The 288,358-nt window shown below is 38.8% G+C and overlaps 2 protein-coding genes across 15 annotated transcripts; both read right to left on the reverse strand.

The window, feature by feature from the left end:
* Window positions 1-7,764: 7,764 nt before the first annotated feature.
* On the reverse strand, window positions 7,765-31,447 carry EIF1AX (eukaryotic translation initiation factor 1A X-linked). The gene is made up of 7 exons (XM_007090513.3): window positions 31,183-31,447; window positions 24,682-24,765; window positions 21,801-21,904; window positions 20,681-20,731; window positions 14,481-14,562; window positions 11,511-11,602; window positions 7,765-9,256 (listed from the first exon to the last, which is right to left on the reverse strand). Exons 1-7 carry the CDS (start codon window positions 31,196-31,198, stop codon window positions 9,251-9,253), a joined length of 435 nt encoding a protein of 144 aa, XP_007090575.1. The 5' UTR covers window positions 31,199-31,447; the 3' UTR covers window positions 7,765-9,250.
* Window positions 31,448-36,972: 5,525 nt separating this feature from the next.
* Window positions 36,973-193,493, reverse strand: RPS6KA3 (ribosomal protein S6 kinase A3). 14 transcript variants are annotated; one of them, XM_042974970.1, is made up of 25 exons: window positions 131,052-131,243; window positions 130,799-130,892; window positions 130,141-130,202; window positions 129,787-129,823; window positions 124,105-124,161; window positions 95,731-95,847; window positions 90,028-90,109; window positions 80,777-80,857; window positions 79,906-79,985; window positions 79,198-79,304; window positions 75,125-75,162; window positions 74,774-74,916; window positions 74,525-74,595; window positions 65,221-65,309; window positions 64,958-65,022; window positions 64,781-64,883; window positions 61,622-61,746; window positions 59,505-59,630; window positions 57,088-57,177; window positions 55,016-55,174; window positions 52,859-53,020; window positions 49,691-49,767; window positions 49,044-49,161; window positions 43,688-43,828; window positions 36,973-42,399 (listed from the first exon to the last, which is right to left on the reverse strand). In XM_042974970.1, the coding sequence occupies exons 3-25, from the start codon at window positions 130,188-130,190 to the stop codon at window positions 42,277-42,279; spliced, it is 2,241 nt and encodes a 746-aa protein (XP_042830904.1). In that variant the 5' UTR covers window positions 130,191-130,202; window positions 130,799-130,892; window positions 131,052-131,243; the 3' UTR covers window positions 36,973-42,276. The 14 variants fall into 14 exon arrangements, with proteins under 14 accessions (XP_042830904.1, XP_042830905.1, XP_042830903.1 ...); XM_042974971.1 differs by having other exon boundaries at window positions 59,505-59,627; window positions 130,799-131,244; XM_042974969.1 differs by having other exon boundaries at window positions 130,799-131,243.
* Window positions 193,494-288,358: the final 94,865 nt, after the last annotated feature.

Raw genomic sequence — 288,358 nt, forward strand, 5'->3', positions numbered from 1 at the left:
GGACTTGTTGGTGACACTCCCAAAGGTGAGCTGGGAGTAGGGAGTGACTGTGATGAGAAAGGCAGAAGGGGACTTTAGACACAAATGAGCAGGAAAGCGGGCAGGTGGGGGCTTGTCCCCTGGCTGTAAAGAAAATAGTTTCTAACCCAAGTAAGATTAAGCCAAGTTAATTAGGTAGGGCATGGGAGCCATCTTCACTTTTCTCTTTATTTCTTACAGACCTTGGGTAGTTCATAATCAATCCAACTCTTGAGCTCTTGCCTGACATGTCAGAGTGGCACCTCATCCTAGTTTTATTCTATTTCTACTTTCTATTCCCACTTCCATTCTAGTCAGACACCTCCTGTTTATTTCTTCTGTAGCTCTATTCAAATATATAGTGTTGTAAAGATATGCATGGTTTTAATTTATATAAATGATATTGCACAACAGCTATCATTGTTTCTCCTTGCTTGGAATTGTTGTCAACATCTATCCATTGCAGCTGCATACAAACCAGAAATAGAGCATTCATTCATTCTGGCTCACTTTTTTTTTTTTTTAATGTTTATTTATTTTTGAGAGACAGAGTGTGAATGGGGGAGGGCCAGAGAAAGAGGGAGACACGGAATTCGAAGCAGGCTCCAGGCTCTGAGCTGTCAGCACAGACCCGACGCCGGGCTTGAACTCACAAACCTGAGATCATGACCTGAGCCGAAGTCTGCGGCATAACCGACTGAACCACCCAGGCACCCCCTGGCTCACTCTTAAAAAATTTTTCTTAATGTTTTTATTTTTGAGAGAGCGAGAGAGCACCAAAGTTAGTAAGCAGGGGAGGGGCAGAGAGAGAGGGAGACACAGAATTCAAGGCAGGCTCCAGGCTCTGAGCTGTCAGCACACAGCCCAACGCAGGGCTCAAACCCAGGAACCGTGAGATCATGACCTGAGCCAAAGTTGGACACTTAACCAACTGAGCCACCCAGGTGCCCCTGGCTCACTCTTCCTAACTCTTAACTTGCATATTCAATGCTTGTCCATCTTTTTATTGGGTTGCTTGTCTTTTTCCTGTTGATTTTCAGGAGTTCTCATATTCTAGATAATTCCTTGTAGGTTTAAATGTTGCAAATTCACACTACTCAATTAACCTTTTCTGAGATTAGCAAAATTCCTTATGCCAAAATCCATCCATTTAAAAACCTTCTTATATGGAAATAATCTCAAACTTATTAAAGAAAAGTTGTGAGTTTACAAAGAACGCTCATATACCCTTTACTCAGATTCACCTATGGTTAACATTTTACTCCATTTATCATTTGTGCTATTTATCTTTTTACCCTCAACTGTTTTTGAAAGTTGCATACATATGCATGGCCCTTTACAAACCCTTAATACTTCAATGTGTATTTCCTAGTAAGAATATTCTTACACAACATCAGTTATCAACTTCAGTAAATGTAACACAGATAACAATTATTTTACTTACTTGACTGCCAGTTTCTCCAATGAAGAAGTACTATTTTTCTCTTGAAACTAATAGGCAATCTGTGGGAGAGACACCATAAAGCCATGCAAATACGCTACTCCTTGTCAAAATTTCCCAAGATTTAGCATCTATCAGTTCTTGATCTAACCTTTCCCATGTCTAAAAAAATAAAACCTATCAATTTTTCACCTTAAGGTCTGTACTTTGAGGTATTTTTTTTTAACTGCAGCTATAAAAGGCCAAATTGTGGGATGTTTGTTGCAGCCCTTCAACCCCAGTGGAGATAGATGGGAGTCAAGGAGTAAAGGGATTAACTCAAAACACAGCCATCCGTAGTTAGCAGAAGGAAATAACAAAGATCAAAGAGGCGTTGTTTTGTATTTCCCTTGCCCCAAGATAGTCTATACTTTCCATTACTTTATAGATTAACCTCTAAAGCAATTTATTTTGTCTATGGTGTAAGATGAATCCTTATTTAGTTTTCTCTGTAAAGCGTAGCTTCTCAGCACATCCATTAATCTATCCTTTCCCCAGATTTCAAAACCACTTTTATCATATATCAAATTCTCACATATACACGGACTTGGTTCTGAGCTCTCTGTTCTCATATTTTTGTTACTGTATGTTACGATGGCGTGACTTTGTATTTGACAAAGGGGTTCTCTTTCTGGTTTTTAAAATTGTCTTAGAAATTCACGATTTCCATATGAAATTATCTTAGAATTAGTTTTTTCACACTCCCCCATCATGATGGAATATTAATTGGAATTATATTGAAATCAGACAAATTTGGGGGAGAATTGGCATTTTTATAGCATGTCATATCTACAAAGTCTCTAAGCCATGTGTTAAAAAAAAAAAGTTTGCTGGGCTTTTTACATTAGACTAACTTCCTAAAAACCTAGTTATACTTGAACGGTATCTTAAAACCTACTATACCATCTAGTTGCTAGTCTAGTGCGGTTCTCAAATTTTTTGTCTGAAACCCTTACATCAGAGGTTGGCAAACTACAGTCCATGCATATGGGTCAAACGTAGCCTGCCACGTATTTCTGTTGAAGTTTTATTGGACTATAGACACACTCATTTATGTGTTGTCTACAGCTGCTTTTCCGCTACAATGGCAGAAGTGAGTAGTTGTAACAGAGGCCCTATGAACCCTAAATTATTTACTATCTGGTCCTCTAGAGAAAGTTCACCAACCTTTATCCTTACACTTAAAACAGAGACTCCAAAAAACCTTTTCTATCTGCTAACAGTGCTGGATGTTATATTTTCCAAAACTTAAAGCTCTACACCCAACCTGGGGCTTGAACTCACAACCCTTAGATCAAGAGTGGCATACTCTACAGACTGAGACAGCCAGGCGCCCAAGTTTTCCAACTCTTTTTACTTGATAGCAGAAATGTAATACTGGCAATAAACACTTGTCAGTTTTCCTTGAAAGGACAGGTTCACTTGTAGGTTATACCCATGAATATAAATTCTAGAAAATTAACAATTTTTTAATGTTTATTTTTTGAGACAGATCATGAATGGGGGAGAGGCAGAGAGAGACAGACAGACAGACAGACAGACAAAATCCGAAGCAGGCTCCAGGCTCTGAGCTGTCAGCAGAGAGCCTGATGTGGGGCTTGAACTCACGAACTGTGAGATCATGACCCAAGCTGAAGTTGGACGCTTAACCAACTGAGCAACCCAGGCGCCCCGAAAGGAAAGAAAAAAAAAAAAGTATTAATTCAATACTAAACTCATTGAAAACTAAAACAAAAAATTTATTGACTAGAGTGGCACTGTTTCACATTTTTGCAATTCTATCACTGTTTTGCTTGATAGTCTCAGATCTGCTTCTGTATTCAACGTGTTGTAGGATGTGGTTTTCGTTAAAGCATATAAAGAAAATCTGGCTTCAGAGGTATGCAGATGGAAAGGGGAGAAACATTCCAATAGCCTCATCAGATAACTGTGTATGTTCTTCTTTGTTACCACCCAATCTTGGCAAATGGTAACTTCTACAAGGTTAGCTGCAATGTGGAATCTAACACTGAATCAATGATCTATTACATTAAAATCCACCCATCATTTAGAAAATATTGGTTGATTCAGCTGTGAAGATCTTTCAAACGTCAACACATTTCATTCTACAATATTAAAAAGCCATTCATTAATACCATTCACTAATCTCTTAAGAAATCTCTACTGTGAGTTGCCAAGCTACTGATAACTAGTTTTTCCAAACTCTTTAATTTTTTGCTTGAAAGCTTAAATCTTATCAACACCAACAAATGCTGCCAGTTGTTTTCCTGGAGGCAATAGCCTCATCTCATTCATCTGAGGAAATGTTAACCACAAACACAAGCTGCAATAACCAGTTTGTCACTTGTTCAAGTAAAAATAGTGTTCCATGAAAAACAGTGGACAATTTAGCTTACAACTCAATCACCCAAGTATTTTTCCTTGAGACAATGGTTACACTTCATTCACAGTATGCAGAAGTGCTTTATGTAGCATTTCCTACTTTGTCACATGCAATATTAAAAACGCATGTACTCTGGGGCACCTGGGTGGTTCAGTTGGTTAAGCGCCCGACTTCAGCTCAGGTCATGATCTCCCAGTTTGTGAGTTCAAGTCCCGCGTCGGGCTCTGTGCTGACAGCTCAGAGCCTGGAGCCTGCTTCAGATTCTGTGTCTCCCTGTCTCTCTCTGCCCCGCCCCTCCCCTACTCACATCCTGTCTCTCAAAAATAAACAAACATTAAAAAAAAATAAAGACATGTACTCTAGGGCTGGATTCAATGAAATTAATACTTTTTACTGCTTCTCAGGGGCACTCTTAAGTAAAATTGGCTTTTTAAAAAGACTGGGTTTCTATACTTTTTTGAGTTAACAAAATTCCAATTATTCTTAGATTTCTAAAGTATTTTAAGTCATAAATATGCATGGATTTTTATTAAATTTGCAAAAACTCAACTATATTTCAATACCTGACTCTCCAGGGGATCAGCAATGGGACTTTACTCAGATTTTGTCCCCACTTTTTGATCTGCCGTTATCAAGTTGTGAATCAGACAAAGCCTGGATTGGAACAGAAGTGACCAGTTTTTAAAAAGTGAGCAGGTGGGGGGGGGGTGTGTGTGTGTGTGAGCAAGTTCACCAGAGGATATCTGTTTCACCCAAGTGTCTGCAGAGTAAAAAATAAGGTCCAATCTGTTGAATGTGATTTTGGCAATTTGAGGTGATTCTGGATGACTGATCTACCTTCTGAAAACATCTTCTGCACAGGTTAACAAACTCACACAAAATGCAACCCCATTGTTAGTCTGAATGTCTTAAATCAAACAGCCAAAAACACAAAAATAAAATACAAAGTATACATTATTCTCATATCACAGTTGGTTTTTCAGAAAAGAATCTTCATGAATGTAACTGTAAATAGTTTAGAGAAAGTCATAGGGGCACCTGGGTGGCTCAGTTGGTTAAGCCTTCGACTTCACTCAGGTCATGATCTCACCATTTGTGGCTTCGAGCCCTATGTCAGGCTCAGTGCTGACAGCTCAGAGCCTGGAGCTTGCTTCAAACTCTGTGTCTCCCTCTCTCTTTGCCCCTCCCCTACTCATGCACTCACTCACTCTCAAAAAATAAACACATAAAAAATTTTAAAAATTGAATTTCCTTAAAAAAAAAAAGTCATAAACAGGGGCGCTTGGGGGGCTCAGTGGGTTAAGCATCCTGCTCTTGATTTCCTCTCAGGTCATGACCTCATGGTTCATGAGATAGAGCCCCCAAGTTCAGCTCTGCAAAGACAATGTGGAATCTGCTTGGATTTCTTTCTGCCCCTCCGCCGCTCACATTCTCTACTCTCTCAAAAGAAATACATAAACTTAAAAACAAAAAAAAAAAAGTCATAAACCGTTCAAAAAGAAGCAATTGCATACTATTGAAAGTTATTTCATATTTTATTTTCTAATTGCATTAGTTTGCGTCCAACTGTTTTTACATAATTCCAAATGACCGGAAAGTAAACCTTTTAATCAGTCAGTACTAATTAGCTGTCATGAATCTACATAGTAAAAGAATTCATTAGACTTAAGAATAAAATATGACCAGAGCTATCAATAGCTATAAACTTTCAATGAAGAAATACAGAATAGTTGGTATTTTGCAAAAACATCTTTAAGCAATTTAGAGACTTCCTATCTGTTAGCCTTATGCTGAATGATGGTAACAATTATTTTAAATATTGTATTGACATGAATATATATATATATATATATATATATATATATATATATATTACAAGTTTTTTTTTTTTATTATAGTAACCAAAGACTGCAAGTGAAAGAAATGACAAATAGAAAATATAAAGACGTGCATGTTCGATTTTATACGGTCCTGGATACCAAGTGAAAAGCGGCAGACACTGCTCTAGGTGCATTACACATATGGACACATAATCAACCCTTCCACCAATTCTGTCGGTACTCTTCTTATCATCCCAATCTTACAGGTGAGGAGCCTGAAACTCCTACAAGTGAGAGAAGGTGCCCATGGTCACTTGCAGGTAAAGGGCAACGTGAAGGGTCGGGGAAAAGGCCTCCTGACCCCAAGGCCCAAGCTCTTCACTCTCCATCACACTGCCTAAATACCTGGCAGCTGGGGGGAAGAGAGGACCCAATCCAATACTCTCCAAATTCCTTGGTTCTCTCTGTACCTAAGAAGCTTGTATCTTAATGCATCTGTAGTAAGACTTAAGATTTTGTCCTTTTCTGAGTAGGAAGAAATAAGCAAGGATAAAAAAAAAAAAATGACAGTTTAAGGTAAATCAACAACACAACATGGTGTGTAAAAGTTCATGGGAGTCCAAACAGTATAAATGAAACTTCTTCTTGCTAAGCAGGATAAAGATCTAAGCATTTCCTACCAACACAAATCTTTTTAATCGTTATTACAGGTAAACATAAAGAACTTTCATTCTGATACTTTAACTGTAAAGTTATAGTTAATATTGTATATTTTAAAATCTGTAAACAACAGAAATAAAGTATAAATCCACCTAGGTATTTTTATTTCAAACATGCTTTTACCTATTTGATTACTCAGTTGCTCTGAAGTCAATACTGACAGCAGTTTCTATCTACTAAAGATGTTATTCACCATCCTATAATTTAATATTTACACAAGATACATGAGATTAAGTTAAACTACAAGTCACAAGTTTTGTAACCAACTATATTCACAGCCATGATTATTCTGTAGATGTGGTGAGTAAACCAATGGCCAATCCTTAATAAAATACAAGAGTTTTCATCATGCATAGTTCACAGCCACCTTAAAAGGTGGCCTCTTAAGAGGCTGGATGTTCAAAAAAGATTCAACAGTCAAGCAATTAAATCCTGTCAAATCTTTTTTCACACAAATGCTTGTTTTGGTTAGAGCCATTTTAGTAATACAACTTATTTTTGCTCTAACTGGAAGTAGAATAAACACTGCATGAAAAATGCAAGCCCATAAAATTCATTAGTAATACCTAATACCCTCTTAGCAGGAAGAATCATTATTCTTGGATTTCAAACATTTTATTTTCTTTCAGGGCATACCCTATAGCATTGTGTTATGGGAATCAAGGAGTATAACCAAAAAACACAAAACACAAACCAAAAACCAACCAAACAAAAAACTCAACAACACACATACAGATGCTAAAAAACTAAGGACCACTCCCATTCCTCATTTGAAATAAATCAGTAAATCTATACAAATATCACATTAAAGACAAGTTAGTAAAACACTTCTTCCAAGCAGTGTTGCATATGACCTACAACTTTACCAACCACTTAATAATCATTAGGGTATGAGATTTTCCGGGATGCAATGGCACTAGATTGAGCCGTTATTACCTAGGCAAGGAAAAAAAAAATCACTAAAAAAACACATGAATGGGGGCCATAGTTGTAATTCAAGAAACTTGAGACAAATCATATTTGCTAGAGGAGGTAAGCAGAAAAAAATAATGCGTGAGTTGTACCATCCCTACCATGAACTACCACAGAGGCAGAGTTACTACATTCTTGGTAAAATAACACAGAAGAAGGATCTATATATACCACAAATTTAGCAAAACACTTTTTTGTACAGAGGCCTAAATATCTTTGGAAGTTTAGGTTTTGATAAAGACAATCGCTAAGTCAATTCTTCAATGCTAGTTTCTTTAAGTATTAAAAACCAGCCCATGGTCTCAGATGCATTCCATCTGGGTAAGTGTTCAGAACTCCAAAGAATAAGAAACATGAATCGCAACTATACACTCATTTCTATTCTTTGATTTAATGTTTTATAGTACCTCAGATTTTGATTCCAGTGCTTGCACACTTAGGAATACGCATGAGATTGGAGAAGATACTCTTATTTTTTTGAAGCCACATGAAGGTTTCTCTCCCTTGGTAGAACTTTTCATCATTGAAAACATCTCTGGAGACCAGGAGAATAAACGTTTCACAGCCTAAATGATGGATCTCTTCTTGTGAAGTTGCAGAAGATTTCAATGTAGCTAGCCAATAAATAGCCCAGCCCTTAATTTCATCTTAGTCAAGTTGAGAACAAAAAACTAAATAAGAGAAAATCCAAATTCCCAATAATATACAAGCAAAACAAATCTTTACACACAATAAAATAACATCCTAAACACAAAGTAAGGGTATAATATACTCTGCAGCATGATATTGTCTTTATTGTATTTCTCAGCTGTAGCTCTTCCATTCAGAAATGAGAAACCATCTTTTCAATAAGTTGTTATTTGCTCCTTTTTTTTTTTTTTTAACCAGCTTAGGGATGGTTTGAAAAAAGCTTAATTATACAGTTGTTAGGAAATTAAATTTTCATTTATACATACTTTAAGTGTTTACAAAGCACTCAAAATTGCAGCTTATGTATATGACTTCTGAAATAAAATGACACTTTTAACAATAGTTTTGTTCTTTAAAAATTTTCTACATACATGCACATGATCAAAACAATCTTTTCTTGTTTGGGAAATTTCCTAAGCATAGTAAGAAAAAAAAATGGACAACTATAGCAATATTTCAATGTTAAGATGACTGGGTGCCACCTACTGTTTGATTCCTGTAACTACTAACCTTACAAATTAAAAACTGCTATTAAAACCCAGGTCCTAAAACCTGCATTTTGTAAATGCTTTTTTGTTGATATGTTTATAGTGGCAAAATAAGGTTATGAAAGAACATAAGTGATATCAAAATTAGTACAAAAATAGCCACGTGCTACTTAAATATGAAAAACTGACCTAATCATTTTTTAATTCAAATGCAGATTTCTGCCTCTTTTAAATTGTATCAAAATCTCAAGGGAACATCTAAGTAACTGGAATATACAGAAAGTCAATGTACGGTCAACAGGCTAGTCAAAGTTAGGGCTTAATCAGGATCCATAATGAATGTACGGTAAATGGTTTATTTGGAACATTCATTTACTAACTGGAAGTGGTCAAAGTAGGAAAGGCAGTAATGCATTTTTCTCCTCTTTTTAAAAAATAGTAGATGTGGTCTTTTACCTATAAGCTCGAATACATCAAAAGAACAAAGGGGGCTTAACATTTCATGTAAGAGAATTCGGCATTACCAGTTTTTCAAGAAATACCTTAGAAACAAATCAGTCTGCTTTAACAAATTGCACTCATGCTAATAAATTTTAATCTTCTTTAACAGGTCACAGCCAAAATCCAAATTGTTGGAACAATCCTCAGAGAAATTGGAATGTAAAATGTTGAATTCAATTTAGATCTGGAAGGGAAAAGAACATCAGATCAAATGAAAGAATTCTTATATTCCAGAAGTCTACCACATAAGGGAGACCTGCACCCCCTAAGGCTATCTTTGAAGAGGAAATTCTCTACACCAGGTTTTTCTCAATTACAGTTTGCTGCCAGTAAATCTTTACAACTTCCTTCAGAATGTTATGCTATACAAGATGTTTTTAAAAAAATTTTTCTTAAATGTGTATTTATTTTTGCTAGAGACAGAGTGTGAGCAGGGGAGGGACAGAGAGAGAGAGAGAATGTGAAGCAGGCTCCAGGTTCTGAGCTGTCAGCACCGAGCCTGACGTGGGGCTCAAACCCACAAACTGCAAGATCATGACCTGAGTTGAAGTCGGATGCTTAACCAACTGAGCCACCCAGGCACCCCGTATACAAAATATTTTTAATAATATTCTTAATAAAGTTTAGTGTCTCTCTTTTGTGTTGGTGATGAGAGATTTTTTTATTCTGGGGGGGAGCAGATATGCAGGAGTACTATTTCTTTCTTTTAATGTTTATTTATTTTTGAGAGACAGCGTGAGCGGGGGAGGGGCAGAGAGAGAGAGAGAGAGAGAGAGAGAGAGAGAGGGAGGGAGGGAGGGAGGGAGGGAGGGAGGGAGGGAGAGGGAGAGGGAGAGGGAGGGAAACCCAGAATCCGAAGCAGGCTCCAGGCTCTGAGCTGTCAGTGCAGAGCCTGATGCAGGGCTTGAACCTACAAACCATGGGATCATGACCTGAGATGAAGTCAGGAGCTTAACTGACTCAGCCACCCAGGCGCCCCTAGGAATGTTATTTCTTTAAGAAAGGTACAAGTGTGACAGTTAGCAAATTCTCTCAATCTGGTTATAGGAAAGAAGGCTAGCATACCTATATACCATCTGGAGAAATGTCTTGAAAAAATAGGGTTCTGAGGTGATTAAAAAAAAGGCAACCCTTGCCTTTGCAAATGGTTCAGGGAAACTCCCAATTCCTTTAGTATCCACTGTCTTTAGCATCTCTTTCCCTGCCGGACTACAGAGTCCAGTTCCAAGGAATCACTGGCATAGATTCAGAAATTTTTTCTTAGAAAGTCTTAACCTTGTTTACTAGATCCTCATCCTTACACCTCTGTGTATATGGTTTCATGTTCAAATGTGTTCTCTGCTTAGGTTAATTTCCAAAAATGCCTTCTACCCCAGCTCTAAAAATGTTTATATCACCCCTTAATTTACAACACAATTCCATGTCAGGTTCTTGTATATAATCATTAAATAATATCAATAAATCAATAATAATCATTAAATAATAAATAATATAATAATTAAATCTACTATCAAAGTATCATTAACAATTTAGTCACAAGAATTTTCTGGCTCAGGGTCTCCAAAGGGAAGAACATTGAAAAAAAGTATGATGTATTTATATAAAAATTCATAAACACATATACACATTGAAGAGATGTACTCAAATTTTAATTCACCATGAGCATTCGTAATGGTCTGAAGATGCATCAAAATATAAGATAGATTGATGGACGAATAAAGATAAGAGATATGGGATAAATCAACTATAGGAAAATGTTAATTACAGAATCTTGCTAGTGGGTACCACTTGTGACGCCTAACTCAGACTTCCCCAAGACCAGCCTTTGTAGTTCTGAAAGGCTCTGGTAATTGTCGCAGTCTTAGTCAGCAACTAACTTTTACTGTTAGCAAAACAGTACATTCTCCTCAAATACACCAACTCCAAACCAAGAGTTTGCCAACAGTGCATATTCAACGGATAAAATAGTGTACTGACAAATGGTCTCAATTTTAACAAGACTTTTAATATATGTTGTAATTCCAATGCTTCATATCAAGCTGTTCAAACAAGATTCTTCTTTTAACATACTAGTATTTCAATTGAGTAGGCATGTTTCTTTGAGAAGATCTTGTATTTCTTTCAACTGTCTCCTAAATTTCATAATAGCTATCTCTTTAAACACTCAAACAAGTTATGACTGCAATGCCTAGCATTCAGGTTGCCAAAGAAGATATTGATCTTTTCTGGAAGAAATGGTGAAAAAGATTATAAGAATCCTCAAAGTATAAACAGTTTGACTGTCTGATAAATAATGAGCATTTTAATTCATGGACAAATCTTGAAATATATCCTAAGTATTCAACATTCTTAGATTAAACAAAGATAGGACAAAGAGCTGGTTTCTCTGTAGATAACTCAGAAACAAAAGTTGAAAAATGTAAGGTGCATCTACTTACATCATCAATGTCTTCATCATCGTCTCCAATGTCATCGAACTGAATTTCGTCATCATCTCCAGGACCAAATGTATCAGTTTCATTGATTTTAGCTAAAGAAACAATAACAAATACACTCATATAACCAAGCTGATATTAAAATGAGTAACTGTCCACTAAAAGAAGTGGTCTGTTGGGGCGCCTAGGTGGCTCAGTCAGTTGAGTGTCCAACTTCGGTTCAGGTCATGATCTCACAGCTTGTGGGTTCGAGTCCCACATCGGGCTCTGGGCTGACAGCTCAGAGCCTGGAGCCTGCTTTGGATTCTGTGTCTCCCTCTCTCTCTCTGCCCCTCCCCCGCTCATGCTCTGTCTCTCCCAAAAATAAACAAACACTAAAAAAAATTTAAAAAAAAAAAAAAAAAAAGGAAAAAGAAGTGGTCTGTTGAATTATGAAAAGAGACTCTTAGGAGTCAAACTTAAATTTTAAGTTTTGTTATAAGAAAGATCCTAACTTCTACCTAACAGCCCTACTATATAGAATTTTATACAACAAAATCTCAAGGTCGCTGCTAAGCCAAGATGGAAAGTATGAGTTCTAATTTTGTTTGCAGAGATTTTTTTTTAAGTCAGCTTTATGCCCAGTGCAGAGCCCAATGCAGGGCTCGAACTCACGCCTGTGAGATCAAGACCTAAGCCAAGATTAAGAATTGGACACTCAACCAACTGAGCCACCTAGGCACCCCTAACAAAGGTATTTTTAATTCAGGGGGCACCTGTGTGGCGCAGTCAGTTAAGCATCCGGCTCTTGATTTCAGCTCAAGTCATACTGTCACAGTTTATGAGAACGAGCCCACAGAGGGCTCCATGCTGACAGTGCGGAGCCTGCTTGGGTTTCTCTCTTCCCCTCCCCTGCTTGCTCATCCTCTCTCTCAAAAATAAACAAATGTTAAAAAAAAAAATCCAATTCAGGGGCACCTGGGTGGCTCAGTCAGTAAGCGTCTGACTCAATTTCAGCTCAGCTCATGATCTCATGGTTTGTGAACTCAAGTCCCATGTCAGATTCTCTCTCTCCTCCTCTCTGCCCCTCCTCTGCTTTCATTCTCAAAATAAATGTTAAAATTTCTTTTCTAATTTAATAGTTGACAAATATATTAGTTTCAAGTGCACAACATAGTTGATTTGACAATTATATACACTATGGTATGCTCACCACAAGTATAGTTATGTTCTGTCACCAAAGTTATTACATAATTGACTATATTCCCTATGCTACTTTTCATCTACTTATTTTAGATCTAGAAGTTTGTACTTCTTAATCCTCTTCACCTATTTCGCCTATTCCCCCAACCCCCCAGCAACCACTAGTTTGTTCTCTATATTTAGGAGTCTGTTTCTCGTTTGTTCATTTAATTTTCACATTCCAACGCTGCACGAAAGTTCCTTTTTCTCCCCATCTTCGCCAACACTTGTTATTTTGTCTTTTTGATACTAGCCACCCTGACTGGTATGAGGGGATATCTCACTGTGGTTTTGATTTGCATTTCCCTGATAAGTGATGCTGAGCATCCTTTCATGTCTATTGGCCATTTGTATGTCTTCTGTGTAAAGTGTTTGTTCAGAAAAAAAAAAGTTATTGAAGAAATAAAGTGTTTATTCAGTTCCTCTGCCCATTTTTAATGGGTTATTTGGGGGGGTGTTTGGGGTGTTAAATGGTAGAAGTTCTTTATGTATTTTGGATATTAACCCTTTATCAGACGTATCATTTGCAAGTATCTTCTCTCATTCAATAGGTTGTCTCTTTGTTTTGTTGGTTTCCATTGCTGTGCAAAGCTTTTTTTTTTTTTTTTTTTTTTTTTTTTTTTAATGTTTATTTATTTTTGAGACAGAGAGAGACAGAGCATGAATGCGGGAGGGTCAGAGAGAGAGGGAGACACAGAATCTGAAACAGGCTCCAGGCTCTGAGCTGTCAGCCCAGAGCCCGACGCGGGGCTCGAACTCACGGACCGCGAGATCGTGACCTGAGCCGAAGTCAGACGCCTAACCGACTGAGCCACCCAGGCGCCCCTGTGCAAAGCTTTTTAGTTTGATGTAGTCCCGACTATTTATTTTACAAAGGTATTTTTAGTAAGGCAGGCTTCAGTCACACAAATTCTAAAGCCATTACAACTTACAACTATGCTTCAAAAAAAAGGTCAGAGCACAGGCTAACAACTAACCAATCACCAAACAGATTCACCAATCAGAAAATTTAGTCAAATCATGATTACCCCTAAGCAAGAAAATGAACCAGGACATGCTAGTCCTATTCTCAGACATACTAGATTGAAAATGTCAAGTATAGAATTTCAGCAGAATTTTCATGCTTAAGTAAAATCATACTGTTTTTCTAATAATCTCCAACAGAGATAAAACAAACACAAAAAACAACACACAACGAAACAAAAACACCAAGTGAAAAATGTAGCCTTACAATATAGTATGTAAAGTACACTGCCCCTTTGGTGGGGTTATGAGGGACTTATTTTTGTTCAAGTTTTCCACATGAGAATGCGTAACTTTTTATTGGTGACAATGTTGGTTTTAAAAAATCCAATGGAATCCTATGATACCTAGGATAAGAACTGAAAACTGACTTTGTAAAAGTCAACAGTAGCTAATTACGATCACTGCTTCGTATTTAAAGTAGATGAATACTAACAATCTCTTGAGAAGGTTATTGTGAAATAAATACTGTAACAGTATTATTCTTTGGATTGGTATTATGCAAACGTTCAGAGTTTATAAAGTCTACACCAGGAGTGTAGTTATTGGGGATATAAGTTACTTTTTTTCTTAATGTATCCAGTATTATGAAGTATAAGCATGCATACTTAAATCATGCAAGCACTGAAGTAATATGCAAAATCCACAAAATTCTAACAAAATTTCTTCACCTAGTAACACCAAATACTAACACCATATGACAGGTTAATAAAACAACTCAGACGTTACCATGCTCTGGAAGCTCGCCATACGCCTTTAGACTTCTAGCTTCATCTGCATTGTATTTTAAGATTACATCAGCTTTATTATCCTGAAAGAGACAAGTAACTTTTAGAACTGATTATGCCAAAATATTATTTCATAAATTACTTTCAAACTGGAAAAAAAATTAAATCTCACATCTTTATTAACTTTTTTCACATTTCAGTTTCCTCCTCCCCAGTGTACTTGTTGTGAAGAGCACAGGATCATGTATGGAATTGCTGAATGACTATATTATTAATTATACTGGAATTAAAATTTTAATTAAGTATTAAAACAAAACTATAAAATAATACTTTTCTCCTACCCTCTAAAAAACATGCAGAACTGTGCCAACCCAATCTTTTTACAGGATGATTAAACAGTCTAATTAAAAAACAGACTGTTGTAATGACCTAAGGAAATTAATATATCTTTCCTTGAATCAATGGTTCTTAGAATATGAACTGATTACAATCTCCAGTGGAGCTTTTACATCTCCAGAAAACAGATTAATAGATGTGGAATGAAGCTCAAGAATTTGTATTTTCTAAAGCTCTTCAAGTGTTTCTGATGCAAATATACCAACACCTGCGGGGGACAAACTTAGGAATCCCCCGGGCTTACACCAATGGGTTAATAAGGCACAAAGAAATACAAAGTCAATAAAATGCTCACACCCGAGTTTGGGTAAACCAGGTAGGCACTCCAAGAATAGGGGGGGTGCAAAGGTCCACAAAACAGGGAGGGGGTGCTGAGCCCCCCAAAATAGAAAGAGGCAAAGGTCTGAAATAGAAACGGTGCAAAGGTGCCCAATACATAGGAATAACAAGATATTTAGGGTGAAAGCACCCCAAATTTAGTACTATAGCAGAAAACTGCTTTCATAGGAGAATAGGGCCAGGTTAGGTAAATTGGTGAATTGAACTGTGGACAGCTGCATCTCAGGCAAAGCAGCCCAGAGCTGAGATGGTTAACAAAAGAAAAGGTATCTTGTTAACCCTGAGGTTATTCCCCTTCTGTATCATCCCCTAGGCCAGCAAAGATAAACAGGTGCGGAGGCGCCTCCTGTCTGCTGTTAACAACCATCTACCCATCTGCCCGGTGCCTGGATTTTGTTTTGTATTGACCCAAACCCCAAACATTGTATATCTTCAAAATCCTAAACACCCACACGCTTCCAAAACTCAATCAGGAGGAAATAGAAAGCTTGAACAGACCCATAACCAGCGAAGAAATTGAATCAGTCATCAAAAATCTCCCAACAAATAAGAGTCCAGGACCAGATGGCTTCCCAGGGGAGTTCTACCAGACGTTTAAAGCAGAGATAATACCTATCCTTCTCAAGCTATTCCAAGAAATAGAAAGGGAAGGAAAACTTCCAGACTCATTCTATGAAGCCAGTATTACTTTGATTCCTAAACCAGACAGAGACCCAGTGAAAAAAGAGAACTACAGGCCAATATCCCTGATGAATATGGATGCAAAAATTCTCAATAAGATACTAGCAAATCGAATTCAACAGCATATAAAAAGAATTATTCACCATGATCAAGTGGGATTCATTCCTGGGATGCAGGGCTGGTTCAACATTCGCAAATCAATCAATGTGATACATCACATTAATAAAAGAAAAGACAAGAACCATATGATCCTGTCAATCGATGCAGAAAAGGCCTCTGACAAAATTCAGCAACCTTTCTTAATAAAAACCCTCGAGGAAGTCGGGATAGAAGGAACATACTTAAAGATCATAAAAGCCATTTATGAAAAGCCCACAGCTAACATCATCCTCAATGGGGGAAAACTGAGAGCCTTTTCCCTGAGATCAGGAACACGACAGGGATGTCCACTTTCACCACTGTTGTTTAACACAGCGTTGGAAGTTCTAGCATCAGCAATCAGACAACAAAAGGAAATCAAAGGCATCAAAATTGGCAAAGATGAAGTTAAGCTTTCACTTTTTGCAGATGACATGATATTATACATGGAAAATCCGATAGACTCCACCAGAAGTCTGCTAGAACTGATACATGAATTTAGCCAAGTTGCAGGATACAAAATCAATGTACAGAAATCAGTTGCATTCTTATACACTAATAATGAAGCAACAGAAAGACAAATAAAGAAACTGATCCCATTCACAATTGCACCAAGAAGCATAAAATACCTAGGAATAAATCTAACCAAAGATGTACAAGATCTGTATGCTGAAAACTATAGAAAGCTCATGAAGGAAATTGAAGAAGATATAAAGAAACAGAAAAACATTCCGTGCTCATGGATTGGAATAAATATTGTCAAAATGTCAATACTACCCAAAGCTATCTACACATTCAATGCAATCCCAATCAAAATTGCACCAGCATTCTTCTCGAAACTAGAACAAGCAATCCTAAAATTCATATGGAACCACAAAAGGTCCCGAATAGCCGAAGTAATTTTGAAGAAGACGACCAAAGCAGGAGGCATCACAATCCCAGACTTTAGCCTCTACTACAAAGCTGTAATCATCAAGACAGCATGGTATTGGCACAAAAACAGACACATAGACCAATGGAATAGAATAGAAACCCCAGAACTAGACCCATAAACATATGGCCAACTAATCTTTGACAAAGCAGTAAAGAATATCCAATGGAAAAAAGAAGAAGAAAAAAAAAGTCTCTTTAACAAATGGTGCTGGGAGAACTGGACAGCAACATGCAGAAGATTGAAACTAGACCACTTTCTCACACCATTCACAAAAATAAACTCAAAATGGATAAAGGACCTGAAGGTGAGACAGGAAACCATCAAAACCCTAGAGGAGAAAGCAGGAAAAGACCTCTCTGACCTCAGCCGTAGCAATTTCTTACTGAAGATAAAAAGCTTCTGCACAGCAAAGGAAACAACCAACAAAACTAAAAGGCAACCAACGGAATGGGAAAAGATATTTGCAAATGACATATCAGACAAAGGGCTAATATCCAAAATCTATAAAGAGCTCACCAAACTCCACATCCGAAAAACAAATAACCCAGTGAAGAAATAGGCAGAAAACATGAACAAACACTTCTCTAAAGAAGACATCTACATGGCCAACAGGCACATGAAAAGATGCTCAATGTCGCTCCTCATCAGGGAAATACAAATCAAAACCACACTCAGATATCACCCCACGCCAGTCAGAGTGGCCAAAATGAACAAATCAGGAGACTACAGATGCTGGCGAGGATGTGGAGAAACGGGAACCCTCTTGCACTGTTGGTGGGAATGCAAATTGGTGCAGCCGCTCTGGAAAACAGTGTGGAGGTTCCTCAAAAAATTAAAAACAGACCTACCCTATGACCCAGCAATAGCACTGCTAGGAATTTACCCAAGGGATACAGGAGTACTGATGCATAGGGGGCACTTGTACCCCAATGTTTATAGCAGCACTCTCAACAATAGCCAAATTATGGAAAGAGCCGAAATGTCCATCAACTGATGAATGGATAAAGAAATTGTGGTTTATATACACAACGGAGTACTATGTGGCAATGAGAAAGAATGAAATATGGCCCTTTGTAGCAACATGGATGGAACTGGAGAGTGTGATGCTAAGTGAAATAAGCCATACAGAGAAAGACAGATACCATATGGTTTCACTCTCATGTGGATCCTGAGAAACTTAACAGAAACCCATGGGGGAGGGGAAGGAAAAAAAAAAAAAAGAGGTTAGAGTGGGAGAGAGCCAAAGCATAAGAGACTGTTAAAAACTGAGAACAAATTGAGGGTTGATGGGGGGTGGGAGGGAGGGGAGGGTGGGTGATGGGTATCGAGGAGGGCACCTTTTGGGATGAGCACTGGGTGTTGTATGGAAACCAATTTGACAATAAACTTCATATATTGAAAAAAACAAACAAAAATAAAACCAAAATCCCCTTTCCCCCTCACGTCAAGTTAATGTTCCTAGTTTCTTTGTCTCCTTGTACATGCCCATCACGTTTACAAGCCTTATGATCTAAATAAATACGGGGCAAGGACCCTTATTTGTCTTTTTCGCGGACATTAGCCATCTCTTGTTTTAATCCTGCGTTTGTTCTTTTGCTAGTCTAAAAGAGAACTTTAGACCTAGAGTCTATGACAAACACCTACTGCCTTAGAATGTTCACACTTCTCCATTTGAAAAGAATCTTAGTTAAGGAAAAAGTGTTCAAGTTTATTATTTCAACTTCTAAAAGTTCTTTGAACCTAAAAGTAGGTCCAAATGGCTACAAAAATGATCAGTGATGCAAGGGCAGTGTGATTCAAACCAGCACTTCTTCAGCTGTGTATGAAGCTCAGAGGGAAATTGTCAAAAGGCATATTCTGATTTAGGAGGACTGGGGTGGGGTCCAAAACCCTGCATCTCTAACAAGTTCCCAAAAGCCACTGATGCTACTGGTTCCCCGACCACCCTTTTAAGTGGCAGGGGCAGACAGGTGGCTTGTGGGAGATTAAGAATCAGAAAAGTTGGTCTTGACTGCCATTTTATAGTCAGAATGTTACATCTTTCTGAACCTTGGTTTCCTCATCTGTCAAAGAAAGAATTATTCTTCCTACTTCTGGGGTTATTTTAAAATCAAAAGAAGAAAATGGACATTAAAATGGTATTAACTGGGGTGCTTGGGTGGCTCAGTTGGATAAGTGTCTCTTGATTTCGGCTCAGGTTGAGATCTCACAGTTTGTGGGATCGAGCCCTGCAGTAGGTTCCGTGCTAATAGCGCACAGCCTACTTGGGATTCTCTTTCTGCCCCTTCCCTGCTAGCATGCACATGTGCTCTCTCGCTCTCAAAACAAATAAACATTAAAAAAATTTTTTTAAATATGTAAAAAAAAAAAAAAATGGTATTAAAGCAGGATTTTCCAACCTCAGAACTATTGATATTTTAGGCTGGATAATTCTTTGTTGTAGGGGCTGTTCTGTGCAATGGAGGATGTTTAGCATCACCCCTGGTCTCTATCTACTATATGCTAAGAGTACTGTCTCCCTCCCCTTGGCCAGCAAGTTTTAACAAGAAATGTCTCCAGGCAGTGCCAAATGTTCCCTGGAGGAAACAAATTCACTCACGGTTGAGAACCACTGATTTATAATAAAGATTTTAATTCTTTATTCTGGAATATATATTTTAAAAAATTAAAGTATGATCAAGGTTATAAGAATAGAAACATCACTCACAACACGATTAAATACATGGTGATGAGTTCTAACAGGTGGAAACCAAATGGATTGCACAGACCCACAATGAGCAGTCTCCAGGTTGAGATCATGAAGGGCAACTATCATTTTCTCTCCTAAGTGCTCATCCAAATTTAGAGCACACACTTCTATCATGGTTTGTACTGTAATTACTTGTGTGCCTTATTCTCTTCACTACCAAGCCATAAGTATTTTTTGGGATGGGAGTTTGACTCATTCAGCTGTATACACCACAGCAGCAGTTTCCATATTTTCATTTCAGTACGTACACATTAAAAAAAAAAAAAAAAAAAAAAAAAAGAGGGGCGCCTGGGTGGCTTGGTCGGTTGAGCATCCGACTTCGGCTCAGGTCATGATCTCACGGTCTGTGAGTTCGAGCCCCGCGTCGGGCTCTGTGCTGACAGCTCAGAGCCTGGAGCCTGTTTTAGATTCTGTGTCTCCCTCTCTCTCTGCCCCTCCCCTGTTCATGCTCTGTCTCTCTCTGTCTCAAAAATAAATCAACGTTAAAAAAAAAAAAAAAAGAAAGAAAGAAAGAAAGAAAGAAAAGAAAAGAAAAGAAAAGAAAAGAAAAGAAAAGAAAAACTGACATGTGAGGCCCACCCTAAGATTACATTTTTACTTTAACAAGTAAGAACACAAACAACCACAACTATATAACATCATTCATTCCAATAAAGGGAACTTTTTAAATATCAAAAAGGGAAAAAGGACCATTTATAGCTTGATGGAAAATTCACACTGCCTATTATTTTTTCCACAGTGAAAATGTGGACTCCAGAGACTGGCCATTTGGGAACCATGATGACTAGTGTACTAGGCACAATATTGAAAACATAACTAGCCCTTAAGAAATGTTTGTCAACACAACAATCAAGAGCATGAAGAGGTGGAATTGGGCAAAAACAGTCATGACTTAAGTTCTAAGAATTAATGGCTCATAAATACAATCAAGTGAACAATGAAAAAAATTATTATTATTTTTTACCTGGTAGTCTCGGAGACCAACCAATATAATGTCTGAGGTATTTATCCAAACCTAAGAAAGAAAAGTCACTGCATGTTACATTTAAAAATACAGAATCAAAGCAACACTTGGTCAGTCTTTCCATAAAATACTATTCACTCAACTGTGGGTGAAGTACCTAGATTCAGAATTAGGAAAAAAAACAACCCAAAAAACTTTATTAAGCAGGTGAGCACGTTTCAAATCTGTAATTTGGAATGTTAAAACACACACACACACACACACACACAGAACGATCTTATTTAACTAAACGAGTTCATTAATTCCAGAAGAATTATGATTAGAAATTTAGTAATTTGTAATAGTGAATTACTCCAGGTGGTTAGTTATCTATCCATTATATGTGAGAATATAAAGTTAGAAATGTGTTTTCTCCTTCCCTCCCTTCCTTCAACCAGCCCACATACACAAAGCTGGCAAACCTCCTTAAAATAACCCATAAAATCAGTCAGAGGGACTTTTACCCAACTTGACTAATAAATTGGCCTTAACACCCACTATGATGGGAAATTAATCATTACTTTCCAAGGAAGCCCATCCAGCATCACAATTCCAGAAATTTATTATCACCATAACACTTAATGTAATTCATATTGAAATTTTCTTAACATGTTTTACAAGGATTTCCCCCACCCTCAAATCAGAATCCATACACGGGCCACCTACCCCATTTAACCATTAGGTCTCTTTAATCTCCATTCAACTGGAATAGTTCTCACCCTCAGCCCTCTTGCTGCTGCTGCCCATTTCCCCCAACTTTAAGGTCACTAACCTTGTAGTAAGGGTCTGGACATTTGTTTTACAGTCTCCCTTAATTTGGATTTGTTGATTGATTCTTCATGACTAGGTTCAGGTTAAACATTTTGGGCCTAACAACATAGGTGACGTAAATGAGTCTTTAAATGGAATCCGTATAAAGTTATCATCATGGAATTTGCTGTTTCGATTTATCATAGTATATCACTGTTCTACTGAAATCTTTGAGTAATTTACAAAAATGAGGTCCTTGACTCATAAAAACTATAGAGCCATTTCCCCCCATTAATCATAATTTTAAAGTAAAACAAATCTCCACACCTACCTTTTTCCTCAATTTCCCTCTGATGTGACATAACCTCTTTACACCATCAAAACACATCGCTTCTAATCGTCCATTTCCCAACATTTTGATTACTTGAGCATATTCTTGGGGGAGAGAAAAGAAAAGTGTATGGGATACTGTTCAACTTTTCATACAACAGCAACTTAAAAATTCACATAAAATGGACGAGAACACAGGGGCACCTGGGTGGCTCAGTCAGTTGAGCATCCGACTTTGGCTTAGGTCATGATCTCACAGTCCGTGGGTTCAAGCCCCGTGTTGGGCACTGTGCTAACAGAGCCTGGAGCCTGCTTTGGATTCTGGGTTTCCTCCCTCTCTGTCCCTCCCCTGCTCCCGTTCTGTCTCTCAAAAATAAATAAAACATTAAAAAATTAAAAAAAAAAAATTGACTAGAACACATAGGTATATTGGTTAGGAATAAATGTGTAGTAAAATAAATACAAGGGAGTGAAAAACCAACCCAATGGCAGAACCAGAATCTAGATTCCATAATGCCATTTCTATGGCAAACTGTCTTTACTATCAGAAATGCTTTAATTATCTACTGATTTTAAGTAGAATGACTATGGTCTTCTTAACTGTATGCTTTAAAGTTTTATTTATTTAAGTAATCTCTACATCCCACATGGGCCTCAAACTCATGACCAAAGTCAAGAGTCACAGGTTCTTTGGACTGAGACAGCCAAGCACCCCTTAACTGTATGCTTTACTTTTGGAGATCAAGGTGGCATGTCCCAAAATGTACATCACACCCCATCAATCTCTCACACTGGGATCCTCTCCCAATTTTGGATCTCCTTTCCCTCAAAACCTTCAGAAGCTAATCCCAACATAATTTTTGGTATATGTGACACATAAAAAGTAGCTTTAACGCTAGTAATGTCTTTGTGAAATTAGATTTCATTATTAGGGATTATTCTAAAGTTTTTGTGAAGCCAGAAAGATACTTAGGCAAAATGCCAAACTTTTAATCAAAACCTTCCCAAAAGGAAACCCAGGAAGTCACGCAGTTTTATTGCCACTTGGAAAACTGAGAGGATGATGAGCATTCATTAGCTTGCAAAGGGGCCGTCACTAGGGGGCAAGGGAGGGTATTGCTTCAGAACCTTGAGCTTACTCAAGTTGTGCGTAAGACTGACTCCCACAGAGAATATCCACTGATTTGTAAATACACTGAGACTTAACTTTGAAAGGCTCAACTGTGGGGCTGACACGCTGAAGTGAGTTGCTCAGACTACAGTGAACCTAGAGCCTCAACATGGTAGGCCAACTCAAAGGCAGTCTGTCTTCCAAAGTGGGGAAAATGAAAAAGCGATGGTCACAGTAAAATCAACTATTAACGGAGGGAAGAATGAGAAAGGCTAAGAAACTGAAAAGTCTTTTAGCCATAATATGTGTTTCATTTTTAGTGGCTTATATATACACAGCCATGAACAAATTCATCAAAGTTCTATAAAAGGATAATCGAATAAAGTTCTTTGTTAAAATATGCTGGAAATTATTGCAATAACTGGACAACTTCAAAAATAGATTATATACTACGTATATAATGTATTCATGCTAAATTGTCTGAGCGTGATAATTCTATTGTGATTATGTAAGAGAATATACTTAAGAAACACAATAAGGTAAAAGTATCATGAAGCCTGCAACTAACTTTAAAATGGTTCAGGAAATACACACACACGAAGGGTTTAAGGGAATTCATTGCATTAATACTGCAATTTTTCCGAAGCAGCTTTTGAAGTTGCTCAAGGGTTGTGGGGCACCTGGGTGGCTCAGTTGGTTAAGCGTCTGACTCTTGATTTTGGCTCAGGTAATGATCTCATGGTTTGTGATACTGAGCCCTGCATGGGGCTCTGAACTGACAACACGGAGCCTACTTGGGATTCTCTCTTTTCCCTCTCTCTGCCCCTCCCCTGGCTCGTGCTTTCTCCTCTCTCTCAAAATAAATAAACATTAAAAAAAAAAAAAAAGAAAGAAAGAAATTGCTCAAAAATATGGGAAACTAGTGTTATGTATCTTAGTTTGGAAAGGTCAATTGTTTGGTTTTATTGTATTCTGTTTTCTGAAATTATATGCTAATAGTACTGGAGAAATGAGGCCAAGGCCTCTAACTCATCCCTTAAAAATCCACTGTCTAATGAAAATACTATGTAGCACCATTTACTGGGTGGCTCAGTCAGTTAAGTGTCTGACTCTTGATCTCAGGGTTGTGAATTTAAGCTCCGCGTTGGGACTCCATGCTGGGAATGGAGCCTACTTAAGAAAAAAAAAATCTATGAAATCATGGAATTGTTAACTACAGCTTTTGAGGCTTAGTTCTTTTTTAACTGTACAATTCTTTCTTAGTTATGAATATCCATGCAAAACAATGAAACCTAGAGGTTTATAAAAATGCTACCAATAGGGGCGCCTGGGTGGCTCAGTCTGTTGAGTGTCCGACTTCGGCTCAGGTCATGATCTCACAGCTTGTGAGTTCAAGTTCCACGTCGGGCTCTGTGCTGACAGCTTGGAGCCTGGAGCCTCCTTTGGATTCTGTGTCTCCCTCTCTCTCTGCCCCTAACCCACTCGCATTCTGTCTCTGTCTCTCTCAAAAATAAATAAACATTAAAAAAAAATTTTTTTTTTTTCAAAATGCCACCAATCAACACACACAGAGCATACCAAGAATTGATTACTAAAAGAAAGGCTCTAGAGAGGTGGGGGGGGGGGTGAGAAATGGAGGACAAAGAGGAACACATGATTTCATTGCTCAGGATTACAAAGTTATATCTTTTATGTTTAGAAACTGAAAAGTCCCTATTTTAAAAAAGAAAACTACTACTAAAAAAACCCCCTCACTTACAGAAACGCTTACCCTGTCCATCTTCTTTAAACACCAGCTCTCTCTTTTCAGATTCATTCTCATTCTTACCTCTGCGTCTATTTTTACCTCCTTTACCTAATGGTTTTAAAGAAAAAGACATTAATTATTTGCAAAATAGTAAAGAAACTAAATGACTCACAACACGCTTTTAAAAAATCACTTACATTTAAAAATTCACTTAATGTGGTCACACAATCATATTACATTTACAATCTCCAATCATACTAAACACACACATAGCATTACTCCCCTACCCTTCTTGGAAATTCCTTTTGGGTTATTTCTGTCATAAAATACAAACTGCAAGCAGATATTATATAAAAGTACATAAATCCCTAAGGACATCTGCATTCAATGACCAAAATTCCTAGATCATAATGACCACTGGTTGAGCACACTGCTCAATGAACCCCTCCCACAGGTGCCCACAAAGGCCAGGGTGGGAGATATTACAATGAGTTACTGATAGATTTCTAAATAAATAAATAAATAGTCCCCCACCCCTTTTACCAGACTTCCCCACGAAAGGTCTGAGTTCAATTAGGATGACTGGAGGTGAGGGGGTCAAGTTACAGCTCCTGGAATGGGATATACTGATTTTGTTGTGGAGGGAGAACAACTCTGGCTACTTTCAGAATTTGAATTCTACCTTATAGCTGTAGCAAAGATTCAATGAGCCAAGTATTTGAAGTTAAAAAAGCAAGTTATTACTGCCTGAACTTGGAAGCAAACAAGATGTCCTTCAGTAGGCAAATGGATAAACTGTGGTACATCTACACAATGGAATGTTTTCAGGGCAGTGAAATTATTATTCTGTATGATAGTGTAATGGTGGATACATGTCACTATACATATGCCAAAACTCATGCAATATACAGCATAAGGAATGAACCTTAATGTTAATGTAATCTATGGACTTGGCTAGGCTGGTTGGGAGAAATCAAAGGCCAGATCCTACTAATATATATACTGGCTCATGTTAACAACATGCTGGGGGGGAATATGAGAATTCTACTTTCTGTTCATTTCTCTACAAATGTAAAACTGCTCTAAAAACAAAGTCCATTAAAAAACAGGGGCATCTGGGTGGCTCAGTCAGTTGAGCATCAACTCGATTTTGGCTCAGGTCATGATACCAGTGATGAGGGAAACAAAGGCAAGAAAAATGTAGTTTAAATTAAATCCCCTTACAGCTTACAGCCCACTCTGATAGATACCAGAGACCTGCAGCATGTAACATTCCACAAGGAGTTTATGGCTGCCTTAATGTCGATAAATGTTTACATGATATGAAACACCCAAAGCAACTGGAGCGCCTGAATGGCTCAGTTGAGCGTCTGATTAGCGTCCAACTTAGGCTCAGATCATGATCTCCAGGTTCATAGGTTAAAGCCCCACATAGGGCTCTGTGCAAACAGCTCAGAGACTGAGCCTGCTTTGAATTCTGTGTCTCCCTCTCTCTCTGCCCCTTCCCAAGTCACACTCTTTCTCTCTCAAAAATAAACATTAAAAAAAAAAACAAAAAAAAAAACCCCAAAACTAAATGCAACCTTATCTTGACAATAGCTAAATCTTCAGGGTTCTATAAGACTCTGCTTTCAGCATACAGAAATTCCTTAGAAACTATCTTCTATCCCCCCGCCCACTGCCTCCACAAACTTAAAAGTGTATCATCAGTCTCTCCTCACAATCCCAGCGCACAGCTCTTTCTACCCACGGATCCTGTCCCCCGTGTTATAATAAAATCACCTTTTTGCACAAAGACATCTGAAGAATTCTTTCTTAGCCGTTTGCTCATGAACCCCACTTCAAATTTCATCACTAAGGTTGTGGGATCATGCTGAGCATGAAGCCTGCTTAAGATTCTCTCTTCTCTGCCCCTCTCCCTTGCTTTCAAGCAAGCGCACTCTCTAAAACAGGGATGAAATCAGCAAAATCCAGACAGTGGGGGCAAAGGAAGACAATTTGTTTTCCTCACTAGATACCTTATTGGGGGGGAAGGGGGAAGAATCAGATAGATGGGGAACTTAAAGATTTTTTAACAGACTTAAAAGACATTATCTACCAATAGCAAGGTGTAGACCAAATCTGGATCCTGATTTGGTGTGGATGGTGCTGGTGCAAGTTTAGTTGTGAATTGTGTCTGGGGCCAGGAGGTAACTACCTAAATGTATATTATACTAGTATACTTTTGTACATATGTATATATTCAAAATTCTTCAAAATGTAAATTTAAAAATGAATACAAGGTGAAGAAGAGTAGAAGGCTACCATTGGTGTAAAAAAAGAAAAATGCATATTCATATTTGCTTGTATATACATAAAATACTTCTGGAAAGGCATATGCAAAAAGCTTAACAATGACCACCTGTGAGAAGAACTGTTTGGCAACAGGACATGTTCTAGAAAGAGACTGCACTTTTCACATTTTGAAATTTGAACTGCGAATGTATTTACTATTCAAAAATTTAAAAAAAAATACTTCAACCAAAAGCAGAGGTATATGATCCTTTAGGTGGGAAAACTGGTAAAAGGTTATTGTCCTTATTACAGGTACCAAGAAGCAGGCCTAACCTAGCCATAAAGAAAAGACAAACAGGAACAATATTTCTGAGATGGAAACAAGAGAATTATGACCAGATGTAGAGGGAGGGAAAAGCAAAGGATGAATGGAGCTTTCACAAAAAACTTCTCAGGATCTCAGACTACGTAAAATGAGGGAGTTAGAACAGAAGATGTAAACACCTCCACCTTGCTTCTACCATTTAGAATTCTAGATTCTTCTATCTCCTGATATCCTTAAAAAAAACCCGTAATTCTCCCTCTCCCTTTGTTTTTCATACTTTCAATGATGACAATACCCATCACTTCCCGACTCTCTTTTTTTCTTACAGGGCCACTTGCACTATTTTTTTTTTTAAAAGTTTATATATTTTGAGAGAGAGAGAAAGAGACAATCCCAAGCAGGCTCCATGGGGCTCACCTGGGGCTCAAACCCATGAACTGTGAGATCATGACCTGAGCCGAAATCAGGAGTCGGATGCTAAACCAACTGAGCCACCCAGGTGCGCCACCACTTGCACTATTCTGGATCTTTACCAGCCCCCACCCCACATTATGCCTATTCCTCTGGAGCTTCATTAATTCCAAAGTCCCACCATCTGCTAACCCACTTTCTAAGGAAATTAAATTTTCTCTTACCTATCACTTCTATGCTAATTTTGTATCTCAGCCCCTCTACTTCAACTAAGCATTGGTTTCATATTTACAATGGGTCCAGTGAATGGGCTACTGTCATCTCAAGCTCAAGATTTTATTCAAAACTCATTTTTTCTTTACAAAACTGGTCCTTAACACTCCCGTTTCTGTTAGTGGTAACATGATCACCTTACGGAACATAAATCTCTCAACCTATAAATAAGCCAGCCTACCTCTCAATACTTCCCTTCCACTATCTTATACTTCAATCCAAGCAGATTTCTCACTGTCCCAGTAACTTACCCTTAAGTTACTATGCCCAAACTATGCCTATGAGACAGGTACTATTTTGTCTTTATTTCACAAGAGATGATAGTCTTTGAAAGGTTAAGTGACTTATCCAAGGCGATATCACATGAAGTGAGATCTGGGATTTGAAGTGAGCAGTATGTCCCCACTTAACTATACTCTTAATCACTATATGATAAAGTCACCCATTTACTTGTCATAATCACCCTATGAAGTAATAACATTTATCCCCAGTTTACCAGGGAGTTCACTGAAGATCAGACAATTAACTCATTTATTATTTCAGGGTGTGTGGGTGAAGAGTCTCAAACCTGATCTTTTTGTTCCTGACCCTCATATTAGAGTCTCTCTCCACAGCACTTTGTTCCCATTCCAGAACCTACTAAACCACATTGATGGCCATTTTCAAAAGGTAGGAGAAAGACTGTAAGTGGTAGTGATACTAAAGAACTCATGGAAAGAACCTGGAAGCAGCAAAAGGTTCATAGTCCAAACAAAATAATGAATGTGCACCTGGCCACTGCAAAGACAGACACATTAACTTCTAGAATCCAGTGAACTTAATGAGTCCTAGGGGCAGTCTCGTAATGCTTTGTGCTATTGTCAGGTGGACCTCTATATCCGGACCCACCCAGAGTCCTTAGAGTTCAGTATGTGAGGCATTCTTCAGGGAAACCCAAACTGCTTTCCTAGGAAGAGTAAAGTTATCTCTGGCTTCAAGCCATTAATCATTCAAGCCAGATCTTCAAACTAGAGTGAAAGCTCCTTTAGGGCAAGGATCTTACTGGCTTTGTTTACTGAATTATTATATACAGAGCTGGGCAATTCTTTGAATGAATCCGTCAAGGGTAGTCTATACATTCCTAAAGGAGGGGCAATTTTAAAATCAAAGGCAGTAACTTCCTCAAAGTGTGGGAACACCTTACCCCAAATGGTTGTCATGAGTGGACCAAAGGATACCCTTTTTTTCTGAGGTAATAAGCTAAAAAGAATCTAGAGGATTCTAGAGGAAATAAGCTGGTGACAATCAGTCCAAAGCAAAACTCATTCAACACACAGTTCTTGGCAATTTATATCCTTGTGAAATCACCACCAAGATTATATTCAGAAGACTTCTGGCTCTTCCAATAAAGAAAAACAAAGAAAACCCCATGAATTTATTTCTACATTAGTAAACCTCATCTTATAAAATCCAGGGGTCTTGAAAAGCACTGTTCCTCTAAGGTAACAGATTGGTTTTACATGTAATGGAATGATAAACACCAAATTCAGAATGGTGGTTACTTCCAGAAACAGGAAGACAGGGGAAGAGACCAAGGGTTTTAACTGATCCTGTGTTTTAATTTCTCAAGTTCAGAATAATGGATTCCCAGGTGTTCACTATATTGTTATATTTTTCGTACGCGTCAAATATTATTTATAAAGAATGATCTATTGCTTGCCAATTCATCAGAACTAACCATACCCTGATCACTCCCCTATTTTACTGCCATGTAATGGAATACAACTTTAAAGGAGGCTAGTGAACTAGATGTGATTTAATGTATAAGTTTAATGCAGAAGTCCTGTTCCCGTAGAACCTATTATTATTCATCCGAGAGTGAAGTCAACAAAAGGAAGGTGACTTAATCCAACAAGTATTTATTGAGCATCTACTAAGTATCAAGTGCTAGCAATTCAATGTGATTAAGACAGATACCATTACTGTCTATTATAGCTTACAATCTAGTGAGGGAATTGGAAGCCTCCTCACTAGAAATAAAAGGGAGAATGAGATACTTACTGAGGTGATCCAATTACCATCTAAGAGGAAATAAGACATTAGACAGGTTACCCCAGAAAAATTAACAGTAAAATGCTACAAAAAGGGTCTGCAAGCTACATTTTGAGATAACTGCACCAAATCTTGCACAGAACTGCAAGCAAGTACCCCAAGGGATAAAATGAGTGGCCATAGAGGCAAAGAGGAAATCAGGTAAAATCCCTGGAGCCGTCTGTGAAGTAGAAAAGAGAACAGAAGTAGGCCTGGGTCCAGGCAAGGGTCTGAAGGATTAATAACCAAAGGAAACTTCCCGTGGGTTGTGTAATACGCTCCTCTCCTGAGGGAAACACAATGATTTCCCTGTTTCTACTGGCACAATTTCCTTGGAGAAATTATAAAGATACTTAAAAAGACAGAAGTCTCCTGAAGTCTAAAAAAGGGGATAATTTCTTTAAGACTCTTCCGCTTTTAGGTAGATTAGGCCTTCCATTTTGGAAGTTCCAAATAAACATCTTCAAGACTGATAATTTGTGGACGTTTAGCCTCAGAATGGAGAAAACTTAAAGGTCTTTACTCCTAATACAATATATACAAGATCTGAAGCAAAAATAAGAAAACCTGGTTAAATATGAAAGTGTTCCAAAAAAAAAAAAAAAAGGTAAACGCCGTAAAGGGATGGGGAAGAGTAAATCTCTAGACATGAACCCTAAATATGTAAATACGCATTAAGGTTTCAGTCACTGTGTAAAAGGGAGAGGGAGTAGTCTCAACAACACTCAACTATTTATAAAGAAACCCATGCAGGAGTACCTGATCACTAAAGCAGGCATTACTCTTTCAAAGTTAAGAACTGCTTCCAGGGCTTAACTCTCGTTGCCCAGGAAGGCCAAAGGCTCCCATTTGTGAAACCCTGGCCGCCCGGGAGAGGTCTCCCCACAGGTCCATAAAGCGCCGCGGTCAGTCTGGCGCGAATCGGGAGCAAAAGCCCACATTCTCCCGCAGGAGGCCCTACAAAAATGGCGTCGGCTCCACCCCAATGTGACCAAACTGGTACACAAGAGTAACTTCTCAGCTCCTTTCCCAAGCCCCAAACCGCGTGTGGATCGTCCAGCCGCCTGCAGGCAGAGAGGAGTGTAAGATCACTGCGGCCTGGGCAATACGGAGCGCCGCGGACAGGACCGGGCCGAGCGGAGTCGTGGTCCCGGGGTCCAAGGCAGCATTACCTTTATTCTTGGGCATGGCGGTGACGGCGGCCTCCCGGCGTTTCCGACTCCTATCCGAGTGGTGGTGGTGGCGGCGGCAGCAGCGACTCTTCCGAGGGGCCCCAAGGGCGACGCGTGGGACCGCACGGTACCAAACAGCCAAGCGAGGCCGGGTCGCGTGCGCGGGAGAGTCTCGCAACCGACTTCTTCCGAGATCCGCCTGCGCCCACGCTCAGCCGCAGCAAATGGCGTCGCGACTGCTTGCGTCACTTTCCCCCGCCTCCCAACGCCGGCTGACCCGCCCCCACCTCTCCGGCCCTATGGCGCAGGCGTGGCCGACTGACCCCCATTGTTAGGGCGGAGGGTGACGCGCTTTTGAAGCGTTCGCGGTAGTTCGCAGAAACACGCAGGGGGCGGGGCCGTGAGCGGGGAGGAGAAGGAGTCACGGAGGGAGTGGGCGGGGCCCAGGCGTCATAGTAAAGGACGGATTCAGTTAGCGCCCGCTGCTGGCTGACATCAGACCTCTCTGCTGCTTTGTGACAAACCCCTGTCTCTGGGTTTGAGCTGCTGACTCATTAACTAATCTCACAGCTAGTTTTAACTTGGCCCTTTCACCTGCCCGACCAGGTCTGGGGCCCTGAGGGGAAGGGCAAGGCTTTCCTGTCATTCCCATTACCCAGGCATAATATCTGCATGACACTTCTTATTACTTTATAAATATGTCTTCCCTACCTCACTGTAGGCAGAGATTACATCTGTTGCTTACTATTCCCACCAGTTAGCACAATGTCTGCCACACAGTGGGTGCTCAATATACACAAGAAGGGAGGGAGGGGAGAAGACAAACTCAGTGTTATGGGCTGAAATGTGCCCTCCCAAATTTCATATGTTGAATTCTTAGCCCCTAACACCTCAGAATGTGACTGTATTTGGAAGTAGGGTCTTTAAAGAGGTAATTAAGTTGAAATGAATTCATTAAGGTGGGCCCGAATGCAATATTGACTGGTGTCTGTATAAGAAAAGGAAATTAGGGGCACCTGGGTGGTCTGGCCGTTCATAGGTTCAAGCTCTGAGCTGACACTGTGGAGCCTGCTTGGGATTCTCTCTCTCTCTCTCTCTCTCTCTCTCTCTCTCTCTCTCTCTCTCTCTCTCAAAATAAATAAATAAACTTAAAAAAAAAGAAGAGGAGGAGATTAGGACACAGGCACAGAGGGGAACACCATGTGAACGAGAAGGTCAACAAGCCAAGGAGAGGAGCCTCAGAAGAAACCAAAAGTGCAGACCTCTTCATCTCAGACATCTAGCCTCTAACACTGTGAGAAAATAAATTTTTGCTGTTTAAGGCATATTCAGTTTGTGGTATTTTGTTATAGTAATCCCAGCCAACTAATACAGCTGACTATGCAGGACATATAGCTTCACTATAAAGTAAACTTATTTTAGGGGCACCTGGGTGGCTCAGTCAGTTAAGTATCTGACTCTTGATTCTGGCCCAGGTCATGAGCTTGAGCCCCACATTGGGCTCTGTGTGCTGACTGTGGAAAGCCTGCTTAGGATTCTCTCTCTCTCCTTCTCTCTGGCTGCCCCCCCCTCCTGCTTATGTGTGTGTGCTCTCTCAAAATAAATAACTTTAAAAAATAAAGTAAATTTATTTCAAATAAATCACCTTTATTTCAAAAAAAAATTCTAACGTTTATTTATTTTTATGAGAGAGAGAGAGAGAGAGTGAGAAAGAGAACAAGCAGGGGAGGGGCAGAGAGAGAGGAGACACAGAATCTGAAGCAGGCTCCAGGCACCGAGCTGTCAGCACAGAGCCCGATGAAGGGCTCAAACTCACAACCCATGAGATCATGACCTGAGCCGAAGTCGGATGCCTAACCAACTGAACCACCCAGGCACCCCTAAATAAATCACCTTTCTGCAACCATTAGGGTTTCAGCATTATCTCTCTAGGGAAATGGACATACCTCAGTGACAGAGAAATGAAGTATAATTGTTGAAAACGGTGGTTCTATACTGGGGACATTTGACAATGTCTAAAGTATTTCTAGTTGTCACAACTGGGGAATGCTGCTGCTGGCACCTAGTGGACAGAGGCCAGGAATGCTAGTAAACATCCTGCAGTGCACAGTACAGGCCCCCAAACACAGCATAGCCCAAAATACTAATAGAGCTGAGGATGAGAAACCAATGACATACATTTCTTAGAGGGAAACTAAAAGATGATGGGTACTTAAAGTTCTGGGTTTCTCTTTCCATTTGCAATATTTTGCAATATTCACAATTGAGGATGAAGGATATCTATGAAATTTATTTAAATTTTGCTTCAAGGCCAAATGATTATGGACTTGGGCTTTGAAGTCAGAGCTGGGTTCAAATGCAACTTTGCAGCAATTTATTACTCTATGACCATGGACAAATTACTTAACCAATTTGTAAGTCTCAGTGTCTCAGCTGTAAATTGGGTATAGGAATAGTACTTACCATATTGGGTTGCTGTGGGAATTAAATTGATATAATGTATCAATTTAGCAGTTGTGCCTAGCACATGGTAAGGAATCAGACTCCAAAGTATCTGAAAGTTCAAATATTTAAAAACCAAAAGTCCCTGCCAATTACTCAGTATAAAACCCCAAAGGAGAGAAAAAAATCAGGCTTCATTTTTCCATTATAGGATGGTTACCACATTTGACTAATCATCAGAATCACTTGAAAAGAGGTTAGACATAGGGACATCATAGGGGGAAACAGGTACTGAGCAGAGGACAAAGACCCTGAGTAGGAGCATGTTTGGCATATTCAAGAAGGCCAGTGTGGCTAGAACACAGTAAGTCAGGGGGAGTTGGGGCAGATGAAATCAGAGCGGGAAGGAGACCAGATCACTTGTTATAATCCTCGGTAGGTTTTGAACAGATCATTTCAGCTTCTTTATTAAGAATAGACTATAGGGGTGCCTGGGTGGATCAGTCAGTTAGACTTCAGCTCAGGTCATGATCTCATGGCTTGTGGGTTCAAGCCCCTCGTTGGGCTCTGTGCTGACAGGTCAGAGCCTGGAGCCTGCTTCAGATTCTGTGTCTCCTTCTCTCTCTGCCCCTCCCCCACCTGTGCTCTGTCTCTCTCTGTCTCTCAAAAATAAATAAATGTAAAAAAAAAATTAAAAAACAAAAGAACTTGGAAAATGGATCTGACCAAGGAGAAATGAAAGAATTGACAAATGGTACTGAGAGCTTAGTTGAGATCAGAAAACATAAACTTGCAGTGGTAGCAATTTGCAAAATTGTATGTTTTTTCCCAACAATACCAGTTACTGCTCAAGTACAGTATAAAAGCAAAGATGTAAGGAAGTTCAGGATGCTTCTGAGGTAGAAATTCACGTGACCAACTATAGGGCAATGAGGTTCAGCCTGGTAGTAGAGGAAAAAAAGAATTAGGATTCAGGGTAAGGTCGTGGGGAGAAGCCAAAGGTATAAAATTCAAATTCCTTAATATGACTTATTATTTCTTTTTTTAAAATTTATTTCTATTTTTTTAATGTTTATTTTTGAGAGAGAGACATATTGTGAGTGGGTGAGGGGCAGAGAGAGAGGGAGACAGAATCTGAAGCAGGCTCCAGGCTCTGAGCTGTCAGCACAGAGCCTGATGTGGGGCTCAGACTCACAAATCATGAGATCATAATCTGAGCCAAAATCAAGAGTCTTAACATTTAACCTACTAAGCCATCCAGGCACCCCTGTAACATACTATTTCTAATGATTTGGCTCCTATCTCTTGAACCTTATATCTTCTTATGTTTTAAATTCCATTCATACAGAACTTTTTATTTTCTTGACTGTCTCTTACTCTCTCTGTACATTCCATTCTACCCTTCCTTCCCCTTTTACATTGCAGCATAAGTCATCGTTCTCTTAGAAGGTCTGCCCTGATCCTTAGGCAACTCTGCTATATACCCCTATAGCACCCTGCACTTCCTTCACCTAATTTTGCTAGTGTCAGTCAATTCTATTATTTTAGGGTGGAGTAACAAAATTTCCAGATCTACAAAGCTGAAGAGTGACCATGGCAAAAACTGCTGCTCCATGCTGGCTTTTCTGAGGAGCCACATGTTTCTCTAGATAACCTTGGTAGGCTGGCTAATGGACCCCAAAGATCTCCATGTCCTGATCCCTGGAAACTGAATATGTTTATCCTACAATGGTAAAAGGAATTAAGGTTGCAGATGCAATTAATGTTGCTAGTCAGTTGACCTTGAGATGGGGAGATTATTCTGGATTAACTGAGGGGGTCAATCACATGAGTCCTTAAAGGTGAAGAAAAGGCAGAAGAGAGGAGTCAGAGAGATTCATGTGAAGATGACTCCACCCACTGTTGCTAGTTTTGAAGATGGAGGAAGGGGGCTACAAGGCAAGGAAGGCAGGTGGCCTTAAAAAACTGGAAAAGGCAAGGAAACAATTCTCCCCTGGAGCCTCCAGAAAGGAATTTGGCCTGTCCAACACCTTGGTGTTAGCCCAGTGAGACCCATATTTGACTTCTGACCTATAGAACTGGAAGATAATAAATTTGCATTGCTTTAAGCCACTATGTTTGTGGTGATTTGTTACAACAGCAGAAAACAAATACAGTAACATTCCCATGTTGCCTCTGTATAATGCCAAGTAGACCTTGAAGCTCTCCATCTTAACCTAACTCCCTAAATTAACCCAAGTGGATAGTCCCTAAACTGTCTGTTTGGGGCTCTACTATGTCTTCCTCCAAATGCATATGTTGAAGCCCTTACCCCCTGTACCTTGGAGTTAAGCTCTTTAAAGAGGTAACTGAGTTAAAATGAGGCTGTTGGGTGAGGCCTTGATGCAATATGACTGGTGTGCCTATAAGAGGAAGAGACACCAGGAGTGGGATGACCACGTGAAGAGGCAGCAAGGGGATGGCCATCTGCAAGCCAAGAAGAGGCCTCAGGAGAACCCAACCCTGTTGGCACCTTGATCTTCGACTTCCAGACTCCAGAACTGTGAGAAAATAAATTTCTGTTGTTGAAGCCACCCAGTCTGTGGTATTTTGTTATGGGAACCTGAGCTACTAATAAATACACCATCATAATATTAAAAAAAATACTAAAAATGTCAACTGGGAAGGAAAGGGCTGACTGTAGGCCTATAACCTATTCCCTCTCTACCAGGATTCAATGGCCTCAATCAAATTTCCTTTTATATGTGCCAATGATATTTACTAGCAGAAAGAAAACGAAAAGTCCTTATCTCTAAAATGCCTTTAGTAAGATACATTTGGTCTATAGAGATGGCTCATTGTAAAACTTGGAATTTATGGATTTATGAAGCATGGTTGGCTGGAGAATGGGGGCTCATCATTTGTGCAATTAGGAATTAAAAAAAAGATGTTGCAAAACCAAATGATTTAAGCAATGTCTCCACATACATTGCTCAGAAGGAAACTTGTCCTTTAACTCTGAATCCAAAATGCACCATAATGAGAAAGAAAAAGGGTATTTTGGAGCTCAGTCTGATAATCTTGGACTTCTCCAAGAAAAGCTTGTTTCATCTGTGCCTGGTGATCACTCTGTATGCTTTGAATCATTACTCAAGTTTGGTATTGGGTAAGGTCTATGACTTAGGAGTCTGATGTGATACTCTTTGGGCTAACCAAGACTTTGCATACAAAAATTATTTTGCACTTAACTCAGAAACATTCCTATTTTAAGTTCTATCAGTCCAATATGGACTGATACTATATTTTGGATAGAATTTGGCAATATGAAGGATTATCATATAATTGAAATGACCTGATAAATGACATACATGCATTTATTTGAAACTTTATTATATAAATTTTCATTTCTTTTAAAGATTACAAAACCTGTTCTGTGACAGGAATACAAGCAATATTGTTCCAGGATTATTCATGGATACATCTGAAAGAGCTTAGATTACACATTAATAGTATGATTTGAAAACTTCCCAGATTAAACTCTTAAGTAAAACAATTTAAAGTATTCAGTGATATTTAATCCTTTACAAGCATTTCATAATTATGGCAGCAGGTGCCAAGCATCTGATGTGATTTGACCACCGATAAAAGGTACAACACATAGGAACTCATGATAAGGTACCTTGGGCTTCTGGCATGCCTCACTAGAGAGAAACTAGTATAAAGTAAGATCATGTATAATAGTAGAAAAATACTTGTGATTTTTTTTCTTTTTTAAAAACTGTTTAAGTAGATGCCCACCCCATTCCCACCCAAGGCCAGAAATGCAAAATAATTACAACCCTTAGGCGTATACCTTCCCTTTTGCTCAGGGTAAGAGTTAAGATAAACCTAATACATGTACATAATTTTAAGAATTAAAACCTCATCACCCACAATTAATAAGGATGCCAAGGAATGGCAATTATATATATATATATATATATATATATATATATATATATATATATATATATATATCTTTAGATGGTAAACTACACTTAGAGAAACATAAACCAAAACCTTTATCCTTATGCCCTTGCTTTGTATTTAAAAGTTCTACTTTAAATACTTGTTTGAAAAACTCAGTATACAGTTCATTCAGTACTATAGTGATAATAGGAGTAAAGATTTTCACTTCCATTAGATAATGAACTAATCTACTTAGACTATTACAGAGACTTCTCCTCTCACATACGTTTACATATTTTGTATTCAAATGGTACATGCTCTCAAGAGGTTTTCTTGAGGTCTGCATCTCTGAATTTAGTCTCTAAATTTTCCTTTCCACTAATCTCTATTCAATGTCATATACTTTGCTAGTTGCTCTGAGAGAAGTCATGGACATTTAAACAGCTTATCATGCACTTCAAGGTTATATGGCAAAATAATGAGGAAAGTGCCTTAAGAGGTAGGAAGTAGACTCTCATCCCAACCCTTGGTATGCCCTGTTATGAACAGTTAAAAGACTAGAATCAAAGTGGTAAATATGAGACTGATAGTAATACAAGGCTTAAGAAAATTAAGTCGACTTAATTACCAGAATTCTTTGAGAACACTCAGTCACATTGGAACCAGTTACAAGTCACCTGACCACACAAAATACAGCAGTGTCAGAAGTACATAAAGCACACTGTAGATACAAATTTTTCTTGGCCATCCATATTTAGGTACTATAATTCTGTAGATTCTTCACTAGAAAAAGTGGTTAAACGTGGCTCTGCAGAATACCATAGTCGCAAGAAAGCAAATCTCATTCCTTCATTAATTGGTCTCCACCAATGGTCACTTGGGGAAACCAGCAAAATGTAAGCAATCTGGAGGTGAAGAGAGGACTATTTTCACTAATTGAAATATAAGTACTGAGTGAAGTCAACTTATCTGTGAATTAACTAAAACTCAAAGTATACATCTAGTTTGTGAGTCACAAGGAGTTGAAGCTTCTGGAGGGACAGAACTCTAGGACTAGAATTGGAACCTCTTGGTTTAAGCACCACGGGTCAACCATGGAACCCGTCGCATTTGTTCATCACTGAAAACAGACCTTTTCTAACCCTTCACATTCCTGAGATATCTGTCCTAATGCCTTCATAAATCTCACAAACGCTTGATACTACCATGAGAATTTTCTCTATAAAATACGGTAAAGCGAGCTGAAAAGTGTTCATTTATAAAGGCCAGCAAGTAGAGAATATCAAAGCCATGTTGAGATATATATTGCTGACTCCCATAGTGATTAAGTACATCTGTACCAAGGCTCCCAAATCTTGAATTCTTTTCTGCTCTCATCCCAGGCTGGACCCCTCAGCCCCTTTCCAACCCAACCCATTCTGCCTACTCATGAAGCCGTTGCACCCCACTCCCCTTATAAGTCTTTCCTGTACTGAGGGTGCAGGGCACAGCAAACAGGCTAGCTCCACCTCCCATAATGTGTCCTGGCCCCAACAGCAACGACTTCTTAAAATTAGGTGAGAAACGGTTGATTCAAACCCATACTTGGCAGCCCTGGGCATGTGAAATGTGAATCTCTACTGCATACACACCACACCACTCACTAAATGGCTTTTCCCACACATTAACCTTGAAGCATCTTGATTCTGTGCCCTGGCAAAATCACTACATTTTTGGATTTCTGGGGTTGCATGTGAATGAACAAATCCACATCAAAACTGTTAAAGTTAAGGAAGGGTCTATTATTGTACTTAGAAAGAGGCATCTCTATAAATTAGAAGGAGCTGAAACGAGTTACATAAAAAATTAAAAGGACAAAACTTACCTTAATTTAACATCATCACTTGAAAGAGAAGATATAAAACACATGGTAGTGTAATCCATATTTTTCAGCGTGTGCTTGGCAAAGTTAAATGCAATCTTCAATTCTAGGTATTATTTTGGATTATAAGCTAAGAGGGGGGTTGTAAAAGTGGCCTGATAGTTTCGTTCCTTCTTTCACACTGAAATATCTTTAAGACTGAACTTAAACCTTTCTGGGAGAAGCCCTGGTAACCAGCAGAACTAACTGGTGAAGGGCCCAGAAGAAGTGGACTCAGAAATTAATGAAAAGGTAAACCCGGTGCAAGCACTACATTTAGAGCACAATTGTTGGCCAACTTGCCTAAGTCAAAGGCAATAGGAAACCCAGGACCACAGATGAAATAAATTAAGGTTATGAACTGCATTTTAGGCAAAAGCCTTCACTTGTGTGAACATATGACTTGATATTCTCCAATAAAACTGGCAGCTGGAGTAGGCAAAGAAGGCAATATCTTTGAGAGCAATCAATTTGGCATTCATATACCAGTAGAGTAAATGTCCTAAGAACTATATATATATATATATATGATTTGAACAAGTCTGCTCCTGGTTGGGTGATAATATGAAGGGAAGGCAGCATGGTGTTATGAGGGTAAAAAACCAAATGAGAAGTCTTTGCTTTGGGTCTTAGGTTCTTTACATGCAACATGAGAAAGCTGGACTAGATAATTTATAAGGGTTTACACATTTACTTCTGGTTCTAAGATTATGATGGACAAAACACCTAAGCAATTATGGAATTGCAACAGTGTCCAAAATTTGCAAATGTATCTTTTTTCTGTCCAGAGTTACATTAACATTTTAAAAGTGACAAGAATTTGGGATGGTCATAGTTTGAAATACTGAATAGAGAGAGAAAGGAAAAAAAAAGGTTTCTTTCCAGGCAATGGGAAGCAGTTTTTGATAGTTAGCATTTGTAAAAAAAAAAAAAACACTTTCTTCTACTAGATCTTCTGAAATCCTTCCTCCTATATGTTTTTTATTTAGAAGATAAACTTACATTTGATTTCGATGTGATAATCATTTTGTGTCACTTAAGCAAAATTAATGTTACAGACTCTCCCTTTCTCTTTAGTTGCACAGAGGAGAAATTAAGAAATGATAAGTGGCTTCCAAGACATTTAACTAAAGTATGCTTTCTTGGCTTTGTACTTTCAAGAGAAGATTTAAAGCTTCAGGCAGGAGAAAAAGACTTCTGATGTAAATGGCTTAGTACATGACTAAGATCCGTTGGGTACATTTCTGATAAGGCTAAGCTAAATCACTTTCTCTTTGTTCATGTTTTTCATATTATAAATTGATGTATGGTAGATAGCTTGACCAAAATACAGGTAATAATGGATACAAAAGTTTCCTTAATTAAATGAAACTGTGAAAACTACCCAGATTAGATGTAGATAATGAATACTGTAATCGAAGCAGACCCAGTGACCACTATGAAAGCTGATCAGTTCTGAAGTTAAAGGAAAAATTATAAGGCTGTAAATCATCAGAAGGAATTCAGAAAACACTCAATGGTGAACATTCACTTAGCCTACCTTAGCTATGATTTCAGGTGAGAACAGATATTGTTTGATCAAGAATGTTTTATTCCCTCGAATAAAAAAGTTTAAATCCAATTTCATATAGAGGCTGGTGGCCTTTATTACATTCAAATTAGTGTTTAATATAGAGCATTGTAATGGGACAGAACTCATTATGATTTACCTTTTTTCCAAAAAAAGCATACTTTTCTTGCAGGTATACAAGAACATGTATCCTGTTATTCATAAGCGAAATTCTGCAACTTGATCTATTTAAATATGAAAGATCCAATGGGACTTGAATGACCTGTTGCTAAATTTTCCTTTGCCAATCTCTTCACCATAACTCTTAAAGGCCTGATGTATACTGGCAAAATCCCAAATTATATGCCAAATACTAAATATGGATACTATTCAAGATTAAAAGTGCAAGAACTACTTCCTCAACTAAGGAAAAAAAAACCCTAAGGAGTTGCAACGTATATGGACTAACTTCATAGTTGTACTCTTGATGTCATGCCACACACATGTGATAACTTTCTCTACCGTAACAGCTCTCTAGGTTAGTCTGACAAAGCACCTGACTTTAAGAAACAAACAAATGAACGAACCAGTGAAACAGACATGGGGAAAGATATGTACATTTTGGAAGTATTACATTCAACAGCTGTTCCACAATCTGGCCATTTTTAGGGCTGTCCAACAATACTGTTAATCCAGGTGAACTATTTAACCAGATTTAATAGTCAATTGATTAATAATAATAGATTCCAAGTTAAACAAAGCATGTATACATTAAAGAAAGCAGTACAGAAATGTACTGTATATGAACTGTTTACAAAAACATACAAAATGTTGGATGGCACAAGGGATACAGTGCTAATAGAAACGGATTGTTTAAGCTAAGTGCTTAACATAAACTGTCCATCCCTATAACTAACAAAGAATATTTCAGGGACATGAAATATTTCCTATAAAAATAATGCTATATGGTGTAGAGTACTTTATTCAGTGTATTTTTAGGTGGTATTCATATGTTCATTATTCTCGTTGATTCAGTGAATATGTCTTCATCATGTTTCCATTTTCATTTCATCCGAAGCTCCAGGAAAATCTAACTTGCTAACAATCATTTAAAGCGAGAAGAGACGGAAGCAGGAGCAGCAGCAGGAGCAGCAGCATTATGGGTACCAGCTGGGACAGTGTGTGCTTGCAGGTGTCTCTCAGATATGTGCTACCTGTCGCCAGAACTTGTGCTATCAGCTTACACCATGGTACCAAATATCTCAGTGAGGTCACTTCACAGGGCTGTGGAGGTGATTTTTTTAATACCTCTCCGCTGAGCAAGAGTAGAACGGCCTACTGGTTCCAAAACCGGCGACTGATTACGGTTTAAAGCAGAATACGTAGCTGCCATGGCACCCTGAAAACAGGAAAGAAAGGTCATAACACAAACGACAATGGGTAGTCATATGTACACAGAATATGAAATTGAGATTCCCCCCTCCCTATTTTCTTCATATGAAAACGTATACAGATTTAATAGGGCTCATAATGAAAACAACCACCCTGGTCAAACCCTCTGATTTACCTAAAGTTGAAGATGCAAATGTGGGTGGCTGAAATTATGGATGAGAAAGGACAGGGATGGTCTTATAACAAGCAGTCCTCACTTTTCTCAGGACTATTCAACTTGTTGTTTCTTTGCAATCCTTTAATGTGAGAGGTAGCAAAGCATGCTCTTTGGAACCTGTATTTTGCCACCACTGGTGACCTCAAAGTTTGTTTTGGGTTTTGCATAAGAAAGTAAAGTATAGAAAAAAATTAGGAAATGCTTAAGCTTATCTGAATGATAAATTCAGAAGTCATTCTTTTTTAAAATTTTTTTTAACATTTCTTTTATTTTTGAGAGACAGAGACAGAGCACAAGCAGGAGAGGGGCAGAGGGAGAGGGAGACACAGAATCTGAAGCAGGCTCCAGGCTCCGAGCTGTCTGTCAGCACAGAGCCTGATGCGGGGCTTGAACTCATGAACCGTGAGATCATGACCTGAGCCAAAGTCAGACGCTTAACTGACTGAGCCACTCAGGTGACCCAGAAGTCATTCTTAAACTAGTTTTTTTTTTTTAACTTTTAAAAAATGTTTTTGTTTATTTTTGAGACAGAGAGAGACAGAGCACGAGCAGGGGAGGGGCAGAGAGAGGGGGGGACACAGAATCCAAAGCAGGCTCCAGGCTCTGAGCTGTCAGCACAGAGCCTGATGTGGGGCTTGAACTCACCGACTGTGCCACCCAGGCGCCCCTTAAACCAGTTTTATTGTGATATTTTGGTGTGCCTTGACTTTTCCTTTTCTTTTTTAACGTTTACTTATTATTGAGAGACAGACAGAGCATGAGCAGGGGAGGGGCAGAGAGAGGAGGAGACACAGAATCCAAAACAGGCTTCAGGCTCTGAGCTGTCAGCACAGAGCCCAACACGGGGCTCGAATTCACAAACCATGAGATTGTGACCTGAGCTGAAGTCGGATGCTCAACCGACTGAGCCACCCAGGCACCGCGACTTTTTCTTTTCTAAAGTACTCACTATAAGGGAATCCCATTCGAGAAATGGAAACAGGATGAGGGAAAGGGAAAGGTGGTGTGGGCATGGAGAGGGCAGCTCAAAGTCTTCTGCAGAACATGTGGAAAAGAGTGCCTGAATAGGGACACTCACCTTGACTAGATGGGGCGCGTCCTGTCTGTTTAGTTGGTATTGCGGCAGTTGGTCCCAGTGGACAATCCAAGGATGCCTGAGCACGAGGGCAGCCGTCAGTCTCTGATGAGGGTCCACATGAAGCATCTTTGACACCAGGTCCTGGGATGGGAAGAATAATAATAAAACAAATTTAAATCTTTCTGTTTGTTTTTCTATAGCCCTTGACACTGGTCAGCATTCTTCCTTAGCTTCTATGACACTATTTTTTCCTGGTACCAAACCTTTGGGCTCAAAGCAATTTGGTCAACATGATAATTTCTTAAAAAAAAAAAAACAAACAAAACAAACAAACAAACAAAAGCAAAAACCTAAGTCTGTTTTCTCTTCCCTTAGTTAACAGTAATTTTGGTGCATTACAAAGAGTAAATTTACCACATTTATGTATCTTAAAGTACTTTGGCTCTTTTTTTCATCTAGATATTCTGATTTTTCTATACCTTTGTAAGTTTATTTCTAAGTAATTTTTAGCTACAGACTTTTTTTGTGCTGCTTGTAATAATGAAAAACAGAATGTAACTGCCCAATAATATAAATTTAATTGGAGGGCTCCAAATGCCCCCTACAAAAGATTAGAGTTGTTTTTTTTTTTTTTTTTTTTTTTTTTAAATAGGCTCCATGTCCAATGCAGGGCTTGAACTCACGACCCTGAGATCAAGAATTGCATACCATACCAACTGAGCCAGCCAGGGGCCCCAGATTGGAATTATTTTTATTTTTTCCCACTTCATAAGCAACTTATAGGCATTATAAAAAAAAATTAAGAACTACAGAGAAGCAAAAGAACATGAAGAACTCCCAGAATCCCATTCTTCAACAAGAGACAAATGCTTTCTATCTATCCAAATGCTTTCCTATGCTGAGGTATAGATCCATATAATTGCTAGTTTTATACTTTCAAAAATAACACAGTTACGATTTATAAAAGCCTTCTCTAACTTGATTTTTCATTCAGAATGTATCTACTAAGTATCCACTGAAGGCCAGGTATCCTGCTAGGCATTGGGTATTTAGAAATGAATAAGATAAAATGAACTCTAACCTCATGAAGCTTTCAGCCCAGTGAGGGAGAGACAAAGAATCAATTACAAAGCAAACAGTAAGTTCTTGGATGGGATGAATAAAGAGGTACAGTTGAACACAAAGAGACGCTTAACCTGAACAGGGTGCTGTGGCTTAGGAGTGACTTCCTTAGAGGAATGTGAGACCTGAAGGATGAGCAGGAGATGGATTAGAGAAGAGGGCGGGGGGGGGGGGGGGGACAGAGTAATTCAAGGAGGCAGAGCCGAGTGTATTTAGAGGAGAGCCCTCAGGGATAGGAGAACATGCCACAGTTAAGGAACTGAAAGGAACGGCAATGTGGCTGTAACAAAACCTGCAAAGGAGACAGTGGCAGCAGATAAAGTGAGAAAGGTGAGAAGGGACCAGACCCTGAAGGCCCTTGTAAGCTACATTAGCAAAGGTGCACTTTTTCCGGAGGTAAGAAATCATTTAAAGCAAAGGAGTAATACAGTCACGTTTGTACTTTAGAGAGATTATGCTCACTAAGTGTGAACGAAAACGGATTGCAGGGTACAAGCCTGGAGACTCCAATGTGAGACCGGTGAGAGTTGATGGCTTCAGGGCAGTATAAGAAATGGAGAAATATGGATGGAACTGAGGTACTTAGAAGAAACAACAGAACCCGGTGGCTGACTGGATATTGGGAATCGAGATGTTATTCTAAGGATTCCTCTGCTATTAGATACTACCAGTTTCTTATTTTTAGTTTTCATTAACAGCTAAGAGCGGGAATAACTTACTGAACAGAATTAGAAATAAAAAGTGAAACAACCAGTAACTCCCCTTCAAAATTCTTAAAGTGCGAAAATGTTCTTCAAGTACATAAAAGGTTGCAAAACTGCTGAGGGACACAACAAAACTCTACTATAACTTTAATCAAATCTGTGCATTAAGCAGTGCACTTGGGCCAAGTCACTGAGAACCACTTCTCTTCCTCCTGTTCTGTTACCCTTCAATGGCTATTCCTCCTAAGCTTTCTCATTAAATGGTGGTGGCTCCCTTGAATTCCTTCCATAGCTCTCATCACTCTGCTCAGAAAAGCTCCTTTGTGCTCATGGCTGTAGCTACTCCAGATGATGACAACTTCCAACTCCACAGTCCACCCAAGACTTCTACTTCTTCCTAAAATCTACATCCATATAGCCAGGTGCTTGATGAACACACATCTCTTAATTATATATCATAGTCACATTTCAAATTCTTAATTTCCAAATCTGTAGTCATCACTCCTCTCAAAACTACTTTTGCATTCCACATCTTGGTGAAGGACACCACTACCCTGCTCGTTTGCCTGACGTGGAAATAAGGACTACATGCTTGCTATCTGCTTCTCCCTTGCTTCTTATGTCCAATTAACCACCGAATCTATTCTGCCTGCCAAATTTCTCTTCCATTTGGCTCAAATCCTGCTACAACTGCTCTAGTGTAGATCTTCATCATTCATGACCTGAACTACTGCAAAACCTTACAAGTAAAGTCCCTAATATTAGGTCAGTGAGGAATGAATGAAATAATGTAGGTAAAAGTACTAGCATAGTTCTTGGCACATAAATGCCCAGTAAATGGTCCTGTTCTTCTCAAAGCCACATATGAAACATATGGCCCATATGACTGATGACATTCACATGTGCAATGTACTCTTGAGGTGACATATCAGATTGATAGAACCCCCCTTCTTCCCAATATTGTGGGTATTCAATTATCACATTATACTTGCAAACTCAAGTCTTTTTAAAAAAATTTTTTTAATGTTTATTTATTTTTGATAGAGAGAGGGAGAGCGCGAGCGGGGGAGGGGCAGAGAGAGGGAATCATAGAATCTGAAGCAGGCCCCAGGCTCTGAGCTGTCAGCACAGAGCCCAACACGGGGCTCAAACTCACCAATCATGAGATCATGACATGAGTGAAGTCGGACGCTTAAGTGACTGAGCCGCTTAGGCACCCCAACAATCTCAAGTCTTAACTGGACAAATTAGCAAAAGTTGTTAGTAATGATGTAACATTTATAAGAAAGGCTGTGACTTAGATCCCATTTTTATCTCATCCTCACTTTTCTTTCGCCCAAAACAGCATACTGGCATGCAAGTCAATGAGAATGAAATTATCAAAATTAGAGCAAGGTGAGGTTATCTCTAGAATTTATTTAAAAAGCAGGCAGTGGGTAAGCTCTGATACTTCATATGGTGACATTACTTGATATGCCTCACAACTGATCATGACAATGTGTGGTAGACTCCATGGATAAGAATTACCCCACCACAGAATAAACTTAAACAACGAAAATTTTCAGGGCGCCTGGGTGGCTCAGTTGGTTGAGTCGGTTGAATCAAGACTCAGTCTTGATTTCGTCTCAGGTCATGATCTCATGGTTTGTGAGATCGAGCCCTGTGCTGGGCTCTGTTCTGACAGCACAGCCTGCTTGGGATTCTCTCTCTCTCTTTCCCCCTGCCCCTCCCCTGCTCTCTCTCTCTCGATAATTCACATTTTAAAAAAAGAAAATGTGATCATGAAAATGCTTAAGATTTTTCAACACTTCTCCAATACCTAGAATAGACCCCAAATCCTGAGCATAATCTACAAAGCCTTTCATAATCTGGGCTCATCAGCTACCTTCTCACGTGTACCCTGTACTAGTCCCATCAAACCGTGTGCAGCAACCTGGAGGCGTTCTGCCATGCTCAGGCTGTCGTGACCACAAATAGCATGTGTTGCTCTCTCAGCCTGGGATGGAATACATCCTTCTGCTCCCTAAAGCTGCCAAGAAAGTCCCTTCACTGCTTCTGGAAAGCTTTCCTGGAAATCTTTCTGACTGAGCACCATCTGTGAACTTCTTCAACATAAAAAAATGTACCACTGTAACAGCACAGGTGACACTGTACTGTATACTTGGGGCCATCTCCCAACTAGACTGTGAGATTCCTGAGATCAGGAATTCTATCTCAGTCACATCTTTTATCCCTGGACTTTCACTTATTAAGCAGGTTGTAGGTGCTCAATACATGGAAGAAAAAGAAATCCCCAGAAAAATGAATCATCTGGTTTAAGAAATGTTACGGCTAAAAAAAGGGAAAGGATACCAGGTCATTTTAAATCAGTTATAAAGCCAAATGTTATCTATATAGACATTAAATTGGCTAACATAGGCTTCATCTCTAGGCCAAAAGTATCAATCGACATTTGTTACATGCCCTATTTACTTACACAATCATCTCACCTCAGGCTTCCACCTCTAAGAGAAACCAGCAAGCACTTTTACCAGTAATTATCTTCTTTATCTCCTCTATGTTTTTCTTCCTTGGAAGTGGAAAACTCTGCTCTTCTTTTTTTTTAGGTTTTTAAAGATGTTTATTTATTTTTGAGAGAGAGAGACAGAGCACAGGTTGGGGAGGGGCAGAGAGAGGGAAGGAGACACAAAATCCGAGGCAGGCTCCAGGCTCTGAGTTGTCAGCACAGAGCCCGACGTAGGGCTCCAACTCACGGACCTTGAGATCATGACCTGAGCTGATGTTGGAAGCCTAACTGACTGAGCCACTCAGGAGCCCCTCTTTTTCTTTTTAGTTTTTAAATTTTTTGCTCTTCTTTTTAAAAGAGCATTTTCTACGAGTAAAGTGGAAGCAGAGCAGAATTGGAAAGCAAGTCAGCCAGAGGATGGCAGATCTTTCAGGGACAAAGGCTTTTCAAGTGGATTTCAAACAGACACTATAAAACTATACTACTGTTTACTGTGAAGAAGAGGAGACCCCTTTCTACATAATATGGACCAAAAAGAGAACATAGTATAGTCTATTCTAGGGAACAAGGGCTTTGGAATCAACTGTTTAATTTGAAGCACCCACATGTAGCTGGTGGGTAACCAAAAACAAATTCACACCAAAATTCTGGGCCTTGGTTTCCTTCTGTGAAATGGAGATACTAACGCCTATTTTACAAGGTTTGTTAAGAAGATTAAATGGGATAATTTAGGAGAAGTGCAGTGTGAGGCACAGAATAGACACACGAATCATGAAGACTACCACCATTATTATTCATTATGTTTGTAAGTAAGAAGTAGTTTTAGATATATAGATAATAACAAAGCCAAACCAATACCTCTGGGAAACAAATTAATTGGTCCATTTGTGAGTTCAAGTTATTTGGTAACATCACTTCAAAATACTACTTCATAAACAAAAGTTTTTAACTGGCATGATTTTTTCTCACTAGGGATTATGAAAAATTATTTTCTCAAAAGTTTATTATAGGAAGCTATACTTGCCTTTGCTGTGTCTGAAACAGAATTCCAGTAACCACCACTGAGTGAGAATTTCCCGCTGCCTATCCGTGCCAATATTTCCTCTGGTGTATCATCAGGGCCATTTGCAAATGGAGTGTAACTATTTTATAATAAAATTAAAATGTTAATGAATAAAATTTCTTTTTGGTTGGTAATCTTCACATTTCTTTGCAGTATCCAAGAGTACTCTGAGTAATTTAATGTAATACTTCATTGAAATCTCCGAAAGTGAAAAACATCAACATCATGAAGCTTCATAAAGCGCCAGTTCAAGGTATAAGCTATGAACTATTAATTAGACTTAATATATTATAAAATAAATATTTTAAGATATGACACATAAGAATAAAATATTTAAAGTAGTGTATATTTATGACGTAAGAATACAAAAAAGGCATGGAAAAAAGTCAAGCTAAGACCTTAAGACATTAGTAAATGGTACATTATAGAAAATCATCAATGATACAGTTATAAATATGTATTTACAAATCCACACACACATACAGGATTGTATTAGGTAATAGGAGAAAACATGAAAAGAAGGATATTATAACGCAGAAATGAAATAAAACTAAATAATTTGAAGAAAATATTGATGAATAAATGCTTGCAAAATATGGTCCACTCACCCAGTAAGCATTGTATAGAGGAGGACACCAAGACTCCATATATCACAAGCAGCATCATAGCCTTGTCGTTTTAAAACCTAGAAAAAATAACAATTAGTATTAATACACCACTGTTTACTTTAGAGATGTGAATAGGCCATGAACTACACTGTATCTTCTAAATCAGTGTATTTAAGAAAAACCTCAACAGAACATGATTAGCAAACAAGGCAATAATATATTAACCCTATTCCAGAACATTCTATGACTAATATTTCATATATATGTAAAATTTCATTTTGGTATTTGAATTAGCATTTATTGAGTGCTGCTGTAGCATAGAGAGAACTATAAAATAAATTGAAGCTAAGTTTCTTTCCTTCCCATCCCCACTCCCCTCTAAGTTTCTTATTTAAATGAATATATATTTAGTTTGTATAAGGCTGCAAAACTGGTTACATAAAACCATACTTTTAAGAACACATATGAAAGTACAAATGATAGAGTGCAAAATTATACTTCTACATATATAAAATGATTCACTTGAGCATTTAGTAATCGCCAACTATTCCTAGGAATGAACAGTGATAAACACAAAACACTCTGGTTTCCTTAAGAAAATCAGAATATGGCAGGGGAAATAAATAAATAAATAAATAAATAAATAAATAAAGTTAATAATCCAATGTGGTAAGTATTTTTTTGGCTGATTTTTTTAAATGTTTATTTATTTTGAGAGAGAGAGAGCAAGCAGAGGAGGGGCAGAGAGAGAGAGGAATAGAGAATCCCAAGAGGCTCCATGCTCAGCATTGGGCCCAATGCGGGGCTTGATCTCATGACTGAAAAATCACCACCTGAGCTGGTATCAAGAGTTGCACTTTGACAACGTGGTAAGTATTATAGCAAAACTATATTTAAAGTGGTCTGAGTATAAAGATGAGGAAACAATTCATTCTTGAAATGTGGAGAGAAGGAAGGCTAGGGGGCAGCCTGCTTGTACTGGGCCTATAAGTAAGAATTCAGAAGGCAAAGGGAGGAGGTTGGGGAGGGCAGAGACACTCAAAGGGCAGAGGCAAGCGAGCAGAGCATGCTTAAGGAGAGGCAAGGATTCAGTGTGGCCAGATCTCTAGGTAGGGTACACTGGAGAGAATGAAAGGCTTTTACATGTATCTTGTTAAGGAATTAAAATATTTTTCCTGTAGGCAATCAGTTGTCACTGAAGCATTAAACAGGGAAATAAAATAAGTAGATGTGTACACCAAAAGGCTAACTCAAGGTATAGAGAAAATGCTGGTAAGAAGACAGACTGGAAAAAAGGCCAAATGACAGAAAACAATTTGTATCAAACCAAGCGAAAGGCTGTGAGGAACCACACCAAGGCAGGACATGGAGAGAAAGAGATGTAAAGATAAAAGGAACAACTTAGTTCAGATGAGATGTAGAGGGTAAAGGATAAGAGGTCTAAAATATTTAGGAATCAGAATGGAAAGGGTTTGGTGACCCACTGGATGTAGAGAAATGATGGGGAAGGAGGATTTTAGGAGGGCTTCCAAGTTTTAACCTGGATGACTAAGTGGTGAGTAGGAGACAAAGAGTTAAAAGCTCAAGTCTAAAGAGAGTTTAATTATGGAAGATTTCCTGAAAAAGATGAATTCAGAGGCTTTGAAACAAAAAAACATCCAACGTGCCAAGGCAAAACAGCTACATGGTGATTTCAAGAAGCAGATTGATTGTCTGAAGCAGAAAACACTGATGGGGAAAAATGAAATGGCTAGATGAAGTGACTATGCTTGGATATGTGTCAGATGCTGTGGGTATGTGGACAAACAAGCAGAGAGTCTGTCCCTCATTAGCTCTAGTACCACCAGAACAGGTGCAAGGAGTCTTTTTAAAAGTATTATTTTATAACTCAAAGTAAGAAAATTACAAAAAGTTTGGTAAATATAATGCAACCATTCTAACACTACCAACTATTATCATTTTTTGTGAAATATATAATGGTAAATGCACAGACTTTGCAGCCATATTGCTGGGGCTCAAATCTCGACCTGACCTCAAATAAATTATGTAACCTTTCACTGTGCACCTGGTTTCCTATAAAAATTGAGTGAAAGTACTTACTTCACAAAGTTATAATTAGAAGGAATTATTACCTGTAAACCCTATGTTGTGAGGATGAAATCAGTTAATACATGTGATTGGCACATAACCCCTATCTTAGGGTTGACTATCTTTTTTTAAGTTTATTTATTTGTTTTGAGAGAGACAGAGAGAGCATGAGTGGGGGAGGGGCATAGAGAGCAGGAGAGAGAGAATCTCAAGCAGACTCCACGCTATCAGCATGGAGGCCAATGCGGGGCTCGAACCCAAGAACCGTGAGATCACGACCTGAGCTGAAACCAAGAGTCAGATGCTTAACCAAGTGGGCTACCCAGGTGCCTCGGTAAACTATTACTTTTTCTTATCTAGTTCACAGTTATGTGTTTTTACACAATGATAATAAAAAGACAAGAAATCTTGAGGGCAAAGCAGTGGATTTTAGATTTGCTACAATGGGGAACAGAAATTTCTTAGGAAAAGAAGCAACTTGATCAAAGTAGGGCTTGAAAAAGACTTCAGTAATGCTGCAGCTCTTCTGTGGAATGATCAGAGATCAAGAAAGGGAGCAAGGTGAAATTAGGCCATGGCAGTCATTTGGGGTGTGGTGAAGGAAGCAGGGCCTAGGATGGCAGTTTTGTGAACAGAAGAACCTCAAACTGGTTTTTGAGGATAACAGAGATGATACCTAGTTATGTAGCTAAAGACAAGAAGAAACCATGATGTTTTAGCCTCAGAAACACAGGAAGATGGTGACAAAACCAGTAAATTAAAAAGGATATTAGGAAAGGATGAGAATAAGCTACTTTCCATTTAATTCCATGCGCTGACAAGCACAAAAGTGTTAGTGACAGTAGACCACTACAGATGAGTGATTATGTAGAAAGACAGAAGTTAGGGCAAGAAAAGGACTAAGTAGTAGGGGACTGAGGACAGGATGAACTACCATCAGAAGAAAAAGAGCTGACATTTTATTTTAATTATTTGTTCAGTAAGTCTTCAATTAAACAACTATTAACTACTCCATATTAAACACAGCAAATGAGTTTTTAAATATACTGAAACACTGGAAGCAAATAACTTCACAATTACCTCTGGTGCAACAAAATTTGCAGTATAACAAGGAGTCATAAGAAGACCGTTTTCTGCTCTTAGCTGTTTGGCAAAGCCAAAATCACAAATTCGAATAGATTCTGGATTGCCAGATTCATCCACGTAAAGAATGTTGCTAGGTTTCAAGTCTCTGTGAACCACCTAATTGAAATACAAATTAAAGAGGTACATTAACAATACAACAACACATTTCCATGATGGAAAATTCTTTATTCACAAACTGTCAAGCAATGTACTTAAGAGGATGTGAGTGCTGACCTTCAAATGATCTCAACATTATAAAAGGCTGATAATGTAAGCATAACTCTCTAATACAGAACCAGGGCAAGGAAAGAAGGAAGAAAAAATAGTATGTACTTCCCTCCTCTTTGTCCATTGAGTACGTAGGTTAGGTCAAGGTAAAATGCAAATAGCAGTAATATCTGCCTCTAGGTTATTCATTTATTCAACAAATATTTATTGAATGCCTATCATGTGCCAGGGTATTATATAAGAAGCTCCAGATACCATATTAAACAAGACCTGTAAGATCCTTGCCTTTCCATGCTAGGAGCTTGCACGGTAGTGAGGAAGGCAGAGAATAAACAGGTGATACGTCTCTAGAGGAGGTAACATCTGGTCCAAACAAGCTGGAACAGTGAGGGACAGTCATTCTAAGGAGAGGGAACAGCATGTATAATGGATGTATGCAACAAACAAGTGCTGACAGGCTCAATGGAACAGGCACTGGGTTTAGGGGTAAAAAGGAAAAAAAAATCCAGACTTTAAGTACTGCCTATTTAATATCCAAGTGACAATGTCACACATACTAAAAGATATTGTTCCTTTAGATTTTTGTAATATTTCTCCCCCTTTACTTACTTGAGTACTTCTTTCACATAAACCTTGACATTCCTTATTAGACTTCTATGTTCCTTCTACCACTAAATTCTGAGTCTAGATTTTAATCAATCACCTCAGTTTTAGTTTCTAACATTGAGAACATTACTTCTCCAGATCATCTGAGTAACTAATTACTGCTGAAGCAATGGGAAAAGAATATAGAAGACTTAGATGACTGCAAGGTCATCAATTCTCCAGCGACTATGGAGTCCCACTAATTCTTAGCTAGTATACTAGGCGAATCTTGACCATCTAGAAATCAAGAAGCTCTAGAATGAAAGTGACACTTCCCACTTGTTAGCTTCTAGGAGCAAAGACAAACAAAATGAGAATAACATATTGAAAATAAACTCCTTAAGAAGTAGTCTCTTAATTTCCTTTTATTTATTTTAAAAAAAAATTTTAAGTTTATTCATTTTTGAAAGACAGAGGCAGAGCACAAGCAGGGGTGGGGCAGAGAGAGAGGGGACACAGAATCTGAAGCAGGCTCCAGGCTCCAAGCTGTCAGCACAGAGCCCGACGCGTGGCTCGAACTCACGAACTGTGAGATCATGACCGGAGCCGAAGTCGGATGCTCAACCGACTGAGCCACCCAGGCGCCCCACGTATTTATTTATTTTTTAATGTTTATTTATTTTTGAGAGAAAGTGCGAGCAGGGCAGGGGCAGAGAGAGACGTGGAGAGAGGATCCGAAGTGGGCCCTGCACTGATAGCCGCGAGCCCAATGTGGGGCTCAAACTCACAAACCAGGAGATCATGACATGAGCCAAAGTCAAACGCTCAAACAACTAAGTCACCAAGGTGCCCCTCTTAATTTCCTTTTATAAGTGAATACAACCCATGATTCTATGGTTCTGCTTCTAAACTTGCAATGGATCTAATTCTCAAGAGCACAGAGTGGCCTAGCAAAAATGGTGATGCGTCTTCCTGGTCAGAAGACCTCACTCACTTTTTGTTGGGAAGCATAAGAACTTAATATAAACAAGTCAGGATTTCAAAGTAGCACTTCAACCTTGGTGGGAGAAATTTTAGTAAATGAAGAACAGCAAAATAATTATTAAGCTAAAAGTAGTTATTTTCCATTAATGTATAAAGTAACTTCTACCTTTATAATTTTAGTTCAAACATTCAGAAAGAATAGGTAAAAAAAAAAAAAAAAAGAAAAGGTGAAAGTGTGTGTGTGTGTATGTATATATATGTATGTATGTGTGTGCATGTGTGTATTTGTATATATAAAATGTTAAAAAGACTTACCCCTTGTGCGTGAAGATATTCAACAGTTTTGGTTATAGTAAAGAGGACAGCACTGGCCTCTCTTTCAGAGAAAAATTTCTGTCTAAGAATTTTATCCAGCAATTCACCCCCTTTCATAAGTTCTGTCACTACATACACGTATTTTCCATCATCATATACCTGTAAGATTTAACACCAAAATGTCAAAAATTATTTGAGGCTTTACATGTGCTCAGAACAAAGTCTATAGTCAAGGAAATTTTTATTTATCACAACTGATAGAGGATATAAAATTTACAAGCCATTTTATGCATGCAAGAATATTAAAACAGGAATTGATTAGATTGAATGTCAGAAAAATAATCTGCAACTTCCTTCTGTGAAACCTAAGTCATGGCAATCAAAGTAACGATGGGCATCGTATATGAAGGGGTACTGAACTGTTGCTCTCAGGTTTGTTTCTCTTGATCTTTCTATCGATGACAGCGGGGACTGTGATTTTCCTGGAACTTCTGCAACTGCAGAACTTCCATATTTACATAAACAGTACAATGAATCAATTCTGGTTTTGATTAAACTGAAATACAAGCTGTGGCACAAATTCAGTAGGAAGATCAAGTAGCAGAAAGATATTCCATCTAACCACACAGAAGCATACAAGTTTCCTCCCAATGCAGAAATAGAAAGTTCATTGTAATTTTGGATTTGTACTTCAGGCAATCCCAAACTGAGATAGCCTCTTTATTAAGCTTCAGTTTCTTTTATTCCCCATCACCACCGGGTTACTGCACACCTTTATTTAGCTCCGTAAGAGGTAGTGGGTGCTGGGGCCCCAAATATGTAGAAAACAAGGTACCTGTCCTCAATGTTTTTATTCTAGTAGGGAGAAACAGACATAGAAATAAGTTAAAAAAATGTTGGAGATGCTATGATAAAAGCAGGAAAAATTTTAGAGACCTTGGAATTTGAAATCAAAGAAGGAGGAAAGATGTAAAAACCAGTAACAGCTTAGGGAGTTTCCAAGTCAAGGAAGAAAGAATTTTCTGTATTTCCTTTTTTATTTAGTTGGTCAGATTCTTGGGAGGTTATAGTAATTAAAGAGTCACTTAAGATATGCAGCTTCACATTTTAATGGGACTAAGTTAACATTCTTCTTCTAACAATGAGCAGTGATAAATTAATCTCAGGAAACTGGAGTTTTGGTTAGGAAAAAGGAAGAGTAAACTTTGGAATTCACAAAATCTCAGAGGTGAAAGGCAAAAGGTACCTTAGAAATTCTCTGGCTTAGTTGGCCATGTGACATATCAGGTCTATGACACCCAGATATGGCCTTTGAGCCTATGTGAGCACCATCAGCAAGAGAAGGTTTAATGCTGCCTGGGGAGTTCACACCCTTCGCCAACAGCTCTGGTATGATAAAACCACAGGCAGAAAGGAAAGGATACCTCACTCGTCTAGGGTGTGGCGATCCGAAGAACAGACCTCCTGGAGGAAGTAATGTTTTAGCAAAGTTTTAGAGGAACGGTGGTTAGCCAGGCAAAGAAGGGAAGTGGTACTGTTCATTGAGGAAACCATAAATTCAGACAGAGCAGCATGAGAAAAGGAGGAAAGCTGAAAGATGTGTACATACTAGAGCATGGTTAGAGCATGGGGTATGAGAGGAAGTGTGAAAACTACTGCAGACAGAGGAAGGCAAGAACTGGAGGTGAGTGGGGGTATGAGATGTAGGTAGGCAAGTAACATATCTGAGTGTTTGCTTTCTCAGGCAGTACTGTGGAAGAGAGTTTGGGGAATCCATGGAGTCTGAGACTAGTTAATCCCTAATACTAATTAATACCCACATGTTCCAGTAAATATAGGTATTAAAAGCAATAACGTCAGTAACATTTTTCTTCTTAAAGCAAAAATACAAAAATTAACTACATAAACATATTTTTCTTTATAGCTGAAATGCTACATATGTTGTACTCCAGTCAATTTTTTTAAAACTTACGATATTAAGTTCTTTGTCTACCACATGATATTTGAAAACATTCCCAGAGCGAGTTAGACAACTGATTCAAATGATCGGAGTTAAAGAATTTACTACTTACATCCTTTAGAGTAATGATGTTTGGATGCTGTCCATAACGAAGAAGAATTTCAATTTCTTCTGTTGGGTCTCTCTTGCTTTTATCAATAATCTAAAAGGCAGATATTTATCATAAAATCTCATGAACTATACAGTCACAAACCTTAAGTATTAAAGCTACAGATCTTAAGTATTATCTTATATAAATACTAGACATATGAGCCATTTATCAACCAGTCTTATTCAAGTCCCTGGCCACACTGTCTAATCAAAATTTGAAAGCCAGTCTAAGTTTAGAACTTATTAAATACTCAAAGGCCTCAAGAAAAGGTACCAAGAACATCTCTTTCTTCCATCCTTGAATGTCTTAAGCCCTTGTAAATGTAGTCAACTTCTAACCCCTATCAATACAGAAAATTAAGGAAAAGATGTATATATAATACCACCACTAGCCATCTGTTTACTAAATTACCTTTACTTCCTTTAATAAAATGCTTCAGTGGAAGAACCCATTAGTTGTAAGCTACTTATAAAGAATTAATTAAGAGTTAAGTGGAACAAGCTCAATTTTGAAGCTAGGCAGAAAGCTAAGCAGAAAACCACACCTAGAATTTTACTTGGCTAAAGTTAAGTTTAATTATTATAATAAAGCCCTTTAAAATACTAATATAGCTTTCCAATCCTTTTATGTCAGCTGTTTCTTAAAAATACATCTCTTAAAGTTTTAATCTGTTAAAGTAATATTATATTTTTAAAAGGATAACACGTTTTGGTTTCATTTTGTCCAGAGGGTAGTCTGAAACAAATTTTGTGACCTACATATTTTCGATTTAGGCTTAGTAATTAATGTACGCAATAAATAACTCCAACGCTCCAGCAATCCAGGAAAGAGTTTGCAACTCACAGTGTGAGCCAAATCTGCTATCAGAAGTGAATTTAGTTGTAAAACAGTTCCGTATGTGAAGAACAAGGAATACAAACATAGGTGTACAATGTAATCAAATGCAAATGACAGTGTGGAATTAGGCAAATGGATGATTAAGAAGAAGGTATATTGAATAGACATGCAAATTCAAGGGAGATGAGTCTTCTGAAGACGAGAACACACTGGAAGGTGTTATTCCTAACAACAATCTCTTTCATCTGTTAATCTGAGCAGAGCTTACATTTCATTCATACTTTTGCTTGCAGATCTTTGATTTGTAGTAATTTCAGTAAAATGAATTTATGCTGGAATTTGTTTTATGAATCTAATTTAAGTCACAAGACTCCACAAATAGCTTGGAGATATTCTCAAGGTTTTGGTATACTGCTCCTGGTTTCTGTAATTCATAGGGGGCCTCAGGGCATTTCTACTTTTTTCTGATGTGTTTATGGAGACAAGATACATCCTTAAACTGCCTACCATGTACATCACTCACCTTATCTCCTTTCATGTAAGCAATCAGAAAATTTCTATGTACTCTATATTTCACTATGAGCAAAAAGTAGAAGAGCAAATTAAAATGCCTTTTTATGGTTCATCCTTACACTTTACAGAAGGCCGGACACTGATGACTTTTAAAGCAATTATATCCAAGTTTAGAATAGTAGTAACAATTTTTTGTGTATGTGTGTCTTCCCAGCTATTTGCTATGCATATATAAAAGACATTTATTTTATTTTTACACAGTGAAATCACGGTAGATCTGTATGATGGATGTACAGAAGTAATAACAATTAATGCCACTCCCCTACTAACTCAACATTTATAGATCACTAAACACTTATAGATCATTTCTAAGGTTCAAAGTAAGCTGAAAGCTTTAGACATTGAATTGTTTGCACTGGGAGAGCAGAGACTACCATCCCAAGAAGTGAAAAGGCAGAAACCTGAATACAGTATTTTTTCACTTTCAACTAAAGGTTTGTAATTCAAACTTTATCATACAGCCATGTGCTTTGGTTTTTGACTTAGAAAATTCTTACTGTCTTGACCCTTGATGAAATTAAAACAGCTAATGATAACAAATTTTATAACGGTGGTGCATATTCTTTTATTGGTGCACAGATTCTTTTAAATGTGAAGGACAGTATGAACACTTTTTGCCAGAAAAATGTAAACATAAAAAATTTGGCATACAATCTTGAGGAATTCCCTGACTCTTAGACCACAAAATTGGGGACTTTTTAGAGTAAAAGAGTGTTACTAAAAATCAGGTGTAAATGATACTGTCTTGAGCAAACTGTAGGTATGTACTTACCTTTAGTTTACAGGTGAATCCATGGTTCCAGATTAAGGGCCCTGAAGGTTGCAGATATTTCAGTTTACCATACCCCTCCCCGCCTTTTTTAAATAAGAAAAAGCACATTTACCAAAGAAGAGTGTAATTTTTAAGTGGTACGGACATGCATGAATAAGAACTGTTAGAGATGCATTTTAAACCTAAAAGTATTTACCTTTACTGCAAACTCCATGTTCGTAGCTTTATGTATGCATCTCTTGCAAACAGAGTAGGAGCCAACGCCAATATCTTCTTTTACTTCATATCCATCAGTAAACTGAATACTATTTCTGTGCAACTGCTACAAACACAATTATAGGTTGACAAAGAGTTTTATAGTGACTATGGTATAATTCATAATAGTGGAATATGTTACTCGGTATGCATTGTTGATATTAACAATAAATATAAATGAGTATCGGCAAAAATAAAAATGAATCTTTACAGCATTTATTCTTCCACAACTGTGTATTTTAGCAGTGTCTACCATAAAATGTACAGCAAAAAATAGGGTAAAAAACTTGTGTTAAAAAGAAAAAATTGAGTACGTACAACAGAAAACACAGAGTTATTGATAAGGAGCTGAAAGCCTTGCCTGTGATTGAGCCCTATTCCACTCCCCAGCCAATGCTAGGTCCCTGAAGTACTTTTGCAAATAGGGAGCAGTGTGAAGCCTCCGGTACGGAAGAAAAGATTTAGGAGGATTCAGAATGAGAACATCTGGATGCTTGTCTCAGATGCACCTCTTGCAGGCTATGTAACCCTGAATGTGTGTTTTTTCAGAGAGCAATGGTGAGGATTAAATAAAATATTTGAAGGTGATACCTGTTATTGTCATTGCGGACTATTAGTAGCCATGCCCTCTGTTCTCTACCCTCAAGTCGGAGCTTCAATAGACCTTCTGCTAGAGAAGCTGTTAATGGGTTAAGGACTAAATAACATGGGGTAGGACGGTGGCTAGCAAATGAGCGCTTTCATAAGTACGCTGAGGGAAGTTGTGCTGCTCTTGGCTATACTGAAGGGAGAGCATCCCCTGCCACACCTGGTGTCTATGCGCTTTGTATAGGTTAAAATTTGAATTCTGTAGAATATATGTTTGTGACTTCTATGTTAGGTAGAGAAGTTATAACTTATAAACTTCCTATACATCACATGCTTGTTACAGTAAAAGGGACAGACTATTTCAACCATGAATTTTATTTAAAAACCAGTGCTTAAAATGGTTTTCTCGAAAGTGGAAAGATGACTAACCCAGGAAAGAAATGTTAGAGCAAAAGCAACTTCATCATGGAGCAAACTCAAGCACTAATTAGTACCCTAAAAAGCAATCAATGCTTCAAAAGACATATCTAGCTCCCTCTCTGATTAGGAAGATGAATTACATTTATCTTTCCATGATACTAGGATGGGAAGGAATAAATCTAATGGTTTATACTATTTGTGTTCCTCGAATAACATTTAATTTACTAGTCCAGTCTCCTGTTACAAACACACAGACATCTAGAAACCTGCTTCTGTGGCTTTTACCTCCTTCTCCAACTCTGATACACAGATGGGATAATGAGGAAGGGCACACCCTAAGGTAGTACCTACAACCATTTCTTCCTAATAGCAATGGGGACTCCCAATGAACAAGGATACAAAACACGGAAAACATAAGACTGAAGTTCACGCTTATTTCTTATACATTTCTATGGCAGAAGTTGGCAAACTATAGTCTCTGGGCCAAATCTGCTTCACTGCCAGTTTTTTCTTCACTGCCAGTTTTTATAAATAAAGTTTTATTGGCACACAGCCATGCTCATTCACTTAGCTACTGGTCTATAGCTACTTTTGTGTTACAATGGCAGATATGAGTGGTTGTGACAGAGATCATGTAGCCTACAAAGCCCCGAACATTTAACTGGCCCTTTAAAAAGCAAGTCTGCTGAACCCTGTTCTAAGCTATCAGGGAACCAGGAGACCTCAGTTCATCATAGCTGACCTGACAGAGAAGATGAAACAAACTAGGCCTGATAAACATTTTTTCCTGATAAACAGGAAAGGGTGGAGACAAGATGGTGATATATGTCTCAACTCTCTTAGAATTCCCCTTTTAAGTCAGACAGATATCCAGAATTTTAGTGCATGCCATCTTTTTAAAAGCAAATGAAAGGAATTTCTAAAAGCAATGTCAATGGTATAAAATTTATTTTAAGCTGCCCACTTAAAATCAGATCAAATATAATGATCCACACAGTGAACTCTATCTTACAACATTTCAAACTTTAAATTACTTATACATTCACTCACCTGAACAATTGAATGCACACCAACTGTCTGCATAGCTTGGCTTTCATCATCTGAGGTGATAGCAACAAAACTAAACCCCCGAAAAAGCTGATGTGCATTAGCACTGGGTGGAATGCCAGGTGAGTCTGAAAAGAGTAATACATTACTGAGAAGGTAATACTTGAAAGGTAATTAAGGGAATAACTGTTGACAGTATGGCCTTTCTCACTAATTCTGGAATTTTACTTCTTAGGCACCCAGTGCTTCCAGGATAAGTCAGTAAAATCAGCCCTGTCCTGATGGCTTATAGGTATCAGAGCTCTAACATCCTAGTTCTTCTGAGCCCAGAAAATAGCTAATTTGTTGAAGAATATAATAAATCGATGAATTACTGGGCTAATGTTATTGTAAATTAGCAATGATCCATAGAATTTTCTGTAGTGATGAAAATTTTCTTTATCTGTGCTGTCCAATATGGCAGCCCCCAGCCACATGCAGCTCCTGAGCATTTGAAATGTGGTTAGTGTGACTGAGAAACAAAATCTTAAATTCAGTGCTATGGCTCCTGGTCATGTGGAGATACATGTTCATCTACAGATAATTTAGGAGAAAGGAATTTAGGCCAGTAATCTTAATACACAATATCAGAATCTGGAAATCTCAACTACAAGTTAAAAATTACTGTATTTAGGGGCGCCTGGCTGGCTCAGTTGGTTGGGCCTCTGACTTCGGCCCAGGTCATGATCTCACAGTTCGTGGGTTTGGGCCCCGCGTCGGGCTCTGTGCTGACAGCTCGGAGTCTGGAGCCTGCTTTGAATTCTGTGTCCCCCTCTCTCTGTGCCCCTTCCCTACTCACGCTCTCTCAAAAATAAACATTGAAAAAAAATTACTATATTTATATATATATTTAAGGATCAAAAGTAATTTTGAGGACAATCATGGCATGTAGTCCTTAAACTGTATCTTGTGACATGACATATATTGTTATTCAAATTATTTATGTGGAATCTACTGGCATTAACAAAAACAGAAAACTACTTTTAAAATATAGTTAATATTTACTGTAAAAATAAAATAACAAATGTACTACTCATAAATGTAAAGACACAATTAAGCATACCAGTATTTATAATCATATTATAAAGGCTAAGGGCAAAAACCAAATAGGCAAATCTACTTAAACATCAACTCTGCATAAAGTTCTTTTTTAACATCAGCTTCATAATATCAGCAATAAATACTGTTTAGTGAATTTTAAATCAAGGTGACAGTATTCTACGGAAGACTTTTGCTAACTATCTGGGCAGAATACAATATAGAATTGTGCTATTCTGAGGTCTTTCCTCTATCAGGACAAATTGTAATGAGAAAGCAAAGTAAAACATTACCATCTATCACCAATTCAATGCATATCACTGTTAATGTTTTTGATAAAATTGTGCTCATGTATTAATTCAAATTTCTAAGACTGTCTTATAAAAATAATAAACATCCATCAATGCTTAACACAAATTATGAGGACACTGACTGGAAAGTTTTTTTAAATTTATTTAAATTTATTTTTTTAATTTTATTTTTTAAAATTTACATCCAAATTAGCATATAGTGCAACAATGATTTCAGGAGTAGATTCCTTAATGCCCCTTACTCATTTAGCTCATCCCCACTCCCACAACCCCTCCAGTAACCCTCTGTTCTCCATATTTATGAGTCTCTTATGTTTTGTCTCCCTCCCTCCCTGTTTTTATATTATTCTTGCTTCCCTTATGTTCATTTGTTTTATATCTTAAAGTCCTCATATGAGTGAAGTCATATGGTACTTGTCTTTCTCTGACTAATTTCGCTTAGCATAATATCCTCCAGTTCCATCCACGTAGTTGCAAATGGCAAGATTTCATTCCTTTTGATTGCTTAGTAATACTCCATCATATGTATATATACCACATCTTCTTTATCCATTCATCCATCGATGGCCATTTGGGCTCTTTCCATACTTTGGCTATTGTTGATGGTGCTGCTATAAACACGGGGGTGCATGTGTCCCTTCGAAACAGCACACCTGTATCCCTTGGATAAATGCCTATAGTGCAATTGCTGGGTCATAGGGCAGTTCTATTTTTAATTTTTTGAGGAAACTCCATACTGTTTTCCAGAGTGGCTGCACCAGCTTGGATTCCCACTGACTGGAAAGTTTTATAGCAAGGTTTGAATGATGTGCTCTATGGAAAATACATACAAGCACACTTTTTATTTATTTGCTTCTCAGTGATAAACCTGGGGTCTGGTACACCTAAATGAGGGAGTATTAGGGTGCAAAACATACCCTTATGTGTACACACACACTAATAAATATAGATTACCATTTCAAAGATAATTTCTCTGTAATAGTCACTGTTAATGCAATTTTAGGATAAGGCATGACACAGGATATGAAGCATTTTTAAAAATGTTTATTTATTTTTGAGAGAGAGATAGAAAGAGAGCATGCACAAGCAGGGGATGGGCAGGGAGAGAGGGAGACAGAGAATCCCAAGCAGACTCCATGCTGTCAGCACACAGCCTGACGTAGGGCTGGAACTCACGAACCATGGGATCATGACCTGAGCCGAAATCAAGAGTCAGAAGCTCAACCAACTGAGCCACCAGGTGCTCCTGAATTACTTTGAAATGAAACTTTACAAGTACTTGCAGAATTGTACTTAATATTAGAGTTTTAAAGAGTACTATCTATACTGAATAGTGTTTTAAGTAGAAACAGCTACAGGTAAATAAACACACAACCAAATAATTTTTTCACATAAATAGTATCAAAGTTTAAGGCACAACATAATTTGCTAAAAGATTTTTTTTAACTTTGAGAGAGAGAGGGAGGGAGAGAATCTTACACAGGCTCCATGCTCAGTACAGAACTTGATGTGAGGCTCGATCCCACAACCCTGGGATCATGACTTGAGCCTAAATCAAGAGTTGGATGCTCAACTGATTGAGTCACTCAGGTGCCCCCATAGTTTGTTATAAGGTTCAACGTGGATCTTAACTGCTATAAAATGCTGTAAAGGATTTTCAAATTATCTAGTTACCTTAGCATGCATATGGTAGGAAGGGGAGGTATGAGGATAGCATAAAGACTTATATATCTATATATAGTCTTACATTTGGGTTTTCAAATTTTCTCCTTACCTTTGGGAGTTTTTGCAGTAAACTCAGGATCAAAATAGAACGTATCTTCAGGTCTGCCAGTTGCAGGTTTAAAAGGTGGATGAATTTCTCTTCTGTACAGTTTCTAGAGGAAAAAGGAGAGACTTAGATATGCGTTAATTATAAAAAAATTCAAGCACATTTTCATTCTATACTTACATTCCAGTCTATTGTTGAGAAAAATGAGTGTCTTTTAATTTCCTCAACTCCATCTGGTCCTGCACCTATCAAAAATTAAATGGTTTAGAATTTTTGATTAAATATTTTTATTTCAAGGAGGAATATATAGTTTATTTAGACTTTGCTTTTAATATTTGCCCTAATATGTCATAATTATACATTAAAAACAAATATCCACCTCCCCCTGCCAAAAAACCCCAAATACCAACAAACACAAAAAAGAAACTAATTACAATTTTTACCTAATCTGTTTGCAGGGTTTCGTTTGAAAAGCATTCGCAAAAGACTCTGGGCTTCAGGACTCAAAAACTGTGGCATCCCAAGTTTGGCTCTAAATAATAAATCCACATAACAACATTTTATTTTCTGGAAGTATCTGTATTTCATTTTAAAAACTTTTAAACTAGTCTTTTCATTTTAAGATAATTGTGGGTTTATACTAAGTTGTAAGAAATAATACAGATAGATCCTGTGTACCCTTTCCCCAATGGTAATGTCTTACAAAACTAGAGTATACTATCACAACCAGAATACTGACACTAATGCAATCAACTTATCTCATTTAGATGTCTCCAGCTTTAATCGCTGGAGTTTGTTTGTGTGTGTACATGGAAGTTCAGTTCTTTGCCATTATGTTATAGGTATAGGTCCCTGTATCCACCACCACAGTAAAGATACTGAACAGTTCATCACTACCAGGATACCTCACACTGTCCCTTTATAACCATACTGGCCTCCCTCCCTCTCCAATTCCTAACCTCTGGCAATCATGAATCTATTCTAAATTTCTATAATTTTGTCATTTTAAGAATGTTACGTAAATGGAATCATAAAGCGTGTAATTTTTTCACTCAGCATAAATTTCCTGAGATTCATCCAAGTTGTTGCATGTATGAATAAATCATTCCTTTTAGTTGCTGAGTAGTATTCCATGGCATGGATGGACCACAGTTCGTTCATCCGTTTACCTGTTGAAGGGCACCTGGACTGTATCTAGTTTTGGATTACTACAAACAAAGATGCTAAGAACTTTTGTATATAGGCTTTTGTGTGAACACTTAATAGAATTTTAGTCCATAATCTTCTAATAAACTTTTCCATTTTTTCTGATTTTTGCAAAAAGCACTACTGTGAGAGTAAAATGATCTGAGTCTTAGTTCCTGCCCTGTTACTAAGAACTTTGTGACCTTGTGAAAAGACAATCCCTTTGGGTCTGTTACCACTCCCTCATAAGCAAAGGGTTGACCGTTACATCAATGGCTCTCAAACTGTAGCCTTGGAATTTTTTTTCAAAAGGAATTTAAGAAATCCACTATTTAAAAAATTTTTTACTTTTAATGTTCATTTATTTTTGAGAGAGAGAGAGAAAGAGACAGAGCATCAGCAGGGGAAGGTCACAGAGAGGGAGACAAAGAACCTGAAGCAGGCTCCAGGTTCTGAGCTGTCAGCACAGAGCCTGATGTGGGGCTCGAAACCACAAGACATGAGATCATGACCTGAGCCGAAGTTGGACACTTAACTGACTGAGCCACTCAGGCACCCCAAAAACCCACTATTCAAAACTGCTAGAAGAAATGTACTTCATATGCCTATTTTTTCCTCCCATTCCCTTTAATAGTCCCACAAGGAAGAGGAGCTGGTGGGAAAGGGGTCTGTGGAACACCTAAGAGTCTGTGGCACATAGTCTGAAAACCACCAGCCTGAATGAGCTTGAGGGTCAGTTTCAGCTCTAATATATAATTTTATTCTTTTTCCTAACCTACAAATTAAGGTAACTACTGATCCCATAAGTATGAAAATAATAACAGAGCTGGGGAAATGGCTAGCGGAGAAATTTCTACTTCAGAAATAGATCCATTTATTATTCAGTGAGTTGTTATTGTGCTACTATGTGCCAGATATTGCCCAGTGCTGAGGAAATAGAGATAAAGATAGGCCCCCACAGTCAGCAAGGAAGACGGAGACAGATAACCCTAGTACATTAAGAGAAAACTTCAGAAGGACATATGGAAAGACTGCTAAGGGAACAGCAGGGGATATCTAATTTAACATGAGAGACTATCAAAGGTCTTAAATGCAGTTTAAAAGTTGAGAATTTATTCATTTGGCAAGTGTCCCCCTAACATTTTACTAAATAACATTAATCTTTCTAGAGCTCAGCAACAACATTTAAAAATATTTCATGATCTAATGAATTTGTGGAATACTATCTATTTTACTCCCTGTTGGAGACACAGAATAAAATACATTGTATATAAAAGGCTGAAAAATCTAAAGTAAGGAAATCATTATTTTTCTAAGCATTTGTTTCCAGTATGTCTTTTTCAGAGAATACCCATTCACATCTTGTAGAATTAGGGCTCTACCAAACAAATCTGGAAAATACTGCCATATTAGGTAATAGGTATATAGCAGAGGTTTCTTTCTTTTAATTAAAAAAATTTTTTTTAAGTTTATTTATTTCTGAGAGAGAGAGAGAGAGAGAGAGAGAGCGCGAGTGAGCAAGTGAGCATGAGCTGGGGAGGGGCAGAGAGAGAGGGAGACACCAGAATCCGAAGCAGGATCCAGGCTCTGAGCTCTGAGCACAGAGCCTGACATGGGGCTCGAACTTGTGAACTGTGAGATCATGACCTGAGCCAAAGTCGGACACCCAACCGAATGAGTCACCCAGGCGCCCCGTAGAGGTTTTTTTTTTTTTTTTAAGTTTATTTATTTTGAGAGAGATAGAGGGAACATGAGCCAGGGAGAGGAGCAGAGAGAAAGGGAGAGAAAGAATCCCAGGTAGGCTCTGCACTGGCAGCACAGAGCCTGATACAGGGCTTGAACCCAAGAACCATGAGATCACGACCTGAGCTGAGACCAAGAGCAGGACACTTAACCAACTGAGCCACCCAGGTGCCCTTAGCAGAGGTCTTTAAACAGTGCACTAACGTGACCAAATTTATTTCCAAGAAGGTAACTGCAAAGGTAGTAGTATAGAGTGATCTGGAGTAGAAAGCAGTGGTAGGTTGTAGGCATTCTATTTAGGAGCTTGACCCAAAGTGTAGGTAAGAGACCTCCATGGTCTGAGAACTGTAAGCAGTGCAATGCAAAGGAAAAGCTGGGACAGAAATATTTCTGAGAGCAAATTTGATGAATACCTGCATGTACAAGAGAAGGGAAGAAATCAAGAATGATTCCAAGTTTCTGGCTCGGGGAGTGAAAACACAACAAGAAGAAAAGAACAGCAAACAGATAAATTTAGTCATGTGTTTTCATGTTTTGGGAGAGCCATGCAGGTGAGGACATGCAAATACAGGTCTGATGTCTGGTTAAGAAAGAATAATTTGAGAGTAATTAAAATGCTGAGAGTAGTTACAGAAAAGACTGAGGTCAGCCAGGAAAATGAGCACAGAAGGGAAGAAAAGCCTATCAAAGATGAAACCCTAGGAAACAAGAACATTTAAGCAGTGGTCAGAAAAAGAACAATTTGGGCATTAAAAATAATGAATGCAATTATTTGTGATTGCTGAATCACCCTGATTATTAAATCCCAGGGGTTCACTATAGTAAAATAAGAAAAAGTCAAAGCTAACATAAAAGTCAACTCACTGGACACCATCCCCACTGGAGGTAACCAGGGCTCTGATAACTGGAAATAATTAAGAAAACAATCAAACACTTATTCTGCCTTTCTTGTTTGAGCCTTATTTCAAGGTATTTCAACAGCCCTAGTTGATGAGAGAAAGTTCACGGTTTTGGAAAATATCAGCTAATAAATGAAGAAGGAATAAAAGTAATAGAAAAGCACAATTTTGGAATCCCTACTAAAATTGTTATTTCAAGTAATGATTACCAACGTTTGAAACCACTAGATGAAAGCCTGCCAGGGAACGTTGCATAGAGGGATCAGGTGTAATCATGGGAACTCATCACTTAAAGTTGGGCAACCAGGTGTTATAACCCTTCTGATGTGATGCAACAGAATGCAGCATGAGCTATGAAATAATCTTGCCAAAAAAAAGTTTAACCAGAAATGGAATAAAGGAACAAGTTCAACAATATTATAGGGAGAATAAAACAATTTCAGTACTCCTAGGAAAAAACTAATTGTTGTGTAACCATGTTAACAAGAGAGCCACAAAAACTGGCTTTAAATTCATTCAATTGAGCAAAATCAACGTGCCCAGGTAAACATAGATTTTTTTTTTTTTTTTTTTTGCAAATCAACCAATCAGTAACTGCTCTCCATCTGTGAAAATCAGACAAAAAAGAAGGGACTCCAACAACCACACCTGAGTGCAAACTGATCAACAGTCCCACCCAAGTAACCACTCTTACAGATGATGTCGACCCATTTATGGCCCTGAAAGTCTGCCAGTTCTTGAGCTCCACCCTTCCCCCAAATCCTCTGTAACAACAGTGGTCTGTGCTGCTTAGGCACTCTATCAGATCAGCATCACTCTTCCTTACTAGAGTAAGCAACAGTATCAGCTTTATGCTTTTTGTTTCATATACTGAGAGGTTGTCTTTTGACAAGATAAATACAGAAAGTGGAATTCTATAAAACTGTATTGGTTTCTTCTACAAGTAAACGGTAGGGGGAAAAAACAAGGGTAGACTGTTCTAGAAGAACGGAAGCTTAAGAAGTACAACCAAATGAAATGTTCAGATGTGATTTGGGGCTGTAAAGACAAAGTTCTGGAGAAAATCTGAAAAATCAGGTTATGAATTGGTATTAGTGGATACCTTACCAATGTTTTGTTAGGTGTGGTTATGAATGAAAGAAAACATCCTCACTTTTTAGCAATGCACACTTAAGTGGGTGACAAACGATATGTCTGGAATGCTTAAAATATTTCAGTGAAGAAGAAAAAGAAAAAAGCAATAGATGAAGCAAATGTGGCAAAATCTGATGACTGTTGAATGTAGGTGCCTGGTATTTGTGTGTTCACTGTATTAATTCTATTTTTGCAAATTACATTAGATAGTTTTCATAATTAAGCAGAGAAAAGCAGGCAGAGAGGAATGGTCAAGCAAGAGATCAAAAGAGGAACTGTTAAGGAAGTAGGAGAAGCAGGTGAGAAGAGGAAAACCTAAATGGGGAGAAAGGTGCCAACAGTGTCAAATTCTCCTCAGAGAGACTTTTTTTTTTAAATATGAAATTTATTGTCATATTGGTTTCCATACAACACCCAGTGCTCATCCCAACAGGTGCCCTCCTCAATGCTCATCACCCACTTTCCCCTCCCTCCAACCCCCCATCAATCCTCAGTTTATTCTGTTTTTAAGAGTCTCTTATGGTTTGGCTCCCTCCCTCTCTAACCTTTTTTTTTTTCTTCCCCTCCCCCATGGTCTTCTGTTAAGTTTCTCAGGATCCACATTCAGAGAGACTTTTCTTAAGTGCCTCACCTAAATTGGCTCCTGCCCCTGCCCCTTCCCTCACACTTAAGGAATATTCTGGTTTATTATCCCTATTGCTATTACTTTCTGAAATATATTAATTCCTTGTCTCCCCAACTAGAATGCAAACTCTGTGAGACCAGAGATCTCCTCAGTCTTGTTAACACTGCATCCTAAGTATATGTAGCAAGACCTCAATCATCTGTTGAATGAATTGTGTGAACAAATGGTACAGAGAGTTGCCTTTCTAACAATCTGCCACTGATTTAAGCAACCAGATCACTGGTGACCATAACAAGAGGAGTTGCAATAGAATGGTGGAAATGAACGACAAACAGGCTGTGGAATAAAAGCAGCCAAAAAATGGTAACAGAAAGCACAGACTACTCTTTACAGAGGCTCTGTGTTGAAAGGATGCAGGAAGATGGTGCAAAAACATGAAAGGAAGGCCAGGTCAAGAAAAGGGTTGATTTTTCCCAACACTAGAGTCAGCTGAAAGGAAGGGGCCGAAATAGATGGAGTGATGAAGGTTTAGTGAACATTCATTTATATAGCAAACATTTTTTTTACCTTTTTTATTGTGAAAAATAACATAAAGTGTAAAACAAACAAACAAACCCTGAACAACCCCAACACCAAAGTATACAGTTCAATGATCTACCACAAAGTGAATAGTCAACTGGCCAAAAAATAGAACATTGCCAGAACTTCTCATCCAATGTAACCACTTTTCTTATTTTGCCTTCCCTGTTGCCATCTGAATACAGACCTTAAAAAACTGGTTTGTCTGCTTTTAAAACTTTATATACAGAATCATATAGTATTTATTTTTTGGTGTCTGAACCCTCCTTGCTCAAAATTCTTGCACAATTTACCCAAGTTGTTGCATATAACTATGATTTGTTCATTTTCTGCACCCCTGGACCAAAGGCCTCAGCCTGTTTTGGTATGGCTTTTGAGCTAAGAATGGTTTTTACATTTTTAAAAAATGTTTATTTATTTTTGAGAGAGACAGACACAGTGCGAGCAGGGGAGGGGCAGAGAGAGAGGGAGACACAGAATCCGAAGCAGGCTCCAGGCTCTGAACTATCAGCACAGAGCCTGATGTGGGGCTCGAACTCACGAAGTGTGAGATCATGACCTAAGCCGAAACTGGATGCTTAATCAACTGAGCCACCCAGGTACCCCTTTACATTTTTAAAGTGTTGGAAACAAACAACAAACAGTGAGAATATATGACACTGTGTGTGGCCTGTAAAGCTAAAACATTTACAGAGAGTTTAACAACCCCTGCTGTATTCCATTGTATGAATATGTCATAATTTATCAATCCATTCTACTGCTAATGTCCAGTTCCCACTTTTTAGCTATTACAAATAATGCTGCTATGAACATCTTTGTACTACTTTCTTGATGTGCAAGTACCTTGATGCATGTAAAATGAGTGCACCCTGAGGATTGGGATTATTGGATGAGGGTATATATACATTTGGCTTTAGAAAATAATGCCAAAAACTGCTTTCCAAAGTGGTTATAGGAGTATTTATATTCCTTCCAGCTATGGATCAAAGTTGCCACAGCTCCACATCCTGTCAGCACTTTATATTGTCAGTCTTTTTACTGTTCGTCATTCGGGTGGGTGTGCAGGTGTAGCTCGTTGTGGTTGTGATTTGCATTTTCTGATTAATGATGGTGAGCAACTTTTTATAAGTTTATTGGCCAGTGAATATCCTCTCTTGAAGTCCTTATATCTCCTACCCATGTTTCTACTGGGCTATCTTTTTCTTATTGATTAACTGGAGTTCTTCATATATTCTGGATACAAGCTCTCTGTTGGTTATGTGTCTCAAATGTCTTCTACTCTCTAGATGGAATCAATGTGAAGTTATCAGTTTTAATGTAATAATAATTTATCAATTTTTTCTTTTATGGCTAGGGGTTTTTGGGTCCGAAGACTATTTTTCCAACCCAAAAATCATGAAGATACCCTCCTATACTCTCTTCTAGAATCCTTTTTGCCTTTTTACACATATATGTAAAATATATGTATATTTGTGGCTCACTTTGGCAGCACATATACTAAAATAAATGTATATTTGTAATACTCTTGGAAAGGATTTTTGTGTGTGGTGTGAGGTAGGGATTTTGTTTTTATCTTTTTCTATATGAATACCAATTTTTCTTGCATAATTTATTTAAAAAGGCTGTTCTTGGAGCACCTGGGTGGCTCAGTCAGTTAAGCATCTGACTTCAGCTCAGGTCATGATCTCGCAGTTCAAGAGTTTGAGCCCCACATTGGGCTCTGTGCTGACAGCTCAGAGCCTGAAGCCTGCTTTAGATTCTGTGTCTCCCTCTCTCTCTCTCTGCCACCCTCCCCCCACCCCCCACCACTCACACTCTGTCTCTCTCTCAAAAATAAATAAAAACATTAAAAAAAATAAAAAGGCTGTTCTTTTCCTATAATTTCCAATGGTCATAAATCGTGTCTATATATGTCTGACTCTCATTTTATTGTGCAAGTCTATTTTTTATACTTCTTTCAGTGACATATTGTCCTAATTACATTTATAGTAAGATTGGATATGTGGTAAAGCAATTCTTCTTATCTTGATCTCTTTAGGAGTGTTTCAGCTTTTCTTGGTCCTTTGTATTATGTGTTATCATATTAGAATCAGTTTATCAAATTTCACACAAACTTCTTAAAATTTAAATTTGATTTGCACTGAGGCTATAGTTATGCTGTTCAATATGGTAGCCACTAGCAGCAACAAACAACCACTTGAAATATGTCAGCCCAAATACCTAGATAAAGTCCAAACAGGACTTGAAATATGGTCAGCCCAAATTCTAAGTGTAAAATGCACACTGGAGAAAATAAAATGTACACTGAATTTCAAATAAGTATGAAAAAAATAATGTATTGCATTAATCATGTTTTTGTAGTTTTTTTGTTTATTTATTTTTGAGAGAGAGAGACAGGGTGAGCAGGGGAGGGGCAGAGAGAAAGGGAGACACAGAATCTGAAGCAGGTTCAAGGCTCTGAGCTGTCAGCATAGATCCCCACACAGGGCTCAAACCCACAAACCGTGGGATCATGACCTGAGCTGAATGCAGAAGCTCAACTGACTGAGTCACCCTGGTGCCCCCTATCATTTTTTTTTAATGTTAATTACATGTTGAAATGATAATATCTCGGACATATTGGTTAAATAAAATATATTACAATTAATTTTACCTTTTTTTTTTTACTTTTTCAATGTTGCCACTAAAAAATTTACAATTATGTATGTAGCTCACATTACATTTCTATTGGATGATGCTGATCTATACAAACCCACATCTTTACAACACTAGGTCTGTCATAATGTGAATACAGTACAACTTTCCAAGTTATTTTGGTCTTTAAAATTTTCTTTAAAATACAATCTTCCAGTTTTCTGCATAGAGTTCTTGCATAACTTTTGCTAGATTTATCTAGGTATTTGAGATTTTTAAAATACCATTGTAAATACTATCTTTTTAAAAAAATTTATTTTCTGTTGCTAGTATACAGACTTGAAATAGATCTTATTTAGTGACCTTTTATCCAACAACTTTGCTAAACTGTTATTAATTCCAAGAATGTATATGAAGATTTGGATTTTCTATGGACACAATCATGTTGCCTAAATAATGACAATTTTATCTCTTCTTTTTAAATCTTAAACCTTACTTCTTTTACTTGCCTTACTGTAGTTGCTAGTACCTCCAGGACAATGTGAATGGAAGTGGAATAATGGATGTCCTTGTCATATTCAAAATCTCAAAGGTAAAGCTTCCAATATTTTACCGTTAACATGAGGATTATATGAGTACTCGTTTGGAGGGTGTAACCCAGAGACCCGGGCCCCTGGAGTTTCTGCTTGGGGCAAGGATCTTGTCTCTGGCTATATTTGGTGGGGGGCATAAATAAAGGCCACAGGCTCCAAACATGTATGTGGCAAAAAAAATAAAAAGGTAAGTTGAGTACTCTAAATCTATGGGGCTTGTTCATATTTCAAACGTCGTATCGATGAATTTCTTAGGTATTTCTTATAGTATAGCCAACACTCTAAAATTTCATTTTTTAGTTTGAAGCATTTATTTTTAAATCTCACCAAAACATATCCACTAAGGAGTACTTACTTAAGAATCATAGTCATTGTTTCTTTTCGATCTTTTCCTTGGAAAGGTAGTGTACCAGTGAGCATTTCAAACTACAAAAAGGCAATATCATTAAAGGTATTAGTCAATAAGTATAAAATCTCAAGGCCAGAAAGTAAAAAAGCATCATCGTAATTACAACCAAATCTTGTAAAATTGCTATGTAATAAAACAAATGATTTATAGTTCTACTATATTTATTACTGACCTCAAAAACACCCCAAACCTTACCATTAACACACCAAAAGACCACCAGTCTGCACTCTGAGTATGACCTCGACGATTAACTACTTCTGGAGCCATATATTCCACAGTTCCACAAAAAGAGTATGCCTTCTTTTCATGGTCAATAGACTCTTTACTTAGGCCAAAATCTGCCAAAATAAATATTGAATTCATAAATATCCTACAATAACTTCCCCACTTAAAGTTTAAACTCTGAGTACCAATATTTACCTTAACTATTACAAAATTCTAATCCAACTTTTCAAACAACGTGCTACTCAATATTTGTACCATGATCTACTTAAAAGAAATTATATAAAGTAGAGGAGAATATTTTAATAAAATTAGGATTTTTACCTGTTAACTTGATGTGACCTTCTTCATCAAGAAGTATGCTGAAACAAAGTCAGAAAATCTTTTCAAACCACTAGATAGAGATTTATGGAAGCTAGAATGGAAAGTACTGTGTTAAGCACTAGATTACTATATTATTCTAAAATATTTAGACTGTGAATAAAGCAAAGATAAAAAAGGAGAAATAGTTTTTAGATGCACATATGTAACAAATCCCAAAGGCAAAGTCTTATATATGTGTATTAAGGACACTTAAAAACTATTAGAAAAAGAATCAAAACCTATATATATTCTTTCCAATTTCTAGTTGCTTTCCTTTTTTTTAATGTTTATTTTTGAGAGAGAGGGAGAGAGCGAGAGAGACTGAGTGCAAGCAGGGGAGGGGCAGAGAGAGAGGGAGACACAGAATCTGAAGCAGACTCCAGGCTCCAAGCTGTTACCACAGAGCCTGACATGGGGCTCGAACTCACGAACTGTGGGATCACAACCTGAGCAGAAGTTGGACACTTAACTGACTGAGCCACCCAGGTGCCCCTCTAGTTGCTCTTTCTAATGCCATTCTTCAGAAGTAGCCTAATGCTTGCACAATAGACAGAAAATCCACATATTTGAGTCAACTGCATTAAAGGTGTAATTTTCTTGGTCATATTTTAGGCATCTGACTCAATCATTCTTTCCTAGCTTTTCCATCCAATCCTCTTCTTTTTTTTAAATTAAATTTTATTTTTTAAAGTTTATTTATTTTGAGAGAGAGAAAAAAAGTACGAGTAGGAGGAGGGTCAGAGAGAGAATCCTAAGAAAACTCTGCAGCACAGAGCCCAATGTGTAGCTTGAAACCACAAACTGTGATATCATGACCTGAGCTGAAGTCAGACACTTAACGACTGAGCCACCCAGGTGTCCCCATCCAATCCTCTTCTTAATACACCTTCCTTACACTCCTGGTTTTTCACTGACCTATCCCTTCACTGTATACAGTCTCCAGTGTTTTCTCTCTTTCTCAGTAAACTGTGAGCTCCTAGAGGGTTTTACCTTATTCATCTTGTAGCGCAGTGCCTGGTAGAGCAGAGACAAATAAGAAATGTATGTTGAATGCATGGGGCCAGTCTACAATGGGTCAATAAGGCATGCCGAATAGTTTGGGCTTCTTCTCAAGTGCACTAACATAAAAGGTTTATATGCGTGGAGGGTAAGGATAATCAGATCTTCATTTTTATAAAACAATTTGGAGGGGAAAATAAAGGGTATTTGGTGATCTCTTAGATATGGACCATGATAAAGGGCATATAGAGAAGACATTCAGGTTTCTGGCTTTAACAGATACTTGAGTGGAGAGTAACATCATTAATTAAGGAGCTATAAGAAGGGGTAAGTACTAAGCTGTAAGCCAATAATTCTATTTCTGGATAGGTATTTTAGCATACTGACTTGAAAGGCCAAGTAATAAACTGTTTCACTTATATTCAAAGCTATTCCATAACATAGGCATTTCATTACTTTTAATTCTAACTAAAAATATGTGAAAGCCAAATTTTGCTGTAATATAATTTTACTGTGTCAAAAAACTACTAACCCTCCTATGTCATTAATTCAACTATGATTATAATAAACTTTACAACTGAGGATAATTCATTAGGGACATATTTTTCATGTCTCTTTCATAAGGGATTTAATATGAAAAAAATAAAAATCTTGATTATTCTTGATTACAAAGCAGACCAACCATTTAAAGAATATAAAGGGAATTATTAGGTATGGTGGAAACCATCCTTCCTTCTGTCCAATAAATACATAAAAGACAGTTGTAAAAACAAAACAAACTTCAAATCATTCTTAGTAATTTTGAGAAAAAAAGAAAACATGGCTAAAAGAACATTACTTATGCCTTCTATAGCAAATTCATTCTCTTAAGATAACCATGCCCACCCTTTATCTTTGAAAGAAAAATAAAGTTATATTACTTTTAATAGGGAAAGTTCCCTTTCAACTACTAATAATCATTTTTAGCCATATTTATTATAATAGAGTTTTGGTTTAAATAGAATCTGGAAAATCCTTTACAGTGCATAAAACAGTCTAAAAACTGAAATGTCTTCCAAGTTCTATATGATGGTATATATTTGGATTATTTAACAACTAAATGTTATTTCAATTAAAAGCGTCATCTAGACATCTATGTGAAAGATCTCACTTCTTACATACATTTGCTCTTATTCAACCCTTAAGAAGGGCTGATGTTCTATACATAATTTTATTACCAATGCTACTGCAATGGTCTACAGTAAATACATTCAATTAAAGGACATAAAACAAGGGGCACCTGGGTAGCTCAGTTAGTTAAGCATCTGACTTCAGGTCAAGTCATGATCTCACAGTTCGTGGGTTCAAGCCCGGTGTCAGGCTCTGTACTGATAGCTCAGAGCCTGGAGCCTGCTTCAAATTCTGTGTCTCCCTCTCTCTCTCTCTCTCTGCCCCTCCCCTGCTCTCACGCTGTCTCTGTCTCAAAAATAAGTAAAAAAATAAAAAATTAAAATTAAAATTAAAATTAAAAATTAAAAAAAAATTAAAAAAGGATATAAAACACTAACACATATTTTTATTACAAATGTTTAATCATGTTTATAGTAATTTTTTTTCTTCTAAGGACTATATGCTTGAATATTTATTCTCACCAGAAATTATATTTTATGTAATGATAGTTAGAAATGGGTAAAATAATGTGAAAAGCTCAGTAATTATCTGGGGAGTAACAATGGAACCAATATGAAACTTATCCAAAACCAAAATATATGAAAAACAAAGGTAAAATGTGAAAGTGTAACAGTTTCTAAATGATCATGTAATAGGATTCCAAAGGAGCATTTCCTCTGTTTCCTGTTGTAATATATAATTTAAACATTGTATGTAATGTTTTAATGTAAGTAGTATCTAAATTCTTGATAAAGATGATGGTTGTACAATTCTGAATATACTAAAAACCACTGAACCATACATTTTAAATGGATGTCTTGTAAGTGAATTAAATCTCCTAAAAAATAAAGACTCTTATTTATATCTTTAAAAAGGAATAAAAACTTTTTTGCTCAAAGTAGTAGATAGTAAACACCAGCTAATTAAAACACAGAAGTGTGTGCAATTTAATATCAGCTTCTTGATAGCTGCTACTACAAAAACAATGGGAAATTTGCTCAACTCACACTTAAAATTTGAAATTATGTGGAAAAGGAATAAATGGTATTTGGAGGGAAGCATTAGCTCTATGCCATGCTTCATACCAAAAAATTTCCAGATGCAGTTAAAAGTAAAAAAAGAAACCATAAAATTACAAGTATCAGATTATGGGATTGGAAAAAGCTTTATAAGAATAAAAGTCATGGAAGAGATCACAAAAGATTGATCTGAGGAAAAAAAATACTTGTGTAGGTAAAAATACAAAGTTAAAATTAAAAAACAAACTAGAAAAATCTATTTGCAATATATGTCAAATGGTTAAATTCTTAATTTGTAAAGCTCTCTTACAAATCAAAAGGAAAAAAAACACAATACTCCAAAAGATAAATGAACAAAGGCCATGAACAGAATAGTCACACAAAAATACAAACTGCCAGGGACACCTGGGTGGTTTAGTCGGTTAAGCATCCGACTCTTGGTTTTGGCTCAGGTCATGATCTCACAGTTTGTGAGTTCTGGCCCCATGTTGGGCTCTGTGCTGACAGCATGGAGCCTGCTTGGGACTTCTCTCTCCCTCTCTCTCTGCCTCTACCTGGCTTGCTGTCTCTTGCTCTCTCTCAATAAACAAACAAACAAACATAAAAAAATACAAATTGCCAACAAACATATGAACATGGATTTCAACTTCATTAGAAATAAAAAATGCAAATGAAAGCAAGATAACAATAACAGAGATTATGACTGACAGATTTTTAAAAGTATGAGAATATATAGTGTTAGCAGAAATGTGAAGCACAGGCGTTCTAGCACAATTCTTGTGGTAGTTCTATGAAGTAATTTTATTTTTTATTCCCTCCTAAATAATCACATTACATTGTATTCGACTTAGTAGCATAATTCCTTACTTTTCTGGTTTTAAGTCTCTATAGATTATTCCCAGGCTATGTAGATGGTCTAAAGCAAGTGCAAGTTCGGCCAAGTAGAATTTGACATCTTCTTCTGTGAACATCACCTAAAATAAAATAATAATTTTTCTGTCTTTATTTTCTTTCTGTGTCTGTAGTTTTTATTTAAAATTCCATCCTAGAGTTCAAATATTCAAAAATTATAAATATGCTAGCCACATGTAGTTTTATCCACAATTTACTTATGAAAGGAATTTGCAAAAATTATTGAATCAGTTAACTAATCACTTTCTAAATGCTAAATGTGCACTGTGGGAGAAATAATTTTACATTTTGTTAAGTAACAACTATATTCAGATTGTGACACTACTGCCCCACCACAGTAACATCTTAGAAATGAAAAATGATCTTTAAAATGTATGCTGAATTTCCACTACTAATCATTTAAGGATATCTTGATATATTATTGCTTCTGAAAAACTATAACTGAAAGAAGCAGGACAAAAGACAAAGAATTTATTAATTTAAAGTCCTACTTTCAGAACAACTTCAAAAAGGAGGAAAAGAACTCTTTTTGGCTCTAATTCCTTAATATAAGAATCTTGTGCCACTAGAGAAAATACAATAAACACAATATTGAAATATAACAAAGCTTTAGTTAAAACAGGATGCATATAGATAGATTAAAAATAGAGATTAATTATATACCTCTTTGGATAAGCGTGTAAACAAATCTCCTCCCCTGAGAAAATCCAAAATAAGATACAACTTCCCTTCAGTTTGAAAAGCTGAATGAAGAAATGAAAATTTGTTTAATCTACCAGTTTTTTTTTTTGGCTTATATTAGGTCAACTCATTCACAAATGAATATCATTTTTAAGCAAATTAATGATTATATCACAGATCTAAAGAGATTTTTATTTAGAAGATAACCAATGATTTTCCTAGTTTCCATGCGGAAATGTTAAACGTAGTGTTTCTTATTATGGAACCACTAGAACATTTGTTACATTTTCTTCAGGCAATAGTCTCTCAGGAATATAATAGTTTTAAAACATGTGATTAATAAGAAAAATTCCCAACATGGTCACTTTACCATGAAACAACAACAAAAAAACATGTCACTTAAGTGCAGAAAAAATGTGGGTTGGTTAGCTTTAATCACACATAATAAGAATCATCACAACTTTACCCACTGAGAAAAAGCACATATACCTTTGGGGAAAAGAAAGGTGATAAAAGCTTCAGGATGTGACATTAGGGATTTTTTCTTCCTTTTAAGAGAAGTTGGGCTGGGCTAACACATATGGACTACAAAATGCTGATACACTGTTATTAATTATTATAATAAAAAACAATGATTATTACCTATTCCTATGGCTACCACTCAGAAACATAAGTATAAATGCAATAAAAGCTTCTAAAGTTTAAGAAGTAATGGCTTAATTTCCATGACTTTATTTATCTATTAAACACATATAAATCTACACAAGCAAATATATACATTAATACATCTGAATGCACTCAGGGAGTGAGGCATTAGGTGGAGGAATGAGGCTGCAGGTGGTTCACAACTTACCATAATGCAACTTGACAATAAAAGGATGATTAACTTCTACCAAGATATCACGCTCCATTTTTGTCCGAACACGGTCTCGAACTACAAAATATTGCACATATGGCTATACTACAATAGCTTTCAGAGACAATCCTTAAGACAAAATCTCTTTGGGGCCTATTTTAAGTAAAATTTTGCTAAAATGTGAATCTACATTTTTATATATGCCAATAAAGCTATTTATACATACAAATAAAACTATGACTCTTTAAGTTTTAAAATTAATATATTGTTTACTAAATTACACAACCAGAAGAAATTGTTTGTATTTAAAAATCTGTGCTTTAACTTAAAAAAAATACAGATAACAACATATCAGATGTTGAGTCAAACGTTGGCTTTAAGATCAAATTTACAAACATTTTAATCAAAGTTATGAAAATGGCCAAAAAGGATTAACTTTTGAAAAACAAGGCATCCCAATGAAATACTAAAACATACACACAAAAACGGAATAGGTTTCACTACCCCTACCAACCTTATCAACCAAATAAGCATTCATTAAGCATCTATAAAATGTGGCAGACATGGTGAAGGATGAATGAATATACCGAAAAAGGTCTATTTTTAGTTAAGGAAGAGAAGGAGAGGGAGAAGAAATAATGTAGTGCAGCTGAAAGGGCGAAGGCTTTCTGGAGTTACAAAAAATATCTCGATTTAGATCTGTGTAATACTGAGCAAGTTACCTACTTAAACTCTGAGTCTCAGTTATCTCTCATGGATAAAACAGGGATAACACCACTGTACCTTTGGGGGCTGTGTGACCATTTGAGATAAGGTTTGTACATCCCAGAGCCTGGTACATAGGAGGTACTAAATTAAATGGTAGCTATCGCACCATGAATACGGTAAAGGGATAAAATGACTTATTACCGGGAATAAGGAGTACAGGAATTCAGAGAAGGGAGAGATGAGTTTTACTTGCATGGGAAAGCTAGAGGGAAGAGGTGGATTTAGGAACTTTTAGAGTGGAACGTAGACGGGTGGGAAGGATCAGGCCTAAAGAAGAAAAGTCCAGGTATGGAGTACCAGTGCAAGTGAGAACATGGAGGCATGCATGAAGAAAAGAAAGCAACCCAATCAGTATGGAAATTGGGGAGGTGAAATTGGGAAGACCCAGATTCTTGATAATTCGGAATGGCACGATAAATTTATGTTTGATCCTGTAGGCAAAGCTCTCTTTTACCAACCAAACATTTCCTGAGTAAATTTTGTGTGTCAGGCACTGGGAGATACAAATACAAATAAAATCATCTTCAAGAAGCTCATAATCTGGTGGGAATGACAGATGAGCAAAAAAAAAAAAAAATTGAATACATTCTGGTAAGTATTCTGTGTTGGCAGCTCAAGGGATTTGAGAGGTGAAAATAATCATTCATTAAAATTTTAATTTTTTTCTGTTGCATAAGAAGGATAAATCATAAATAACTTTTATTTTTCAGGCCAGAATGACTGAATGGTTGTGTCAGATATTAAGCAGAAAGAATGGGAAAGAGAATCCTTTGTGGGGGGAAAGAAGGGACAGAAAGATGAGTTGACTTTTTTTTTTTTTTCAATTTAAAGTGACTACAGATATTTAAAACACAGAAATAAGACCTCTGGAAAAAATAAACAAAGAAGCTAACACAAAATCCTATGTTTTCCATTCTACCAGTTTTCCACTTCTAACTGGGAGATTTTGGTGCCAGTGACTGGAAATGGGCAAACCAAGTATAGAAACTAATTACTCTTGATACCTATAAAGCTTTGTCTTTTAAATGACTTGTCCAGCTGGTGTATCAAATTCAGTATCAATCTCTTATTTCATTATCCTGTCCTATCACAACAACTCTGGTGTCTTCTATTATTTATGTGAATGAGGTTCATCACCTAGGACTGCTAATAATTCTGCTCCAGTCTAGCCCACATCTGTGTTTTTTCTACTGCTACCCATATGATCTTGGATTCAGTTCCTATTACCTTAAAAGGTAGATTCCAAATTCCTACCTCTTTCAATAATTATACAAACATTACAAATCTTATCATTTAAAACTCACCTCTTTGTTCAGTAAGCAGCAAATACATCCACCAACATACTTACTGTATATCTCTCTTCTATTATTCTACCACAATGAAAAGAACAATCATTTGGGAGTCAAGAGCTACAGTTTTTAGTGGCTCTGCTAACAAGTAACTGAATTACCTTAGTCAAATCCTTACACTGCTTGGGGACTTCCTGCTTCCTTCTCTATAAAATGAGAGGCTAGAGGGACCCCTGAGTGGCTCAGTTGGGTAAGCATCCAACTCTTGGTTTCGGCTCAGGTCATGATCTCACAGTTCATGAGTTTGAGCCCTGTGTTGGGGTCTGCACTGTCAGTGTGGAGCCTGCTTGGGACTCTCTCTCTCTCCCCCCCCCTCTCTCTGCTCCTCCTCTGTTCTCTCTTTCTCTCAAAATAAATAAACTTAAAAAAAATAAAATAAAATGAAATGCTAGAACAAGATGATTTTCAATTATGATTATCTTGTGAGGTGGTTTCCTTACATGTAACACTGATGAGACCTTGTTTAGTTGAAAATGAGCAGTGAGATATTGTCACTAAAGGATTCCTTCATTTTGTCTGAGGTAGGACTGTTTAATAATTCTAATCTGGTTTCTTTTACTTATGTAAAGACCTATTGACAAATATAAATCGTCCTACAATCAGGAGTTCTGAGGAGGATATACTGCTTTAGAAGAAGGCATGTTTTATATTGGTAAACTCTAAACCCTGAAATAGAATTTGTTAATAATGACTCATGCCGGCAAAGCAACTACATTCCTCTGAAATAATTTTTCTCATATAGTAGTTATTAGGTTTTAAATCCTCCTTGACTTGAACATGAGAGTGAACAAGAAGAAATGGTGTTTATGTTTCCAGGATTATATATTAAGAAACTGTTTAAGCAATGGTTTACAAAACTTTTAGGCCCACAGACTACTGTGTTAGGACAGAAGTCCCCACAAACTCAACCTCACACTACTGACTTCTATTTGACTCCACTTATTGAATTAATAGGAACTCTGAAATGGAAACAAAGAGACTTCTGCTTAAATATAGATGTTTTACTTTCTACTTTCTTACAAACCCCCAGTGAAATTACATTAATGGAACAATTATGCATAAACTCGTAAGGACAAAGAACAGGAGAGGAAGCAAGAGCAGAAGATGACTAAGTGGTAACTTATACAGTAGGTAAGAGAAAGCTAAAAGCTAAGACTAAGGGAATGAAGCCAAGGAAAAATAAGCAAATTCTTGCCAAAGAACCCTTTCCAATTGGTTATTTGGTACTTCACTCTTAAATGAGAAAAAGTTAGCAAAGGACCCATAGGCATTTGAGGAAAGGCTCTAAAGATGAAAAACAGCTCTCAAAATAAATAGAAAGAAAAAGGAATATGGTGAAACAGAGACAATGTAAAGAACACAAGAAAACTTAAAAATCACCCTTGTCATTTATATCCACCAAGAGAGCAAAAACCATATGGCACCCATGAAAAAGAAGCTTTAAAAGGGAAAGGGGGAAAGGAACCATTATCTTCAATAAACTACAAAGAAAAAAAGTGTAGAAGAACTCACAGATTAAAAGACTTAAAAGAGATTATCGACCAACTACAAAATACAGATTTTATATAGATCCCGATTCAAATATACTGCAAAAAGAAAATGAATCATAACAATAGGCATAATTGGAAATGTGAATACTGACTGGATATCTGTATATTAGTTTTTTAGGTATAATGTTAGAGTTGTATCATTTCTTTTAAGAGTTTTTATCTTTTAGAGATACATACTAAAATATTTATGGAAAAAATTGTACAATGTCTGGGATGTGCTCCAAAGTATCAAAAGAGGGGGAAGGGGAAGAACACAGATGCAAAAAAAAAAAAAAAAAAAAAAATTGACCGTGAACTGGGAAATGCTGAAGCAGCAAGGAGGGTATATGGGTGTTCTCTATATTCTTTGGTTTCTTTCTTCTTTTAAATTTTTTTAATGTTTATTTATTTTTGAGAGAGAGAGAGAGAGTGTGAGAGAGACAGAAAGAGAGAGAGAATGAGTGGGAGAAAGGCAGAGAGAAGGGGAGAGAGGATCTGAAGCAGGCTGTGTGCTGACAGACCAACACGGGGCTCGAACTCACGAACTGTGAGATCATGACCTGAGTTGAACTCGGATGCTTAACCAACGGAGCCACCCAAGGTGCCCAATTCTTTAGTTTCTTTCTCTAAATGTTTGACACTTTCTTTCTTTTAAAAAAATTTTTTAATGTTTATTTATTTTTGAGAGAGAGAGACAGAGACAGTGAGCGAGTAGGGGAGGAGCAGAGAGAGAGGGAGACACAGAATCTGAAGCAGGCTCCAGGCTCTGAGCTGTAAGCACAGAGGCCGACCTGGGGCTTGAAATCACAAACCGTGAGATCATGACCTGAGCCGAAGTCAGATGCTTAACCGACTGAGCCACCCAGGCGCCCTGACACTTTCTGTAAGAAAAAGTTTTAAAAAATGGAATAGAGAACAAGGAAAATCTAGGAAATTAAAAACGGTGGTAGAGGGGCACTTGGGTTGCTCGGTTGGTTAAGCATCCAACTCTTTATTTCACCTCAGGCCATGATCTCATGGTTCGTGGAATCGAGCCCCACATCAGGCTCTGCACTGACAGTGTGTAGCCTGCTTGGAATTCTCTCTCTCCCTCTCCCCCATTCCCTCTCTCTCTCTCTCAAACAAACAAACAAAAATGATGGTAGAAACAAAAAGGTCAATAGAAAGGTTGAAAGACAGTTGATAATATTTCCTAGGATATAGGGGGAAAAGGACAAAACTGGAAAACAGGAGGGAAAAACAAAATTAAGAAATGATCCAGGAGGTCCAACATATTCAAAGAGAAGCTGTTACAAAATAGGGAAGTAATGACAAAACACTCTGCCAAAACTGAAGAAATGAGTTTCTAGAATGGAAGAGGCCACCCCATACCTGGTATGATGAATTTTAAAAGTCCACACTAAAGAAATACCACTGTACAAGTTCCAGAACACCAGGGATAAAGTATAGAGTGATTCTAAAGACTTCCAAAGAGGAAAAGCTGCTTATGCACAAAGGACTGAAGTCAGAATTGCAATAAACTTCATAACTGCAACACAGGAAACTGGAAGACAATGGAAACAATGCCTTCAAATATCGGAGGGAAAATTATTTCTCACCTAGAATTTTACACTCAGCCAAATTATAAATTAAGCGAGGGGCAGAATAAAGACATTTTAAGACATTCAAGGTCACAGAAAAATTAGAATCCATTCACCCTTTCTGAGGTAGCTACTAGAAGATATGTTGCACCCAGACTGGAAAGTAAACTGAGAAAAAGGTAGAAACAGAATTTAGAAAATGAGATCTAATACAGCAAAGATGTGAAGGAAAAGTGACTCCACTATACTATTTGGCTCTGAGGAACAGTATGTACGTACGTATGTACATACGTACGTATGTATGTATGTATATATTTATGTAAATTTAGTTGTTTATTTTTGAGGGGGGGGGGGCGGAGGGACAGAAAGAGAGGGAGAGAGAAGATCCCAAGCAGGCTCCCCGCAGTCAATGCAAAGCCTGACGTGGTGTTCAAACTCCCATGAGATCAAGACCAAAGCAGAAACCAAGAGTCATACACTTAATTGACTGAACCATGCAGGTACTCCAAGAAGTTTTTATAAACCTGCAATAATGAAAACATTACTGGGAAGACATGAAATGGGGAATTGTGTGTGGGTGATAGTATGAGAGAACTAAATCCTAATCTTCCATGTTACGAAGTCAATAAATTATAATATCACCAAATGAAAACAAAGAATTGCAATAAAGAATACTGAATGTGGAGGTAAATGGCAGAAGCAGCAGTTGAGTAGACAGACGAAAGTCACTGTCTCTGAGGGTCAACAACTGGATGGGAGGGGTTGGTAAAGCTCTGCTATTTTATAAGATTCTATATATAAATTACTTTGATAAAAATAAAAATTGAGTTTAAGAATACATTAAAAATTATCTGACAGTTTACAATTCCAATATTTTCAGATATTTTCACTTTTCTATGGTTTCTTCTATAGCTCATATCCGTATAATTTTACATACTTGTGGTAGCCAAATTTGTTACAATTGTTTACTTTCATATTTTCGTTAAGTTCATTTTGGGGATTATATTTGAAATATTTCCTTTAAGTAATATTCTATTAAATTATATGCTATATTAAAATATTCCTCCATTTTTCAATGTTTGTGTGATTTCTAAATTATCAACATTATAAATTAATGTTGCTGTGAGAACTGTCAAGTACATGAATTCTTTCTTTGAGATTATTTCCTGAGGTTAATTTAGCAGCAATAATGGCTCTTTGTATTTACTGCAAAACCACTTTCCAATTTATGTTGCCATCATATAAAATAACTCATTAAAAAAATTTTTTTTAACATTTATTCATTTTTGAGAGACAGAGAGAAACAGAGGGTGAATGGGAGAGGGGCAGAGAGAGAGGAAGACACAGAATCCGAAGCAGGCTCCAGGCTCTGAGCTGTCAGCACTGAGACCGACTGGGGAGCCCAAACCTACGCACCGTGAGATCACGACCTGAACCGAAGTGAGACACTTAACCGACTGAGCCACCCAGGGAACCCAATATCCAATTTTTTACATGTATTTCTTTATTAGCAAAATGAACATTTTTCCAAAGATTATTTTATCCCCCTGCATAAAACTTATCCTGAAATCCTTTAGGTAGAGGTTGTAATGTTACCTTTTAGGAACTCCTATTAATTGTTACTTTTACATTTATTAGTTGGAATTCTACTATAAGGAAGAGCCTTCCCTTTCTCCATATTACTTAATATATGGATCAATTCATGGATTTTATACTATCACTATCATGAATTGTTGCAATGTTCAAATTGTCCTAGATTTGGCTGTAGGGGTCCTTTACTGATTCTTTATATTATTATTTTGTAATATTTGAAGTGAATAATTTCATGATTTCCTATTTATACTACTTTTCATTTTATGAAAAACTAAAATTTTTGAAGTGTCAATTTATTTGAGATTTGTAATTTGCTCAATATCCCTTCACAAGTTTCTTAGATGTGTTAATTTGTAAAATCCACTTAGACTGTTCAGTTAGATTGTTATATTTTTTATGGCATAGAGTTTAAGAGAAGACTAATTTTTTTCCAGGTTGCTCAGGAATATTTCGAACAAAACTTATGAAATCATTATTTCTCAATGTTCTGTATACCTGGTTTGTCATACAGCACAGCAAGTATTCAATATTTTTATAAATACATTAAAATTTAATATGTAATACTTTTTTTCATTCCAATTCACATTCAATCAGTGTTTACTGAGGGCATAAAATATGCCACTTTCCTTTTTTTATTTTTTATTTTTTTTCCCTTTTTTTAAATATGTAATACCTTTGTGATGTTTTATTCTGATTTGTATGCCTATATTATTCCCCCCAATAACATAGTGAATTATTACTGTTTTAAATAAGCTTTAAACCTGAGAGAGCTTATTCCTTTCCCATTCTTCTTTTTTCAAATATTTTTTGAGGTGTATGCTTTGTTTCAAATGAAATTAAAACAAATTTTTTTTAATGTTTATTTACTTTTGAGATAGAGAGAGACAAAGCATGGACGGGGGAGGGTCAGAGAGAGAGGGAGACACAGAATCCGAAGCAGGCTCCAGGCTCTGAGCTGTCAACACAGCTCGACGCGGGGCTCGAACCCACGGACCGTGAGATCATGACCGTGATATCATGAGCCAAAGTCAGACGCTTAACTGACTGAGCCACCCAGGCGCCCCTCAAATGAAATTTTAAATATTTAAAAGAAAATTCAATTGGAATCTTGAGGATATGGAGCTAATTGGATGGATGGCTAGATGAATACTGGGATTCTTAACAACAGTTGGCCTTCTGTAAAAGGAATTGGGCATTTATTTTCCTTCCTGATATCTTTTAGATTTTTCAGTTTCATAGTTTATGTATGTTATGCACTACACAGATCCTGTTAAACATTTGAAACCTACTTTTGTTGTTTTTGTGAATGAACTCTCTTATGTAAGTTCCACCTATGGAGTTTTTTAAAAATTAATTTTGAGAAAGGGGGGGAATGAATGAGTGGGAAAGGGGCAGAGAGAGAATCCCACGCTGACAGCGTGGAGCCCAACACAGGGCTTGATCTCACAAACTGTGAGATCATGACCTCAGTTGAAATCAAGAGCCGGACACTTAACCAACTGAGCCACCCAGGCGCCCCTCTACCTATGCAGTTTTATAACATGGAATTCCTAAGCATAAAGTTATAGAAGTACTGATATAAAGGAGGGCACTGAGGATAAAATTTAATTTCCTGGTCCTAGCAAGAATCAATTAAGTAGTGTTCCAGGAGTAGAGACTGGATAGGAAAGAAAATACATTCAGGAAGGGAGCAAGAGAAAGGAACCAAAGGATGTTTATAGAAAAATGTGGAATTTCTTAGAATAATGATATCCAGAGTGGGTGACTAGCTTGGAAGAATAACATCAGAAATAATAAATGATCATCACAGATATTCCTTTCAGAATATTCTAAAATCTTTAAAATTACATGTAAATTGAAGAAGAAAAAAATGATGTTGGGAATCAATACAAAAACAACTAGAGGTTATGTGGTAAAATAACCAATACTGCTACATAAAAGGAAGATGTAAATATTTTAAAAACTATGTATAATTTCCTCTAAATGACTATTTACCTGTAACAGTCAAATCCTACATTAGATTGTTCAAAATCTGAGGCTTAGTATAAAAATTTACTTGGAGACCAAGATGATAAAGTCCTTAAAATAAACAGTATTTTGCATCCAGTAAATCAGTACGTTTTCAAAACATTAAAATAATGACATTAATTTGAAGATGAATCAAACCCAGTTTGAATCTTCTCAACTTCTACTTGCATAAGCCCAAGACGAATTTACGATACTTCTTTTATAATATGGCAACTCCCATTCTCACTAGCCATGATTCCTAGCCCAGTAGAAAAAATTCACTAAAAGAAAGTCTAAATTTAAAGACAGTAATAGGAACAGATTCAGAATGTAAGTAACTGGCCTAGGAGTCACTGGAGATCTACTGAGACCTTTCAGTCTGTTTACACTACACAAACGTTATAAATAGTCGCAGCACTTACCTTTCAAGGTGGCCTTCTTCAATACTTTCATGGCATAAAGCTGTCTAGCATCAGAGCCTGAGATTTTTTTGACTAAGAAAACCTGTATTTAAATGAGAGAAAGAAAGTTTGACAAAGTATCACAAACGACACCACTGTTAAAAATGAGACCCTTTCTATAATACAGTTTATTAGAAAGATTCTAATACACTGTAGAGGCCAATTTCCCTTATGTATCAATTATAAGTACAATGAGTTGTAACAGCTGGCTATAACTTGAGGTGTCAACATAAGTGAACACAGTGTTTTCTTTCTTTTTGTTGTTTGCCAATTCTCGAAAAGCATGTCACATATAAGACACAAATAAAAATTTTTAAGCTATGTCATAATTAGATAAAAGTCTAACTTGTTTAAAGTATAACACAGGTGGTCATTGCTCTGCTTTTAACAAAACAAAAATTCTTCTGATTCCATAAAAATTGTCACACAGGAGTTCCCCTTGACCACAATTTTCTGTTGATACAATTATTCATTGATGATTGGTCTTTGTATGAAAACTACACATAAATTTCTCATTGCTGGGCAGAACAACTTAAAACAGTTACACTGAAGAAGGTTATTCACAAATATTTTTTTAAATTTTGATTATTTATCTTTATTTATTTTTGAGAGAGAGAGAGACAGAGTGTGAGCAGGGGAGGAGCAGAGAGAGAGAGGGAGACACAGAATCTGAAGAGGCTCCAGGCTCTGAGCTGTCAGCACAGAGCCTGATGCCGTGCTCGAACTCATGAAATGTGAGATCATGACCTGAGCCAAAGTCGGCGCTTAACCGACTGAGCCACCCATGCACCCCGTTGACTGTTATTTATTTAATATTCTAGTTTTAAGTTCTTTTTTAAAAATAAAATTGTCAAATTGGCTTACATACAACACCCAGTGCTCATCCTAACAAGTGCCCTCCTCAATGCTTATCACCCATTTTCCCTCTTCCCACCCCATCGTCCATCCTCAGTTTGTTCTCTATATTTGTTTCTTGTATTCACAAATATTTAATGTGACTTAAGCCAGAACCCCACCTTTCAAAAATCAAATTATCACATATATCTAAATATGCAAAACACAGTTCCTAGGTATGTTACTGAGCTTCTTGACTTTCCAAATATTTTTAGCTCCTTTCAAAATACAGTGTGAAATTTATGCAAAATGAATAAAGTCTGCTGTAAATAATTCATGGTCGTGCTATATAACATGGCTAATACAAGACTACCTATAAATCTCTTCTATTCATTTTGATCATTAGGCTTGTGATCTTTTTTTAAAAAGTTTTTATTTAAATTCCATTTAAATAAAATGGGCACCTGGGTGGCTCAGTCACTTGAGTGCCTGACACTGGCTCATGTCATGATTTCATGGTTCGTGGGTTCAAGCCCCATGTCAGGCTTTGAGCTGTTAGTGCAGAGCCTGGTTCAGATTCTCTGTCTCCCTCTCTCTCTGCCTCTCCCCCAGTCGCGAGCTCTCTCTCTCTCAAAAAAATTAAATAAACATTAAAAAATTCCAGTTAGTTAACATACAGGGTAATAATAATTTCAGGTGTACCACATAGTGATTGATGATCTTTTTCATGAAATCTTTACACATACTTGCTAAATGGACCTGAATTTCAACTCTTTTTTCTACCTGTTCTTTCCTGCAGTGTTATTGAGCTGCCACAGATGGGAAAAGAAGCAATTATATTCAACAATTAACTTTAAGGTCGGCTCTCAATTATATGCACTAGCATGCCAGGTTATTAGCGCAAAATTAAAAAAAAATACTACATTCAACTGATTCTAGGGCAAGGCAGAGTTCCTCACTTTGAGAAATTGTGCTAAAGGTGATTGGCAATGACCTCAAGCCTAGTAAAGAGCACTACAACTTGCACAGAAACCCTGATGCATTGGAGGTTCCTCTCCCCAAACCAAACCCCCCATCCTATCCCCCTCTGTGATGCTCCACTCTTTAGCTCCTTGTAGCCAGTTAGCACGGAGCCAAACTAGGGAGAAAAAAAGCATTCTTAATCAGGTTCCTAAGATGGAATGACATTCAAATGCTAAAGGTAAGCAAAGATTATTAGTATTTTTGAACAGAAATAAATTTTAATTAGGTGGAGATAATTAGGATTTTTCTAATATTTATTCTTAAGATTCCCTAACCAAGCTTCTTTGTGCCATTGTACAAGAAAAATTCTCCCTGTGGATTGCAAACTTTCTTCACCCTTCTTTGAAAGTACTTTACCACATCGGCTGCCTGGGTGGCTCAGTTGGATAGGCATCCGACTTCAGCTCAGGTCATGAGCTCATGGTTCATGAGTTTAAGAACCACATCACGTTCTCTGCTGTCAGAGCAGAGTCCACTTCAGATTATCTATGTCCCTCTCTCTCTGCCTCTCCCCTACGCTCTCTTTCTCTCAAAATCATTTAAAAAAAAAGATTACCTTAATACTTTCAGCACATGTCAGTTTGCAAAGGACCTTCACAAGCATTTGTAATACATCATCATGATAATTTTGGGAGGCAGGAGGACTGAGCAATGCCTATTTATAACTGTCCAAGCTAGGGCTTAGCGAGGTTAAATAATTTGACTAGTGTCACAGTGGATGTATTGGAACGAGAACCAGTGGATGTATTGGAACGAGAACCAGGCCAGCCACCCAGTTCTGTGCTCCTGCTTAGGGCACTATTAATGTTCCCTCTGGCAGGTTACCAGTCAATGTAGCAGAAGCAGCAGCAGTCCCAGATGCCATCGGATCTTCCCCCACCAGAGCATTTGTGACCTTTCGAACTCCCCCATGAAGCTATTCTAAGCTCTGACAGGTCATTCCTGTTTCCTTGGCTTACGCTGACTTTTTTGGATGAGTAAGAAAGGAGACGCTGTATTTTTAATGTTTGCTATTTATAGTAAGGTATTTAAATTACTTTTAAAGAAATAAAGGGAGATGCATGCTAACTTCTGGCAACTTAAATACTCTATTCCTTGAAAATCTAATATAGTATAGAAAGGAACCCATCTATTTGGGTTTATCTGTAATGCATTGCAGGATAATACAACTCCACAGCAGATATTATGTGCGTGGCCTTGTATCATTTAATTCTCACGACTAACCTATGAGGTCAGGACTATTATTTACTCATTGCTTCTTTCCAGAATTATATGATAGGTACTGTGTTGCCAGCTCAATGCTGAGACATGTTACAAAACATGTCCCCTGCACTCATGGAATGAATATATAAGAGACAGCCAATAAACAACTACACAAATGAAAAGCTGCAATTGTGGTGAGTGCTGTGAAGATGAGGTATAAAATGTTCTGACAGGGTAAAATAGAGGAATATGACCTAGTCAGAATGGCAGAGAAGACCTCTTTGAGATCATAAGCATGAGAGGAGTTAACAAGATGAGGAGGGGGTGGGAGTGGAGCGGAGTGTTGCATGCAGAGGGAAGTGCATGTGCAAAGGCTTTCTAGTGGGATGGAGCCTGGTGCATAAGGACTGAAAAAGGTGGACAGTGTGGCCAGAACACAGGTAGTGAAAAATACATAAAGTGATGCTGCTGAGGTAGCTAGGCGCCACAAAAAGGGCCTCTTCAGATTTCTTAAGAATATGTCTTTATCCTAAAGACAAAGGGAGGCTACTAAAGTATAAGATTAGCTCTTGTTGGCTGTTATGTAAATAGTGGCTTGAGAAAAGAATAAATTTGGGAAGCCCCAGTTAGGAGCCTCCTTCAATAGGCCAGGGAGAAATGGTGGTTCCATAGACTTGAGGAGTGGCAGTGGAGAAGAACAGGACAGACAAGATTTGAGAAATCATTACTAAATGAATAGGACTTACTGACAGATTAGATTGGTGGGGGGGGGGGTGGCAAGAGGAAAGGGTAGGCAGTAGAAGGATATGTCAAAAATGACTCCCTAGTTTTTGGCTTAACTGGATACCATTCATAGCTACAGAGAAAAATGAAACAGGGCAGGTTTGGGGGGGCAGGGGAAAAATCATGAGTTTTGTCTTAGACATGTTGAGTTTAAACTGCCTTGGAGACACGTTAAGAGAAAAAAATATGCAGCTGTCCAGAGTTCAGAGCTTAGAGGCATGATCTAGATTGGAGATAGAAATCTGTTAAGACAGCTGTATATGGGTTATAATTAAGATACTGGGTATAGAGAAAATAATTAGTAGGGAGTGTAGAGTGAGGAGAAGGAAGCTAGAATGGAACCTTGAGGAATTTCAATACTTAATGACTGACTGGGAGGAAAATGAGGCTCGAAGAGGTTAAATAACTTGCTCAAGAACATGAAGCAAGTTGAGCAGAAGGAAAAAAAATCAGATCCAAGTCTGACTGACCTATAGGGCCCAAACCTGCAACCATTACGTTATGCTGCCTACTTAACCTATATGTGAATTAAAAGCATCACTTTGGGGGGGGGGGGGTTGAAAGAGGTTAAAAGCTGTAGTAAATTACCTATATTAACCAAGAATTGCTAAAGAGTCCCTCTAAAATACACAAGGAAGCTCAAGTATTGTTTTGAAGTTTGCAAAGCACATTATCTTCAAATGTCTCCTCACAGGGAGGTGGTAAGGAAGCACTGCAATGTGCAAGTTGAATGCAATCTCAGAATTTTCCTATCACTGAGAAACGGATTAGCAGAAAAATGAAGATATTGCATTTTGCGGAACAATTTTAGTTGGTGGGTTTGGGAAACATTTTTTGATAGTAAAGACAAACCTGGACATCACTGAATACAATGCAACCTTTGTATTCATTTTAAATTTATTTTATTTTTATATTTAAAATTTTTAAAAAATATTTATTTATTTTTGAGAGAGAGAGAGAGAGAGAGAGAGAGCGCGCGAGCACATGCAGTAGGCTCAAACTCAAGAACCGTGAGATCATGATCTGAGCCCAAGTCAGCGGCTTAACTGACTGAGCCACCCAGGTGCCCCAATATTCCTTTTAAAGACAAGATGTAAGTCCCCAAAATTTCATGACTCATATTGGCAATCCACACCCTAATTCCTTAGAAGTATTCATCTACTTTCTACTGGTATTAGGGATAGTCTGGAGGGAAAACTGAGACATATTGTGATAATGTATCTGCAAGAGCACCTTCCAATTCTACATGAGGACTCAAAAAGAGTATCATAAAGTGTACAAAGGGAATATTTTTTGATTTTTAATCATTTGCAAAGTGCAATTAAGAGAGGTCACATGTTCTTTTTAAAAAAAAATTTTTATGTTTATTTACATTTGAGAGAGAGAGAGAGAGAGAGAGAAAGAGATAGTGCACGAGAAGGGGAGGGGCACAAAGAGAGGAGACACAATCTGAAGCAGGCTCCAGGCTCTGAGCTGTGAGCACAGATGTGGGGCTCCAACTCATGAGCCATGAGATCATGATCTGAACCAAAGTCAGCTGCCCAATCAACTGAGCCACCCAGGCGCCCCTTAGAGAGGTCACATGTTCTTGAAGATAAAATGAATATGAAGTGAATACTGCCAATTTACAAACATTTCCAGTGTACTTTTCAATGACTTTATTCACTTTCCAACACTTACTGATAGTGAGAAATGTAAGAACACAGAAACACTGCTTGTAGGGAGATCAGTATTTCATAAAATAGTTCCATTCCCCATCTGTACGAAATACACATGAATTCCCCCCAAAAAACTTTTTAAAAACACACACTCATGACTTACCTTTCCAAATGATCCCTGCCCCAATACTTTTAAAAGTTCAAATTGGGAAGGATCTGCCTTTTCATGTCCTTCCTTTACATGATGTGTGATTGCAATTTCTTTGATACTGCCTTCTTCCTGTTGATGCAAATATAAAGAAAGAAAAGAGAGTCAGAGATACTTTCTCCGGCTAAAAGTTAAGAAATATAAATTTAACATATCATATTAGAAATCCTCAAATTATTATTTTTTTAAGGAAGCTTTATGCCCAACATGGAGCTTGAACTCATGACCCTGAGATCAAGAATCACATGCTCTACCCACAACATACTTTCAACTTAAATGTAAGAGAGAATAATAGCAGCCCACTACATAAACCAATTTAACTTCTACTTGACATTAGCACTGAGTATTTCCAACTCTTCATTCTTCCTACTGGAGATAATTAGAACTAATAGTTTCATGGGGTGAGTGCAGAGGGTGTAAAGAAGTCTGGAAACAGATTGGAGTAATCTGCTGTGCTTTGACATGTGCTTGTATTTGGTAGAACCAATGTTACACACACACACACACACACACACACACACACACACACACACACTTTTTGGGAGATGAGTTGAAAAATATTCCAAGGCAAACATAGAGATTTCTACCCTCAGCAGGGCCATTTGAATCAGTATGCTGAAGTTTATTCTGTTGGAAATATGTTAAGATACTTTCTGTTTCTAGGACTACTTGAGATCTGAGAGTGGAGAAAGGAATAGCTCTAAAACACAAAACCCAAAAAGATTTACCATTTGGACAGAGGATTAGACACAGGAAAAAAAAAAAGTACTATTTAGCATAATGAACAGTGGAAGGTCTTGGGGTTAAGAAGATTTTTAATTTTTTTTAATGTTTATTTATTTTTGAGAGAGACAGAGACAGAATGCAAGTGGGTTAGGGGCAGAGAGAGAGGGAGACACAGAATCTGAAGCGGGCTCCAGGCTCTGAGCTGTCAGCACAGAGCCCGACACGGGGCCCGAACTCACGAGCTGTGAGATCATGACCTGAGCCGAAGAAGTCGGATGCTCAACCGAGCCATCCAGGCGCCCCTGGGTTAAGAAGATTTTTAAAGACAGTGGATGCTTCAGTGTATCTGAGCGAAAGTATCAGAAAGGAGAGAAAGGTTGAAAATACATCCAAGTATACACAGAATTTTAGTTACTTATTCACTCCGGGATTAGCAGATTAAGTATACCTTATTTAATCAAGACATGTACTATATGTTACAGCCAAAAACTACAATAAAACAAAACTCAGACTGTCAAAGACTCTTTTTACTTCTTTTTTTGGGCCCATGATGTTATTTTTCTGATTGCCTAAGTATTATTAGTAGAATCTAAATGTGCTGTACACAAATAATTCATTATTTTTATTATTCTTGTTTCATATAAATGTTTGAACTCAACACTGAGACAGAATGTTGGCTATATATGGAATTCAAAGATTTCTGAAAAAGAATATTAGGTATCCTAATGTGGCAGGTTTTGAAAATGAATAGTAAAAGGAAGAAAAGCTCCTATAACAGGTCAAAAAATATATCCAGGCCCAGCATTTTACTCTGTAAGACACAAGTTTGTAGGCTGTGCTACAGTGAGGCAGCTTAATCATGCTGGACTCTCTCAGAACTTTGGCAACAATAAAACAATCTCCTAATATGGTTTAGTCCTTTATTTTGTAATTTCACATGCACTACCCCCTTTACTTCTCACAAACATCTTGTGCAGTAGGTATTAGGGTAGGATCAAGCATTACCTGACTCTGAGACTCTGCCCCATTCCTGGGCACCCCTTCTCTGCAAATGACACCGGTGTACAAGGGCTCAAGAACGATAGCTATTTGTAGCTATATTAGCAAAGGCAGGAAGCAAATTACTAAATTCTTTTAAGAAAACTTTCAAAGAACAGTGCATTCGTGGAATTAAGTAAGATTTAGATTAAAATCCAGCAAATATTTATTAAGCACTTACCATGTACCAACTCTGGGTTAGGTACTTTTTCACATTTTTATCTTATACTTAGGCTTCATGACAAATCTCTAACTACATATCAATGTTAGAGTTGATAATAACAGGGTGGAGTATACCCCAGAACAAGCAAAAACATCTCAGAATTCTCTACAGACTCCCCCATTCCCCACTAGAAATTTGACAGACCTTTTAAAGGTCAAATGGTTTGAATATAGTCTGAAGTTTAAAGAGATTAAGTAAAAATCATAAGCCAGTAACTGGTAGACTTATGGCTCAATTCCAGGTTCTGACTTCTAGTGACTTCTAAAACAAGGTTTTTAGCATTATTCCACACTGAGAATGTCATAGGCTTCTGGTGGTTCCCCATCCAAGATCAATGGCAGGAACATACAGACTTATTCCCTTGATCTTTGTAACTGGTCTGTATCTCTTGGGTCAGTTAGCTAAAGTGATTAGAGAAATGTCTCAGAACCTTTGGTAGCATATCCTTACCAGCAAAAAATAAATTTTTTAAATTAAATTAGCATATACCCAATATTTGTACACTTATTGGCTTATAAATTATATATACTTTTGTATTGCTAAATTATATACCTTATGCATGGAATGAAACTATAAACAAGTTCTCCTTTTCTGTAACTCAAAGTGCTGTCACATCACATTTTAAAGACTAGTGGATTACAGACTTAAGAGGCCAAGTTCATGGGTTGGATTCCAGCAATGTGCCAGTTAGCCTCCTATGGAAAAAATCATCTGTTCAAGAGCCCAATGGGAATCTAACAGCCATTTATGCCCTTAAATCACGAGGCTGTGAAGAACTATACTCTACAAGGTTCTATATGTCTTACCAGTTTTCTTTCTTGGGTAAGTGGGATTTAATTTTAGGTTGCAATATTGTTTCATCTTTTATTTCATAACAAATACTATAGTTGTGTGTCACAATGATGCAACACAGGGAAGGCATCACTTAGTTAAAATGTTTCGCGTTTTGTAGCAGGCATATAGAATCAAGCCTTACTTTCATAGTGAGAGCTACAATCAGGTCATGGATATCAAAATAAACAGCAGTAACTATTTAAGAAAGATTTCATCTTTGAGGACTACCCTTCCTTTCCTCTCTTGTCAAACAAGTTACCAAAAACCATGGAATCTCCCTTTGATCCTTTCATTCAACAAACATATACTAAAATATCTACCATGTATCAAACATGGTAATGGAAATATCCTTTCTTTTCTTTTTCGTTCCTTTTCTTTCTTTCTTTCTTTCTTTCTTTCTTTCTTTCTTTCTTTCTTTCTTTCTTTCTTTCCCTCTCCCTCTTCCTTCCTTCCTCTTTCTTTCTTTCTCTTTCTTTCTTTCTTTCTTTCTTTCCTTCTTTCTTTCTTTCATCCATTTCCAACAGCATCACTCAGGTACAATCCTTCATTACCTTTCCTGTGGAAAATTGAAACTAGCTTGGTTACTCAGAATGCTCCTTTGTGCCACTGCCAGTCCAATTTATCCTCCTGACAAATTCGTTTTCTAAAAGGAGACAGCTCCAGTCATATGACCAGATGGCTCAAACACTCTTCCGAGTTTTCCCAAATTAAATGCACTGCTTCACCTTGGAATTTGAGGCCCTCTACAATACGGCTGCAACTTAGTTTTCTGGTATTTTCTCCCAACATTGCCTTACATGTAACCTTTCATCAACCTGGGTTACTTCCTGTTCCTTAAACGTGTTTTTAAAATTAAAGTAATATGTGCACACAAATGACAAATCAAATAGTGACAGAATACCTTATGATGAAAAGCAAGTCTCCTTTCACCCTCATACCTAGGCCTTTAAACAAAAGTTAGTTCTTTCTGCACCTTACTTTGATAATTCCTTGTTTGATTAACTTTAAGACAATGCCTGCTGATTTAAAAAAAAATTTAATGTTTACTTATTTTTGAGACAGAGAGATACAGAGCGTTAGTGGGAAAGGGACAGAAAAGAGGGAAACACAGAATCTGAAACAGGCTCCAGGCTCCAAGCTGTCAATACAGAGCCCGACACGGGGCTCAAACCACGAACCTGAGCCAAAGTTGGACACTTAACCGACTGAGCCACCCAGGTGCCCCAAGACAATGACTGCTGATTTAAAAATTAGATGATTCACTTATATCCTTTTATCATCTTTCTCTCCACTGTTTGATAATTATATTACTTCTACATAAACTTTTCTTTTTTTTTTATGTTTATTTATTTTGAGAGAGAGTGCCTGAGCAGGGGAGGGGCAGAGAGAGAGAGAGAGGGAGAGAAAGAATCCCAAGCAGTCTCCAAGCTGTCAGTGCAGAGCCCGACACAGGGGCTCCATCTCACAAACCCTGAGATTATGACCTGAGCCAAAATCAAGAGTTGGACTGAGCCACCCAGGTGCCCCAAACTTATGTTTTCTCTTAGTTTTGGATAGAATCCTAACTCCTCACTTTGTAAAACGAGGCTAATTAGTGCCTATACATTTTTTTCTCTCAAGCTTCCCCAATCTGCTGCTGATCGTATTTTTATTTTTATTAATATTAAGAAAATTAACATTCTCTGCTATAACCACAGCCAAATCCTTCACGTTGTCTCCACAGCCTGATTTTAAAAGCAGAAGGCTTATAAGCCAACATCCACATATATTTTCATGACAATATATTGTTTAAATGTAGGCTAGAAAGTACATTTAAATTTCCTTTTATATGGGACTGTAACAGTGACTTCCAAAACAATCTGAGGGGACTTAAAAAACCACCATTTCATCAAATGCTTAAATTCATGATACATTTTACTTTGAGTTCTATTGGGACCATGAATTTTTTGCATGTTTTTTTTTCCTGTTTGTAACAGCAGCACCCCCCACCCCCACCCCATCATTCTGGGGGGAGGAAAAGGTTAATCTGACCATTAGTCTTAATTTCTCCTTAACCCTTTACCATACTTCCCATTCTTCTGAGAGCACTCTCTTACTCTCCCATCAGGAATGGTTGTTCTCTAGGCCTTGCTGCGCAGCTATTACCTCCGGATACCTCTTCAGTGCTTTTCTGGTCGAATCCACTATTCTCAGTTTCCCATGTCTTTCTCTTTCTTAGATTACTCCCTTGTAACTTCCTAAGAAAGGTGATGTAGAAAAAAAACTTTCTGAAGCTTGCACATCTGAAGATATCTTTATTTTGTCTTCACATTTGTATAATTTGGCTTTGTACCAAATTCTAGAATAAAAACAATCTGGCCCCAGAACATTGACACCAATGATCCAATGCCCTCTAACAGCCAGGACTGCTACTGAAATGGGTGATGTTAGCCTGATACACATTTTTGGGAAGGTGAACTGGTTTTCTTTCCAGAAGCTTTTTTTTTTTTTAATTTCTTTTTTACATTTATTTATTTTTGGAAGACAGAGAGAGACAGAGCACAAGCAGGGGAGGGGCAGAGAGAGAAGGAGACACAGAATCCAAAGCAGGTTCCAGGCTCTTAGCTGTCAGCACAGAGCCTGATGTGGGGCTCGAACTCACGAACAGCGAGATCATGACCTGAGCCAAAGTCAGACGCTTAACTGAGTGAGCCACCCAGGCACCCCTCTTTCCAGAAGCTTTAAGAATTTTCTCTGTCCTTGGACTTCTGAAATTACTCATTAGTGAGATAAATATGGGTCTTCTTTCCTTCTGAATGTTAGATGGTTAGTGAGACTTTATAATCTAAAGACCTGAATTCTTTGCCTCTGGGGGAAATCTAACATTTCTTTTATAATTTCCTTCCATCCATTTTTCAGGGTTTGTCTTTTTGCAACTCCTCTATTTAGTTGGGCATTGTATGTCTGGGATTGAATCCTGTATGCCACTTGTCTTTTCTCTCCTATTTTCTGAGACACTTCCTTGATTTTATTTTCCCACCCTCATACTGAATTTCTTATTCTGGCAAATCTTATTTTATTTTATTTTGTTTTTAAAGAGAGAGGGAGCATGAGTGGGGGACAGGGAGAGAGAGAGAGAATCTTAAGTAGGGTCTGCACTCAGTGCGGAGCACCACGTGGGGCTTGATCCCACAACCCTGGGTTCATGACGAGCCCAAACCAAGAGTCTGAGGCTCAACCAACTGAGCCACTCGGGTGCCCTCAGCAAATCTTGTTTTAAAATAAATTTGCAAGTGCTCCTTTTCTCAATGTTTCTTTAAAAAAAAAATAGCAACTTTGGGCGCCTATGTGGCTCAGTCCGTTAAGCATCCGACTTCAGCTCAGGTCATGATCTCGCGGTTTGTGAATTGGAGCCTTGCGCGCATTCTGTGCTGCCAGCTCAGAGCCTGGAGCCTGCTTCCGATTCTGTTTCCCTCTCTCTCTGCCCCTCCCCCACTCACTCTCTCTCTTAAAAATAAATAAAAAGTTAAAAAATTTAAAAAAAAATAGCAACTTCCTCCACTCCCTATCCTCTTCCCCCAAAATGGATGCAATCATTCCAAACCTCTTTGAGGATATAAACTAGAATTTCAAAAGTCTTTTTCTAAATTGGTGCTAGGGAAGTACAAAAAAGTGTTCTTGGGTGTGGAGACAAAAGATCAAGGCCTATGGCCCAAGTTCTGAAAATCTGTCACTGTTTTATCTTCAACACATGTTTTTGTTCCTTCCATGTTTAAATTTTTACTAGTTACATTAGCAAGCTATTTTCTATCTACTTTTATGTATATGTAGTCATAGTAGTATAAGAGGTAAAACATCCTTGGTTGGTATCTCAATGTCTAGCCTGTGCTTAATGTCACCCATGTTTCCAAGTTATAGGACCATGAGTATTTTAGAAATGAATTTGAGGTTCACCTAGGACGTAATATTGATAATGTTTGGGCAATCTCAGACAACAGGTAAAAAAGCAAACATGTGCTCTTCTAGCTCACACCTAGAATCCAATGAGATGGATGCAGAGAGGAATATCAAATTTGTGAAGTCAGGACTGACATTTGCATGTGAAAAACATATCTTGTCAATAAATCACCTGTTACTGAAATAAATCTGTCACATGAAAACATAGAACTAAAGTTTGACAGTTTATAAAATTGTGTTTTTGCCTGTAAGTACACAGAAAGCAACTATAATTTTAAGAAAAAAGAATGTTGCCAATGAAGTGGAGCACATATTTAACTTATATCCATTATTACTCTGTGAGGTTCACATATTTATACATTTTCTAGTACAAGTGTATTTTCTGCCCATTCATCATCACAAAAAAACTTACTTTGTGTATTTTCAAAAGTTATAGTAAATTCTGTATTTTTATTTTTACAAAGTCTATGTTTATTTTGTAAGTAAAGTTCTAGTTGTAGGCAAAACTGTGAGGCTGGCAGCTGTTCTATACCACAGCCCTGTATCATTTGTCTATACTATCACTTTTGGATATTTGCCGCCCCCAGCCTAGGTGTTCAATACCTTCAAGCTATGTATGGGAACTCATTTGTTCATTTAAACATTTCTTTCCTGAGTACCTAATACATGCCAAGCACTCTTCTAGGTCTCCAAGATATACAATAAATGAAACAGACCAAAATCTCTGGTGTTTTGGGGAGAAACCAAACAATAATAATAGGTATATTCATGTTAGAACATGATAAATATCATAGACAAAAGATATTAAGTTGGGTAAGAGGGATCAGAAGTGCAGAGATGAAAAGCACAGCTTCCAATTTTAAATAAAATCATCAGTGTAGGTTTTATTGAAAAGGTGCTATGTTAGTAAAGACCAAAAGGATGTGATGGAGTCAACCATTTGGGGAAAGAGCATTTCAGGCAACAGACAAGCCAGTGTAGAGGTCAGTGTGGGAGCATACATGGAAACCAGTGTTTGCATAAGAGAATGCAAACGAGAAGAAGAAAATAGGTCGAAGAGGGAACTAAAATTCAGGAGGCTCTGTTGTTTCTGCTTCTTTCTGATTGGTTCAAATACAAATGTTTCTGATCTATGACAGACTCTCTTAGAAGGCAACTCAGATCATGAGCCAGGTAGTGTGCTAGCTGTTACAGATACTAAGATGAAGAATAGTGGGGCGCCTGGGTGGCTCAGTCGGTTAGGCATCTGACTTCGGCTCAGGTCATGATCTCGGTGTTCGTGAGTTTGAGCCCCGTGTCAGGCTCTGTGCTGACAGCTCAGAGCCTGGAACCTGCTTCGGATTCTGGGTCTTCCTCTCTCTCTGCCCCTCCCCTACTCATGCTCTGTCTCCCTCTGTCTCAGAAATAAACATTAAAAAAATAAAAAAAAGTTTTAATATCATCACTGATGACCGGAACTATGATACATCAAGAAATTAACAAAATCACTGTTCTATTTATACTGTGATTAATACCCACATCCAATAGTGAAATAAACAGAAACAGTTTCTCAGGTGTGACAGACTTTGGTTAACAAAAATTCACTCTTTGTGTAGCAAAGAAAGACGGTAATTTGATCAAGAAAATGTGCCTATAGGGGCACCTCGGTGGCTCAGTCAGTTGAGCGGCTGACTTCGGCTCAGGTCATAATCTCACAGTTCACGGGTTCCAGCCCTGGGTCAGGTTCTGTGCTGACAGCTCAGAGCCTGGAGCCTGCTTCCGATTCTGTGTCTCCCTCTCTCTCTGCCCCTCCCCCACTCTCACTTTGTCTCACTCTGTCTCTCAAAAATAAATAAAATGTAATAAAAAAAATTTAACAAGAATAGTATCTTCCCTCTAGGAATTGACCTAGGGATTCCAAGATTTATTATTGGATAAATACTTGTTGAGATATGACCCCTGATAGAAAAAACAAGGCCAGTTCAGCTAAAAAATATATAATTTTAGGAATTCTGCAAAGAATGTCATTTTAGACATCACAGAAAAATGGCAGAAGAAAATTCATGGACAGGTAGATCTTATGGTGTTTCTCCAATCACACAGAAAGCCACCCTGTTTGTTTCCCAGGACTACCAAGAGGTCCACAGGTTCCTTCCTAAATGACCCTTAAAGTTCACCCTTTAATGGGGAAAAAAATTAACTTAGCGTTTCCTTTTTAAGTTGAGAAGGAAAAGATACAAGTTTGTTCTTAAAATGTAAAAGGATTAAAGAAAAGGAACAGAAAGTGATGTTATTTGAGTTATAGAAAACCTAATATTGTAACATACTGCCATTAAGTAAACAAACTGGGTGATATTAATTGATTTTAAAGAATGATTCAACATTTGGCATTATGCCCTGACTTGTATACATAATTTCCTTTTTCCTGCCCTCCCTTGAGTCAGGAAGTGTGTTCTTAAGGCATTTGTATTTTCTAAATTGTTTTGAATGTCAGAAAATATGGTTGAAACTTGAAGTAAACTATTTAAATGTTTCTTGGTAAAAACTAATGAATAAATCTTTTCTAACCATGAATAGTAACCAGTTTTTGGCCTAACATAAAGAAGAGCTTACAAATGAAAAATGTATACTTTATTTGCCTCTTAAATGTAACTCAAAATCAAAGTATTAATCTCTATATAGATACAAGGTTCTATAACGTACCATATTTTTTAATTTAAAAAATGTATGTTAATTTTTAGATGATCAAGATACATAAAAACTATTTGGCTGTGACATAATTAGGCTGGTTATTGAAGCCATGGTGAAAGCCATATTTTAATATATTCTAGATTACAATTTGACCAAATCCAATTTACCTTTTTTCTAATGGATTATAAATATGCTCAGCATTTTTCAGCTAACCACAGTTTCTAAGAGAGTATTCCAAGCCAGCTTCTTATATTTGTTTGAGAAAACAGTATTGCTGTTTTCCAGACTAACTCTCCTAATCACTGCTGGAGAGAGCACAGTTTTCTCCTAATCGGGAATCCCAATCAACAAATTTAATTCTCTTTAAAGAGCAGCAGGATAGCACAATTCTCATGGCAAAATATCAAGTTAATTTGGCAGAATTTTAGATGACATAAAATGCAAATTATCATTTGTTATAAGCACATTTCAACAAAGTAATGCTTTGAAAACTCTGCCTACTCTAAGTCAGATAAAATTACCCGAAGTCACTTAAATACAGTTGATAAAAAACTTCAAAACTTTAAAAGTACCAATTTCAACAAAAGTCTGAATTTAAGGTCTTAATTCTTTAAAATAAGACATTCTCCTACCCATTAAAATATTGCTTACATTATAGTAATCTCCTATTAGTAAGTTCACAATTTTTTTCATGTCTAGTTTAATACTGAAAGTTACCATCATCATACAAAATTATACCATATAAAATTACCATCACTAGCAAAGTAAATATTACTCTCCAGTAAAATCTAATGCAAAAATAAGTTTACAAAATACACAGAGTTGAAATGTATAATACACATGACTGGCTTACTTTTGGCAAACAGCCTACAAAAACTGGTTTTGAATTTTGAAAAGCTTCTTAAAAGAACATATAAAATGAAATTATTGTTTAATTAGTATAACTATACTTAGCTCCAACTAAAACATTTTAGTCTTTAAAGAAGTTGAACAAAGCTTACCTGTATAGAGCGAACACGAAAAGACAAAAATTTAAACATGGCTACGAAACCATGATGGTGATACAAGAATTTCTGACCGTAAAACTTAGGTTAGAAAGGGAAGGCCAAGCCCCTGCAAAGTTTTCTCCTACCAGCTGTTCCGGCAATTAGAAAATTTCCTGTCAGGCGGGTCCTGAAATGCTAGAAAAAGAGGCCTGACAATTTTCCTGTGGTAAAAGAAAGGAGAAACGTAATGGCGAGGGCACTAATGTAGCTGATAGGTAGGGAGGCCAGAACAGGAAACCAAAAAAGATTTGCTGATAGCAAAATCCTGTTGAAATGTTCTTAACTCCTAGTTCCCAGCAATCTAGACAATTTTCACAATCAGTGAGATGAACATTATTTTATTTCAAAATCCTGAGAAATTCTAGTATTTAACTACATGACTCTTCAAAAGCAAATGAAACTAGTCAGCACTATTAAAGTCATAAAAGTCATTGATGCACATGTGAAGTTTTACCCTTTGTAATGCTTACACACACACTCCAAAGGGTAGTCTCAAGACTATTTTAAGGTTATATACAGACAAGTCATGGGTATTCTCTGTCAGTGAGGAATTGTTTCATAACTATGGGAAGAAAATGACCACTTGTTGATTGCAAGCAACTTTTTGATTGTGATATAAGGACAAATTTTTTCAGTTTTAAATGAAAGTAAATTACATTTAAATTCACATTGGTTATAGACATCAATTATCAGCCAGGTTAAAGCCTTTTAGGTCCATGGCTAAAAATCCTAGTTGATAAAATCTAAATTAAAAAAAAAAAGTCTAATCCCTGGGTTATTAGTGAGCAAAAAGAACACTTACTGAATGAGCCAAACTGGAAAAGGAGAGGTCAAGTTACCAGACAATCCTTTACTCCATTTCATCCTCTAATAGTCTCCAGAAGTTTTTCTAAGGTATTTTTATTTTGGAAAATATTTTGTAAGTATGCTAAGAGTCAGAATATGATCACTGACATAGTGGCATTTAAACAAAACTCAAGGACAGAAACATCGAGAGCTGTGGGAAAATGCTCTACCTGATGTACATTAACCTATGTGGAACCAACAAAAACATCACGACCTAGATGAACTGAATAAAATAGCTGCATTTTCAAAACCCAAAGAGTCTCTAGAAAACCCCCAAAATGATCAGCTAGTTTTCTGGATGAAGGAACCATGGTCAAGGCAGGCACATACTTGATGATGTATCTAAAATGGGAGCTCAGTTCAGTACTCCTTTACTGAGCAAACATTAGAGTGTCCATTGGGTGCTTACAGGTGCCATATGGCTCTTCCTGTCAGATCACAATTTTGCAGCTATGTTCTATAAATGTTGCTGCTAAATTTAATTTTTATGGCAATATTTTACAAATGACATAATCGAAGTTAAAGAATAAAAAAATTGCTCAATTTAAAAAATTATCCTATATAATACATTAGAATCAACTGGGAGGGGTGCCTGGGTGGCTCAGTCAGTTGAGTATCCGACTCTTGATTTCAGCTCAGGTCATGATCCCAGGGTTGTGGGATCAAGCCCCGTGTTGGGCTCCATGCTAAGCATGGAGCCTACTTGGGATTCTCTCTGTCTCCCTCTGCCTCTCTCTCCTGCTTGCATGCGCTCTCTAAACCCCCCCCCCAAAAAAAAAAAACAAACCAAAAAACAAAGAAACAAAACCAGAAAAATCTTTAGAATCAACTGGGACCCAGATAAACGTCCAAGATAAAATTCTGAATTCTGCTAGGAGATTGTGCTGTCCTCTTGATTAAAAATGCATGCCTGAATTTTTCACCAATCTTAAGGAAAGCACTTAAGATTAATTTTCCATCAGAACATGAACCTACCCATCTCCAGAAGGAATTATTTAAGTCTCATTACAATGCTACATAAGGGCAGCAAGGTTAGGACAACCACCTAACATAAAACTGCAGTCTAAACATGAGGTGTCTCTTAAGACTGCCAAGGAGCAGCAAACAAACAGCATGGTTAATGCACAACTGATTAAGACGTACAAAACAAAATAGGAGTGTCTCTATACAGCAGTCATCAACTTTATTCAAGTAATACTTAAGGAACAACCAAATAACCTTTTCGGAATTTAAAGGATTAGTCTGAATTGGCTTTAATGACTACTGATGCTCAGGTTAACAGTCACATTTTGCTGTGTGCTGTGCTTTTTAATATTAGCACTAAGAAAATGAAGCAGTATTTCAAATACCGAAACCTAAAATAAGTTTTCCTGAGTTGAAATAATACCTTAATTAAAACAGTGTGGTACTGCTATGTAAAAGATAAACAGGGCGAGAAAAAGAGTAAAAGAATAAACTTGACACTTTACATCTGAGGGAGGGAGATATTAGGACAGTTGGTTATTTGGGAAATGGAGAAGCCATAGAGGAAAATATTGATACAGATTTGATTATAATATTCAAAAACTTCTCTACATCACAAGGTACCACAAATAAAGTTACAAGACTAGTTCAGGTGATTAGAATCCCTTATAATTATATTACGACTCATCACAGAGCAACTGCTTTATTTGGGTGTTAGCTATTTCCTAACCAAAAATGAAAGCTCTTAGGCCCTTTGGTATACTGCTTAGGGCACTGATTACTGTTTAAGTCCATGCCACTGCCCCTGCCAGATTGTTCTTCAGAACAGGCACCATACTTACTTTTGTATCTCCATAGCAAAGAGCATACAGTAGGAATTCAAATAAAGCCTGCCTGAGTAAGAAGCATATGCTGAAATTTGAAATGGACACTACTTGTGCGGTTGTGTGCATGAAACTAGATATTATTGTTTATGTTTATCCTGCCTCTTTTAACTTTACTTAAATTTGTTATTAAAATTTCAGCTAGTTTTTCTTTATTCTTTTATCTTACTGGTTTTAATGTTTTCCTTACTATTTAAAAAAGTAAATTTTATTATAAAAAGTATGCATGTCCATTACATACAGAAAACTTAAATAATGAACAAGAAGGAGAAAAACAAAAGAAAAAAATCACAATTTTATTTAGTGCTTTTCTTTCCAGTTTTTTTTTCTGTATACACACACGCATACACTTGAATCCTACTATATGCATGTATCCCTTTTTTCTATAAAGGGCTGGACAGTAAATGCTTTTTGACTTTGTAGGCCATATGTTCTCTGTCAACTCTGCTACAGTATACTCTGTATACTGAGGCTTAGTATACAGCCAGAATAATCTTTTAAAATTTATTTATTTATTTATTTATTGAGGGGGGTGGGCAGGGCAGAGAGATAGAGAATCCCAAGTAGGCTCCACACTGTCAGTGCAAAGCCTGATGTGGGGCTTGAACTCACGAACTGCGAGATCATGACCTGGGCTGAAATCAAGAGTCACTGCTTAACTGACTGAGCCACTCAGGCGTCCCACAGCCAGAATAATCTTAAAACAGAAATCAGACTGGGTCATGCCCCTGCCTCAAATTCTTCAATGGCTTCCCATCACAGAACAAGACCCCAATTTCTCAGTCTATGGACTGTAAAGCAAGCACTAATAAACCTACTTCATCCTGACTTGGGAATATACTCCCTAAATCATTCAGATACGATGTCAATATTTGGTTTTAGACAGTGTTTTATTATGTTAAGGTCAGACTTTCTCTTTACTAAAACAGGCATGAATAGTCTATTTTATAAAATGTCTTCTTATCTATTAATATAATCACTTAGTGTATCTCCTTTGACCTAAAGATTTGATAATGCAGATCAACAAATGTCCTAAGGTTTGTATTTCTGGGAAAAATCCATTGTTTTAATATATGTATTTGATTTATAATTTATTTTATTTTATTTTTGATGTTTTATTTATTTTTGAGAGACAGAGAGGAGCAGAGAGTGAGGGGGACAGAGGATCCAAAGCAGGCTGTGTGCTGATAGCAGCAAGCCTGATGTGGGGCTTGAACTCACAAACCATGAGATCATGACCCGAGCCAAAGTCAGACGCTTAACTGACTGAGCCATACAGGAGCCCATGATCTGTAAATTTTTAAAAGGATTTTTGCATCTATACTCATAAGTTAAATTGGCACAATTTCCTTTTGTGTGTTAATTTTCATTTTTAGGGCCTTGTTAACTTTACAAAATAAACTAGAAGGCAATGCAAATTTTTCCTATGCTTTGGGACAATTTAAAAACCACAATTTAAATGATCTATTTCTTAAAAGTTTCAAAGATTTCTCCAGGAAATCATAGGCACCGTAGTTGGGAGGCACAGAGTTTAATAGCTTAAATTTCTCCCTTGCTATTGGTATATTAAGTTTTCTATACCTTCGTAAATGATACCATCTAGATTTTCCTAGAAAAGCACATATTTCAGCAAGACTTTTGTATTAGTATATAGTTACACTTAGTATTCTGTTTTCAAAATTAAACTTATGGAAAATTTCAAGCATATCCAAAACTAGACAGAATAGCATAAGAAACCCTCATGTCCCCAGCACTCAGCTGTAACAATGACCAACTCACCGCCAATCTAGCTGCATACACTCACTTCACCCTACTCCCATAATTAATTATTTTGAAGCAAATCCCAGACATTATATCACTTCACCTATAAATATTTCTGTTGTTACGATGTTAGAAACTCTTTCCTATCTATGATTATATTGTGTTTTGCTTTCTGAAAGTTGTATATCTGCCTTTTATCTCACCTCCTGTTTTCTCCTTCACTGATTTTGGAATCTGTATTTAGTTCCTTCCTCTGACTTTCCGTAAGTTCACTTTGTAGTTATTTCTCTAGCTTCTTTCACTGAATCCTTAGATCCTTATTTGAATTCTCATTTATTAATAAATTTTTCTTTCAAATATATTTCTAACAATATCATTTAAGATACTGTATTCTAAGCACTGTGGTTACATGAAATTATTTGTTAATTCTTACCACACTGAGATAAGTACTATTATCCATACTAGAGATGAAATAACTGAGGCATAAAGAGAAGTTAAGGAAGCTGCTGCCCAAGTTCACACTTTCCTGAAAGTGGGAAGGGCTGTGATGTTGGTGGGAGCATAACCAGGCAAGTCTATCTGGGGAAGGAGCACGTATTACGTACGGCCAGTGGCTGACTTAGGACACAAACCAGGAGGTACTAAAATTTGTGATAAGACCCAGAAGAAAGATAGCTCAGTAGAGGGTCCATAGCAGAGTTCCTGAATGCTTTTCTACACCATATATTATATTCATCTGCAAAAACACCAACCCTGGCCAAACCCAATTATCAATCATTTTCATAACTCCACGACAGCTGAACCATGCTGGGGAAAAATCAACCCCTACGACAGCAACTTAAAATGAACATATTTTTTAAAATGAGTTCTTTAAAAACAAAACAAAAAAGATAAAAATAAAAAATAAAAATAAAATGATTTATTTGGATACAATTTTTTGTACGGACAAATTTTTCAAACCCTGAAAGGTTTAATATCTAAGGTTTTCCATTTAAGTACAGAAGAGTTACTCTCTAGCACACATCCATCAGTAGATAATGTTACAAAGTGCTGAAGTTCTAAGGTTTTAAATCAGAGATAGGAAATATCACGAACCCGAACCAGATAGTAGTGACTTCCTAGAGCACTGAGAGGGGTTCCTTCTAAGATCCTGTCTCAATGGAAAGCATGCTGTGTTCCACTTGCAACATCTCCCATGAGTATGGAGAGAGCGCAAGGGGGCAGCTGCACCAACGCCCGAGGTAAGAATACTGCAGTAAGCAGGGATACATCCTAGGTGGTACTGCTCATCAACTAATCCACACGTGTTTTTGTGTTGTTTTCTTCATGTAGGTACAGAGGTTACAACTTTGAATATATGACAGTATTTCAGATTGACTTAATAAACCTTTTATACTTAAGCAGAACTTAATCAAATCAGTTTTCTCTCTTTCCAATTGTGGATTAGATCACTCAAATTGAAAAAAAAATGTGCAGACTCCAGCAAAGGAGAAGCAATTTTGGATCAGAGGTCCCATATGAGGTAGGCAAACCATGAAAAAAAGGGGGGATATTTTATTTTTTTAAAAGCTCTTAGGGGTGGATGAAAGGGACACTAGGGAGTGAAAAAATAGCCCTGAAAGAAAGCCAAAAATGTATCAAAGGGAAACCTTACATGCTTGGAAATTTTGCCTATTGTACACATACTCCATTTAATGCCACCATGCAGGCTAATTATAATGCTATTTATCTCAGAAATATTTTCCTAACTGGTATATACTTACATGTTCTAGAGTATATTTTTCCCATGCTATGAGTGCTAAAATATACTCTCAGCCAATGAGTTAGAACAACAGACAATACTCTACACAATTAGTAAGTGTCGTTAATATACCACTCCACAAACGTTCCCTGCCAATGAGCACTCTATTGTACTTGCCTGTGTTGAGTGGGTTCTTCACTGTCTATTGTCTACTCTGCTAGTTTCTCTTTCTATAGATTATTTTGTGTTTGACCCATGGTGACTGCAAGAGGTGTGCAAGTTATATGCTGGACTTGTGGCTATGAGTATCACTTTGGATGTTCAAATGCAAGTTTTAAGGCAGCATGAGGGAAACTTCAAGGAAATGGAGGAAATCAGCAGACAACTGGGAACTGGTAAAATTCCCTGGATACTATGAAGGCCATTATACACATTACTGCAGCCTCAGGGTTACTATATGAACAAAAGCTAGAGCATCGTGTGGAAGTTGGAAGAAACTACTGCTAAAGGTCTATCATGACTTCAGGGGATGTTAAAAGAATAGGGGGAATTTCAGGGTGCTGCCTGTGTCCTTCATAGGGGTACTACTCCTTAACCTGGCATTTAAGGTCATCTATGAACTATCTTCCCTGTATCTTTTTAAGGCATTTTTATCACTATTGCTTCTAACAAGCCTTCTCCAATTAAAAAAAAAAATTAATGTTTATTTTTGAGAGAGAGAGAGAGAGAGGGAAAGGGAGGGAGGGAGGGAGGGAGGGAGGGAGGGAGGGAGAAGAGAGGGCAAGCGAGCTTGAGTCAGGGAGGGGCAGAGAGAGAGGGAGACACAGAATTTGAAGCAGGCTCCAGGCTCTGAGCTGTCAGCACAGAGCCTGATGCGGGGCTCGAACTAGTGAACCATGAGATCATGACTTGAGCCAAAGTCGGATGCACGACCGACTGAGCCACCCAGGTACCCCCAAGCTTTCTCCAATTCTTGACAATCATGCAAGGGACTATGATACAAGAGCTACAAAGACTGAGTTGATAAATACAATGTTTAAGACTATAGTCATATAATATTATGAAGTTGATGTCATAAGTAATTAATGTATTCACAGTCACTGGAAATAAATAAGAGAAATGGAAGGGTCAAAGGACCAAGTTAAGAGAAAAGTAACCCATTTCATATTTTTTTTCTGAGGCCAGGCCTATTGTCAGCCACAAAATTACTGCATATCACCATAGTTCCTAAGAGGCATACTTTATCTCTGGTGAAGTCTGAAAGACTAGGATCACACTCTGGAAGGAAGAAGACAGAAAAATGAACACTTACTGGGTTCCTACTTTGTGCTAGGCACTTAATTATCTCCTTTAATTCTGAAGCCTCAGAAGAACATTTGCCTGGTACTGCAAGAACCATTAAGATAATTATTTCCCTACTAAGCAAGAAATTGTTCTAATGATGGTTTCAGGATGACTGTAGAGACTTAAACAATCAAGACTCCCTATTTCTTCAGCATGGATCACGAAGAGCATAGACTCCTCTAGCCAGCTGAGAAAAGATGGAAAATTCTGGAGTCCAGGAAGATATCTTGGCTTGATATACTACATAGCACTCTACCTTCTGCTATGAAGGTAGTCTCTCCCCAGCTCCACCAGAATAAAGGCTAAAAATAATCAAGTGTCTAGCAGGGGGTGCGGAGAACAAAAGACACTGGCTAGAACAAGTTAACTGGTGAGAAATTCAACAAGTTATACGTAAATATGGATTAATATGCAAACATTCCTGTTATATTCCAGTATGAATCAATTTAATTGGATACATTTTCTTACACTTTATGATACATGGAGGATATAAAAGTTTTTACTTCAGGTGAGTAAAGACAGGAAAGGATTGAACCTTTTAAAAGTAAAAATAAAGGAAAAGAGTATTGAAATTCCAGAAGATGGAAGAGAAGTGGATCTACGATATGGGAAGAAGGCAGATTGCAGGACAAAGAACAAAGGGAAGAGAGAAGAGATGAGATGGGAAGAAGGGAAACAATCCAGCTAGAATGAAATGGCTCTACCACAAACAGAAACCAGTAGACATGTTCAAGAGACAACACAAGGGCAGCTCCATATATCAAGAGGGTCTGAGTGGAAGTATTTTGTTTAGGAGAAATTTGGCTTACTTTTATGATTATCATTTTAGTCAAACTGATGTAGCTACCTCTCACATTCCACTCCCCACTTTTGGCTTTTGTTTACTCCATTTTCCCATGAGAATGCCTTCACCCAAATATTGACATTTACTTCTAAAAACCTATATCAAAATTTTATGTCTTCTGTGAATTACCTAATTACATCAGTTATACTAATTTTATTTTAAATTCTAGTCAACTTAAATTTTTATCAATGGTTAAATGGTCAAATAGTGCTGCAAGGCTTATATGACAAACAGCAGTACCTAGTGCTTCTGGTACCCTTCCAGCTCTTTTCACTGCTCCCTCTGGTATTTATCTCTAATCAACAACATAAGAAACAACAGGCGTTGGCGAGGAGAAAGGGTAACCCTCTTGCACTATTGGTGGGAATGCAAACTGGTGCAACCACTCTAGGAAACAGTACAGGGGTTCCTCAAAAAGTTAAAAATGGAACTACCTTACTACCCAGCAATCACACTAGGTATTTACCTGAAGAATACAAAAGTACTGATTCAAAGGGTTTCATGCACCCTGATGTTTACAGCAGCATTATTTATAATAGTCAAATTATGGAAATGGCCCAAGTGTCCATCAACTGATGAGTGGCTAAAGAAGATGTGGTGTGTACACACACACACACACACACACAGGAATATTACTCAGCCATAAAAAGGAATGAAATCTTGCTGTTTACAACAACATAGATGGAGCTAGAGAGTATTATGTTAAGTGAAATAAGTCCATCAGAGAAAAACAAATTATGATTTCACTCATAGTGGAATTTAAGAAAGAAAACAAATAAATGAAGGAGAAATAAATGAAAGGCAAACCAGGAAACAGACTCTTAACTATAGAGAACTGATGGTTACCAGAGGGGAGGTGGGCAGGTGGATGGGTGAGACAGGTGATGGGGATTAAGGAGTGCACTTGCTGTGATGAGCACCTGGTAATGTATGGAAGTGCTGAATCACTATATTGTACAGCTGAAACTAATCTTATACTGTGTTAACTGGAATTTAAATAAAAACTTAAGAAAAAGAATAACCTTATATTACTTCCTCTTGACTCATCAATGTCAGATATTATCTTCAGACGTTCTATTCTAAGATGACTTAACATTCACATTGCAAGGTATGGTTAAATCAATATTTAGCTTTTATAATTATTGTGACTATGCAAACATTGTTCACTGCTAAGAAATATACTCCAGTTATATTTCTTGTGTACAACTTCTGTTTTCTTCTTAAGTTTGAAGTTGGTTTGTTTTAGAATTTGCCTTCTTGGTGCCTATCTCAAATTCTTCTCACTTTGCCTCTTAAGTGAATTTTCAATACTCCAACCTATTGGATAATTCATCACTTCTATTTTTTTTCCCTAGGAGACAGCCTTCCTGGAATCATCTGTCTGCTTCAATCTGGACTGAGTACTCTCTAAGCCTACAGAATGAACCAGTCTTCTGAAGTACCCTTTATTCATCACAATGGGAAGGAACTGTCTTCATTGTGCTTATAAATGTTGGATCCTTTGTTGCCTGAATCACATGTCTTTTTCTTAGTTAACAACCATCTAGTGTTGGCAAAGCCCATTTTCCAGCAACTTCCTAAAAATAGGTATATGTCTGAAAATATCCTGGTTGAAAATCATTTTCACTAAGCATTTCAAAGGCATTATTCCTTGCCTTCTAACTCAATGTTGAAATGTTTCATATCATTCTTATATCCAGTCCTTTATACATGATATTTAAAAAATCTCTAAATGGGGCACCTGGGTGGCTCAGTCGGTTGAGCTTCTGACTTCGGCTCAGGTCATGATCTCACGGTCTGTGAGTTCGAGCCCCGCGTTGGGCTCTGTGCTGACAGCTTAGAGCCTGGAGCCTGCTTCGGATTCTGTGTCTCCCTCTCTCTCTGACCCTCCCCCATCCATGCTCTGTCTCCCTGTCTCAAAAATAAAATAAACATTAAAAAAAATTTTTTTAAATCTCTAAAAGCTTGTCTTAGTCCATTTGGGCTGCTGTAACAGAATACCATACACTGAGTCACTTATGCTAAACAACAGAGATTTATGTCAGAGTTTTGGAGGCTGGGAAGTCCATATCCAAACTGTCAGCAGAATCAGTGTCTGGTAAGAATCTATTTCTTCATTCATAGACAGTCATTTTCTTGCTGTGTCTTCACATGGCAGAAGGGGCAGGCAAGTTCTCTGGTCTCTCTCTCTCGTTTTTTAATGTTTGTTTTTGAGAGAGAGAGAGAGAGAGAGAGAAAGGGAGGGGGGAGGGAGGGAAGGGGGAGAGAGAGGGAGAGAGAGGGAGAGAGAGAGTGAGAGAGAGAGAGAGAAAGATAGAGAGATACAGAATCCAAAGCAGGCTCCAGGCTCTATGCTGTCCACACAGAGCTTGACACAGGGCCCAAACTCACAAACTGTGAGATCATGACCTGAGCTGAAGGTGGAAGCTGAAGTCAGAAGCTTAATGGACTGAGCCACCCAGGAGCGACTGTGGGTCTCTTTTATAATGGCACTAATCCCATTCACGAGGCATTTGCCCTCATGACCTAACTGCCTCCTACAGGCCCCACCTCCAAAAACCATTTCGTTGGGAATTAAGCTCCAACATATAAATTTTGGGGGGACACATTCAGTCCATAGCAAAACTTCCAGGGTTGTTGAGCACTGGTGTTTGAGAATTCACAATAATGATTCTTCTTGAGAGTAGGTATTCTTGTCTGTTTGTTTTTATTAATAGGCTTTCGGTATGCTGTTTAAATCCAGAGACTCACAGTCCTCATGTTGGGGGAATTTTTTTTTTTTTAATCTAAGAGAATGATTATCACTGTATCATCATGGAAGAAAAAAATGCTAATTTAAATGTGTCACACCATTGACTTTAACAAACATTTTAATTTTAGAGATTTTAAAATGTGGGGGACAAGTATCTTTATCTAATTTCTTCCTTTCCATTTCCCTGTTGTCTCTTTCCGGAATTCTTATTAGGCAGATGTTAGATTGCTTCTTTTTCTTTTTATCTCCTATTTTCTATCTCTTTCTCTTATTCTCTTTTTTGGGAGATTTCCTTAACATTAGCTTCTAAATGTTCTACTAAAATGTAAGATATCCCTATCCCATTTTTTTTAAAGAGAGAGAAAGAGTGGGGAGAGGGAGAGAGAGTATCTTAAGCAGAACACAGAGCCCGACATGGGGCTCAGTGTTATGACCCTGAGATGGTGACCTGAGCCAAAATCAAGAGTTGAACGCTTAACCAAGTGAGCCACTCAGGCACCCCCCCACCCCATTTTTAATTCTAAGAATTTATTCTTTTTCTGATTATATAAAAATAGCACCCTACTCTTATTTTAGGATTATCAATTTTGTCTCTTAACACTCAAAAGACAGTAATTTGACTTTTCTTTTTCCTTTTTTCTACATTGTTCCTTCAAGAGCTTATTCTTTCATTTAGAAGCCTTCCTCAAATGTCTAGTGATACTGGGCTTTTTAGTCATACTTAAAAGTGAGGCACTAGGGAGTAGACCAGATGTCCTGGAGCTTGTCAACTGTCAGGCATTTTTGTAGGTTAGTTGGCCAAGTACGCAGCCTTTACGTTAAAGATCTCCTAAATGTCAGTATCTGAAGGACTTTTATGAAAGACCATTCAATTTCTTCAGGAAAGAAGACTTTACTTTTCTGCCTGAAGATACGGTCCTGGTTGGTGTAATGGGTAAGGGAAGGGGGGCATAACACCATTTAGTAGTAGGTTCTCACTTGATCTCCCTGTTTCTAGCCCAGTGCCTCACCCCACTTCCTACTATACTTTGGGTTCTATTAAGTCTGGAGCCACTGTGATTCATTTTTCTCTATAAAATATCTTCTATCTCTTCCAGGGGTAGGAGAGGGAAGAGAATGGAGGCTGTTTATATTGACACTCAACCAATCTCTGTTTTCAGCCTCATGGCATTCTTCCACTTTCCCTGGTACCTGGCAACCTCATTCTTGAGCTCTTCTGGGGCTGTGAGGGCAATAAATAAGGCATACTTCCTGCCCCTATAGCCCTCTAAAAGCACTTAGGTCCTTTAACTTAGGTCCTCTTGTTCTGACTCTTTTATCTGCTTCTCATATTTATATGTTGTGGTTCAAATTACAGAAGTCTTCTAACTTCAAAGACCATGTTTCTGTTTCTTACTCTCCTTGCTATTTTGTGTGATTATTTACCAGAAGAGAAGAGGACAAAAACAACTTTATTTTTCCATTTAAAGACTTAAAAGTTTCCCTTAAATGCTTGTATGCCTCCAACAGCCTAGCAGAGTTCTTGGTACCTAACAGAAACTCACTAAGTACTTGGCTAATGAACGATTAGAAGTAGTCAGAGTACAGACTAAACAGCTATAACAAAAAGACCCCAAAATACAATGGCTCAAACAACGTAAGTGCCTATTTTTTTTCTCATAGAGCAGTCCACAGGTAAGAGGGTAAATTAGGGTGAAGAGGTGTCACAAGATCATTAGGTCAATAAAGGATCCAGGCTAATTCTCTCTTGTTACTCTCCATCTATCTTATGGTCTTATTGTGGTCAAAACTGGCTATTCATCATATTCTACATTCTACATTAAAAGGGGCCAATCAACCTACAAGAAAGCCCACCAGTTGAAAAGCTCCCATTGATATAATTATTAATCACAGTTTCTATGGGCCAAGAATCTGGGCTAATGAACATGTAAGCTTGGATGCAGAACCTTTTTCAAAGTTCAGATGAGAATCTAGCCCTGGCCAACTCCTTCACTGCAATCTGTGAGACTCTGAACCAAGGGTTCAGAGAACCAAGGACCCAGTTAAGCTGGGTCTCCCAGATTTATGACCCATAGAAACTGTGAGATAAGAAAATTATGTTGTTTTAAGATACTAAATCCAGGGTAATTTGTTATGCATCAAACACATAACTAATGCTTATGCATCAAACACATAACTAATGCAAGATCTCCATTTTTGCTATTTAAATTATCAGTAATTGACAAAATGAAAACTTTTAATTGTACACTAAAGGCAAATACAATTTAAAAGTATAAGGCTAATATATATTTTGACAATCTTTTGGATTTAATACCATTAAAGAACTAGTAAATATTAGGCTTTTGTCTTATACTCAATCCTAATTCCTATAATCTGGAATGCTCTGCTAAACAACTTGATCCACAATGCTAGTAATATTTTAGTCCTGCGTTTTTTCGACCCTATCTCTAAAATGCGATGTTCTTCCAGATGTAAATGTTACTAATGTTCTGAGGGAAAGTATAAGGCATACAATATCACAATGGAAAATGGTTTTAAACTAGAGAGAATAAAAAATTTGAAGGTTTTCCTTCCAAAGAAAGTGTTACATAAGGAAACATAGGTAACTGGTGGCAGAAAAATCAATATTAACACTTACTATTTGTTTTTATGTTTGCTTAAATGCTAATAAATATATACTACAGATGAATGAAGTAGAATGCCTCAAATAGCTTGGGAGGTGTAGAAATCTAGACTAACTGTGAAGGTACCCTCAGGCACAGGTCCCAGGCACAGGCCTGGGACCCTGTGTTAGCTAACACTTAGTTTATGCATTCATTTAATTAACAAGCACTTATTGAACACCTACTGGGTACTGGATTTAAAACAAGGAATAAATCAGACACAGTCAATGCCTCATGCAGCTCACAGTTCACTAGGGAATAAGTAAATAAGTAATGGGATCTAATGTGGTATTGCCATTTAGGGTATACTCACAGGTTGCTATGGAAGCACAAAGGAAAAACACTTAGCTCAAGGCAGAAATGGAAATGGTAGTTCTGTCAGGAAGATACCTCAGTTGAAGGGATATCAAACTTGGACCTGAAGGATGACTGGGAATTAACTGGAGGGAGGTGCTAAGGGAAAAGAAATCTGGGAGAGGGACTATCACCCATGAAGGTCCATAAGCAAAAGAGAACCTGATACACTGGAGTGAGTACACTTTCAGGAGAGGGCAGAGGAATGTGGCTGACACAGAGAAGTACACAAAGGCCTTATTATACAGGGCCTGATAGGTCACACTGTAGTGTTCGGACTTTATTTAAAGGAAGCACAAAACCACTGATGATTTTAAGAGGAGTACAATGATCTTACTCTTTCATAAGTGACAAAATATTCATGACAATTTGCATGATTTCTGAAAACTTTCCCAAGATGTTAAAAAGCATAAAAAACATAAAACATTTTTATATACCAGCAATAACTGGATGGAAGACAGCAGAAAAGAAATCCCACTTATAATATAACAAAAACTATAAAATACCCATGAATTATCTTAATAGATTAATGTATAATACTATAAGAAACCATAAAATTTTGATAAAGGATATAAAAGAATATCAGAGTAAATGTTCTTGGGAAGTGAAGACTCAACATTAAAATAATTTTTAAATTATTTAATAATTATTTAATAATTATTAAAATAATTTTCTTCATGTTAATCAGAAAATTTAACGGAATTTTGATAAAAATCCCAATAACCTTTTCAGGAGTACTTGATAAACTGATTGCAAAGTTCATCTGGAAGATGTATAAGACCACAATTCTGAAAAGTAAAAAGGTGGGAGGGCTTGCCTCGCCACATAAAAAAAACATAGTAAAAGTACAGTAATTGAAAATGTATGTGAGACATTCAGGGATGCTATGAAGTGAACTGTGTCCTCCAAAAAGGTATATTCCATTTCTAATCCCCAGGATCTATGAATGTGATCTTATTTGAAAATAAGGTCTTTGTAGATTTAATAATGTTAAGATGAGGTCATAATGGAGTAAGATGGGCCCTAATCCAATGACTAGTATCCTTATGTGAAGAAGGCAACTTGGACATGGAGACTTATAGGGAAAACACCATGTGACAACAGAGGTAGAGATTGGAGTAATGTGTCCAAGGAGCACCAAGGACTGCTGACAGGCACCAGAAACTGGAAAAGTCAAGGAAAGATCCTCTCCCAAAGCCTTCAGAGAGCATTACTCTGTCAACACCTTGGTTTTGGACTTCTAGTCTTCTTGACTGTATGAGAAGAGAACAAATTTCTGTTATTTCAAGCCACCCAGTTTGTGGTACTTTGTCAGGGCAGCCCTAGGAAACTAATACATGGAGTACATGGCAATTTTATATATGATAAAAGAGGAATCTTGAATGAGTAAGCTGTATAGATTTTATTTGTTCAGTAAGTAGAGGTTAGGACAAAAGGCTATTTGGAAAGAAAAGTGAGATTTCTACATCATAATGGGAACTAAAATTCCAAGTAGACCACAGACCTAAATGTAAAACACAAAACCATAGGTGGCAGATGAAAATGTAAGAGGATATTTTTATCACCTTGGGGCTGGGAAGGATCTTCTAACTGAAATATAAAACCCAGAAGTCAGATCTGACCATTTAAAAATGAAAACTTCTGTACACATACAATGAAAGACCACGTAATAAATGTTAAATAGGGAGAAAACATTTGCAAGAGACATTATAGACATGGAGCTAATATCCAGAATGTATTTGATCATATAGACCATGAGGAGATAATAAGCAACACAAAAGAAAGTTGGTGAAACACAAAAATACAAAGGCCAGTAATACATGGATACTCAACTTCACTAATAATCAAATGAGATGCCAACTGAAATGAGAAAGTATTGTTTATTTAAAATGGCTTGAATGAAAAATAATGTCTAATAATATCCAGGGTTGAATAGGATACGCTTGAACAGATACTCTCATACACTGACACTTTTACAACCTTTTTGGTTTGGACAGCAATTTGGCAATGTCTATTGAAATTTAGATGTTCATACCCATTGTTCTAGCACATCCTTCTCTAAAACTATATCCTACTGAAACACAAGTTCCCAAAAATAAATAGGAGGAAAATTATATTAAGTCTAGGACATGCATAAAATAGAATATCATGCAACAATTTAGAAAGAGGCAGATTGGGGCGCCTGGGTGGCTCAATCAGTTTTAAGCATCCAACTCTTGGTTTTGGTCCAGGTCATGACCTCATGGTTTCCTGGGTTCAAGCCCTGTGTTGGGCTCTGCGCTGGCAGCATGGAGCCTGCTTGGAATTCTCTGTCTCCCTCTCTCTCTGCCCCTCCCTACTCGTACTATCTCTGTCTCAAAATAAACAAACTTAAAAAATAAATAAATTAAAACAGGCAGATCTGCATGTATTGCCATAAAAAGATGTTCAAGACTTAGTAGGTGAAAAGAACAGTTGGAGAGTATATATATTTTGTAAGTATCAGTAATAATGATCTTATGTATGGAATAAAAAGATAATAACTGAACTTCTAACAATGAATCTCTTATAGGCGGAGAATTTATTAATTCATTCATGTAATATTTAATGAGTGTCTATTATGTCCCAGTCACTGGTCTAGGTGCTGGGGACTTAGGAGTAAATAAAAAAACAAGATGAGGAAGGGGTGAACGTTTATCTTCTACATTAAATATTTCTTTCTTAAAAAATGTTTACTTATTTTGAGAGAGAGAGAGAGCGAGAGAGCGAGAGAGCGAGAGAGCGAGAGCCAGTGAGCGAGTGAGGGAGTGAGGGAGTGAGGGAGGGAGGTAAGGGCAGAGAGAGAGAATCCCAAACAGGCTCCACACTGTCAGCGCTAAGGCTCATACGGGGCTCAAACTCAACGAAACCTGAGCCGAAATCAAGAGTCAGATGCTTAACCAACTGAAGCACTCAGGTGCCCATACATTAAATATTTCTATAAAGAATCACTTTATATTTTTGTCCTAATGTGTCTATGGTTAGTGTGATTTTTTTTTTAAAATAAGCTGTAAGGTACTAATGAAAAACTTTCAACAACACAAAGCAAATTATTTTGTCTTTCTCGTAAGATCAGTCTTATCAAACAGTTCTTTTTTAATGTTTTATTTATTTTTGAGAGAGTGCGAATGGGGGAGGGGTAGAGAGAAAGGGGGACAGAGGATCTAAAGCAGGCTCTGTACTGACAGCAGTGAGCTGGATGTGGGGCTCAAACTCACAAACCGTGAGATCATGACCTGAGCCAAAGTCAGACACTTAACTGACCGAGCCACCAGGCATTCCATTAAACGGTTTTTAAAAATGGCACTGGCAGGGGCCCCGGGTGGCTTAGTAGGTTAAGTGGTTGACTCTTGATTTTGACTCAGGTCATGATCTAATGGTTCATGAGTTTGAGCCCCACATTGGGCTCTGTGCTGACAGTGCAGAGCCTGCTTGGGATTCTCTCTCTCTCCCCCTTTCTCTTTGCCCCTCCCTTGCTCATGCTCTCTCTCTCTCTCTCAAACTAAATAAACTAAAAAAAAAAAAGGCACTGGCATATTCAAGATTATATTTTGGTAAAATTAAGAAGTCATAAACAAGTTTCTAATACCGTAGAATCATTATTTTGTCCAGTTAAAAAATAAGAATACTTAAATTTTATGGTATCTGATTTATCTATATCCCTTATGATACAATATTTTACTTACAGTTTGTGGATTAATCTCCTCCTCTCCCATAGGTTCATCCATAATTTGCTGTCCATTCTGTGAAAAGCACAGCAAGCAGAAAGTTACCAACAGAGATTTCACATCAGTTAACGTTAAATGAAGGCAGACAAAGAAAAATCATAATAGAATATTTTCACCCCTACAGGATTCTAATGAAGTACCAAACCACCAGATAAGTATGTAGTTGTCAATATGCAACCGGTTGTGCTTTAAAAGTTAACTATAAAAACATTTTTCCATGGAAATTATATAACAAATGATGATTACCTTTCCAGGTGAGTCCTTGAGTTTATTTTAATAGTTAAATGAATTACAAATAGTATTATTTAAATCTCACCAAACATCATTTATAATACTTTCTATGGCAAAACACATTCTAAAATCCAACTCCATTGACTGATTAATCAGGACAATGATTAGTTATTTCAGGATTTGAAAAGTAAGCTAGATCTCCATATCAAAATCGATTCCAGATGGATTAAACATTTAAATGTCAAAAATAAAATTATATAAGTATTATAAGAAAATATAGGTAAATAATACTTATGGGGTAAGGAGGGTGGAAATCATAAAGAAAAAATGACATTTGAATTGATAAAAGTTTAAAATGTCATCTACTAGACACAAAAAAGATAAAAAGACAAATTGATTACAAAAAAAGCAACATATGACAAAGGGCTGGTATCCTCAATGACATAAAGACCTTTGTTTTACCAACCTGTAAGAGAAAAATGATGAACCTCAACAGAAATGAGCAATAAGGGAAAAAAGAGTTTAGCCTTAGTACTAATCAAAGATACACATTTAACAGAAAGATACCTTTGCCTCTCAAACTGGTAATGATTTACAGAAAAAATAAAACCCAGCACTAATATGAGTATGGGGAAAAGAGCACTCAGGATATACTCTGCTAGGGAAAGTATAAATCAGCACAACCTTTTAGGAAGATAATCTAAGTCTGTATTAAAACAAGTGTGCAAAGATGTACATACAAGAATGCTCACCATAAATTTTTCCAAAAAGAACTCCAAATTGGAAACCTAAATTCTTAACAATAGAGAACTAGTTAAATATATGATGGTACATCCATATAATGGAATACTATACAGTCATTAAAAATGATAATAAAGATGTAAATTTATTGACATGGAAAGACAGTCACATGTAATAAGTGAAAAAGCAGTTTACAAAACAATATGGATTGTAATGATCCCATTTTAAATAAATATATACATGTTCCAATGTATATATTTCTATGGGAAAAACTCTGGAAGGGTATACACCAAAATGTTAACAGTGGCTATTTCTGGGTGGTAGAATTTTAGACAATTTAAAATGTTTGTTTTGCGTATTTGAATTTTCTGATGTGTCTACAATGAATATGTATTATTTGTGTAATTAATAACAAAACAAAACCAGAAGTCAGGAACACAACATCTTCTCTATTACTTCAATGAAAAAAGGAGTAAATGCCCCTGACCACTTGTCAATTCAACAAATGTACAAGGATCTAAGCTAACCATCTTTGGAGCATTATTAACTAGGATATGCAAGGTAGCCCACCCATTACCCTACCCACATGAGGCAGATGCTTTGAATTTGAACTCTGTCTACTCTCTAAATCCCTGTTTATCCATCCATTCATCCACCCGTTTCATTTCATTCACACTAAGATTTAGGTGCCAAGCTGGAGATGAAGGGTTAAGAAAACATGACCCCCAACCTAGAGATCCATCCTAGAGGGTCTCACAGGTATACTGACCCATAAAAAGAGCACCTTTTATTTTCAAACACTCATAGAGTATGCATCTAGGTTAGGGAATACATATACAATATTACAAAGCACAGAAACGGTGCTAAAATGCAGAAAAGGAGGAGGCAGGTATAAAATCTTTATTATCCTAAGACACTTTCAGAAGCTACAGTATTGCTCTCTGCTATGGTAAGGACTCAAATAACTCCAGGATACATCTTTCTACCAAAACCCACAACCATTTACTCAATTGAATACTGATCGTTTTTATCCAAACATCACAGATAAACTTTAAACTAGGTCATAAGAATGCTGGTTTTGGAGTCAGACACCTAGATTCAAATTTCTGCTCTTACACTTAGTATGAAGCCTTGGACAAATTATTTAAACTATGCTTTAGTTTCTTCATATGAAAAGTAGAGAGTAAAAAGTCTCATCTTCAGAGAGGTATTGTAAAGGCTAAATGAGATAAAGGATATAAAATCCTAAGCACAGGGTCTGGAACTTAATAAACAATCAATGGTAGCTATTTTAATTATATCCAACATTCAGTCACCCCCTTCATGGCCCACCAATCTGCTACTTCTCCCGTATTTGCTATCTTAGTGAATGGTACCATCATTCATCTAGTAGTGCAAACTAGGTTTTCTCATTAATTGTACACAGAGTTCTCTTTCTATAACACAGATCTGCTGAATGGATCCCCATTATTTGACTCTTAGAACCCTTGGTCTAACTGAGCTACAATTACACTTTCCATGGGAATATAATTTGAGAACCATCTGTTCCATGTAATTTTCAGTGCATACAAAGCAAGAATCACAACTTATAACTTACTTACTTTTTAAGGCAAACTGGTATAGTAGAAGCAGCACTAAACTTTGAATGGTAGACCAGAGATAGAGCGCTAGGTCTGCCACTTACAAGTTTTATGATTTTTGGCAATTCAGACAGTCTCTAGCCTACTACCTTATCTGTTTAAAATGGGGATACGTGCCCTGTCTACCCAAAGGGTTAGTGTTAGACTCAAAACTGAGATAACTCAAAAGAAAGTACTTTATAAATCATAAAGAACTGTACCAATGCAAATTACTATTATTAAGGTGAGGTAGCTTCATTGAGGATAAAATAATACTTCCACAAAGTCCTTTTAATCTTTGAATCAAAAAAAGTTTAGGATTGGTAAGCGATCTTGAAAGTCTTCTGTTCCAAATAAACATATGCTTCAATTCTTTTTTTGCCATTCTCACCTAGATTTGAAAACTATCAGAACAAGAATGTACTACTCATGTGGTAGCCTACTAAACTATCTCAGAAAAAGTACTGGCTGCTAGATAAGATTCTTCATCATATAGTAATTTTCCTCAGCTACAAATTCCCTTTAATAGGATTACTAACATACGATGACTAACTTGCCTGTAGTCTATCTGCAAAATCACAGGAAGTAAATCTACACCTATGACTGTAAATCATCCTGAGTCTGTTTTTCACTAGATAACTCAAGTTCTTTCAAACATTCCTTTTAGACAGATGAGACTAATTTTCTGAGCATGCACTCAATTCATCTTAAAGGGTGGTATACAGAACTGCATTCAATTAACACTCCAACCTTGATACAACCAATGCAGAATAAGGAACATTATCACCTCCCCTGTCCTAGATAACAAACTTCTATTAATTCAGTTCACATATGCATTGTTTTTGAAATGTCTGAAACACATTGCTGAGTCATACTAAGTTTTCTGTCAATTAAATTCTTGTCTTCCTTCTACTGCAACTAAGTCCCATACTTGTTACGCTTCGTCTCATGAAGAAAACCTCAAATTTTTGATTCATCTTTTTCTAGTTGTGATCTTCTACAGTATTACTACAGCCTCTACAGAATGACTTCTGAATCTGCTAATCAGCCTCTTCACTATTTTCATCTTCATGTAATCCATAAATTTTACAATGTATTTTCTTTTCTAAGCTCCTCATTCAGCTAATTAACAGTAATATACTAACAAAGCAATCTGAAAAAAAAAATTAAGTGAAACATGATCTAAAGGCAGTTTATGCTCTACCTTTTGCAAAAATATCTACTTCCTTTGTGAGTTTAGCAAAGACTGAAAATTTTGAACAATTTAATTTTAAGGCAGGAAAATATAAAAGCCAATGTTGTCCTACATATTGGGGAAGCTTTACAAATATCTACTTTAAAAAGCACTTTTACTTCAACAAATCTTTTGTATCATTTCATCAAAATAAGGACTCAAATGTTATCTATTAGAAATGAGCATAATTACTCTTGCAGCTAAAAAGCTTCCTTTTTGAAAATGGCCTTTGGCTTCACTAAAGATTAGGCTACAATGGGCCATCAGTCTGACTTGATATTTCAACTTCTACAGTTTCAAAACACATGTGGTCGAACCTCACTACCAGGTTTAAACCCCAGCTGTTACCTGATGTTGGGTAAGTTACTCAACATTCTGAGCTTCAGTGTCTTTATTTGTAAGATGCATATAATATCTATCTCAAAAAGATGTTGCATTTAAATGAATACATCAAAGGACAGTAGACGCTCAGTAAATGCTACTTCCTGTCCCTTCTCTTTTGCCTGAACTGTGTAATACATACACTTCTACAGTTAACTTCTAAAGATGTAGAGCAACGAGGAAGTACTGGAGAGTGCTGAGATACTTATTTCACCACCTAATATAGTCAATTTCCCACCAAGCAGGGTGAAAGAGATCATTCATACATGTGGTATATTTTTATACGATGTGGCCAAAGAATGAGTACAGACAAAAAGGATAGTTTAAAAGTGAGGCAAATGTATTTATCCTCTCTCATCCCACCATTATGCCATCCAGCCAAAAAACTACAGAGCTTGGCAGATTGTACATATGCAAATATTATGTGAAATACTGGAAAAGGTTAGGAAATGCTAATCATGCTTTACTCCGTTAGTCTGAAATGTGTAAAAGTCAAAATTTAGAATAACGTACAATATGGGTCTCATCAGAACAAATCAGACAAAGGAGACTGTTAGCTTGCATTTCAGCAGGAATTCTTTTCAAAATAACTTCTAAGGTTGTGATATAAAATGATCACTTAAGATCATCTTTCTGGTTTCAAGAGGATGAACAATTCAAATCAGTAACTCTGAACCAAGGTTTCAGGACTTCTAGGGTATTCCCAAGTACTTAAAGAAAAAATCTGAAATGTTAAAAAATACGAATATTTTACTAAATAAAAGTTTCGTTTTAAGCAACTTTATTAAACAGATTGTTTTATTGTAATGGCATGTTACAACAATGCACATTTCTGAGTTGATGTTTGATACCTTTGAAGAAAATATAAAATACGTTAAAAATGCTTTGAGCCCAGTAGGAGATCATCATGTATGAGTATACTAGAACTAAAAAAAAAAAAGAAAAAAAAAGATACATGATTAGTAAAATGCTACCTTGAGATTACTAGAAAGTATCTACTGACATCCTCCTATGTAAAAATGAAATATACATATGAACACTGGGAGAAAAGAATTCCTCACAGAGAATAAGAACCTGAAATAATAGGAAGGGAGGAGGAAAAGAAAGGCTCCAGAGCTCTACTGTGCTAATCTGGAGACCCAGGTTGTAGGAATAAACAAGGACAATATATAAATATTCTTTTACCACCCTCAAGTTCCCACAAGTATATTTGCCTTCCAAGCTCCCTGATAGGAGCAGTGGTCTTCTTGCCCAAAGCATATGGAATAGAAGTTGCATGAAGGTGCTGAGGATGAGGCATAAGAAACCTCTCTTGAATTTCAGTTCAGATACCATCAAATTATTCAGAATCCAAAGAATCTTCTATGCAATCACATTGAAACAATAAGAAACAAGCATTTTATATTCTTAATAAGGAATGTATATAATCCTTACCAATATGACAGGATTAAGAATCAGCTCCTCATTTATCCTAAGGAAATATCAGAGATGTGCATAAAGACTTATGTACAGTGATATTCATCATACTCATTATACTGAAAAATAGAAAACAATCTAGATGACCAACAGGGGACTGGTTAAATAAATCATAACACATCTATTCATATGTAGGAATACTATGCAATGCTTAAAATAAGGGCCTCAAAAAATTAATGATGCAAAAATATGCTTGTAATATATTAAATTAAAAAGGATACACAACTATATAGTATGACCCCAATTTTGCACCCCCCCCAAAATGTGTGCATGTAACTGGCAAAACATATATAAAATCTTAGCAGTAGTTACCTGGGTCCTAGGATTTTCTTCTTGTACTGTATTTTCAAAATTATATGCATTTATTATCTATTCTTTTTATAATGAGAAAAAAACAACCAATATATTAGAAAAATCCATTATTTCTAGTTAAGGTGCCCTTATGCTTGCTTTGCTATTCCTTGAGTAACTAAACACCTGCTATTACTCAGGACTGTTCTACTTTCTAGACTAGGGTAGAAATGACCTCTGGTTATATCTATGTTTTTAAGTTTTAGAGGACCCTTTCAGAAGCTTTTTTTTCTGTCTGGTCCTGTGGTTATGGCCTCAGAAAATAGATCAGTTTTAGGCCTGAACCCCATCTTATGTTTCTTAGAGTGTACCCCTAAGGGAAATTCTGCTTATGAAACAGGAGTATGTTGAAGTAAGAATTAAGAAATGAAAACACAGTAGCCAAAATTAAATCTGCATTGTGAACAGCAAATATCAGAATTGACACTGCAGAAAACAGAATCCATGCCACAGAGGACAAACTTGAATAAATGAAAAAAAAATGAAAGAAAATATTAAAAAACTATGGAGGACAGACATAGAAATAATCTATGAATAACAGATGTTCCTAAAGAAAAAAAAAACAGCATTTTAATCAATCAAAAGTATAAGAAAACTTTCCAGTTCTGAAAAAAAATACCTGAGACTGGAGACTGAGAAGGTTCAACAGAGATCATCAACACCAAGACATGTCCTGGCAAATGTTTTTAAATTTCAAGGATAAAGATATAATCCTACAAGCATACAAGCAGAAAAAAACAGGTTATTTTCAAAGGAACTAAAATCAGATTGACCTCAGATTTTTCCTCTGCAACAATAAAATGCCAGAAGACAATGAAGTAATGACTTACAGAGAGCTGAAAGGGGAAAGTTATGAACTAAGAATTGTATACCTTGTCCTAGTTTTTCATGTACAAAGGTCACAGGAAATTATTCTTAGATCTGCAAAGTCTTATAAAAGTTCACCATCCTGTTAGTACCTTTTTTCATAATTTGTTCAAAGGTATGTCCTAGACCGTTGAAAGAGAATCAAAGTAAGAACTTAAGAATATTGAGGTCAGAAAGAACTGGTGAAGTATACTGACACCAACTTAATATTTACAAACAAATGAATAAAATAATTAACCCCACTAAAGGAGAAAGGGTCAGTAATGAAGAGTAAATAGCTGATATAAGTATATAAACAATATAAAACCTTAGAAAGCTAAAGGTAGGATTTGTAATCTCAGGCTAAATTAATGTGGACACAAAAGAGGTAGTGGAAGAATGGAGAAAAAGATTCTCAATTCTCTCTTTCCTAAAAGAATTATTTAAAAATCACTATTTTTCGTAATTACCTAATAAATATACATTTTGCAATGTTCTGAGAAACCATACAATAACCAAAAATTGTATTTATTTATTGCAGCCCAAATCACTAGAGAAGATAATAACTGACAAAGACTATAAAAAGTACTTTACGAAAGCATCACATTCAACCCTAAGAACATGAGGTAGGTATAATTCAGTCCTATTTTACAGATGAGGAAACCAAGGCTCAGCAAAGTCAATTAGTGAACAGCAAGAGTAAGACTCAAACCCAGGTCTTTCCAGCTCTATAATTCTTTCTTCAATATTTCATAACCTCCTCAAACAAAAACAATCTGCATGTCAAAAGAAAAAAAAACAAACCACAAGAATAAAAAACTTACAATAGAAATTATTCCAAAAGTAATAATGTAAGAAATGTAAAGGTTAAAGTGTCTATTTAAAAGAAAAGTGTCTTACTAGAATTTGATGCTATTACAGAATTATTGACATTTTTATGAGTTTTGATGGTATGGTGGTTATGTATTTTAAAAGTCTATCTTTTAAGAAATACAAATGAAATATTTACATATAAATTGATGTATCTAGGGTTACCTTCAAAATAATCCACTGGAGGCAGGGAAAAGAAGAGAGAGTATGTATGGGGGGTGAGGGGAGTATAGATGAAACATGAGTTGATAATCTTTGAGGGTGGCTTATGGGAATATGGTAGTTCATTATACTATTCTCTTGGGGTGCCTGGGTGGCTCAGTCAGTTAAGTGATTGACTCTTGATTTCAGCTCAGGTCATGATCTAATGGTTCATAGGATAGAGCCCTGCACTGGGCTCCATGCTGACAGTGTAGAGCCTGCTTGGGATTCTCTCTCTTTCCCCCTCTCTCAAAAATAAATAATTAAACCTTCAAAAAATATATATATATATATATTTTATTTTATTACTATATATATTACTATATATACACAGCAATAAAATTACTACTGCCTTAAAATTTTTTTTTACCCTTTATTTTTGAGACACAGACACAGCACAAGTGGGAGGGGCAGAGAGAGAGGGGGAAACACAGAATCTGAAGTAGGCCCCAGGGTTAGGGTTAGGGTTAGCTGTCAGCAGAGTCCGATGTGGGTCTCCAACCCATGAACTACAAGACCATGACCTGAGCCAAAGTTGGATGCTTAACCAACTGAGCCAGCCAGGTGCCCCTATTTACTGCCTTTTTAAAAAAAGTTTGTTTATTGAGAGAGAGAGACAGACAGACAGACAGACAGAGACAGGCAGAGAGCCAGGGAGGGGCAGAGAGAGGGAGAGAGAATCCCAGGCAGCCTCTGTGCTGTTAGTGTGGAGCCTGACATGGGGCTAGAACCCATGAACTGTGAGATCATGACCTGACCTGAAATTAAGAGTTGGATGCCTATTGGACTGAACCCCCAAGCCCCCCCCAAATACTTACTGCTTTAAAGAGAAATTCAAAGAAAACAGGTAAAAATAGCACAAGGGACAAATAAAAATAAAGTGTAATATTAAGGCCAAAAATAAAATGTAAGGCAAAAACCTTAATCCAATTAAAAAGGTCATCTGATTTGGACTAAAAATACAATTAGTGCTTAATACATATAGTGATAATAATTGCTATTGTTTACTGAGCAATTACCATACACCAGGCAAATGTTAAGTACCATAGATCACCTTTGATGCTTTTATCAACTCTATGAGGCATTATCACTAATTTACAAATGAAGAAATTAATTCAAGATGAGTATGTCCATCTATTTAAGCACTATATCCTCAGGCCCTAGCAAAATGCCTGGCACACAGTAGGTGTTCAATAAATATCTGTCAAAATAAATAAAGAAGTCTAATATCTTGCCTAAGGTTAATAAGCAGGGCCTAAATTCAATCCCAAATCTGAATCTAAAACCCCTACTCTTAATCACATTTAAATCTTTTAATAATGATATTTCACAGAAGAGTAAAATTGTTTATTTTCCTTCTGCATAGGTTTCACTATTTTTTTAGATCTTCTATAATTAGCATGTTATTTGTTCAAACAAGACATTAAAAATAATAAATGCAAAGTAGTATTCAACATTAAGTCACAGAATAACAACAAAACACAAAAGATGTTTTGGGGGCTATAACATGAAATGAACACAAAATAGAAGGGGAAACTTCAGCACACTAGTATAAGCTAGCATAATGAACAATATAAGGACAAAGTATTTGAAGTAATTTACATTAGAATAGGTAGATATTGAATTTTATAATGTAAAAAGAATGTTCTTTTCAAGTATCTATGAAAAATTATAAAGATTGTATCTAGATCATAAAGTAAATACAAAATGTTTCAAATCAGGAATTGTACAGATATTTTCTGATTATGATAAAGAACCTGAATAAAGAAGTAAAATAAAGCACTCATTCAGAAATTAACATTCTTATAAATAACTACTGGTTCAAGGAAATACTAATGGCAATCATCACTTACACAGTGGTTTTTTTGTTCGAAGTACAATGTTAGCCACGTTACATATATTCTCTCATTTAATCCCAATCAACCATTAATAAACCATGAGGTATGTTATTATGTATAGCAGAGAAGAAAAACTTGAGTTACGAACTTGCTCAAGATCACAGAGCTATCAGGTTTGCAGATAAGATAACCAAACTCAAGTCTGAATTCAAAGCTCATACTCCTACACAGAAATGCTATCATATTAGTCAGAATTCATGTACAGACATCTACCTATGCTCATTTTTCTCTATTTATAAAATAAAAATTTATACTAAAAAGTAGAGAAAGTTTGAGTTCCTCCACAATTTACACATGTTCTGAAAGTGTCCATTTGTTAAATACACTATTCTAAGAAGGTAATGGTTCATTTTCTAACATATTGTTCAGACACAGTATTTCAAATTGCATAATCTCCTAAAAGCGATCCCTTTGAATGTATTTACACTCTCAGTAGGGCATTTAAAAGAAGAAACCATAAAATTAGATAAAGTAGGGAATCTATGGTAAACAGGATTTGCCACTAAACTAACTTCTAAAAAGCAGTATGATTGTGGAAAAGTCATTATTTTCTGGTACTTATCTGCAATCCATGAGTTTGATGGAACCTTGGTCAGCATGGATTTGAAAGTCTGCCACAGGACTGTGGGCAAGTCCTTAAGCCTCTCTGAGTTGTGGTTTCTTCATCCATAAAATATGTGGATATCTAAGAGCTCTTCCAGCTTGAGAATGTTATAATCTTGTGACTTTAAGGATTAAAGTTATTTAAAATTTGTAGAGCTTTTACACCTGAGAAAATTACAGATTCTGTATTTAAAGCTGTTTTTATGGTTTTTTCTTTTAGTTTTTTACATTTATTTATTTTTGAGAGACAGAGAGAGACAGAGTGTGAGCAGGGGAGGGGCAGAGAGAGAGGGAGACACAGAATCTGAAGCAGGCTCCAGGCTCCGAGCTGTCAGCACAGACCCTGACGCGGGGCTCAAACCCACGAACTGTGAGATCATGACCTGAGCCAAAGTCGGAAGCTTAACCGACTGAGCCACCCAGGCGCCCCTATTTTTTTTTAATTTTTTAAATGTTTATTCATTTTTTGACAGACAAAGAGCGCGACAGGGGGAGGGGCAAAAAGAGAAAGACACAGAATCTGAAGCAGGCTCCAGGCTCTGAGCTGTCAGCACAGAGATGCACGCAGGGCTTGAACCCATGAACTGTGAGATCATGACCTGAGCTGAAGTTGGACGCTTAACCGACTGAGCCACACAGGCGCCCCTGTTTTGATGCTATTTCTAAGTCTAACTCCTATTTTCTCTTCTGCATCAAAAGTACAGTTTTATCTATATCCTTCAGTGGTGCCTTTGTTCCCAAGTGTAAACAAGGAGAATATGAAAGAACAATCATTTAAATGTTGTCATCTGAAAGAGAAATACTAAGAAAATAAAACACTGTTTTTCTGCACAAAATAAGGAACCTAAACCAATTTTATGATTTCCAGAATCCAATTTTACTAATCTTTTTATTCTTTCTTTCTTTTTTTAAAGATTTTATGTTTATTTTGAAGTAATCTCTACACCCAATATGGGGCTGGAACTTACAACCCGGAGATCAAGAGTTGCATGCTCCACTGACAGCCAGCAGGGTGCCCCCCAATTTTACTATTCTTATTTCATTTGTGTTGAAAACTAATTGTCAACTTGTTGTTTAAGGCCTTTTAAATTCCCAAACTTATTCCTGCTTTCCTAATACCTTCAAGTCCCACCTCTTAGTACTCTAATGGAGTTGGTAGTATTTTCCAAATCTGTCTGATGACCAGAATCACCTAAGACTCCTGGTAAGGATATATTACCTGGCCTTATCCCAAGCTGAGTCAGAAGTTCCAGAAGCCCCATGGCCTCATGGTATTTCACTTTTTAAACAGGTACTTTAGGGGACTCCTGTGATTAGACAAGTCTGGGAAATCACAGTGTAGAGAAAAGGTCATGGGCTTTGGAGTCTGACATATTAAGCTTCAAAACCTGACTTTGCCCTTTACTGTAGGTGTGACTTTGGGCAAGTTACCTAACATGAGCCTCAGTTTTCTAATCCGTAAGATCTGTATACTAGTTATGCTGCAGGTTTTGGTAAAGTTCAGGGTCTAGGGGGTTCAGTGTTAGCTTCTCTTTCCTCCTGCTCATCTTGCCAGAGAAAATGACAAGTACAAATATTTGAGAGGATTCTGATGAGTCTCATATCCTAATGGATCCACTTCCATTTAGAGGGCTAAAAATCTGAGTACTAGATAACTCTTTAATGCATTACTTGCGTTGGCTAATTTAAGAGTCTCAGGAACAAGTCTAATGATTTCATCTAGTTTCCAGAGGCTTAATGAAGCCCTCCTATCTAAAACAGATACAGCGTGATGATGGGCTTCAAAGCCCAAACTTCTGGGGGGCGCCTGGGTGGCTTGGTCGGTTAAGTGTCCGACTTCGGCTCGGGTCATGATCTCATGGTCCGTGAGTTCGAGCCCCGCGTCGGGCTCTGTGCTGACAGCTCAGAGCCTGGAGCCTGTTTCGGATTCTGTGTCTCCCTCTCTCTCTGCACCTCCCCTGTTCATGCTCTGTCTCTCTCTGTCTCAAAAATAAATAAACGTTAAAAAAAAATTAAAAAAAAAAAAAGCCCAAACTTCTGTTATGTGACTGTGGCAAGAGGACCTGAACCTGTTTCCTCTGTCTCCACATTGGTAAAACAAGTGGTGCTTAAATGTTTGCTGAAGTGAACCCAACATACGTTAGTGATAATATAATGGTTAACAATCACTTAAAATAAAGATATACAGTCTTACAAACATCCTTATGAACAAAAAGAAGGCAGCAATAATAGCTTGCAAGTAAGTAAAACAAGACAGAATGGGATTTGCTCAAATACACAATAAATTAGAGCTTAACATTCAAGCAAAATTCCTATTTGTGTAGTAGAAGTTGGATCTTAACACAAAGTGCTTTAGACAAGTTGGGAGTTGAATTTACTTGGGGAAAAAACAATCCAAACTACTCACTCATTAAAAAAAATATGTGTATACATATTTAAAAATTACCACAGGTATAAACACAACCTGGCAGGAAGGCTTATTTCTGAAAAAATAATCAAAGATATAGTTTCCAGTTATAACTCCATGACTAATTCTAGCTGCATATATTAAACATAAACACTATTAATAACAGCATTTTACTAAAAATTGTTACTATTAATTGCTCAGATAAGCTATAAAGTAAACACGTAAGAAATTTTTTAAAAACTAAAAATCTGGGTTCATTCAAGACAGAATAAAAAGTTACCCTCGATTCTTAAAAAATAAACAATAAGAAAAAACAAACTTTAAATCCTACTGAAAATAATTTAAAGAACCACGGCTTTCCTATCAATTTATTCAAATTATTCTTTAATGCAACTAATTTTTTCATTTAGTTCCTGCCCTTTGATTATTATGTTGATTTTCAAACATTTAATCTTTTTTACTGTTTTGGATGACTTTTTTTCCATTACCCATTTCTAACTAGGAAAGCTACTTATTGATTTCTTAATATATTTTGTATAATACCACCTTATTAGACTCTCACTGGTTTTAAAGAACTTTTTTAGTGATTTCCTTAGATTATCCAAGTAGATGATTATATCAACTATGAATAGTAATCCTTTATTATTCTTTTTAATACTCTGATTTTCTGGTCTAATTGCATTAGTAAACTCTCCCAGAATGTTAAATAGAGGCGAAAACAGCAGGCATAATCTTAATGAGATTGCCTTAAAATATGTCCCCATCAAGCATGATGCTGGCTATTGGTCTGAAACTGGTTTTTTTTTTTTTTAACGTTTATTTATTTTTGAGACAGAGAGAGACAGAGAATGAACGGGGGAGGGTCAGAGAGAGGGAGACACAGAATCCGAAACAGGCTCCAGGCTCTGAGCTGTCAGCACAGAGCCGACGCGGGGCTCGAACCCACGGACCGAGAGATCATGACCTGAGCGGAAGTCGGCTGCTTAACCGACTGAGCCACCCAGGGGCCCAGTGAGACTGTTTTTTAATAACATTAAGGAAACACCCTTTTGTTCCTATTTTACTAAGTTTTTAATTGAGAATAGACATCGAATTTTATCTAGTGCTGTTTTTAACTTTTAAATTAGAAATGATTATAGATTCACAGGAAGTTGGAAAAATAAGAGAGGTCCCATATACCTTTAACCCAAGGGTTGCATCTTACATTAACTTCCTGTCAAAACCAGGAAATGTATACTGTACAAAGCCCAGACCTTATTTAGATTTCACTGGTTTTACAGGTTCTTGTGTGTGCATGTGTTCTACACAGTTTATCACACTATAGGTTCCTGTATCTACCACCACTATAAACATACTGACAGTTCATCACCACCAGGATCTTATGTGCTGCTCCTTTATAACCCACCTCCCTCCTGCCCTCTTTTTAACGCTGGCAACTACTAATGTAGTCTCCAGGTCTACAATTTTGGCATTTCAAGAATGTTATATAAATGGAATTATGCAGTATGTAACTTTATTCATGAAGTATGAATTCCCTTGAGATCCATCCAAACTGCTGCATGTATCAATAATCCATTCCTTTTAGTTGCTGAGTAGCGTTCCACAGCGTGGATGTACCACAGCTTGTTTAACCATTCACCTACTGAATGACGTTTGGTTTCAATTTTTTGATATTACAAATAAGATGCTATGAAAATTTGTGTACAGACTTCTGTTTGGACATATGTTTTCACTTCTCTGGGATAGATGCCCAGGACTATCACTGCTGGGTTACAGAGTAAGTTTATGTTTAGTTTTTGAACAAACAGCCAAACTATTTTCCAGAAAGGCTGTATCCTTTTACATTCCCACTAGCAATGCATGAGGGATCCAGTCTGTCCATATCTTCACCAACATTTGGTATTGTCACTATTTTTTAATTTGGCTGTTCTAATAGGTGTGTAGTGATTATCTCATGATTTCAATTTTAATTTCCCTGATAGCTAACCATACTGACATCTTTTCATATGCTTATTTGCTATCCATATATCCTCTTTGGAGAAATATCTGTTCATTTCTTTGGTCAGAATTCTAAATGGATTGGTTGGCTTAAGTTAGTTAAGTTTTAAGAGTTCTTTATATATTCCAGATACAAGCCCTGTCTCAGATACAAGTTTGCAAATATTTTCACCCAATCTATGCCTTGTCTTTTTATCCCCTTAGCAGGGTCTTTTTCATAGAGCAAATGTTTGAATTTTGATAAAGTCTACTTTTTTTTTTCTCTTATGGATTGTGTTTTTGGTGTCTGGTCTAAAAACTCTTGGTTTAGCCCAAAGTCCTGAAGGTTTTCTTCTAGGTCTCAATTCTAAAAGTTTTATATTTTACATTTAAATCCATGATACATATTTTTTTCTGTTTGAGTTGATTTGTGTGTCTGTGTGTCTTTTTAGCAGAAAGTTTATTTTCTATTTTTTATTTTAAATGCTGTATAGTTACCAGTGTTACATTAGTTTCAGGTGTACAACATAGAGACTCAACAATTCTATACATTATTCAGTGCTCAAGATAAGTATACTCTTAATTTCACCATGATATATTTTGAATTAGTTTTCATATGAGTTTATTGTTTTACCCATGGATCTGTAATTGCTCCACATACCACTGTTGAAAAGGCCTATCCTTTTTCCATTAAATTACTTTTGCGTTGATAAAAATCAACTGGCTGTACTTGTATGCATCTATTTCTGGGTTCTATATTATATTCCATTCATCTATGTATTTATCCCTTCACCAGTACCATAGAATTTTGATTGCTAAAGCTATATGGCAAGTCTTAAAATTGGGTGGAGTGGATCCTCCCACTTTATTTTTATCTTGTAGTAGATATTTTAGTTCCTTTACCTTTCCATATAACTTTTATTTTTTAAAAAAAATTTTTTTTAACATTATTTTTGAGACAGAGAGAGACAGAGCATGAATGGGGGAGGGTCAGAGAGAGGGAGACACAGAATCTGAAACAGGCTCCAGGATCTGAGCCGTCAGCACAGAGTCCGACGCGGGGCTCGAACTCACAGCCCTCACGGACCGCAAGATCATGACCTGAGCGGAAGTCGGCCACTTAACCGACTGAGCCACCCAGGCGCCCCTCCATATAACTTTTAGAATAAGCTTGTGTTAAACCTATACAAGAATTTGGGGAGAACTGATATCCTTAGTATGCTGAGTCTTCCAACCTATGAACACAGCATGCCTTTCTCTATATTTAGATCTTTGAATTTTTTTTATTGGTACTTTTAGTTTTCAGTATTTAAGTCCTATACATGTTTTGTTAGATTTATACTTAAGTATTTTTTTGAGCAATTACAAATGGTACTGCTTTTCATTTTTGTTTCCACACATTCATTGTCAGTATACAGAAATATAATTTATTCTTGGATTCTCACCTTGTATCTTACAAATTTGCTGAACTTATTATTTTTAGTTTTATGTAGATTCCTTCGGATTTTCACTGGAGATAATCATTTCACTTGTAAATAGGGACAGTTTTATTTCTTCCTTTCCAATCTGTATGTATTTTATTATTTCCTTTTCTTGCCTATTACACTGTTAAGAACTTCCAGAACTATGTTGAATAGCAGTGGTGAGAAAGGAGATCCTTGTGGTGCCTGGGTGGCTCAATTGGTGAAGTGTCCAATTTCAGCTCAGGTCATGATCTCATGGCTCATGGGTTCAAGCCCCACGTCAGGCTCTTTGCTGACAGCTCAAAGCCTAGAGCCTGAAGCCTGATTTGGATTCTGTCTCCGTCTCTCTCTCTCTCTCTCTCTCTCTCTCTCTCTCTCTCTCTCTGCCATTCTCCTGCTTGTGCTCCGTCTCTCACTCAAAAATAAACAAACATTAAAAAAAGGACATCCTTCTCTTGTTCCTTCCTGATATTGAAAGCATTCCGTCTTTCACCATTGAGTATGATGTTATCTGTGGGTTGTTTTGTTTTTGGTATATGTTCTTTAAGAAACTGAGAAAGTTTCCTTTTATTCTTAGTTTGATCAGTTTTTGTTATGAATGTTTAATCCAGTTTAATGCATTTCTGCACAATTAACAATGTGATTTTTTTTCCTATTTAATATGGTGGACTATACCAAATGATTTTTGAATACTGAGCTAGTTTTACATCCTTGGAATAAAATCCATTTGATCACAGTGTACGTTTCTTTTCATATGTTACTTGATTTCTTTTGCTAATATTTGTTGAGGATACTGGTCTATACTGCTTTCTCTTCCGTACTGTCTTTAGGTCTTGGTTTCAGGCAATAATGTCCTCATAACATGAGTTGTGAAGTGTTTACTTATTTTTTTCTGGAAAAGACTGTATAATTCATGTTATTCCTTTATTCTTGATATTTCCAGATCCTTCTTTTAAAATTTCTTTTCTGCTTGAAGAACTACCTGTAGTCATTCTTCCAGGGTCTGCTATAGACAAATTCTCTTAGCTTTCCTTTATCTGAGACTGTTTTGAACATACCTTCATTCCTGAAGGATATTTTCACTGGGCATAGAATTCTGGGTTGGCAATTCGTTTCTTTCAGCACTTGAAAAATGGTGCCATTTTCTTCTGGCTTCCATGGTTTCTAATGTGGGATCTGTCATCATTTGAATCATTGTTTCCTTATATGTAATAGTTCATTTATCTTTAGCTGCTTTCAAGATTGCCTTTTAGTTTGATTAAATTTTTAAAAAAATTGTGGTAAAATACAACATAAAATGTGCCATCTTAAACACTTTTTAGTGTACAGTTCACTGGTGTGTTAAATATATTTACAGTGGCACCTGGGTGGCTCAGTCTGTTAAGTGTCCTACTCTTGATTTCGGTTCAATCATGATCTCACGATCTATGAGGTCCAGCCCCACAGTGGGCTCTGGGCTAACAGCATGGAGCCTGCTTGGGATTCTCTCTGTCTCTGCCCCTCCTCTGACCATGTTCTTGTTCCCTCTAAGTAAATAAACATATTCACATTGTTGTATGACCGATCTCCAAACATTTTCATCTTGTAAAACTGAAATTCTATACCCATTAAACAAGTTCTCATTTCCAAAGGTTTGATTTTGATGTGTCTGGGCATAGATTTTGGGTTTATCTTGTTTGGGTTTCAGTTTCTTGAATCTGTAAGATTTTGTCTTTTGCCAAATTGGGCAAGTTTTAGCCATTATTTCCTCAGGTCCACCATAAATCTTTTGTTAATGTTCCCCAGAATCCTAATGCTCTCTTCTTATTTTTTGTCAGTTCATTTTTTCCTCTGTTGCTCAAATCAGGCAATTTCTGTTGTTCTATCTTCAAATTTATTCTTTCCTGTTATCTCCATTTTTCTATTAAGCCCACGTAGCAAATTTCAGTTACTCTATGTTTCAGTTCTAAAGTTTCCATATTCTGCTTTATATCTTTTCTGAGACCAATTTTTCATTTGTTTCAAACGTGTTTGTGATTGCTCACTGGAGCATTTTTATGATTGCTGCTTTAAAATCCTTGTTAGATAATTCCAACATCTGAAGCATCCTGGTGTTGGTATCAATTGACTTTTTTCTCATTCATGTTGTGATTTTCCTGGTTCTTAGTATAGTGTTCTTCAAATGAAGAATGGACATTTGGAGATAAGACTCTGGATCCTACTTAATCTTTTTTAGCAGGCAGTCCACCAGTTGAGATGCAGTGTGAGGGCAAGGTGAATGTGTATGTTCAGCTTACCACTGGGCCCCACAGAAACTACCCTGGCAAAATAGGAGCAATGACTCTTGCTTTTTTGAACAGGGGTAGGATGGAAGTTCAGCTACATTCTTGGTCCCAGTGAAGGTTGGGCAACAACCTGCACCATCGCATTGCTTCTGAGTAGGGGTGCAAGCTCCCTGATGGATCACATTGACAAAAGGGAGACAGAAAGCAGAGGGATGACTCACACTGCTTTGTTGCTATAAGGTAGAGTGGAGAGCTCAGCTTCCAGAAGGGCCCATCTAACAGGATAAGTGGAAGGCCAACCAGCCCTGCCATCCACCATTTTGTTCTGCCTTATAGATGCCAGATGGGGGTGGAGGCTGAGTTGTCCACCAGGCCCCAATCACATCAGGAAGGAAGGGAAGCAGAGTTGACTAGTCCACCTCCAATCATCTTGTTCTGCCTTGTTGATTTTGAGTGATGGGGTAGGCTCAGCTCCTCAGTAACAAAGGGGAGGAGGAGGCTTACTGGGGACTAGCCTTGCCTCACATCACTTTGTTAAGTCTCGTTTCCAGACTGGGGTGGAGACTCAACTTGGCTCCTAGACCCCACTGACACTACCTTAGTGGCAGCATCACGTCCTTCTGCAGGTGGTGGGATGGGGGGGCAGTGAGGGAAGATCAGACTCCTACTCCACTTGTCAAAACCACTCAGCTGGGGGGAATCAAAGTGTTGTCTGCTTTTGCTAGTCAGGGAATGAGATATGAGGTCCTTGATGTGCATAGCTAACATCACCAGGTGGAGGAATTCAAGCACTGCCACTTGCTTCTTTGGAGTAAGATAGGGCTTTTCTGGGGTGTTTGGCTATAGTAGGGAGGGTCCTACCAAAAAATTAACTGTTGTTCGGCTACCCTTTCCCCAGTCACTTGGCTAAAGAGAACAGACTTTTCCTGATGCCCTTTTTGTCTGTGCCTGTTGGTGGTTCAGGTTGGAGGCTTTTACAGGACACTGTCCAAGATATATGGGAGGCAATAAAAAAAACCCCAAGGAACTCACTATTAGCGTCATTCCTTGAGTACCAAAGTCTGTAGGAAGTCTGCCTTATTTCCACATTTCAGTGTTCCTGTGCTTGTTTGATGTGTTATGTCTAAGGTGTTTTAGCTGTAAAAGAGAACTTAGGAGGAATAGGGCTCCTCCAGCTGGGCAGAACCAGAAGTCTACCCCCAAGTAATTAATTTTATGTTGAAAATAACATTTATCTTCTTTGTATGTGTATGTGTATTTTAAAAGGAACTTTATTGGGTGTCAAGGGTAATAATATTTACTTTCTAGTCTTCTACATTATGGTTAAAAATGCACTATGGAAAATTGCTATAGCATTATGGATCCTAATTTTCTCTTAAAGTTCCAATTATATCTGTTTATAACATTCCTGGCTAATTTAGCTTGCTTCATGTTATTTAACTACCTGTCCACTTCAGTACTTTTTAACTATAATATTTTAAAGGAAAAAATTCTGTTTCATTCGTCATCACCTAGTAATATACTTTACACACTCAGAACAGCCAGGGTGAAAAGTTCACTTTAAAATTCATTTATGAGCTCTTTTCGATAATCCAAAGGTAATCTTATTTTTAATTTGTCTGTTACATATCTCTCTTTAAGAAACACCAACTCTGCTACCAAAATCCATTGTGATAGTTATTCCTCTTGAATTATACCAATAGCCAGCAGAACTTGAAGGAAAGGAGGCAAACAGTTTTGTTTTGCATTTTCCTAATTCTTTAAATGAAACACCTGTATATCTCACCTAACCTAAGAAATGGATTCTTGAATTCATTTATCTACTGACTTATATTTAATTTTGGAGAGTCTAGACATTTGGTTTTGACTGACCTTCCATTACTTCCTGTACTCTTGCTTTAAATAAGAAACTATAGAACAGTATAACAAGACTGAAGAGACTGTAAGGAAAAAACCATTGCTTTGCTCTTTGCTTTCTTGCTATCATTTCCTATAATTAACATCCTTCATTGTGTTCTCTAGAAACTTTGCTCTGGCTGGGAAAAGGGGTAGTCCAGGTGATGAGGTAACATAAGGTGTCTCCATAGAATATAGGGCTCTACTGACCCAGTTGGAAAACCAGTATTCTAGGAAAAGCTTTGAATTTATCATATATAAAAATGAAAACAAATCTATTGAAAGCACAGATTGAAACTAAGTTTTCTGAAGAAATATGTACAAACAGTCCCTGGCTTATGATGGTTTGACTTCTGATTTTTCAACTTTACAATGGTGCAAAATGAGTATTTAATTTCATTCAGTAGAAACCACACTTTGAATTTTTATCTTTTCCTGGGCTAGCAATATGTGGTACAATACTCTCTCATGATGCTGGGAGTGGCAAGGAATGGCTCCCAGGTGGCTATGTGATCATGAGAATAAACAACCAGTACACTTAAAATAATTGTTTTTCACTTTCAGTTCAGTAATCAATAAATTAAATGAGATGTTCAACACTGTTATAAAATAGGCTTTGTGTTAGATGATTTTGACCAACTCTAGGTGAATGTAAGTGTTCTGAGCATGTTAAAGGTAAGCTAGGCTAAGCTATGACGTTTGGTATGTTACGTGTATTAAGTGCATTTCCAACTTATGATATTTTCAACTTATGATGCAACATAACCCAATTTAAATTGAGGAAGATCTGTATACAACAAAGCATAGATAAGGATTAACAGCATTAGAGCAAACACTCCATTTAAGTCTCCAAATCAGTAAAAAATAAGCACAATTATGTACACAAGTAGATGATAAGCAGGTGAAAAGATCCTTAACATTCTTAGTTATTAGGAAAATGCAAATAAAAACCACAATGAGATCCCACTTATTGCATACTACGATGGTTATAATGAAAAAGAAAGTAACAAGTGTTGGTGAGAATGTGGAGAAACTGGAACTTTCACACACTGCTGTTGGCAATGTAAAATGGTTCAAGCAAGTTGGAAAACAATTTGTCAGTTATTTAAAACATTATAGACTTAACATATGACCAAGCAATTCCACTCCTAGATATATATCCAAGAAAATTGAAAAATGTATGTACAAAATGTTCACAGCAGCATTATTCACCATAGCCAACAAGTGGAAACAACCCCAGTGTCCCTGAACTGAGAAGTGGATAAACAAAATGTGGTATATCCACAGAGCAGAGCATTACTCAGCCCCCCAAAAATGAAGCATTGATACATGCTATAACATGGATGCATTTTGAAAATATTGCTAAATGATGTGAGACACAAAGGTACATATTATATGATTCCATTAATACGAAGTGTCCAGGAGAAGCAAATCTATAGAGAAAGTAGATTACTGGTTGCTAGGAATGGGGACAAGAAGGAATAGGGACTGACATCTAATGAGCATGGACTTATTTCTGGGGTGATGAAAATGTTCTGGAATTACTGGTTGCAGAACCTTGTGAGTACACTAAAATCCACTGAATTGTATACTTTACAAGAGTGAATTTTGTGGTATGTAAATCATATCACAATTTTTAAAAAATTTAATTAGGGCTATTTAACCTAACAGGTAAAAAAAAAAAAAAAACCCACACAAAGGAAAAAACCTGCCAATGATTATGCAAAATTTCTTTAATTTCCTTTTCTTATACTGTAGCAAGATAGATGGTAACTTTTTCAGACTGAATCATATCCTATTTTCTGATACTTTGAGGGAGTGTCAAATACACTTTTCTGAAAAGATGCAAGTATAAGGAGACAATGATTTAATAAGTGGCAATTCAAAAACAGAGCACAGTTCCCTGAGCATACACCTAGGGACTTCTATGTGAAGAGCTGATAATTAACATCTGGGCAGCCCCTCCTTTTCCAAATACTGTAGTTTTTATTTCAAATGTTCATTTGTAAGACAGCTGTTTAGAAATACCAAAACATTTTCCTGTACAATGTCACACTGTTTCTCAGGCCAGCTCACAAAAGCCTATTTAACCCATAGTATATTTGGAGAGTAATACCCATTTCACTTTTCTAACTCTACCTATACTTTCCCATAGAAATATCTTCTCATGTAAACCACCTAGAACCTTTCTCCCTATAGGAGATTTCATCTTGAACAAGTCACTCACCTACATGCTGTTCTCAACTCAAGCAGGGTAGTCTAGTGGAAAGTCAATGGAATTTGCAACCTGTGATAATTGGGTTTGAATCCTGCCTTCTCTACTTACTAGTTGTGCAACCAAGAGCAGCTTAGTTAACCTTTCTAGGCTTCCTTTCCTCATCTGTAGGTTGAGAAGAATTAGATCTACCTCATTCAAGTTGATATAGACAGTGTCCATTCAGAGAGGGCATCCAGTAAACATTAATCTATGGGATGTATCAATCCACTTTTCTAGTATTAATTAGCACAGTATAGTGAACAAAATGCAACATTTTTTGATAGCTTAATTTCCCCAGTGCTTGGTGTTATCACTTCAATGATAAAGGTCACTGTAAAACTAGCTAAACTGTAGAAAGTGCAGAATGGTGATTTGAAGAGCATATACCATGTAGTAGAGTTTATAAAAAATCTTCAGGGTAGTCGAGGAACAAGACAAAGCTGATTAAACATAATTTGAAAAAGCATAGTAAATATGTTTTCATTTAGAAAAAGCTTTAGCCTATTAATTTCAAAATAACAAATAATAGAATGCGGGGCTGAAAAACATTGGTGTAGAAAAAAAGTTGGATTTGTACTAATCCCATAATCTAGAACTGTGCTGTTCAATGTGGTAGTCAATAGCCACATGCGACTATTTAAATTCAAATTAAATTTAAATTCAGTTCCTCAGCCACACTAACTACATTTCAAGTGCTCAATAGCCACATGTGGCTAGTGACTACCGAACAATGCTGATCTAGAAGTTTTGTTTTGTTTTTAAGTGAATCTTTCAATTATTTTATATTGTTTTCAAGCTCCTAAAAGTGAAAAATTGAAATAACATTTTGGGTAACAGAGGTGTTTAGCATAGGTCCTATGACATTTCTGGAGACAAGTTTTCTCCCAAAACACTGTATGTGAGATACACTGCAATCTATTATGTCAAAGTGATCTTTGGCTTCAGACTTATTCAGACTTGACATCTATTTCTAACACATATCAAATGACAGAACCAAGTTTCCTGTAACAAGCTTTGTGGACCACAGGATTAGAGGCAAGCTCACAGAGATCTAGATGACCAGGTCAGGTTTGAAGATGAGACCATCATTATCAAGATTATAAAAGTCAATTTACATGGTAGATTAAACATTAATTAGTTTTTAAGGTATGTAAGATACCATGGATATACTAGTTAAGATAGGGAAATCTGATTTAAGTTATGCTACTGCTGTAATTCTATTCATACTAATAGAAGAATGACAGGAAGTGTAACAACATTTTTGGTTTACACATAAATGTAGGGTAGCTAATAGTCAGGAAACTAGCACTATTTCATGAAAAAAAAAATCCCAACAAAAATCTCCAAAAGACAACATGGACACCTAACTCCAGGAGGGGCAGCAGGACTAGCTTTCCATCTTATAGCTGCCTGCTCTTTAGCTTATTCACAGTCCTTTCTAGCTGACACCTTCCAGAGAGGAAGGTAAATATGCAGAGCAGGCAATGCCAGGAAGTGAGCCATTCAGTCAGTGTACGCTGAAGCATAAAACACTGTTTATCAGTAGGTAATGTGTCCAAAATGCCCTCGATCCCAGAGGTATGTGTATACGACACACAGAGATCATGAAAAGGGTAAGGATGTTATTTTACATTATTTGGTAAGCTGCAAGTGTAACTAGGTTCCCAAGTTAAAAATGACTGCATCCAATTATCATTAACCTTAGCTGTTTTCTAGTAACTGCAAATTACAAGCAATTAATTTAAAAAGGAGAGTGGGGGAGGTAGGCAGGTTGATGGCAGCATAAAGTTGCCAAATGATAAAAAGAGTTTTTAAGAATTAAGAATTTGAGACATAAGTTACAGAGCAAGTCAATATAGAAACCACTTAATGAGGGCAATTAGCTTGATATTATGGTAGAATATGACCATTAATTTTCAGAACATGGAATAAAAAAGTTTAAGTTATCTTAAGCTTTTATTTAAATTATATTTAAATGTTTAGCCCACTATTAAGATGGAAAATTGTTCTACAATCTAATTTGCAAGATTTCAATCCAAAATCAAACAAAAACTCTTGACAGTTAAAGAAAAAAGCTTTGATAGAGTCAATTAAACATAACAGCTCATTTGCAGGCAATACTGGATCATGTTACTATAGTTATCAGACTGTCCAAAACTGTCCTTCAAAGCACTTGTGTCCTTTGAGACTTCAATATGGTTCATGAAAAAGGGGTTCTGACATCAAGTCTCAAATGCTGTAGGCTATATCCTTTTTGCAGATTCATCATAGATAACATCATCTTCAAGGTTCTATGAAGTTATGCAGTAAAGACATTGGTCAAACCCTGTTTAACTCTATAATTCCCAAATTCATTTGATTAGGTCTCACTCCTTTGGTTTGTATGTTTTCGGTTTTGGATGGCAGAGATGGTTGCTGGGGCACAGATACACCATTATTTCCAGAGACTTCCCAACTAAAAATGCTGTATACCCTACATAAAGTTCTTTAAGTACAAATACCGCATAACAGACCAAATCCAACGTATTATATTTCTAGACAGAAAAAAACAGTTCCTCATGGCATATTCAAATAACCAAAACAAATGTATTTAGAGTAATGAGGAGGGAGGTGTGCCATATTAATTTCTGTCCCTAAAAAGTAAAATTAACAAAATCAATCCTAAAGTATAAAAAGTGTGTACATTTTGTTTTGATATGTTTTAGAAAGTAAGTTAAAATTCTACTTCTTGAGACTATATATTGACTTCATACATTTCTTCAGGGACATACTTCCTTCAAGAAGTTGACAACCAGGATACACCAGGTTTCATCGATTATAAGACACTATCATGTGTAAGATACACTGTTATCTTCTATATCACTAAAGAAAAAAAAAAAACACTGCTAATTGAACAATGGTATGCCATGGACTATGAGATGCCTTCCAATTTGACCAATGTTGAAATGTGAACTTTTCTTTCTTCCTTCTTCCACACATATTCTTCAAATGTTCTTTATCTGTTTTCCCCTTTTAAAGAAGATATCAAAGAGGGGAACAATACAAAAAGGGACAAGATTCAAGAGATTTGCATTTACCATACCCTTACAGTTATATTCGGATATTATAATGGATCTGTTTAAACAGATCAAACGAATCATTTTTAATTGCTCTACTTGATTCTGAAAAAATCACCCCAGAGGAAAAACAGAGAACTTCCTCAGACAATTCGGTTAGAGACAGGATTCATTATATTACTTATTAAACACTTAAACCATGCACTGAACCACCTACCTTACATATATTATCATTTCATTTAATTCTTACCACAACCCTATGAGGTAGGCATTATTTCATCCCTCTTTTTACACATTAGAATGTTGCAGCACAGAGACCTTAAACAACTTGCATCAGATTACTAAATTATTAAGTGGTAGAGCCAGGATTCAAAACCAGGTCTGTATGGCTCCAAAGCTTAAGTTCTTTAACACTTTGCCATACATTCAAATTATCTCATAAAGTACCTTCTCAATTTCAAGGAGATAAATAAAATTGAAATATTTAATTGCTAGCAACTGATATATAAAATGTATGAAAAACTTGTGTCTTATATGGATACATTTTATCCTAAATCTGCTTCATAAAATGCATACATTTGTGTTTTTTAACTCTATATTTCATAACAATTAAAATTTATAGTTATCTTTGCTTTTATGTTATTTGGTATTAAACTGACAAACTGGAATATATGAGCTCTGCTAACTGTTCCAGATTAATGATATGGAAAACTGTATCAATTCTGAAGTGCAGGAGGGGAAGACATCTAATGCCAAGAATTAAAATACAGTTGTTTGTATTTTCTATTATGTGAATTGGGGAATCAGATATATAATATATATGTCTGCACAATTGTATCCCAAGGCTTTGAAAGTTGTTATCCACCAAAACACATAAACAACTGAGCTCTATCACACTCATGCATTACCAAGAGACCACCAAGATGTCACTGTTGTACACTGTAATCTGAATCACTGGGTCTAAAGCATCTGGTCTGCACTTGGCAAACTGGGGCCTTTCACGTCACCCAACATTCACAGCCTGGTATATCACATGTCCCTGAGCATGGAACTCTAGAGCAAATCTTGTTAATGATCACAATGGTATAAACTTCTTAGTACGTGACAAATTTTTAAAAAATCTTTGCAACAATTCTGCCATTCAGACTTCTGATAAATCATCTGCTACATTTTTGATCAATCTGTAATTCACTGATTATCATGTCCTAGGTCAAGAGTGAACATCCCAATTATGCCACTCTCCTTATATAAAAATAGGATATACTCATTGTGATTTCCTAAACATATTTAAAAAAAGGCAAAGTCGGGGCGCCTGGGTGGCTCAGTCGGTTAAGCGGCCGACTTCGGCTCAGGTCATGATCTCGGGGTCCGTGAGTTCGAGCCCCGCATCGGGCTCTGTGCTGACAGCTCAGGGCCTGGAGCCTGTTTCGGATTCTGTGTCTCCCTCTCTCTGACCCTCCCCCGTTCATGCTCTGTCTCTCTCTGTCTCAAAAATAAATAAACGTTAAAAAAAAATTTAAAAAAAAGGGCAAAGTCTGCCTATACTTGTTTCTTTAAGTTTATCTCTTTATGTTAAAACTTAAATGTACCAAATAAATTTCACATTTTGGGTCAACCTAATTAGTATAGGAAGAGCTGTCAAAATAAAACAAACTTTCCTAAGTTTAACAAAAACTGACATCCTATATCATAATCAGTGAAAACAATGAAGTGTTCAGTAATGTGTCACAGTTATTACTAACAGTTGGCATGTAACAATACCTGTCCTGTTCTCAGATCTTCACTTGGGGGAAAGAAAAAAACCCTGAAAGGTGGTACAAATGAAACAGGAAAAGGAAAAGAAACTTAATGAAACATTTTTTTTTTTCAAAATCAATGATCATACTTTAATAGAATGTTTTTCCCTACACATAAAATATAAGAAACCTAATATCAATATAGTAGAAATACTATAGAATCCAATATGATCTTTGAAGATAAAAATGGATGGACATCCACTGAAGATGGTTTCTAACACAAGGGTCTCAATTTTTTATAAAGAAAATATTTATGTAGTTAATATTTTAATTCATTATGGGTACTTGCTATTTAAAAGAATTCAAGGCGGCTATTTTTATACAGCACATTTCTATAAAGCAAACATAACCTTAGTTTTATTATTTTGGAAAACTGTTCTTATTTAAATTTACTATCATTTATCCTTTATTGAAAACTAAGAAAAAGTGTCACTTGAGGTCAGGCTTATGATCCAGTAAATGTTATCTCTGAGAGCGGTGGCAAGGAATTTACAGAAGAGTCACAGTCCTTGATACCCATCTCCTAAACAGTCAGATACTCAAAAACATACTAGCATCTTTCAATAACTCATTAAAGAGTTGTGAATTCACCTGGACTACTTAGGAAGCTATTTTGTTTTTAATCTTGTACCAACCTTGACTGCTTACATAGTACTTCCTTTATTATCCTAAATTTGCTTCTTTAAACATTTGGCCTAGTTCTAGCCTATCACGTTCTGACCCATGTTTGAGTTAACCACAAGGGTTTTTTTTGTTTTGTTTTGTTTTGAACATCATGAAACCCATGTGAGGTTTGAAAGCAGGAAGGCCATGTAAAGGAATGAAGAAACTGCCTGTACTGTCGGTGAGGTACTCAGGTCTTTTAAGATTGTTCATATTTCAATGTAAGATTAAAATAAGAACAGAAAGAAGATTGATAATCACCCTATTCCTGACCATCATAATTCATTCAGTGGTCATCTACTGGGTCCATAATACATATGTGCCAGGCACTGTGTTAAGTGCTGAGGATACAGAGGAAAAAGTCTCTGCTTACAAGATTTCACAGTCTACTAGGAGATACGAGGCGACAAATGTAAATTCCTATAGAGACCAACCCTGAAACCTTTCAGCCTGGAGAGAAAAAATTTGATGTATTTACTCAAATAAATGACTTTCAAAAAACCGATTTTATTCTGGTAAAATAAAATTACTCTCTGGTAAGTACTCCTTACTGAGGAGGAGATAGCATAATAGTAGGCATAATAATAAATCCAATATTAGACTTCTGAATGAAAATTCTCAACCCTTTTCCTTACTGGCTCCAATTTCCAAAGTTGTAGCAGAAGTAATTTACTTGAAACAGCTGAACAACTAAAGGCAAAATATCTACAGTCAATTTTTAAAAATCTTTTTAAAATTAATCTAGGCAACACTAGCTCTGTGTGACATACCTTATGCCAAAATATCAAGAAGATTCTTTGAACATGGCAAATTATGGAATCCTATCTGCCAGGTTCTGGAGACCATGACAGTAACTGAAATAACTAGGCTTTAACAAGTGAGATTGCTTATAATATCATAACTGTTTCTGAAAAATACATGACCTCTAACTACTGGCTTATTTATTTATACCCTAAATTTTTCCACAAAGGATTGGAAGCAGCTAATATAAAGCGAAGCACATGAATTACATGCACCTGGCTTTGAATTATGGCTCTGCCGTTTACTATTTATAATCTTTGGGCCCTTAACTTCTGAGATTCAGTTTCTTAATCTGTAATAATGAGGACCACAATCGTACTATGTTGGGTCATAGCAAGGATAAGATGAAATAGCATGTAGTATCTGGCATATACTAAGTGTCAGTTTTGTGCCTTCCTTATCCAAAAGTATGCTATGTAGAAAAAGGATAAGGTGGAATTTTAAATGATTTTTTTAACACATTGATACGTGCCAAGCAGAAATGTGGACTGATTATGAGTTGCAAATGTTACCGTTTGCATGTAACAATCAGGCTCAAAGCAAATTCGATTTCTTTTCACAAGGTCAGCACTTTGAGAACATGTTATTAACCTTTTAGCTACACTGTTTAACGCAAAAAAAAAAAAAATATTAAGGAAAAAATGAATGAAAAGACCCTATTGGCATACTGATTTTCACACTATCCATTCAAAGAATGATTAAACGTTCTAAATTCAATTTTCTCATAAAACATCTATAGAATTAAACGGGCTAACATAATTTTAAATGTAATTCTGCTAGTCTTATAAACGTGATTTCCTTTAAAAAATATTCAGTAACTTATCTCAAGATCTTTTCTATTGAAGAGCAGGGTTTAGTTTAGATTTTAAAAATATGGTCCAAGTCACAAAATACTAAGTACCAGTCGTAAGCAGTATTACAACTCTGCTCACGTTAGGGAGAGCAAGTAAACATTTTAAGCAGCAGTGGAGGTGACTAGGAAAAAAACTGAAAAGCGATTTGAACTGATCCCCCTCCCCCTCCATTATACCCGAGAATGCAAGTGTCCCGCATCTCAGATCAAACTGAGCCTCGGTCTTACTGACGTAACCGGTAACCCTATCCACCTCTCACACTGCGGAGGCCGGCAGGGCAGCGGCTGCCGCCAAGTACACCACTCATCGGAGCCTGCCCCATTCCACCCCCGCGTTTCAGTCATGCTTTCCAGAAATGGGGTCACTCACTAACTATTACACACACGCAGCCTATCATCCTGTAATCCCCCAAAGTCCGCTGCGGGGACAGAAGACAGCAAAAAGTCAAGAAGGAAGAATCACAGACAAGCCACCATCAGGAATTAATTTTCCACTTCGGAGAGGAGCGCTGATGCCCAGGAGTGGGTCTCGTCTGGATTATTTTCACAGACCCCGAGTTGGTTCTGGGACAGGGGCGGCTGCAAAAGCTCGATGCTGTGCTGTGTCCAGGGAAATTCTGTTTTGCCGTGTTTGGGTACACTGTTTGGGTTTTGGGCACTCGGTTGGGTGTCTCAGGGACGGTCACCCCGGGCGAAGAAAACCTGAAAGCCTTTTACGACGGCTGCTGATCGCCTTGAATATCACCCTCTCACCTCCACGGACAGGAAATTCGAGTTAAAGCTCCTAGGGACGGGGTCCTTGAGCTCAGTGACCTCAGATATGGGGGAGGAGGAAGGACCTCAGGCTTCCACTTTCCCCTTTGCACCAGCAGAAACCGCTGCGGCAGACAGACTGGGGGAAGGCAAAAACCTTGGCTGTCTTGCACCCCTTAACCAAAACCCCCACAGGTCGCCAGCCCTGCCTTGGGCCCTTCCAGTCCCCGCGCGCCCGACTCAAAGCACCAACTCTCTCCCCTGGCCGGACTCGAGAGTCCCTGCTCCCCAATGAACCCAATCCATACCCCTCCCTTACACCCCAGAGTCACCAGGATCCAGGGGGGGCCCAACCAGGCAGGGCCAAACTTCCCAACTCCTCTCCGGCCCCCGCTCCGCTTCCCGCTCCCCCCACGCAAAGTTGATTAAAATCGGCTTCTTGCAAAGCCCCAGCGCCCACTCCAAACCCCACGCGCCACCACACCACAGCCCCCCGAGCGAGGGAGGGGAGGTGCGGGTGGAACAGAAGGGCAAACAGACCAACCCCAACTACCCAAACCGGAATCACGGACCAAGGGGAGACGCGAGCGGCAGAGGAAGGGGCCAAGTGGCCAGCTCCAGGGAGGGGAGCTGGCCGGCGGGGGCGAGGGGAGGGGCGCACCAGCCCCCGACCGCCGGGCTGCACTCACCTCAGCGCTGTCGGACGGGCTCTCCACAGCCATCTTCTGCCACGGGTCCGCCAGCTGCGCCAGCGGCATCTTCCCCCCCGGCCCGCCGCCTTCACCGCCTCCTCCCTCCCCGCCCGCCCCGCGGCCGGCCCCGCTCTGTCGCCACCCGAGCCCCACGACAGCAGCGGCGGCAGCAGCAGCAGCACCAGCGCCGGCTGCCCGGGAGAGGGCTCGGCGCCGACACCGAGCCTCGAACGCCGCGCGCCTGGCTGACGACGTCCGCGCGCCAAGCGAGAGCCTCGCGCCGCTGCCGGGCACCGGGTCTCGCCCCTTTCTTCCTCTCCTCCTTCCGCCGCCGGGACTACAGCTCCGCCCCCCCCGCCGGTTCCCGCGCCCGCTCCCAGCAGAACAGCGGCGGCCGCGCGCTCCCCCACTTCCGCTCACAACATGGCGCCTAAGCGATACCTGTCTCTCAAAGCGAGGCTCTGCCGCCGCCGCCACCGCCGCGCGCACCCGGGGGCGGGGCTTGAGAAGACACGCCCCCTGCCGCCGCGCTTTGCCCCTCCCTCCTTCCTCGCCCTAGCCGGAGATTCTGGGCCTCGCCTACTTTCAGGAAGGGCGAGCCGGAGAGATCTGGAGGCGTCGGCGGGTGGTGGGGGAAAGAAGAGGGAAAGGGCAAGAGGAGCGAAAGGCTAGAAGCTTTTAACTGCCAAGGGTCCGAGCAGGTCGGAGGATACTTAGCGATGTAGAAAACAGTGGCCCCGCCTAGCTGGGGAGAGAGATGGGCGAGGTGCAGTGAGCGCAGTCCGGTGCCAAGGACCCGGGGAGGGAGCGTGGGGTGTCTTTTCGGTCTGACTCCTCGATGGGTATTTGTGGGCACGTCATGTCTATGGGCACATCCTTTAATGGGCCAGGACCCGCCCTATCCAGGCTCACACGCTGAGAATTCACCTGCCCCCCCCTCCTTAACGCACCCCACGACGGGGTAAGGCTTTGTGCCCTGGAGCCCCCTGGAGGTTTGGCTCTCGGTTTAAGGCTCTCCAAATCGAGGCTCTTGTTATATTTTTAATGTTTGGAATGTATTTGTCTTGCTTGAGTTGCCCCCCACCCAAAGTCTGCAGAGCCCTCAGGCATCATCAGCTTCAGCTCTGGAAGTCCCCCACTCCTTGATACCTAAATCTGCACGAAGAAAACAAGGATGTTTCTTGAGGCCGCTCCTCTCGGCAGAGGTTGGGGAATTATTTTAAAATATACTGTTGGCAGGAGCCTGGGGTTCCTGCTCCTCTTGTTGACTTTAAATAAAAGATTAGATTAAAAAACCAGGCTGGCCAAGGGTGGAGGAGGGAGAGTGAGGGAGGGGCTCTAACTCCTCCTCCGGCCTAAGATAGGGAAGCCCTGGGTTAAGGAAACCCAATCCCCAGACGGCAACGGAATCCAAGAGGACGGAGTGTTTGTGGGGAGAGGCCTGGGCTCCTGGACGGAGTCCCGCCGGGGGTGGGGGTGGGGGTTCTACCCCGTGTTCCCCGCGCCGGGTGCCTTGCGAACTCCGTACGCGTGGGCAAAATTGCGTAAAAGTCCCCGGGCTGAGTGGAAAGGTACTGCAGCCGCCGGTCATTGCCCGACCCCCCCACCCCCACAAGGAAAAGGAAAAAAAGTAAAGGGAAATCTCCAGGCCGGCCAGTGCCTTCACCCCCTCCGGCCTCAGCCCAGGCGCCCCAGTCCTCCCACGCCCGGCGGCCACAACGCGTCCCCCACTGAGCTTCCGGTGCACGCCTTTTAACAGCTCCCTTTCATCATCCCGGGACCCAGACACCTGGAGAGCCCTCGTCCTCCTCCCTAACGCAGGTGTGAGGTTGAGATTAGAGCCCCACACCTAGCTGGCCTGGTCTGCGCGGGCGGTGCAAGGTTTCTCGCTGGGCCCGAGGGAGGCAGGTGCTGGGATCTTTCTGCTGCCTTCGCCTGCGCGCCCTCTGGCACAAGCTCGAGGCCCGGGAGCCTCGTGGCCACCTGAAGGGGCTCCATCTGTTTAGGGAACCTGAGGCCGGAAGTCCTTGCTGCGCGCCCTGTCTTGCAGCCTTGGACTCAGGGGGACAACTCAGGGTTGAGCAACATCTGGGTAGGCTCAACGTGGTCTGGGGGGTGGGGAGGATTTAGCTCGTGATTTTCACCTCCCCTAACATGCTTGATTCAAGTGCTGCAAATCCAGTCTGAATCCAAACTTAACTAATTTTGGTAGCACCGACTCCGTAATTCCAGACGGTAAAAACAATTCACAGAAGTTTCAGGATAAGGAGTTGTGTATTGTTTTGCATTTACGTAGGAAGTGCCTAATTTGTCTTTCATTTACATTGCAAAGCCACATTACCATTACTTATAGCGAAAAGAAGTTGGTCAGTTTAGTTGTTTTAAGGTAAATTAGCTCGCTAAACAGTGATCAATTATTCCAACTAACATTCTTGCTTTGATAAAATCATACCTATTTAAGGAGACAATTATGTGTCCTAACACAGCCCCGTGTGAATAATTCACTGTAAGGGTGAACCAGCCTTTTTAAAATCAAATTGTTTACTGAAAAGTTGATTTCAGTATCAACTTTTATTCTTTTTACCTTGAGAACTAGAAGAATAACTTCTAAAACAAAGTTAATGTGAACAGTAGTCACATTGCAGGAATGAAGCATGAAATGGACTGTTAATAATGGGCTGTGTACCTGATAAGTATTTGTGAATTGATTTAGAAAAAGCACCAATCTCCTTCCTTTGGCCCGAAGAGAAAAGCGATATTTTTTCTTTCAGTTAACCGTTTTCGTTTATTTATTTTATAAATACAAGAGAAGTGCAAGAATTGGGGAATTGGGGTGGGAGAATTTGGGAAAATCAAATGAGGCTGGGGGCTTGTAGGTGGCTGCAAAAAGTTATTTGAACAGAGAAGCTGACATTACCCTGAGCAGGAGTACTTTTTTTTCTTTCCTGTTTAAGAGAGGAAAAGCCTTAAGTGTAGTTATTCAAAGAATAGATGCCTCTAGAGATCACCCTGTGCAGGCTAATATGGTAGCTACTAGCCACACAGGGCTCTTGAAATACTTAAAATAAGATTGGCTGGTCGCAAATGAGATGTGCTGTAAGTGTAAAGTTCACACCAGACTTCAAAGACTTAGTACAAACAAAGAATGTAAAGTAGCTCAGTAATAATTTTTATATTGACTACATGTTGAAACAATATTTTGAAAATATGGAGTTAAAATATTTCATTAAAATTCATTTCACCTGTTTCTTTTACTTTTTCACACGACTACTATAAAACGTACACTTATATATGGGGCTTACTTGTCAAGAATGGCGTTATAGTTCTAGAGGACAACACTACTTTAGAACTTTCACATTCAGCCTTTTATGTCCTAATATAATGTTAAGTGATATCCTCACATCCTACTGTCTTTTTGGGCTGCTTGGTGTACAACCAGCACAAAGGGCTGATTCTATGCACCCTCTCCCCCCGCATAAGTCTCTCAGTCAGAACCGAAATATTGGAAAGTTATTACTTGAAGCTACAGCAAAAGGAAACAGCAAACCTCGGTCGAAAATCTGGACTAGATTTCCAAGAAATCATTCCTGATGTATGACAAGACAACCCAATTTAACTTCCTCTGTCCCCAACAATTTCCTGCTATAATTACAACCTTTGTATACAAGTTTAAATGGGCATTTACTTAACAAAATAACATTTGTTCAAAAAATGGAGTTCCATCAGTCTGGAAAAGTTACAAGATGACTAACTCTGGCTCATGGCACAATCTCTACCTTATATACATCCAGAATTCACAGCTCTATTACATATAGTTTTGTTACTACTATAGAAAACCCATGAGGTGTAATCACTGTCAACTCTCTGAAAAGTCCTTTCCCTTTACATTATCTGAAGCATGTTTATTATTCACAAAAAAAGAAAAAGTAATTGCTAGAGACTATTTAACAATTTCTTTACAGAGAGAAAGAAAGAAAACTTAGGTTCAAATTATCTCATGTAAGATAATAATCAAACAAAATACATGGTGACATATCTTGCATGTGTGCAAATTTTGGGTTTTTTTTAAGTTCCCAAATAAATATCAAGAATATTTTCTTAATTGACCCACATCTTAAGTGACAACAGGAATTTCTACATCTATTTGAACATTTTAGTTGAGAGAATTCAAATTTTGGGAAATGTAAGGATTTTCTCTAGGTTCCCCTCAAGATACAAAGTTCAATGATTCTAGAGTTGCCTATGATGAAAGACGCTGATATGCTCTATAAAGAACTAAGGGGATTCTATGACACAAATACTTGAAATGCGTCTTTAACATTCTTCCCAGTAAGGCAATATGGGATCATGATAAAAGCTAAGACAGGCCTTGGCCCAAACTGCAGGTTCCTTTATGTCTCTAAGCTTCAACTTGTTGGCCTAGAAAAGGGTCTGGCACATAGTAGTTGCTCAATAAATATTTGCAGACCAAGCTTTGTTTTCCTCATTTGAAAATAAGGATGATAATAATACACACCTGGTAGGACTGATAGGAAGATTAAATGGAAACAACGTCTGTAAAGCATTCAGCACAAAGCCTGCCACATAGGAACCACTCAATAAGTGGAGGCATTGTTATCAGCTTCAGAAAGGGAGTATTCCTGCATATATAATGTAATTCAAATACTTCACTCAAAAGTTATGGTTGTGTGAGCATTTTATTACGGTATAATCTATTTAGTGCATTCTTGTATCACAAAAAATGATACGGTGAGTAGCTTCCTGTGGAATTCAAATAAAAGAGCATGTAGGGTAACTTACTGCTCTGTTTTTCAAGCCACATATGTTGAAATGCAAATGATTACAGGTCAGTTGCCTCATAGGCTATGATCAAAACTTTGTTTATGTAATGCTCAAAAGAAACTACCCAATGTCTGATTCAAAGTTAACATTACCTGACTCATGGAGGGAGGATAGGAGGAACAGGGAAGTATGGAGGAGAGGTCTGTGTCAGACATGCTTCAATGTTTTCTTTTATTGGTTTCCAAAATGCTTAATCCTTAGAGGTGTCATGTTGTTTCAGAGTTGTTTGAAGGGAAAGAATTATGGGACTTTGAGACATGACAAGGAACTGAGAAGCCATTCCTGGAGCTTTAATAAGCTACTGTTTGCCTTCAGTTTACATTTTACTAGAATAGAAAAGACCCACTAAATGTTCTTGTTTATGAACACTAATTCATAAGAGGGAGATAATACATTAAAATTTCATTTTCAAACTGATATTAAAAACGGCTGCTTTCACATTAACCAAAAATTGCAGTACAAAGTACTCCTTCAGAGGATAAACATTGCCGTTTTCTAGCTATCAATTTAGTTTGTTTGGTCAGAGCAGTGGTTCTCAAATTTTTTCACTCCACAAACCGTTTTAAAGCAAAAACCAAAGGACCACCAGTTTCTACTGATCACTGTGAAAAAAAAAACAAACCCCAAAACTTTATGGAACTGTTGTTTTAGACCATGGCTGTTATTGTGGTTACATTTTTTAAAAAGTTTATATTTGTGTTTTTGAATGCAGATTTGAGTCTGCAACTAGAAAAGATACTTTAAGAAAAGCCTGACTTTTTTTACTGAGTTGGATTTAAGACTAGCCCCACAACAGGACCTCCACTGAGGAAGTGACTTGGAGGAAAGCTATGGAATTAAATGGAACTCTATTCCTTGACCACCAACTGAACTCCAAGTCTATATGCTTGGAAATCTGCAGCTTTAATCACGATAATTATATGAATGAAGGAGTGTTGAATCAAATCTGTTGCAGGAAAAACTGGCTGTAGATTATTAATGCCTTACTTGTGGATGAAATATATTTTTTATCAAAACAACACACTGATTATGATTTCAGTAGCTTATTTTAAGGGCACGTTCCTGTAGACTAGTAAATAAAATGTATACTTTGGGGCACATAAATATTAAAGAATTCCTTTATTAAATAAGAAATTGGTACAACTTCAAGAAAAGAAAAAGAAATTGAATTTAAATAACTTACAATTGCCTACTAAATAAGGGATGAATTCTATCGACCAAATGAAATTTAAAGAAACCTTACCTAATGAAACTACATGAATATGTTGAGTTCAACTGGTGTTCATAGTTTCAAACACTTTACCATCTTATATAATGATGGTGATGTTGACAGTAAAGCTAGACATTTACTGAGTACATACTACGTTTCAGGCACTATTGTTAAGTGTTTCACAGGTATTAACCTATTTAATATTTATTGCAATCCTTTTTCTTAAAGAAGTTTATTTACATTGAGAGAGAGTGAGAGAGAGCATGTGTGCATGAGAACTGGGGTAGGGGCAGAGAAAGAGGGACAGAGAGAATCCCAAGCAGGATCCACGCTGTCAGCACAGAGCCCAACATGGGTCTGGACCCCACCAGCCATGAGATCATAACCTGAGCCAAGACCAAGAGTCGGACGCTTAACTGACTGAGCCACCCAGGCACCCCAATAATCATTGCAATTCTAAGACTACTAAATATATATTATTGGCAGCTAACACCTATTGAGTACTTGCAAACTGTTAAATGGTTTACATACATTATCTTGTTTCATTCTAACAATAGATACTGTTAGCAAAAATTAGTGTTTCATTCTGATAAAGAATAAATGTTTTTCACTATAATTTTTTCAAAAAATGTTCATGAGAATGCTTGGGGAAAATGTGCCATAAAATACAATTACAGAAGTGTGTAAAAGGATCTTTGTTAAATATGTTTGCATGTCATATCACTTTCTTATTCTTTCTTTTTTTTCACCTTGGTAGGGACAGCAAGATTCTGTGAATATCATTTTTCAAAAAAAAAAAAAAAGATGTTTCAGTTTCTCCAAACAGTAATCAATATAAAGCTTTTGAAATAATGCTAAAGGAGATAATTTTCAAATGGAAACTTTTCTTTCTGTAATTCATCAAGGGTCTTTAGACCACTCTAGTGGATTGAATTGTGTCCCCCCACGATGATATATATATATTGAAGTCCTAACACCAGTGCCTCAGTATGTGACCTTATTTGGAAACAGAGTTGTTGTAGATATAATTAGTTAAGATGAGGTCACACTTGAGTACAGTGGGCTGCTAATCCAATATGACTGGTGACTTTATAAGAAGATGGCCATGTGAAGACAGAGACGCAGAGACAATGTCATGTAAAGATAGAAGATTGCAATGATGCATCTACAAGCCAAGGGACGCCAAAGATTGCTGGCAAACCACCAGAAGCTAGGAAGAGACAAGAAGTTAGGAAGAGCCAAAGAAAGATTCCCTTACAGCGGTCAGAGGGAGCATGGCCCTGCTGCCACCTTGATTTTGGACATTTAGCCCCTAGAACTGTGGGCAATAAAGTTCTGTTGTTTTTAAGCCCCCGGTTTGTAGTACTTCATTACAGCAGTCCTAGAAAACTAACACAACCACTGAGAAGATTTTTGCTTATACACTTGTGTAGCGTTTTTCACTTCTGAAAACATTATACCTACTATTAAGGATTTCCTAAAATAGTGGGTACATCTCTGTAAGCAACAGAAAAAAACAATGATAGGTGGGAATTTGGAACGTGTTTAAAAATGGATTAGGAATAGAGCCTAAACTTTAATTTCTTCAGGTTAAACACTTAATGCTGACAAAAGAATCCTTGAGTTTTATTTATAGATCTCCGGAATCCAGATGATTCTATATCAGCATTCCACCCCCCCCCACCCACCCAGCATAGTATAATATGCACTGACTATTATTTGTTAGATTCAAGTGAAAAAAATTATGCTGCAGCTTCATAAATCGTTCCTGCTGTCTGGGAGGTCTGTGTTTGGGCTGATTTAGTTTTTCATTTGGAAAGTAACTTCTTTCTACTTCTACTTCTCTTCCTGTATTTCTCAAGGTGGTTTGTGACATTACCGGCTACTTAATTCACCAAATTAGAAATCTAGAGTTCATCCTGTCATCCTATTCTACTCCTTCTTGCCTTGCCCACCACGTTATTTGACAACTAAATTTTGTTGATTCGATTTTCTAGTCTGGATTCTGTCAAACTCTCCTACTCGACCACCCCCACTAGAGTTCAGTCCCTCACCATCTCTGGCCTGTATTATGATGGCTCCCTCTAGAATCTTCCTGACTTTAACCCATTTTCCACACATTGGCCAAAGGGTGCTTCCTAAAATGAAAAATTTCATTTTGTTCATCCTCTCCTTTAAAATTTTTTTCTAATGTTTATTTACTTTTGAGAGAGAGAGTGAGACAGACTGTGAGCGGGGGAGGGCCAGAGAGAGGGAGACTCAGAATCGGAAGCAGGCTCCAGACTCTGTGGGGCTCAAACTCATGGACCGGAAGATCATGACCTGAGCTAAAGTCGGATGCCCAACCGACTGAGCCACCCAGGCACCCCTTTGTTCATCCTCTTCTTAAAACCCACAATGGCTTGGGGCGCCTAGGTGGCTCAGTCAGTTGAACTTCTGACTCTTGACTTTGGCTCAGGTCACGATCTCTGGATCGTGGGATCTAGCTCTGTATTAGGCTCTGTTCTGAGCATGGGGCCTGCTTAAGATTCTCTCTCTCTTCCTTTGCCCCTCTCCTCCACTTCCACCTTCTCTAAAAAACAAACAAACAAACAAACAAACAAACAAACAAAAACACCTCATAATGGCTTTCCATAGCTCAGGATAAAATCCCAGAAGCTTTGTATAGATGCAAGACACCTGCCTTTTTCTCCAGCCATTAATGGCAATTAAGAGAAATAATTAAGGATTTATCATGCCTTTTCTTGTATAAACTGTATTTCAGACCAACCATACAAATTAGTTGATGAAAGTTCTTTGTAGAAGAATTTTGGCTTATAAATGTAGAAGAAATGATAGACCTAGAAAGCACCATTTTGAAACCTGTAATGGAAGAACTGATTTAGGCAAAAACTGTAAATTAATGAAGTCATTAGATGAAAAGTGGATGGGGAACTTGAAATGGAAGGATCAGGCTATTACCACTTGAACTCACTGATCATTCTTAGCACTAGAAAAGGTGGGACAACTAAACACTATAAGCCTCTTATGTCATGCAATGGGAATCATATAGTACTACCTATGAAGTCTTCTTTCTAAGAAGCTGAAGGGATTCAATTAAGCCTCTAGAGCTGTGCTGTCCATTATGGTAGCCACTTGTCACATATGACTGTTTAAACTTAAAATAAAATAAAATAAAAATCTAAAATTCATGTCCTCAGTGCAATTAATCACATTTCAAATGCCAATTTTCATCTATGGCTAGTGGCTATGGTATCAGTGTACATTGTAAAACATTTCCACTCTGGCAGAGAGTTCTATTGGACAGTGCTGCTTTAGAGCTAAGTTCTGTTTTCAGGAAAAAGGAGGCTAGAGAAAGAAATTGAATGACACCAGAAGCAAGAAAGTAGACAAATAGATAAAGCAATACTGAGAGAGAAGAACAAAGCTGGAGGTATCACAATCCCAAATTTCAAGATATACTATAAAGCAGTAATAATCAAAACGCTATGGTACTGGCACAAAACTACACACATAGATCAAGAGAACAGAATAGAGAGCCCAGAAATACACCCACACTTATATGGTTAATTAATCTATGATAAATGAGGCAAGAATATACAATGGGGAAAAGGCAGTCACTTAAATGGTGCTGGGAAAAGTGGACAGCCATATACATGCAAAAGAATGAAACTGGACCACTTACTTACACCAGACACAAAAATAAACTCAGAATGGCTTAACAGCCTAACTGTGAGACCTAAAATCATAAAGCTCCTGGAAGAAAACTAGGTAGAAACTTCTTTGACATTGGCCTCAGCAACATTTTTCTAGAAACGTCTTCTGAGGCAAGAGAAAATAAATCAAAAATAAACCATTGGGACGACACCAAACTAAAAAGAAGCTTTTTCAGAATGGAAGAAACCATCAGCAAATGAAAAGGCAACCTACTGAATGGAAGAGGATAATTGCAAATGATATAACCAATAAAGGGTTGATATCCAAAATATATAAAGAACTTAGACAACTCAACACCAAAAATCCCTACAGATAACGTGCCTGATTAAAAAATGGACAGAGGATCTGAATAGAATTTTTCCAAAGAAGACTGCAGATGGCCAACAGACACATGAAATTTATTGGTGCAACCACTGTGGAAAGCAGTTGTGGATATTTCTCAAAAAGTTAAAAATAGATATACCATATGATCCAGTAATTCCACGACTGTGCATCTACCGGAAGAAAGAAAAGCACTGGCTCGAAAAGATACATGCACTCCTGTATTTATTGTAGCATTATTTACAATAGCCAAGTATGGAAGCAGCCTAAGTGTCCATGGATAGGTGAATAGATCAAGAAGATGTGGTATATATATAAAATGTAATATTACTCAGCCATAATAAAGAGTGAGATCTTGCTATTGGTGATAACATGGGTGAACCTAAAGGATATTATGCTAAGTGAAATAAGTCCGACAGATAAAGACAAATACCAAATGATTTCACTTACATGTGGAAACTAAAAAACAGAATCAAATAAACAAAAAAGCAGAAACACCCACGAATACAGAGGACTGGTGGTTGCCAGAGGGGAGGGAGTCAGGGGGATGGGCAAAATAGGTGAAGGAGAGTAGAAGGCACAGGCTTCCAGTTCCGGAATGAGTAAGTCCCAGGGATAAAAGGTACAGCATAGGGAATATAATCAATGGTATTGTAACAGCACTGCCTGGTGACAGTAGCTGCACTTGTGGTGAGCACAGTGTAATGTATAGAGCTGTTGAACCACTATGTTGTACACCTGAAAGTACTGAAACATTGTGTGTCAACTATACTTCAATTAAAAGATAAAATATCACTATCAAATCATGAATTCTAACAACACAAAAGAGAAAATAGGCAACTATAAAGAATGTGAGGGAGGCTGTGTGGCTCAGTTGGTTAACCAGCCGACTTCAGCTCAGGTCATGATATCATGGTTTGTGGGCTCCAGCCCCACGTCGGGCTCTGTGCTGACAGCTCAGAGCCTGGAGCCTGTTTCAGATTCTGTGTCTCCTTCTCTCTCTGCCCCTCCCCCGCTCACGCTCTGTGTGTCTTTAAAAGATAAATAAACATTACTCCCCCCCAAAAGAATGTGATTATATTCTTCAGGTTTAGTTGGTCCAATGTCTGCAACAAGTCAATGAAATGAATAAAAAGGGGGGGGGGAGGAGGTAATTAATGCTCTATATTAAAAGAAACAACCAGATGTAATGCGTGGACCTTGTTAGGATCTTGACTTAAACATACGAATTGTAAATATGTTTTTGAGACAATCATGGAATTTTGATTATGGATAGAATTTTAGTGGTTTTAAAGTTTTTACTAAACTGTGGAATCCCATTTAGCTGTTAGGGCACCCATTTCCCTGACTTTAACATCTGTGGCAGCTTCAAGTGAAAAAGAGGACTCCAAGTCTGCCCACAGGACATCCTGAATGTAGTGAGTGAGCAAGCAGGGAACAAGGCAAAAGCAAGCAAATATGGACATTGGGGAGAGCAGAAGAGTTGTCCCTTCTGTTCGGCAAAAGGACGGCCCACGGCAAACAGTCCCCGAGTGCGGCAGAACTTTAGAACTAGTCTAAGGTGTGTATCACTCTCCCAGGTATGTCTGCTCTTTGGGAGCAAGATGGGGCTGTAGTTCTGAGAAGGATTAGAAGCCAACTGTATTGTTAGTAGAGAATAATCAGTTTGATGTGAAACCAAGAGACCAGAATTGAGGTCTAGGACTGGGAGATGGGGTTGGCAGGAATGAGAAAAGAAGGTGGATCTGGGGTTGGAATTTCCACCATGGTATTATAAGCCTGGATGATTGGAGAAATCAGGTGAACTCTAGAACCCTGGAGAGAAGACGGCCAGATGAGCAGATTGCTCTCCCCTTTCCTTTACGGAGGAAAGGCTCAACTCCAGAACCCTGTATCTTACAGTGGTCCTTAAAGACAGAAGGACCATTTTCAAATCCCATTTGCTGGATTGGATTCCACTAGTTTCAGACTGCACAAAATTTGTTTCCTTTGGTTCTCCTTTTCCTCTTCCCCCACCCCCCAAATATGGGTCATATCCAAAGTTCTACCTTTTAAAAGGTATTTGATTTTTAACTATGATAACAAACACATAATGTAAAATTTGCCATCTTATCCACTTAAGGGTATAGGTCAGTCAGTAGTGTTAAGTATATTTACACTATTGTGCAACTGATCTCCAGAACTTTTTCATCTTGCAAAACTGAAACTCTGTACTCATTAAACAACAACTTCCATTTCTCCCTCCCCTCTCTGGCCACCACCATTATACTTTCTGTTTTTATGAACTTCACTATTTTGTGTCATATAAGTGGAATCATACAGTTTTTGTCTTCTTGTGACTGGCTTATTTCACTTAGCATCACATCTTCAAGGTCCATCCATGTGTAGCATGTGTACATTTCTTTCCTTTTTAAGGCTGAATAATATTCCACTGTGTGTATATACCACGTTTTATTTATCCATTGTTCTGTCGAACACTTAGGGTTGCTTCCACCTCTTGGCTATTGTGAGTAATGCTACTATGAACATGGGTGTGCAAAATCAAAGTCCTTTGACTACTTTGGTAGATTGCAAAATGGCCATAAATTATTCCCCTTTCTGTATCCATGCCCCTTTGTGATGTGACTTTGCAGTTCTCCCATCAAAGCGTGGAGTTTACTTCCTTACTACTTGAATCTGAGACAGCCTGATGACTAGCTTTGGCCAGCAGAATGAAATGGAAGCAGAGTGTTTCTGGTTCCAAGTCTGAGCCTTAAAAGGTTTTGCACACTTATGCTTGCTCTCTTGGAATTCATGTGTACAAGCCAAGGTTAGACTACAAGACAATGAGAGAGCATATGGAGCAGAGATGAACCATCTCTGATGAGGTCTGAAAGATGTGCATTCTACATAATAGATAGGTAGCAATTATGGAGTCATACTCATAAAGTTTGAGTGGTGAGTTTTATCAATATCCACTTCAACATAATTCCAACAACTATCAGCAAAGCTGATACATGAGTGAGCCTGCAAGAGACCAATATAAATGTCCAGCTGATCTCAACCCAAATTGCTAACCCACAGAATTATGAGCTAAATAATTGGGTGTTGTTTTAAGTATTTTTGATTTGCTATGCAACAATAGATAAATACTACATATTATTTATCTTTTAACTATATGACTTCCTTGGAAATTTCACCCAATTTCTCAGAGACTTCAATGATCACTTCTATATTAAATGACTCCAAATCACCCTCCCTAGCCTTGACTCTGATCTTTTGCACAGCCTTATCTTGAATTTGGAAGTTTATGTTGCATACTCCCTCTGGATATCTTATTAACACTTCAAACTCAATGTTTTGAAATCTGAATTTATTACATAATACCCAAGCTTTATATCCTCTACTGATGTTTCTATTTCTGTTGTTGGTACTATCATTCTTTTAGCCAACCATACTTGAAACTTCAGTGTCGTCTTTGATCCCTCTCACTTCTTCCCATAGTCAGATGATATTTTTCAAAGTAGTTTTTTTTTGCCATCTTTCCTATCTTTATATCTATAGAACTACTCACTCATCAAAGTTTTATTACTGTTCTCCCATCTCTGGCCTCTGCATCCTCCAATTAATCTCATACACTGATTTCAGTTTCACTTTTCTGAGATTCAGAGTGATGAGTTCACTCCTCAGCTTTTCTCATTACAAGCATATTTTCCTTATGTCTGCCTATTTCAACATCTGGGTCATCTCCATTGATTTTCTCCGTTGTTATTTTTTCTCTTGAGTGTGGGTCATGTTTTTCTCTTTCTTCATATGTCTAATAATTTTGGATTGTATCCTGGATATTGTAAATGACATGTTTTTGAGATTCTGGATTCTGTTCTCTTCCTCCAAAGGAGCTTTTTGTTTGTTTTTGCAGGCAGTTAACTTGGGTGAGCTCACATTCCAAACTGTTTCCCCTATGGTGGGCAGCAGCTAAAAATCTCAGTTGTTGTTGTTGTTTTTAACCTTACCTGGACTTTTTGGAGTCTGCTCTCTATATGTGTACTTCTAGGATCAGCCAGAGATTTAGGGGAAGTTTAAACATAGAACTTAAAGTATTTCCTTTCTGCCTCTCTGTTCAGGTTTCTATCCCCTCCCCCGCCTCAGTCCAAACTCTGCTCTTGGGTTTGTCAAACCAAGAAAACTGAGGGTTTAGCTGCCCTGCCAGGTGAAGACTGGAACTTGCCTTCAGGCAAGAAACTATAAAATAAATATGGGAAACTCACAAAGAGCTGATGCTGTCCTTCAAGTGTTGATGCTGCCCCTCCCGCCCGCCTCCTGCTACCCCAGCATCTGCCTGCTTTTGTTTTGCTCTCCAGCGACTTCAGGTAGGATTTAAAAAACAATCTTGTCAAGAGTTTAAACTTCTCATCTAGAGAAGAGTGGTCACAAAGGAGCTACTCCTACTTTATCAGGAGCAGAGTCACTCCACTGATTCCTACTCAACTTTGACCAAATCTAGGACTTGGTATCTATTACAGACTCCCTAAATGGATTACCCATGTTTCCCCACTTCTGCTCAACCCCTTGCTGTCCCTGAGCTTTTGGTTCACTTTGTGAACAAAATGCCTTTCTGATCTCTGCCTATCAAAATGCTATCCACCTCTCAAGTGCCCCAGGGCTTGGTCCTAGGTCTCTGTCCTACTCTATCAACACTTTCTCCCTACTGATCTTATCCAGGTCCATGGCTTTAAAGACCATCTATATGGTAATGATTCATAAATCTATGTCCTCAGCCCATTTGTCACCACTGATCTCCAGATTTGTATATGTAACTGTCTACTTGATATCTCCACTTGGATGTCTAAAGGTTATGTCAAACTTAACATGGTCAAATTAGAATTCTTGTTTATCTCTTCCCTCAGGCTTACTCCTGATGCAGGTCCTCTCAATTGCAGTAAATGTCACCACCGTATATAAAGCCAAAATCCTGGGAGTCATCTTTAATTCTTCTACTTCCTTTACACTCCACATGCTATCTATCAGGAAGTCTTTGGGCTCTAACTTCACAATGGGTCTTGAATCTAGCCACTTCTCTCTCACCCCCTGGTCACCATTGGAATTTAAGTCACCATGATCTCTCACCTGCACTTTTTCAATTGCTGACTCCGAGGTATTACTGCTGCTATGCTTACTTCCCAACAACTCCTCCATCCTGCAACCACAGGGATCTTTTAAAAATGCAAACCAGATCATGTTACCTTCCTGCTCAACCCTTCAGTGCCTTCCCAAAGCACTTAGAGTAAAATCCAGACTCCCTCCTTTGGCCTACATGGTCTTACGTGATTTGAACCCCACCTACCGCTTTGACTTCATCTATCGCTCTCCCCTTTCCTCATTATGCTTTGCCCACACTGGCCCTATTTCTATTTCTTGATTTCACCAAACTCTTTCCCTTTCCCTGGAACACTCCACTCTCAAATCTTTATCTTCTTGTCATCTACATTCTCCATTGGATTGCACCTTCTGTGAGGGCTGGGACCTTTCCAGTAAATTTTTCTTGAAAGAAGGAATGAATTCAGCATCAATGTACTTTCTCCACAAAGCCTTTCCTATACCTCTCTGATGGCAATATTCTCTCACTGTCCTTGAATTTTATATCCACATCTCATTTAACATTTACTGCTTCCTATCTCTTGTTGCAGTCATTTGTGTATGTGTTTTATCTTGTCAAATTAACTCTGATATCAGAATGGGCAGAATCCCTGTCTGATTCATCTAAATATTTCCCACCTGGCCTACTACAGGGCTTTGCACGGAGTGATGCTTAGAAATGTTGAGTGAGGGGCGCCTGGGTGGCGCAGTCGGTTAAGCGTCCGACTTCAGCCAGGTCACGATCTCGCGGACCGTGAGTTCGAGCCCCGCGTCAGGCTCTGGGCTGATGGCTCGGAGCCTGGAGCCTGTTTCCGATTCTGTGTCTCCCTCTCTCTGTGCCCCTCCCCCGTTCATGCTCTGTCTCTCTCTGTCCCAAAAATAAATAAAAAACGTTAAAAAAAAAAAAAAAAGAAATGTTGAGTGAGTGAATAAATAGCCGAGACACTCTTTATTTCTCCTGAAGGGGAGTATTATTAGCATTAAAAACAGCACCAACAACTGTCTTAGGCTATTGCTCAATTCCTTTGAAATTAATGAAACATAATTCACTAAAGCCTATTTTATGAAATGTTTTAAGTGGTTTGCAATGTTCTAGTGCTTAACTAGAAATGGCAGAAGCTACTGAAGTATTCTGATTGAGGTACATTTGAACAACACTGCCTGAAATGTTCATGCAACCAATATATCTAAATGTCCTAAAAACATACCAATGAGTCATGACTAATTCAGCCAACAGAATTCTGTGGGTACATTCTATATAATGGATAGGTAGCAATTTATGGAGTCGTACTCATAAAGTTTGAATGATGAGTGTTATCAAAACTCATTTCAACATAATTCCAGTCCCTGAAATAGAAAAATTTTCACTCTGATTATACAAATCTTAGAGCTGAACCTTAAATAGACTGCTTTTTATGATCTCATCTTCTTCCTTAGCTCCATTTTACTTATTCTCTCTAGTTTTCCAGCCCTTGCTTCTGAACTATGGTTTTCCCTCATACTATTTCAAGCCCCTACTCAGAATCTAAACTCATTCACCAAGCCCGGTAATATCATATCACCTTCATCTCAGAGAGAAATACTTTTAAATATATTTTTTCATCTCATAGAACTATTCACAAGTTTTATTGTCATAGTTTGCTGGTCATCTTCAGCTCTTTTTACTTGCTTTATTAACTTTTTATATAGAAAAATCAATGCTTTAGATTGTGGATTATTTATTTGGGGGTGACTTTACTTTTCCATTTTCTCTATTTTTCTGTTTTGCATGTATTCTGCTGTATTTTTCTTAGGTTCAACACAGAGGAGTTTTAATAAATTGAAAAGAGAAATTAAAGCAGAGCCAACATGGAAAAATAGATGACTGAAAACTATGTGACTAAGGTAAATGAAATGCAAAGTTAAGATGCTTCTAATCTTGAACTGCAAAAGACATTGCTCATAAATGACACTGTGGAACAAAGTATTAAATAATTCAAGGCCATTGATGTCATTGTTATCTGCACAAAAACATTTAACTGAAGATAAATAATCTTTTCTCTCTTCAAGTTATTTTGTATAAGAGATTTCCCCTTCTTGTACAAATTTAAATTCTACTCATCTTTTTATCCCAGTGGTTAAGCTTCTAGAGTAAAGCACAAAAGTCTAGTTAACATGAAATGAAGCTAAAATATTGCCCTTTTGTATTTATACCAGAAGTGGCTTATCAGTTAGGTTGTTTTTGACTGCAAAGAGATGAAGACCCAACTCAAAGAAGCTTAAGGAAAAAGGAAATTGTTATCTTATTTAACAAGAAAACTAAGGATAGAGTGATTGCAAGGTTAATTAATTTAGAGGCTTGATAATGTTATTAAAAGCCCAGGCTCTTTTCATAGAATTCTCTGCCATTCTCAGAGAATTGGTTTGGTCCTCAGGCATGTCCCATCATATCTGCAAGATTTTTACAACAATTCCTGCTGTCATATGTAGACAACAGAAATTTATTCTCTTGTAGTTCTGTTGGCTAGAAAGAAGCCCAAAATCAGTTGTCAGCAGGATTATTTCCTTCTGGAGGCTCTGAGAGAGAATCCATTTCATGCTTCTCCCCTAGTTTTTGCTACTTACTAGCAATCCTTGGCATTCCTTGGCTTGTAGATACATCCCTCCAACATATGTCTTTGTCCTAACATAGTGCTTTCCCCCATGGGTCTTTTTGTCCTCACATGGCTTTCTTATAAGAACACAAGTTATTGGTTTAGGGGCCTTCCTAATCCAGTATGAGCTCATCTTAACTAATTACATCTGCAAAGACCCTATTTCCAAGTAAGGCCACATTCAGAGGGTATGGGTGGACATGAATTTAGGGGGATACTATTCAACCCAGGACAGTGGTTAATTGCTTTCCAGATCCTTGTATAACTTAATGGGAAAGAAATAATTTTTCCAAAGGCAAGTCAGTAGCCTGTCTGATGGTAAGTGACATGAAGAACACTGTAATGAACTTCTTTCACTATTAAAAAATTGTACTTCCATGCATAAGCGTTTAACACATTCAAATAGAATGTGTAAAAATGTATACATGCAACGTTGTCAAAACTGCTATTTTATTTTTGAAGGGCTCCTTCTATATTCTCTGAATACATTATAGGTATTGAACAACTCTTTCTATAATGTTCATGCACAGATATGTATACATGTGTGAGACTACATGAATACTGTAGGTACCAGACAGCTTGCTTTGTAGTGGATGATTAATGGCAAATATACATTTGATGACGTTTTAGGAAAATTATATTAAAATACAGCAAAATCAGAAACAATAATCCTGACTGGATAGTATGTAACAAAGAAGGATTCTCAATATAATTTCCCCAAGTATGTCCAATAAGTTGTAAAGTTCTTGATGCAATCTTTCCCAAGGCTTCTTCCTACCATAAATAGAAGCTCCTTTTTAAATACCTCTGGCACTATTATTGCTTTACTCTTAGATATCAGGATGAACATAGATGTTAACATGCTGGCTTCTCAGGGTAAAAACTGGCCAGCAATTTATCAGAATACCATGGAAAATTATTGAACTCAGACCACTTAAGTATTGCTAGAAAGAGCAGGAAAGAAGACAGGAACTGGTTAGTGTCTTAGAAAACTCCTTTTTGGCTTTTGTGATAAATATGGGTAATAGATATCATGTTCTTCCCTTGTCCAGAGAGTCTAGAGGCATTGGTGGATAAATTGTCACAAATATAAGAGCATCTTGTTATTTCTCTTATGTAACAATTATCACACTTATAATTACTTATTTGTGATCTTCTCTATTCTAATATAAGTCCCATGAGAAGAAGGACTAAGCCTGTTTTATTTTTGTGTCCCTAAGGCTTGGCACAGTGACTAGCAAAAGTGAGTCGAAATAGAAATGGGCTTAACTTCTTATGGATATGGATAACTCCACTGGTAAATATTGAATGAGATGCCATGGTACCCTATTAGAATTAATATTTTTTTAGTGTCACGTTGGCTGACACTGCAAGGTACTCCCCAGTAACCATTCTCTTCATCTTTAGTTGGGAACATGGCTACCTAAAACGAAGACTACATTTCCCAGTTTCCCTTGCAACTCAGTGTGGCCAATGGATATTAGCAAAAATGATGTGTGGTAGTTTCCAAGAATCCTCCTTAAAAGATGGCCAATGTGTGTTCTTTGTCTCTAATCTTATTTTCCCTTTCTTCATCTTGCTGCCCAAAGCACAGGTGTGATGACTGGAACTCTTAGCTACTATTTTAGGCCATAAGGATGAGGGCCACACCCTAGGGTTGTAAGGAACTTGGGTTCTTGAGGATTTGTGAAGCAGGGCTCTTATATCAGCCCTGGATTGCTTACTTTTTTAGAGTCCCCCTCCTCTCTGCAAGGTTTTTATGTAAGAGAGAAATAAATTTTTACCTATTTAAGCCACAGTTATTTTGGGTCTTTGCTATTTGCTACCAAATCTAATCTAAGTGATAGATAGAAATAAGATTTTAGGATGCTACAGCTGGAAGATGGCTTGATTGGAGCTCACCACTCTCATTTGACAATTGATGACCAAAAATGTTAAATCATTGACCCAGGTCATGAAAATGGAAAAATCCAGTTCACTTCAGATCTCTTTTTCCTACTCCATTTTGCCTATTTAATGAAACAGATCTATCAAAAATAGTTGGTATCTTCATTCTTATTTTTCCATTGACTTTAATTACAATATTACAGGTATTACTAGTCATAGGTTAATAGTCCTTTAGTTAATTGACTTGAAAATTTGGTGGAAAAGGTGGTATTTATTCCATATCTACTGATCCTCGGCTATATGCTTGAAAATGTCAGAGTTTTGTATTTGTTTATGAAGATATTAAATTAGGCTAATACAACTGGATTATAAGATAACACCTCACCACTGGTGTATGTAACCACATCAACATGACCTACCGTAACTTGAATATTCTTTGGACATAATTTTAGCTTGATACAAAAAATGACTACTTATTTTACCAAGTCTTTGTGCCAAGTTTATCAATGAGACATACTTCTTGTGGACTATATAATAAAATCTGAAATAGCAGGTCATGAAAGTTAATGCTGTTTCCAGAAGTTATTACCTTACAAAGAAGCTTGGGTATTGGGAGAAATCTTAACTATAAAATATATTGAGTAACCAAGGACAGAGCCAGAGACTTCTCTAGCTGAGTTCTGGTTCTCAATCTTAAATATTTCATGCTCCATTTCTTTCTAGTATAAATCTTGAAACTATAATTGCCAGATATTAATCAAAGATCACATATATAATGATGATTTTTTATCTAGCCAAAGATGTGACTGGTGCCCTCATTACAGTAAACTGAATAATAATGTATAACTTGAAAATCAAACATTGCCAAGAGATTGACTATGGAATCTTTCTGGCATGATAAAGTTGTTGGTTTGATTCCAATAATTTAGAATTTGTGGGAATTTTATTGTATTTATTTTGTAAAATCCTTAAACAGTTCAAGTAATAGCATAATACAGAAATGTTTAGGGGAGTATATGTTTATCTGCACTAGTGTGGGAGAATGTTAAAGGACATAAGTTAAGGCAGTAGTTCATAAATATTTTGAGGCCATAATCCCTTGAGAATTTGATGTAATTTATGGATCTACCCCAAGAAAATACTTATACCCAAGGTAGCAGACTTAATAGGGATTATCTCCCTAATACCTTTCTTCTGGAAACTGCTTTTCCGTCTACTTGGTTATCACAGGAGCCCCAATGCTGGTGCAACAAGAGCTCACCCCTGGCTGCAACTTATTGGTCAGTAGATAAACCAAGTCAAGCCAATCAGAGTCAGCCCAAGACTTGCCAACAAAAAAGGAGAAAGATGGCCAATCTGTCACCAGATACTTTAAAAAGTGAGATTTAGGGGGGGTCCTGAGTGGCTCAGTCAGCTAAGTGTCTGACTCTTGATGTCAACTCAGGTCATGACCTCAGGGTTCGTGAGTTCAAGCCCCCATGTTGGGCTCTGCACTCATGGCACAGACTCTGCTTGGGATTCTGTCTCTCCCTCTCTCTCTGTCCCTCCCCTGTTCATGCATGCTCTCTTTCCCTCCCTTTTTCAAAATAAATAAACTTAAAAAAAGTAATGTCTTAGAGTTTGTATGCTATATAATATTATTTTAAAAAGTGAGATTTTAAAGGTCTTATGTATTGGTTAGTCATGTTTTCCATCACCTGGACAAAGTCAGTTTGCAGCAAGGAGAAGAATAAAGCCAATGAGCAGAGAGAAATGTGATAGAATTCATCAAGTGTGTGCCCTATTCTAGTAGTTTCTAAGGCCCAGCCAATCATATTTCTGACTTTGGATTTTGTGAGAAATCGTAATCCTAACTTCCTCTTCTGAAACAACTTTAGCTTGAGTATTTTTCACTTGCAAAAGATAGAGTACTACCTACAGCACACAGATACACATGAAACTGTCCCTCCAACATTAGGGGATTTGCCAAGGGCTAAGAACTCCATGTATCAGTGTGATTACTCACGATCAAATGGATTTTGCTAACTAAACATGAATCATCTATTAAACGAAGTAATTTCAACATGTCTCATATTTACAAAAGTCTGTAAACAGTTTAGATTATTGTATATATGTATGAAACAACTTTTGTTTCATTAGCAGTGTTCTACAATTTATACTTTCCCTATTTCAGACTTCTCCACCCATACTCTCAAGATTTTAAAAAAGTTTTAAGTGCTTTTAACATTATTGCATTGATTTTCCTTTTGAATATAAAATGAGAGAAAAGAAACAACAGCATGCCACTTTATTTTCTCCTGCTCTAGGAAGCAACTGGGTCCTAGTAAACCATAAAATAAAATTTATAGTAGTTCAGTTTGTGAACCAGAATGAAAATTTTATTAATTTATACAAGGGTGTAGACTTTACTAGTAATTTGAACCACAGAGTCTTTTCTCCAAGGTACTCCCTTCATGATACACAGAGAAACCATCTTATTTATTGGAAGGTCATGCTGATGAAGATGGAATTGCAGAGAGAAGAAATTGGATGATAAGAGATATAGTATCCAGGCTTTGCTAGATCCTAATAAACTACTCTTCTAAAAACAGAATTGTAGTCAATTGGAAAGTTATAGATAGCCTTCTCATTGCACTGACAATTATTTTTTGGCATCTGTTCTGCTGGATGGATTCTGGATATCTTCTTGAATTTTTAAAATTTTCATCAGAGACATTACCTTCTCTCTGTCTTTTGACTGGTTCGCTTATCATGTAGACCCTGGCTTTCACCTTTACTTCCTGGACCAGGAGCTCTTTATTACTTGCCAGATCCAGCAGGTTTGACCAGAAGGTCCACAGAAAGCTGACTATTGGAGGCTATTCCACTTCCAATCATGAGAATAAACTTAACAAAACTAAAAGAAAACATGGAACAGCAACTTGTTCAAATTATAGGGTCACAGCCTGAGAATAAACTTGTAACATAATTGTGAAAGGAGAGGCTAATCTTTTGGAGGATGGAATGATTCTCTTCAGCTAAGTCTGCTCCCATTTCATTTACATGAGGCCTTCCCTTTTATAAATAGGTAGATGTAAGAGAGTCTCCATGATAAGAGATATTGCTTTTTATTATATCTGTGATAGAGCTACACACAGTATTTCACCAAAGAGAGTGTCAAAATCTAGAGGCTCTCTGTATTTCCTGCTTTAAAATATTCATGCTTCCTTTCTTATGTCCTTTTGATCTTACAAATGCTATTGTATTTCCAAAAGAGAGAAGTTATAGGCTTTAGAAATATACATGGGTTGTGACATTTGAAGCCAGTCTCTGACATTTAGATGGACTCATATTCAAAACACATCTTTCAAAATTAGCATATGACACAGGGAAATACAGTCAGAGAAAAGTGACTATGCACACACTTCAAGGTTTTACTTCAGGTATTAAATAGGAATCGATTTGATGGAAATAAAAAATGTCTGCAGCAGGGTTCTTGTGAGTAAACCATCTTAGAAGTGGATCCTCCATGAGTGGGTCAACCAGGCAATTAGAGAAGAAATTAAAAAATATACGGAAACAAATGAAAATGAAAATACAACAATCCAAACGCTTTGGGACGCAGTGAAGGCAGTCCTGAGAGGAAAATACATTGCAATCCAGGCCTATCTCAAGAAACAAGAAGTGGATCCTCCAGCCCCATTCAAGCCTTCAGATGACTGTAGCCATGGTAGACAGCTTGACTGCAACCTCAAGAGAGACTAGGACCCTGGACCTCCCAGCTAAATGACTGACAAATTCCTGACCCACAGATATTGTAAGATAATAAATGTTTATTGTTTTAAGTTGCTAATTTTGAGGTCATTTGTTATGAAGCAATGATAACTGATAAAGCCTATAAGGTACTATGTAATCTTTCACAAGGCTACTGCTTTGTATCTTCTACCACTGTTCCTATTGTCCACTGCCTCCTGTGATTGTTTTAGTATTCATTGACTCATTAAGCATTTCTCGGCCTCAGAGTTTGTGTTCTTCCTGTTCCGCCTATTTGGAGTGCTATTTCTACTTCTCTGTATACAATTCACTCCTTCAAATCACTCATGTGGAAATAAGAAAAAAATATATTTTAAAAATCAATAGTTTTTCTCTTTTCCAGCAATAAGTGTCTAGAAAGGGAAATTGAAAACATCTATTGCATTTATAATATTGAAAAAAAACCCCATGAGATTCTTAACAGAAAGCTAATAAGAAAGGTTCAGAAATGCCATAAAAAGGCTTATAAACTCAAACTGAAGGTTATAAAATAAAATCTTACCAGATGGAAAAACATTTCAAATCTTGGAGGAGGAGACAATATAAAAGACTTGACTCTCTCCAAATTAATATATTAATTCAATTAATTCTAGTTAGAATGCCAATAGGTGAATTTTTTATTTAGAAAAAAAATTATTTCCTTTAACCAGGTGAAAAAATAAAGGTCTGAGTAGAGTCAGGCATTTTTTTCTTTTGAAATACCAGAATTGGGGTGCCTGGGTGGCTCAGTGGGTTAAGTATATGACTCTTGATTTTGGCTCAGGTCATGATCTCATGGTTTGTGAGATCGAGCCCCATGTTGGACCCTGCATTGGTTGTGGAGCCTGCTTAAGATTCTCTCTCTCCCTCTCCCTCTGTCCCTCTTCCACTTGCTTTCTCTCTCTCTCTCTCTAATAAAGAAAGAAAGAGAAGAAAGAAAGAAAGAAAGAAAGAAAGAAAGAAAGAAAAAAAGAAAGAAAGAAAATGGGGCACCTGTGTGGTTCAGCCAGTTAAGCATCTGAGTCTTGATTTCGGCTCAGGTCATGATCTCACAGTTTGTGGGATTGAGCCCCACGTCAGGTTTTGTGTTGACAGTGCAGAGCCTGCTTGGGATTCTCTCTCTCCCTCTCTCTTTGCCCCTCCCTGGCTCATGCTCTCTTTCTCAAAATAAATAAACATGAAATATCAGAATATCAGGAGCAATATTTTCCAAATGAGAGAACATATTATAAGTTCTGATCAATATGAACAAATAGTTCAATGGAAAAACACGGAGTCGAGAAAAAGATTCCAACATGTATAAGAATTTAGTAATGACAAACAACTGTGAGAGAGAGTGGAGAATTGTGTGAGAGAGCTGAGAAATGCAAGAGAAACAAAAATTATATGAGAAAGAATTTTTAGGACAGGGAATCATGCAAGAGACAGGGATTTGTGGGAGAGGACATAGAATTGTAGGAGAGACAAGGAATTGTGGGAGAATTGTGAATGCAACAAAAAACTGGGAGATAGAAGGAATTTTGGAAGAGACAAAGAATTGTGGGAGAACTAGAGAATCATGAGAGCAAATGGAGAAATGTGGGAGAGATAGGGATTTGGGGGAGTGAATGGAGAATTGTAAGAGAGAATGGGGAATTGTAGGAATAAATAGGGAAGTGTGGAATAATTTTGGGAGAGACAGAATTGTGGGGGAAAATGGAGAAATGTGGGAGCACAGGGAACTGTGTGAGAGAAGGGGGAATTGTGGGAGAGAATGGAGAACTGTGGGAGAAATAAGGAATTGTGAGAGAATTGTGGAGAGAAGAATAATTGTGGGCCACACGGAGTTGTGCGAGAGACAAAGAATTGTGGGAGAGACCAGAGATTCATGTGAGAAAATGGAGAATTGTGGGAGAGACAGGGAATTGTCAGAAAGAATAGGGAATTGTGGGAGAGACAAAGAATTTTGGGAGACCTAAGGAATCGGAGCAACAAAGAACTGTGGGAGAAATCAGAAATTCATGAAGAAAACTGAGATATCTGGGAGAGAATTGGGAACTAATGGCAAGATAAAGAATTGTGTGACAAAGAGTTGTGGGAAATATAATGAACTATGGGAAAATTATGGAGAAATAGGAATTGTAGGAGAACTCTGTAGAGAGAGTTGTGGGAAACAGAAGGAACTGTGGAAGGGACAGGGATTGTGGGAGAAAGTGGAAAATTTTGGGAGAAACCAGATAATTGTGGGAGAGAATAGGAATTGTGGGAGAAAACAGAGAATTGTGGTAGCAACTAGAGATTTTTGGGAGAGACAGGAAAATGTGGGAAAGAAGGGAGAATTGTAAGAGAAGAGAAAAGTGTGGAATAAAGATGGACTTTTTAATACATAGGGCAGGCATAACTGACCTGTGCATCTGGAAGAAAACAAAATTGGACCTTATACATACAAATAAATTTGAGATGGATTAAACACTTAAATGTTAAGAAGAAAATAGTAAGTATCCTATTAGAAAAATCTAGGAAACTACATGTAGCAGGAGGGATAGGTTAGACTTAACCAACACTGAGCCCAGGTATATATTATTTTAGAAAATTATGAAAATATTCATAACTTTAATGGGCAAACAATATATTTAGAAAAACTTTAGCAAGAGTAGGCAGACATAATTATATATTTAATAAAAAAGAACTTTTTTAAAATGTTTATTTCTGAGACAGAGAGAGACAGAGCATGAGTGGGGGAGGGGCAGAGAGAGAGGGAGACACAGAATCTGAAGCAGGCGCCAGGCTCCGAGTTGTCAGCACAGAGCCCGACGTGGGGCTCCAACCCACATCACAGACCATGAGATCATGACCTGAGCCGAAGCCAGATGCTCAACTGACTGAGCCACCCAGGTGCCCCTATAAAAAAGAACTTTTTAATTCAATGTAAAAATGGGCAAAAGATTTAAAGAGGTAATTATTTAAAAACTCCTGAAAATATTTATTAACCTACGTTGTTGAATGAGAACACATTTTATTGAACGATTGAAAACATTTAAAAATATAGATCAGTTTACATTTATTTATTTATTTATTATTATTATTTTAAAAAATAGTGATATAATTTCTTTTTTTAATTTTTAATGTTTATTTATTTTTGAGAGACAGAGAGAGACAGAGTGTGAGTGGGCAAGGGGCAGAGAGAGAGGGAGACACAGAATCCAAGGCAGGCTCCAGACTCCAATCTGTCAGCACAGAGCCTGATGCAGGGTTTGAACTCACACACTGTGAGATCATGACCTGAGCCGAAGTCAGTGGCTTAACTGATTGAACCACCCAGGCAACCCTATCAGTTTACAATTTAAATGTTTCAACAATGTTCTCTGTAAGATAGGCAATTTGAAGATAAGTATCCAAAAAAATTGTAGTTATATCTCCTAAGCTTTCTACATTTCTATTTTATACATCTAATTTCTCTGCCAATAGAAAAAAAAAAAACAGGCCAAAATGCAAATCCAGATGGTCAACAACACATGAAAAGATGCTCTTAGCAAAGGGAAATGCAAATTAAGGTAACCATAAGACATTGCCTAAGAAACAGGTACAAAATTTAAAAGGATCTGTAACTTATTACTGGTTGGATTCAGGGCAAAGGGTACTCTCATTCATTGCTGGACATATCTGACCTACTAGAGTTTTTTGCAAGACAGTCTGGCAACATCTATTAAAACTAAAAATTTCCAGGCCATTTGAACTAGTCATCCCTTTTCAGGGTATCCAAGTCTTAGAAATGACCAACAGGGGCACCTGGGTGGCTCAGCTGGTTAGGCGTCCGACTTTGGCTCAGGTCTTGATCTCAAGGTTCACGGGTTCGAGCCCCACTTTGGGTTCTGTGCTAACAGCCTGGAGCCTGGACCCTGCTTCAGATTCTGTGTCTCCCTCTCTCTCTCTGCCCCTTCCCTGTTTGCACTCTGTCTCTCTGTCTCTCTCTCTCTCAAAATAAATAACCATTTTTTAAAAAAATATAAAGGAAAATAAATGAAGAACAACAATTATGAATGAATATACACACACATACACACACTGTAGTGGCAGAAGATGATTATCAAAGTAAATGCCCATCAACAAGAAATAGTTAATTAGATTAGATTATAGTATATCCACCGATTGGGATATTGTGCAATCAGCTAAAAAAAGTGATGGAGAGGTATACCAGTTTACCTGAAATTTCTAAATGCTATTTTTTATTGAGAAAAGCAAGGTGGAAAAAAGCATGTACAGTATAATCTTATCTTTCTAAGACAATGACCAAAATGATACCTTAAATGTATATGTGCAGAGGTATATATGTGTGTGTGTGTGTGTGTGTGTGTGTACAAAATATGGGCTTGGAGAAAACATGTATGAATAGATACGAAATTGATGTCATGGATTGTTTGGAAGGGGGATAGATGTCAGAGAGGGAGGAAAGAGAGGAGGAGAGGGAAGCCAAACTGAACAGGAAAAGAATTAAAAAAGACTGCACCAAAAATCCAAATATGTATGATATTATCACATTTATGCATTTTTGTTAAATTATACTTAGTAGAAATATAAAAAGGAAAAAATTTTGAATGTGAATACCAGATTTTTTTTTTAAGAAAAGTAAGTGCTCTGAGCTTAGGGCATAATTTGAAAACCTTTTTGTAAGGTGAATTCTTGCCATGAAATTCTTTTCATTTTTCTCCTTTCCTTTTTCTTTTTCACTCTGAGCCAAAGACCAGAAAAAAGTGGTAATGTCAAAGTTCTAATTGAGTTCTGGTTATCATAAATTTTCCCTAAGGAAAGAGAATTACATTTGCTACTGTGCCGCAAATTTCCCACAGAGATCCCCTTTAGTAGAAAACAGTAAATTTATATTTTGCATTTTCTCTTTAATATATCCATGCTTGTGCTAATATAAAAAGATTTAAATATCTTAGTCAAAGTATTTAACATCTTGTTTGGCTATCAGGTATGGTCTTTCCTGGGAACAGAGGGCACATTTAAATTGGGTAACTGAAGAGGGTTTAATAGAGGGACTGTTTACAAAAGCACTTGCAGGGGGTAGGGGAACCAGGGAGGGAGAGTGCATTACCCAGGAAGTAGTAATATTGAAAAGTTGTTATCATCTCTGAGCCTGGAGAAGCAAGGGGAGCGAGTGGCTACTGAGACCCAGTTGTGTTGAGTGAGCTGACAGTAGTCATGGCCTTCAACAGAGGGATGCAGCCAGCTTATAGATCCTGTGGAAACAGATCTGAGGGAATAATACCCAAACCTGCTCTTCTCCCCACCGTCTGACCTACTGATGCTCCCCATTCTTCAAACTCAACTGGAAGCCAGAAGACAAGGGAGCCCTGATGCAGTCCAAATACGTCAGCCTCCAGGAGCACAGAATTGGGCAGAGGGTTTATACTAACAGGAATCCATATTTGAAAAGCTTAGCATGAAGCCATATGGCACTAGTTATCATGTGACCTAATTAAAGTAGTTAGATGCCACCCAAAACACAGAAGAGAAGCTCCTGGGTTTAAGACCCATAACAAGTAAACTCTGATGGGAGTTGGGAAGGAGAATAGAGAATGAAAAATTTAAGTTTTCTCAAGGAGGAAGGAAAAGTCTCAGGACACGGGGGATGAGGTTCAGAAAATAAATTTCACTAATGTAACACTTTTATCTAAAGTTGGTTATGTTCAGATGTACATACTCTACATGTAGACCAAAGATCATTTGTTCATGAGTTACAATATCTGGGTTTGGATCCGTGCTATTACTTAGCTCTGTCACTTTGGGTGAGTCATCTCTCCTCTTTGGGTAAGTCATTTCTCCTCTCTGAGTTTGTTTCGTTCTCCACATAAGAGCGTAAGACTAAAGATCTAAGCTGTCATTCAGTTCTACACTGTATGATGCTACTATTTCACCCAAAAAGAAACTTTTAAAAAGGTTTTATTTTTAAGTAATCTCTACATCCAATGTGGGTCTCGAGCTCACAACCCCGAGATTAAGAGTCGAACACTCCACCAGCTGAGCTAGCCAGACGCCCCTCAAAGAGAAATCTTAAAAATAACTTGACTAAAAGCTTAAAGTTGAGTTAGAAAAATAGTTCAGAGCATTTAGAACAAGCGTGTAATTAAAATTATGATTTCAAGCAACTTCTAATTTTCCCCTTAGGATACCTCACCATAGAATTCAGCAGGCCACTAAGAGACAATAAACCTCCCTGTTTGATGGACACCAAGTTCAAATCATTATATCCATAGGGAACACTATCATTGGGTAATGACAATAGAGTACTTTAGGAAGAGGCAGTACAAAGTAGGAGATAATCTGGTTTCAGTGGATTGTATTATAGCTGAAAACCACTGAATAATCTACATCATTCTCCTTGTAGAAAATCTCAGAAATCTCAGAAGAACAACACTGGTAAGAATGTATAAGGAATGGAAAAATACAAAGATGGAACCATGGTACCCTATGGCCTATTGTACCCCTTTCTATTTAGCAAAGGGAGTACCTATCTCTAGGCTACCCCTGAATTATATGAATGGGTATGAAAACATTGCTGTGGTAAAACTAACATTGCTGTGGTATGCCAAGAAAGTGGCAATGAAAGTTGCTGTTTGACTCTTTTTTCTTTCTTTACTCCTTATTTTCATATGTATCAAATGTCCTTGGAGCATTTTTATAAATTGATTCTCTCTCACTGCCATGACTGGAGGACCAAAGCACTGATATCAATAATGATTTTTTTGATGATGGTACTTGTTACCAGAGTCTCTCCTAATTTCATTTTCTTTTCTTTTATTAAAATTTTTTAATGTTTATTTTCGAGAGAGAGAGAGAGCGAGAGAGCGAGAGAGAGCAGGAGAGAAGCAGAGAGAGAGGGAAACACAGAATCTGAAGCAGGGAGACTTCAGCACAGAGCCTGATGTGGGGCTCAAACCCATGAACTGTGAGATCATGACCTGAGCCGAAGTCAGGTGCTCAACGAACTGACCACCCACGAACTGGGCCACCCATGTGCCCCACAGAGTCTCTCCTAATTTTAGAGCAACATTGGTTTAGGTCTACTTGATTAACTCATATCCAACAATAAAAAAGGAGAGGGTCCCTCAACCAGGGGAGAGGTGAAAGCAACTTATAATTTGTCAATAGCTTAGTATGAAAAATTTTATTTTTAGAGATAATAAAGCCCTGGTAGTAGGCAATAATATCTAGAAGACTAGAAAGGCAATGTTCTATGATAATTAGTCAATGTTGAATAGAGGAAGATGTTCTATGATAGAATATGGCATAACTTGTTGGTCAATGTCAAGTGGGGAAAGATCAAGAAAGGTTAAGGCCTGGGATTTGTCCCATCTGCCAGGGTCAGGGCAGTGGGTACTGGGAAAAGAGGGATTGACTTTAGCAGATGAAGTACAGCATCCACAGGGCGTGGTAAAAAGCTGTTGTAATTTCAGGCAAACAACTTGCGCTAGGAACCGAAGAGGTTCCGGGAGTTCTAATGAGCAGGTCGAATGCATTTAGAAGGAACTGGGGGAGAGAGAAATGGATGAATCCAGGTAGACGGGCAGGGAAAGCAGGTAGCACGCCAGCCTGATGGAGTTCAGAAGCCGAGGTAACAAAGCACCATAAACTGGGTGGCTTAAACAGCAAAGCCTTCTTGATTCATGATTCTGGAGGCTAGAAGTCTAAGATCAAGGTGTCGGCAGGGTTCATTCTGAGGGCTGTGAGGGAAAAATTTGTTCCGGGCTTCTCTCTGAGGCTTGTAAATGGTTGTCATCTCCCTGTGTCTTCATATAATCGTCCTTTATGGATGTCTCTGGGTCCAAATTCCCCCTTTTCATAAGGACACCACCAGTCAGATTGGATTAGGGCCCACTCTAATGACCTTATTAATCTTGGTTATCTCTGTAAAGACCTATGTCCCAAATAAAGGCACATTCTGAGGTACTGAGGGATTTTAACACAAAAATTTTTTAGGGGGTAGGGAGTACACAATTCAACCCATAACAAGGATTGATAACCACAAGATGAAGCCCTAGCACTAGAGGAGATCGGAAGATAAGACCCATTACCAAGACAGGAATTTAGACACAGGGACCAAGAAAGAACTGGACTATTCAAGCTGGGGTATATGGTGGGGAAAGCCTTGCAAATGAGACAATTGCCAGAACTGGAGTCTGGAGCCAAGGCTTATGGATGCCCAGGTATCTGAATTGAGGTACAAGAACTATTGAAAGATGGGCTAGAATTAGCTGTCTAAGCCTGTGTGCACAGTCAAGAGGAGGTCTCAACTTCTGGGAGAGGGAGGCCAGCAAAGACAGAGACTCCATGGGACTTCATGACGCATTGGAAAATTCCACAGGAAATGGAAAATTGAAGTGGGAGGCATTGAATTGGTATACTCCTGAGTGAAGCCTGCATAGAGAAGTTTTGCCAAGATTGCCTGCTCCCCATCCCTGCCCAAACGGGTATAGCCAGAAACTGATTATCTTTGCTCCCGGTTCCCTCAAAATGGGAGTGTGACAACCCTAGGTTCTTAAAGGCATGTGAGAGACAGGTACTTAAGGCAACCAGATCAATATAGTCCATATTCCTAGAGCAGCACTTTCATCATATGGAGATTATAATGAAAATAGATGCAAAGTTTGTGAATTTTATGGTAAACAGAGACTTGAGAGAAGTCAAGCTTGCAGTCTCAAGCTTGTAGAGTGCAGCCGACTATTTGGGACCCACCCATGTCCCCTTGACACTCATCATTCATGTATAAGCCAATTGATGTCTTAACTGCAACCACGTGCAGCTATCTGCCTGAGCCCTTTCTATTGGTCTGAGTAGTAGACAGTTCATCATCCAGGGATCTGTCCTTAGTCAATGATGAATGGGAGCTGGGATTTAAATACTCCAGCTTTCTTGACCTTGGGTAGGGGTGGGGGAGTGGGGAGGAAGCTTTGACTTACCTCTGTACTGTTTCCCAACAGCCCCCAGTGGGATTGAGCCCCATGGCCACAGAGATAACCTGTTCATTAAAGTACCACGGATTTAATTCCTTACCTTTTTGGCTCACTTCCTAACTCTCCCATCGGTGCTTCTTGGGATTGCCTCCCAAATAAACCACTCACATTCTAGTCTCCAGGTCTGCTTTTTGGGGGCAACTTGCCCAAGCCACTGAATCTGGTTTGAACCAAGCCCTCAGACCAGACTCTAGGGTAGGTGGGAAGATGGTGGAACTTCAAGAGTTTATATCCCTCTGCCTTAAAAGTAGCTTTGCAGGTAAATTAAGAAACACTGGTTTAAGTGACTTAATCATCTTTCATTTGGAACCGTTAAACCAGTAGCCCTCAACCTTTATTCGTCCCCTCACTTATCTGTGAGGTACCACCTATTATCTTCAATGATTCAGGCAAACTCTGACAAAAGCACTTTATGACCCTCCAAATACGGAAACCTAAAAAGTAGCACCATAGAGTGTGGAGGAATCACTATGATTCCCCCAGAACTAGCTTCCTTCCCTCGAGTGCGATTTACCTTTTATTCAAAAGGTACGTATACTTGAAAAGTGCTAGTGGATTTCTCTGTTGTTAGAAATAAGACTTTTTCTTTGGCTCTTATTTAAAAATGAGAATTACAAGAGAATCTCCCAGGACTCTTTATTGTTGCTTAATAAAACACGTTTAGTAGCAGCGATGTCCCTTGACTTGAACTCAAACAACACAGAGTGGTAAGTGTGAAATATTCCATCAGCCTTCACCCTGCTCATGCTTTATTACTTAATAATGATGCTTTGCATGGAGTGTTAGCAGGCCGCCTAGGAAATGATTACAGCATCATGCTAAAGAGGTGGTACAATCAGTTGCTGCTGCTTCTACAGATATTGCTCCATGATCTATGCACTTAATTTTTATTTCCATCTTTTTTTCATTATTTTTGTAAACAAATTTTGGTAGCAAATAAAGGAATACAATAAATAAATGAAACAATAAACAACTTGCTCTTGGGGTAAATTGAATGCTACTAAAGGCATGTTATCATTGATAATTTAACTAAAATGTTTATAGTTTACCATCATTCTTTATTAAAAAGCACAGGGGTTATTAAACTGTACCAATTTAGTCTTCTTGCCCCTTGAAGGATTCCTTGAGATAAACAAGCAGGTATGTCTGAAAATTTTTTTTAAATAACAGGAACAGAATTGCTAAGAAAGATTGAATTTCAAAGTGAATCTACTGGGATGCTGGAATGTTCTCTATTTAAGTTTGTTTGTTTTTACTCACATTTATATGCAAGAGTGTGGAATAATAATTAAGGTATTTCTAAGGAAATGAACACAATTATTGAATTACGATGATATTTATGGAGAAGGCACTAGCAAGACATGTTTATGTCTACAGTTTACTTTTGTCCTGATTAGAAGATAACCTCATGAAATTTATGCTATTACAAATGGATTATTCACCTCACTTTGTTTACTGAAACACTGAGTTTTTTGTGGATCTGGACCTGAAGGGAATGGTAGGGCCCTCTCTTCCTTTTCCTCCAAGTTTGGAGGCTTATTCCAGTTTTACAGATATTTTATTTTCCTGCAAGAATTGAATCTCTTGGGCCTGGGCTTCCATTTTTGTCATTGAAAAAGCAATATGTATACATTATGAGGTAATTTTTGTAATACATTTATTATTTATAATCTTTAAAATATTGTTGTCTTTTCATGAGGGTTTATAGTGATTTTCTCTTGCAACTTGATCCAGGCTCTGGGATCATGCAAAATATCTCAAATTCTCTGTATTTTGGGATTACAAAAGTGGCTGGTAAGACATTTGTAATAAGTAGGATGCATGTGACATTAAAACTACAGGATTATAAGTGTCCTACTATGACCACTTTGATTTTTTTTAGAACATTTATTAATGGTCACAGAGATGGCCACTTTTAGGTGTCAGCGGAACCAATGATGATTTGAAATTTAAAAGAAATTTGATTATTGCAATGATATGCTATCCTTTCTACAGTTAAATTGCCTTTCTCTCCTTCCTCCCTATCCTGTACTCACTTAAAAAAAAATTTTTTTTTAATGTTTATTACTTTTGAGAGAGAGAGAGAGAGAGAGACAGAGACCAAGCAGGAAAGGGGCAGAGAGAGAGGGAGGCACAGAATCAGAAGCAGACTCCAGGCTCTGAGCTGTCAGCACAGAGCCTGATGCGGGACTTGAACTCACGGACCGCGAGATCATGACCTGAGCCGTAGTCGGCCGCCCAACCGACTGAGCCACCCAGGCGCCCCCTGTCCTCACTTTTGATTGTAAAAACAATATTATGACATTTCTAAGAGTATGAAGAGAAAAGAAACAAAATTCCTGGCACAACTGCCATTTTTATTTGTTGCCTTCTATTCTTTGCCCATACACATTTATATTTTTAAACATAGTAGCAGTCATATACATGCACGATATTGTATTCTGCTTTTTTATTGTCAATTCTCTTTTGAAGAGAGATCTGGAATTTTATGAGGAGATCGCAAAACAGGACTAAAGAATCTATGTCACTCTAGCTGAAAAAAAAAAAAAAGAGGGGAACATGTTGATTGTATGAGTTTCAAGCTTTTTAAAAGTGGTGTAACATTTACCTTAGATTTTCTTAACCAGAGATTTGAACCCAACCATCTTGGGTTGGAAAAGGGTATGGAATGTAATCAAACTAAAATTTGTGAATGAAAGTAGAGCAGCATTTGCTTTCTGCCAGATTGCTAATTAAATGCCATGGAAGACTTTGCGTATTTAATTTTAGTCATGTAAAGAATGTGCAATAGTTGGTAGGCAAGAGTTTTGGCCGGGAAAGAAATGACTATATTTTTAGATCATTTTGCTACCTCTGTAAATTTATTATCCTTTAAAGTAGCTGAAGTGTAGAAATGGAAAAGTTCCTTCATTTGATCCAGAATTAGGGTTTTGTTGGGTTAAAGGGCAAGGTCCTTGAGGGAATAGGCAAAAGAACGGTTGAAAATGATGTGCCATGAATTCTAGACAGAAGAGGCAAGGAGACAGATGAAGATATGGAGAGCTGAAGGGGCTGGAGATCTCTGTAATAAGAACAGACATAATGGTAAAAATAGAGCAAGAGAGCTGGAAGAACGGAGGGTTGTGTTCAGCAGGTTTATTAAAACTAAAATAAAACTGAAATAAAATTTGAAATGCAAGTGAGTTGGCCTATTTAAAAAGCTCTTTTTTGTTTTGGTTTGGTTTTTATGTTGTAAAACATTAAGCCCAGAATAGAGAACAATGCATGGGAATTGAAATCCATTCATTATCGGATTCACACATTAATTTGACAAATACATTGCTAAGCCCCTCCTATGTGTCAGGCACTATTTGAAGGGCTGGGAATACAGTAGTGAATGAGGCAGGAACATTTCTGATGGTTTGGAGTTTCGACTCTAATGGAGGAGTCAGACAAATAAATAAAATATCTAATTGTAGTAAGATATAAATGATAGCAAGGGCATAGAGGCATGAGGGGTGGGGAGCTAGTTTAAACACGATGGTCAGAGAAGTGAAGAGGGAAGATGGGAGGGGGAACAGCAAGTGTGAAGGTAGGCCTGTCCCTAACATTTGTGAAGCCCAGGGAAAAATATGAATGGGGTTCATGAACTTTATGTTTATTTATTTATTTATTATTTTTAGTTTTTAATCATTTTTTATTTTAGAGAGAGTGAGCATGCAAGTAGGGGAGAGGGGCAGAGGGAGAGAGAGAGAATCTTAAGCAGGCTCTATGCTCCGTGTGGAGCCTGATGTGGGGCTTGATCCCACGACCCTGCGATTGTGACCTGAGATGAAATCAAGAGTCAGACCTTCAATCAAATGAGCCACCTAGGGGCTCCGGACTTTATGTTTAAATGTTAAAAATTGTAAAACCTATTCTGCCATTCAAACTTGAGTATTGGCCTCGCAGGTCAGGTTTAGATTTAGTACTTTTGGATTTCTCAGGGTTTTGCAGCTGAACTTGGTGGTACAGGGTAAGCCAGCTTCTGGCTTCTGGTTCCAGCCAGAGGTCAATCCCTCTTTCTCTTCCCACGCCATGATCTTCCCATTACCATGCGGGATCTTGCACAATGCGAGTAGTCACCCCTGCCTGCATGTCTGAGTTCTGTCCACACTGCCCCCAAACAGCTACCCTCTGATGGCTCTGTGAATTAAGGATGTGCACACTTTTGATACAGTCAGCTCTTGGGAAGATGAACCAGGGAAGGGGCCCATGCTGGCCCTGGAAACCAGCTCTTGGCCCTTTGGGCAGTGTACTCTGGGGTTGTGTACCCAGAACGTGGACTAGATGGGGCAGGGGCTCTGGATGGGCACAACGTTTTAACATCACTGGCTGTGCTTTGCGGGGAAGGGTGTGTCTGGGGGAAGGTCAGAGCAAGACCCTGGAAATCAGGGGGCCCAGGGCAGTGGTCTCTTTTGCCAGCACCTAAGGATGGTACCTCGGCTTGTCACGCTTACAGAAGAACAAGGAGACTATTCCCTATAGCCTCAGGATTTTGTGCTGTGATGATGGAGGAGATACAAAACTTCTGTTCTGTGGCCAATTATAAAAAGTAAAGGAAGGAAGAAAAGGAATCCTTGGAGGGAACAGTAATGAAGTTCCTGGCAGTTACACTGGTGCGAACTGTAGAGCTAGCACAACCCTCCCATCTTACAGATAAGGAAAGTGAGTTGCATACCAGTTGTGACTTGGTAGGTTTTCACAGCTAAAGAATGTCAGATCAGTACCAAAACCAGGTTTTCTGAAATCCATTCTAGAATTCTCTTGACCACACCATGTAGTTTCCATGCCACTGAAGGTGATCAAAGATGAAGGAAGAAAGAAGAAAATGTGATGTGGAGGCAGGAGGAAGGAAACATTTCATAAACACAAGACAAAAATGTGGTATTTTAAGGAAGAGGTTTGCCCTTCATATGAATGATTCTTGGATTTTGGTGTATATTTTTGGTAGCAGTATGCGGTGAGTCACTAACAAAGAGCTTAAGACAGATGAGTTAACATAAATGGACCAAAATAAGCTGTGGTCTCTAGGCTGAGCAGCTGTTGGACAAACCTGCCAATATTTTATTTCCCAGAGACACTTGCAGCAGATGAAAGTGAGCAGGCGGTGAGTGCCACATTAGAAAATTCCACACCATTCAGTTTCCTGTGCCTGACATGTGACTATCCAGGGGAAGGGGAACCCTCCCCCCCCCACCCCCGGCTCTTTAGTGAAGCTCCACTTTGTGGAAAAGGATAGGCAGGGTTGCACGTCACAACAGGGTGTGGTAGTGAAGGGACAATACAGAGGCATGGGAATCCGGACCCCTGGGTTTTCGGCCCTGATTGTGCCACTAGCTGTGTAACCAAGGGGGACTCCTTCAGCTTCTCTGTGGCTCTGTTTTCAAATTCTGAAAGAGGGGCCTGGATTGAATGACATCCTAAGTACATTCCAGCTTAAAAATGTATAGTCCACATTCATTGAGCACTTATCTTTTGGTAGTTACCTCCAGGTGTGCTTTACATATGGATTTTCCCCTTCATTAAATCTTCAAGGTTGTTTCAACAGAGGATCCATTTTGCAGATTAAGAAACTGAGGCTGAAAGAGGATAAGAGACCTGCCTTAAGTCATACAGTGAGCAATTGCAGAGTCTGGACTCAAACCTGAGACTGTCTCAGAAACCTGGCTTCTTAACCACCATTCTGCGCTGTCTCTTCTCCCTAAGCAGGAAATTAGGAACACGTTGCCCTCATATCCTTTCCCTCTCCACAGCTATATATCTGTTTCAAATTGTTATGCTTCAATTGCACTGTACTGGATTTTCAGGACCTAATTGGAGCCCTTCATGGCATCTACCCACTGCCTTGTGAGTGAATGGCATTAAAGATAGTAAATCAAATTCAGAACACACACCTCACACGGAACAGAAATAGTGTTGAGCAGGGCACAGCAGGGCCATTTGATTCACAGGATCATCAGCGTCTTGAATATTTTGTATGTTCTCTCCAGTGAACACTGTGTACTTCATGTTCCTGCTGATGTCACTGGCAGAGATGTCTCTGGGGAGACACCCTGTTTGAAAAGCCAATTCAGTAACCTCTTCTATCCTGATTTAATATAATATGGCCATGGTAATGGTGGTAATAGTGGCAGTTTCTTTGTTCCTTCTCATAAATTACACACACTTTAAACACCTTCTTGTACTGCCTGTCTTCCGATGAAGATGGCAGACAGCAGAGGAACATCCCTCTCTCCAATACAAAATAGAGAAACTCTAAGATTGTGGGTGATTTGATCTAACTTTGGCTCCAGATTGATCTTTAGTTGGGGACTGACAATCCTGTTTTCAAAATCTGTAGGGATATTTTATGACTGAAATCACACTTTCCATAGTTCTTTCTTTGATGGTTACATATATAGAAATAGAGAACTGAGGCAATATCTAATAATTCAAATCAGTAAAGCACTGCTGCTTGTATTTATTTGGATGTTTTAAGCCATAGAAGCTTTGAGCTGAAAAGGGAAAGAAACATATGCTCAACATTCTAAGTCAGACAACAAGTAGTAAAATATGGTGGAATAACTTAATGACCTTGATTCTCTACCTCTTCCTTTGGCCACATCTTTTAACACATGATCTTGGGATTTCGTTCACTAAAGAGGCAGAGTTTATTTTCCCTCCCTTGAATTTGAGTTGGCCTTGTAACTTTCAGCCAGCAGAATGTGGTGGAAGTGATGGTGGGTCAGTTCCAAGTCTAGGCTTCAAGGAACCTTGCGTGTTTTCATTTTCTTGCTCTTCTTCTGTGTTTGCCATGAGAAAATGCCATGGTTATCCTGCTGGAAAATGTGACATGAGGAACAGAGCTGAATTTCCCTAGTCATTGCTGCTGAGCTTACCTATCTGAGCTGCAGCTGACTGAAAGACCAGTTAGTGAGTCCAAGGGAGATTAGAAACACTATTGAGTCTAAACTGCCAACCCACAGTTTTATGAAGTAAATAAATGCTTATTGTTTAAGGACATTGAGTCTTGGGGTGTTTTGTTACACAGCATTATCTGGCAACTGACAGCTGACACAGAAAGTGAGTCTTTAGTTGTCAGGAAAACACAAGAATCAAACTGAGATATAACACAAATCTGAAGTATTTCCAAATCAGCATGGTTATGGATTATCCCTCAATAGTTATTCTGTACACATATACTGGGTCTATTATTGGTGAGGTCTATGCTAATTGGAATGCCCAGTGAATGGGAGCCTAAGAGAAGCAAAAGAAAATAATTAACATGATCCAGAGAAGCTGGCCATGGGAATGAAGTCAATCAAATGGCTGATGATATTTAGGGTGGTAGAAAAGGGTGAATTCAAGGAGTTGGCTGTGGGGCCAAGGGTCAAAGAGAAAAACATTGACAGTAGGATGAAGTTAAAAGCTAAGATCAAGAGGAAGGTATTGAATGTGTTAGGAAGGAAATACCTATATTAGAGGTGTCTATGTGTGATTGAGTAAATAGAAAATAGGTCAAATTAGCACAAGAAAGCATAGCAATGCCATCAGTATACCCCTGCTCTGCAGCTATCCAGTTTAATGGGCTCTAGACAATTTCCAGCTGCCACTATCTACTTTCCTGTACCTGAAGGCTTTTTCCAGAGTTGTGGAAGGTCAATTTAAAGGCAAGATGTATTGGGAAACTAACATCTATGCTCCCCTTTCCCCAATATGTCAGCAATCCTCAGCCAATGACCATGGCGGTCAATACATAAATACCCCAGTGCTCTTGGCTCTCTTGGCTTGTGGGATAGTCTTGAAGCATGTATTTTATGCTTTTTAAATCATTTGCCCACAGAACTAAGCTCCAGTCACTTATTGTGGCAGCTGGCTTAACAATATGCCCTTTATTTGCTGCTTTCCCATCCCTTCCCTCTCTCACTTCCTTCACTCACTCCAAGGCCACTAGCCTCCCTCCTGCTCCTCTTCCCGCCCCAAAGCCCTTACAGCCGCTGCATTCCCTGCCTGAATTTCTCCTCTCCTGACATGTTTGCGACTGATTTCTTCTTGTTGTGCAGGCCTCAGGCTAAATCTCACCTTGTTAAGGAAGACTTGCCTGGCCATCAGACCCAATTGAGCTTCATCATCTGATGTTAATTCTTAATGTCACTTCTTCTTCTATCGGATGTTTTTCTTATTTCTTTCTTTGTTTTCATATGTTTTTGGCAAGGGTATAAGCTGGCAAAAGCCTTTTAGGAAGGTCATTCAGCAGTGTGTTACTAAAGCCACCTATGACTCAGCAGTTCCATTCGTAGACATACATCTCAGGAGAATGTATGCTTATGTCCAACAAAAGCCGTACGCAAGGATGTTTATCACAGCTTTATTCATGACAGCCCCAGACTGAAACCAAACCAAATATCCCTCAATAGGAGAATGGATACATTAATTGCGGAATAGTCAACGGAATGTTCTGCAGTGGAACACTACATGGCAATAAGAAGAATGAGGTGCTGCTATGCATGCCTCACAGATGAATTTCATAGAAATTTACAGTGAACAAAAGAGAACATATTATTTGATTCCATTTCTATGACATTCATGAACAGGGAAAAGTAATCTGTGGTGGTAGGAGCTGGAATAGTGGTTATCTCTGGGTGGGAGGATATTGACTGGGAGGGAGTCCAGGGTGCTGGAAATATTCTATATCTTGATGTAGGTGATAGCTACATGGATACATACATACGTGAAAGGCCAGTGAGGTACATACTTAAGATGTGTATACATTCTATATATGTCATACATGAATAAGGTGAAAAATAAAAAAGTAGTTTCCATGAGAGCAAGGACATTTTTTTGGCTTACACACTACTGCCTGGCACAGTGTGCCATCAATAAGTACTTCTGGACTGAGCAAATGAATAAATGTGGATTTGCATTTTTTTAAAAAACTTTAAACCAAAAATTAAGTAAGCTCTTACTGAATATCTATTCCACACGCTGTACATAGTAGGGGCATCAAAGATGAATCAGCCAAACGAGAAATATACAACTGATTGTATAAAATGGCAGCATATCATAAATGCTATAGAAACAGATGCCAAACAAAGTGTTAGCAGTGCTAGAAAGAGAGAAGCATTTCAATTGCAGCTTTGGGTAAACAAGATTTGATCTGGCCCTGGAAATATTTGGGCAGGTAGGGCTGAGTGGGAGAGGAAACAAAGAAGGGGGTGGGTGTGAATGGCAGGGAACAAAGACTCAGAGACAGGAAGCCCAGGGAAATGTTGAAACCTGAGGTGGCTGCAGTCAGGGCTGGGGAGTCATGGGGGAGGGAAAGATGAACATCTGTCAAAGCAGCTTGGGGCCCGCTCACAAAGGGCCTGGACTACTTTGCAAGGAGTTTGGCCTCCATACATTCATAGGGATAAAGTTTCAAAGGTTCTAAATCAAAAGAATGATTTTGAAGGGAGACTTGTTATCCTCCCTAAATTAATATTAAAAAATATGTTCACTTACAGAAGAATCTGAAAAGCCAGTTCAATGCAAAGGACACAAAGCTGATAGAATCACTGCTTTCACTCTCGCATGCCGACTCTGGGACACCTAAACCAAGTGACATGGAATTCACATACCATAAGATTTACTATTTTGAAGTATACAGTTCAGTGGGTTTTCAGTACGTTCACAAGCTTGTGTAACTATCACCACTAATTCCAGAACATTTTCATCACCCTGAAAAGAAACTCCCAAACTCATTGTACTCATGCTCCCTATTTCCCCCTTTCCCCAACCCTGGCAACCACTAATCTACTTTATGTCTCTGTAGATTTTCCCAGAGGTATTTTTCTTTTTATAGTGTTTACTCTGAGCTGTCAGCACAGAGCCTGACAGGGGGTTCAAACTCACAAACCATGAGATCATGACGTGAGCCGAAGTCTGAAACTTAACCGGCTGAGCTACCCAGGTGCCCCACAGAGGTATTTTTCTATGTGTACATGGACAAATTTGCTTCTCCCCCCATTCACACAAATGAGTTTGTACATACTGTAAAGTAAGACTCTTGAACATACATCTTGACTCTTACTCTTGAACATATCAGATTAGTTTGTAAAAAATTCTGGGTGGCAGGGTAAGGATGGATTGGGAAAAAAGGTCAGGGGGCACTGAGACCATTTAGCAATGCCTACAGTACAGAGGAGCAAGAAGTCCTACAGGCAAGAAGCAGGATGCCAGCAATCTAGTTGATGCTGGGGTGTGCTACCAAGATCCACACTTCAGGACTGGCATGTGCTTCCAGGATCCCCACTCAGCCCAGCTAGAGGAAATGCTGGTGGCCAATGGACCTCAGCTGAGTCTCCCTCTGGGCCTTGCCTTCACCTAAAGAGAGCTTGCTAGCCCAAGATCACACTCTTTCTCTAGGGCAGCTTACATCCAAAGATTGGTCGATGCTGGGGTGGGGGTAATACACGGCTAGACACCTTCCCCAACTTGAAAAATCTCTGAAGGGCCATCCCAGCTCCAGAGCTCCCTAAAAGCTGAAGCTTTTATTGTGACTGTATTGCAGCCCATTTCTTCCCTCTGCCCAAACCTGCTTGCTTCAATTCTCCACAGGCATTGTCCCTAACAAACATCCTGCACTTATATCTCTGTCTTAGAATAGTGGCAAATAGTGGCAAATAGTGAGGATGGAAATGGAGCTCATGTGTGTCGAAGTCTTTGTGGAGCAACTGAGTGGACAGAGCTTAGTGATCACTTGGACGTGTGGTGTGGGAAGGGTGGGAGAGTTAAAGAGAAGGAGCAAAACAAACATATATATATATATATATATATACACACACACATATATATATATATATAATTTATACATTAGGTTTATATATACATACACATATATTACTTACATGTATGTAAATACATAATCCATCCTCAGACACTTACTCAGTGTCTACTTGTGTCTACTTTGTACCAAAAACAGTTCAGGAACAGAGAGGTTCAAGGTGAAGTAGATCTGGTTCTTCTGCTTAGTGAATCAACAGCGTTTTGGGTCAGACGGAGAGTCAACAATGAATTCAAATACAATTTGTTCCACACCATGGTAAATGATAAGGAAAAGTGATGAGGAAATATTAAGGGAGTGAAGATACTGCCAAGATTTGAAGCTGAGGTGTTTTGAAAGATGGTAAAGTCATCATGTGACATGGAGAATGGAGATGAAAGAGTGTGCAAGTAGAAAATAAATGTCAAGGTCATGTCCTTTAAAGAGTTAGAAATATAGGGCAACTGGGTGGCTCGGTTAAGCGTCTCACTCTTGGTTTCAGCTCAGGTCATAATCTTGCAATTTGTCAGGCTCTGTGCTGAGTATGGAGCCTGCTTGGATTCTCTCTCTCTCTCTCTCTCTCTATCTCTCTCTCTTTTTCTCTCTGTCCTTCCCTTGCTTGTGCTCTCTCTGTCTCAAAATAAATAGATAAACATTAAAAAAAGAGTTAAAAATATGGGTTTGGAACTCCTGAGAGAGGTCATGGATAGAAATATAGATTTAAGCGGCATCTATATAGAAATGATTGTTAATGCTTTGGGAGTAAATGAGATTGTCAAGGGAGATCATGTAAGATGGAAACTTGAGAAAGTTCTGCACCAGAGCTGACTAATTTCCGAACTCAGTCAGCTACTCCCTATGCCAACACCCATGGCAGACGTAGCTAACTGAACATATAGCCTCAGAATTCTTCTTAACTCACGGTTTCTGGCAGCCATTACCAATAAATCCCCTTACCATTCCTGGTTTCTTCTCAATGTCTAGGTGTGGTGACCAGGAACAATTGTGGGCCTCCAGGGAAGAGTGAGCTGCTCTGATTATAAGATGCAGAGAGAGTACCCAAACAGGCAGGAGAAATAGTAGGGGAGTGGCAGTGGTGCAGTCCCAGGAAGAAGAATAGTGTTTCAGAAAGGAAGTAAAAACATGGGTCAAACGATAGAGTAAGTTGAGAACTTGAGGAGACAGTGAGATTTGAGTGGGTGGCCAATGGTGACTTTACAGAGAATGCTTTCACTAGTGGTTTGCAAGAGAAGTAAGATGAAGGAGGTTCGAGTACAGAACGGGAGGCATTTCCAAATGCTTGTCTATAAATGGCCTGCCTTGGACCCCTCTGGGGAGCTTGTTGAAAATGCATTTCTAGAGAGCCATGACTCCGGCTGTAATCTGGCCTCCCGGGAGCACTTCTATTGGGGTTATCTGTATAGCAGAGAGAGGCTAGAAGCTACGGGCAGTTGCTCACTGTGGCAGATGCTATTGATGTTCCTTTCACATGAATTAGCCCTCACCACTCAATACACACTGTTGGTGTCATACACAAGCACATGTGACTCTCTGCCTGAGGACTTTCTTTGGCCACTGGAGCATGCTTGCCTGCTTTCCAGAAATGCCAAAAAGTTAATTTTTCAGGGAGCAGCCCTCAACCAATGAAGGAGAGAAGTTGGTTGATAAATATTTCAGCTTCCTCTCCTCTCAGGGGGAACAACTGGGGGCTTGTTTTATGCAGTCTCTCACTAGTCCCCTGTAGGATCGAGTCTGAGGTGTCCAGAACATGCTCATTAACATACCCTGCATTGACTTCCTTCCCTCTGTCTCACTTCCCTACTTTTCTATTGGTCCCAGATCACCTTTCACCTAAACGATTAGTACCCATTTCTTTGTCTCCTGGGGAACCCCAAAACTCACCATCTCATTTCCTCTTCGTGGGTACACATAACAACCACATATTCCAGGGGCCCTTCCAGTCTGGTTGAGCCCATGTGACTAGACTCTGACACATGGGCAGAAGTGGTATACATCACCTCCAGGCCTAGCCACAAAACTCCTGGTCTGATCATCCCTCTCAGTCTTTCCTTTCATGGTGACTTCAGAGGCCATGTGTTTAAGATGGCAGCATCACAAACTAGAATTGACCTGGATTCCTAAGTCATCATTTGGAAGGAATCTACTAGCAAGAGCTGTCTCACTTATATAAGACTGTGCAATGGTTGAATGAGACAAAGAAATTTACTATGTTAAGTCACTGAGATTTTTTTTTTGTTATAGCAGCTAGCATTAACGACCCTGACTCATGTACCTGCCCTCTCAGTCTTCCCTCATTCAATTCTCCAAAATGACTGTCCTCCATCCTCCTTCAAAAATTTCCATTGCTTCGTGTGGCTGACAACACAGCTGAAAACAGCCATGTGTTAAAGTCAAGGCATACAATTATCTGATTAAAGTACACTCAATTATGAATACTAAGAACCAAATTAGCTATCGAAAGATAGTTCTGTTTTCAAATGGATTCCTGCTTGGTAGGGTCTATGAGGGAAATTTTCCTACATATGCTTCTTGGGGTCTTTGCGTAATGATTGGCCCAGCCCACTTCCAACCCTACCTGTGTTGTATAGAAAAAAGAGGGGTCAGCCACTTCTAAGGTATTGCTGACCTCTAGCTCCTGGGATAAAGTCCAAACTTGTTAGCCTGACATTTTCCAGTGTCCCAGGTGGCCCCAACCTACATTCCTACCCTGATCTTTGCCCTCCTTCCCATGAGACCTCTCAAATCGTACTACTCATGACAGGTTATGCTTTCCCACCTCCACACCTTGGCTCCACTGTACCCTCAACTTGGAGCATCCTTTCCTCTCCTCTGCTCCTTTCCAGACCCAATCCCCACTCATGGGCCTGACTCAAATTTTGTCTCCTCTTTAAAGCCCTGAAATTCCATTTTGCCTTCCCTTGCCACTATTCATTTGGTCTTCAGCATTTGCTCTTATTACTATTTTTATCTTTTCATGTGTTTATGTCCTCTCTTCTGAACTACAAATGAACTATTTAAAGGAAAATTTATGCCTATTTCTCTTTTTAATCTCTATAGCTTTTAACATAGTTCCAGGGACATGATTACTAAAAATAGACAGATAGACAGCAAATTGAACTTTGTAAATATCACAAATGCAAAGTCTTGTTCACACATAATTTTTAAAAACTTATTCAGGAGTGCCTGGCTGGCTCAAGAGCATGAAACTCTTGATCTTGGGGTTGTAAGTTCAAACCCCACATTGGGTGTACAGATTACTTAAAAATAAAATCTTAAAAAAAACCCCAAAAACTTACTCAGAAATAATTTTGAACTTGCAGAAAAGTTGCAGGAATAAAAATAGTATAAATCACATCTGTAAATGCTTTGCCTAGATTTACTTGTTTACCTATTATAATTTACCTCATTTCCTTTATATATCCCTCTCTATCATCTATTATTTTCTCTTTCTTCATACACACACACACACACACACACACACACACACTCACACATTATGATTTTCTGAGCCATTTGAAGGTTACTTACATATATCATGAGCATTTACCCTTAAATACTTCAGTGTGCCTTTCCTAAGAATAGAAATAGTCTGTTACCTAATTACAGAGAAGTGATCAACTTCTGCCAACTTAATACTGATACAACACATTTGTGTCAATAATTTGTTCTAATTCCAATTTTGTCAATTGACCCAATAATGTCATTTATGGCATCTTTCCCCTCCAATACAGGATCCAATATAGGGTTAGATATTGCATTTAGTTGTCATGTCACCCTAACCTCCTTTAATCTGGAGAACATTTCTGTAGCCTTTCTTTGTCTTTTAGGAAAAAGTTACTTTTCAAGTTAACCCTTCTCCCCCTTTCTAAAGAATGTCAGAATTTGAAAACATCTTCTAGGTTTGGCTGGCTGTACTATATGTGCGCACATGGATGGGTGTGGGCGTTCTGAGAAGTGCCAGAATCACTCCCAGCAAGGCTGCACACTTGAGCCTTCTCATTTTGAAATTATAATCAATGGCAATATTTTTTACGCTTCTATACAGGAACCTTTGACTTATTTTATTTACAGTATCTTTCTCCTTGCTTAAGAGGAGTTGGAGTAGAAGAGGAAATCGCAAATCTCTCCTCCAGCTTCTGCTGGCCTGAAGGCTGCAGGGGAGGAAAAGTCAATAGAGGAAGTGAGAGAGTAAACTGAGAAGTTGAAATCAAAGCGGTGGGCTGCTGAGTCTTGCCTGTGGTGTATCTCTTCTCTGAAGTCAAAGCATTTTTACAGACAACATTCAACCATAGCTAAATAAAATCCCTATGCCATAGAAAGGGAAGGCATTAGTAATTTCCGTTGTCTCTGAGTGGAAACAGAGACACTGACAGGCGCAATGGCTTTTCTACTTTGAGTCTGAGAGGCGGTGAGGAATCATGGAAAGAGTTGATAAAGGATGAATCTGTTCAGGAGATATGAATCTATTTATTACCATTGCTGCCAAGTAGTTATGTAGCTCAGCAAGTCACATCCTCTCTGAGCTTTGATATCATTATCAAATGAGGGTTTGGAGTGGAGTAGACTGGTTCTAAGTTTCCTTCCATGCCTCTAACATTCCATGATGAGGAGTTCCAGCATACTTTACTACACATCTATGGCGTGTCTACTACATGTAGGGCATTGGCTAGGATGAATAGGGCCTTGTCTTTGTTCTCAAGCATCTCCCAGCATGGTGGTAGTGCTAGAGGGAAGAAGTGTAAGCAAAGAATTGTGAGAAGGGCCATGACAGGGGCAAGTTCAAGGTAGAAGTGTGTTACAAAGGACAGAGTAAGCAAATATCCCTGCGGAGAGGAATGTTTCACCAAAGAGGTGCCAGTGGTTGTTGAACAGAGTCTTGATAGTGGGGACAAGGCATTAGAGGCAGAAGGTGCATGGCTGTTGACTGGACATCCTTTGAATTTGCTGGAACACAATGTGCCCAAGGTAAAGTGAGGGTAGTGAAGTTGGAGTGGGGGCAATACAGGGCCCGATTTCAGAAGGCCACTTTGTCAGGCAGAGAGGAGTTTGAGGGGTGGGGTGAGACTCAAGGCCAGATCATTGGGGAACCTATTGCAGAAGATAAAGGATAAAGGACTTAGAGATTCAGGGGACACAAAGCAGCACAGTGGTTGGAGGCATGTTTAGAAAGATTGAGGAAGTTCACCAGCTGAATGTGGGGCCAAGGGAGAGAGAAGGCTGTCACAGGACTCTGGGGTTTCTGATCTGGGCAATGGACTGAACTGTGGTGCTAAGTGCAGTTGGAAGTCCCTAAGGAGGAGCAGGTTTGGAGATGTACAATGAGATCTGTTTAGGATATGTTGGTCTGGAGGTGTGTATTGGACGCTCAAGTGCTCGTTTGTAGCAGACGGTTGTCTACATGGATATGAAGCTCAGGAAAAGTCTGAGCTGGAGGTAGATTTGATGGTTAACATGTTAGAGGTGTTAAGGATGTCACCCAGGGAGAGAGTAACTTTAGGGAAAGACCATAATTGACGGGGAAGAATAGGAGTTCTGTTGTCTCAGTAGGTGTACATTCTTTATCTGCTGAGATCCTCTTAGCTATATGATAGTGGGCAAGTAACTTTGAACCCGTTTCTTCATTTTTAAGAATGGCCTCAATTTGTAGACATATGAGAGTTTCATATAAAAAAAATCCAATCTATGAAACTTATAAGCGGAGCAGGAAGGACACCCTGGGAAACACTATTACGCTGCTTCCTACAGGTGTCAGGAGGAGCCATTTGGTAAGTTCCTCTCACCTGTACTGCCTTTCTTGCCACAGTTATCTCAGAGAGTTATTATGAAAATTAAGCGAGATTAGGTTTGTGTGAACACTTCAATATAAATGTTAGCTATTATTGGGGCACCCAGGTGGCTCAGTTGGTTGAGCGTCTGACTTTGGCTCAGGTCATGATCTCACAGTTCGTGAGTTCGAGCCCTGCATCAGGCTTGCTGGTGTCAGCGCCGAGCCCACTTCGGATCCTCTCTGTCCCTCTCTCTCTCTGCCCCTCCCTGCTCTCTCTCTCTCAAAAATAAAACATTTTTTAAAAAGTTTGGTCATTATCAAAATGAATGAAACAGAGACATGACCAATTTGTCAGCATTTTCTGTGGTGTTACCACCGCGGAGTGTCTGTCAGTATCAACACTGAGGAATGTTCCAACTAGCCAGTGGCAGAACTGCACTAAAACTGAGAGTCTCTGACTCTTGTCCATAGTTAAGCTAATCACTGTGTGAGGCTATTTTACAGACCTGGGATTTACCTGGTGTTGTGGGGCAGAAAGGAGTAGAACTGTAGATTGGAGCATTTGTGAGACCAACAGGGACTTGAGGTCTCTTGTGATCACTACTTGTCTACTCTGCTGTGCCCCCAGTGAGGAAGTGGAAAGATGAACTCTGCCCTTAACCATGTGATCACAACTCCTCCCAGAACTTTCAATTCTCGTCTCCAGGCAGGACGGATAACCCCGCTACACAAGCAGAGGCATTACTCCAACAACACGTAAAGCATGCCAGTGCCCAGAAGATTCTTGATGGATGAGTTCGCTGGACAGGCCAGATATTCGGCACAGAAGACAGCAGTATTTACTGGGTGAGGCAGACCCCGGTCCAAATTAGCCCATGATTATAGAGGACCTGGGCCATATTCTGGTGTGGGTGGCAGGGATGGGCAAGAGCGATAACCTGAGCTCACGGCAAGGTTGCTTTAACTGGTTTTCTTTTTTTCCTCAAAGCAGCTAATAAGCCAAGCAGATGATATATATGACATAATAGTGCAGGGATGTAGATGGAGCTCCCTGTCACTTGTTTTGCTTTTCTTAGTGAGCTTGGCAGCCTGAAAACAGTGAGATGGCCCTTAGGTCAGAAGAGCCCAGAGTTGTAAGCCCATTGCCGTTTAAACTTCAGCCATGGAAGCATCCAGAAACTTGTACAGCCATATAAGGCAGCAGTCTGGTACTCAGCACCCCCCTCACTCAAGCCAAAACCTAGGATTGGTCCCTGAAATTCTGGCTGGACCACCACAGGGGCAACTGCCTCTTATGCATGCCTGCGCTGTAATCCCTAGGAGCTTTTCATCAATGGTTACTTCCAGGGTTTCTTCAGCAGGCATGCAGTGGCCTACAGTACTACGGTAATACCGAGGTAAACCCTGTATCCTCTCTTTCCTTTCCATGCCCTCTCTCTCTCCCACCCTCCCTTCCTTCTTTCCTGTTCTCTCTTTCTTTTTAATAGACTTTACTTTTTAGGACACTTTTATATTGCAGAAAAAGTGATCAGATAGTACAGATACACAGATAGTTCCCACATACCTCACTTCCTCCACTACCTTGCATAATTTCCCCTCTTATTAACATCTCACCTTAGCAAGATACATTTGTTATGATTCATGAACCAAAACTGATACATTATTATTAACTAAAGCCCATATTTTCTTAAGGTTTCTTTAGTTTTCCCCTAATGTCCCTTTTTCCAGGATCACATCCAGGATACTTGACATTTAGCATGTCATGTGACATCTAACATCTCTTTAGGCTCCTTTTGGGTGTGACATTTTCTCAGATTTTCCTTGTTTTTTGATGACCCTGACAAGCTTGAGAACTGATCAGGTATTTTGTAGGATGCCCCTCTATTGGGATTTGTCTGATGTTTTCCTCACAATTGAACTGGGGTTATAAGTATGGGGAGAAAGACCACAGAAGTAAAGTGCCATTTTCATCACATTATATCAAGGGTATGTGCTATCAACATGACTTTTGACTTCTGATGGTAATCTCGTTCATCTGGCTAAAGCAGTGTTTGTCAGGTCTCTCCACTGCAAGGTTACTCTCCTCCTTTCCCACACCATTCTCCTTGGATGGAAGTCATTCTATACAGCTCATATTTAAAGAACGGGAAGCTATGGTCTATTTCCTTTAGGGTGGAGTATCTACAAAATTTATTTTCAATTCTTCTGCATGGAAGATTTCTTTATTCTCCCCATTTATTAATTTATTCAATCATTCATTTGTGTCAGCATGGGCTCGTGGATATTTATTTTATATTTTGAGTTATAAAGCAATACTATTTTATTTATTGTGTTGTCCAAATTGTTCCAGCTTTGGCCATTGGGAGCTCTTTCAAGTTCCTACCTTCCTTCCTTCCTTCCTCTCTCTCTCCCTCTCTCAGCATTTCCTTCCTTTCTGGCATTACAAGTCTCTCTTGACAAATAATCTTGTTCAGTTATTCACCCAACCAAAATGCAGTGTGAGCTTACTGTATATCAGGCAGAGAGAATTCAAGGATGAGCAGATATTAGCCCTGCCTTCAGGGAAGTCTCAACGTGGGGTGGGGAGGTGGGCAGAAGGAAGGAGAGACAGGCAAGAAAAAAGAGCCTGGTGAGTGCTTTGGCAGAGAGTGGAAGTCAGGATGCTTGCCTCAGTTATGTGTACTCACTTCTTTGCCTCTGCTGAGCGTTTCTGACTGATTCTCTTAGAAGAACCTTCAGCTCCACACCCTGGGCTAGTTTTTCTTTCTTCTCCTCGTCTCTGCTCAATCTCTTCACTTTTCTAGGCAGGGGAATATTTTAGAAAGAGCATAGCAGCCACCACAGATAAGTGTTAAAGATTATCTACATTGATATTTATCATGCATAAAATGGCTCCTGACTATAGGAAAGAAGGGCTATGGCAGTCCTCTATTAGTGCTTTGCAACTCCCGTGGACATGGGGTGGCTTGTAATTATGGATAAAAGGGAAAGTAAGTGAGAACTTCAGTAGCAGGAATTTGATTTTCTTACCTCCCAACCTGCAGCCTTATCGAAGATCAGTGTCCCAGGAACCTGCTGTCTCAGTCCCAGCTTCACATTTCCAAAGTCCGGCTAATGGCCAACTCTTGGTTAATCGACATCTGAGCAGTAATTATTTTTAGATTGCCCACTATATGTTCTGCCACTCAGTGTTATGTGAGCATGTAATGAAATCCATGCCCTAGTGCATTAACTAACCTTTTGAAAAAACCTTTCAATAGCATCTCCCCCTGCTTCCCCTTTCACAAAGAGCTGGCAAAAAGCCCCTGGACTTGAGTGCTAAATGTTGAACCATTAAAAACTCTGGTGAAAGCTATGAAGTCATCAAGTATTGACCTGAGAGAACATTTAGCACCATCTGATTTCTCCATCCTGACATCAACATGAAACGGACCTTACATGCCAATGAATCACTTTCTCTATTTAAGTTCAGAGGGTTTGTCTAAAATAGCTCCCTTGGTACAAAATGGAAACTCAGCCCAGGGATTATAATGGTGAGTGGTATACTCAAGTTTTGTGCTTTCATCATAAGAAAAGGAAGGCTTACTAAAATTAGATTTTTTTTTTTGGCCGGGGGAGGGATGATAGGGTAGAAGTGTCTTCTTATTCACTGAAGCCGTTAGGAAATAAGAAATCCAGTCCCACTTATACATTTTCTTAATATTCTGTGTTTTCCAAATGTATTGTGAGGATCTTATTCAAAATGTAGATTCTAGCACCCCACACAGACATGCTGATTTAGTTGGTGTAGTAGATGACGTCGGGTCCCTGTTCATATTTCTTCAACCCTCACCATTTCAGTGCACCCCAACCTATACCCCAACTCCTGGCACCTTCACCTTTTTGCCAGAGGGCTCCTATTTTGCAGGCCAAAAGTGTCAGGGAATTAATGCCACCCAAGTGCAGCTTCAATGACTGAGAGAAGGTGGTATCCAAACACAACTCCCTCTCTTCCTCTGTGGCCTAATTGTGAGATGCATGTACTATATTGTTTCCAAAGTTCCCCAGTGGGATTAAGCCCCAGTTGCCCACAGTGGTAATTGGCAAGAGAGTACATCTTTTATTGGCTGCCTTCCTTCCCTGTCTTACTTCCTCACTCTTCCCTACTTGCGTTTCCTGGAACTACCTCCCAAATCAACCTTCTGCAGTTGAATCCTTATCTCAGGGTCTGCCTCTGGGGGAACTCAAACTAAGACAGTTGGTCTGGAGTTGAGCCTAGTAACCTGCATTTTTAACAAGCACCCTAAGATGATTTAGTGCATATGGCTTAATACAACATTTGGAAAAGTTCTGTTCTGAGGCTTTTATGATAATTAAGTGTAACGTTAATAGCATTCTTTTTTTTTTATTGTTCTGCCATTTTCTAGAGCCTTTGCATTTCCCTCAAGTCTTATGACTCTTGCTTAGGGAGAGAGATAGACAGAGGGAAGTTTTGTCTGACCTCTTTCCTCCAGGGTCCAGGCAGAGGTGGGGGGTGAGAAGCCAGATGGTGCTCAGTTAGGTCTCTTTTGGAAGTCAGGGGGTATGAAGGGGACTTAGTAGTTTAAGGGGATGATTCCTGAAAGAGCTGTCTCAAGAGAGCACCACAAGTGGAAAAATAAAAGTCAAGGAATGAAATAGCATCAGTGAGTGTTGGAGCAGTAGAGTTGTTGGGTCACAAACTGGAAGTGTGGAACCAAAATAAAGTCAGAGAGGTGAAGGTATTGGCTGAGGGTATAATGGGAGGAGGTAATGAGATTGAAGGCCAGTTTAAGGTTAATCACATGAAAGCCAGTGGTTCATTCTGCAGTTTCTACCATATGTCTTTGACATTCTCTGTGGAGCTAGGGACAGACCAGTATAGACGACCCCTGAGACAGACTGAACATGAAATTATGGCACACGTGCACATGCACACACACACAAACCCGTTTGTAGGAATTGGACATTGAGACAACTTTGAAAAAGAAATCATGGGTAAAGCAGAACTTTGTTGGACTTCCTTATACTTACTTTTCACTTTACTATTGTTTTAGTAAAGTGTCTTTTCAGAGTGTAGAGTCTGTAATGGTTTTAAACTGGACCTGGAACACACCCTTCAAAAAGCTCAGCAGGTAGCAGCCACATGCCCATTGAACTGCCCTTTGTTCTGAATCTAATCCAGGGTGTCCATTCCAGCCTATGAGCTAGTTGTTATTCCTACTACTAAAATTGCCAAGTGAACACCAGCTCATTCATGTGACTAAGACCCTATGCTTGCCAAGCCCACACCAGGTCCCCTTCCTTGAAGGAGTTGTACTCTGTCTCTTGTGCCTCCAGTTCCTGGCTGAGATTGGGTTCCTTCTAGAACACACTGAAATCAAGATGCTGCCACTCTTAGTTATCTTGCCCAGAGCCTTCTGCTCTTGCGTCCATGCCCACTACATTATCAGATAACCTTGACTATCGGAGCCAACTGTACAAGCCCTGGGTTGCTGGTCATACTCCTTGAGATCAGCCTTATGGGCCACTTAGAATATTTAGCCAAACTCTACTGAACCCTGCTGTGTTGCTCCTAGATCCCAGCATGCTTTGCAGGTGAACCTGCATGGTTAATTAAAAAAAGCTTTAAAAAGTAACAATTACAAATATGATCTCCACTAACAATATTCATCTGTGTTTTCATTGGTGTTTCTCAAGCCCTTTGAATAGCACCTGGCACAGTAGGCATTCAATTAAAGCTCGGTGAATAGACGAATGATATGATGTTGACAGGGAAGAAAAGGAATATGGCATGTCACATAGAGAGCTTTCCAATTAGCTCAAATATGTATGTGTTATAAGTGGAAAGGGGACTAGACATAACTGTTTCACGAAGAGTTTTAACTCGGTACGGGTAGAAACATGTAAGTGTTTTATTTAGCTGTAATCTGTGCTTCCAACTGTGCTCAGTCTTATTGCCCTGCCTGTTTTCTTAATAACATCTTGGGCAAATTCCATAACTTTCTGATCACTTCTGATTATTAGAAGTCCAGTCCAGTTTAAAATTTCAATCTCAACTTTGATCTCAATTTCATTTCCTCTCCATGCCCAAGCCTAAAGTAGAGCTGTGTTGGAGCGGCCTGGTCTAGCTCTAAAATACATCCTCCCCTCTTTCCAAGTCCTACCTCACCAAATATGTTGGCTGGAGGGTGGTGGGAGAGGAAAAGAAACAAGGGTATCTTTACTAAATGGGCTGTTATTGTTGCTGTCTCTTGGTTGCTCTGACTTCTTTGGTGGCACACTGTTAGGTCTCCATACACTGTGGTGGCAGCCTTCCAAATGCTGACTTTTGATGGGGCACATGGTGAGTTCTTTAGGGTAGCGGTTCTCAGAGACCCTTTCTTTGGTCTGTAAGATCAAAACTGTTTGCATACTAATACTGAGACATTACTTGTCTTTTTCACTGTGTTGGTATTTGCAATGATAGTGCAAAAGCAGTAGTGGGTACTAAGCCTGTTGCTATCACTGCTACAAAAACAAAACAGAACAAAACAGAAAACAACTGATGGCAGTTATCAGTGATAGAATTTGAGGTTTCAAGTGAAAATTGAAATTTTGTAAAACTTGTACTCACCATTGTGAGCACCAAAGCTTCTGAGTTCTTAAAACCTTTTCTAGTGAGCTGACTGGTGAGATCAGCGGTGATATTAACAGATGTGACTTGTTGAAATTATACAACAAAATGTATGAATGTTTGAAACATCTGCATGACTCAGTGAACCAGTACCTTCATATTTCCAATGCATGATTTGACAAAATTATGTACGGGTAAAAGATCCATTAAAAGTGTGAGATAGACCAATGGATTTTAATGTAACAGGATATGAAAATTTCATTGCTATGATTCCAGATTTCACGGTGCAACTAACCTTTAAGAAAATATCTATCAAGTTTTAGTGTAGTATCAGAGTATTTATAATTACCTGAAAAGCTCATTTTAAAAAGTCATCTCTTTTCTAACTACATACCTGTATGAGGCAACAGTGTGAATGCAGAGGCAGATATGAGGATCCAGCTGTCTTCTGTTAAGTCAGATTTGCAAAAATGTAAACCAATGCCACTTGCTATTTTTTGAAAGTTATAACTATTTTTCATAAAAAATGTGTTATTTATGCTAACATGTAATGGGCTTTAAGTTGTTTTTAAATGAATCAATAAATATAAAAAATTATCAGTTTCAGATTTGAGCACAGTAAATATTAATAGTTGTAACTCATATAAACAGAAGCTCTTTGGGATCTCAACAATTTTTAAGTGTGCCAAAGGATCCTGAGACCAAAGAATTTGAGAGCCAATGATTTAGATCTTTGCCGCTCCAAGTTGGTCCACGACCCACATAATCTGGAGCACCAGGGATCTTGTTAGAAATGTAGAGCCCCATCCTAGACTCGCTGAATCAGAACCTGTATTCTAACAACATGCCTAGATAATCCGTGGGGGCACAGTAGGGGTTGAGAAGTATTGTTTAGAGGGCCCTGAAGGCCTCCCTACTATATAGGTCCCCAATGGAGGAGATCTGTCTCAGCTTCTTTTTCCTCCCTCTTTTTCTGCCACTACTTGGGTTCATGCCCCAGGCCTCCTGCTACTGGGGGTCCCTGTGTCTAGTGGGCAGCCCTCTTGAATGGGATGCTGGCATGGTTGCTTAAGCCTAGATACCTTCTGCCTCAATGTCTCCTCGGGCTGTAGGAAACACTTGCCTTGCCAAACTGTGGCATGCATGAATGTCCACCACAGCCCTCGTCACTGTCCTTTTAGCTGCACTGTTCATCATTCACCTTGCCCTACCCTTTCTATACTGCCAGGCTAGGGGTCCCTGGGTAGCTTAGTTGGTTAAGGGTCTGACTTCAGCTCAGGTCATGATCTCACTGTCTGTGAGTTCGAGCCCCCTGTTGGGCTCTGTGCCTGGAGCCTGCTTCTGATTCTGTGTCTCCCTCTCTATCTGCCCCTCCCCTGCTCCTGCTCTGTGTCTCTCTCTCTCACAAAAAAAAGTAAAAAAAAAAGTAAAAAAAAACTACACTTCCAGGCTAGAAGCAGGCACCAATTTCCATGTTCACACAAGCCTCCAAAGTGCCAACTGTCCCTTACTGTGTTCTGATGTGTGCTCTAGGATGGGCCTGCAGATTCTGCCTTTCAGCAAGTAACCAGCTGGAAAAGGGGGATGGCGATCCATGCCTCCTCTTCCTCCTTTTCATCTTCTTTTTTGGTAACAGCTTTATTGAGATACCATACAGTTCACTCACAGAATTTACTGGCTTTTAAAACGTTCACAGAGTTGTGCGACTGTCTACACACACAATTTAAGGACATTTTCATCACCCTAAAAAGAAACCCTATACTGCTTAGCCATCATCCCTGCCATCCTCCCAACACCCCCTCCCCCTAGCCAGTGGCAACAGCTATTCTGTTTTTTGTATTTATGGAGTAGTCTTTTCTGGTCATTTCATACAATTGTAATCACACAATATGTGATCTTTTGTGCCTGGCTTCTTTCTTCCTTTTTTAAAAAAATTTTTAAATGTTTATTAATTTTTGAGAGAGAGATTGAATGGGGGAGGGACAGAGAGACGAAGACAGAGGATCAGAAGTGGGTTCTGTGCTGAGAGCAGAGAGCCTGATGCAGGGCTCGAACCCACGAACTATAAGATCACCACCTGAGCTAAAGTCAGACGCTTAACCCACTGAGCCACCCAGGTGCCCCACGTGCCTGACTTCATGTTTTCAAGGTTTATCCATGCTGTAGCATGTTTTAGTACTTCATTCCTTTTTATGGCTGAATAATATTCTGTTGCATGGGTGTGCCACATATTATTTATCCATTCATCCGTTGATGGACATTCAGTTTGTTTCTACTTTTTGACTGCTGTGAACATTCATATACAAGTTTTGTGTGAGCATATGTTTTTATTTCTCTTGGGTGTATACCCAGGAGTGGAATTGCTGAGTCATGTGGTAATTCTGTGTTTAACCCTTGAGGAGCTGCCAGACTGTTTTTCAAAGGGGCTGTACCATTTCACATTCCCACCAGCAGTGTATGAAGGCTCCAATTGCCTCACTTCCTTGTCAACACTTGTCATTGTCTTTTTGATTATAGCCATCCCATGCGATGTGGTATCTCATCAAGGTCTTACAGTCTGTGCTTCTTGCGGGGACTCCTTCATCTTTCCCAGGTGGAAGTGATGGAGTACCCATGTACCACTCTGTGTTCCCACACAGACTGATTACTCTGTGACTTCTGTGACTCATTCCCAGTACTCAACTTATAGAGGCTCAAGGGAATTGTGCTACTCCCTACTGTAGGGCATGATGTTTGACAGGATTGAGGGCCATCTGTTGGGTGACTGGTCCCAGTAGTTCGTGGCTATCTTCAGAATGTGCAGCTACTTACTACTTCTCTGTCCTCAGCTTTAGGCCCCAACTCCTGTCCAACATTCTCTAGTTTAGAAAAGAACAAATACAAACCTGTAAAATTATTATCAGAACTATTTCAACACCAGATGAATTGAGGTTTGGCCAAGAAAAGCTAACTCTTGTGGGGGTTGGTCTTTCAATTTATCCCTGGCTTACAAAGAATGCAAATGGGATTAGACTGGCTGCTTGGGTCTGATGGGGTCATGTCGGCGGGGCAGTGGGAGATAGAAAGAATGCAGAAAGGTCAGAACACATTTGGTTAAGAGGAATTGAAGGCAAAGATAAGTGAGGAGATCATCAGAGAGCCAGAAGCTGCTATAAATGTATTTGTGTCTTCTGACACAGAAAAATGACCATCAGAGAGGATTTAGACAAATGCATGTGAAATTGCTGAGCAACCGCTGGTATTTCTGAGGAATTGTGGGAAGAGGAGAGCTCAAAGACTGGAAAAGGGAAAATGTCCGAATTTCCCAAAAACTCTAACCTCAAGCTGGAAATTGAATTCATTCAAACATTCTAGAGTGACTTATTAAATTGAGTGGTTTCTGGGTACTTGGACACGGAAGAGGGGTTGGCTAGCAAACAGTGTGGTCACTAAGTCAAGCCCTGTGAGTGCCCTGGAAGATTAGGGGTGTGTTCCAGCATGGACACTCTACGATTGGGTTTTCGTCCTGTTTGTCACAGCACTTTACCTAAATCCATTTCTTGATAAGACGGAGAATTATGGACTAGATGAAAACCAGTTGGAGATGGTGTGCATACGGAACTGGTTGAACAGCTCTCCCCAGGGAGTGCTAATTAATGTTAAATCAAAAGCAGATCTCTAGTAATAATACTAGCAATTATAATAATGATGATAGAAATAGTAGCTGTTACTGAGTTCTTACTATATGCCAGGCACTGCTAGAAATGCTTTACTTGTATTAACCTATTAACCTTACAATCACTCTGCAAGATAGGAGCTGTTACTAGGGCTGGGTTTACAGATGTGGAAAGTGAGGCTTTGAGCAATTAAATTATTTGTCTAACGCCACACAATAAGTGATGGAGCTGGCACTTGAACCCAGAGTCTGCCCTCTCAGCAAACATGTTCAGTCCTGCTGAGGATGAGGGTATATGTTAGAAGACAGACTCAGGATTCTGCTATAGGAATCCTGTCCCAAGGAAGTAGTATTTTATTTTTTCCATACTAGGTCACTGTTTTTGGGTACATGATTCAAAAGGGATTGGAGTGTGGGTTAGTAGGTAGATGATATACCCACCTCAGGCCCAATGCCTGGTACCTAATGTTCAAGGCACTTCAGTTCACCCCTATTTTTCCAGCATGGGTCCTGCTTGCCACGTGGGAAGATAAGCTTAGGGAATGGAAACACCTGACCTATGGAATCAGAACAAGCAGGTTTGTGTGTGAATTTAGCTAGTGCCTTCCTTTTCCTAGGAGCTGTCTTTTCTTAAAACTTATCTCTGATTGTGGAGGGAAATGTTATGACTCGCATTTAAGGTATCTATCTCCAAATGGCTGTATTTTGGGGGGGTCACTCTCTGAGCCCCATGTATTCCCTCCAGAAAGGCCCCATCACTGGAAACCATTTTTCTTCAGCGTTTTATAGCATTGCTTCTCAGACTTTAATGTGCATGGGAATTCCCTGGGGATCTTCTTAAAATTCAGATTCTGATCCAGTAGGTCTGGGGAGGGGCCCAAGACTCTGCATTTCTAAGGAGCACCTGGTGGATGCTGATGCCTCTGGTCAGTGGACCTGCTTCAAGTAGCAGCATTCCACATCACTCTTCAGAGCTCTGAGCTTATTCAAAAATGCTTAGTAACTCATAAATTGATCTGCACATGTCTCTAATTTAAGAACACTAGTCTTGGGGTCCTGGGGTGGTTCAGTCAGCTGAGTATCCGACTCTTGATTTTGGCTCAGGTCATGATCCTAGGGTCGTGGAATCGAGCCCTGAATCAGGCTCTATGCTCAGCATGGAGCTTGCTTAAGATTCTCTCTCTCTCTCTCTCTCTCTCTCTCTCTCAGGAACAAGACAGGGATGTCCACTCTCGCCACTGTTATTCAACATAGTATTGGAAGTCTTAGCCTCTGCAATCAGACAACACTAAGAAATAAAAGGCATCCAAATCAGCCAGGAGGAGGTCAAACTTTCACTCTTCGCAGATGACATGATACTCTCTATGGAAAACACAAAAGATTCCACCAAAAAACTGCTAGAACTGGTTCATGAATTCAGCAAAGTTGCAGAATATAAAATCAATGCACAGAAATCGGCTGCATGCCTATACACCAACAATGAAACAACAGAAAGAGAAATCAAGGAATCGATCCCATTTACAGTTGCACCAAAACCCATAAAATACCTAGGAATAAATCTAACCAAAGAGGTGAAAAATCTATACACTGAAAACTATAGAAAGCTGATGAAAGAAATTGAAGAAGACACACACACACAAAAAAAAAAATGGAAAAAGATTCCATGCTCCTGGATAGGAAGAACAAATATTGTTAAAATGTTGATACTACCCAAAGCAATCTACATATTCAATGCAATCCCTATCAAAGTAACACAAGCATTCTTCACAGAGCTAGAACAAATAATCCTAAAATTTGTATGGAACCAGAAAAGACCCCGAATAGCCAAAGCAATCTTGAAAAAGTAAACCAAAGCAGGAGGCATCACAATCCCAGAATTCAAGCTATACTAGAAAGCTGTAATCATCAAGACAGTATGGTACTGGCACAAGAACAGACACTCAGATCAATGGAACAAAATAGAGAACCCAGAAGTGGACTGACAAACGTATGGTCAACTAATCTTTGACAAAGAAGGAAAGAACATCCAATGGAATAAAGACAGTCTCTTCAGCAAGTGGTGCTGGGAAAACTGGACAGCGACATGCAGAAGAATGAACCTGGACCACTTTCTTACACCATACACAAAAATAAACTCGAAATGGATGAAAGACCTCAATGTAAGACAGGAAGCCATCAAAATCCTCGAGGAGAAAGCAGGCAAATACCTCTTTGATCTTGCCCACAGCAACTTCTTACTCAACACGTCTCTGGAGACAAGGGAAACAAAAGCAAAAATGAACTACTGGGACCTCATCAAAATAAAAAGCTTCTGCACAGTGAAGGAAACCATCAGCAAAACTAAAAGGCAACCGACAGAATGGGAGAAGATATTTGCAAATGACATATCAGATAAAGGGTTAGTATCCAAAGTCTACAAAGAACTTCTCAAACTCAACACCCAAAAAACAAATAATCCAGTGAAGAAATGGGCAAAAGACTTGAATAGACACTTCTCCAAAGAAGACATCCAGACAGCCAACCGACACAGGAAAAAATGCTCAACATCACTCATCATCAGGGAAATATAAATCAAAACCACAATGAGATACCACCTTACACCTGTCAGAATGGCTAACATGAACAACTCAGGCAACAACAGATGTTGGCGAGGATGTGGAGAAGGAGGATGTCTTTTACGTTGTTGGTGGGAATGCAAGCTGGTGCAGCCACTCTGGAAAACAGTGTGGAGGTTCCTCAAAAAACTAAAAATAGAACTAGCCTATGACCCAGCAATTACACTACCAGGCATTTATCCATGGGATACAGATGTGATGTTTTGAAGGGACACATACACCCCCATGTTTATAGCAGAACTCTCCACAATAGCCAAAGTATGGAAAGAGCCCAGATGTCCATCGATGGATGAATGGATAAAGAAGATGTGGTATATATACACAATGGAGTATTACTCGGCAATCAAAAAGAATGAAATCTTGCCATTTGCAACTACGTGGATGGAACTGGAGGGTATTATGCTAAGGGAAATGAGTCAGAGAAAGACAAAAATCATATGACTTCACTCATATGAGGACTTTAAGAGACAAAACAGATGAACATAAGGGAAGGGAAACAAAAATAATATAAAAACAGGGAGGGGGACAAAACAGAAGAGACTCATAAATATGGAGAACAAACTGAGGGTTGCTGGAGTGGTTGTGGGAGGGGGGATGGGCTAAATGGGTAAGGGGCATTAAGGAATCTACTCCTGAAATCATTGCTTCACTATATGCTAACTAATTTGGATGTAAATTTTAAAAAATAAAAAATAAAGTTAATTAAAAAAAGATTCCCCCCCCCGCCCCTCTCCCCTGTTCATGTGCAGTCTCTGTAAAAAAAATACATGAAGTGTTTTTAAAAATTAGTCTTCAGTTACCAGGTTATGGAAGGCACCATGAAATATAAGGTGGACTTTGGAGGGAGGTTGGGGTAAAAGAATACTTTATTCGCAATTCAGAGAAAGATTTAACTGACCTTCTGACTTTAGTCATTTCAGGGTTCAAAGACGACTGGGCTCACTTGAAGAATCAAAACATTATTACATAGATGGCCAACACAGGGCTTGATTCTCATGACAAAGATGGCAAAACAAGAATGGCAGAAATTTAGTACTCACATGATGAGTCAGTGGTGAGGGAAACCTACAGGGATGATGTCATCAACTCTTCTCAATTTATATTTACTACAGAATATATAGTTTTTTTTTTCTCCCCAATACTATCTTTAAAAAAATGAGCCTTTTTTTTAAACTCTCCTTCTCTCTTTGTCACTCTGGAGGTTATAAAAAATATTTTTGCTTTTTAGCTAAAAATCTTCATGAGATCTAAATTTGATTTTTCAGATTTTTTCCTTAGCAAAGTTATAAATATTCTCATTTTCTCCATTTTGCACAACATTCTTATCCCTTCTAAAATTAATCAGACTACCTCTTTACCCACCTTAGAGTAAGAAAAATGGAATGAGCCATGTCAACATTTGAAAGTCTGGGGAAACATCCTGGAAATGAAGGTCTGTGGAGATTGATGGAGGAGATAAATGCACAGAGAGACAACATCCAGTGCAAATCCATTCTCCATTTCTAGATTTTTTTTCCCCTAAAGCAAACCCACTTTAGGGTGAGGGTAGGAGATGGAATTAAGAATGGATAGCCAAAGATTAACTTTGAAGATCTCTCTTGTTGATTTTTTATTTTTATGTTTGGACACTATGTATAGTGTGCCAAGAGGGTCATTGATATATGTCCAGGTTTTCATTGACTTCACTGATTCGTGTTTCTTATCAGTGGCCTTATATCTGAACGTTAATTATAACTTTAGAAAAGCAGCAACATTCATAAGCAGCAAAATGCTAGACCTGGATGCAATAGTACATCCCCCAAAAGCTCTGTTATTTAATATCCCTTTGCCTTATGAGATCAATTTCTGCTCTGGCATAGAGATTTCTGGAAAAGGTCAGTTCTGATATTAGAAGGGAACATTTAATCAAAAATAGTATGTAAAAAGATAATGCAGAGATTATATCAAATAATAACCTTTATTCTCTCTGACATAAACCAACCATTACCAAGAATATTGAAACTCAAAGCTGTTGTGTGTTGAGTCATATGTAGAGAATTAATATTAGCTATAAAGTAGCTATTATACAGAATATTATAATGAAAACCACTGTTATATTTATAGAATTAGTATCATCCATGGAAAAATAACTTTTTATATTATTAAAGTTAGCAAATGCTCTTGTTTCACTCAAGGCAAGGCATCATTTAGTTATTATTCATACTGTTGGTAAAACTGTCACTGAATTTTAAAATACATCTCATTTAGGTTCAGTTGAATTATGTTTTGTTTTAGAAAAAGAAAAACAAGTGTAGTAAACATTTTGTTTTAAATGATAAAATCCTCAAATATTGTTAATGTAAAAACATGAAAAAATTAGTTATATATGTCTGCTTTTCACCAACTTGTTAGGAAATAGAGAATTGATGATATAGAATGTACAGCAAAATTAAAGGAATAATAATTATTTTAGTAAGAACTAATAGGCACCGGTGTTGTGTGTTATCTTAGGAATTTTGATACTTTGCAGTATGACAGTTGGGTAATTCATACCTGACTTTGTTGTCATCACGCACAAGATAGTCTATGGAAATTCATTCCCATCCCCACCCCATGCTTTCTCCCTGCAGTGAACTGCCCCAAGACCTCTCCTGCTTCAGCTCTTCCAATCAGCCCTCTTTGTACACTCCCATCTGGTTCTCTCCCATCCAGGTGCAAAGGCCTCCTTGACTCTCACATTAGCCATAGTGGTTACCAGCATGCGTTTTGGTGGTAGACTACTCTGGGTTCAAATCCCAGCTCTGCCATTTTCCAGATGTGTGCTCTATACCTGGGCTAACAGCACCTCATTGTCAGAGTGGTTGTGTGATTCAAATGAGATAAGGAATGGAGACTGTTTGTGGGTGTGTAGTATGACCACATTCAGCCATACCACTTCCTGTTTCTCTTCTCATCTCTTCTTACTTGCCATGGTCATGTATATTTTCCCCATCTGGTACTGGCCCCATCTTCTGCCCACTCTTGGTTTCACACCAATTTTCATCAGAGGGTGCAGTGTAATCAGGGCCTTGAAATGGTGTCTACGAAATCCTGCAATTAGGCCTGTGGTGGGACCACTGGGTGGTTCAAAGGGCTGCAAGCTCTAGAATCTTCAGAGTGAGTTCTACCAGGGAAGAAGCCATGTATTCTTTATTCCCAGCAAATCCCTATACCTGGAAAGTAGAAGGCACTGAATAAATGTTGATGGAATAAATCCAATGCTGCCTCCTGCCATCGGGGGTTCCAAACTGGGCTGGAAGAGGGACTAGAGGAGAGCATTCAATTGTGTAAATAGGGACTTCTAGAGTAATTTGCCTCAGGACTCAAAGCATTTCACTTGTTAATCATCTCCACAGTATACTTTGTGTTTTCACATTCATTGTTTGATTTAAGATAAGATTTTACTCCATTTTCCTCTCCACAGAGCCTTCAGAGCAATTTTTCTTAATATGAACCTAGACTTGTCATTTTCCTGCTTGATGTTTTTTAGGGCTGACTGGCTGACTTCAGGATAGAATTTCAACTTCTTCACAGAAAGGCTAAGTCCTTCTACAGATAATTTCTGCTCCTCCTGTTGTCATCACTTGCCCACTCTTGTCCTTAGACATACAGAACTCCCTAGACACACAGACCGCCCCCCCCCCCGCCCGGCTAGTCCCACTTCCACACAAGGATCTCTGACTTCTGTTTGTGCTGTTCCCTTTGTCTAAAATACACTTTAATTTATCTAGGCTACAACATCCATCTATCAGTCAAACTCAGAATAATTTACAGGTCTATGGTATTGGTGATGGAGGTGTGAGGTGCAATTGGCTGAGACTACAGGGACAGGAAATGTGTTTAGAGCATCTGTATCCAGGATAAGAGGAAGCCATGAAAAGGGTTGGAGGTAGGGTCAATCAGGAACTTGGTAGTCAAGGTGGAAGCAGTTTGTTTGAGGCCAAGGGAATGTTTTTGAATAGAACTGTTTCTTCATACCCAAGGTTGGCAATCTCAACCAGGGAGTCAAGTTGGGATGAAGGGAGAACCCATACATGTTGTCTTAATTTGGGTTCCCTCAGAAGCAGACTTCGAGACAAGGATTTGAGTGTAAGTAGTTTGTGTGGGAGTCAATCCCAGGAAGCACTGGGTAGGGAAGTCCTAAGTGAAGTACTAAGGAAGTACCAAATGAAGCAGTGAAGGAAAAGAATCCTGTGGAGAAGATGTTATTGAGCAGTATATTGCTGTGGGCAACTGGGGCTCAATCCACCTGGGAAACAATATGAGATAACGTAGAATATGCTTCATATTCTACCAAAGAGTAAGGGAGCTGAGAAATTTATCCACCAGCTCCCATATGCCACTGGTTGAGGGCTGCTTCTGGGTATGCCGGGGGGAGGGGGAGACTTAGCCCTATCCATACAGGCTGAGAGGACTCCAGCAGTGTTTGTAGCTGGGAATCACTGGGTCAGCACATAGAGGAATGGTAAACTCCAAGGAGATATATGCAAGACTTGTGCATGGTGGTCAGAGATGAGACAGGTAGAACCAAGGGGACAGCAATCTCAAAGGCAGAAGGCCCAAGAAAGTTCAGGCAAACAATGAGGAGCCACTAGGGTGGTTCCTTATGGAAGATCATGGCTGAATAAGCAGGGGAATAATTGTCAGAGCACTGAGGTAACAAGGAGTTTTGAGTCTGACTCCCTTCTCTAGTGCCTTCTATCTGTGAGCTCCTGGCCAGATTATTAGACCCTTTTATATCTCAGTTTCCTCACAAGTAAAATCTGCCTTACCTGCTTACAGATTGTAGAGAGGAACAAGTGGAATAATTCATAGGAAGGTCTTAGAAACCTGTGCAGCATCATAGAAGTGTCAAAAGGAACAAGATGGTGAGGAACACATTAGGAAGAAGTTTAATTCTAAAACAATTTTTGTGTCTCCAGCTAAGGGGCTTCATGCCACTTCCATGAAGGCAAAAGCCAATGTCAGGTGACCAACCAAGTTTAACACTGAGTTATAAACATCTGGCTGTGGTAGAAGGCCTATAGAAAGGACAGACAAGTTGCTTCTGGCAGCAAGGAATTGACTTTTAGTACTGCCATTGAGACCAGCAAAGGCCATGGCGAACAACACTGACAGGTAACACCAGTCCCCTGGAGAAGTGTGCTGGGATAAGTGGGAGAAGATTTCATATTTTTTTAGAAAAGGACTTGCATCTTGAAAGGAGTATAATCCAAACACTAGCACTTTTCACTTATGTTCCACAAATCAATCATCCCGATTACCCTCTTAAAATTTTTATTTATATTTACTTTTTTAACTTAAAAAAAGTTTATTTTGAGAGAGAGAGAGAGAGCGCAAGAGCAAACAGGGGAGGGGCAGAGAGGGAGGGAGAGAGAGAGAGAATCCCAAGTAGGCTCTGCACTGCCAATGCCGAGCCTGACATGGGGCTCGAACCCACAAACCCCTGAGATCATGACTTGAGCTGAAATCAAGAGTTGGACGCTTAACCAACCAAGCCACCCAGGCACTGCCCAATTACACTTCTTAAACAAGGCATCAACTAGATATGAACTTTCCCCTGAAGTATAGGTCAGCCTTTCTGTTGCCAGAGGAGATATGCGGGTAGAACTAATCAGTCACGCTTATACATAAAATACAAGTCTGCTGAGATAATCCTGGCAGTGGCTCTTGTTACGTATAATTTCTCCTGGTGTAAGCGTGAGCTGTCACGAAGGGAAAACAAGAGGGTTGTTTCAGCAGCTCGAGAATGGCTGCCATTTTCACCAGGATGTCTAATATCATTGTCCTCAAGGGATCTTGATAATGGTGTAATTTTTGGTGAACATTGTTTAATGGAAGGCATTTTGTGAGAGTCTTGCAAAATATAAAGGCCTTACTTGATGGTTCAGGTCTCATACACTGGGATTTCCAAATGTGGTGCAATAGAACCATTAAAAAAAAACAGTGAATGAACATGAGGGAGGATGTTGCCTGTGATAACAGAGAAAATGTAATAACACGGTTTTACTGGAATCAAGTAAGATAAAAATATTATAGTGGGTCTATCTGGGAAGCCCCTAATTCTGGGAAGAGGAAGGACACAGCTAGTATTTTACAATCTCTTTAAATAGAATTTCCCCCACTTCAGCAGATTTCTCCCCCACCTTATGCAAAAGTCTGTTACACTTCACTTTCTACTTGCTTGTTATTGTTTCATCATTTACTAGTTTTTCCCATTCCATTCCTAACTGGTAAATTACCACCGATGTGAATTATTTTCAGAAACAAGGAGAAGGTACTGGAGTTTGCCAAACAATGACGCAATCACTCATGGCAATCCAAAGTTGGAACTCTAGGTATCTATGCTGGACTTATAAGGAAGAGCTTCCAGACAACATGATTTTATTCGGCAAAAACTAGCCTTTTCTGTTCTTTAGCATTGCCTGTACATTGCCCAGAGTGCAAGGAAGTAAGTGTGTGTTGGTTTGCACAGATTTCCTAGGTTCCCGTCAAGGAATTCTAGCTTATTTTGAGGACTTTCCTCCTCTAATTTCACAGTTTGGGTATCTATAGGAATGCCTGGGTTTAGCAAATCCACTTGGAGCCTCTCCTCCCTATCTTTCCCTAAAAATGTGGAAGGACTCCTATGGTATCCTTTTATATCATTAGCTTAGGCACACCCTCACAAGACCATAGAAGTTTCCTTGGAGGTTTCTTTTCTTCACATTGGGTAATGTAACCTCACTCCAAATATCTTAGTCACATACTCATTATTTGTTTCTGAGGCTTATCTCTGAAATGACATCAACTTTTCCAAGACCTTCTTATAGATTTATTTGGCCAAGAATCATAATCAGTAGTTTAGGAGGAATAGTCACTAGGGATACAATAGATGTATCACGTGCCTCTCCTGCTGCGCTTGCTGGAGGTTGGCATTGTTGGAATTTGCAGTTACTAAAGAAAACTCTACCAGGCTTTGTCCCTTCATCTGACCTCTGTCTCTCTCCCCAATCTCATCTGTTGCTCCTGTTCCCTTTGCTCTCTGTTCTCCAGCTTACTGAATTATCTTCAGTGTCCTGAAGTTGCCATGGCCTGTTTCAGTTATGTTGCCAACAAGAGAACTCAATTGTATCACTAAGGTAATGCTAGCTGCTGTCACAGATAAACTCCAACATCTCAGTGGATGAAAATAATAGAAACCTATATATCTCTTCCATGAATCCTGAAATGGGTGCTCTTGAGTGATTGGTGGTCTTCTAGGTTGTTATTCAGCACTCTGGTTCTTTTCCCCAGGTGAAAAAAGCTGCAGGATGATGCCTGGAAGATTTTTACGGGTGGGACCTGAAAGTGATACAGCACCTCTATTCATGTCCATTGCCAGAACTCAGATATTTGGCATATCCAACTGCAAAGGATGCTGGGAAATGTAGTATTCATTCTGCCAGAAGAAGTGGTTTGGTGAGTAACTAGCTAGCTTCTGCTTTGCCACTTGAGCTAGTTTAGGCCCATGGTAATTTGTTATAGAGCATCTGGTGGCTCAGAGAACATTGAGAGGATCAGCTTAGAGGTTTTATGTCTAAGGACAACACCCAGGTTACACCGCTGAATTGCTCCAGTAGAGATCTTGCTATGTTACTGCTGCCATCACAGGGGGGTACAGTCACCCTAGGCTTATATCATGGCTATGCTGTATGGGACTCTATGGCCTCCACTGCTCAAGGCTTTTCTGTCATCCTCTGCCATCACTGCCTGAACAATGATTTTGTGTAATGCCTGCTTTCTCACCCTGCTCTCTTCTGAATCAAAGTTTCATGTAGGTGCATCTGATTAGCAGAGCTCAGACAAACACCCATGCCCAAGCTGCAAGGGAGGCTGGGAAAGCGATGTGGGGCATAGGAACCTAACATGAGAATTCCTCAAATACAAGGAAGTTGTTCAAAAGATGCCAGGAAGAATGTATGTCCTCCACTGTTTTAGTTTGGGTTCCTTTAAAAGCAGACCCTGAAAAATGGACTTGGGAACAGGCAACTTATTTAGGAGATGGTCCTAGGAAGCAGGAAAAACCACTTACATGTGCCTTATTGAGCTGGTGGTTATCCCTGTGGGCAACTGGGGCCCAATGACTCTGAAGACCCTTTGAAGAACTGTGTAGAATGTATCTTGGAAATGTCTTCCCAGTGTCGGGGGATGCTGGAACATTTATCCACTCTCATTTCTCATTGGTTGAGGGTTTTCTTGAGAACAGTAATTACATCCTCCCCACCTCAAATGTGCTTCCAGACTGCCCTTGGAGTCCTGGAAGAAGCTTTGGAAAAAGTCCTGAGACAAAAAAAACAGAGAGACATGGAAGGTCATGAGATGGCATGCTTGTAGCATGCATGGTAATAACCAACCACTTCACACAGCTGAAGTGAAAATTGGAGGTGCGCTGAGGAGACATGGTGCAGACCACAAAAAATGTCTGCCATAGTCACCTTTTCTTGGACTCTTGGTATTTGCATATTGCTGCCTGCTGTATATCAGACTCTGTGACAGGCCCTAGATACTTAATGAGGAACAAATGTGCGTAGTCCTACTTCTCATGAATCTTAGAGCCAGTGAAGGAGAGAGATGCTAAACAAATACATAACACATTTAGTCACAAATTACGTCATTGCCACAAGGAAACTGAACAATGTTCTGGACAGGGAGGGCAAGACAATAAGGATGGGCCAATCATGCAGGGCTTTGTAGAGAAAATTAAAAATTTTGCTTTTTGTGGGGGCGCCTGGGTGGCTCAGTCGGTTCAGCATCTGACTCTTGATTTCAGATCAGATCATGATCTCACGGTTCCTAAGTTTGAGTCCCACATTGGGCTCTGTGCTGACAGTGTGGAGCCTGCTTGGGATTCTCTCTCTCTCCCTCACTCTCTGACCCTCCCTTGCTCACAGTCATTCCTTCTCTCTCTCTCAAAATAAATAAACATTAAAAAATTTTTTAAGTTATTTTTTTCCCCCTAAGCAGTGTTGGCAACCACTGGAAGAGTTTTAACCAGGGCAATGACATGCAGTCAATCCCCATTTTTCACAGGTGCCATGTTTTCTAATTCCAACACGGTCCAAAATGTATTTGTAACCCCCAAATCAATACTTTCAGCACTTGGTCCTTTGTGCATATGTGCAGACTGGCAGAGAATTTGAGTTGCCTGCCATGTTCCCAGCTGAGGTCAAATAAGGCAATACTCTGCCTTCTTGTTCTAGCTCTCATACTGCAAACAAGTGACCTTTTTGCAGTATATCTAGTGCTGTGTTTTTCACATTTTTGTGATTTTTTTTGGTCAGTGATTTTGTTGTTTAAATAGCTCCCAAGCCAGTGCTGAGGTATTTTCCAGTGTCCCTAAGTGCAAAAAGGTTGTAATATGCTTTATGGTGAAAATAAGCTATGTGCAAGCATGAGTTATAGTGCTGTTGGCTATGAGTTTAATGTTAACGAATCAACAATATATATAAGATGTCTTTCAACATAAATACACCTAAGACAAGGTTATACATTGATTGGTTAATGAAAATCTGAGCAGAGGCTCACAGGAACCTATGTCTGTATTTCCCCTAGGAACAATGCTTCACTATTTGCTAATGCTGTGTCCACAGTAATTTTTAGAACATAACCACTTGAAGAAGAAGAATTGACTGTATCTGGTTATGCTTTAAAGGAGGTTCCTCTGGTTGGTCTGTGGAGAACTGATGGGAAATAAACAAGAGTATAAAAGTAGAGTTAAGTTATAAGTTTGTTGTAATCATCCAGATGAAGGTGATGTTCATGTGGGTCAAAATGGTGGCAGTGAAAATGGAGAAGAGTGAATTCTACCTTCAAGATGGTAGATGAAGCATGAATTGGAGATGGATTGGGTTGAGAGGGGGACAAGAAGTGGGTGGGGGTAAGGAGAGAGAGGTGTCGGTTATGAACGACTTCCAGGTTTTCAGCTTGAGCCAGGAACTCTTTGCTAAAATGGGAAAGTTTGGAGGGAAGATTTGGGTGTCCTTTTTGGCTATGACATGAACTTCTAGGCCCTCAGAATGCAAAGAGAAACTAAAGTTTATGGAGGAGACTATCAGATGAATTGATACTTTTAAGAGAATGTGTTACCAGCTCATGTAGAGAAACGCACTGGAACATCTGACAGCAGAGAAAACAGGCACTTGGCCCAGGCAGTGTTGAGAGATGGCTTCCTGGGTGATGTTGCATCTGAGCTGAGACTTGGAGGATGAATTCTAGTTGTTCAGTTGAGTGTGGAAGGATGTTCCAGAGGTAGCATGTTTATGTGCACTGCTGCGAAGGCTTCCCAACTGGTCTTTTGGGATTTCTCCTCTTAATGAATTCTACACCTCATTAGCTCATAAATGCATGGCTGTAGTCATACTACCTCTCTGCTGGGAAACTTTTGAAATCCATTCCTGACATTCACAGTCCTCTCAAGCCTGTTGTCACAGGCCTTTCTAGCCTTCTCTCCTGTGATCAGTATATAAAGGTGCAGTGTGGCGTTCCTAAAATTGGGTGATAACTGTAAAGAAAACCAGAAAGGTAGGGGTGTTGCTGAAATCTGATCAGAAGGCTGATGTCACAGAGGGGTACCTGCCGTGGATGTATGAGTCTAGCACACCTTGATGAGGCCGCCTATAAAATCATCTCCCAGATTTCCTTTCTCTGGAAGAATAAACTAAAAACTCTGGATCATGTATGTGGGAAAAAGGTTTAATAAAAAGATTTGGAGCAGCTCACAAACTGTCTCCAGGCTGGCTGGACCCTAGCTCAGTGAACACTGGATGCCACAGCTTGCACCACCACATCAGTGGCAGTGGACAGTGGCTGCTGCCTCCTCTGACATGGAATCTGGACACGGCTGCTGTTGTTGTCACTGCTACCAAAATGGATTCTCCATTGTCCCTGCTTCTTTGTTTTGCTATCTCTCAACTTCAAGTCTGGGAAGAGTGTGTGCAATTGTTAAAGTAGTCTCAGACTGGCAAGTAATCTGAAATAATAAGTGTAATAAGACATCATCCACCTTGAGGCATCTTTTCCCCATTGCAACTTCTTTCTTTCAAAAAATAAATTGCACAGCTTGGTCTACGTAATATCCCATGATCTTTAAGGTCCTTTTTGCCTCTGAGAGGCTATGATTTGCTCATGTTCTATAGCTAACTACTTTTTCAGTGGGGGATTTATTCTCCAGGGCAAGGCTATTACAAAAAATATGGACATCTTTCTTGGTTCATTTACTTCTCAATTTTATGCTACCAATTTTTGTTTCAAACTAGAATGGAAGGGCAGAATCCACATTTCTTCAGAGCAGCAGACTGCATTAACTTAATGTCTCTGTATTACAAGACAGCCAAAGGGCTGTGTCAAAGATATTTAGTTGTTTTTACTCTCATAATTACACTGGTTTTAGCAAGATGGGTGTGATTTCTCAGGCACTCTATTACAGTTGGGAATATGAAACTGCTTTTCGAAATTGCTAAAAGCACCTCAGTGTATCTGCAATATGATAATACTAATCCTAGCCTGACATAAATGCTAGTTTTATGGCTGCACACTCTGTAGAAAGTGTATTTTAGCCTGAAGAAAATGCCAGTGTTCAGATAGTTTTGGCTTATTTTGTCTCCCTTGGTCTGTAATAATCATGTTTAATTTTGACACATTTAGTTAGACATCATGAAACCCTAAATGCTCTGTTACAGTAAAAGAACTTGGAGCTGAACTAAAATTTGAGTAATTTGTTGAAGAATTGTGTAATCTATGGGGGAAAATGCAGTCCTATGCACACTGTCACTTAATCATATCAAAATGTAAAAGTCACTGTCATATTTGTATTAGGCCTTCAGTGGAGGATAAAGTAATGGAAATTACAAAATCTCTGATTTGGTAAGGATTTTTCATATTCATCTTTTGCGGTGTTGCAGTGAATTATTAGATTTTCTGTGAAAAAAGGGTGGTTCTGAGGTCAAAGAAGTATGGGAAATTCTACATTCTGTGTTTCTTCTGTGCGGATTCAGAGTGCACGTTAATACTTTAAAGGCACTAAGAAGTTGTGAGGTAAAGAAAGATGTTTAACTTTGTAGCACACTTCTTAAATTTGATCATAAAATTTGTTTCTGTTTTTGTTTTTGTTTTTTTTTTTTTTTACAAAAACATGTTGACATGAGATAATCAAAGGTTCCATACAGTTTGCAGTTCCATACAAAGGTTCTCATAGTCTCCTACCCCATTTGTAACATTCTTGCCAGACATATGGTCATCCAGGATTTGTCTGATGGTTACCTTGGCAAATTCAAAGAAAGCATTAAAGAAATAGACCTTGGTACTGAGGTGAGCAGCGCAGTGACTCGTTATTACATTGGCATCTTCAAAGAGAGAACTCCCCTGAACAGTTAAGTTACAGAAGGAATAATTTGATGAACTAAAGCATAAAGTTAGCAGTTTATCAATATAGCTTTCATCAAACTATCCTACAGCTAAACATTATTATTAGTAAAGAATGTCTTGAGAAATTCTCAAGTACTGAGTACTGCCCCCCAACGTGTCATCTCATATTATTTAGTTTTAACTTTATTTTCTTTTGGTATTACTACTGTATTGCACTTAATTATAGTTGATGCACATCAGTAATGTGCTACAATATTGTGGTTCTCCTGCCAAAATAGAGACTTTTGATATTAGCCAAGAGGCATTTTCACAGATTTGTTGCCAAAGAGTGATGGTTGCCATCATTTGTCACATCTGGAAATGGAAGGTGTGGTGCTCCTGTATGGTTTTTGTTTTGTGGACAACTCCTCTCCCCAGTTCTGGGAAATGACTCGGGCCTGGCTAGTCAATGCAATCCTTCCCTCTTACCAAAGTGGTTGATTCAGCAATGAGCATGTGACTTAAGGCAAACCAATCAAAGTCAACTCTGGGGGCACCTGGGTGGCTCAGTCAGTTAAGTGTCTGACTTCGGCTCAGGTCATGATCTCACTGTTTGTGAGTTCAAGCCTCGCATGGGGCTCTGTGCTAACAGCTCAGAGCCTGGAGCCTGCTTCGGATTCTGTGTCTCCCTCTCTCTCTGCACCTCCCCCACTTGCTCTCTCTCTCTCTCTTTCTCAAAAGTAATAAATAAAACATTAAAAAAAGAAAGAAACTCAATTCCAGAATTGTGTCGGGAGACAATTCTCCATTGGTCTTTCACTTTTCTGCACATTTTATAAGGGAGGCACTGAGTGCCCTTGTTCTTATCTTTTCAAGGAGGGTTTTTTTTTTTTTTAGTTTTTATTTAAATTCCAGTTAGTTAACATACAGTGTTACTTTAGTTTCTGGTGTACAATGTAGTGATTCAGCACTTCCAACCATCACTCAGTGCTGATCACAAGGGTACTCCTTAATCCCCATCACCTACTTCACCCATTCCCCCACTCCCTCCCCTCTGGTAACCATCAGTTTACTCTCCATAGTTAAGAGTCTGAAAAAAAGAGGTTAGAGTGGGAGAGAGCCAAAGCATAAGAGACTCTTAAAAACTGAGAACAAACTGAGGGTTGATGGGGGGTGGGAGGGAGGGGAGGGTGGGTGATGGGTATTGAGGAGGGCACCTTTTGGGATGAGCACTGGGTGTTGTATGGAAACCAATTTGACAATAAATTTCATATACTGGAAAAAAAGTCTGTTTCCTGGTTTGCCTCTCTCTCACTCTTCCCCCCCCTTTATTCATATGTTTTATTTCTTAAATTCCACATATGAGTGAAATCATATGATATTTGTCTTTCTCACATGGACTTATTTCACTTAGTGTAATACTCTCTAGCTCCATCCATGTCATTACGAAAGGTAGGATTTCATTCTTTTTTATGGCTGAATAATACTCCACAGTGTATACATAGATACATACACCATATCTTTATCCATTCATCTGTCTATGGACACTTGGTCTGTTTCCATAATTTGGCTATTGTACCTAGTGCTGCTATAAACATCAGAGTGCATGTATCCCTCTGAATTAGTATTTCTGTATTCTTCAGTAAATGCCTAGTAGTGTGATTGCTGGATGAGATAGTTCTTTTTTTAATTTTTTGAGGAAACTTCATTCTGTTTTCCACAGTGGTTACACCAGTTTGCATTCCCATCAACAGTGCAAGAGGGTTCAAGGAGATTTATGTAGCCAACAATCTTGGAAGACTGAGATACTGTCTCTCTCCAGGGCAAAAGACAGGCATGGTTACCGTCCAGTATAGTAAATATAATAGTTCTCTCCAGACCATTATAAAAGATTCAGTTTCAAAAAGTTCAAGGTTCCTCTCCTATAATGAAATCCTCTGTGCAAACCTGGCCTTCTTTGTATTGCCCTGTGGGGATTTGGTCTGGGGAACTGGTATAAAAACCTGATACTCTAGCTACTGCTATTGCTCTGAGTAATAAACTATCTTTCATCTCTGTGCTAGAAGTCTTGTGTCTTCTCCCAGCATCCATAAAACTGTGGCAGGCTAAATTGTTAGTGCGCAAGTAGGGTAAAATCTCAGACCCTTCACAATTCTTGACACTGTACTTTGGTTGTAACTCTTAGTTGTCTTCCTGCTGAAGTTGCTGAGAAGATGGGGTGTATACTTGATCTGCTGGCAGCCATCTTGCCACCACAAGAAGTGAGCTTGTCTGCCTCAGAATGGAACCAGCACATAGGAAAGTAAAACATAAAATGGGGGAAGAGTGGGGAGAAGCATTGTTATAGCTGCCACTTATTAATTACCTACCATGTGCCAGGCAGTGTTAGGCATTGTTTGTACTTTTGCCATAAAATCCTTCTAGCAACCTTAAGAAGTTGGTATTTTATCCCCACTTTACAGAATAGACAACTGAGTATTGGCAGTTAGTCTCCTCTTAAATGTGGTTAGTAAAGAGAAATACAAATATTATTCTTTCTCCTTTTTGTTTAGGCCTTTTAAATTAAAACATTAAATAGTATAAACATTAAATGATTTTCCAGTAATAATTTTTTAAAAATTTTTTAAAAAATGTCTTTATTTTATTTTGAGAGAGACAGAGTGCGAGCTGGGGGAGAGGCAGAGAGAGAGGGAGACACAGAATCTGAAGCAGGCTCCAGGCTCTGAGCTGTCAACACAGAGCCCAACACAGGGCTTGAACTCACAGACTGTGAGAGCATGACCTGAGCTGAAGTTGGACACTTAACCGACTGAGCCACCCAGACGCCCCAGTAATTATATTTTATATGCACTGAAGAGTAATCTTTGAGGAGGAACAAATCTTAGGTTCAAACAGTACATTTTTCTTACAGTAAACTGTAACCATTACCTGCTTCACCAAACCCTACACTTCCCCCCCCGCCCCCACCTTAGAACTCTCAGGCTCAGAGTGCAAGGACCTTGGACAATCCATTTACCTCTGTGTGCTTTCATTGTCTCATCTATACAGGGAGGATTGGTAAGAGTGTCCACCTCACAGGCTTGTGGTGACTGGATGAGTTGCCACATGGGAAGAGTGTAGGGGGTGGCAAGGAGTGAAGGGAGGAAGGAAGGGGAAGAAGAGGCAGAGCTAAGGACTTCACAGAACCTTGTTCACTGGGAGAATATCCTTCCCACCTCCCAGCTTCCTTCGTTCTTTTTCTTACTCCCACTCAATAAAGAAAACAAACAAAAAATTACTTTATCCAGAACCTTTTTGATAATTTCCCTCAGATCAGCATCCTAAGCCCCAGGCTCTAGGTTTCTCTTCTCTATGTCATTAGTATTCACAACTTTGTTATGCTCTTCAGTTGAATTATCTGTTTGGATACCAACTTTTTTTAAGTTTATTTACTTTGAGAGAGACAGAGACAGCATGAGTGGGGGAGGGGCAGATAGAGAGGAAGACAGAGAATCCCAAGCAGGCTCCGCACTGTCAGCACGGAGCCAGATATGGGGCTTGAACTTATGAAACCATGAGATCATGACCTGAGATGAAACCAAGAGTTGGATGCTTAACTGACTGAACCACTCAGGCTTACCCTGCAACTTTTCGTTTTTAAAGACGCTTTACCTCTCCTCCATTTCTGACCTCCAAGACTCACAAGAACAGAGCAGTGTAAAATATATTTACACATGGCTTCTTTCTGTGTAATTCTGAATCTTTAGTTAAAAAAAAAAAGGAAAAGAGGAAAAAAATCATACAAAGCTTAAACAACATGAAACAGATACCTCCTTAGAAATTTTTTAAAAAAGAATTGATCCCTAAAATATCCCACTCCTTAATTTATTTCTTAATAGTTTATTTTAATACCAATCTTACTAGCAGCCACTGATTTGAATGCAAATCTTGCTCAAGTCAGTGTTCTTTTGGCATCATACCCTTTGGGTTTGGGTTTGTTTTTTTCTTTTCTTTTTTTTTTTTTTTGGTTTCAGCTTTGGACTATTCTCTAAAATGGTAGGGGCAGGTTGAGGGAGAAAAGGGCTAAGAGATGGGAGGGACATTTCTGCGGCTCATTCTCATTGCTTGCTGCTCTGCTTCCTGGAAAGATGCTCATTTTACTCATCTACCAGTGAGACAACAGAGCCCTTGTTATCCTGTCCACTCCAGTTTCATTCTACAAGGGATTTGAGATGATTGTCTCCTTAATGCTGCTGCACATAAGCTGGGAACAATAGGAAAATCTGGGCTGGAACCAGTCTTTCTTATCCAGTGATGGGTATATGTCAAAAACATGAATGAAAGCGAAGGTGAGCAATGCTATCATTAACACTTAACATAGCTTGGCACTGCTCAAACTTTTTCATCTCAGGACCCCTTCACACTTAAAAAAAATTGAGGACCCCAAAGAGCTATTATATAAGATATTAAAGTTTTTAAAAGATATAAGATATTAAAATATATATTTAAAATTCATTAGTTAATTCCTTTAAAGATAATATTAATAAACCATTTCATGTTATCATAAATGACATTTTTTTTTGAGAGAACCAGCATGAGTGGGGTAGGAGCAAAGGGAGAGGGAGAGAAAGAATATTCAGCAGGCTCCATGACCAGTATGGAGCCTGACACGGGGCTTGATCTCACAACCATGAGATCATGACCTGAGCCATAATCAAGAGTTGGATGCTCAACCGACTGAGCCACCCAGGCACACCCATAAATAACATTTTCAAAAATAAAAATAACTATTTTCCAAAACAAAAACATTTCATGAGAAAGTAGCATTGTTTTTACAATTTTGCAAATCTCTTTAATGTCTGGAATAAAAGAAGATGCATGGATTATCAAATCGCACATCATGTAGCTTCTTGAAAACTCCACTGCACATTTGGAGGAAATGAAAATGGAAAAGATAACGTCTTATTATTATTCTGAACGTAGTTTTGACCTCACAGGCTCCCTGAAAGGGTCTTGGGGACCCTTGGGGATCTCTGGGCTCTGCTTTGAGAATGGCTGACATAGATGAACTTATTTTTAAAGTGAACTCAGGCAGTTGAAAGTCATAAAGGAACAAAAGGATGGCACTAAAGGCAAAACTAGATTGTGTATAATTAAGGAAAAAGAGATTTTTTTTTTCTAGGTGATTCTGAGAAATGAGATTTTGAGTATATCAACTATAAGGAAAGGTGGCACTGTCCAAGAGAACTTCCTGCAATGACGGCAGTGTTTACATCCGTGCTGTCCGATACTGTAGCCACAGCCACAAGGGGCCAGTGAGCCTCTGAAATGAGGTTAGTGAGATAGAGGAATGGACTTTTAAACTTTCTTTGATTTAAATTTAATCTGAAATAGCCACATGTGGCTAGTGGCTACTATGCTGGATGGCACAGTTCCAGACAAAAGAAAAGAAATGGCTGGAGGAAGCCACTTCACCAAAGGAACGAGAAATCTTCCTTTCGGAAAGGGACATCATTTCTTTTCAGAAGAAAGAAGCCTCCACTCCCAAGTGACCTTAAAGCTAGGGTTGGAGAGATGAAAATGAGGCTGTAGATGGCTTTTCCAGGTGGCCGTCACCACTCTGCTTTTCACAAGGGAGTTTGTGATTGCTAGAACACAGGGTAATCTGTCATTGACTATTACTGCATGACATCATCACTTCTCAAGGTGCACTCTTCTGCCACAATCGCATGCACGATGTCACTTGAGATGATTTGATTCTGTTAGGGATACCAGGATCAGGCCATCCCCAGAGGGTGCTTGTTCCCACCCTGAAGGTGGTGGTTCTTATTGGGGTTAGGCACTCTTCTTCACCCTAGTCCTGACGTTGGTCCTGGTGAGATGTGTAAGGGAGATCAGGAGATAGAATATATAATAGGCCTGGTGCATTGTCTTGAACACACTAGGGTCTCAATAAGTGTTAGCTTTATTGTTTCTTGGGGACAAGGAGCCTGGAAAGCAGGAGGTGGAGCTGGAGTTGGCACACTGGCTGCTGTTGAAGTTGTTGGGCTGTGAAAGGCCCCAACCTGGGGTCCTTGTTCTCAGTCCCTGGACAGGATGTTCAGCGCTCTAAGGCATATGCCTGTGAGTGGGGCCTCAGTTTCCTCATCTACAAAACGAAAGGGTTGGAGATCAGTGACCCATCCTCACCCAGGTGTGAGAGCTGTTCCTCTGTACCACAGGGCTACCATCCATAAAAAGTGCTGAACTAGAGGAGCTCTATAAGTCCTTCTAGAAAAGAACTGAGTTCTTGTGGGTGATTAAAATGAGTTGGATAATTACCCTGTGGTTTTAACCAGTGTAGACATAACCAATAAAGGTAATTCACAAAATGACCTGTCCATTATGTCTAGGTAATAATTACCCTTAATCTAGGCCTTGATGGAATAAGGAGCTGCCCTGGAATGTCAGCAACGGGGAACAGGGAACGGAGAGGAAGTCCGTCAAAGAAGATTCCAAGGAAGATAAGAGGGTACTGAGACTGGCTACAGAGGAAATGGAGGGGCAAGAGACAAAGATGAAGTAGGGCTGTGGTTCTCAAAGTGTGATTCCTGGGCCAGCAACAAAACATCACCTGGGAACTTGTTAGAAAGTATTGAGCCCTGCTCTACTTACTGAATCAGAAACTCTAGGACGGGAGTCCCGTGATCTGTTTTAAAAAGCTTCCAGTATGATTCTGATGTACAGCAAATGTTGGGACTCCCTGGTGACATGGATGTGGTTGGCGCCCCACCCATACCCCCCTTCCCAGGCTCTGCACCCACTGGCCAGCTGCCAAGAATATTGGGCACTAACTAGTCCCAGCCAACCCCTTTTCTGCAGACTTGCCCTTGGTCGAACAGGAATTACATGGCTTGAGAGGTTACAACCCTTTGCTGCTGATCCCAGGGCTCAGAGTCTGATATTGGGGTCAAAAAGCTGGCTCTTCAGTCCCGAGAAGAGACAATTTGCAGTGTCATTTATGTTCTGAACTTTACCCAAAACCCCATCTTGGCTTGACTCTTTCCCTGCCCCATTCAGCTTGCCTCACTCCGTAACAGGCTTTTGTGAAGAACAGTTTTTCACTCAATCACAAGCATCCGAATCCCTGTCTCAGGCTCTGCTTCTAGGTTAAGGAGACAGCTCTAATGTTGGGAAACTGAGAAAAGGCTCCCATGATGGAAATGAATATGTAGAGAATACCTAACTTATAATCACACAATCTGATGTTGAATTTTAAAAAAATTGTTTTTTCAAATAGTAATACATTTACATGTTTCAAAAATCAAAAGGTATAAAATGATATGTGGTAAAAAGTCTCTCTCCTAACCCATTCCCTGTCTGCCCATGCACAGGCCACCAAAGTAGTTAAGGGCTTCAGTATTATTCCAGGGATGTAAAAATGCCTATACAAGCAAATACAGATTTATATTCTTTCATCTTTTTTACACAAAGGACAGATTTCTATATACAGTGCTCTGCATCTTGCTTCTCCCTCCTTTACACTATGCTTTGAAGGACTTCGCATACATGTACAGAGAGAGCATCCTCATTCAGTTTTTACAGGATTCCATTGTGGGGATATACCATGATTTCTGTAATCAGCACCCCTGTTCAGAGCCATTTAGATTATTTTCAATCTTTGGCTTCAATCTGACGTTTGAAAACTATTGGACCACATAAAGTTGCCTGTATAAGTGTGATTCTCCGCAATGTGGGTGTCCTACATTTTTAGTAGTCAGGTGTTCAGGAGGGACAATACGCCTTTCCTAGGGGGTCATGTTAAAGGTGTGAGGATTGTATTATGGAGGAATTTCCCCTTTACAGAAACCTGAAGTATGAAATGATATGAAAAAAAGCACATAACTTAAGAAGTGATGATTTTCTTTTAAAAATGCCATGCTTCATTTAAGGGGCACCTGGGGGGCTCGGTTGGTTGAGCATCCAATTTCTGCTCAGGTCATGATCTCACAGTGTGGGTTCAAGCCCCGCATCGGGCTTGATGCTGTCAGCGAGCCTGCTTCGATCCTCTGTCTCCCTCTCTCTCTGCCCTCCCCCCGCTCATGCTGTCTCTCAAAAAATAAATAAACAACAAAAAAATGCTTCATTTAAAAAGAGGTTTACCCAAGTGTTGCTTTAGATGGAGAGTTGCTAAGTCTTACAAATATGCTTTGATCTTACAAAAATTGAAATTACCTTCATCTTTGCAGGAATATATCTAGTGTATTAAATAAAGCGAGCTGCTCCTATATTGTATCATATTTATCACATACTGTATATGGATTCACAAGGACCATTTAAGCATTAATATTATTGTGCTGCAATTTTGTTCCAGTGAACGGGTATTGGTTAGGGTTTGGCAATCTCACTGTTGAGTAAACATTTTTGTCAAAATGATCCTTATTTTTATGAAATTCAATCTGAAATGATCCTTGGGGATCTTGAAAGATGTAGCTCACTTCTTAGAGCCTAGCTTTGGAAAATATTTTGGCTTGGCATTGTAGATATTTTATTTTTAATCTGAAAAATCTTTTTAACTCTCTTTACTGGTTTTCTCTTTCGTTTGTTAGAATAATTAACATTTTCTCCAAGAAAAAAGGAGACATTCCGAATATATAAAACAACTGGTTTGCTAGAAAGCAAACTTTTATTTTGCTAATTGCTGAGGAAAGCCTAATTAGAGCGACTCTTGTCATGACCAGCAGTTTTCTAAATGTTTTCTCTTTTTTGATACATCAGAACTATATGGCGTAAGTTACCATTTCATGTCCAAATTTTGTTGTTTTCCTTCACTTAAAGTATCACTTTGCTGTTAATTTCCACCAATGTTACACCTAAACAGATTGCAAATACAGAGAAGTGTTACCAATACTGTTTCCCCAGAGCAGGGAAGTTGTAAAATGTTAATTGAATGGAAGAATTTGGTCTTTATACGTTAGTGGGGCTTCACTTATCTCAAAAATTGGGATTTAAAAACCCTGAAAATGCAATATTATCCCCTGAAAATGCAAAATAAAAATAGCAGTTGTTGCCACTTTGGTATGTATATACAGGTAAGCAAGGCAAGAGGAGGGAGAGGGGAGAGGAGGGAAGAGAGAGAGGGAGAGAAAGAGAAAGACAGAGAGAGAGAGAGAGAGAGAGAGAGAGAGGGAGAGCGCTCTCATTACGCCAGGGGAGAATTTGAACTGAAAGGGCACTTTCTAAATTTCCGGATGAGCCCACAGAAATGACAGACAGTGAAGAGTCAAAGACAGTTTTGAGCAGGATTTTGTGGCAAAACACGGAAAACAGGGAAAGCATTTCATGTTTTATCCATGTGCTCGGTTGTGCCAATAGTGGCTGAATGTTGCATAACAACATAGTAGCTGTGCTTACCGCAGCTGTCGTTTAAGGAATGTGGCAGATTTGCCTGACTTAAAAAATCTTCAGGCAAAAATTCCATTTTTACTTTAGGAATTTTACTTAGGAACTGAGGAGAAGGCTCAGAAAAATGCAGAGTGGAATGCTCACTGCTCTTTACTTGTCCTATCCCTCTCCCTGATATTTGGGCCAGGGGAGGGCACAGCTGAGAGGGGATCCCCAGGGGCTGGACAGGGGTGCTGGGGGGACTATTGTTCCACAGGCGGTTGCAGTGTGTGAGGCCAATGGGCAAGTAGAATCAACTCTGTTGGAGTTGGGGAGGGAGGTGCTCACCCCAAGACAAGACCAAGTACAGAAAATCGAGGCCATCTGCCTAATAAGGACATAGGAAGCCAGCGGCTGGAAAGCCAGCCTACAGAATCTGGGGGCCCAGATGCACTTTTTATGTAGTTTCCTAGCGGGCTCTCTCCTTTCTCTCCCTTCCTTCACAGCCCCCTTTCACCAATTGACCTGGTGTGGAACTCTGAAAATCTAAGAGCTCACCCATCTGGAATGTTAAGAGGCAGCATCTAGATAAGAGGGCTTGGATTACACGGCTGCTTTTTCCTCATCTTTTTTTTTTAACCTTCTATCAATTTCGTTTTTAAAAAGAAATTGTTGTAAATAAAACATACGTAATATAAATCTACCATTTTAACCATGTTTAAGTATATGCTTCTGTGGTTTTAAGTACATTTGCATTGCTGGGTAACCATCACCGCCATGCATTTCCAGAACGTTTTCATCTTCCCAAACTGAAACTCTGTCCCCATTAAGCACTAGCCCCCCATTCCCTTTGCCCCCAGGCCGTGGCAACCACCCTTCTGCTTTCTGTCCCTAGACGCTTCATGTAAGTGGCCTCATTTTTGACAGCATCAAAGTCCTTCACAGTCCTGTTTGCTATGTACTTGCTGGCTGAGGCCTTGCATTTGAATGTAGACGCTACTGATGGGGAGAGACATGAGGTGTCTGTCCAGTTAGGCAAACGCTGAATGAGGACTCACAGCACAACGACATGTACACGTGCCCATGCAGACCTCCAGGGGTGGGGAGAGGAAGCTGCCATTTTAGATTGGACTTTGGGTGGAGAGTCTCTGTATTTCAGTTACTCACTGGTAGACAGAGGAAGTTGAATTTTAAAAGCTGTTTAATGAGGGAATGGTGAGGGCTGGGCAAACATGATTAGTCACAGAGCTCCGGGCCTGGGTTATTTATTCTCTGGAGAGGCCCAGCGCTTGTGAGTGGAATGGATTGCCGACTGGGATGCTGAGTAAATTTGACCAAGAGGCCTAAACCGAGGGGGAAACTGGTCTCTTTATGAGCTCTATTGACACTGAATAGAAACGTGGGCTTAATTCCAATTTGTTTCCTAGCAAAATAAATACACAAATATCAAGGGAACTTCCTTGTTTTCAGAAAGAGGAAAGAGTTGAAGTTATTATAAGTATGAAAGGCAAATGAAAAGGGGATGAGTGGTTTTGAGGATAGGATAAAAATATCTTGGTAGGCAGTTCCATGTAAGTGTAAAAGGATACTCTGAAATCTTTCCTGGCTGCAAGGGCAAGCAGGAGTGGATTGCATTCCCCAGAAAGGTTGTGGATGTGATTATATTCAGGGACATGCTGGGCTTGGACACCAGACCAAATCACAACATAAACGTTAGAAATAACGCCTTTGTTTTTGTAAAAATCACGACAAACTCATTTCTCTTCAAATGCCAACATTATGTTAAAATCTAGATCCACATATGCATGTAATTATTTATGGAGTGAATGAGTGCGCAATATAGATACTTGAGAACTATAAAGAGGTCCCAGTTTAAAGAAACCCTATGCATTTTAATAATCAGCGACAAATCTCCCATTCGTACGCTATTTAGCAACCGGCCCTCACCGCTGCAAATAGCACCGCTATTTGCTTTAAATAGGGGATTATGATGTGGACCTCTTGTTAGAAGCTAAACTGTTACATCCAATGTTTTGTGCTTTCCAGCAGAGAACAGTCTGTGCATGGGCGGTGTCTATCAGTTACTCCATATAATAAATACATCAAACATTTAAAAGTGAACTGAGAACTGAAGGTGAATCCTTTCAAACTTCCGGTGTTTTATAGCAGTTTTGATCACTTACTATTCATTTAACATTTTCATGCCCTGATTCTAAAAAATAACACATGTAAATTGTAGAAAATTTAGGAGATACAGATAGGTATCACAAAAACAAATTAAAATGGTAATCCACTATTCAGAGATAAATACTGTTCTATTCTAATGTGTTTTCTCTACTCCAGTTTGTTAAATATATCAAAAATGGAGGTGGACAGTTTTATATCTTCCTTTTTCATTTAACATTCTATCATAAGCATTTTTCTCAGCCATTAAAGATTTTTCAAGCACGGTTATGCTAATGGCTGCATCATTTTATTAAACATGGTTATTTTATCATGTGGCCGTACCATACTTTATTTAACTATTCACCTGGTGTCCGAAGTTTAGGTCCTTGCAAGCTTTTGTTATCAGAAATAGCTCTTTGATGAGCTTTTGTTTTCCAATGATCTTTGACCTTTTCCTCAGGTCAGGATCCCAAGGACAGGGAATGAAAACTTTTTAAGCCTCTTAAAACATTGTACTACATTCCTTTCCTGCAGTTACTCTCTCCCAAGTAGAGTAAGAAAGTGGCTGTTAGTATTGTCTTTAAAATAGAGTAAGCACAAGAATGTAAAAACAAACATTTCCTCTATGGCAGGTGTAAAATGATGATCTTAGGGTTGTTTGAATTTGCACTTCTTTGATTGCTAGTTAGCCTGAAACACTTCAATATGGTAATAGGTTATTTGTGGTTCTCCCGAAAATTGTCTGTTCATGTTCTTGGTCCACTTTTTTGTCTATTTGTTTGTCTACCTTTTTTATCCTTGATAAGATATTTTGTTTTTGTTTTTGACGCTAAAAACACAGTCCTTTATCACCAGTAGTAACCAATAGAAAACTCAATAGGAAAACAGACGTTCATACTAGCAGTGCAAATTAGAAAGCTCCTGGGAGGATCTTATAAAGAAAAGTTTTAAATTTTACTGAGGGATCTGAATACATGGAAAGCTTGCTACATTTATGCTTAGGAGGCCTCAATACTCTATAGATGCAAATTCTCCCTACGTTAAGCTATACATTCAGTATAATTAAAAACAAAAACTTCCACAGGATTATTCTGGGAAACTCAACAATTGATACTTAAATTAATATGAAACAATGACAGTGCACAAAAATCTTAAATAATTTTGAAAATAACAAAAGATGGTGGGGGGTGGGAGGGAGAGACTCGTTCTACCAGATATCAAGATGTATTTCAAAATTACAACAATCTGAAACAAATGGTATTTTGACACAGGAAGGGACAAACTAATATATGAAACAGAGGAGAAATACTGCCTCCCCCAAAAGGAGTCATTGATATATACAATGGCCTGTTTCACAAATCAATTGGGAAAAGACCAACTATATTCAATACACAAAGTTGGGACAATTGGCTCTCCATATGGAAACATGTTCAAACTAGATCCCTACATCATATCCTCAAATAAATTTTGCTACATGGAAGTCCTAGAAGTTAAAACAACAGCAACAACAACAAAACAAACATGCTCTCAAAGAAAACAAAATGTCAAGAAGATCTTGATGATCTTAGGGCGTGCAGTTCCTATGTCTTGCCAGGACAGTACAATCCCTTCCAATTTATCTGCCTGGTTTCACTTAGGCCTCCCTCCACCTGTTCTCTGCTTTGCAGAACACAGTGACCCTTCTAAATTGTAGGTAACATAAGGTCTCTTTCCTGCCTCTCTCCAGTGGCCCACAGGTGGCCCCTCCCCTGCCTATCTCTCTCACTTCGTTTCCTACCTCTTGCCCCCTGCTCACTGAATTCCAGCCCCACTGACCTCCTGCTGATTGTGTCACAAACATTTCAAACACCTTTACCATCCCAGGGCTTCTTTTCTGGCTTTTCCATCCACCTGGAATGCTTTTGCCCCTGATATGTACATAGCTTATTCCCTTATTCCTCCCAGGTCCCTGCCCAGAGTGGCATCCCCTGACCACCCTAGGTAATGCTCCCTTCTCTGTCTCTATCCACTTACACTTGTTTACTTTTCTTCATAACACCTCCCCTCCCTGGCAATAAATTCCATGTTTATGTAAGTTCTACAAGGGCAGAGGCCTAGTCTGTCTAGTTTATTACTGTAAGTAATAATAGAACAAAGAACAAAGCAGGCATTCAATAAACATTTGTTCAATGAATGAATGAATGACTGACCTTAGGTTAGATTCCTTCCTTCCTTCCTTCCTTCCTTGCTTCCTTCCTTCCTTCCCTCCTCCACTTTGTCTCCCTTCCTCCTTTCATCTCTCTCTCTCTTTTTCAACAAGACACAAAAAGCACAAATCATAAAGGAAGAGATTGATAAATTTATGTATCAAAATGTAATGTATCTGTTGGGCACATGATACCACAAAAATGTTAAAAGCCATATGATAACAATAGTAGGCATTCAAAACAGGGCAGAGAGTCCAGAAATAAACCCATGATTATCTGGTCAATTAATCTTTGACAAAGGAGGCAAGAATATGCAATGGGAAAAAGATAGCCTCTTCAATAAATGGTGTTGGGAAAACTGGACAGCTATATGCAAAAGAATGAAACTGGACCACTCTCTTACACCATACACAAAAATTAACTCAAAATGGATTAATGGCAGTAATTTTTCTGACATCAGCCATAGCAATACCTTTTCAGATATATCTTCTGAAGCAAAAGAAACAAAAGCAAAAAGAAACAATTGGGACTACATCAAAATAAAAAGCTTCTACACAGAGAAGGAAACAATCAACAAAACTAAGTGACAACCTCCTGAATGGGAGAAGATATTTGCAAATGATATATTTGATAAAGGGTTAGTATCCAACATATATAAATAATTTATACAACTCAACACCAAAAACCCCAAATAATCCAATTAAAAATGGGCAGAAGACATGGACATTTCTTCAAAGGAGACATACAGATGGGCAACAGACACCTGAAAAGGTGCTCAACATCACTCATCATCAGGGAAATGCAAATCATCACAATGAGATATCACCTCACACCTGTCAGAATGGCTAAACTAAAAAACACAAGAAATAACAAGTGTTGGCAAGGATGTGGAGAAAAAGGAACCCTCATGCACTGTTGGTGGGAATGCACATTGGTGCAGCCACTGGGGAAAACAGTATGGAGGTTCCACAAAAAAATTAAAAATAGAACTACCATGGGATCCATTAACTATAACACTGGATATTTACCCAAAGAATATGAAAGCACTAATTTGAAGGGATATATGCACTCCTATGTTTATTTCAGCATTCTTTGCAATAGCCAAACTATCGAAGCAGCCTAGTGTCCATTGACAGATGAATGGGTAAGGAAGAAGTGGTATAAATATACAAGAGAATATTATTCAGCCATAAAAAAGAATGAAATGCTGCCATTTGCAACAAAATGGGTGGATATAGAAAGTATAATGCTAAGTGGAATAAGCCAGTCAGAGAAAGGCAGACACCTTATTATTTCACTCATATGTGGAATTTAAGAAATTAAGCAAGCAAACAAACGAAAAAAAAAAAAAAAGGAGATGAGCCAAAAAACAGACTCTTAACCATAAAGAACAAACAGATGTTTACCAGAGGGGAGTTGTGTGAAGAAATGGGTGAAATAGGTGAAGAGGATTAAGAGTACACTTATCTTGATGACCACTGAGAAATGTATGGAAGTGTTGAATCACTAGTTGTACACCTGAAACTAATATAACACTGTATGTTGACTACACTGGAATTAAAATTTTAAAAAGCAAAACTACAAGGATTAGTACCCAGAATATACAAGAGCTCTTACAAATCAAACAGAAAAAGACACGTAAGGCAATAGTATTGAATAAAAAATATGGCCAGTCAATTTACAAAGGAGGAAACACCGAGGACTACAACCCCTAGGGATGAAAACACAAAAGGAAAAAGTTGGAGTTTTTTTTAATTTAGAGGTTTCAAGGAGAGACCCTACGGGGCTTGGACTTACACTTCTGAGGAGGCGGGAGCTTATTGGTTGATAGTAGTGTTTTTGAGCTCAAAGGGAGCATGATAAGCTTGCTCTGGGAGTGTCAGAAAAATTGCAAGCTGGAATCTCCTCCTCCTCCTACTGGCATGATTCACCACTGTTGGGGTGAAGAAGCATTACTAGATGAATGCTGACAGCCACAGGATGTAAATGGGAAGAAACCTTGACTTTTCTTTCTTCTCCAGACTTCTGGTTTTCTTCGAGTCCTCTACTGGCAGGGCCAATACAGGGAGCAGCTGGCAAAAGAGAAATTTGGTTTACACAGTTTCAGCTTCACATCATAAAGTGGGATACAGGAGACAGGGCTTGAAGTTGAGAAGAAAATAGCTTAACAACTGACACTCCCCAATTTTGTGAGTCTTCTTAGAAGACAGGGTCTTGCCTCTGCAAGGGGGTCAGATATACTCTGTCCTCAACCCTGGCAGCTGGAGTGTGACCTAGGCCATTTAAATGGACTAAGATTCTTGAGTGAGTGACATCAAGATTGAGGAAGAGTTGAAAAATTACTCAGGGTTGAAATTGCCATATTGGGAGTCCAGAGGTGGGGTGTTTAATGTGCAAAAGTGGTAGGACCAGCAGTGGCACTGAGTAAGACTCTACTTGTGCCATTGCTTGGCTGTGTTCCCTACTGTCTGCTTGCCCTTGTTCTTGCCTGTCTAAGAGACTGTCTCCAGATGTTTCTTCTGCAGTTTAATGACCCAATAACCAGGATATCCTTTTTCTGCTTACTTGCATTCAAGTACTCAAACTGATAAAAATATCATGCATGTGAATTTTTAACAAATGACTGGCAGCAAACATTAGAAAATATCAAGAGTTGTTAATTCTGGGTGACGGGGCCATAGGAGTTTCTCATATTTTTATTTGTACTTTTGTAACTTTTAAGTTTCTCAAAAATAGAAATATTAAAATTTAAAAATCATGTGAACATTACTTTAAAAATGCATAAAAGGCAGAAGTCAGCTAGTCACCCATATATTTTCTTATATTTAAAAAAGATGCATTTAACTCTAAAATGTATCTGAAAATTAACTGGTAGGTATGGGAAGTGAAGCCTCTATCTGGAAATGTTTTTCCCAAACTTTCAGTTTTCCCAGTGTCTAATTTCCTAGGCCCATTGGCCAAGTAATACTAACGTGAGTTAGTTTTTTTAAAGTCTTAATACATTTTAGGGATATTTTTCCGGTGTTCTATAAATCTATTAGTGATAGATTTGGACAAGCTGTATTAATACCAGCCAGAGCTAATTACCATTTTAAACCCTGAATTTCAACCACTCATTTTTTCCATAGTTTCCTACTGTAGGTTGGGTCATTCGGGAAGCAGTCTTGGAGACAGAGTTTAGTGGGCAGGATGTTTATTAAGAGTGTCCTTGGAGTCAACACCTGTGGAAGGGAAGGGAAGGAAGCAGGAGTGGACAGAGGGAGAAGTCGACCTGTGAAGCCGTCCCAGGGACAGCTTAGGGCAATCTCACAGGGAGCTGTGTGACGAAAATGGCCCATCGAAGTCATCCTGCGTTGGGCCCAAGTGGTCAGGCCTTTATACCTCTGCCTTTCCAGGGTGCGGGCTTCTGTAGCTGAGGTGGTCCCTGAAGGGGCTGACAGCACTCCCTGCAGTGGGGGCAACTAGGCCCTTCACCGATGGGGGCTCCGTGCAGCATGACTCCATGTCCGCCACGTGCTCTAACATTGGAGAAGCACTTTCTATGTGTTGGGCCTGTGCTAGGACATGTTCGCATAGGTTATATCACATAGTTCTCACAGCACTCTGAGGGACTGGTTGCATTTTACATTTCACACATGAGGAAACTTGGCTTGTGTTTGTTTTTCCTGATGAAAACCCAGCACGGGGCAATGTTTCACAGGTGGTCAACCACTCGGAGCAGCCTGCCTGCTTACGTAGAGGAAGAAAGCCAGCTCTTTATTGGAGAGTGTCAAAAATTTGGACTTGAGGTTCGTCTTTTAACTTCCTTTTATACCCTCAGGTAATCACTCTTCCCTCCTTGCTGTCATTCCCTCTTTCATTTCAGTTTATAATTTTTTAAAGAGGTGTAAGTCAAAAGAAGACCAGTGAGAGCTAGCTGCAGTTCTCATTTCTTTTTTCCCCTTTAGGGTGTTTGCAGTGGGGAGGGGGTTGTCTTGATGTGGTAAGTACAAGCAGGGTTGTATGAAAGAATTGATGTCTGCTCCTCTGACTTGTTGCCCCAGGATTGCTTCCCTGCCCTTCATTGAATTTCTCATTAGTCAGCAACTGGATGTCCCAGCCACACGGAACACAGAGGTGACTCAATTTGTTATCTGATGATCTGGAAAGTTAACACCAGCAGGGCGGTGCTTTAGTATCATTAAGAGAAGCAAATCAGTACCTATTAGAACTTGGGAAGACATTTCTGCTAGGGAAATGGTGAACATAGCTTTCTTTTTAAAAAAATTTTTTTTAATGTTTATTTATTTTTGACAGAGAGAGAGAGAGAGAGAGAGAGAGACATAGAGCATGAGCAGGGGAGGGGCAGAGAGAGAGAGGGAGACACAGAATCCGAAGCAGGCTCCGGGCTCTGAGCTGTCAGCACAGAGCCCGACATGGGGCTTGAACTCACAGACCACAAGATCATGACCTGAGCTGAAGTCGGATGCTCAACCGACTGAGCCATCCAGGCGTCCCTGAACATAGCTTTCTATGTGAGCATGTTGACAGGGAGACTGAAGAAAGCCAGATATCAGGAGAAAATCAGTGGGGATGAGGCAAAGCAAAGACAGCATGGAGCAGGAGAGAGTACTGGAGTGAATTTCAGTACTGGCTCTCACATCAACTTGTGAGGCCGAAGACAGCTCTTTGGGCTTTGGCGTCTTTTCTCTGTGAAGTTTCCTCAAAGCTCTGCGTTTCTACAGAGAGTCACTTGGAAAGACAAGCATGGTAATGATGAAGACACAAAATTTAAAAAACTGTCATGGGAATACAGGGCCCAGCCTAAGGAATATAGTCAATGATAATAGCACTGCCCGGGGACAGATGTAACTACACTTGAGGTGAGCACAGCATAACATCCAAATTTGTCAAATCGCTGAAACCAATGTGCACCTGAAACCAATGTAACATTGTGTGTCGCTACACTCAAAATTTTAAAAAATTTAAAAATTATATAAAAGCATAAGAGATGAAGCAAAGGGATGGTGTTAGATGTTCCTCTCACTTTGATTCTTTTAATCATATGAAACTGTTAAAACAGTCAACTTCTTTCATATTAAGATTTGATGATCATGTGGACTGATGGGGAAAGGGAAGATTGCTCAGTATTTCGGGAAAGGAAGACTCAATTTTCTTTTGGTGAGTTATTAACTTCAGTCTTGGGATGACCATCTTTATACTTGGAAAGGGTAAAAGTGATGCTTTCACAATGAAAGGAAGATTCTGAAGAACTTGGCACATCACAGAGAAAATTATAAATTCTTGGATCTAGCAGATTGTGGCTCATGTTTACTAAAAATACTTAGTGGGCCCAAATCAAATGACGAGAGAATAATAATTCAGATGAACAAAGGCACCAGAGGTGGAATTAATTTTGAAAAGTATACAGAGATGCAGACTTAGTAGAGACTCTCTGCTACAACAATGTAAGGGAAATGCAGGTGTCTACCTTTTATTGAGTAAAAGTAATGACACTGAGCTCCAGGACTTTAGTGCAGCACCCTCACTTCAGATTCCAGCTTCCAATTTACAAGCTTTGTGTCTTTAGGAAATCTCCTGGGGTGTCTCTGAACCTTACTTTGTTCATCTGTAAAATGGGGATAATATTAGTACCTGTCCTTATTGAGGATTAAAAGTACTTGCATAGTACCTGACACAAAATAGAAGCTCAAAAATATTTGAAGAGTAGGAGCGCTTGGGTGGCTCACTCGGTTCAGCAGCTGACTTTTGATTTCAGCTCAGGTCATGATCTCACAGTTTTTGAATTTGAGCCCTGTGTGGGACTCTTGGCTCACAGCAAAGAGCCTCCTTCAGATCCTCTGTCTCCCCTTTCTTCCCCTGCCCTCCTCATGCTTTCTCTCTCTCAAAAATAAATAAACATTAAAAAATTTAAAAACATATTAGAAGAGTATAAACCTGAAATGAATGTCTTCATTTTTACAAAGCTATTCTGAAAATAGCAGCAATTACAGAACAGATAGAGATGCAAACTGAGGACGTCTGTCTAATGTAACTAAAGTCATCTACAAACTGAATTGTGGAGATTTTAGCACAGGGAAGAGAAGCCAAGAGTTGAAATTTTATATTCTAGTCATTATGCTGTTTTTACGCCAGAACTCCAAAGCTTCATTACTATTTCCTGTCGCTTTAAATATTGCACTAATTACTGTGTCCTCTGAGAATGAATTAACAAAATTACGTCTAGACTCATGAGTGTAGAAATCATCTTACTTTGTATAGAGATTTTAAATGGTTACATTGTGAGTAGATACACATGCAGCAGGATAGGATATTCATGTAATTCATTCTCTTATCTTTGAAAAAAAGGTTAATCAAATGCCCTTTTTGAGAAAGAGAGAAAACAGCCCGGCTTGTGCTTCTTCAACATGCTTTCCTGGCATTATCAGTTGGTTGCCTCAAAATGTGACCTTATACTGTGAGCATTGAGCCAATTCTTTTCTATCTAATTTGAGAACTATTTACATATATGTAATATATATATAGTATGTTGTATATAGATTAAACATTCATATATGTATATATAAAATATGTATACTTTTTCCCTTGGGGACATTTTAGCTATTTAACTCTAGTAGTCTATGCTTTACCTGTTGTGAATTTTCCAGAGTGGAATGTTTCTTTTGGCTCCTTCCTTTCTCCTTGTTGCTTAAGTAGTTTGTTGTGTGTAAATATGTATGTATAAGTATGCATATGAACAAAATACTATGATAACACTTGGCCTCAAATGAACACAGTGATTGGGCAACCTGACCTTTCAGGAACTTGGTCAAGAAAGAATAAATAAGTAAAACAGGTCTCTGAGTGCCTAAACTAGATATCAGTCAGTGCGTGTGCAAAAGCTCATGCATTTTATTATAGTAAAGCATCCCAGATCCTTACTCAGTGCTTTTTTATTTGTACTTAACACACAGTTCTTTTTTTTTTTTAATTTTTAATGTTTATTTATTTATTTTATTTTTTTTAATGTTTATTTATTTTTGAGAGAGAGAGAGACAGAGCGTGAGCAGGGGAGGGGCAGACACAGAATCTGAAGCAGGCTCCAGGCTCTGGGCTGTCAGCACAGAGCCGGATGCGGGGCTCGAACTCACAGACCTCGAGATCATGACCTGAGCCAAAGTCGGACACTCAACCGACTGAGCCACCCAGGCATCCCATAATGTTTATTTATTTTTGAGAGAGAGAGAGAGAGAGAGAGAGAGAGACAGAGCATGAGAGAGGGAAGGTCAGAGAGAGGGAGACACAGAATCTGAAGCAGGCTCCAGGCTCTGAGCTGTCATCACAGAGCCCGAAGCTGGGCTTGAACTCACAGAGTGTGAGATCATGACCTGAGCCGAAGTCGGATGTTTAACTGAGCCACCCAGGCGCCCCACACACAATTCTTATCCACATGATTATCTGCCCTCACTCCTCCCCCCACCCCCCCAACAGTTCACAACAGATTAGAAGCAGCAAATGAGAAGTGTTGTTTTGGGAAAGTACATTCATGGGGGTGGGATGGGGAGGCATGTCACTGCTAACTTATAGGAAGGGGGGGGGAGAAAAATTATAAAGCAATAACAGGATTAAAAAGGCCCGTTAGTCTGGTACCATTTAGAGTTGGGCTAACAGACTCTGAGGGCATCGATTATATATAAAAGAGAACAATTGTTAGATTTCACAATTCTTTTCAAATCCCAAATCAATAAAGAAAGGTCAGTTTATGTTTAGAGGTAGAACACACAAGACAGTAGGCAATAAGATTTCAAAGTATTTTAACCTGAACTGATGAAGAAAGATTAGGCAGGTTTATAGAGGTGTAATTTACATATGACTTCTCTTTTTTAGGTGTTATAGTTGTATGAATTTTGAGGAGTGTACACAGTTGTGTAACTACAGTATACAGCCCTTCAAGTTTGGCTCCTTTTGCTTGTCATAATGCTTGAGATGCATCTGGGTGAACTGATTAAAATTTAAAAAATGATTTGTGCTTAAAACTGGAAGAACTCGCTTATCCCCTAAGGTTTTCTGATAACTGAGATCTGCTCTACAGATAATATAAAAATAGTGGGTTCTCTTAAAGAAAATCCATGCTGTGGGAAAACAGGCAACAGCATTCACCATTGGTGGGAAAAATGAATTGGTACAAACTTTCCTATTTTTTCCTAAGTTTTTCCTTCTCCTCTCTTCTTGTCAAATGAACACACCAGAGAACCTGTGGTCAGTGCCCAGCATGTTGTCTGGCACTGAATAGATATTCAACAATTAGTCATCTCCTTCCCCTTACCTTTCTCATTCTCTGTTTATATCCCACTTTCCCTTTTTTCCCCACACCCTTCAATACTCTCTCTTCAAGTAGCTTTACAGGTCAGCCAAGGTGAGTAATTATGTTAAGAGTTACTCATTATTGCCCCAATTTCCATGACTTCTAACAGCCTCTGAGACTTAGTCACCTGTGGAAAACTCATCCAAAGAAAATAGGGCTTAGGGTTTTGGCCTTTCATTCCGTATTTATATACATGTGTGTGTCAGGCCCATTTTAGGATGCCAACTGAGCTCACCCTTCTTTGAAATTGCCCTTGTGAAAGGGGTAGGCCCAGACAGCCATGTTAGTACTGCATAACTTTTGGCCTCAGCTGACTAGGCTGGGAGTAGACAACTGATCAGGGACAACAAATCATAAGCTGGGCTGGCTTAATCAGACCATCTCTCTTGAGAGCTGAAACGGAAGAATCCAGAGAGAGACTCTGGTGGACTCTTGAATTGAAAAGTTATGTAGAGCTGGCTCTCAGCCGTGGTGCTGAGAGAAACTGGAGCATTACTCAGACAGGCTTAGAGAAATTTGGGGCCCATGAGAGGCCTCAGAATTAGTCTCTGTCACCAACATGCCAGTCTGCCTCCTCATGGCCTGAAAAGATTATACTTCCTCTTTTTTGTTTTCCTTTTAAAATATCTTTTTTTCTGTTTATTTACGTGTGGCTGAATAAAACAAGGAATAATATAAACTTATGGATCAATTTAAATAATATAGCTGCAAATCACTTAGTAAGCATATATATTCACGAGAGCTCTTCCAGGGAAAATGCTTACTGAATTGATAGGAACACAGCCTTCTACATGCTTTTCCAGGAAAGCCTCATAACTGCTTGGAAAAAATGTATAATTTGTTTACAGATAAACATGAAATATATGTGGATTTTCAGAATTGTTCATTTAGAGAAGAAAAAGGAAAAAATATGGATAGTTTAGAAATAGTCACAATGAGAATGCTCCCGTGTATGGGCACTTATTGGTGCTGGAACACATGACATTCGACTGTGCTCATTACCCAAATGTGTGATATATTCTGAAAAAACTAAATATGATGCTAAACAAAATTACATTCTTGAATATGGAGCTCTTTTTAGTTTGAAAAACTTCTGATGCCTGGGGATATATTAATTTTGGATAAAATGTTTGATGAAGGGAATAACATATGCAAATAATTGCATGTTTAGAACATCTCACTTTACCTCATGTAAGAACTATCTTTATGAAAGCTGATTAAAAAAAGTAAAACTTGATGACTACGAATGCCAAATATGGATTTTAGAGCTCACTCTTGGAAGGTGGCTGAAAATGAACTATTAAGTTATCAAAATCATGAGATGCTAATTAAGCAGATAACAATACAGGCTTATAGTCCTTGTTGAAATGTGGAAAAGCCGAGGATTGCAGTATATAGTATCTAATGAATTACATAAGCCTCTGCCATTCTTTGTTTCTCTCCTATATTAAAAAAGTAATGCTGGTGTTATTGTTAGTGTCACAAATGGGAAAAATTTGATTATTGTAGGAAATCAAGGTAGATAAATGAATCAGGTCACTAGAAACTTGATCATAAAAACAGATGTATTAAACAATAGAAATTCATAAAATGTGGAATTTATTTTCCTGAGGACACTGGTGTACTATATCTAAGCCAGAACTGTTGAATCATGTAAGTTCAAAACAGTATTAATGATCTTGTACATACTTCCTCCTTGAATGTCTGCTTGCCTGTCGTACCTTAATAGTCACCTCTTCTCCTACTCACACGAATGTGAATGACTTCCAGTTCACAACCAATGTCTAGTAGAACACTTGCCTTGCAGTTAGGATTTGTTTTCGGGTCTCCTGATAGAAATGTGCTTATATATAATAGAAGCTTCAAGGAATATTTCAAAATTGCAGGGTAATGAGTATAATAGTTTCTTGTTGCTGTTGTAACAAATTACAACAAATTTAGTAGCTTAAGGCAACATAAATTAAGTTCTTACAACTCTGGAGGTCAGAAGTCCATCAGATTCATTGGGCTAAAGTCAAGGTGTGGATAGGGTTGCATTCCTTCTGGAGACTTCAGGAAAGACTCTCTGTCCTTTCCTTTTTTACCATCTAGAGGTCATGACCTACATTTCTTGGCTGTGGCCTCCTTCCTCACATCCCTCTAACTTCTTGCTTCTGTCATCCTATCTTCTCCCATCTCTTTTAACCTTCTTGCCTGCCTCTTATAAGAAACCCTGTATTTATATTCAGGACCCACTCAATAATCCAGGATAATCTCACTACCTCAAAATCCTTAGTTTAATCATATCTGCAAAGTTCCTTGCCATGTAAGGTAATATTCATAGGTCCCAGGGATTAGGAGTTGGATATCTTTAGGGACCATTATTCACCCTACACAGTGAGGATTTTTTTTTTTAGTGTCACGTGGTCAGAGGATATCAGGAGGAAGGATGTATTACTGGAGGGTGGGAAGCTGAGTGAAGAATGGAGGAGGAATTAAGGGACAAGCAGATATAAAGTCTTACAGATTCTGAGTCCCAAAGGCCAGGTGGGAGGATTGGAAGTATATTGTTGTAAGGTTCTTATACCATACCTGAAGTAGCATGTTACTTGAAGGGAGACTGTGATAAGTTAAAGATATGTATTAAAAACCCTAAAGAAAGTACTAAAATAACACAGCAAAGAGTTTTGCCAATGAGCAAACAAAAAAGATAGAATGGAATCATCAGAAAACTGAATCCAGGGGCGCCCGGGTAGCTCAGTCAGTTGAACATCTGACTCCTGATTCTCCTCCGGTCAGGATCTCATGGTCTTGAGATTGAGCCCCACGTTGGACTCTGTGCTGGGCATGGAGCCTGCTTAAGATTCTCTCTTCCTCTCCTTCTGTCCCTCCCCGGCTCATGTGCACTCTCTCGAAAGAGAGGAAGAAAGAAAGAAAGAAAGAAAGAAGAAATAAAGAAAGAAAACTCAATCCAAAAGGAAGGAGAAAAGAGGAAAAAAGGAACAAAGAACAGATGGGGCAAATAGAAAACAAATAGCAAGATGGTAGATTTAAAAACAACTGTATCTTGACAAAGAAGGAAAGAATATCCAATGGAATAAAGACAGTCTCTTCAGCAAGTGGTGCTGGGAAAACTGGACAATGACATGCAGAAGAATGAACCTGGTCCACTTTCTTACACCATACACAAAAATAAACTCAAAGTGGATGAAAGACCTCAATGTAAGACAGGACGCCATCAAAATCCTTGAGGAGAAAGCAGGCAAAAACCTCTTTGATCTTGCCTGCAGCAATTTCTTACTCAACACGTCTCTGGAGGCAAGGGAAACAAAGGCAAAAATGAACTACTGGGACCTCATCAAAATAAAAAGCTTCTGCACAGCGAAGGAAACCATCAGCAAAACTAAAAGGCAACCGACAGAATGGGAGAAGATATTTGCAAATGACATATCAGATAAAGGGTTAGTATCCAAAGTCTACAAAGAACTTCTTAAACTCAACGCTCAAAAAACAAACAATCCAGTGAAGAAATGGGCAAAAGACATGAATAGACACTTCTCCAAAGAAGACATCCAGATGGCCAACTGACATAGGAAAAAATGCTCAACATCACCCATTATCAGGGAAATACAAATCAAAGCCACAATGAGATACCACCTTACACCTGTCAGAATGGCTAACATGAACAATTCAGGCAACAACAGATGTTGGCGAGGATGCGGAGAAAGAGGATCTCTTTTGCATTGCTGGTGGGAATGCAAGCTGGTGCAGCCACTCGGGAAAACAGTGTGGAGGTTCCTCAAAAAACTAAAAATAGAACTACCCTATGACCCAGCAATGGCACTCCTAGGCATTTATCCACGGGATACAGGTATGCTGTTTCGAAGGGACACATGCACCCCTATGTTTATAGCAGCACTCTCCACAATAGCCAAAGTATGGAAAGAGCCCAAATGTCCATCGATGGATGAATGGATAAAGAAGATGTGGTATATATACACAATGGAGTATTACTTGGCAATCAAAAAGAATGAAATCTTGCCATTTGCAACTACGTGGATGGAACTGGAGGGTATTATGCTAAGGGAAATGAGTCAGTTAGAGAAAGACAAAAATCATATGACTTCACTCATATGAGGACTTTAAGAGACAAAACAGGTGAACATAAGGGAAGGGAAACAAAAATAATATAAAAACAGGGAGGGGGACAAAACAGAAGAGACTCATAAATATGGAGAACAAACTGAGGGTTGCTGGAGTGGTTGTGGGAGGGGGGATGGGCTAAATGGGTAAGGGGCATTAAGGAACCTACTCCTGAAATCATTGCTTCACTATATGCTAACTAATTTGGATGTAAATTTTAAAAAATAAAAAAAGAAAGTTAAATTACAAAGTTAAAAAAAAACAACTCTATCAACAATAAGACTAAATATAAATGGTCTAAATACCCCAATTGAAAGGGAGAAATGATCAGATTAGGTTTAAAAAAAAAAAAAACAAAGCAAGACGCAATCATATCAGAAATATGGAGAAGGCATGTTAGTTATATTTGATTATTTGATTATTTGTGTGGTTATTTTCTTTCAAATATGGTTATGTGTAGTAGATATAACTTGAAATGAACATCTCACATGTGTTTTGTGCTGAGATTTTACTCTTCTGTGAAGTTTAGAAATCTATTTCTTATTATAAGACTAAGATTTGTTAGTTTTAATTAAATGATTAAGAACTCTAAGATAGCTAAAAAAGAAATAGATGTACAGATAATAGGAATATTAAGAGTGTCTTAGCTTAATAACTATAGGAACTTTATCCTTTCTGAGTCAACAAGTGTTTGTAAAAATGTAAGTAATAATATAAGGAGAAACTTCAAAATCACATATAACAACTGTCATGAGATATCATCCTCAATCCCTACATAATGAAGAATATAGAGAGCATGAAAATAAGAGGAAATTACATTAGAAAAAAAAGGAGTTAACTGAAAATATCTTGCTCTTCCACCAGACTCAGCTGAAAGAGAGCATTTACTGAATACCCCAAATTATTATTCCTATGCCATAATGGCAACTTTAAATTTTGGACTACTAAAATTTTATAATAAAATTGTAATATAATTAGGGGTGCCTGGGTGGCTCAGTCCGTTAAGCGTCCAACTTCAGCTCAGGTCATGATCTCACAGTCCGTGAGTTCGAGCCCCATGTCAGGCTCTGTGGTGACAGCTCAGAGCCTGGAGCCTGCTTTGGATTCTGGGTCTCCCTCTCTCTCTGCCCCTCCCCTGCTCATGCTCTCTCTCTGTCTCAAAAATAAATACAAACATCAAAAAAATTAAAAAAAAATTGTAATATAATTAAATTTTGGATTAAAGTTCTGATTTATTCTTGTATCTCAGAAGTTCATTCTGTGATGGTGAGATTCACTTTCAGCTAAATATCTATTTTAATAGTCTTTTGACATTCAGCCAAGACATGATGTATGACATGTGACATTCAGTGTGGTTCTTCCATGTGCATGTGTCCATATCCTGGTTTTTAAACTAAACATCGTAATAGGAATGTGAAATGCCCTCCATCTCCAATACTCTTTTATTTAAAAAATTTTTAATGTTTATTTATTTATTTTGAGACACAGAGAGAGAGCGAGAGAGCAGGGCAGGGGCAGAGAGAGAGGGAGAGAATCCCAAGCAGGCTCTGTGCTGTCAGTGGAGGGGGCTCAATCTCACAAATGGTGAGATCATGACCTGAGCTGAAATCAAGAGTTGGACACTTAACCAACCGAGCCACCCAGGCTCCCCATCCAATGTTCTTTTATAAAATGATTTAAAATAACTGTATAGGGGAGCCTGGGTGGCTCAGTCTGTTAGGCTTCTGACTTCAGCTCGGGCCATGATTTCATGGTTTGTGGGTTCTAGCCCTGTATGGGGCTCTGTGCAGACAGCTTAGAGCCTGGAGCCTGCTTCGAATTCTGTGTCTCCCTCCCTCCCCTGCTCATGCTCTGTCTCTCTCTCCCTCTCAAAACTAAACAAACCTTAAAAAAATAATTGCATAAAATGAAATCATTAGACTATATCATAATTTAATTATTCCCTTATTGTTGGCTATTAAGTTTTTTCCCCAAATTTATGAGTGATTAAAAATGTTCTGAATGTCTGGTACAATGTATCTTTAAATTCATCTCCGAATTTTTTTCAGAAACTCTATGCTAATTTCCACTCCTACATCTAATGTATAAGAGTGCCATTTTCCTAAATCCTTGCCAACGCTGCCTATTACTCATTTTATAATTTCTGACAATTTGGTAGGCAAAATTGGCATCTCATTATTAATTTAGCTTGCAGTCTCTCTGATTACTTGGTCAAGTTTCTTCTTTTGCAACATTCTTATTTATGTCTTTTCCCTATTTTCAATTGTTGTTAGTATTTTTCATGTTTATTTACAAGAGTTCCCTGTTTATAGTAAGGATATTGACATTTGCTTGTTAAAAATGAAAAATGTTGACTTGGGAATGCCTTCTATATTCTCATGTGTTAGCTACTTTGATAGGCTCAGATGGAGTGGGTGGAGAGGGAAGGTGAGGGTGTTTACTGGGTTGACTGGGTTTATTGGTGGAGAGCATGTGAGCATGAGTGGAAATTCAGTTCATCCTCTATATGTCTCCAGATTGATTATCTTAGACTAATACTGTCAATGTGCCTTCTTTGGCTCAAAATATCCCCAGTTATCTTCATCAGCCATCTAGCAAAACATAATTTCATCAGTCAGCCATTAACATTTCTCCATATTTTGGCTCTAAATATTTATTTTCAAATTGTGTCCAATCCAACCCAGCTCCATCTAGACTAGTGTAGTGTGTAAGTGCTGAAGATACAGTGATGACAAGGTGTCTATCTTCAAGATGCTCACAGGTGAGGTGGAAGGGATAAATAAACAGAAAGATTGAAAGTGGTAATGTAGACCTTATGTCAGAAACATTCAAAATGCATTATGGGAGAATAGGGGATGGATAGTCTGACTGGAAGAGAGAGGTCAGGGAATCTTACCAAAACAGAGGATGGCTAAAATGCATCTTTATATATGGATAACTGTCAGTCAGCCAAAGGTCATGGAGGAGGGAAGGATATTCTAAGAAGAGGGGAAATCAGGCGAGACTCAACTCAGGTACAGTAGAGGGATGCAGACGGAAGTGGTCAAAGCTGAAGGGGGCAGACTCGAGATAGTCTGTTTTGTCAAGGATTTTAACCTTAGGGTAGTGGAGAGTAATGGAAGAGCTGTCAACAGAGGTCTGACTTCATCAGGGTTATGCTTTAGAAAGACCACCCTGGCTGCATCCTGTAGAATCAATCAGAGGGGAATATTTAGAATCACTCTAAGTGCCAGTTGGCTTGAGACAGCCTTGATTTACACCTGTTGTCCAGGCATTCTGCCTGGTTTAGCATTAGTCCTAGGTTTTTTATTTTTAAATTAACTATTACAGTTACAAAGCATTAAAATAAGTCTGGACGAGTTTGGTAGCCCTCTCTCTTGTACTTCCAGCTCTGTCATGGTCTTGTCTGGTAGTGAGATGCATATTCACTGAGCATAGGTCTCAATTTATTGTGCAGTTAAATCTGGAATAAGACCAGTGACAGCCTATCTCTCATTCCCCACCCCTTTCCAGATGTAAGCTAGCTAACACCTTTCATTGAAGGGGAGCAGGCAGGCTGCTCCCTGACAAAACCAAGTGGGTTCAGACATTAGCAGCTGGGGGGATCGAAGTCCTTCTGGTATCAGGTAGTGGTGGGGGAAATATTTGAAGCTACTGTCCCTGCCAACCTCTTTGTGTGCCAGCCAGTTGCTGTGACTCATGCTGAGCAGCCACTTCTTGGCAGTGTCAGTGGGAAATGCAGGACATCATAGGTTAGATGTATGTGAAGTATGTACAGGAAATAGGCAGCTGAGCAGTGCTGCTGTGGAGAATAGAAAGAGTGGTCTCAACGCTTTTGCCAGGAGTTTTGTTGTTGATTGTGGAGCACAAACCTGCGGCTATTTCCTTGCTTATTATTATTTTTTTTGCAATAAACCCTTTGGACATCAATGAGCTTAAGGGAATGTTAAATGAAATATACAGTACTGGATTTTCATCCCTCAAGCATGTTGGTGTTGAGTGTGTAACCTGCAGAGAGTTTGTGTACATCTATCACCTGCCATGGAGGCCAGATGTCATTGACCACGTGGAAAATAGAAGACTCAAAGCTGCTGAAGAAGCATTATCATCTGCTTCAAAAGATAATTGTCACTGTGTGGAGACTGCCTGGAGATAGTGATTTACCACATGCAGCTGCAGACGGTGTGTTCTGGCTGCTCCTGACATGTGTGGGCCTTGGGCAAGAGGACAAATGAAAGCCCACATTCCATTAGGTTTAAATATTTACAAGTTATAAATCAAGCTAGCAAAGTGTTAAATAAAATATGTTCTATGCCCCTACTTAGAAAAAATACCTTCATTATGAGAAAAAATATGTAAAGCTATGGTTTTTATATGGAGTTGGCAAAAACTCAAAGGTGATTGAACTTAAATAATGAGCATGACTGAGTGTTGTCTTGATGGGCTAGCAAAATCTGGATGCGTAAGAAAAGTCAAGTAATATGTAACTCAGGAATTATTATTTATTCCACAATTTTCCCTTCATTTCAGCAAAATCACTAATTATGTTTTTATGTATGAGATCTTCACATAATTTGTTTTCTATTGACAGTCATGATCTAAAGGATTAACAAATAAAATCTGGGATGCCTGGGTGGCCCAGCTGCTTAGGAGTCCAACTTCGGCCTACGTCACAATCTCACCATTCCCGAGCTCGAGCCCTGTGTAGGCCTCTGTGCCGACAGCTCAGAGACTGGAGCCTGTTTCAGATTCTGTCTGCCCCTCCCCCACTCATGCTCTGTCTTTCTCTCTCAGAAATAAATAAATATTAAAAAAATAAAAATCTTTTAAAAATAAAATCTTACAGCATTAAAAATGTATAATACTTGAATATAGGTTCATCCAAATATTTAAATTAAAGTGAATTTAAAATATAAAAAATGGGGGCGCCTGGGTGGCTCAGTCGGTTAAGCGTCCGACTTCAGCTCAGGTCATGATCTCACGGTCTGTGAGTTCGAGCCCCGCATCAGGCTCTGTGCTGACAGCTCAGAGCCTGGAGCCTGCTTCAGATTCTGTGTCTCCCTCTCTCTCTGCCCCTCCCCTGTTCACGCTCTGTCTCTCTCTGTCTCAAAAATAAATAAACGTTAAAAAAAAATTAAAATATAAAAAATGAAGTTACTTTTCATGTTTTTTATAAAAATGGTATCTCTCTTCTGAAATATTTAAAGTTACCAATTAAGATCAAAAGAAAAATACAAGTTATAATTAACAAATATCATCAACTTTCACAATCAAAATTAAATGAAGGTGAACATTTCAATTTAAGTCTGAAATTGAAACTGAAATCCAACTGTATTAAGGAATTTTATAAAAACAGAACTATTCACAATCCTAGGGTTTATTGTCCATCTAGTTGCCAATTTAAAGACTGCAGCAAGATTCACTCTTGTTATAGCTAGATTTATATTTACTTACACACAAATACAGAAAACTAAAATAGATAAATGTATATGTGTGGATACATGAATTTAAGAATAATATGAATTGTTTAGTATTAAAAAAATATTACAGATATATACTAAATCATTAGGACCTTTGGAACCAAGAAGTGGAACAAAAAGAAAAAGCGAGGCAATGGATGCTCACATTAATTGGAACTAATTATGCATAATCTGCATTCTTGTTATCTGCAGGGAGATATTTGACAAGTTAATTGATTTGCCTTTTCTCTTATATAAGTCTTTCTACCACCCAGCTCCTCCTTGCACATTATAACTGCTTCTGTCTCTGTTTCTGGAACATTGGGAAAGATTGTGGAAAAGAGATTCCTGAGCTGTGGAAGGTGTTAGTCTCAAGTGTGGATATGTAGAGTTTTGTTCCATAGACTACCAACCCTGGGTTTTGGATCTTGAGTTACAGAGATGTCCATGATCTTTTGAATGTACTCACTTTTTTTGTGTTTGTGATGTTCAGGGCCCCTAAAATTCAGGGCCCAGACCCGGGGGCCTTCTTGTCTACATCTAAGGGTGTTTACATCTCACTTTGTGCTGAGCTTAATTCAGCTTAACTTATTTCCAAGTTTTCTCATGCACATACAAAAAGTGAAGCCATACTTTTCAATGTGTTGGCTCTAGCAGAAGATGAAGAAATTCAGAGTTAAATGATACATTTTTATATTGCTGTTATTAGATGCCTCAAGTAAAAAATTAGTTCATTCCAATTATAGTTTGATATTTGCATTCAGTTCATGGGATTAAATAAAGCTTTTCAAGGTTTATTCAAAAGTGAAAGGTGAAACATCTGCCATTATTATTAGTAAAGTCATAGTAAATTCATTTAAAAAGTTCAGCATTTGCAGATAAAATTACTTGTTTTGAGGGTCATGGATAAAACACAAATCTGAGGATAGCACAACATCATGGTGAAAACAATGTTCTTGCTAAAATTAAGAAATTTATGGAAATAAAACATACTTGGAATTAGTCAAGGCACATGCATAATTTATAATTAATTATGTATAAACAAGCTGCAATGTTCTACCAATGAAAATAGAGGATGTGGTTGTCAAAATTTACAAATGTTTCTATTATATAATGTTATAGCAACTGAAATGCGAAATTTTCTATGACAAAACTGATGTTGAATTAAAAATGTTTAGCATGACAGTATTGTGTTTTCTGTTTTTCCTGGTGGTCAACAAGTAGATTCTTGAAATGTTTGAGGCTCTGAAGAGCTACTTTGTAAATCAATCTAAGTGTCCTACATTGTCATTGAACATTTTGTCAGTGAGTCCTCTAAATTTTATTTCATTGTTTTCTCAAAACCATTTGGAAATCTCTAATCAAAGCATTCAAAGAATGTTCACATTTGAAGATTTTAGAAAAATAAAGTCATTGCAAACAAAGCTTGCAAAGAGAAAAACAGTGAGATTAAGCTATTCAAAACTAGAGAGGAACTAAACAAACGTGGAATTTAAGATGCCTGCTTACAACTGTTCAATGATTTCCCAACGGGTTTACCATTATCCTTAGAATTAAGACTAAAATCCTTCAAATCCCAAACAACTGACTTACAAACAGACTTGGAAGAAACCCACTCTGGAGTTAGGGCAAAGAATTGCATATAAGGCAGTATTTACTTTGTAGGAGATGTTGATACAAGGCTGAGATGTGGTCACCAAGGAGACAAAAGATAGGAATGTGGGTGCTGGGATTGGCTAGGAATGCAGGGCCAGCAGCAAGAGCTCATTCAAGGTTGGCAAGCAAGTGACCTGGTATCATATTGGGATGGTTTGGAGAGCAACCCTGGGAGGGTAGTGGGATGGGGAATCAGGCAGAGCAGGGGCTCCTGTCTACACTTGCACTTTTTCCGAATGCTGAAAACCAGGGCTAGGGTCAGGCAAGAGTGCTGCAAAGGGCACAAAATTCAAGGTGGCATTCACTCTCAGATGTGTAGAAGTACACCTGAGACTCCAGCAGTGACAGTCTCCATAAATGTTGCACTGTGGATGCTTCTCTGTGCTCACTCTAGTCCAGGCTCTGTAGAAAACTCTTTCAACACCCCAACAAGGGCTTTCAAATCTAGCTAAATATCATAGTCCCCTAGGGAGTTATTCATGAGTAATTTTTTCATGTAGATTGTAAAATGTGGGCTCCTATATCTTCACTTCAAATGTACTGAATCAGAATGTCTGAGGGTGGAATTCAAGGACCTATATTTTAAAAAAGTGCTTAGGAGATTCTGATGCATGAGGTATATAGTAGTCACTGGCCTTTAGCCATTAGATGTTTTTCTTCATGCCTGACCTCACAGCTTGATCCTGGTAGGCACTGGGTAGAAGATCTTAATTAAACACATGTCTTTGTCATATGCATTCTAAATTAACTGAGAAACAGATGCAGGATCCATGTGTGAATTAAAGAATATCATCACCAGTCAAAGAAGAAACTACAAAGCAAATTAGAAAATACTTGGAATTGACTGTATCAAAAATTGTGGGATGAACATAATACAGTGCCTAGACGAAAATGTATAGCATTAAATGCTTATATTTGAAAGGGATTCTTAAATCAATGGGCCATGCTTCTACCTTCTGAACCTACTAAAAGAAGAACAAATTAAACCCAAAGCAAGTAGAAAGAAGGAAATAATAAAAGAGCAGAAATCAATGAGAGAAAAACTGAGAGAAAATCAAACCAGAAGTTGGTTTTTTGAAAAGATCAATACAATTCATAAACCAGATTGATCAGGAAAGAAAGATAAAATGCAAATTGCCAATACCAAGAATAAAAAAGAGACATCATTAAAGATCATACAGACATTAAGAAGACAATAAGGGAATAATGCGGACAGCTTTGTGCCAGTAAGTTTGATAAATGAGAGGAAACATTTTGAAAGATGCAAATTACCAAGAGCTCATTGAAGAAGATACAGTAATCAAGATAACTTTACAGCAATGAAATAAACTTCTTTTATGATGAACCCTCTTTCTCCAAAAAACTACAGATGAATTCTACCAAGCACTCAAGGAAGTTATAATACCATTTCCATACAAACTTCTCAAATAAAAGAGGAGCAAAATTTTCGCAACTCCTTTTATGAATCCAGCATTATCCTGATACTAAAAACCACACAAAGATAAAACAAGAAAAGAAAACCATAGACTAATATCTCTCATAAACATAGATACAAAAATCTTTAACAAAAACTTGCATATCAAATCCAGTAACATCTGAAAATGATATTATACAATGAAGAAGTGGGGTTTACCCCAGAAATGCAAGGCTGTTTCAACATCTGAAAAGCAATCAATGTAATTTACCATATTAACAGATTAAAAAAAGAATAATGCTCATTCCAATGGTTGCAAATAATTTTTGACAAAACTCAATATTGATTTTTAATAAAAACTGTCAGAAAACTAGGAATAGACAGGAGTTTCCTTTACAACTAAACTTAATGGTGAAAGACTTTCCCCCTAATACCAAGAACAATGTAAGTATATTTTCTCTGATTCCTTCTATTCAACATTGTACTGGAGGTCCCAGCTATAGCAGGAAGACAAGAAAAATTAATAAAAGGCATGCAGATTGGGTAGGAAGAAACAAAACTTTCTTTATGAAGAGATGGAATGTTCATCTATGTAGAAAAGCCAAAGAATCTACAAAAAAGCTACTAAAACTAGGTGAGTTTAACAAGGTTGCATGCTTAAAAAATGCAAAACATTAGCAACACCTAACTGGAAATTGAGGTAATCAATATTATTTACAATATCATAAAATATGAAATACTTAGGTATAAATTTAATGAAATATGTGCAAGATTTTAATGTTGAAAATTATAAAACATTGCTGAGAAAAATTAAATAAGACCTACTAAATGGAGAGATATATCATATTTATGGATTGGAAAACTCAATATTTAGATGCCAATTCTCTCTGACTTGATCTATAGGTGCAATGTAATCCCAATCAAAATCCCTGCAGGATTTTTTGATAGAAGTTTGCAAATTGATTCTAAATTGATTCTTGTATTTATGTGCAAAATATAACATCAGGTTTTATTGCTAGATAAAATGCTGGCAACATTTATTGAATGTTTACCATGTCCCAGGTATTGTTTCACCTACTTTGAATGCATTAGGAAATCTAATTGTCACAAAAACTCTTTAAGGGAGGTAGAATAGTGTTATCTCCATTTTATGGATATGCAGACATAAAGCAGGCAAATAACTTGTCTGGGTTTATCAGCTTTTAGGTCGGAGAGTTTGCCATTGAATCCAGGCAATTGAAATCCAGAGTCTGGCTGTTTAATTACTTGGAATCACCAGTTTCTGTACCAATTAGCTATTGCTACAAACAACCACAAAATCTCAGTGGTGAGTAATAATAAGCATTGAATTTCCACATGTCTGCAGGTTGGCTGGTATGGCTTTGCTGGTTTTGGCTGGGCTCAGATGGGCTGCTCCAAATATAGGTAGAGTTCATGTCTGCTTCACATGTTTCTCATCCTCCCTGAATTATTGGCCTAGCCTTGGCCTGTTCTTCACATGGCAACAATAGAATGCAAGAAAGAGGGCCTCCCATTAGAACCAAGGCCCACAAGTCTTCTACTATTTCCACCTTTTAATTGCCCAAGCACAGGGGGAGCAAGTGGAAAACTGTAGGTCTCTCCTGCAAGGCAAGGGAGCCCACCCTAGTATACTTAGGGGGAAGAGAAAGCAAGCTCTAGAGATTCCTCCCATAGGCAAGAGGTCTCCAGAAAGTCAAATGTAAGAGGAGGGGCCATTTGTGTCAGGGACATTTATACTACCTGACAGAAGATTAACAGATGTCAGCTTTTTGTCTATATTCGTGTCTCATGAGGAGAGGAATGAAGGGTGAAATTTCTGTCCACCACTTTTGTAAGGGCATAGAAATCTTAGGGGGACTTTCTATTTAAGGGATAATCAGGAAGGGCGGGAAGAGAAGGTGAGGACTGGGTTCTAGAGTTCCCAGCATTCCTCTTCCCTTACCAAACACAGAACTAGTAACAAAGAAGGGGCTCAAGAAATGTTTGCAGTTGAGCAATAAGAGAAACTGTTGCATTTTCACTCTTGAAGAAACTCCAAAATTTCCCTCTTTCAAACCTCATTCCCGGGGGTTCTTCTTGGCTTTGCAACACAAACAGTTGTTTGCATTCTGAGGAGCATTTTAGCCATTTGTTTCAGTTGCCTTGAGTTCCCCCAATATGGCACAAAAGAAGCTTGTCCTGCTGGAGTTTAGAATTGATTGCAAAACTAAACCCTGGCTAGTGAAACTGGCAAATTTCATTTAGTGTGTGTGCATTTTTGTTGTATTTGTGCTTGTGATGTGCGTACGTGTGTGTGTGTGTATGTGTGTGCATGCACACTCTCTGTATGGAGTGTCTATAGGAAGAAGAAAGGCAAGATGTTGCCCAGCTGCATTGTTCTGGCAATACTTTTTCACATAATTCTCCATGGAAGTTTCTGCAATGCTCCTCTCTTCCTGGCTTCCTGTTTCTATAGAATGGCAAAGATTTGCTGAGTCTTTCCAGCTGTAGCCTAAAGCCATCACTGAAACAACTTCGGAATGCCCATTCTGAGGTAGAGGGTATAGGATGGGAAGTAAGGAGCCCTGTGCTCTTATTATATACACCAATCATTAGCAGAAGGAATTTGGGGTAGGCAACTAGTAGTGTCTGCTCCAGATGTTTTATTTCCAGCAGTACCTTCCAGTCTGAGTTTTCTAAGAAATCATGACAGAAATGCTAATGTTTTAGGGATAGAAATGTAGCTCCCATGCCCCTCTGGGTTTCATTCAATAGGCTACAGAAGCTCATTGTGCCTCAGACCCAATTTATTCTCCTCTTTGGACTCTCTGAACCTCACTTGTCTCCTGGACCCTCTGCCACTTGTGTAGGTCTGGCAAATGTCTCTGTGAGGGCCCAAGTCATCCCCTTTCTGGATGCTGAGGCCTAGACCCTTTGACTCCTCTCACTGTTCCCCAATTCAAATATAACCAGTGTGGGTGGGATCTAGTTTTCCCAGAGACTGTCAGAGAACTCAGGTAGTGCAACAGGGACGTGCAGGTGAGTTCATTCCACATGGAGTGAACTTTGACCTATGGGAAACAAGAGACAGAGGTGAGTCAGCAGGTAAATTCCTTCTCCGTTCCACTCTTCCATGGATGGTTCTGAAATACCACTTTTTTGTGCATAGCTTGTCTGAAGTCATATGCATGCTAAGTGACTGGCTGTGTTTCTTTGAGAAGCAGTGTCAGTACAGGAATGCATCATTTTACATTTGCAGTTAATCTTTCCCTGCCTCACTTCCTTTCCCCCATGCCCTCCTAGGATTGCACCTCCTAATAAAGGATTAGCACTTAAGCCTGGACTTAGGTTTTCTTTTATAGGAAATATAGTTATTTGGCAATATAGGAAATATTGTCAAAGTTTCTGCAATCTCCTAAAAGCAAGGTTTCTGATAAATTGTGTGACTAATGTGGCCTAGACCTGAGGCTTCTGACCTCCTACCTCCAATGCATATACTTGGGGTCTACATTCAGGCATGCTCATGGGGATATGACTGAGCTTGCAGAACAGACTCAGCAATCAACCAATTATGAAGAATGGAGGCCTGTCTCCTACCTAGTCATAGGGTGGACAGAGAGTAATACACAACACAGGTATACCACTATGGGAACACCTGGCTTGGTGTTCCTTCTGCATTGAAACAGGGAGTGAAAAAGTAGGCAAGAGCAAGAGGTGCTCATACCCCTGAGTCCCAACAAGTAAGATGGAAAGAATAATGGGAAACACCTGCTGGGTGGGCTTACATGATAGGAGCTGGCAGGAGAAACAAACCCCAGTTTCCATATGCAATCCATGAGGCCATAAAAGAGGAAGGGTGGAGCTATGTTCTCACATTAGAGGCAGGGAGGTCCTGTCCAATGGTAAATATGCCAGATTAGACTACCATAACTCAGATTAGTCCCTTCTCTTCTCTTGAAGAGGAACAAGAGATTAAAAGTGAAAGGGGAGTAGGAAGCCCATTCTCAAGGGAAAGCTAAGGAGAGAAGGATAAGTAGTGCCTCTGTAAGAGGAGATAATCTCATTTCTTTCTTTGAAGTGGTAACTATAATTTTAAAAACTCAGAGATAGATGTTAGAAACAGGAAATCTGGATTTCAACAACACCTTGAAATCCAGACAAAGTCAGGATAACCTTGAACTAGGTTTGTTATCCTTGGCACTATTGACACTTTGGGCAGGATAATTCTTTGTTGTGGGGACTGTCTTGTACACTGTAGCATATTTAGCAGCATCCATAGCCTCAACTCACTAGTTAGTAGTGGTACCCCCTCCACCGTTATGACAACCAAAAATGTCTCCAGACATTGTCACATAGCATCACCAGGCTACCAAGTCACCCAAGTGAGGAGAGGAGTCATCTTTGAGCACTTCCCTCTGTATCACTACCACACTGCATTAGTTACCACACTTTCAGTCTTGCTTCCTTCATAGCTCTTTAAACATCCATTGTTCTCCAGCCCCAAGACTACTGCCTTAGATAAAGCCCTTATAATCTTTGGTTTGGATCCTTGTCCCTGACTCCAGTCTTACCTCCTTCAATCAGTTCTCTATATAATGGCAAGAATTATCTTTCAAAAACCTGAATCCTTTGCGTAGGCTCCTTCAAAGCTTCCCCATAGCCATTAGGATGTAATCTAAGCTCCATGCTTTGAAAACAAGGCTCCTTGTGTAGGGCTGGAAGTAGGGTGAAGCAAGCAAGACACCCTGGGTGCAAAATTTAAGGAGACACTTATTCCCAAGGTTCGTGCAAATGCAGGGTTGGCACTTGAGAGTGAATGCCACCTTAATTTCTACTCCTCTGGTGGCTCCCTTGCCTCAGCTTTGTTGCTTTGCCTTTGCACTGGCCCACTTACTCTCTCTGGTCTGGTCTGTCATCCAATGCCTACTCAAATCCTCATTTCTAACCCAGGAGGCTGCTTGTGGTCCCCTGAATTCACCTTATTCTTACCATTTTTACCTTAACACCTGTCTGAGCAATGGATTCTTCCTGAGGCTTCAGATAATGATAGAGGGACAGGAACCCAGAAAATACTGGTCTCATGATGAATCCCAAACAGCAAAAGGGCAGCAAATGAGATTTTTTTCAAAATTTTATTGTGATAAAATAACATGTAAGATAGAACTTATGATTACTTGTACCATTGAATGCATTCGTATTATTGTATAATCATCACCACCACCCATTTCCAGAACTCCTTTCACCTTGCAAAACTAAGACTCTACACCTATTAAACAATAATACCTCATATCTCCCCCTCTCCTAGCCCCTGGCAACCATAGTTCTACTTTGTGTCCTTATGATTTTGACTACTCTAGGTATGTAGAATCATATAATATTTATCTTTTGTGATTGACTTATTAAACCTAGCATAATGTCCTCAAGATTCAACCATGTTATATATTAGAATTTTCTTCTTCTTTTAAGACTGGATAATATTCCATTGTATGTATATATCACACTTTTAAATCCATTAATCTGTCTATGGACATTTGGGGTGCTTCCACCTTGTAGCATTGTAAATAATACTGCTATGAACAAATATCTCTTTGAGACCTTTCTTTCAATTCTTTTGAGTATACCCTGAAGGAGAACTGCTGGATCATATGGCAATTCTAGCAAATATGTTTTAAGCCTAGCTCAAAGGCATTCATTTTGAAAAGCTTTTACATGTAAAACAAACAAAATATTGAAATCCATCTTTTATTATAGTCATTGCCATAACAACATCATATCTCATAGCATATGGTCACTGTGGTGTAATTTACTTTAAAATACTTCAGCAAAGATAGTATGATATATATTTGTGCACGTTAGTTTTAATCTCTACCCTAGAGCAGTTGTTAAAATTCAGTTTTCTAATTGAGGACATTCATTCCAGGGATTATTCTCCCTCGAAAGACTCTAATCAGAAATCAACACTTCCAAAGCAACTACTGTAAGCCTGCAAATATCTTTATCTCAGATCAATATCACAGGCTTTGTTAATTAGCCTCATGGATGTTAGACATAATTTCTCACTGGTGAAATTCATGGTATTCAAGCAGTGTGCATTGGCTAGAAATATTGTTTAGGAAGTTCTGCCCCTTACATGACAGGAGTCTAAGACTCTGGTAAAGCCAGTAACCCACAGCCCTTGAGAATGGCACTCTAGGCTTAGGATTCCAGACTGGTCCCTTGTTTAGCCACTTATGCGGGGACTTGGTTGTCTGAATATGACTAGAGATTTTAGTAAATTCAACAGTTCCAGTACTGCACATGTATCTCATGTGAATCTTTCATGCAGGATGCAGTAGGAGCAGCTAAAGGGTCACCAGATTGGGACTTCGCTGAACTTCCAGGACAGATTGTATGGACATCTAGGTGTCTTCTTGCTATGAATGTTTATATGAATGCCAGAATTTGGTCTGACACTTGCTCTTAAGGAGACCACTGCCCCTACTTACTTATAAATATTGAAGACTACTCCTATCCATCCAAAAAAAAAAAATCCTAAAATCTGTGACTCACCAATTTACTCAGGTCATTTTGTGATTTATTGGAAGCAAATGGGAAGGTAGACCTGCCTAAGCAAACCTCATCCCAATTTGGATATGCTTGCCTGCTTGTCACCCAGTAATCCTATCATCCTTTGACCCTTACCATCTTGTAAATACAGCCCTGCCCAAGAGAACTAGGAAGAAATTTTTCCCATGGAACTAGGTACTCCAACACTGTGATAACTTGTTCCCATATAATTGCCTCCCCAATGTCCAGCAATAAAGCTCACATAAATTTAAAAATTACACATAGATGAAAGGTGAAGGTAGAATGTTCTTCTACATTTTCCTTTTATGGCCTTGGCCCTAGGAAATACAAGATTTTAGATGTACTAAGCACAAATGAAGAGAAACACTGCATATTAAAAGTGCGTCTGTGCGGCTCGGGTCATGATCTCATGGTTTGTGGGTTCAAGCTCCGCGTCGGGCTCTGTGCTAACAATTTGGATCCTGGAGCCTGCTTCGGATTCTGTGTCTCCCCCTGTCTCTGCCCCTCCCATGCTCATGCTCTGTCTCTCAATAATAAATAAACGTTAAAAAAAAATAAAAGTGTGTCTGAAAGAAAGAACAAACACTTTATGGTGCCACAGTCAAGGATCATTGAATTATTTAAATACAAAATCATAGAATTTTTATAAACAATTAAATGGAGAAAAAGCAATATACGATTTGAGTAATAGTTAACATTTTCTTTAATTGTTTTAAGCTGGAACCATATTTTATGAACAGCAAATTACAAAGATGGAAAATTCATGATATAATTATAGAGTGTGAAGATTGATTTTCATATATTACTTACAGAGTGAGTTGCATGGATTACTGTCATAATCAAATATAACTTGAACCCTATCAACAGGACACATTTTAATGATATGCACATAATTGCTATTGTGCTGGGTGGTGATTTAGCTGAAACGGTAAATAGATCACTTAAAGGATATAATTAGTATTATATTTACAGAGTTGAATTAATTTTTGTGCTTTTCTCTTCTTACTCTGATGCATATTATACATCTTGGAGAATTAAGGCTGACAGTTAGCTCTCATCTTGAAATTGTCTCATGCATACAGAGAAAATGGCACCCCACCTAAAGTTGAGGCTGGGCTCAAACATAGCAAGCAACACGTGGGATTCTATTGTCTCTCATTCATGAACCCTCTGGGCCTCAAGGTAGAAACTCCTATGCTGCCTCTCCCCACCTTGGGGTCTTTGTATCAGCTGTCCAAATGAGTTGTAGCATCAACCTAGTGAATGTGGTGGCATCATAAGAAGGGTGCACTCCTGGGGTCCAGGGGAGATTGCTAAGAGAAGGGGAAACTTGAAATTTGAGGAACAGTGTGCCCAAGAGTGATTCAAGTAGGCCCTCTCTTGTCCCACTCATTCTTTTTAAAAAAATTTTTAACTTTATTTATTTATTTTGAGACAGATAGAGGCAGCATGAATAGGGGAAGGGCTGATAGGGAAGGAAGGAGGGAGGGAGGGAGAGAGGGAGAAAGGGAGAGAGAGAGAGAGAAACAGAGAGAGAGAGAGAGAGAGAGAGAGAATCCCAAGCAGGCTCCACACTGCTAGTATAGAGCCCAATGCGGGGCTCAAACTCACAAACTGCGAAATCATGACCTGAGCTGAAACCGAGAGTCAGACGCTTAACTGACTGAACCACCCAGGCGCCCCTAGCCCCACTCATTCTTTGTTCAGTCTCTCCCCAAATCATCTTGGATCCCAGTGCAAAGAAAACATGAACAGCATCCAGCAGAGCCCAGCCCTCAACCAACCTTCCAGCTGAATGCAGGCACATAAGTGATGGCTAGTAAGACCAGCAGAAGAATTGCCTAGATGATTCCAGTTCAGATTGTGGAATTGTAAATAACAAAAATACTTGTTGCTTTGAGACACTAAGCTTTGAGATAATTTGTTATGTCAGAATAGATAACTGAAACAGGGATCACGAATGTTATACAGATTTTTAAAACTATAGTTAACCCATATCATTCATGAGGTGTGTGCCCTAGGCTCTTCTTGAATACATTATGGCATTTAAACTCACTCATAATATGAACTCAGGTAGACTAAAATATTTGAGCAGCCCTTTCAGACTTAAGATGATTTTTTAATGTAGTGTATTTGCAGTCTATTTATAAAAGATCTTGTCACTTCACATCAGCACCAACATCAATAGCTGCCATCATCTAAGGGAAGCTTTCACTAAGGAACAAAGTTTGCCTCTTATTAAAGTTTTCTGTGTAGATGCAGGAGAGAAGAAACTACAAAGAACTTCTCAAACTCAACACCCAAAAAACAAATAATCCAGTGAAGAAATGGGCAAAAGACATGAATAGACACTTCTCCAAAGAAGACATCCAGATGGCCAACCGACACATGAAAAAATGCTCAACATCACTCATCATCAGGGAAATACAAGCCAAAACCACAATGAGATACCACCTTACACCTCTCAGAATGGCTAACATGAACAACTCAGGCAACAATAGATGTTGGCGAGGATGTGGAGAAAGAGGATCTCTTTTGCATTGTTGGTGGCGATGCAAGCTGGTGCAGCCACCCTGGAAAACAGTATGGAGGTTTCTCAAAAACCTAAAAACAGAACTACCCTATGACCCAGCAATTGCACTACTAGGCATTTATCCACGGGATACAGGTGTGCTGTTTCGAAGGGACACATGCACCCCCATGTTTATAGCAGCACTCTCCACAATAGCCAAAGTATGGAAAGAGCCCAAATGTCCATCGATGGATGAATGGATAAAGAAGTATATATACAATGGAGTATTACTCGGCAATCAAAAAGAATGAAATCTTGCCATTTGCAACTACGTGGATGGAACTGGAGGGTATTATGCTAAGTGAAATGAGTCAGTTAGAGAAAGACAAAAATCATATGACCTCACTCATATGAGGACTTTAAGAGACAAAACAGATGAACATAAGGGAAGGGAAACAAAAATAATATAAAAACAGGGAGGGGGACAAAACAAAAGAGACTCATAAATATGGAGAACAAACTGAGGGTTGCTGTAGGGGTTGTGTGAGGGGGGATGGGATAAATGGGTAAGGGGCATTAAGGAATCTACTCCTGAAATCATTGCTTCACTATATGCTAACTAATTTGGATGTAAATTTTAAAAAATAAAAAACAAAAAATAAAGTTAAATTATAAAAAATAATCACTTGGAGATGTGGTTGATAGGTGGTCAGTCAGGCTTATTTACTAGCTAAGCATCTTTTCAATGCTCTCTGGCCTTGTAGCATGGGTAATAAAATCTTGTACCTTAGCTAAATTACAAATTATGAATGTCATGGACATTCAGGGTGATTCAGGAATAGCTGAACCATGAGTGTTAAATCCACAAATGGAAAGTGTAATAAACCGGGGTGGGTGCAGTTATTGTCTACCTAATATTCTGTCCTTCCCTCCCCAACTTTCTTCTTGTAGCAGAATTTATTTTGCTTATGGAAAATCCATTCTGGATGGACAGGGTCAAGATGACCCTTTCCCCCTTGCCACAGGGTTGGGCATGTGATCTGATCTGGCCATTCAGCAAATGTTGGGTTCCCTTGGAAAATGTGGGGAGCCTCTGGTGGTTAGTCATTGGTGGAAGTCACGTATCCTTTTCCTATAACCCAACTCCCACATAGTATCTTACAGTGAAAAGCAATTCTTCGACTAAGTATTACAAAAAGTATAAGTATTTAGTAGCAAGTAGCTCAAAATACACTACTCAGCCTGTTCTGTAGTTTAGGGAAGTTGTGTTCTTACCTACACACTTAAAATAGCATCTGGCATGAGAGTCCTTTGTGGATGCCTCTATATTCTGAAAACTTTTTTCTTAATGTTTATTTATTTTTGAGACAGAGCATGAAAGGGGGAGGGTCAGAGAGAGGGAGACACAAAATCTGAAGCAGGCTCTAGGCTCCGAGCTGTCAGCACAGAGCCCGACGTGGGGCTCAAATTCATGGTCTGTGAGATCATGACCTGAGCTGAAGTCGGATGCTTAACCGACTGAACCACCCAGGCGCCCCTGGATGCCTCTATATTCTAACAGTAGGATAGGTCAGCCCTATAAGTGGGCCTGAAGACAGAGTTCTTGAAGTGGAGTGACATATGGCAGTGGGGTTCCATCCCTTAAGTGCTGCCTGTGACATTAGACTGCCCATCTTGCCAGAATTCCCTGCAAGGGTGGTGGTAGTTCTACATTATTCCTAACCATTTACTACTTTGCACATTATTTATTTTTACCTGTATCCTTTTTTTCTAACAGTCTTTATGTTAATTAGGAAACATTCCATGTGTAGATTTGGATAATATAAGTACTATATCACCACATCTGTTGCTGAATATTCTCTGTTCACCTGTCCAAATTGCACTCTCCACACTTTCTGTCCCTGCTTTCTGCCCAGGGAAACTGACCTGCATGGACTATATTAATGGGCTTCCTTATCCTCTGGCTTATAGCTGGGTTTGACTAATGGTGAGCCCAGCAGGTGATTGGGAATAGGGAGGAGAATGAGGTTAGGATATTTATTCCCCCAATTCCATCCCTGCAGGGCTGCCCCAGGCTGGCTGTGACCCATCTTGAAGGTCACAGCTCCTGTCAAAGTAGCAGTCTACATGACTTTCTCCTTCCAGGTTCTGGTAACTGATTTTTTCTCGCATCTCTTTGGGTCTAGGGACGGTAAGAGACCTGTTGTTACCAACTCCTAAACACCATACTATTCTTTCAGATTTTCCTATATCCTGTTCACACCTTTGTAAATCATACCTTTATTAAATCCTCCTTGAATTATGCTAATTTTAATGAGCATTTTCCCTGCTGGGAACTTGGGAAGGTGCTGATTTATGATTAGGGTACTTCTATGCTAGTTAGTCATTCCTGAGGTGTTGATTCCTGATTAGAAGATTTTAAATGCTAACTACTCCTAATGTGGAGATCAGACTTGACTTATACACATATTTCACTTTGTTCATACTGGAACATTTAAAAAATAAATTTTCACATAGTTTATCACAAAACTTCTTGGCAACAGTGATTGATTCAAAAATGGACCTATAACCCTAGATGGACCAACTGGAGCTTTCCCAGGAATTTTTGCTAGGACAAATAGTAAAGAGGCAACTTTTTGCTGTTCTTGCTGCTGTACATTGCTAGATGTAATGACAAGTAAGTCTTGAACTTCTAATGGCTATGTCTTCCACCCAGAGAAGAAAGCTTACCAAAGCTTTTGTCTTCAACAAAAGACAGAACTGAGAGATGGGTAGAAAGGGACAAATTCCTGGTTATATCATTGTACTCCTGGATCCAGCTATGCCTGCATCTGAAGCCTTCTCTTTGAACATCCCAGGTATGAGAGGAAATAAATTTCTTTTTGGCTTGTGCATCTAAGTTAATTTGAGTTGGAGTTTATTTCACTTGCAATTGAATAAGTCTTGACAAATATACCAAGGGTCTATTTTCATAATGTTCTTCTATCTTTAGGAGAAAAGGCTGCACCTATACTGGTACTTGAAACAAGTTAAACCAATGCAGGCAACTGTTATATCCTGACAGAGGAGATGGAGATGTTATCAAGGAAAGATGGCCAGCTGCCCAGGCTGGGAGTCAGTAGGCTGGTGACATCATCATAAATTTTCACACTGAGACTTTAACATTGCAGGTCTAGAAAATTGGTTCCATTGGTGTGATGGAGGCTAATCAAGTTTTGGGGGAGGGGTGGCTTCCACTAGCTAGTCTCACAGAGACTGAGACATAAATCTAAAGTAAATTCACAATAGAAAATCTAATGCTGCAGCACACCAAAAAGTTTGTCTCTGGTTGGTGTAGTCTCTCTCTTTTGGCAAATCTATTAAAAATGCTAAAGTATTATCCAGAAGGCTAATTGGAAAGCAAGGAATTAGAAGCAGACAGCAGGGAGTGAAGGCTGGGGGGTAAGTAAAGAGAGGGTCCTTTGCATGAGTGGAACAGTGAGTGTCTCCAAGTTGCAGCTGCCTGAGGCACTCATCCTCAGATGGGGGTTGTATTAGCTCCCTGTGGCCACTGTAACAAATCACTACAAACTGGGTGGCTTAAAAGAAGAGAAAACTCTCTTACAGTTATGGACGCCAGAAGTCCGAAGTCAGTTTCACTGGGCCAAAATCAAGATGTTGGAAGGGCCACATTCCCTCTGGAGGCTCTAGGGGAGAATCTGTTCCTTGCCTTTCCCAGATTCTAGCAGCTCCCCCATTCCTTGGTTGGTGGCCATGTTACTCTAATCTCTGCTTCTACCTTCACACTACCTTCTTCTCTATGTCAAATGTCCCTCTGCTTCCCTCTTATTAAGATACATTTGATGGAATTTAGGGCCCACCTGAATAATCCAAGATAACCTCCCCATTTCAAGAGCCTTAACTTAATCACATCTACAAAGTCAACTTTGTCATATAAGGTAACATTCATAGGTTCCAGGGATTAAGATGTGGATATCTTTGCAGGGGCAGGAGGAGGGGGGCATTTTAAGCCTACCACAGGGATACATCTGTTGAGTAGGGTGGAATGCCTATTTTGGTTACTGAGGGTCATAGAGATACTGGAAAGTCATAGAAACACTGACTGATTTCTCCTTTCTGATTGTTCTTTTTCTAACCCCCAATATGAGCATCCTTCTTCTACCATTAAAATCTTAAAAAAAAAAAAAAAGAGTCTAATCCAACCAGCTTTTTCCAATCAGCTTTTTAAAGTTCCAGTCATATTCCAGTCATATTCCTTGAGACCATTCTCAAAATTTTTTTTATGGTATGTGAAGTTCCTCAAATATCTTCAGTCACAAGTTTACAGGGAATATATAGTTTATTTTGTTGAATGCTAATCATACCTGTTACTTAATCTCACCCCTTTCTGGATGTGCCTAAATGTCACCCCTCCATATATTGACTGTAACAGACATTTTGGAATATCCAATACCAAAACCTCTTCCCATCCATTCTGCTGTCCTTTGCTTCCCTATCCCAGTGTGCATGTGTATGTGCATACACAGAGCTTCTTACATTTCTGGAGCCTTCTGGATACTTCTCCCACTTATGTAACTCTTTTAGCTTGTTTAGATTTAGGCAGAAATGAATCTTTGCTTTTTATCAAACATCAGTACAAATAAGATTTAGCTTGATTAACAGTCCCAGCCAGCTTTGAATTAGGTAGGACTACAAGTATGTACAATGGCACCCTTGTTATATTCTGATTTTTTTCTTAGCACAGAACATTTAAAACACCTATGATTCTGGGAAGCTTTCAGACAATTATAAGCCATTCCTTCAACTGTGGCAGGCACGATAGCCATGAGTAAACTGTTAACATCTGTTTGAAAATTTAAAGGGTAGAAAATAGAACCAATAAATTTGACAAGTTCTTTATGTTCCGTGTATAAAGGGTTATGATAAATGAATCTTGATTAAATGCTTATTTGTACTGTTATCGGCTTTTGGAGGAAGAAAATATTTAATTCCCCTATGATTGTAGATTACGCTTCTTGGGACTCATGCCTCTCTTTATCAACAAAGGGTAGATTTGATTCAATATTTAATGTGTAAACACATGGCTCAGTCTCATGGGTGACCACTTCTGGTCACCAGGCCCTAGTTGAGTGCAGCATTTCCATTCAACAGAGGTGTTTGTATTAGTTTACAAAGGCTGAGGGACTTGTGCAACTTTTTTTCTCTTTTTTGCTATACACTATTTTCTCTATTAAGTAGATGACTTGAATCATTCAGGTCAACTTGTAATATGTAGTATAATAGTGTTTTACCTGTTGAAAAAAAAACAACTTGCAGAGAAAGCTGAACTGATGCTACCTTCTTGCTTAAAATATTCATCTGTGATGTCTTATGACTTACAGAATAAAGACTGAACTAATTTTCATATATTTCTGTCTCTCTCCCAACTGCCCCCAGGAAACCTTTCCCATCTCATCATCACTAATCATTTGCTATTAGGAAATGATCCCTGAACATTAATTTCTACCTCATTCTTTCCTTCCCTTCCTCCCTCTTTCTTTCCTCTCCTTCAAACCCTCTTTCTTCTTTCTTTCCCCCACTTCTCCCCCCTCCCTCTTTCTCCCCATTGTGTCTTTCCAGAGCATACTCATAGGGCACCTCTATAGTATGATAGACTCTGCTTCGTGTGGTAGGAGAGATGCCATCATCAGTGCAGCTCCTAGCACTGTGGGAAAGATGGACAGAAGCAGCACTACTTATAGTATTTACACTGGTGGATGAATCACCCAACTTTGCTTGAGGAGATCAGTGAAATATTCAGGAAAATGGTGACTTTTATCCTGAGTTTGAAGGGCTCACCAGGTAGACAAAGCCAAGGCATTTATTGTTGGCAGAAGCAACAGCACAAATGGAAGAGCAGGGGTCAGAAAAATCTTCCCTCCCTCCTTGCACACATATTTACTGAGTAGGCCCCAGAAATACAGCACTAAACAAGAGAGATGATATCCCTGCTCCAGGGTAACACACCTACTAGTGGTGGAATGACGTGTTATTTGCTGAGACCAGCATGTCTCAAATGTGTCCAGGGGCACCCTTGTCCCACAAGACACTTCACACAATGTTCGGGAAATGTTGCAATCTTAATATTCCCTCCTGCTGGAGATTCACAATGTACAATTTCACAGTCAAGGCCCTGGGAAGCCCTACATCAAGAAACCTGTTATCTTCATTTACTCAGCATTTCCCAAATGCATTTAAGCAGGGGAGCCCTGTTTTAAGTAGTAGTTATTAATATCACACAAAGCTAGTTTTCTAAATGAGGCTCTGCAGGAAATACTCAAGTGTTCCATTCTTCCAACCTCTTTACCTATTATATCAGTTACCTATTTTCATAATAATGCTGCATAAAAACAGTTACAAAACCAGAGTGGCATATAATAATAAGTGCTTCATGCTTGCATATCTGGGGAGGTTGGCTAGGTGGCTCTGGTGATCCAAGCTGACCTGGCTCAGATGTCTGGGGTCTGGCTGGCTCTTGTCTGGGACAACTGGGAAGAACTGGCTTTGTCCTGCTTGTCTTTCAATCTCCAGCTGACAAGCCTGGCCATATTTTCTTGGTGGTGACTGAAGAGTAAAAGGCAAGTGGAACTATGTAGGCAAATTTTTCAGAATGCTGCTTTGTCGAGTCTTCTAACATCTCAATGTCCAAAGCAAGACTCATAGCCAAGTCCAGAATTGAAATGGCCAGGGAAGGGGGGCCCTACAAAGTTATATGCCAAAGGTGAGAATACAAGAAGGTGGAAGAATTTGGGTCACTTGAGTAATAGACCACACCTTCCTAGGGCCCCATGTCAGGTATCACCTCTTCCATGAATCGTTTTCTGACTTCCTCAGACCCATACCCATTTTTACCTTCTGAGATTCTCTACTGCACATCCAGTCCTTACTTCAAAGTTGAGTGTTCTCTGGAACTCTCATGAATTCTCAGCTTGCTTCACATTGGCTCCCACAGTTCAATGACAAATCCTTTGAGGGTAGACACCATATTTTATACTTCATTTGTGCTTACCAGACCACCTAGCCCAGTGCTAGGCACGCAGAGGACATTTACTAAAGACTAACAGAGGTCAGAGTCTCATTAGATGCATGGGAGCCAGAGCTCCACGTCAGGCTGTAGCCTGGGGGCCACCCAGGTGCTACCACCTAGGTTTGTGCCCAACTATGGGGCCTGGACCACCTCCAGGATGGTTGGATCTTGCATCAGGCAAATGTCAGAAAAGCCCTGCTGCAGAGCCAGAAATTGCTCCTGTACACAAACTTCTTTGCTCTTGTTGTGCTCTCAATACTTGCAAGGACTCTAACCACTTCCCTTGAACTTCAGGCCATACATGAACCTCACCTGTCTTGTGGTAGTGTTGCTCCTAAATTCAGGCCACTCAGCTCATTCCTTCCTGTCTCATTGTGGTCTTCCTGTCTCTTCTGACTGTGGGGTCCCAAAATTCTTGTGTCAGATTCCCTCCCTGGCTATGCTATATTTCTGACCCCACAGTTGCATGGCTAGAGAGAAGAGTGGTGGTGTGAGCAAAGTAATCTGGATTTGTGTACCTCAAAGTGACCATGGATCTGCAGCTGGGGGCTTCCCAGCGCAGCCTGACCCGAGGCCCTGGTTTCCCTGAGAGCTGGTTAAGAATGCAGACTCTCCTGAACCAGACTCTGCATTTTAACCACACCCCTGGAGGCACAGCAAAGTCTGAGAAACAAGTTGGAGGAGAACAAGTACCTGGTCACAGCTACCCAGCCCCCAGCTCTGTGACCGGGGTGAGTGACTTCACTTCTTTGTTTTCTCATCTGCAAAGTGGGGGAACTGGACAAACTGATCTCTCTGATGTTCAATTCGATGTATTTAATTATGCTTGCAATAATTCAGACTACTTTGTTTGTCAGATAAGTACAAAGGTGGGGAGAGTGTCAGAAAATTATATTCTGCACAAAGTCAAGAACTTTTAGAGCTAGAAGGAACTTTATTGAACATCTCCTCTAGCTCCCTCTTGTTCTACAGAACAGGAAACCGGTTTGCACAGCCACTTCTTGTCAAGCTTTGCTAAGGAGAACGTCTATCTGCTGTCTGAACCCTCACTGCATGAAGTGTGGTCCCTGGGCCAGCAGCATCACTGTCATCTGGGCATGTGTGAGAAATGAAGATTCTTGGGCTCCAGCCCAGAACTTCTGAGGCAAAATCTGAATTGACCAAGCCCCCCCCCCCCACTGCCGCCAGGTGATCTGTATGCACAGCCAAGTTTGGGGAGCACTGGGCTCACTGACATGGCCACTGGGAATGCTTGAAGACAAATGAAGCCCAGAACAGAAATGTCATTTCACAGGCAGTAAGAGTGCTGGCCCTAGAAGCAAAGAGACCTGGATTTGAGTATCAACACAACACTTTCAACTTTGTGGTTTTCAGGAAGTTACTTAATCTTCTCTGAGCTTCAGTATCCTCTTTTGTAAAATGTGTAAAGCACTTAGCGTGCTGTCTAGCACTTGGAAAGTGCTTAGTAAATGTTAGCACAACAGGGCTTAGTGATTAAAGGCACAGATTCTGCATCCAGAGTGCCTGGGTTCATAATTCTTACTAGCTGTGTGATCTTCAGTAAGTCACTTAACCTCTCTGTGCCTCAGATTCCTCATCTGCAAAGTGGGGATAACAAAAGGATTGTGATGACAATTTTATGGGTTAATATCTGTAAAGCACTTAGACATTGTCTGGCCTATAGCAAGAGCTAAGTGTCTGTTAAAAAGTTATAATATTGTTATAGATTTGGTAAAAGGAGGACATCCCAGCATGTATACATTTTTTTAAGCTTTAATAAGAGAGGGGTCCACTTGTCTCTCACATAAGGAAACCCAGGAAGTACACAGCACTGTGTTGGCTTTCTGGTGTTATTAGGACCCAGACACCTATCTTTTCGCTTTGCCATCCTCATCACGTAGATTCTGCCCTCGTGGGTGAGGATGGACCCTGCGGCTCTAGCTTACATACCCCTGCACCAGGGTGGCAGAATGAAAAAGGGGCTCTGTATTAGTTATGTATTGCTATGTAACTAGTTGCCCTAAGACATGGGAGCTAGAAATAACAAACATTTCTTATCTCAGAATCTGTGGGCCATAATAGGGAGAAGCTTAGCTGTGTGGCTGTGGCTCAGGGTCTCATAGGCTGCCACTAATGCATCAGCTGGGGTGGCAGTCATCTGTAGGCTCAACTCAGGAGGCTTTCCTTCTGAGCCCACTCACATGGTTGTTGGCAGGGTTTAGAAGGTCCCCTTCCAAGCTCACTTAGTGGGTTTCTCCATAAGGCAGTTTCATGATTTGGAAGCTGGCTTCTCCCATTAGAAGTAGGGGGAACTCACAAGGGGGAACTCAAGCAGGGGGAACTGCACAAAGGCCTAAATAGCAGGAGGTAGTCCATCACTGGGACATCTAAGACTCTGCCTATCACAGGCTCTTCCCAGGGACCCAGCTTTCTTCAAGCCGCCTTCCTGGAGCTCCCACACACAACTTTTCCTTTTAGCTCACAAGCTAAGACTTGGTCATGTAGCCGCATCAAGTTGCAAGAGAGGCTAAACAATACAGTCTTTCAGCTAGATGCGCTCCCATCCTGAGTTAAAATCAGAGTTTCATCACCAAAGAAGAAAGGGGTAAATGGTTAGTTGACTTTCTACAGCCTTTCTATATAGGGGTGGGTTTCAAGGTCTGGCCTCCTGACCATCAGCATCAGCATCACCCAGGAAACTGGTTACAAATGCAAATGTTCAAGTCCCACCTAGACCTGCTGGCTGAGAGATTCTGGGGGTAGAGATTGGTGATGTGCTTGAGCAAGCTCTCCAGGGGATTTTAATGCAAGCTCAAGTATGAGAAACACTTCCAAAGAAGACAAGTTACCTGACATTCATATGAATGTTTTAATAAAACCTATTTTGTTTACAAGCACCAACAACTTGTCTTTAGCATCAATCATGAACTAGGAGGCTTTTAAAAATGAGGTGGGCACTACTAACAATTTCATTACAATTCACTTCGTTGGTTTCATCTTGAGACTGCATAGAATTTTATCAGGTGATAAGCTCCACTGTACAGATAAAGCAAAGGAGGTATGAATAAAGTTTCCTTTATGGTTAGAAATGAACCATAGTTTCTTGGTGATTAGAATTTCATACCCAAATGCTAGACCCATAGGAGAGATACGTGATGGATCACCTAAATAACTGAATCCAACAAAGCTGAGTGTTTTAATCAAAATTCAAGAAATAATAAATGAGAGTAGGCAATAAAAATTAGGTGCTATGGTGGGAGGTGTCTGGGTGGCTCAGTTGGTCAAGCATCTGACTTTGGCTGAGGTCATGATCTCACGGTTCGTGAGTTCGACCCTGCATTGGGTTCTGTGCTGACAGCTCAGAGCGTGGAGCCTGCCTTGGATTCTCTATCTCTCTGTATCTCTGCTCCTTCCCTGCTCACACTCTGTCTCTCTCTCAAAAAATAAATAACACTTTAAGAAAAAAAAACCAGGTGCCATGATCTGAATGTTTGTGCACCCCTCCACCAAATTCATATGCTGAAAACTAACCCCCAAGGTGGTGGGACCTTTGGGAGGTGATGAGGTCATGAAGGCAGAGCTCTCATAAATGTGATTAATGCCCTTCTAGAACAAGCCCGAGAGAGTCTCCTTGCTCTTTACATCAAGTGAGGTTATAGCTCAAAGGTGCCATGTATGAACCAGGAAGCTGGTTCTCACCAGACACCAAATCTACTGGCGCCTTGATCTTTGACTTCCCAGCCTCCAGAATTGCAAAAAATAAATCTGTGTCAGTTACAAGCTCCCCGGCCTCTGGTGTTTGGCTGTAGCAGCCCAGACTGAGACAAGAGGAGATTTCAATAGGCCACAAGAGGTTTGCTGGGAGGGATGCACATGGTGTGGAAGACAGAACATGGGGTCTGCAGCCCAGTTCCACCTGTGCATGCACCCAGATTTCAGTAAGATTCAGGATGGCTGAGCTCCATTTTTCTCCTAAAATGGAGACAGTCACAGCTACAAGTTTATTTCACAGGTGAGAGAAAATTCTCTGATGTGCTCCATATAGAGCACTGAACTCAATCTCTGGCACCTTAGAGCTTAGAGTAGGGGTCGACAATATGATGTAGTCTCTATTCTTTCCCTTTATCTAAATAATGTGCAGGCAGATGATTCGTAGTCATAATACTTTTAAGTAGTTTCAGAACTTATGAGGAAATAAAGTACTCTAAACTTGGTTCTGATTTCCTTATAAGCCTTTATTTTCTTTCGTTTTATTCCATTTCTCCTCATGATGCCGGTTTATGTCAAGTTACATGATTCTTGCTCCATTTAGGGTTTACCGTTAATAGCTATTTTTTCTTTATTGTTGTTACACTCTGGCTTTGCAGACGGATTTTGCCATTTAAACATGTTGGTTCTTCTTTGTTTTGTTTTGTTCTATTTTGTTTGGCTCTCCTTTGAATAAAATATTCCTGACAATCTCTTGCTTTTGCAGAGCTGAGGGGAGCAATCAGAATCTATCATTTTCAGTGTGCCTCTACCATAGGAAGGAACAGCGACCTCATGCTGAGGTGACACACTGCTGAAAACAGCCCCATGTCTTCCTATTCCTGCGTGTGTGTGTGTGTGTGTGTGTGTGTGTGTGAGGGGAGAACTCTCTGCCTTGCCCACCTCTGCTCTAGCAAAGTGTGCGACCTCCCTCTTCAGCTCCTGCCTGCCACTGTCGGGGGAGGCCCCTCAACTCCCACCCAAGAAGGGAGCTCCTCTGTTTGCTGAATGCAAGGCCCCTTCTCCCAGAGTGGGGCTCGATGGTGGCACAGAGGCACTGAGGAAGAAGCTCAACAGTGAACATGAGTGGGCCTTCCGAGGGCACTGGGCCCCAGTGGGGTGGCAACTCAGAAGCCTCAGTCTTTGGTCCCCTCTTCTCTGCCCTGGTTTCTGCCTGGCGTTAGCTTTGGCCCTTCGGCAGAGTTGGTGCATCCTCGGCAGAAGAAAGGGTCTTTCCTTGGGGGCTGTGGGACGTGTTCTTTACAGGTTTTCCTTGTGATGAGGAGAGTGGACTAGAAAGGTGTCTGGTTGCTGTGTGGGAGTAGCCTGTCCTTGGACCCTGTGTCACCTCAGGGTCTGGTATTAGGCAGGGTCCAGTCAGGGAACAGAAACCACACCAGTTATTTGAATAGTGAGGATTTCTTTTTTTTCTTAATTTTTTAATGTTTATTTATTTTTTGAGAGAGAGACAGAGCATGAGTGGAGGAGGAGCAGAGAGAGAGGGAGACACAGAATCTGAAGCAGGTTTCACAGTGAGGATTTCTTATGAAGACCTTGTTAACTAGGTATAAAGTTGTTAACTAGGTAATCAAAAGGGTAACAGAAGAGCTCTAAGGTGTCATGGGGGTGGCAACTTCAGGAAGCAGCTCCCACCCTTGAGGCTGAAGGAACAAAGGAAAACTCTGGAAACAGGCAAGCTTAGACACTTAGAGGAGGGCCCCATATGGCTGTAAGTCAGACCTCTGAGGAGGGGCACTGCTCGGCTGATGCTGACATCTCTAAACTAAGGAGGGGCTTGTGGGGGTTTGACACACACCCCTGAGGAGCAGGGGTCCTGCTGGCAGAGCTGAATAGCAAGCAACTGGCAAAGGAGAAATGTGGTTTGTGGAGTCCTGGCCCCAGCATTACAGAACAGAGTGTGGAAGGGTGGGTTTGGGACTGTGAGAGAATGAATAATTGGACAGTGACTTAATAACTGGCACAAGTCCTTTTTTTTTTTTTTTTTTTTACAACTGAGCAAGTCCTAGGACAGTGTGTCTCAATTTCAATGTGCACCCGAATCACCTGGAGACCTCGTGAAAGGGCAGAGGGTTTGGGGCAGGACCTAAGATTGCACATCTCTAACAAGCTCCCAGGGAGGTTCTTTTGGGAGCAGCGAGATCCTAGGACGCCTTGAGGCAACTGTGCTTGCGCCTTCCTGTCAGGTGCGGAGAGCAGCCCTGTGCAGGAGGACTCCTCAGTGCTGCTCAGCCGAGTCCTCATGCAGCCCTCCTTCCTCGCCTTCCTGACTCTGGGGCTTTCTCATTTCTCTCCTCCACATCAGATTTGACAAGACTGTGCTGGCTGGCGGGGATTCGCAGTGCTCCCAGGTGGAAGCCTGGCCTCTTCTAAGTGGCAATAGCATTTTAAGCCATGTCATGCTTTCAGTCAAACAGGGATACAGGAAGGGCCCTATTGATGGCTGCCAGTTTATGACAAGCCTACAGGGTATTTATTCTCTGATTTTCTGTTTAAGAGGTAAAGAAGCAGCCCAAACAGTGCATGATCTCTATACAGGCTCTCAGTTCCATATCCACATTTTTCTAAGGAGATCATCCTGCCAAGTTAGTTTGAGGAGAGAGCAGACTGTCCTCAAACAGCTTGAATTACAAGACCATGCTTCATAAATCAAGGTATAACAAACAGGGTCGCAGTCTTAGGCAAAGCAAATGGGAATATGGGAACGTCTTGAGAAAACGGAGCCAAGGAACGAACTCAAAGCAGCCAGGGCCAACACCAGCTCTTGCTGGCTTTGCTATGAGATCTCAGATTGGTGTTGAGCTCGTGACTCCACGGGAGGCCCTAGATCCCAAATTCCCTCTATGGCAGCTATTTGAAGCTGGCCTTTTGCTTCCTTATCACAAATGAGCTTTCACAGGAGAGTGGATACGAAGGTGAGTGGGCAGTTGAGGATAAATACTGCAATTCTGAAACCTCAAGCTGTAAAATACAAGTTATTTCTCACCTAGGTCATGTAGTATGCTTTTCATGATGGTGTCCCCAGAGAAACTTCCTTCTGGCATCTGAAGTTAGAGGGTTTCAATACACTTCCCCATTCACATGTTAAGATTTTATGTATGATCTCTGCAGCCTTCTGAAATAGGACCCGAGTGACTTTTTGTGGGACTGATTTTGCAATGATAGAACTGGGCAGAGAGATGTCAAATGACTTTCCAGGGTTCCAAGGCAGCAAAAAATTTGGTATAGCCCACTGGCCTAGAGAGATCAGTGCTCCACTCCAAACACCCTGGAAATATGGCTGCTTCATTCTGGTGCCCATCTTTTAAATCAGGGATTAGCATACTTGTTCTGTGAAGAACCCAGTAGTAAATATTTTTGTCTTTGTGGGCCATATGGTCTCAGTTGCAACTACTCCACTCTGCCACTATGGCATGAGAGCAGCCACAGACAATGTGCAGCCAACAAAAGTTTATTTATGAAAACACGCAGAAGGTTAGATATGGCCAGAAGGCTGTATGCTGCTGACTCCTACTTTGTGCCAATGGCAAAAGTGGACAACATGATAAATGCATCTGATTTAACTCTTAAAGGAAAAGAGAACAGTAAAGAATATGAAACAGAAAGGAAGAGGGGAAGTGCCAGGGAGACACAGGCAGGTAGGAATAGGAGAGCCAGGTGAAAAGGAAGAACGGGAAACTGATGGATAAAGTCGATGGAAGGAGACAACAGATGAAAGGAAAGAGAAAAAAGAAGGAAGAACTATTAAAACAACTTCAATTTTTTGAGACCAATAAGATAACAGAAAAGTAAGTTTTGAGCCTTTCATTGGGAGAGCCAATGAAATTTTATCATAGTTTTTCTGTGCAGATGAATTTACTTTCCTCAAACCATTTTATTTTCAAATGACAAACTTAAGCAAAGCAGGCACAATGAAATTTGCAATATTAAATCGCTGTC

This window comes from Panthera tigris, chromosome X (genome assembly GCF_018350195.1).
Source record: "Panthera tigris isolate Pti1 chromosome X, P.tigris_Pti1_mat1.1, whole genome shotgun sequence".
NCBI lineage: Eukaryota > Metazoa > Chordata > Mammalia > Carnivora > Felidae > Panthera > Panthera tigris.

Excerpts from the sequence above, each read along its gene's own strand:
- EIF1AX (XM_007090513.3), bottom strand. Across the intron at positions 21,905-24,681 it reads GTTTAAAGAAGATGGACAGG|AATATGCTCAAGTAATCAAA; the intron begins GTAAGCGTTTCT and ends CTCTCCCCCAAG. Across the intron at positions 14,563-20,680 it reads TTGGTCTCCGAGACTACCAG|GATAATAAAGCTGATGTAAT; the intron begins GTAAAAAATAAT and ends TGTCTCTTTCAG.
- RPS6KA3 (XM_042974970.1), bottom strand. The coding sequence starts at position 130,190 with ATGCATATAATTTTGAAAATACAGTACAAGAAGAAAATCCTAGGACCC. Across the intron at positions 79,986-80,776 it reads TATTGTCAAGTTGCATTATG|CTTTTCAAACTGAAGGGAAG; the intron begins GTAAGTTGTGAA and ends TTCTTCATTCAG. Across the intron at positions 75,163-79,197 it reads AGAGACTTAAAACCAGAAAA|CATACTTCTTGATGAAGAAG; the intron begins GTAAGGAATTAT and ends ACTTTGTTTCAG.